At 49.4% G+C, this 252,317-nt stretch overlaps 1 protein-coding gene across 9 annotated transcripts; it reads left to right on the forward strand.

Moving 5' to 3' along the window:
• The first annotated feature begins 74,009 nt into the window (after positions 1 to 74,009).
• ELAVL3 (ELAV like RNA binding protein 3) lies at positions 74,010 to 243,143 on the forward strand. Of its 9 annotated transcripts, none has more exons than XM_069604218.1 (7): positions 74,010 to 74,732; positions 164,803 to 165,025; positions 167,851 to 167,954; positions 199,733 to 199,886; positions 207,015 to 207,240; positions 217,221 to 217,259; positions 234,148 to 243,143. In XM_069604218.1, exons 1-7 carry the CDS (start codon positions 74,724 to 74,726, stop codon positions 234,494 to 234,496), a joined length of 1,104 nt encoding a protein of 367 aa, XP_069460319.1. In that variant the 5' UTR covers positions 74,010 to 74,723; the 3' UTR covers positions 234,497 to 243,143. The 9 variants fall into 9 exon arrangements, with proteins under 9 accessions (XP_069460319.1, XP_069460322.1, XP_069460326.1 ...); XM_069604221.1 differs by having other exon boundaries at positions 74,011 to 74,732; positions 234,169 to 243,143; XM_069604216.1 differs by having other exon boundaries at positions 74,014 to 74,732; positions 164,803 to 165,037.
• Positions 243,144 to 252,317: the final 9,174 nt, after the last annotated feature.

Raw genomic sequence — 252,317 nt, forward strand, 5'->3', positions numbered from 1 at the left:
CGCTCCTCTACTTCTAACTCCCTCAGCGTCAGTCGTTTTTCAAAGAAACAAGCTGGGGGTAGATCTCTGTCTTCGGCTGGGACCTGCCTTTGGAACAGCATCCCTGCCTTTATCTTTCTACGTGTATGCAAGCTAATATGTATCGATTTTTAGACAAACAGATGCATCTTCGCTCCTCTACTTCTAAGTCCCTCAGGGTCAGTCGTTTTTCAAAGAAACGAGCTGGGGGTAGATCTCTGTCTTCGGCTGGAGCCTCCCTTTGGAACAGCCTCCCTGCCACCTTGAGACTTGAGGAGAACCATCTCCCATTCCGGAAGAACCTCAAGACCTTCCTCTTCGCTTCTGCCTTTGCCCCTCTTCTACCCTGCTGATCTGTTTCTCTCTAGGCATCGTGCACCTGGCCACCCTCTGTCCTTCGGGGCAAGGCACCCGTTCACCCTGCCACCCTCCTGCACTGCCTCCGGGCCACCCCTTGCACTAGGGTCTGTATCTGTACACATACAGTCCCCGACCCACTCTTCTTCTGCACTTATCAGATACACCCATCTGATTTACCTAGCACTTGCCACTTACTGGCTGCACTACCACTTTTTATCACCTTTATTTATTTATTTGTTTATTTTACATATTATTATTTATTCTGCTCCCTCCTCTGTTCCGCACTTTCCACTTCTCCCCCCTTCCATGCACTTTCCAGCTTTTCCCTTTCCCATTCACTTGTGCATTGATATGATACGATATGATCGTTTATTAATATAGCGCCTATACACAATGTGTTTCAAAGCGCTTCAAGGCAAGGGAGGGAACAAGGGAAAATACAGCGACATTCTTACAGGCCATGAAAGAGTAAGGATGTGAAATTAACTATAGAACTCGGCCTAACGACATTTCAGATAGTGCAAGAGCTAAGACATAGATAAGGAAGGGAGGGGGAGAGTTGGAAGGAAATGGAAACAGACAGGCGACTACCGTACTAGGCCTGACGACATTTCTGGTAGAGCCGGAAGAAAAACAACAGGTGAGGGAGAGGGGTGCAGAAAGGGAGGGGAGGAACAAAAGAAGCGACTATCGTACTAGGCCTACAACGTTTCAGATAGTGCTGGAGGGAGGGGGGGGAACAGTAAGGGGATGGTGGAGCGACAGACGAGTTTGCTATCATACTAGGTCCAGGGACAATTGTGATAGAGTAAGTGCATATAAGAAAGTAAGGGGAGGAGGGGAGGAGATAGGAAAAATGGAGAGGGGAGGGGAGGAGAGGACAGAGAGTAAGCAGTCAACAAGAGTGGAGAAGCAAGAGGGGAGAGCGAATACAATTGCAGAAGTCAGTAGGTACACATTCTCAATGTCACTGGGCCGAGTAAGATCGTCGTTTTGTTTCTCCCCTGTTCCCCTCCCTTCGCCTGGTTGCGCTCTGAAACACTTGTGTATTAGCGTGATATAAATAAAATATCAGTTAATTTGATTTTCATTTAATTTAATCTATAACTACCTACACTCGTATATAAAATTGCAACCTTGCGCCCAATTTGCAGCCGTCCTCCAGTCTTCATATGGTACGCGCGACATAAACCCTCATAATTATGGGGAGCCTTTCTGACCAGGCCAAACATTAGATATACATATATATGTAGACAGAGGCACTCGGGTGCACAGGGAGAGAAGAGGGCAAGGTTCTCATATGCATATACATGTGGGCAGAGGTTCTTAGGCACACATATACATGTAGACAGAGGCCCTCGGGTGCACAGGGGGAGAAGAGGGCAAGGTTCTAATGTGCGTATACATGTGGGCAGAGGTTCTTAGGCACACATACACATGTAGACAGATGCATTTGGGTGCACAGGGGGAGAAGAGGGCAAGGGTCTCGTGTGCATATACATGTGGACAGAGGTTCTTAGGCACACATATACATGTGGACAGAGGCACTCGGTGCACAGGAAGAGAAGATGGGGATTCTGGAATGGTGGCCAAGGTGAAAGCAGCTTGAGTCCTCTGCTCCTGGCCTCCTCCCTGAAGCTGCTTTATTGCTGATATGAATACCAAGAAAAAGATCTTGGAACCTGATAATCCTACTTCAAAGAAACAAAAACAAATTGCAGTGATGGATGAGGACAATCCCAGTGTTCAGGATTTATACAAGTTGATGCGCCAGGTGGCCATGGACATGGCTGAGGTTAAGACAACCATGGCAGAACTGAATGGAAAAGTTTCCCATTTGGATACAAGGGTGACTGATTTGGAAAAAAAGCCTCTGAAATGGGATCAGAAATTACTGGGAGCTATAGAGCTTACAAGAATTTGAAGGCTGATGTACAAGAGGGGAAAAATCACCGCCTGGAGATGGATTTAAGACTGCGTGAGAGGAATTTGCGGTTAGTTGGTGTAGCGGAGCACTCGGATCCTAAAGGTGAAAAGCTGTTGCCTTTGATTTTGCAGATATTTAAAGAGTGCTATGGTGTGGACACTTTGGAAAGTGAAATTGATCATGCCTATCGTATTTGGAAACTTCCTGGCCTGAAGCCTAGACACATCCTGGTGTCTTTTACTCTGGCAAGAATAAAGGAGTCCTTGTTGGAGGCATCAAGGGGTAAGGTGTCTGTCAATTTTAAAGGGAAACCTCTCTATTTGTTTCCTGATTATCCCAAGATGGTGATGGAGGCAAGGAAGCTGTTTAAGGGGGTGAAAGAGCGTGCAAAATCCCTACAAGTGAAGGCTTTTCTAAACAGATTCAACACTTTAACATTGATCTTGCCTGGAGGCAGCAAGACCACATCGCATCCCCAGGAAGCCTTTTTATGGCTGGACAAGCTTGGTGTTCCTGATAACAACATTGCTGAATGACACTAACGTAGATGGGGTGAGTTTGAAAAAGGACTTCTCCCCTTCTTTTTTTTTTTCAATTATATTCGACTTTATTTTTGGTTACTTGTTATGGGTTAAAATGGCGCCCATCTACCGCCACAGTTGTTCCTTTTTCGTTGGAATGGAACTTTCATAACTTTCATATCTTCGTATGCTGCGAATGCCGAAAACTTCATGACGAAGCGGACTCCCTGTGCTGTGGAGTAAAGCACCTTCCGAGGTTCCGGTCAGCTGACTTATCATAACGCCGTCTTTTTCCCGACGTCACATGGAGGTTGCTTCCTGGTTACGGGTACTGCCGTATTTCCCTCTCTCCAGCACTCGTCACGGCTGCAGGTTGCTAATGCTGCGAGATCGCGGTGAAGGCCTGATTCTCGGCGGATGATTGCACCGGCACGGGAAGATGTGCACTTCAGAACTCGGTGCTCAGCTGATTGGACATATTCTACTGAGACGGCGGTGAGCAAGGGTGTAAATGGAGCTGCATTTGGGCTTTTTCAACTACCCTTACAACGAGTGGATGTTATGGTGCTATTTGTGGCACACGTCACTCATTTGCGGGTCCTGAGGTGTTCCATTTTTATCCGCGTTCTAGCGGGATGTTTGTATATGCGAAATGTTAAGAAGAATTGCCACGTCTGGTGTTGTTGTTTTGGGGGGTCTGATGATGTGGCAAAGCTTGACTTTTTGGAAAGGGTTGCAGACATTATTACAGTCTCTGTTACTATGGGAGAGATGCCTACTGTCTATCATATGTACGCTCTGTCCATTGTTTGGTGCATGGGTTTTTATATAGGTCCCCCTTGTTGTCTGTTTTCTCTTTTCTTCTATTATCTGTGTTTGAAGCTGTTTGTAGGTTTTCCATGGTTGATGTCTATTCTTTGATGATCTGACGCTTGGGTATCTCACTGAATAGAATGCTACTTTTATTAGATTTTATGGGGTTGGATTGATTGATTTTTTTTTTTTTTTAACATTATATATTTATGACTTTGATTGTTATTGTTGGCGGATTTGATAGTTTGGAGGCTACCTTGGATTTGGGAGGGGTGCTGGGGTGCTGGTTTGGTCTCCTGTGCTTCTTCTGCATTGGCGTCCTTTTTCTGTTGCAGAGGGTTTGGGGTTGTTTTTTTTTTCTTGTTTTATTTTATTGTTTTCATTTTCCTTGGTTCTTCGACATCGTTTGAATCTTATGTCATGTCTACTGTTAGGGACTCTCAACTTAAGTTCTCCTCCTGGAATGTTAATGGATTGAATAATCCTCTCAAAAGGCAGAAAGTTATGAATAGTTTAAGAGATATGCAGTGTGATGTTTACTTTTTGCAAGAAACTCATCTTTTGCTGGAGGATGTTGGGGTTTTGCGTAAAGGCTGGTTGGGTGAGGTTGCTGTTTCGTGCTATTCCTCTAAGTCCAGGGGGGTTGCAATTCTTTTTCGGAAGGGTTCTCCTGTCAGGATTCTGAAGACCACTTGTGATCGGGAGGGGCGGGCGGTGGCTGTGTTGGTGGAAATACAGGGTGTCCTACATGTGTAATGTAATGTTTATGCTCCCTCGGTGGACTGTGGCACTTTCTTTGGGGAAGTGTCACAGATGATGCTTGGCTTGGGTTCAGCTAATATCATTTTGGGTGGGGATTTCAATTTAGTGATTGATTCATCCATGGATAGCACTGGACGCTCCGCTGTACAGAGGAAGGATGGGCATTTTGGTTCTTTTCGGACACTACTTGAGGATTTTGATCTAAAGGATTGCTGGAGGCTCCACCACCCAGACTCCAAAGAATATACATTCTATTCGGGTGCTCATGACACCTATTCGAGGATTGATATGTTTTTTACTGCTGGGGATGCGACTGCCAAACTTTTGGATAGCCGACTTGGCTGTATAGCTGTCACCGACCATGCGCCTATCTTTTTGGGCCTGTCTTTGAATTTTGTGCGAAGCAGGACTTTTCAATGGAAGATGAACACTTCTATATTGCATGATGAGTCTATTTTAGAGAAGATTAGAATGGAAGCTGAATGTTTTGTGACTGAGAATTCTTCTGATGTTATTAGTAAAAGAGTCATTTGGGAGGCATTTAAATGTACGATGAGGGGCATTGCTCTGGGTTTATCCTGTAGTAGGAAGAATAGAATGTCTAAGGTGCAGAGAGACACTGAAGCTCGTATTGCGGAGGTGATGGGTGAATTGATTCGTGATCCGAATGATATTGACAAACGAATGGAAGTGCGGCGGTTGAAGAGGGATCTGAATGACGCTTTGGGCGCAAGAGCTGAGAAGGATTTATATAGGATCAAGAGCGCTTACTTTGAGAAGGGAGAGAAATGTGACAGGTGGCTGGCCTATAGATTAAGGCAACAGATTTCGGAGGGTGCCATTAATTCTATAAAAGGGACAGATGGGGTGGTTACTTTTGATCCTTGCGAGATTAATGCGGTTTTTAAAGACTTCTACATGAAACTATATGAGAATGAGGCAGGTACTACTGGCAGCGATGCAGGCTTCTTGGACGGTTTGACTATTCCTAAAGTCTCGGATGATGACATGAATGGTTTGAGTCAGTCAGTTAGTGTTGATGAAATTAGGATTGCCATTGCGAGTTTGAATTCTGGGAAAACGCCTGGTCCTGATGGTCTGCCAGCTGAATTCTATAAGGTCCTTCCGGAGACGGTGTTGGGCCTTCTAAGGGACATGTATGTTGAATCTAGGGAGGCGGGGGTTCTTCCAGAATCTACTAACCATGCCACCATCTCTGTGTTCCTTAAGAAGGGTAAGGATTGTGCTCTGCCTTCAAGTTACAGGCCGATAAGCTTGATAAATACCGATAACAAAATCTTGGCCAAGGTTCTTGCGTTACGTATTGAGGACTTGATTCAGAAACTGGTTCACTCAGATCAGTCAGGTTTTATAAAAAATCGTAGAACCTCCAGTAACATTCGGAGTCTTTTGTTGACCATGTCTAAGGCCCGAGATCTGGACGAGGATGTGGCTGTGTTTTCCTTGGATGCCGAGAAGGCTTTTGATCGTGTTAACTGGCAGTATATGTTTGCTGTGATGAGGTTAATGAATTTGGGTGATGAGTTTATTTCTTGGGTCTCTCTCTTATATGCTCGCCCTACGGCTACCGTTAAGACGAACGGTTTGTTATCCGGAACCTTTACTCTAGGGCGTGGCACTAGACAGGGTTGTCCGTTTTCACCTCTATTGTTCGTGTTGGCTATTGAGCCACTTGCAATTGCTCTGCGGAATGATTTGACCTTGGAGGGTGTACCTTTTAATGGAGTTATGCAAAAAACTTGGTTTTACGCGGATGACCTTCTATTGGTTTTAAGAAATTTGGAAGTCTCTTTGCCTTCATTGATGGCGGTTTTGGATTGGTTCCATGCTGCGTCTGGCTATTTGATTAACTGGTCGAAATCGGAGGCTTTGCCTATTACAAGGAGTTGTATTAAATCCGTGGTGACAGGATTTGGTTTTCAATGGTGCGCTCACAAAATGAAATATTTGGGGCTTTGGTTAACTCCGATTGTGAATGATATGGTGGAGGCAAATTTGGGGGAGGCTTGTCGTGAACTAAAGTCATCCTTGCTACGATGGTCGGCTTTGCGTCTGTCATTATGGGGCAAGGTGAATGCCTTGAAGATGGTGGCGGCCCCCAAAATAAACTATATTCTGAGTATGCTTCCTATGAAGATTGGCGCGAGTTACTGGAAATCGATTGATGTTTCTATGCAAACCTTCCTTTGGGATGGGAAACCACCGATGCTTAAGTTGTGGAAGTTACAACTCCCTGCTGACAGAGGGGGTCTTGGGGTCCCCAATTTTAGGGCATATCATCTTGCCTTCTCTTGTCATTTTTTGATTCCTTTCCTAGATGTGTCTCCGGGTGCTTGGGCGGTGGCGGAGGCGAGTGCTTTGGGTCCTCTTGCACCAAGAGCGATGCTTACGTCAATTAGTAATAGGGGTAGGACGCTTCCCTTGACTGGATTTTTGCGAGATGTGTGGAGAGACGTTCATGAAATGTGTGGCTCATCTGCTCAGACATCTCCTTCAGCCTCGATTTGGTTTAATAAATCCATCACTGAGGCTGGTAGGCCTATCTTTTGGCCCGAGTGGTTTCTTGGTGGTGTTCAATGGATCAGAGACATTTACAGAGGCGAGAAATTCATTAATTTTGATCTGTTATGTGCTGATTTTGATATTGAGAATGTGTCCATTGCGGATTACAGGAAATTGAAAAGGTGTGTTGGTGAAATTGATGTGTGTGAGCTTGAAGTTTTAGAGAATTTGGCGATGGATTCTCGGTCGGTGGCGAGCAGATTATATCGCCGAATGGTTGCAAGCTATAAAGATAATACTGGATTGGTGGAGGAATGGAGTAGGCGTTTAGGTTGTGAGATTACCATTGATATGTGGAACGAAATGTGTGCAAATGTACAGCTTTGCTCGGTCAATCTGTGTGAACGTTCAAGGCAGATTAAAGTTCTCAACAGGGTGTTTTGGTGTCCGGAGAAGCTCAAGAAGAGGGGCATGACTGATTCTGACGCGTGCTGGGGACTTTTGAACATATGCTCTGGGATTGTGTCAGAGTACGGGGCTTCTGGCATGAGGTTTGCAGTATGTGCTTGCGAGTCCTGGATCGCACAATTGACCTGGACTTTAAGACGATGGTTTTGGGATGTGGTGAATTACTTGAAGATCTTTCGGTGTCAGAGAAGAAATTTTTATTTAGGGGAGCTTCAGTGTCTAAAAGACTGATTTTGAGAGGTTGGAAATCCCGGATTCCTCCGACTGCGGAAAGCTGGATTGATGAGATGATTTCATTGGCAAATATTGAGAGGGTAATATATAGGCGAATGAGGAAACTGCAGGTACATGCTAAGGTGTGGGATTCATTCTTAGATCTGTATTAGCAAGTAGACTATATGTTGACATACTTTGCCTTGAGGTTTACATATTTTGCGGGGTGTTGTTTTGGGTTTTTTTTTTTTTTTTTTTTCCCCCGTTATTCTCGTTCTTCCTTTGTTGTATTTACTGTATTTGCTATGTGATTGCTGTACTCTTGTTGTGGTTAAATTGTAAATAAATATTTAAAAAAAAAAAAAAGGAAGAGAAGATGGCATGGTTCTCATGTGCGTATACATGTGGAAAGAGGTTCTTAGGCACACATATCCATGTGGACAGAGGCACTCGGGTGCACAGGAAGAGAAGATGGCATGGTTCTCATGTGCGTATACATGAGGGCAGAGGTTCTTAGGCACTCATATACATGTAGATAGAGGCCCTTGGGTGCACAGGAAGAGAAGAGGGCAAGGTTCTCATGTGCGTATACATGTGGGCAGAGGTTCTTAGGCACACATATACATGTGGACAGAGGCACTCGGGTGCACAGGGAGAGAAGAGGGCAAGGTTCTCATACGCATATACATGTGGGCAGAGGTTCTTAGGCACACATATACATGTAGACAGAGGCCCTCGGGTGCACAGGGAGAGAAGAGGGCAAGGTTCTCATGTGCGTATACATGGGGGCAGAGGTTCTTAGGCACACATATACATGTGGACAGAGGCACTCGGGTGCACAGGAAGAGAAGATGGCAAGGTTCTCATGTCCATATACATGTGGACAGAGGTTCTTAGGCACACATATACATGTGGACAGAGGCCCTGGGGTGCACAGGAAGAGAAGATGGCAAGGTTCTCATGTGCATATACATGTGGACAGAGGTTCTTAGGCACACATATACATGTAGACAGAAGCACTCGGTGCACAGGAAGAGAAGATGACAAGGTTCTCATGCATATACATGTAGGCAGAGGTTCTTAGGCACACATATACATGTAGACAGAGGCATTCTGGCGCACAGGGAGAGAAGATGGCAAGGTTCTCATGTGCGTATACATGTGGGCAGAGGTTCTTAGGCACACATATACATGTAGACAGAGGCCCTCGGGTGCACAGGGAGAGAAGAGGGCAAGGTTCTCATGCATATACATGGGGGCAGAGGTTCTTAGGCACACATATACATGTGGACAGAGGCACTCAGGTGCACAGGAAGAGAAGATGGCAAGGTTCTCATGTGCGTATACATGGGGGCAGAGGTTCTTAGGCACACATATACATGTGGACAGAGGCACTCGGGTGCACAGGAAGAGAAGATGGCATGGTTCTCATGTGCGTATACATGTGGGCAGAGGTTCTTAGGCACTCATATACATGTAGATAGAGGCCCTTGGGTGCACAGGAAGAGAAGAGGGCAAGGTTCTCATGTGCGTATACATGTGGGCAGAGGTTCTTAGGCACACATATACATGTGGACAGATGCACTCGGGTGCACAGGGAGAGAAGAGGGCAAGGTTCTCATACGCATATACATGTGGGCAGAGGTTCTTAGGCACACATATACATGTAGACAGAGGCCCTCGGGTGCACAGGGAGAGAAGAGGGCAAGGTTCTCATGTGCGTATACATGGGGGCAGAGGTTCTTAGGCACACATATACATGTGGACAGAGGCACTCGGGTGCACAGGAAGAGAAGATGGCAAGGTTCTCATGTCCATATACATGTGGACAGAGGTTCTTAGGCACACATATACATGTGGACAGAGGCCCTGGGGTGCACAGGAAGAGAAGATGGCAAGGTTCTCATGTGCATATACATGTGGACAGAGGTTCTTAGGCACACATATACATGTAGACAGAAGCACTCTGTGCACAGGAAGAGAAGATGGCAAGGTTCTCATGCATATACATGTAGGCAGAGGTTCTTAGGCACACATATACATGTGGACAGAGGCACTCGGGTGCACAGGAAGAGAAGATGGCAAGGTTCTCATGCATATACATGGGGGCAGAGGTTCTTAGGCACACATATACATGTAGACAGAGGCATTCTGGCGCACAGGGAGAGAAGATGGCAAGGTTCTCATGTGCGTATACATGTGGGCAGAGGTTCTTAGGCACACATATACATGTAGACAGAGGCCCTCGGGTGCACAGGGAGAGAAGAGGGCAAGGTTCTCATGCATATACATGGGGGCAGAGGTTCTTAGGCACACATATACATGTAGACAGAGGCCCTCGGGTGCACAGGGAGAGAAGAGGGCAAGGTTCTCATGCATATACATGGGGGCAGAGGTTCTTAGGCACACATATACATGTGGACAGAGGCACTCAGGTGCACAGGAAGAGAAGATGGCAAGGTTCTCATGTGCGTATACATGGGGGCAGAGGTTCTTAGGCACACATATACATGTGGACAGAGGCCCTTGGGTGCACAGGAAGAGAAGATGTCAAGGTTCTCATGTGCGTATACATGGGGGCAGAGGTTCTTAGGCACACATATACATGTGGACAGAGGCCCTTGGGTGCACAGGAAGAGAAGAGGGCAAGGTTCTCATGTGCGTATACATGGGGGCAGAGGTTCTTAGGCACACATATACATGTGGTCAGAGGCACTCAGGTGCACAGGAAGAGAAGATGGCAAGGTTCTCATGTGTGTATACATGGGGGCAGAGGTTCTTAGGCACACACATACATGTGGACAGAGGCCCTTGGGTGCACAGGAAGAGAAGAGGGCAAGGTTCTCATGTGCGTATACATGTGGGCAGAGGTTCTTAGGCACTCATATACATGTAGATAGAGGCCCTTGGGTGCACAGGAAGAGAAGAGGGCAAGGTTCTCATGTGCGTATACATGTGGGCAGAGGTTCTTAGGCACACATATACATGTAGACAGAAGCACTCGGGTGCACAGGAAGAGAAGATGGCAAGGTTCTCATGTGCGTATACATGTGGGCAGAGGTTCTTAGGCACACATATACATGTGGACAGAGGCACTCGGGTGCACAGGAAGAGAAGATGGCAAGGTTCTCGTGTGCATATACATGTGGAAAGAGGTTCTTAGGCACACGTACATGTGGACAGAGGCACTCGGTGCACAGGAAGAGAAGAGGGCAAGGTTCTCATGTGCGTATACATGTGGGCAGAGGTTTTCAGACACACATTCATTTAAGCAGAGCTGTTCAGATTCAGTGGTAGGGAATAAGGCAAAAGGTGTTAGACACATAGGGCCTCATTACGAGGTGGGCACAAAGGGATACCGGGCACCGTTAAGGACATTGGTTCCGGTAACCCCTTTGTGCCCTATTCCGAGGTCCCTTAGCAGGTCCCTTCCTTAACGCCTGGTCTGATCAGGTGTTAAGGACGGGACCGTTAAGGGACTTCAGAGCTAATAACGTTACCGCAAATTGCAGTACCGTTATTAGCTACTTCCCCATTCCCATTGAGCTCTATGGGGGCTGAAATGATAATGGGGAATGGTTTTTTCAATGGGGACTTACCGTTGCCTCCAAGGTCGGAATGGACCGGTAAGTCCCCATTGAACCAGGGCGGACTCGGTACCGGAATGGGAGGTAGTCATGGCGCAAATAACGTCATGATTACCTCCATACTCTGAATGAGGCACATAGGCACGAAAAAGGGCGAAGGTTCTCAGAAGCATATATTAATGTTGGCAGAGGTTCCATAACACAAAAATATAGGGTTTAGGGGTCCAATCGCCTTAAACAAAAGACCAACGTTGCGGAAAGCAGCCTGTGAAGGCCACGCACAGCATGGTCGGTCTTATTCCTCCTGCCGCCTTCCCCTTCTCATTTAGGGGGGTCCCCTGCTGCGCTGTATGGCCTTGCCGCCACACTTGCTATACCCCCAACCCCCACACTGACCTCTACCAGTCATGGTGACTCTTCCGGCCGCTCTCCAGGCTGCTTCCCGGAAAACAGACTTATACCACACCGTGCAGCATGACATGTCCTTTTATACTTCTGGTTTTCGTGGAAGCGGCCTAGAAACTGCAGTCCAAATACAGAGCAGTGCAGAGTTTCTCGGACACACATGCATGCAATCAGAGTGTAAAGACTGGGTTCTTCAAGAAGGACACTAGTGCCAGAGGTGGGGAGAGTGACTTCTTTACTGGAAGTTAAGTTACAAGTCACCAAGAAACAAAACAAGGCGCAGGTAAGGACAATAGGTCAAGGTACACAAACATCCAAGGCATCCCTCTCACACAGCAGCTCACTCTCCAACTGACAAAGGTAGAACACTGACAGGGAAACACAGGCCAACACTCCACCACTCACATTCCACAGGCATTCAGGTAGCTCTATGGTCAGAGCAACAAAAGGGAAAGAAGCACCTCTCAAAGCAGAGGTTCCCCGAAGCTGAGGTTCAGGGGACAGGAGAGGTTTGTAGACACATATATCTGTGCAGAGGTTCTTAACAAGAGATGCAGAACAGGGCACAGAGGCATGTGTATATGTGGGCAGAGGTTCTCAGGCCTACAAGAAGTATAGAAAAGGGCACAGGTTCTCAGACACAAATATACATGCGGGTAGCTGTTTTCTGACCCAAAGGTATACAACACAGCAGAGGTTCCCAGACACATGTATACATGTCAGTAGAGGTTCACAAACACACAGCTATAGAACAGAGCAGAGGCTCTCAGACATGCATATATGCAAGTAGAGGTTCTCAAATGCACAGGTTTATAGCAGGGTATAGAGTTGTAGACATACATATATATGAGGGCAGATGTTCTAGACACACAGGTGCATAACTGGGCAAAGGTTCTCAGACACATGGGCATTTGGGCACAGGTTCTAGACGCACAGGTGTATAACTGGGCAAAGGTTTTCAGACAAACATAAACAGATGCGCATAGAGAACAGGGCATAGGTTCTAAGACACACACATGCATGTGGGTAGAGGTTCCCAGACCTATGGGTAGAGAACAGGGAAGAGGTTCTAAGACACACTTATACATGTGGACAGAGGCTCTCAGACCCATGGGTAGAGACCAGGGCAGAGGTTCTAAGACACACTTACGCTTGTAGGTAGAGGATCTCAGACCCATGGGTAGAGCACAGGGCAAAGGTTCTAAGACACACTTATGCATGTGGGTAGAGGTTCTCAGACACATGGGTAGAGTACAGGGCAAAGGGTCTAGGACACACTTATGCATGTGGGTAGAGGTTCTCAGACTCATGGGTAGAGAACAGGGCAGCGGTCCTTAGACACATTTATGCATGTGGGTAGAGGTTCCCAGACCCATGGGTAGAGAACAGGGCAGAGAGTCTAATACATACTTATGTATATTGGTCGAAAGAGGACCTCGGATGCGCATAGCATGTGGATACAGGTTCTCTGTCTCTTGGATAGAGAAAAGGGCAAAGGTTCTAAGACACACTTATGCATGTGGGTAGAGGTTCCCAGACCCATGGGTAGAGAACAGGGCAGAGAGTCTAATACATACTTATGTATATTGGTAGAGGTTCTCAGACCTGTGCTCTAGCACCTAGAAGCATCTCGTGTGCTAGATGGAATTACCAGTAATGATCTTGGACCCAAATAATGGTCGGACTAAAAGAATATGACAAAGTAATAATGTATTATCAGCATAAAAATAAAGTAGGGCAAACTGGCGAATGTGATTATACAAAGGTTTTATACCTCGATAGGCGTCATCTATGACATCATCCTACGGAGAAAACTGTAAAACCTATTGAAGGGACGATGTATACCTATAGTATGTATAAGTGTTAATGACTTCATTGGCTGCCCCTTATCTGGTGGGCACGCCTTGAGCAACCTCTAAATACATATAATACTGATTATGGCAGCGGGTTGGTCTTTGCAACATTGTATAGCATGTTCCTACATAGGCCCTCTGATTGGTTGGAAGGCTCTCCCAACCTTGGACTTTCGGCTCGTTAACAGCACATAAGCAAAGCGAAACTCAGGTGCCAAGAGTAACATCAGACGACTCTCCACTTTCCCAATGAATCCATCATCTCTCATCGGTCACGCCCCAATTCAAGGCTTCTCCTTTGCTGTTGCCCTTGAAGCCTGCTCTCCGCTTTAGGACATTCAAGGGAGTGTAAGCACACCATTATCTTTGTTTGGGCTTAATGAATAGCCCTTGTTCTTGAAGTTCTGAATCATGTGTGAGACCACAACACAAATGTGTCCATCTCGACCTTCTATCTACTGCTATTTGATTCAATTTGAGCTCAGTGTCATTACCCTTCTTGGTCTCTGGAGACTTGCTCACTCCATCTTGCGTAGTTTTTCTGCGATTTAATTGTCCAAACTTGGCTCTTGTAGAGGTTTTCTTCTTTGCGTCATCTAAGAGAATGATGTCTTATGTACATGGCTTATCCTTCTCACTCCCCTTGTGCCTTGCAATCATTCCTTGAAGTAGCATCCTTGATCCCAGGCCAATAGAATCCTCTTTATTCCTCACAGAAAGCTGTTTTCCCGGCATCACCTGACTCTGCAGCCCTGGTCTTTCTCTGAGGTAGCTTGATTGGTTTCAATGCGAGTCCAGCGTCCATCTTTCCATCATGAGCCCTCTAGCCATGTTTGGTTTTCCTCTGCAGGAAGCTTCTATATGTCTCATCTGCCTTGTGTTTCTGCATATGTACACTTATTAGTCAGCAGGTTACTTTATCTTCTTTGCATATATGAGTTCTTCATATTCGATTACATGTTTCTCTTATTACTTCAGTTACATCTTTATTCTTTGAGTATTTGCACAACGTTTCAGTGAGTCTCAGTATCTTTCCTCTAGGATGTCACTCTGCTCTTGTCAGATTTCACGTATACCTCTATGATGTCCAAGGGTGTGTGCAGACATCCTACCACCCTCTCAGTGCGAGTCTACATTTGTTATAGTTGTCTGAGTGCATATCGTCTCTCATACACTCGATGCGGTATTGCGATGATTCCTAGTGTCCCACATAGGGCTCTTCTCCTGATGTTCCAGTATGAATGAGTTGAGGGGACGGGAGCTAGGGATGACATTTCCACCTAATTCCCCCCTCTGGTCCAGTTCTCGACCACCTCCTCTTCTTCAATCGTCTTCACCCTCTCTTCACATCTGGGTTTCTTTGGGATACATATTTGTGTCACCTCCCCCCCCCCTCAGGTCACCTGCATTCTCTATATGCTCATCCACACTCCAGGTCATGTGACAGCATTCTTCAGTTTATTGACAAAGCATCCAACGTTCTACATAATTCTTGTGATCCTTAGGGTAGTAAAACTTTGTTCCTGGTGGTCCCAGGGGACTTTTATTTATGTGCTCATGGGTGGTGTCGTCAGTCTGTGGTGTATGGTCTCTATTCACATCGATCATTATATTCATCCGTACATCTTTTTTGGTGCTCGTTTGGCATTGTCCCAAAATGATCCTCATTAGGCAGAATCCTAGCAATACCAACACTAGTATTGCTCCAAGTAGTTTGAAGGCATTTGCCCTCCTGGTTGGAATCCAGGAAAACAGAGACGAAAACCATCTGCTGCTGTCTCATCAACTTCGTCCTCAATTTTCGTATGCAGGGTCGTCAGCATAGTTATTGTTTCTGTCAAGGTTCCATTTTCTCCATTATAGGAAGGTGTAAATGTGCAGCCAGCAAGAAGGCCCGACCTTGGCACACACGCCTCTTTCCATTGCTGTAATTACGTCCAGGACATACCTGTTCTCGAGGGCCATCAGCCTGATGGCTCTTAATTCTTCTCTGATTGCATTAAATCCTTTTATAGTTGCATTGATCATTTGCAGCAACTCCCATCTGGTAATCTGCAGCCATTTAGCATTCACTGCAGTCTGTAGTCCTGGCATAAATATAGATGTCATCATCATTGCCGTCTTGCTGAATAATAAATGCTCACCTGGTATGTCATTATAGGCTTCTATTGCCTTTGATAAGAAATAGTTTTCCCTCGTCATCCGGCAGAGGTCGAGCGACCTCTTCTTCCTCTGGTGTTCATCCATTTTTTGAAATTCATCAATATTGAGATCACTTTGAGGAATCACTAATGCAGGAACATGTATGACCACAAGGGAGCATACTCCCCCCCAATTTTTGGGCATCTGCGTGTAAGCTCTTTATCCACAGTCTCAATTTCGGTCCATCAACACAGCAGTTCCTCCATTAATTCCTGGTACTTCGAGCACCTGCTTACATCATTTATCTTCTCCAACCAGGACCACGGTTGCATTTGTTAAACATGTTGGTGCATTTTCTAGTGGTATTATAGATAGTGGTCCTGCTTCATTGTCAACCCATGTTAGTAGCTTAGAGCACTTGTCCCATGACCCTCAACACCTGTCATTCACTATTTGTGCTGATTCCTTCCTCAGTAAGTGGGCAGGGCAAGGGAACATTCCTTTTTCTCATCCTGTGCTAGTGGCAACCGGTCCATACACCAATAGCTGAGGTCTCTCCCAACACCCTGGTACTCCTGATCTTTCCACTATGTCTGAACATTCCATCCTCTTCATACCGACAACCTTTATTTGTTCTCCAATCTGTGATCGATACATACGTTTTTTGCTTGTCCCTTTCTCCATCCTTTCTGTTTTCACCTAAGTTTCTTCATGTGAAAATGTTCCCCTTGATCGCCATCGTAGGGTTGCCCATTTTCCTTCGAATTGTCCTCTGGTTGTGCACGCTGCCAGATGACTGAGGCACTTCACATCATGTGCAGACATTTCCTTCGCAATAAATGTTCTGGCTGCATTCATGGCATAGGGGATGAGAGAACACACATGGCAGCTTTCATCTGACGTTCTCTCTCCCACCTCCTTCATGTGCTGGTACTATAGGTTATTCTTTAAGTGAGCTGAATAATCAAGATATGTGTTTATGCCTTCATGATCTTCTATTATTATTTCATGAACTCTTTTTCTTTGCGCTTGGTTGCTGATCTTGTCTGCGTACGTGCAACTTCTTCTCTTGCTTCACTGCCAGTAGATGCAGAAGGGGTTGAGGTTTCTCCCTTGTACGGTTCGATGTTGTGTAGCTGCAGCCACACTCACCTTCCTTGTAGGTTAACATCTGTAGGAGTAACTGATTTCACCTCATGGGCTCCCTCAAAACAGGGTTTATACCAAGTGCGGACACATTTTCGTATCAGCACCTGGTCCCTTGGATATAAGTTGGGTTGTTTTAAAAAGCTGTCTGGATCAGTTGGCTGTCTTTCTTCTTCAATCCTCTTTGATCCCTTTCTCCAGTTCTTGATCTATTGAGGAATAAGAGACCCTAGCAGTCAGAGTTGGCAAATAATCATGCATCTCGTCACCTAATGTCTTCGCTACACTGTGGGCATCAGTTTCTACCCTAGTTAGAGGAGTAAGGTGTGTTCTCATTCAGCATCCAGTTACCAGCTCATGAGGAGTTATATGGGGATCTAAGCCAGGCTGATTTCGCAGTGCATATAGCACATGGGGTAAGCAGTGTAACTTTCCCTTGTTTAAAGTAATTTTAATCTTAACTATCCTCTCCTTAGGTAATCAGTTTAATCGTTCACAAATCCCATTCGCCTGTGAGTGATGGGCAGAAGAGAACTTGTGTTTCAGCCCTAATAAAAGAATGACCTGCTCGAATAGTTAATTTAGAAAATGCTGTTCATTGTCAGACGCCAGAACCTCGCACACACCCCATCTTGGGAACACCTCATGCACAAGGAACTTGGTGGCGCATGTGGCATCAGGGTGCATACATGGACCTCCCTCGATCCATCTAGAAAAGGGACATACCACTACCATCATGTACCTATAACCATTGCATGTCTGCATCATATATACATAATCAATATGTAGGTGCTGAAATGGGCCATTGGGTCTAGGGATTGCTCCTCTCACTGTTTGCAAAGTGGACCCTGCAGTACATTTCTGGCACACTATGCAATTCACATTAAACTGTGCAACATGTTCTAAAACATTTGGTGGAAACCAATCTTCTGCAATTGTAGTAGCAAGGCTCTCTTGAGTCGTATGCGTGGGGTATTGAAGCTGCTCCAACACTACCCTCAATAATGCTAGAGGCATAACTGGCTATTCTGCCTCCAGATCACCTCAGTGGGGGATAAAGATCACCCCCATTTTCTCCATAAATCTTGCTCCTCGTGTGAGGCTCGACCTTGTATTTCAATTATCTGAACAATAGACAGCATGTTAAAGCCCTTGCTTACCAACATGCATCGTCCTGTGATCTGCTTAACACTTCTTACTTCAAAATCATAAATATTTGGACCTTTTTGGCTTCCAAGTCAGCGGCTTAATTTCCGTGAGAAATGATGTCTGTTCTTTTAGTATGTGCTGTGCCTTTTACGACTGCAATAGTCAATTGGAGTATTAATGCCCCAATGAGCTTATCCAATAGGGCTGCATGTTGCACTGGAGTGCTGTCTATGTGGAGGATGCCTCCCCTTTTCCAGAGTGACAAACCTGCTTGTACAGTTAACAACACATAGGCTGAGTCACAGTACACCATCACTTCCTCATCCTCATATCTTTGGAATGCAGTGATAAGCGCCACTATTTCTGCAGCCTGTGCTGAGCAATGTGAAGGCAATCTTGCTCTTGTAACTACTTCAAATTTGCCGTCTCTGTTCAGCTATACTATTGCTGATCCAGTATCCTTTTCGCCAGTCGTCTGGTCAATATCTGAAAAACCATCAATAAAGAGAACCCTCTCCCTCCAAGAGCATTTTCTCTAACACAGGGAATGTCATTATAGCATTCAGTATATGTTGTGCAGTCATGTACATAATCAGTCCTCCCCTGCTGGTGCCACTATGAATGTTGCAGGATTCACTACTGTGCATCTAACAATTTTGATTGCAGGGTTTGAGATAATTATCTCGTACCCTGATGCTCTTTGTGTGGTTAATGTACTTTTTGGTTTCTCTAGAATGGCAAATAATGAGTGCTTAACAAATAAGGTTACTGAACATCCTATTGTAATACTTGAAGCCTTTTCGTTTTAAAATGCAGCAGAAGCAGCTAAAGCTTGCTCACAGGGGAAATGTCCCTTCATAACTGGATCTAAACTCCCACTGAAATAAGCCAATGGCTTATGTCCTAATGTTGTTTTCTGTGTGAGAACTGGTATCATAACTTCTCTTGTGTGTAGGCGTGTTATAAATGCCATATCATATCATATCATATCATTGAGAAAAGAATTAAAATTCTTCCTGATAATCTGGAATTTCTAGCACTGGGGCTGTACTGATTGCCCTTTTTAATTCCTCAAATCCTTCAGTCATTTCATGTTTCCATGTTATTTTACTTGTGTCTACCTGTGATTCGTTGAGTCTTTTTAAAAGTGATCGAATATATGTACTACAATAGTTACATAGACTTAATAACTGTTGGTTTTCCCTCATGGTTTTAGATCCTTAAATCTTCATAATTGCTTCTGCTCTTTCAGCTGTCATTTTGCTCCCTTCTTGTTAGATTAACTGTCCTATGTACAGGACCTCTTCCTGACAATATTGTAACTTTTCTTTGTTTACCTTGTATCCTTTCTCTACTAATATGGTCACGAGTCACACTGAGTCTTCCCTGCTCCTTTCCTCTGTCTCACTACACACAAATATGTCTTCTTCTTTTATTTTTATTAATTATTTATTGTGCACTAGCCAAAATAAAAATGACTTTTTACCCAGTATAAAAACAAATACATACATAAATCATCAAAAAATAAACAGAAGGGGGGCGCTGTTGAGCAGCCAAGCAAGATGGCCGCTTAGCGTCGGAGCTCCGTCATCGCACACCTAATCCTCGCCATATCAGCACGAATCCGGTCCGCCTGCTGCAGCCACGACAACGATACGTCTAGCGGCGTTGTCCGCTACATTCTCCCGCAATCTCGAGCCGAAACGGCGCCCGGGACCCGTACTTGCGCCGTCCGAGGCCTCCCGGATCCACTGCGACCCAGCCGCCGCCGGAGGGGACGGCGGCTCCGTGGGCCTCCCGCGCCGCTGACCGCGGATTCAGCACCCCAGGGGCTTCCATGCATCTACACTGTCGGGAGGAGCTGTGGTTCCCGCTCCTCCCGCGCTACAGCCCGCCACCGCCAGCGACGCTTCCTCGCGGGGGTGACTGGCCTTGCTACGACCTCGTGGGTTTCCCGACTGCCGCGGGCTTGTGCCGCCTGGTGGGCCCCCGCGCCGGACTGAACGGCGACCCGCTACCTCTGTGGGAGGAGGACGGACCGCTCGCCCGCTCTCGCTGGTTGGGGAGCCGGGTGCCGGCCCCCGTGAGGGCTCCACGACACAACCCGAGGACGCCGCTGCTGGGACCCCCCACCTCTCCAGCCTGCCACGAAGATCGCCCTGACGCGCTGCTACCGCTGTGGGCCTACGTCGAGCACAGCATTCCCGGAGGACTCAAGGTGGGTGCTTGGGCGCTGTGGCGCGTCCTCCTCGATGCCTGCCGGGGTGGGCCCCGGTCCCTTCTGGCCATAGCTAACCCCGCTTGGGGGTCTCCCTCGCCTGCTGCTGGGCTCGGCCCCCACCTACCTTCTCCACTTTGCGCTCTGGGTCCGGCCTGGCATGTGGCACCCGGTGCCCGCATAGGATACGCAGGGCCCTTGGGCTCCCTGGACGGTCGGGGCCTCTGCCCACCCCGTGAAAACCACACCGCCCGGGACCACGCATGCCCCCTGCCAATCTACACCACCTCGGGGGCCGCACTGTCGCCCGCCTCCCCATCCTACGGGCGCACGGTTGGCTCCCCTGTGCCTACAATACTAGGGATTAGCGGCTGCAGTCCTGCCTTCGCCTCATCCGCCGACTCCACGGCCGCTGCCCGTCTCTGACTCTGCCGGAGTCGCTGGGAACCCCCCACCACAACAATGTCCAACAGGGCGCGGGGCGCCAACAAAGCGGGCGCTATGGACAAATTTACCAAGCCAGCCCATCGGGCGGACACGGCGTCCTCCCCGGCGACACAGGAGGATGGCGGGACACTGCCGGACCCCCCGCAACCAGACCTCACTACCATGATGGAGTCCATGGCCAAAAACTTTGCATCCTTTCATGAAAAGCTGGATGATATCAATGCTAATGTCGCCTCTCTACGCGCCCAAATTGACCAGCATGGGTCCAGGCTCACGGAAACGGAGCAGCGGATAGGGACCAACGAAGATCACATTCACACCCTCCAGACCACGGTCTCAGAGCTCGTCCGCGACATGAAACAGGTCAAGGCCAAGAACGATGACCTTGAATCGAGATCACGGCGGAATAACATCTGAATAGTGGGGGTTCCCGAATCCGCACTCAAGGGCCGCATGGAGACCGCTGTTGAGCAGCTCATCAAGGACCTCCTGGGCAACCCTGAGCTCTCCCCGTTCTTCACTGTTGAAAGAGCGCACCGCTCCCTGGCACCCCGCCCGAAGCCTGGAGACTTCCCCAGGCCTATCATCGCAAAACTACTTAGCTACAAAGATAGGGATCACATTCTCCGCCTGGCCAGGGAGAGGGGTGAACTAAGGCTGGAATCCCAAGTCATCAGAATCTTCCCTGACTTTTCGGTGGGGGTCCAGAGGGAGCGACGCCGGTTTAGTGGGGTCAAGAAGATGCTGAGAGATAGGAAAATTGAGTACTCTATGCTCTTCCCTGCCCGCCTGAAATTTATCCACCGCAACAAAAGCTATTTCTTCACGGTCCCGGATGAGGCCGTCAAGTTCATCGAAGCACAGGTCCCCCTGGTGAATCTGCCTGAGGAACGGATGGACGACGACTGACGCCGTGACTTCTAGGCTCCTCCGCTGACCTTTGGTGGACGATGAAACCGTGTCGCTGCTCTCCTGGCGCAGGGCGGCCCCCCCCTGGTCATCCCACCAGCCGGCCGCTTAAGGCCCCTGTCAATTTTGCAAGTATTTCCCACCCTGGGGGGGCCACCTCCCTGGGCTTCACGATGCCATGGCCAAACCCAGGTCACTACCCCAGGGACAGGGCCGCACCGCTGTCCATGGATCTGCAGTAGACTCAACTTCGTCCTTGCTATATTGAAAACTGCGGTTATCCGTTACCTGTAACCTCCACTTAAATAGTCTAACAATGCTGGTAAAAATGTGTATGTTGACATTCACTCAAAGTTCTATTATTGGTGTGCTAGACGGCCCCCACTGCAGCTGCAAGGCCGTTGATCGCAGTAAAGTTGTGTTCGAGCCCCTGTTGGGCTGCATGCCAGGCGTTGCCGAGTTGGGGATGGCACGCAGTTTCGCTTCAGGGTGGTTGCCTATACACTGCTTGGTATCACTGGGCAGTGAGGGTGGGGGGTGGGAAAGTTGGGGTTTGTTGTTCGCAAAAATGCGGGTTGGTCGGGACCGGTGCGACAGGGCGGCAGGCCTGCTGCATCACAGTGCTCCATTTTAAGCTCAAAGTGAGAATCCACGCCTGGGATGTCCCTTAACTCATTATTATGGCTATTAGGATATTGACGTGGAATGTACGGGGCTGACCAACTTCACCAAATCTCGCAGAATTACGGCTTATGCACAAAGGCATGGGGTCAAGGTTCTCCTGCTGCAGGAGAATCATGCTAAGAAACTCCTGGCCTCAAACCTCGCACAGTCCTGGGGCCCCAACAGGTACTATACTCAGTACTCCACTCAGGCCAGGGGTGTCCTCTCTCTCATCCATAAGTCAATCAGATTCACACTTCACACATCCCACATTGATCCCGAGGGCAGATTTTTGATCCTACACTGCACATTAGCCGGCGAAGAATGCCTGCTTGTGAACTCGTACGCTCCCAACATTGATTCTCCCGACTTCATGGACATGGTGTACAGCATTCTCATGCAATATGTTGACGTCCCCATTGTGTGGGGGGGCGACATGAATCTCATTCTCGACACAGCCCTAGACAGGACAACTACGGCCAAGAGACCTGTAGCCCGAGCGGCCAAGCGGCTGCTAACCCACATGAGCTCCTTGAAACTACACGATGTTTGGAGAACACTCCACCCCCAGGAGAGGGACTACACCTTTTACTCCACAGTACATGACAGCTCCTCAAGAATAGACCTATTCCTCCTGTCGGGTAGTCGGATGGGCAGGGTGTCCGAAGTCAAGATTCTAGCGCGCACACTCTCCGATCACTCCCCCGTGCTACTCCAGATCCAGCTGGGTTTCATCGCAGGGACTCGCCCCGCTTGGCGTTTTAAATCCGACTCCCTATCAGACATCGTTTTTAGGGCAGAGATACTGGCTGACATAAACCTGTTCTTCGAAACCAACAAGGTCTCCGACACGTCCGTTGGGACCCGATGGGAGGCTTTTAAAGTCTACATCAGAGGAATGTGCATTGCCAGAGAAGCGGGGGTCCTCAAGTCCATAAGACAGGCCTTAAGCCGCTCCGAATCTAAACTCAAAACTTTGGAGCAGGAGTATGCCTCCAGGCCAGTACCTGCCACCCTAGCGAAAATTAGGACGGAACTGGAACTATTTGAGGAGCATGCCCTTAGCGAAGTGAGATACCATACCCGCCCTGCAGCCGCCCGTAGATATGGCGAGGGGGACAGGCCAGGCAGAACCCTGGCTAGGCTGGTCCGGGCCGAGGGAGGCGGGATTCGTATAGATAGCATTATCGATAATAATGGGTCCAGACAATGGGCGGACCATGCTATTCTTGACACTTTTGCCAACTTTTATGCCACCCTGTACGGCCCCCAGCCAGAGCACACGACCCGCGACCTTGACGACCTGTTGGAATCCATCCCTAGGACCCTGATCTCCCAGGACACCAGGGAACTTCTAGACGCCCCGTTCTCACTAGAAGAGATAGTCCGGGTGATCTCAGATCTCCCTAAAGGCAAAGCCCGTGGCCCCGACGGACTCACATCTGAGTTTTACCAGGAGCATGTGGCCATACTAGAGCCGTCACTACATGAGGTCTGGACCGAATCACTCCGCTCACACTCCCTCCCCCCCTCCCTAAGAGAAGCATTAATCACTGTCCTCCCCAAACCAGGGAAGCCTCCAGACGAATGCGGCTCCTACAGAGCCCTATCCCTCATCAACACTGATATGAAGATCTTTGCCAAAGTAATTGCCAACAGATTCCTCCCACTAATGCCCCACTTAGTCCACGCCGACCAGAGTGGATTTGTCCCTGGCCGCTCTACGGCACTTAACATCCGGCGCCTATTCAACGTACTGTCGAGAATTGACCCAAGCGCGGATGCAGTGGCAGTCACACTGGACGCCCAAAAGGCGTTCGACATGGTCTTGTGGCAATACTTATGGGCCGTCTTGGAGAAAATGGGAATCGGGCCGAACATGATCGCCTACATACAGCTGTTGTACACGGGACCGTCGGCAAGGGTGCTAGTTAACTCCGTCCCCTCTCCCCCCTTCGAGTTGCATAGGGGTACCCGACAAGGCTGCCCATTCTCCCCCATCCTCTTTGCACTTGCCATTGGACCCATGGCCGACCATGTCAGAAATCGTCATACTCATAAGGGCGTCCGCTTGCAGGGCACACCAGAAATCATCTCGCTGTACGCGGATGATGTCCTCCTCTACGTCAGACAACCCTCCACACACTTGGACCCTATCATTCGAGACATAACAAAAATAGGAACGTATTCGGGCTTCACTATAAACTACTCAAAATCCAAAATCTTCCCCCTTACTAAAACAACTCAGCAACCGTCCTGCGAGTTCCCCCTGCGCTGGTCCCCGTCTGGGATTAAGTATCTTGGGGTTCAGGTGTCAAGGGCTAGAGTCTCCCTGCTGGCAGATAATTACGAAGCAACGGTGCTGCTCATTGAAACCAAGATGCTCAGGTGGCGCATTCTCCCTCTATCCCTCGCTGGTAGACTCTCCCTAATAAAGATGATCTCGGTACCCAAGCTACTCTATATATTTGTAAATGTGCCAGTTTGGCCAGGCAAGCAGTATTTCAAGAGGCTCCATGCGTCGTTCGCCCAATTCCTCTGGCACTCGGGAGCGGTCCGTAAGAAGTGGCAACATATGACCCTCCCGTATGAGAAGGGAGGCTTTACTGCCCCCGATTTAACTCTCTACTGGAACGCTGCACAGGCCCAGCATGCTACCCATTGGTACACACACCCCGATCCGCCCCCACATGTTAAATTGGAAAAAATGGCGGGTGACGGTACCCACATCATGACCCTTCTATTACACCATGGTTACCACGCGGATGTCCCATGGGACCCGGTAGCATCCACGATCAGGACATGGAACAATATCCTCTCCCCCAGCCCAGCACAGCGCCCATACTATAAGTGGCTTCCCTTATGGCATTTTCCTGGCCTAACCCCCACACATGACCAACACCTCTCCCAGCGATGGGAGAGCCTGGGGTACCGAGCCCTGGCTGACCTGTACCCTGAAGGCTCATTCATTACCCCTCTAACACTACGCCCGGGCACTCCGGCTCCGTGCTCGACCTGTTACAGTACTACAGACTGAGAGCAGCGGTGCGGACAATGTGGCCCTCCTTCCCAGAGGAGCCTCCTGACTCACCTGAACTCCTGTACATAGCGAACTCCGCAGGCTGTAGGGGCATAATATCCTCCCTGTATAAAATGCAGATGGGAAAAATAGAGAATACCTCCCCGGCACCACGGGAGACATGGGCCAGAGAACTCGGAACGGAGATCACTAATGAAATGTGGAGTAAGATGTGTGCACACACGCGAAAGGTATCACTCAGTGCCAGGTTCCGCTGCATCCAATACAAGTTACTCAATAGACTCTACTACACTCCGTACAGAGTGGCAAAATTTACGCTTAGTTTGTCACATAAATGCCTGAAATGCGAATCAAACGAAGCAGACCATGCCCATATGTTTTGGTCCTGTGAGGCGCTGCGCAGGTTCTGGGGGGAGGTGACACAGGCGCTCACCGAGATAATAGACGCCCCGGTAGAGATGGACCCACTGGCCTTGCTATTTGGCATTTGGACGGGAGAAGATGTGAGGAAATTGTCTAGGTTCTTGAATGTCAGTGTTATGTTTGCCAAAAGATGCATATTACAATGCTGGAAGCGCCACACTCCCCCCACCCTCAACATGTGGCTGTAGGCCCTTACATGGGTACAAACATGCGAGGAGGAGTACATCGGCACCGTGCCCGCTCCATCCCGCCCTGCAAATGTATGGACTGAATTCCGTAGTTACCTAAACAGCAAGGATGGCGCCGAACGGACATCAGCCCCTTCCCCGGCATCACTAGACTCCTCCTGACACACGCCGCATGAGTACGAATCTGCTTTTCCACTATGTGTTTTCCCCTCTACAATGTGAATCTGACGTTATTGGTGAAGCAATGTATATCGATGCTGTAATAATGTTTTCCTTTTGTTCTCACTTACATGATAAATGTGCTGTACCTGTCTTGACCACCTGCCAATAAACAGAAGTTAAAAAAAAAATAAATAAACAGAAGAATAAAAAAGAGTAATAAGTTAATAAAAACTAGAACAAGAATCCTCAAGTTGTTGGCAAAGCTTTGGGGATTTCCCCATTACTTAACAAGTTAAGCTCTTTTAGAACTAAAACAACTTCAAACATAAGAAACACTTCATTACCAGATATTAATCTATCCCAGAACATGTCTGAAATAAGAGAGTTCGAGTCATGTACAAAACGTTTGAATCTTGATACTCTCATAAGCCAGGTCCCAGCACACTCAGTCAGAAGATGACGAATTCACTGGATTACATTAGCGCTGCACTTATCACATACATTAGTGGGATAGAGATCACCAAAACGGACATGGAGGATTTCCAGGGTTGACAGTAAATTAAGTCTAAGTCTTAGGAAATCCATCCGTGTTCTCGCATCAGAAGATGTCTTTAGATATTGCAGCAAGAATGACCTTGGTTTATCCATTAATGAGGGGGCTGAAGAGAGTTTAGCGCTCCTCATTTTATCCGTAGTTCTCATCCAATCCATCCGATGTTTTCGATGGATCTTGATTAAGAGTATCAGCATCTGAATCAGAAAGGGTAAGTAGTTCGACACATCTAGATCTCAGAGTATTTAATAAGAGATTCGAACATTTCATCATAGCGGCAGCTACTACCTCATAGAGTGATGATTTAGGAAGGGCTAAAATCAATCTGTAGCAAGAAATCCATTTCCACTGCAACCAATTTTTCAGGGAAGCTCAAATCATAGGCTGGAGATCGGGACACAATCTGGGAGACCCAGGGACTTCTTCCAAATGTTACTTTCAATCTTGTCCTAGCCAACATGGTAGGCCAACAGATTACATTCCATACCAAAAGTGACAACTGGAACCACCTTCCCAACATAACATTTTATAAGCGGCTACCTTTAGGTCTATTGCAGAGAGAAGATCACGCCTAGTATGAGAAGCAGGGATTTTAGAGCCCAAATAGATCACCTCCTTAGATAGGGGAATTATCGGGTTGTCTAACTGCCAAACAAAGGGTTTTATCTTCCTTAGTGGCTGTTTAAAGACAATAATCTTTGATTTTTCAGGATTGATTTTTAATTAATTGACTTTTGCATACTCCAACAGTGCAATGAGTAAGTGCTGCAGTCTGACTTGCATCTGGTTGAAGACGACAATATCGTCAGCATACGCTAACCAATTCATCTTAAAATTAGCAAATCTAGGAGTCGCCAATCCTGAATTCCCAAACCATTCCAATAGGTCCGATAAATAGAGAATAAAAAGGAGAGATGCTAACAGACAACCTTTGCACATCCCCTTTCTATCCGAATAGACTGAGACAAAAAAACCCCAGTTTGGACAACCGGACTCATGCAATTCCACTAAGATAGAAAGTAACGAGTCTGGGATGCCCCACAGCTTTAATTTTGTCCACAGTTTGTTTCTATTAATGGAATCAAAGGCCTGCGAGAGGTCAACACAGGCTCCAAACAAGGGAGAGACACCCCTTTGAAGGGAATCAGAGCACAAACAGCCCAGAATTAGTGTGTTCAAAGAGGTGGAGAGTCCCCTCCTAAAGCCAGTCTGCTGATTCGGGATGACACCTTCAACCTCTGCCCATTTCTCTAATTCCGACAGAATGAGACCACAGAAGATCTTCCCGTCGCCATCTAGAATGGAAATGGGCCGATAGTTTTAGGGAATTAATCTATCTACCTTTTTGTAAATGGGAATCACAATGGACCTTCTCCATGAGTCTGGGTTGAGTCTTGTGAGTATAACATTGTCAAACAAGATCTGTAAGACCTTTGACCAAAATACTGGATTCAACTTTAGAACAGCATTGCTCAAGACGTTAGGCCCGGCGGCCCTTGAAGAGGAAGATTTTTGTATCAAAATTTCAATGTCCTCACAGGTGTAATTAAGGGACCACTCCGTGGATCGTACTAACTTGGTAGCCTGGAGTCCAGGTGAACCATGAAGACCAGAGACATTTTTAATCCAAGTGGACTCCTGTATGATCGTTTCTTGCTGATCAAGTGTGGATCCCCTCAACAACCCAACAATCGACCAAAGGTTTCTGGAGTTTTTTGCACAGACAGCACTTAACATTTCCTCCCCTTTTCTTTGTTCTCCCATATATTTCCGGGATCGTGACCAGTTTCTTTGGGAGTTATTTAATGCTTTTAGTTCACACTCCAAAAGATATGGATCCCCTACATTTTTTTTTAAAAAACGTCTTTGCCACCTAAAGTTTTTTTTCCTTTGGTAGTTTTTAATATCAAAGGAATTTTTGTGGGTCCTCATACGACTGCTTTGTCCTGGCAAAGGGGGATTTAGATCCCAGAGGGAATCACAAAACCTTAATGGTTGACAATGCATTTCCAATTGTGTAAGAGAAAGGTCGGTAAAGGTTGTCTGTAGTTGGTCATCTACATACTGAATTATTGCACTCTCAAGCTGTACATTACCCCGGTCCATTTGAAGGACCCTGCTAAAAATTGAGGGGGGCTCTATACGAAAGGAAGTCAGATCTTGTGAGTCCTCATGAAGGGGAATTCAGAAGAACGTGTTTTTTCGATCTATAACTGTAAAATATTTATCCTTAGATGAGATATTACATAATATCATAGCGCAATTTAGAACTAAAGGAAACTCTGCTTCAACAATATTGTTTAGGGGGCGAAGATCCTGAATAAATCTCCATGACCCCCCAATTGATTTCTTCACTGGGTACATAGCCATGTTACATGGGGACTCAGATGGCACCGATATTACTTGCTTCATTAAAGCGGAAATGGTCTTGAATATGCCTTCATCTGCTTCTCGGGACATGGGATATTGTTTTGCTCATGGCACAATTGTTCCTGGTTTAAGCTTGATTTTAACTGTTCGTACTCCTATCAAAAGGCCCACGTCATATGGAGTGGTGCTCCATAAAATATTTGGCACATTCTGCAAATCTTACTGGAAATATTACAGTTTCTTTTTTACCATCACCTCTCTGCGGTATTTCTCTTCTCTCCACTTGAATCCAATAAGTGAGACGTATGAAAACTACAAATTCATCATCAGAGTAATCATACCTAAAAAGCTGTGTGTCCTTCAAGTCTGTGAATCCGTATCCTTCACCGAGGGCTAGCACTGCTCTCCATCTCTCCCCTCATCATCAGTTCTGTGGACAACCACATTTTCCTCTCTGACCACTGCTCCTTTCAGCTCTAAAGGGATAACCTGTCCTTCTTCATCATCCATAGGTATGTCTGGTCTAAACAAAAACTCTTCAGGTATTCCCAATATGTTACCTACCAACTTGGGTAACCTTGATAATAAAACAGTGACCCCATACAAAAATACTTCTGGATCTAAAGGGACTCCTCGTAATGCTTTCTGTTCTGTAAAGGCTAACATGAATTTGTCCACATTCATATAATGTATCCCTGGAGGGGAGCACACTATTTATTGTCATATTAAGTTTTGTCATCAAGTCACGTCCTAATATTTTAAATTGTGTTTGCTGAGAATATAACAATCGCATTGACATGTCGTGTTCTCCTATAGAGACTGGTTATTCGTCTGTAAAAGGAATTAAGCGCATTGCCCCGGAAAATCCCTGGGCATTTATGTCACTCCCTGACATTGAGTATTTCCCCTCCCAGACACAGGAACAGGTTGCTCCAGTGTCTACAAGGAATGTAAATGTCTTTTCTCCTATCGTTAACTGTACCTGTGGTTCCTCCTGGTGGTCCGGTGGCACTGATAGTACTGAACACATTAGATTGCTCTGTGGGCTGTCCTATTGTGGATATAATTTCATCCCTGTGAAAGTATTTCCTCCTACCACGGTCACACTCCCTAGTTTAGGTGCAGGTGTTTGCAGTATTCCTACATTTGTGTTCCATTTTGGTACCATGGCCTGTTGTGTCTGTGCTTGCTGGGTCTGTATCTGTTGTGCTTTCATTGGCCCTTGCTGTGGTTGGCCTTGTGGTGATTGCATGTGTAATGGAGCGTGCTGTGTTTGCTATGGTTGGGGCGCATGTGCCTGATTCTGCGGGTGATCTTGGGCATAATACGCCTGCAGGTCTGTATTATATTTTGGGACATAGCCCATCCTCCCTCCTGTAGCTTGCCAATTTTGCTGCATGCCCCCTCTACTTCTATAAGATAGGACATGTATGGGGTGGACAAATATACATGTTACTGGATGGTGGAGGCACGCAGTTATGACGCACCTGGCGGGTCTGACACAGACGGTTATTTTCCTCCGTTGTAATATTAGAGGTTTGGGCAATCCGGTTAGGGCCCAGAAAATTGCACCGTATGCTAATGGAAAAGGTGCTCAAATTCTATTCTTGCAGGAAACACATGCGCTTGACCATCAAGCTCTCAGTTTTGCATTCAGTTAGGGTATGCAGCAATATTGCACAGCATAATCCAAAAATGCGAGGGGGACCCTTATACTGGTGCACCGATCATTTCAGTTCATACATTTGGTTACCCGGGTGGATACTGGGGGAAGATATGTGATGGTACATGGGCTCCTGCATGTGTGGGAGCTCCTTCTTTTGAATATCTTTGGTCCCAATGTCGATGACCTAGAGTTATATGGTAAGGTATTTGACCAGAGCGCTCTGTACTCTTTGGCGGAGATTGTGCTCGGAGGCGACATGAATACAATATTAGACATAACGCTGGACTGCACTGGCTCCTCCATTCAATCGCTGACCAAGGCGGCTCAGGCAACATTAAAATGGCCACAGTCGTTGGACCTCCTGGACGCATGGAGAGATTAATAGCATATGCTCTGATTTTTATCTTGCCTTGTATCAACCAAAGGGAAGAGCTACTGTTAGTGAAACAGAGCAATATCTGAATGGAATACCGACCACTTTGCTCTCCATGGAGGCGAACAACACCCTCGAGATGCCCCTTATAACCGGGGAGATTAGCGCTGCCATATTTGACTGGCCTAGCGGTAAGGCACGTGGGTCGGACAGGTTGGGTGCTGGGTTTTACAAAGAATATTGTGCAGTCCTGCCCCTGTACCTGTTGCACCTCTGGGAGGAGGCATTGATGAGGTGGGATTTACCCAAAAACGGTACGGGAAGCTATCATTATCTTATTATTTAAATGGGATAAGGCAGCTGAGGACTGTGGATCCTACTTACCTCTGTGTCTGATAAATATGGACACTAAAATCTTTGCCAAAGTACTGGCATCCAGACTGTCCCCCCTTATGACGTACATGGTTCATCTGGATCAGTCAGGGTTTTCTCCTCGCCGCTCCACAGCATTATACATTAGGCAAATCTACATTATTATGGCACAGACCCCTCAGAACTGCCAGCCTGTGGCGGTATCTCTAGCTATGCAAAACGTATTCGATACTGTTTCGTGGGCATTCCTCTTTCAGGTTCTATCCAACTATGGGTTTAGGCCTAGATTTATTTCTTGGGTAAGGCTACTCTACAAACAACCCTTTGCCGGGTTTGTGCCTACTGCCGTGACTCCCTGGTGTTGCTCTTGGCTGGGGGTCCAGGTGGGCAGGGGGACCAGGCAGGGGGTGCCCTTTGTCCCCTTTTCACGTTATTGATCGAGCCACTTGCGGATCGGGTGAGGGCCAGGGAATAGGAGGGAAGACAGATGTCATATCGCTATAGGCGGATAACATTTTGCTATATATTAAAGATCCTGTACATAACTTGGCGAGTGTTATCGATACCGTGGTAGAATTTGGCAGCCACTCTGGTCTGCACCTCAATAATATCAAGTCTGAAGTATTCCCATTGTCCATGCGGGAACCAAATGATACGGTAGGGTTGAAATGGGCAAAGTAGTTAATGAGATATCTGGGAATTGTGATAACCCGTTCAACAGTACTTACTATGGAGCTGAACTATGGGATATATATGGCACACATGAAAGCTAAGTTACAGCGATGGGGCAATATACCAATGTCGCTGGCAGGGAGAATGTCCTTAATCAAGATGATAGTGTACCTGAAGTACTCTAAATGTTTCAGAAGTACTCTAAATGTTTCATAACATACCACTATTCCTATGGCTGGGCCGCAAGTTCTTTTGGGACTTTATAGCAATGGGCACCACTTACATTTGGGCTGACAAATCGGTCTGGCTGAAGTGGAGGCACCTACCTCGGCCGTACTAGGATGGAGGGTTTACTGCTCCTGACCCAGAATTATATTACCTGACTGTGGAAATATGCTATGCAACCTACTGGTCGATGGATGATTCTGCTTTACCCTATGTTTGTCTTGAGCGGGCATGGGTGGGCCCGACACCGTTGGTATTGCTGCTGGGGGGTGGTGGGTACCGGATAACACATCCATTAGACCCTGGGGGACAACCTGGGGGTGTGGAAGAAGCTCAATTAGAAACTCAAATTGTTGTTTGTGTATGATAGACAGCTCCCACTATGGGGGATGACAAAGCTATCTCCCACCACTGACAAAAGTATTGCAGGGAATTCGAGTGCGGCTGGTATCTTGACTGTTAGTGACTTATATGAGGGGCCCCTTTATACAGGGGGGGACTTGAAAACATTGATGTGAGATGGTCCACTACATGTGCTACATCATCTCTGTATGCAAGCGTTATATCAATCTCAGTGGCCAGTGTTCTCAGACGAGCCCGCAACACATGCATACCTGTCATATATACTGAATGCATTCCCAGGCAAAAATAGAATTTCCATGCTATATAAACTGCACAAACTATGGATTTGTGGTCGAGAAGCTACAAATGGTGCCACAATCTCCAAACGCAGTTCACGGACACGCAGTGGAAGGCTATATGTGCCTTATCAAAGGGAGCATCCTTGAACTCTAAATACAGGCTTATACATTTTAAGGTCCTGAATAGATTGTATATTTCCCCATCGAGACTGGCTTGGTTTCAGGCTGACAGACTGAGAGAATGCCCCAGGTGTAAAGATGAGAATGCAACCTTGTTAAAGATGATGTTGTCTTGTCCCAAGCTGTATGGGTATTTGTGTGCTGTTATAGACTCATTGACTGATATGTTGAGCCAGCAGCCGAATGTATCTGCGCTACAGTGTATATTAGACTATATGGGGAAAATGGAGGTCAGCAAGGGCAGATGACTGAATTCGGGCCTGCTTCTGGCTAAGAGAGTGATTTTGATGAGGTCAACACACAAAGCACCAGCCATGTATGAACAATGGCTGAAAAATGTCACGTGGGCAAATGACAAGGAAGAACTGTATATCACTCTACTGTCGAGTAGCAGCCACCCTAAAGACATTTGGACTCACTTCCGTGCATATCTCGCCAGCAGTAGCTCTTTGGCCTAGTATCGCATGTGCCCTTTTCCCGGCAGTTTGAGGGTTATGCTTGAATGTGAGTGGTATGTTGGTATGTCATGATGCATTCCTGTACCACTGACTTGTTTATTCTCCTATGCTATAGCCTATCTGTATCTGTTTGTGATACACCAAACGCTCTTAAACAAAGAGTTAAAAAATAAATTTAATAAATCCATTTTCCCACACCTGAAGTCAAACTAGGTCATTTACATTTCAAATTATACTTATCCATTTGTGACAACGTAATATATTGTGGTCGTACTTCCCCTTTCTCAAAATAATGGGAATTGTGAAAACACTGATCCATAATCATACCCACCTACGCTTTGCATCTACCAGGTGGGGCTAGTCTCGCCTATTTGACTCCGTTCTGGTAGTGACCTTAATCTGCTTACATAAGGCGGGATACATCCCATGCACTGTGCAACCATGCTTGTGGTTGCTCAGTTCATGGTGTTGGTTCTGGTGTTTTTCTTTAGGGTCCTCTAGTTCTGACCATTTTACCGCTTTCTCTACACTCAAATCTTTAGAAAAACCGCTGTGCCCTCTCTTCAGACTTTCTCATTTTCTTACCTTTCTTCATCTGACATCATTATGCCCCAGCTTGTATGATTTTCATCCCTTTCTGATTCATCAGGTTCTAGTCTACTTAAAGACAGCGCTCTATGCTCATCTGTTATGCTCCTTCAAGATTCTCCTGGGTTTTATTCCCATCTTTATCAGTTACATGTCTTTATATCGAAATATTTGCTATTGAATGCACATATCACAAATATTTTATATTGAAACCTTTTATAGTGAATGCACTTGATTTTTTTATTTTGGGGGGGCAAACCCCTGTTTCTAACACCTAGAAACTCACCGACCGATTCAATATAAATATAAATAATTCAATATAAACACTGTATGCCTCTTTATCTCTCATTTGCCTATATAAATCCCCAGTCCTCTTAACTATGTTTTCTGCTTCATGCTCATCATCCTATGTCTGTATTCTCGCTATCCCTTACAGCTCCCTGCGGGGCTATAGTGACCCTTTCTCTTCATCAAATAGTTCTCGTGCTTCGATTGGCACTATACTTCTATTAAATAGATGATATATCTCATCATCCTTTAGTCCCCTACTTCCTTTAGTCTCATCTCTCTTTTATCTTCTCCCTCTTACCTTCATTGCAAACTTCGTACTTGCATTCTCTGTACTTCTGTCTCCTCTTGCCTCTTCTCTTCTAGTCTCTCTATTTCTTTCCTTGCCTCGTACCTTCTTCGTTCTTCCTTTCGCTTCCTTTCTTTCCCTTCTCTTCTTTATATGCTATCTCGTGCTCTCTTCCCATTCTTCTCTTTCTCAAACCCCATCAAGGCCCTTATCATCTGATTTAAGTAATATCTTTCCTCCCTTCTGTTCATTCTGTACATCTATCTCCATCTGTCTGTCCTGTCTGTCCTTTCTCTCATCACGCTGTTTACTTTCCTCACGTGTTGGCATATATTTGCGTTCTCTGCTTTTCCTCTCTTCTATATTGTTCTCCCTGTTATAAGCGGGTGTCTCGTATGTTGGATTAACATACCCCGCTGCTGCTTTCAATTCTGTTAAAGGTTAAAATCCCTGTTCCTTGTGTCTACGCTCTTGTTTTCAGAATGGCAAAGAGGAGTTTTTCAGTAGTGGAAAGAGGAGCCGAAGGCGTTATATCATCCTCATGATGCTGATTAAGCATCCATTCCTTCTGAGACGGGTCTTCTTTCTCACTCTGATACATTTTCCAGAACTCTAAAACGGCCAACCTTTTCTGTAAATTCTTCCCCTTGTGTGTAACATGCAAATATGTTGTCATATGTCCCAATAGTGTTCTTGACAACAAACCCTCTTTGGGCCACGGCATTAGTGTTTTATTAGTCGTTCCTCTGACCCACTCCACGTGATACTGCCTTATCTTGGGTGTATATCTCGGCAGTGTCCTGCATAGGTGTAAAAGAGGAGTGTCCCCCATGATGAAAAGTCGATCTTAACTGTCAATACTTACCAGATCTTTTATTCTCTTATTCATTTTATCAAGTATGCCAAACTTATTAATTTGAGCAGGCACCATCAATCGCGGCTTATTAGCAAAAAAACTATTTTTTAACCACTTTAAAAATCTATGCAAAGATGCTCCTTTTGTTCTTTTGTTTACACTTTCTATCAATGTTTGCTATTTCGTTGTTTTATTATTGATTTTTTAAAGTCTCTTCTTTATTTAAATATTATTCTCCTTTGATTTTCTCCCTCCTGATTGATGTCAATCTCTTGATTTAAAAATCTGATGATCACCTTAATTTTTTACTATTGTTTCTATCTCCGAATCTTTTCTGCATACGCCTTCCTTTTCTTTAGTAAATATATTGCATCTCAATTTTTACTCCATTTTGGAGTTTGATACGCACTCTTCTTTTTGGCATTGCCTCATCAATCATTAACACCCCTACTTGGAGTCTTTTTTAGTGTGTACCCTGCCGCTGTTCTTGGAACCAGGAAAACAAGGCATCTATTTCTCTTCTTCCTAATCCCCCAAAATCCTGCTACTTCCAGGCATATATTTCAAATACAGTCTCTCCCCCTATTTTTGCCACTTTCGATGCTCTACTTACATCTGTTTCTCAGCTTGAGTCCCTCGGCATCGACTATTCCCCAATCAACCAGTTTGCCTTCAGTGTGCGGGGCACCGGCAGGTACCGGACATAAATTTCATCAAAGGGGCACCTGCCTACCGATTTATCTCACACACGTGTTTTTGCGTGCCGATCTGCACAGAAAGCTCCACGGTCTTCTTGCTAATGGCAGAAGTCATTGATCGTCCGAGAGTCTAGATCTGGACCTAGGTCGATTAGACCAGAACCATCCGCACAGCCACCAAAATGTGCTCTAGCACCTTGAAGCATCTCATGTGCTAAATGGAATTACCAGTAATGATATTGGACACAAATAACCGGACAGACTAAAAGACTAATGCAAAGTACTAGTTTATTATAAGCATATACGTCAGCTATGACATCATCCTACGAGGCAAACTGTAAAACCTATTGAAGGGAGAGATTGGTTAAGGGAACATGATATGATACTACTGGTTATTTATAACGTGCTTAATACCCAGAGGTTTCTAAGCACGGACACAGGGATCGAACTTGTGTTGCTCAGCGTCGTCTTGCTTGCAAGGTGCGCATATTGCCCGTGAGCTATCCCCCCAAGACTAATGTGTACCTATAGTATTAATAAGTATTCATAACTTCATTGGCTGCCCCTTATCTGGTGGGCACGCCTTGAATGACCTCTAAATGTGTATAATACTGATTATAGCAGAATAATGGCAGCCGGTCTGTCTTTGCAACATTGTATAGCATATTGCTACATAGACCCTCTGATTGGTTGGCATGCTTTCCCAGCCTTGAACTTCCGCTCGTTAGCTGCACGTAAGCAAAATGAAACATGGGTGCCGAGAGTAACGTCAGACTACTCCCCACTTTCCCAGTTAGTCTATCATCTCTCATCATTCAGGCCCCAAGCCAAGGCTTCTCCTTTATAGTTGACCTTGAATCCTGTTCCCTGAGCTGGGGCGTTCAAGGGAGTGTAGGCACACCATTACCTTTGTTTGGGCTTAATTAATAGCCCTTGTTCTCGACTTCTGAATCACGTGTGAGGAGACCACAAATGTGTCCACCTCGATCTTCTATTTACTGCTATTTGATTACATTTCAGCTGGGTGTCATTACCCTTCTTGGCCTCTGGATACTTGCTCACTCCATCTTGCATAGGTTTTCCACATCTTTAATTGTCTGATACTTGGCTCTTGCAGATGTTTTCTTTGCTTAATCTAAGAGAAATATGTATTCCATACATGGCTTATCCTTTTCACTGCCCTTGTCCTTTGCAATTATTCCTTAAAGTAGTGTAAGAAAGGGCGAATGACATGGGGAATGGTTTTCCATTTGTTTGTTCTTAGCAACATATTTACAGATCCCCAACACAGCCTCCATACTTCATTAGAAAGCAACGGCTGTCACTGGAATCATTTCAACCCATAACACTCCATTTGGATTACTAAATACCTCACACATCTATTACCTAATCACATTCTAATATATATACATAGATTATGACACATCTCCCCTCTTTATCCAACACAACCCCTCTTTACAATAGCAGTCCTGTTTTTATTCCAAACTTGACCGCCACTCACTCTCACTGCACCTTTCATAACTGCAATCACCCGCGCAGGGTCTGAATATAAGACATCTTCTTTCCTCTAAAACAAACCCTTCCTTATCCTCGCCCAATCACTATGTTCCACCCTGAGCTCCTTCTTACTTCTCCTCCTATTTTTTCTCATCACCCACTCCTCTTTCTTCTCTTTCAAACTCTTTCTCAACTCATCGACCAGACAGTCTGACTCTCTTTCTCTTCCCAACCAGGGCGAGCTCACCACAGAATTAGCCTTGTGCCACCTCCTGAGCTTGAATGGCGACACCTCTGTTATGTCATGTGGGGACATCCTTAAAGCGTACACTCGTTCCTGAATGGCAATCTTCCTGTCCACCCCATAAGCACCAGCCATTGGCTTCCATGATACACCTATTCATTCTAGGAAGGCAGGATGTGAGGGAGGGGTCTTCGGAACCCTGCCATGGGTTCCCTTGGTAACCCAAGTCGCACTCCTGTTTGATTGGCTGCGGGGACTGTCCTTGCCAGGACAGCCACCCTGCTGTGGAATTGACAGCCAGGCTGTATGAATGGGGGAAAACTTCATAATAAGCAGGTCTCTGGCACTGGAAAGACAGAGTCGCCACTGGAACGCAAGAACCAATGAGGAGCTTACAGAAGAGGACCCCTACAACGACTGAACCGCCCAGTGAAGCCCTGCTGCAGGTCCGAATCTTCAGAATCCGACGACAGAGAAGATCTTCCAGGAAACTTTTTCCCTTGAGCTGGTGGGACCAACCAGTTCGCCTAAACTTCAAGCCAGGACCTCTCCTCTGGTTGAATTCGCTGGTCAGAGCTACAGTGGGCCGGATAGCCAGGAAGGTTGGACCCTGCTTGGGTTTTAAGGAGCGCACCTTTTATTTGTTGTTTTGCTCTGCTGCTGGCTTCTCCCCTGGGTGGCGCAGGACTCTCCAGTCTTCCTACTTCGTATCAGTCCCACAGTCGCCTCAGAAACCGTGAACCTGCAGGAACCACTAGGAACGTCTGCCTCAGCTACAGCTCCCTCTCCGTTTTAAGGTACTGTGCAAATCCGGTTGTCTGTTTCGTTCAACCGTGGTGAAAGTGTTTGAAATCTTTCTCCAATCCGAGGGCTTGTCCTTCACTTCTCTTTGAACTAACTTTTATATCAACCAACCTCGTCCGGAATCTGTACCACAAAGTTTACCGCGAACTACCCTGAACTGTGTGCTCTTGAGCAAAAGACTTTTGACCCATTGACTTTGGCCTTAAGCCTTTTGTAGATGACCTCCTCACTGAAGTTCCTCTTGTTCAATTGCCCTGAGTACTTACCTGTTGGTTTGATTTAATTTCTAATAACTTTGGGCCTCATTACACAGTAGGCGGTGGACCAAGGTGCTAATAGCACCTTGGTCCATGCCGGTAAAATACTGGCACCGCCTTGGTGGAAAGGGGAATTACCGCCCTATTCCAAGGTTGGCGGGGCGGTAATTCCCCCTTCCACCATTGCCCTTTCCCATTCCCATTTTTGCCCCATAGGGCATAATGGGAATGGGGAAGGTGCTAATTACGGTACCGCAACTTTGCGGTGCCGTAATTAGCACCAAGGTCGCTTAGCGGGTTGGTTTTTAACGCCTGCTAAATGCAGGCGTTAAAGTACCAACCCGCTAAGGGACCTCGTAGTAAGGCGGTAAGGGTTAACGGTCACCGGTACCATTACCGGTGACCGTTAACCCTTACCGCCTTCCGTGTAATGAGGCCATTTGTCTTTTCCTCCCTTTTAAATTGCCGGAGTGCCATTTTGCTCCCACTTCATTTTGTGAGCTTAACGTGTCTGGAATTTAAAGGAAGTGGTGTGGTGTATTAAGAGAGTGATTTTTTAACTGCTTATAATAGTGTAATGTTATACAACTGAAGAGTGAAATAAATGTATATTCTTTTACTTGAAAACCTTGAGTCAGTGTTCGCCTGAATCATAGTAATTGCTGTCCTTTGTGTTACTATTTGATACTGCTCACTTACTCTTGCAATACGTCTGGCTGCTCTGCTACTGCTACCACTTTAACTGTGTAGTACAGGCTTGTACCAAAGGTGAAATTATACTGTCACTTGTAGTCTTAATTGTGTGTGGTGTTCCCAAAGGGTACTGCATATAATTCTGCCTAACACTGGTGGCAGCGGTGGGATAAAAGTATAGTAATTACACTCAGAGTGCTGCTATTACCTTGGATCAACTAACCACAAGGCTAACATCACTAAAAAGCAAAATTAATCATGTGTATATGGAAAGCCACAGTCAGGAGACCCTCCTGAGTTACACTGCTGATTATTTAAGAAACATGTGTAAAGAAAGGAAACTCTCTGCCAAAGGCAAAAAGATTGAATTAGTTGAAAAGTTGTTAAAGAACCAAAGTCTAGGGAGTGGGTCTGAAATACCTGACTCTCTAGCAAATGTGGAAAGTATTGAGGATGATACTATGTCTGTTAATGATGAGTTGGAAGAGGTAGATGTCTCTTAATATAGGCCTCTCTGCCCCCTTGCCTGCTCAGCAACCTCAACCCTTGTCCACTGCGACCCCACAGGTCCTACACTCAGTCCTGAATTCATTGCTCTAGAGAAAATGAGGCTTGAACTGGAATTCAAACGTTTAAATGCTCAAACTGAACAAAAACACGAAGAATTTACGCTCAGAGAAATGGAGTTGAATCATGAACTAGAAATGAAAAGGTTGTCTCTTGAAAATGCTTCTTTCCCAGAGTCTTCTAGGTCTTCCAGTCCTAAAAGACCCTTTATGCCTAAAGAGATTGTGGGTATGTATGAGGTTAAGCTTGATATTTTAGATTGGTTGGAAATGTTTGAATATAACCATGGTATTCGAGGTCATACAGTGAATCAATTGCTTCCCTGGCTCTTCTCTAGGATACCCACTGTTGCATCTGATGTTGTGATGGAGTTGGGGGAGGTGGATTGGATGGATTATGAGTGTGTGCAGCTAGCTTTAATTGCTATATTTGGGAGGACTCCTTCACAGTACCTTAAGAGGTCTAGGACCCTCGAAAAGCATGATGGTACCACTTGGGCTACATGGGTATGTGAGTGTTAGAAAAACTTAGATGGTTGGATTAAGGGTTACAGAGTAAACACTTATGAAGGAATGAGATATCTTGTTATGTTGGAGTTTATTTTTGATGTCTGCTCTCCTGAGTTCAGACAGCACTTGGCTGATTCTAAGGAGATAGATCCAAAGAAACTAGTTAAGGCTGCTGACTTGTGGGTTGCCAACAGGGCTACTCACCAGGATTCTGGGGCTACTCGGAAAAAGGATGCGGGGAAACAGACAAAGAGAGATAACAAAGATAATTCTAATACCTCCAATCCAAAATAGGGCCACAAACAACAACTTTGGGGTAAACCACAAGGGAAACCAAATCAGTCTAGTGCACCATCTGGACCCAAACCAGATGGAGGTCAGAACAAACCCCCATTCATCAAGACATTTGGGAAATGTTATGTTTGTGGGTCAACTGACCATGTGAAAGGGAATCCCAGATGTAAGGGTAAACCTTCAGGGGTCCACACTGTTTCCTTATCCTTCTCCCCAGAGGAAGGAGTACCTATGGCAAGTGGAAACTTTCACCTACTGGCTGATGAACCACGAGAGTCTCTGCCAGTGTTTCTTTAGTGTCCCTGGGCTTGAGGAAACAACAAAACTTAGATGTCTATAATTCCATCCCAGATAATACTAAAGAGTATTATAAGGATAGTATTCGTGTGAATGGTCAGGAAACCCTTGCCATCAGAGACACTGGAGCCAGCATAACTGTGGTGGATGAATCATTTTCAAGGTGGAGGATGTTGCTAAGGCACCCAAACGCCTCACCAAATTAGCTGGAGGCCCTGTGCAAATGCTTCCCCAGTTACCAGCTCTCATCCAGTGTAATGATAAACTGTCAAGATACCTGTTAGTGTGCAGAGTGAAGTGCCTGGGAGAGTCCTGTTGGGTAATGACCTAAAAGCTCTTGGAGTTGTGTCAAGCACTCCCAGGCCTCCCAGTAAAAGGAAACAGGAGCTCACTAGGTCTGCAAGGGAGAGAACCTTGAGATGCTCTCCAGAGGAGTTGATAGAGGAAACTATCACTCCCACTCCACAGGAGTTGCTCACTGCCATTTCTAAGAAAACAGAGGCAAAGGGGAAACCCAAGACCTCCAAGAAAAAGTCAGACAACACACTGTGCTACCAACAAGGACATCCCCAAGGACACACCTGTGACTACTCCACTTGCAGAGGCAGAGTGTGAGGTGCAACCTTGTGTGGTTGAGCCAGCATCTGAAGAGTCAGATCTGGAAGAAGACACTGGGCCTCATTCCGAGGTTGGTGCTAGTCATGGCGATATCAGCGCCATGACTAGCACCATTACCGGTACTGTGTCCGCCCTGGTTCAATGGGGACTTACCGGTCTAGTCCGACCTTTGCGGGACCGGTAAGTCCCCATTGAAAATGTCAATCCCCATTCCCATTTGAGCCCCCATAGGGCTCAATGGGAATGGGGAGGGTGCTAATAACGGTACCGTAAATTAAGGTACCGTTATTAGCTCTGGAGTCCCTTTGCTGGTCCCGTCCTTAACGCCTGCTAAAACCAGGCGTTAAGGAAGGAACTGCAAAGAGACCTCGGAATAGGGCGCAAAGGGATTACCGGCACCAGTGTCATTACCGGTGCCTGGTATCCCTTTGCGCCCGGGTCGTAATGAGGCCCACTGTCTTAGTTGGTGATCTTGACCCTGTTGATCATCCTGAGCTGCAGTCTTTACTGGCAGAAGGTGGACCCAACAGTGCAGACTTTAGCAAAGGACAGAGAGAGTGTCCTACTCTTGAAGGTCTTCGACAACAGGCTGCTAACCAACTTGATGGGCAAGAAGTTGGAAAGCACACGTTCAGCAGAGAAGATGGCCTCTTCTACAGTGAACCAACTGAGTCAATCCCTGGGGACTGCAAATGAATTGTAGTGCCCCTTGCTAACAGACTCCGGTTCCTACAGTTAGCCCATGAGATACCTTTGGCTGGTCACTTGAGTTTCAAGAAGACCAAGGAAAGGCTCTCTCTCTACTTCTACTGGCCTAAGATGGGTTCAGAAATTGATAAATTCTGTAGGAGCTGCCACACTTGCCAAACCTCTGGCAAGAGTAGAGCCAAGAATGTGGCACCCTCGGTGCCTCTCCCAGTGGTGGGAGTTCCTTTTGAGAGGGTGGGCATTGACATTGTAGGTCCGCTTGACCCTCCCACATTTCAGGGAACAGGTTTATCCTGGTTGTAGTAGACCATGCTACAAGATACCCAGAAGCCATACCTATGAGAACTGTTATGGTTCAGGCTGTGGCTAAGACTCTACTTGCTATTTATACCAGAGTAGGGTTTCCTAAGGAAGTGATATCCGACAGGGGATCCAACTTTATGTCCCACTACATGCAAGCCATGTGGAAAAACTGTGGTGTTACTTACACGTTCTCTACAGCCTACCATCCACAGACAAATGGACTGGTAGAGAGGTGTAATCATACTATGAAGAGCATGATAGGTGCTTTAGAGGAAACCCTTAAGAAAAAGTGGGACCTTCTACTGCCATGCATTCTCTTTGCATATAGAGAAGCCCCTCAGGATGGAGTTGGTTACAGTCCCTTTGAACTTCTCTGTGGACATCCAATCAGAGGTCCAATGGCCCTGATCAAGGAGGGGTTGGAGAGTGCTCCTTCCCCCAAGCCAGTCAGAGTGACTGACTAAGTGTTAGGTCTCCAAAGGAGAATGTCACACATGATGGCAGAAGCAAGTGATAACTTAAAAGCAGGTCAGGCTCTGGTCAAACATTGGCATGACCAGAAGGCCAACATGGTTGAGTTTACTCAAGACCAGCTGGTATTAGTTATGGTGGCAACAAGGCAGAGGGCCTTGCAGGACAAATGGATAGTACCCTTCAAGGTTGTGGGCAAACCTGAAGAGGTGAACTATTTGGTGGATTTAGGTGGACCTAAGGAGGCTCTCAGAGTCTTTCACACCAACCGTTTAAAGGTTTATGTATCGAGACCAGAAGTGGGAGCTTTGCTTCTAGCTTCAGCTCAAGAGGAAGAGGGGAGTGAACCTCTACCTGACTTCCACAGAGGCCAACCTTTAGAAGAACAGATAGAAGGAGTTAATCTCTCTTCTCAGCTGACTTCTGAACAACAGGAGGAGTGCAAAGTTCTGTTGAATCAATTTGCCTCCCTGTTTTCACTATCACCAGGCTTGACCCCTTGGGGTCAACATGATATTCTCACTGGTGACTGTTTACCTGTGAAAAGAAGAGGTTACAGAATGTCAGAACATGTGAGATCCCACATCAAAGGAGAGGTCAACAAGATGCTTGATCTCGGGGTTATAGAGCCATCTACAAGTCCATGGTCTAGTCCAGTTGTTCTAGTATCAAAGGCAGGATCCAAGGAGTTGGGATTCTGTCTGGACCATAGAGCTCTAAATGCAGTCACTAAGACTGATGCCCACCCGTTGCCAAGGACAGATGAACTGGTGGATAGACTTGGCTCAGCCAAGTACCTCAGTACATTTGACCTAACCTCAGGCTATGGGTAAATAGCACTAACAGACCATGCCAAGAGGAAAATTGCATTTTCTACCCCAGCCGGCCTCTACCAGTTTAAGGTGATGCCTTTTGGACTAAAGAATGCACCTGCTACATTTCAAAGGATGGTTAATCAAGTTCTAAATGGAATGGGGGACCTCTGCATGGCATACTTGGATGACATTGCAGTGTTCAACCCTGCATGGAAAGAACATATTGACCACCTGGGATATGTTTTGCAGGCTCTTGAGCAGGCCCATCTGACCATAAAGGCAAGCAAATGTCAAATTGGTCATAGTGAAGTGGTCTACCTTAGTCATGAGGTAGGAGGAGGTGAAATAAGGCCATTGCCCAGCAAAGTACGAGCTGTACAAAACTGGGCCACCCCTACTACTCAAACCCAAGTGAGAGCCTTCCTAGGTCTCACTGGGTACTAAAGGAATTTCATAGAGAACTATGGGACCATAGCTTCTGCCTTGAATGTGATCACCTCTCCGAAATTCCCTAAAAAGGTTAGGTGGAATGAGGAGTGCACCCAAGCCTTTGAACGCCTGAAGAAAGCCCTTTGTCAAGCTCCAGTCCTAAGAGCTCCTGATTATCACCAACCCTTCATTGTGCAGACAGATGCATCCAATACAGGTATAGGTTCAGTCCTCAGTCAACTTGATGAGAAAGGTAAGGAGCAACCCATTTGTTTCATCAGTAGGAAACTGAAGGAACTAGAAACAAGGTGGGCAACCATAGAGCGTGAATGTTTTGCCATTGTGTGGTCTTTGAAGAAGTTTAGACCATACTTGTATGGATCTACTTTTGTGATTCAAACTGACCACCAACCCTTGAGATGGTTAATGCAAATGAAAGGGGAGAAGCCAAAACCTCTAAGATGGTCAAGCTGCCTGCAAGGGTTTGATTTTACCATTGAGCACTGAGAAGGATGTCACCACCAAAATGCTGATGGTCTCTCTAGGATGTTTATAACCGACTAGATGTAGAGATTCATCCAGGAGTGGATTAAATCCTCCTGTCTCTTAGTCTGGGGGGGGGGGAGTGTTAGGGATAATTCTCATGTGGCGGATTTCCCCTACCTAATGAGTCTCTCAGCAGCTTTGCTGGATTTCTAGGATTTATTTTTTGACCTGGTAAGAGTGTGAGCCTTTTTCCCACTCTTACATATGTTTTGCTGTGAGTGTTTTCACTTTTTTGTGTGAAGCACTGGAGCCTCACCTACTCCATGGCCTCATATGTTTTCATGTGTGTTACACAGCACCTTCAGTGCAGTGACACATGGTTCTCTTTTAGACTTCCCACTGACTCCATTTTTCTGGGGCTGACTACTGTCCCACAGAAAAGGTAAAGTTGCCATTAACTTTGCTTTAGTCACTTTAAACCACATACCCAGTACACCCCATCTTACAAGGAGTACTGGAAAGGGTTAATTATTATCCCTTTTTGTCTGTGTCTCTTGGAGCCTTGTTCCGCTCCCTTTAAATCAAGACTTGGCTGGCGGCAGGGGTATCTACCCTAACTTTTCTACTGCGATTATCTTATATAAAAATGGTAGTGTTTTAGGCTATTATATTAGCCTGGAACATAAAGCCGCTTGACCAAATACATTTTATTTTGGCTCCGGCTGGGTTTATTCGCCATTTCTTTTTGTTAAAGTTTTTCTCGTGTTTTTTCTCTACGTGCCAAACCGGGGATGATTCCTTTGTTCGCTGTCTTTTCCCGGGCTTCTGCACAGAAGCCCTCCTTAAGGCACCTGAAAGTCTAGGTAGACAGGATGTGAGGGAGGGGTCTTCGGACCCCTGCCATGGGTTCCCTTGGTAACCCAAGTCACTCTCCTGTTTAATTGGCTGAAGGGACTGTCCTTGCCAGGACAGCCAGGCTGTATGAATGGTGGAAAACTGCATAAAAAGTAGGTCTCTGGGACTGGAAAGACAGAGTCACCACTGGAACGCAAGAACCAACATGGAGCTGACAGAAGAGGACCCCTACAACGACTGACCCGCCCTATCAATCCCTGCTGCAGGTCCGAATCTTCAGAACCCGACAACAGAGAAGGTCCTCCAGGAAACTTCTTCCCTTGAGCTGGTGGGACCAACCAGTTTACCCAAACTGCAAGCCAGGACCCCTCCTCTGGTTGAATTTGCTGTACAGAGCTACAGTGGGCCGGATAGCCAGGAAGGTCGGACCCTGCTTGGGTTTTAAGAAGCGCACCTTTTATTTGTTGTTTTGCTCTGCTGCTGGCTTCTCTCCTGGGTGGCGCAGGACCCTCCAGTCTTCCTACTTCGTGTCAGTCCGACAGTCGCTTCAGGGACTGTGAGCCTGCATAAACCACCAGGAACGTCCGCCTCAGCTACAGCTCCCTCTCCGTTTTAAGGTACTGCGCAAATCCGGTTGTCCGTTTCGTTCAACCGCTGTGAAAGTGTTTGAAATCTTTCTCCAATCCGAGGGCTTGTCCTTCACTTCTCTTTTAACTAACTTTTCTATCAACCAACCTCGTCCAGAATCTGTGCCACAAACTTTACCGCGAACTACCCTGAACTGTGTGATCTTGAGCAAAAGACTTTTGACCTATTGACTTTGGCCTTAAGCCTTTTGTAGCTGATCTCCTCACTGGCGTTCCTCTTGTTCAATTGCCCTGAGTACTTGCCTGTTGGTTTGATTTAATTTTTAATAAGTTTGTCTTTTCCTCCCTTTTAAATTGCTGGAGTGCCATTTTGCTCCCATTCATTTTGTGAGCTTAACTTGTCTCGAATTTAAAGGAAGTGATGTGGTGTATTAAGGGAGTGATTTTTGAACTGCTTATAATAGTGTAATGTTATACAACTGAAGAGTGAAATAAATATATATTCTTTTACTTAGAAACCTTGAGTCAGTGCCTGAATCATAGTAATTGCTGTCCTTTGTGTAACTATCTTGTACTGCTCACTTACTCTTGAGTCTGGCTGCTCCACTACTGCTAACACTATAACTGTGTAGTACAGGCTTGTACCAAAGGTGAAATTGTACTGTCACTTGTAGTCTTAATTGTGTGTGGTGTTCCCAAAGTGTACTGCATATAATTCTGCCTAACAGTATGGGTGCACAATTTGGAATGCCTCACCTCATGGTGTCGGGGGCTACATCAAGTATGCAGTTACAGGTAGGTAAAAAGTGACATATTTTAAAATGTGCAAGTGATGAACATGAAAAAGATAGGAGGATAGTGGGGAGGGAGGGCAGGGAGGAAGGGAGAGAGGAGCGTGGAGCAATAACAGGTACAGAAAGTGAAGGGACAAGTGTGCTCTAGCGCATTGAAGCATCTATTTTGCTATATGGGATTACAATAAAAGATCTCAGACCAAATAATCGTACGGACTCAAAGAATATGGCAAAGTACTACTTTATTCTCAGTTTAATAAAGCAGGTTCAACCGGCAGACATCGGTCTGATACTTAAACACTCACAACCAAGTTTTATTACATGGAGGTTTTAAACCTACATATTCGTCATCTATGTTGTCATTCTATGTGGCAAAAATACAAAACCTATTGAGGGAAGGGATTGGTGAAGGGAACATATCTAGTTATAGAACATATAAGGATCAGTGCTTCATTGGCTACCCCTTGCCTGTAGGGCACGCCTTGACCAACTCTAAACACCTAGTACTGATTATAGCGAACAACACATCAGTGTCTTTGCTCCTGCTTCTTTGTATGTTAGGTTGTCCCCCGACCCCACTGATTGGTTGGCACTCAATCCCAACCTTGGACTTCTAGCTCCTTAGCAGCATGTACGTGAAACAAAACCTAGGTGTTTGCAGATCGTGTCAGTGCGTCTCAGTATCTTTCCTCTATGACGTCACTCTGCTCTTGTCCGATTTCACTTATAGCTCTATGATGTCCAATGGTGTGTGCAGACATCCTACCACCCTCTCAGTGCAAGGGTACATTCGATACAGTTGTCCGAGTGCACATCGTCTTTCATACAATCGATGACACCTGGTATCCCATACTGGGCTCCTGCTGGTCCAATATGATGGAGGTGAGAGGGCGGGAGCTAGGGATGACGTGTCCACCTCCTCCTCTACAGACCCATGGATAGAGAACAGGGCAGAGGTTCTAAGACACATGTATGCATGTGGGTAGAGGTTCTCAGACCCATGGGTAGAGACCAGGGCAGAGGTTCTAATACACACTTGTGCATGTGGGTAGAGGTTCTCAGACCCATGGGTAGAGAACAGGGCAGAGGTTCTAAGACTCACTTGTGCATGTGGGTAGAGGTTCTCAGACCCATGGGTAGAGAACAGGACAGAGGTTCTAAGACTCACTTATGCATGTGGGTAGAGGTTCTCTGAGCCACAGATAGGGAACAGGGCAGAGGTTCTAAGACTCACTTATGCATGTGGGTAGAGATTCTCTGAGCCACAGATAGGGAACAGGGCACAGGTTCTAAGACTCACTTATGCATGTGGGTAGAGGTTCCCTGAGCCACGGATAGGGAACTGGGCAGAGGTTCTAGGACACACATACGCATGTGGGTAGAGGTTCTCACCCCCATGGGTAGAGAACAGGGCAAAGGTTCTAATACCCCTGGTTAGAGAATAGCGCAGAGGTTCACAGACACACTTATGCATGTGGTTACAGGACTCACAGCCATGGGTAGAGAACAGGGCACAGGTGTTCGGTTGACAGTAGTTGAGCAGAACCAGGGGCGCAATGAAATCTACATTTCACGGCGGGGCCAGCCCTTCAAATGTTAGGAGAGGCGCTGACTTCAGAGACAGTGGGGAGGGGCAAACTTATTTGTGTGGGGGCATCTAACTCCTTTACACTATCTAAGACTATTCTGGTGAAGCTTCAGTGTTACAAGCAGTTAACTCTCTTGTTTAAGTCTGAAAGCACCCACTTAAGGTTTGCTGTGAGAATGGGCGGTCTCCTGTCCCCCCTACCTTTCAGTCACTCCCCTGGCGTGCAAGTACTAACCCCACATCACGATTCCAGTTGCCTAAACATGCCTGCATGTGAAGGCAGGTTTTAGCCATGAGATGCTTTGTTAACAGTGAAGCGCGGGCACCCCTTAACATCTGTGCCCTGCTCTGTCTGGCCAGGCTCTGCAGATCAGCTAGGTCGAGTCAACATAGCCCAAAATGTCGGGGGAAGAGGGGCGGGAGCCCGTCAGCTGAAGGGGGTGCTGCGCCACTGAGCGGAGCCCACTTTAAGACTTCGCCAGAGCTCTTCTGCCAGCCAGCTCACTGCCAGGGGGCCGGCTAGTCTGCCAGCTCACTGCCAGGGGGGTGGCTAGTCTGCCGGCGCACTGCCAGGGGGGTCGGCTAGTCTTCCCGCTCACTGCCAGGGGGTCGGCTAGTCTGCCAGCGCACTGCCAGGGGGCGGCTAGTCTGCCAGCCCACTGCCAGGGGGTCAGCTAGTCTGCCAGCTCACTGCCAGTGGTCGGCTAGTCTGCCAGCTCACTGCCAGGGGGTCAGTAGTCTGCCAGCTCACTGCCAGGGGGCCGGCTAGTCTGCCAGCTCACTGCCAGGGGGCGGCTAGTCTGCCAGCGCACTGCCAGGGGGTCGGCTAGTCTACCCGCTCACTGCCAGGGGGGCGGCTAGTATGCCAGCTCACTGCCAGGGGTCGGCTAGTCTGCCAGCACACTGCCATGGGGTCGCCTAGTCTGCCAGCTCACTGCCAGGGGGGCGGCTAGTATGCCCGCTCACTGCCAGGAGGATGGCTAGTCTGCCCGCTCACTGCCAGGGAGGCGGCTAGTCTGCCCGCTCACTGCAAGGGGTCGGCTAGTCTGCCAGCGCACTGCCAGGGGGTCGGCTAGTTTGCCCATTCACTGCCAGGGGGGCGGCTAGTCTGCCCGCTCACTGCAAGGGGTCGGCTAGTCTGCCAGCGCACTGCCAGGGGGTCTGCTAGTCTGCCCACTCACTGCCAGGGGGGCGGCTAGTCTGCCAGAGCACTGCCAGGGGTCAGCTAGTATGCCCGCTCACTGCCAGGGGGATGGCTAGTCTGCCCGCTCACTGCCAGTGAGGCGGCTAGTCTGCCCGCTCACTGCCAGGGGTCAGCTAGTCTGCCAGCGCACTACCAGGGGGCGGCTAGTCTGCCCGCTCACTTCCAGGGGGTCGGCTAGTCTGCCAGCGCACTGCCAGGGGGTTGGCTAGTCTGCCAGCGCACTGCCAGGGGGTTGGCTAGTCTGCCAGCTCACTGCCAGGGGTCGGCTAGTCTGCCAGCTCACTGACAGGGGGGCGGCTAGTCTGCCAGCTCACTGCCAGTGGTCGGCTAGTCTGCCAGCTCACTGCCAGGGGGTCGGCTAGTCTGCCAGCTCACTGCTTCCAGGAGGTCGGCTAGTCTGCCAGTTCACTGCCAGGGGGGGCGGCTAGTCTGCCCGCTCACTGCCAGGGGGTCGGCTAGTCTGCCAGCTCACTGCCAGGGGGCGGCTAGTCTGCCAGCTCACTGCCAGTGGTCGGCTAGTCTGCCAGCTCACTGACAGGGGGGCAGCTAGTCTGCCAGCTCACTGCCAGTGGTCGGCTAGTCTGCCAGCTCACTGCCAGGGAGTCGGCTAGTCTGCCAGCTCACTGCTTCCAGAGGGTCGGCTAGTCTGCCAGTTCACTGCCAGGGGGGGTGGCTAGGCTGCCAGCTCACTGCCAGGGGGTCAGTAGTCTGCCAGCTCACTGCCAGGGGGGGGGCAGCTAGTCTGCCAGCTCACTGCCAGAGGGTCGGCTAGTCTGCCAGCTCACTGCCAGGGGAGTCGACTAGTCTGCCAGGGGGTCTGCTAGTCTGCCAGCTTACTGACAGGGGCTGGCTAGTCTGCCAGCTCACTGCCAGTGGTCGGCTAGTCTGCCAGCTCACTGCCAGGTGGAGGGGCTAGTCTGCCAGCTCACTGCCAGGGGGTCGGCTAGTCTGCCAGCTCACTGACAAGGGGCGGCTAGTCTGCCAGCTCACTGCCAGGGGGGGCGGCTAGTCTGCCAGCTCACTGCCAGGGGTCGGCTAGTCTGCCAGCTCACTGCCTCCAGGGGTCGGCTAGTCTGCCAGCTCACTGCCACGGAGGGCAGCTAGTCTGCCTGCTCACTGCCAGGGGGCCGGCTAGTCTGCCAGCTCACTGCCAGGGGGGCGGCTAGTCTGCCAGCTCACTGCCAGGGGTCGGCTAGTCTGCCAGCTCACTGCCAGGGGGTCAGCTAGTCTGCCAGCTCACTGCCAGGTCGGCTTGTCTGCCAGCTCACTGCCAGGGGGTCAGTAGTCTGCCAGCTCACTGCCAGGGGGGGCGGCTAGTCAGCCAGCTCACTGCCAGACGGTCGGCTAGTTTGCCAGCTCACTTCCAGGTGGGTCGACTAGTCTGCCAGGGGGTCGGCTAGTCTGCCAGCTCACTGCCAGGGTGTCAGCTAGTCTGTCAGCTCACTGCCAGGGGGGCGGCTAGTCTGCAAACTCACTGCCCGGGGTCGGCATACTTTGCCAGCTCACTGCCAGGGGGTCAGCTAGTCTGCCAGCTCACTGCCAGGGGTCGGCTTGTCTGCCAGCTCACTGCCAGGGGGTCAGTAGTCTGCCAGCTCACTGCCAGGGGGGGCGGCTAGTCAGCCAGCTCACTGCCAGACGGTCGGCTAGTTTGCCAGCTCACTTCCAGGTGGGTCGACTAGTCTGCCAGGGGGTCGGCTAGTCTGCCAGCTCACTGCCATGGGGTCAGCTAGTCTGTCAGCTCACTGCCAGGGGGTCAGCTAGTCTGTCAGCTCACTGCCAGAGGGTCGGCTAGTCTGCCAGCTCGCTGCCAGGGGGTCGGGTAACCCTCATGGCTGTGGAGGGGGACATACAGGAAATCACGAGGAGGCAGTTTGAGGACCACCCATCCTCCAACCGGGAAGGAGTGATGTCTGGAACCTTCACGTCGCTGAACGTAGCTCTGTGTGTTAAACTCCATATCTTACAGAATTGTAAAGTTTCATTTCCAGGGTCAAACAACGATCGCCGCGACACATCAATGCACCCACTGAGCTATCTCGCAAGGATTGGAGGCTATGCCGGCATACATCAGGGGCCGTCCGCGAATGCTGCTGAGGTAGCTCAGTGGGCTAACGGCCGTGCGTCAGAGGCCGCCTTGGGGTTTGGGTTACAGGTTGCGGGTGGAACAGGTACCCCTGAGTGTCCTGCACGTCACATGATTGATTCCTGACACAATGAAGGCCAATGGGGAGGCCCTGCGGGGTTAAGGGGGCCCACCTCTGTGACCTCTGAGGGGCAGCTGTGCGCGCCGGGGGCGGGGGCAACCTACATCTGCCTTCGCATCATCTTCGCTGTTTGGTCCCTGCCCTCCACCAGGCCTCATCTAGACAAGAGATGGGCGGGAAAAGGGGGGCGGAGAGGGACAAAGAGAGAGAAAGAAGGCGAACTAGAGGCGAGAGGGGGGGGGGGGGCGGGGGGAGACAGAAGGAGAGGGCGGCAGGGATTGTGCAGGGGGCACAGATTGGGGAATGAGGAGTGGGCCGGTGGGAGGAACCGTGGCCGGCGAAGGACAGATGTGGCGAGTGGAAGGAGGGCAGAAGGCTACCAAATGTTCTTTCTAATGCCTTCCATGGCCCGAGGCGCCTGGGAACCTTAAGTCGTGTTTCGCCTGCAATAATGGATGATTGCTTCACCTGGCTTTTATTCTAAAACGTGTTGGTGTCTTTCGCTCCGAGGCGGGTGGTCGGAGCTCAACACGCGATGTAAGCAGCGCTGAAAGAGGGGAGGGGTGTGCAGAGGGATGTAGAGGGTCTCCAGAAAAACGGAGGGAGCGAGGGCGCAGGCGTAGAGGAAAAAGCGTGAAGGAGGCGGCTAGAGGGGGAATGGGACAGAAAAGAAATAGAAAAAGGCGACGAGGGAGAAGAGAGAGTGTGTAGAGAAAGAAAGGAGTGCGAGAAAGGAGGGAAAGGAAGGGGTTGATGTAAAGGGAGGGGGGCTTTAAACAGGCAAGGGGTACAGAAATAGTCAGTGGGGCACTATGCCGATGGAGATGGAAAGAGCGAGGAGGTAAAGGTCAAAATGGTAGAAATGGAGACTGTAGAAGAGATGTGCACTGTGTTCCCTGATGAATGTAAACAATTAAATGGTGATAACAGAAACATGTTGGAGCGTTTTTATACATGTGAACTTTGCACAACTATGAACTGTGTGCAGTAGAACAGTTCCCGAGTGGTGTCTGTTTTGGACAGAATGTATTCATTCTACACGTGAGTTGTCCATAATGGCACAGTTGTTGTATTGTGTTATTCAGTGTGTCTTTCGCATATTAGATTTTCTTGATCCAGCATTGATTCTATGTGTCATTTTCTATCATTAAGCACAGACGTGTTTACTTTGGAATCATTTTGGTGTCTGTAGATATCAAATAATTTAGTTTCAATACATCATTGATTGGCCAAGTAGTAAATGAATTCCATATATATATATAGAGAGAGAGAGAGAGAGAGAGAGAGAGAGAGAGAGGGAGAGAGAGATGGAGAGAAGAGAGAGAGAGGGGGTGAGAGAGAGAGGGAGAGGGGAGAGAGAAAGAGAGAGAGAGAGAGAAAGGGAGAGAGAGAGGGAGAGAGAGAGTGAGAGAGGGGGGCGAAAGAGAGAGACAAAGAGGGGGATAGAGAGAAAAAGAGGGAGAGAGAGAGGGAGGGACAGAGAGTAAGGGGGAGAGAGAGAGGGAGAGCGAGAGTGAGAGAGAGGGGCGGGGCGAAAGAGAGAGAGAGAGGGGAGAGAGAGAGAAAGAGAGAGAGAGAGGGAGAGAGCGAGAGAGAGAGGGAGGGGGGGGAGGGAGAGAGGGGGTGAGAGAGAGAGGGAGAGGGGAGAGAGAAAGAGAGAGAGAGAGAGAAAGGGAGAGAGAGAGGGAGAGAGAGAGTGAGAGAGGGGGGCGAAAGAGAGAGACAAAGAGGGGGATAGAGAGAAAAAGAGGGAGAGAGAGAGGGAGGGACAGAGAGTAAGGGGGAGAGAGAGAGGGAGAGCGAGAGTGAGAGAGAGGGGCGGGGCGAAAGAGAGAGAGAGAGGGGAGAGAGAGAGAAAGAGAGAGAGAGAGGGAGAGAGCGAGAGAGAGAGGGAGGGGGGGGGAGGGAGAGAGGGGGTGAGAGAGAGAGGGAGAGGGGAGAGAGAAAGAGTGAGAGAGAGATAGTAAGGGAGAGAGAGAGGGAGAGTGAGAGAGGGGGGCGAAAGAGAGAGACATAGAGGGGGAGAGAGAGGGAGGGACAGAGAGTAAGGGGGAGAGAGAGGGAGAGCGAGAGTGAGAGAGAGGGGCAGGGCGAAAGAGAGAGAGAGAGAGAGAGGAGAGAGAAAGAGAGAGAGAGGGAGAGAGCGAGAGAGAAAGAGGGAGAGAGAGAGAGAGTAAGGGAGGGAGAGAGAGAGTGAGAGAGGGGGGGCGAAAGAGAGAGAGGGGGAGAGAGAGAAAAAGAGGGAGAGAGAGAGAGAGAGAGAGTAAGGGAGAGAGAGAGGGAGAGAGAGAGAGAGTGAGAGAGGGGGGCGAAAGAGAGAGACAGAGAGGGGGAGAGAGAGGGAGGGACAGAGAGTAAGGGGGAGAGAGAGAGGGAGAGCGAGAGTGAGAGAGAGGGGCGGGGCGAAAGAGAGAGAGAGAGAGAGAGGAGAGAGAAAGAGAGAGAGAGGGAGAGAGCGAGAGAGACGGGGTGAAGGAGAGCGGGAGAGGGAGAGGGGAGAGAGGGAGAGAGAGAGAGAGTAAGGGAGGGAGAGAGAGAGTGAGAGAGGGGGAGAGAGAGAGAAAAAGAGGGAGAGAGAGAGAGAGAGTAAGGGAGAGAGAGAGGGAGAGAGAGAGAGTGAGAGAGGGGGGCGAAAGAGAGAGACAGAGAGGGGGAGAGAGAGGGAGGGACAGAGAGTAAGGGGGAGAGAGAGAGGGAGAGCGAGAGTGAGAGAGAGGGGCGGGGCGAAAGAGAGAGAGAGAGAGAGAGGGGAGAGAGAGAGAGAGAGAGAGGGAGAGAGCGAGAGAGAGAGGGGGTGAGAGGGAGAGGGAGAGGGGGGAGAGAAAGAGGGAGAGAGAGAGAGAGTAAGGGAGAGAGAGAAGGAGATAGAGAGTGAGAGAGGGGGGGCGAAAGAGAGAGAGAGAGGGGGAGGGAGAGAAAAAGAGGGAGAGAGAGAGGGAGGGACAGAGAGTAAGGGGGAGAGAGAGAGGGAGAGCGAGAGTGAGAGAGAGGGGCGGGGCGAAAGAGAGAGAGAGAGAGGGGAGAGAGAGAGAAAGAGAGAGAGAGAGGGAGAGAGCGAGAGAGAGAGGGAGAGAGCTGCCTAGCTGAATGGATGGTGAGATAGAGAAAGGGATACACAGACATATAGATAGACGGATGGACAGATACAAAGATAGATGGATAGAGGGATAGAATAAGAGATGGACAGGCTGACAGAGACAGACGGGAAAACAATAAAAGGATGGAGGTATAAGGACATATAAATATAGGCCGTTGCTCAGGTAAATAGGGGCAGAGTGCAGGGGTATAAGATGCACCCAGAGTCAGGGGAGCTGGGTACATAGCCACACAGAGTGGGGGCGGGGGGTAGGGTATATGAACTTAGACAGAGCAAGGGGAGCTGGGTATATAAACCTGGAGAGAATCTGGGAGTAGGGTATATAAACTGAGAGTGAGCTTGGACAGATGGCCATATACACCTAGAGAGAGCCATAAGAGCTGGGTATATAAACCTGGAGAGAATCTGGGAGTAGGGTATATAAACTGAGAGTGAGCTTGGACAGAAGGCCATATAAACCTAGAGAGAGCCATAAGAGGTGGGTATATACACTTAGACAGGGAGAGCGAGGCGAGCAGGGTGTATTCACTTAGAGAGAGCAAGAGGCGCTGGGCATATACGATTGGGAATAGATTTGAGAGCTAGATATATAAACGCAGAGAGAGAGGATTGGGAGATGGGTATATACACTTAGAGCGAGCCTGGGAAGCTGGGTATATAAACTTAGAGAGAGGCAGAGGAGCTCAGTACATACACCTAAAGAGAGCCAGGAGAGCTGGGTATATAAACCTAGAGAGAACCGGGGCGTTGGGTATATAAACTGAGAGTGAGCATGGATAGCTGGGCATATAAACCTAGAGAGAGCCATAGGAGCTGGGTATATACACTTAGAGAGAGGCAGGGGAGCTGAGTAAATAAACTTAGAGAGAGCCAGAATGCTGGGTATATAAACCTAGAGAGAACTATAGGAGCTGGTCATATAAACGCAGAGGGAGGCAGTGGAGCTGAGTACATAAACGTAGAGAAATCCAGGGGAGTTGGGTATATATACTTAGAGAGAGCCAGGGGAGCTGGGTATATAAACCTAGAGGGAGGCAGTGGAGCTGAGTATATACACTTGTAGAGGCAGGGCCGCTTGATATATAAACTTAGAGAGAACTTGGGAGTTGGGTATACAAACAGAGAGTGAACATGGATAGCTGGGCATATAAACCTAGAGAAAGCCTGGGGAGCTGGGTATATAAACTTAGAGAGAGGCAGTGGAGCTGAGTACATAAAGTTAGAGACATCCTGGGGAGCTGGGTATTTAAACTTAGAGAGAACCTGGGAGTTGGGTATACAAACTGAGAGTGAGCATGGATAGCTGGGTATATTAACCTAGAGAGAGCCATAGGAGCTGGGTATATACACTTAGAGAGAGGCACGGGAGCTGGGTATATAAACTTAGAGACAGAGGAGCTCAGTACATAACCTCAGAGAGAGCCAGGAGAGCTGGGTATATAAACTTAGAGAGAACCAGGGAGTTGGGTATATAAACTTAGAGACAGGCACGGGAGCTGGGTATATAAATTTAGAGAGAACCAGGGAGTTGGGTATATAAACTGAGAGTGAGCATGGATAGCTGGGCATATAAACCTAGAGAGAGCCATAGGAGCTGGGTATATACACTTAGAGAGAGGCAGGGGAGCTGAGTAAATAAAGTTAGAGAGAGCCCGGGCAGCTGGGTACAAAAACGTAGAGAGAGCCAGAATGCTGGGTATATAAACCTAGAGAGAACTATAGGAGCTGGTTATATAAACGCAGAGGGAGGCAGTGGGGCTGAGTACATAAACGTAGAGAAATCCAGGGGAGTTGGGTATATATACTTAGAGAGAGCCAGGGGAGCTGGGTATATAAACGCAGAGGGAGGCAGTGGAGCTGAGTATATACACTTGTAGAGGCAGGGCCGCTTGATATATAAACTTAGAGAGAACCTGGGAGTTGGGTATACAAACTGAGAGTGAGCATGGATAGCTGGGCATATTAACCTAGAGAGAGCCATAGGAGCTGGGTATATATACTTAGAGAGAGGCACGGGAGCTGGGTATATAAACTTAGAGACAGAGGAGCTCAGTACGTAACCTCAGAGAGAGCCAGGAGAGCTGGTTATATAAACTTAGAGACAGAGGAGCTCAGTACATAACCTCAGAGAGAGCCAGGAGAGCTGGTTATATAAACTTAGAGAGAACCAGGGAGTTGGGTTTATAAACTTAGAGACAGGCACGGAGCTGGGTATATAAATTTAGAGAGAACCAGGGAGTTGGGTATATAAACTGAGAGTGAGCATGGATAGCTGGGCATATAAACCTAGAGAGAGCCAGAGGAGGTGGGTATATACACTTAGAGAGAGGCAGAGGAGTTGAGTACATAACCTCGGAGAGAGCCAGTAGAGCTGGGTATATAAACTTAGACAGAGCCATGAGAGCCGTGTATTTAAGCTTAGAGAGAGTAGGAGGAGCTGGGTGTATACATTTAGAGAGAGGCAGAGGAGCTGAATACATAAAGTTAGAGACATCTTGGGGAGCTGGGTATTTAAACGTAGACGGAGGCAGTGGTGCTGAGTGTATAAACTTAGAGAGAGCCAGGGCCACTGAGCTTATAAGCTTAGAGATAACCGGGGTGTTAGGTGTATAAACTGAGAGTGAGCATGGATAGCTGGGCATATAACCCTAGAGAGATCTATAAGAGCTGGGTATATCAATTTAGAGAGAGATAGGGGAGATGAGTATATCAAGATAGAGCCAGGGGAGCTGGGTACATAATCTCAGAGAGAGCCAGGAGAGCAGGGAATATATACACTTATAGAAAACCAGGGAGTTGGGTATATAAATCACGAGTCGACATGGATAGCTGGGCATATAAACCTAGAGAGAGCCATAGGAGCTGGGTATATACACTAAGAGAGAGGCAGGAGAGCTCAGTACACAAACTTAGAGAGAGCCAGGGGATCTGGGTATGTACACCTAGAGAGATCAAGAGGGGCTGGGCATATAGACTTAGGGATAGATTTGAGAGCTAGCTATATAAACGCAGAGAGAGGTTGGGGAGATGGGTATATAAACTTAGAGAGAACCGTGGACTTGGATATATAACCTGAGAGTGAGCATGGATAGCTGGGCATATAAACCTAGGCAGAGCCATAGGAGCTGGGTATATAAAGTTAGAGAGAGCCATAGGAGCTGGGTATGTAAACTTAGAGAGAGCCAAGGGAGCTGGGTATATAAACTTAGTGAGAGCCGGGGAACCTGGGTATATAAACTTAGAGAGAGGCACAGGAACTGAGTACATAAACTCTGAGAGAGCCAGAGGAACTGAGGAAATACACCTAAAGAGAGCCATAAGAGCTGGGTATATAAACTTAGAGAGAGCCAGGGGAGCTGGGTATATAAACTTAGAGAGAGCCAGGGCTGCTGGGTATATAAACTTAGAGAGAACCGGGGAGTTGGGTATATAACCTGAGAGTGAGCATGGATAGCTGGGCATATACACCTAGAGAGAGTCATAGGATCTGGGTATGTAAACTTAGAGAGAGGCAGCGGAGCTCAGTACAGAACCTCAGAGAGAGCCAGGAGAGCTGGGTATATAAACTCAGAGAGAGCCAGGGCTGATGGGTAAATGAACTTAGAGAGAGCCATAGGAGCTGGGAGTATAACCTTAGAAAGGGCCAGGGGAGCTGAGTATATAAACTTAGAGAGAGCCACAGGAGTTGAGTACATAAACTCAGAGAGAGCCAGGAGAGATGAGAACATACACCTAAAGAGAGCCATAGGAGCTGGGTATATAAACTTAGATGGAGGTAGTGGAGCTGAGTGTATAAACCTAGAGAGATCCAGGGCTGCTGAGTATATAAGCTTAGAGATAACCTGGGTATACAAACTGAGAGTGCGCATGGATAGCTGGGCATAAAAACTTAGAGAGAGCTATAAGAGCTGGGTATATACACTTAGAGGCAGAGGAGCTGAGTACATAACCTCAGATAGAGACAGGAGAGCTCAGTACATAAACTTAGAGAGAGCCAGCGGAGCTGGGTATATAAACTCAGACAGAGGCAGGGGAGCTCAGTACATTAACGTAGAGAGAGCAAGAGGAGCTGGGTGTATACACTTAGAGAGCAAGGGGAGTTCAGTATATAAACTTAAAGGGAGCTGCTTAAATAAACGTAGAGAGAAGGTGATGTGGGTATATAAACCTAGAGGGTATATAAACATAGAGTAAACAAGGGAAGCTGGGTATATAAACGTAAGGAGAGCAAGCAAAGTTGCGTGCATAATGGTAGAGTGGGCCATGGGAGCTGGCTATATAAACTTAGTGAGAGCCAGGGGAGATGGCTATATAAACTTAGTGAGAGCCAGGGGAGATGGCTATATAAACTTAGTGAGAGCCGGGGGAGATGGCTATATAAACTTAGTGAGAGCCAGGGGAGATGGCTATATAAGCTTAGTGAGAGCCGGGGGAGATGGCTATATAAACTTAGTGAGAGTTGGGGGAGCTGGCTATATGAACTTAGTGAGAGCCGGGGGAGATGGCAATATAAACTTATTGAGAGTCAGGGGAGCTGGCTATATGAACTTAAGGAGAGCCGGGGGAGCTGGCTATGTGAACTTAGTGAGAGCCGGGGGAGCTGGCTATATGAAATTAGTGAGAGCTGGGAGAGATGGCTATATGAAGTTACTGAGAGCCGGGGAAGATGGCTATATAAACTTAGTGAGAGCCAGGGGAGCTGGATATATAAACTTAGTGAGAGCCGGGGGAGCTGGCTATATGAACTTTGTGAGAGCCAGGGGAGCTGGCTATATAAACTTAGTGAGAGCCGGGGGAGCTGGCTATATGAACTTTGTGAGAGCCAGGGGAGCTGGCTATATAAACTTAGTGAGAGCCGGGGGAGCTGGCTATATGAACTTAAGGAGAGCCGGGGGAGCTGGCTATGTGAACTTAGTGAGAGCGGGGGGAGCTGGCTATATGAAATTAGTGAGAGCTGGGAGAGATGGCTATATAAACTTAGTGAGAGCCGGGGGAGCTGGCTGTTTACACTTTGTGAGAGCCGGGGGAGCTAGCTATATGAACTTAGGGAGAGCCGGGGGAGCTGGCTATATAAAATCAGTGAGAGCCGGGGGAGCTGGCTATGGGGTAGCTGGCAATATAAACTTTGTGAGAGCTGGGTCAGCTGGCTATATTAACTTAGGGAGAGCGGGGGGAGCTGGCTATATAAACATTGTGAGAGCCGGGGGAGCTGGTTATATAAACTTCGTGAGAAACGGGGGAGCTGGCTATATAAACTTTGTGAGAGCCGGAGGAGATAGCTATATAAACTTAGTGAGAGCCGGGGGAGCTGGCTATATGAACTTAAGGAGAGCCGGGGGAGCTGGCTATGTGAACTTAGTGAGAGCGGGGGGAGCTGGCTATATGAAATTAGTGAGAGCTGGGAGAGATGGCTATATAAACTTAGTGAGAGCCGGGGGAGCTGGCTGTTTACACTTTGTGAGAGCCGGGGGAGCTAGCTATATGAACTTAGGGAGAGCCGGGGGAGCTGGCTATATAAAATCAGTGAGAGCCGGGGGAGCTGGCTATGGGGTAGCTGGCAATATAAACTTTGTGAGAGCTGGGTCAGCTGGCTATATTAACTTAGGGAGAGCGGGGGGAGCTGGCTATATAAACATTGTGAGAGCCGGGGGAGCTGGTTATATAAACTTCGTGAGAAACGGGGGAGCTGGCTATATAAACTTAGTGAGAGCCAGGGGAGATGGCTATATAAACTTAGTGAGAGCCGGGGGAGATGGCTATATAAACTTAGTGAGAGTTGGGGGAGCTGGCTATATGAACTTAGTGAGAGCCGGGGGAGATGGCAATATAAACTTATTGAGAGTCAGGGGAGCTGGCTATATGAACTTAAGGAGAGCCGGGGGAGCTGGCTATGTGAACTTAGTGAGAGCCGGGGGAGCTGGCTATATGAAATTAGTGAGAGCTGGGAGAGATGGCTATATGAAGTTACTGAGAGCCGGGGAAGATGGCTATATAAACTTAGTGAGAGCCAGGGGAGCTGGATATATAAACTTAGTGAGAGCCGGGGGAGCTGGCTATATGAACTTTGTGAGAGCCAGGGGAGCTGGCTATATAAACTTAGTGAGAGCCGGGGGAGCTGGCTATATGAACTTTGTGAGAGCCAGGGGAGCTGGCTATATAAACTTAGTGAGAGCCGGGGGAGCTGGCTATATGAACTTAAGGAGAGCCGGGGGAGCTGGCTATGTGAACTTAGTGAGAGCGGGGGGAGCTGGCTATATGAAATTAGTGAGAGCTGGGAGAGATGGCTATATAAACTTAGTGAGAGCCGGGGGAGCTGGCTGTTTACACTTTGTGAGAGCCGGGGGAGCTAGCTATATGAACTTAGGGAGAGCCGGGGGAGCTGGCTATATAAAATCAGTGAGAGCCGGGGGAGCTGGCTATGGGGTAGCTGGCAATATAAACTTTGTGAGAGCTGGGTCAGCTGGCTATATTAACTTAGGGAGAGCGGGGGGAGCTGGCTATATAAACATTGTGAGAGCCGGGGGAGCTGGTTATATAAACTTCGTGAGAAACGGGGGAGCTGGCTATATAAACTTTGTGAGAGCCGGAGGAGATAGCTATATAAACTTAGTGAACCACCTTTTGCGCTGGGCATTTTATTGGGGATGAAAGATTTTTTGAATCTGTCATATATCTTATTGAGGAATGTATACTGGACCCCTGAGAATGATTTGCACACTCTTTTGGTAAAAATGCAATCAATTATGGAGAATTGTGTTTTACTCTCTCCCGGGGTGCAATTCATGGTGCTTGGTGATCTCAACACTAATATTAAATCCCTAATAGATGACACAGAAGAACCCCATGTAGTGCCTGCAAACATAATCCTGGATAGGCCCTGTAGAAATGAACTTTCCTTCCATTTACCCGACAAGAAATTTGATGCAAAATTGTGGAATTTATTCGTCAAATCTTGGGGTTTAAGATCTGTGCATCTGCAGTCAAGAGTCGAGTTGGACTATAGAACCTGGTATTCTGGGGATAGGGCATCTGCCATTGATTACATTTTTGTTTCTGAAGGGTTATTTCATCTAGTCAAAAAATTTGAGATTTTTAGAACTTGGATGAGTGATCATGGAATGTTGGAGCTTGAACTGCAGATAGTGAGAGATTTTAAGATTCCAGACTATCTGCCGACAGATCTGGCTATAAATCAGGGCAGGAACAGGGTCATTTGGCATGAGGACAATGTGGCTGCATGTAATTTACTTTTTCAAAATGATTATTTTTTAACGACACAGGAGGAAAAACGGGAGAGATTCTCCCAAGTGAACGTAGGTCGCTATTTTAAAAAACGTCTTGACAAATCTGTGATTATGCCTCGCAAGCCAAAAGTTCCTAAAGTACATATGCATAACTATGATTCCCTTGTGAGGCAAGTTAAGAACACTCTTAACAGACTATTAAGAGTTTTAAAAACGCTCCAAATTTCTGTGACAGCTAAGAGCGATGGGGCGAGACATCTGTAACAACTGTATAGAAACTGGTTGAGGGGCCATAGAGGTAGAGGTATCAGGCAGATAGTGAGGAAATGCTGCAATCACTGACTCACAATTCCGCACGCCAATGTTGGCGATTGGTCAATAGAACGCCTGCCGCTAACATCGATTTTGGTCTCAATCCAATTAGTGAACAGGTGTGGGCAGAACATATTTCTAATCTTTATTCTAAAAGTACATTAGGTCCATTCCCATCAAAATCTTTGGGCATCGTTAAATGGAATTGTGACTTTTCCTTTGCAGAAATAAGGGAGAGAATTGTTCTCGCTAGTTCTTCAAGGGCAGCGGATCCCAATGGCCTATCGAACATCTTAGTGAAAGGGGATCCGGATACTTGGGCCAAAGCGCTTGAATTCTTATTTAAAGATATCGATCGTACAAAATCGATTCCTCAGCCCTGGAATTTGTGCTTTATTGTACCCATATATAAGAAGGGCGATAGAACTCTTCCATCCAATTATAGGCTGATCGCACTTTTAGACTCTGATTCTAAAATGTTTGTGAGTCTTGTTCTCCTCCAAATTGAAAAATGGTCCTCTAAAAATTCCATCTTGTCTTCGGCACAGTTTGGTTTCAGGAAAAAGGTTGGCACAATGGCGGGTGGTCTGCGGATAACTCTTTTACCAGAGATCGGCTTGAAAAAGGGTGCGGTACCGGTTTACCTTGCAAGCATGGATCTCTCTCTGGTGTTCGATCTTGTTATTCGTGAGAATCTTTGGGCTAAATTGGCTAGATTGGGTATGCCATCAGAGTTGTTGGCGGTTCTTATACATCTCCATGAAGGTTCTAGTGTCCAGATTTGCCTAAATAAAGACGGTTTACTCTCTTCACCAATTAAAACCTACAATGGTCTAAGACAGGGTTGTATTTTTGCCCCAACCCTTTACAATCTGTATACGGCAGATATTGGTCCATGCTTGCAAAAAGCCGCTTTTGTTCAGCCCTCGTTAGAAGGAAAAGAAATGAGTTGGTGCTCGTGTGCCGACGATCATCTTCTTTTTGATGGGGCTAAATTGGGGCTACAACGCTTATTAAATGCTTTTCTTGAGTACATGACAGGAAATGGTCGAGCTGTCAATGCCCTTAAATCAAATGTTCTCTGCTTTACACAGAAGAAAAAGCATTGTAAGAAAAATGGGTTCATGGGTAAGTCAAAGCTGGACATAAGACATAGTATGATCTATCTTGGTTTGCTTGTTAGTACTACTCCAAACTGTAGCTTGACCATCAATCATTATAGGATGAAAATCAAAACTTGCATTACCCAAATGCGAATAGTGGATCGCAAGTTCAGGGCCTTCTCGTGTCTTCCGTTATTGAGATATTACAAGTCAAAAATGATTCCTAAAATCGCATATGGCATGGAATTTCCTTTTATTCATGGTAAAATTGATTTAACTAAATTGGAAGTGCAGATTCTGAGGAAAATGTTTTATTGTCTACCGAAATGTATTCCTTTAGTGGCCATTCGTTATGAATTAGGCTTGCAGTCACTAAATAGCATTATTGTATGGAAATGGCTGTTGCTTTTGCGGGATATTGTCAGAAATAATGGAAATACTTTGTACAATGATTTCTCTACTTTGCTTGCTCTAGGTACCTCTCAATCCGTATTTTTGAGAAAACTGTTGGATATATGTAAAAATGCACTGAACAGCGTAGGGGCACAAGTCAGTACTCTCATACTCTCATACTAAACCCCAAAAAAGTAAAATTATTGTTACAGAACTGGGATTGGGACAGGACAATGCAGAAACTCACACAATACATGTTGTACGGTCATATGGTTTCCTTTTATAAGTGTTTGGGTACTCCAGAACCAGACCTCAAAGGCTGGAGGAATTCATTTATGCGATTCCGCTTTAATGTACTTCTTACTGGAGAGATTGTGTCAGGTAGAGATATTTCGAACGAAGATACTGCAAGAGTAGTCAGACCATTGAGAACTTAAGACATGTATTAATTGATTGTCCTGCATTGGTCCAGGGGAGATACTGTAGTTTTAAACGTGTTGTGCCCGACCCTTCAAATGTAGACTTGGAACTACTATGGAAACGTATGCTTTTTGACAACAAAATTCCACTGCACTGGCGGTGATTCATTTCCTAAAATTCAATTGTATTGACTTGATGAATTGATGAATTGATGAATTGATAAAATATTTTGTTCTTAAAGTTTTTAAATCACACTTGTTCATGAACTTACGTAACATACAATTTTATGTGTGCTGTTATTGTTGTTTGTTTTTATCTGTGTAAAAATTCATGAATTGGAATGTTTTATGAAATATTTGGTGTCATTGTATGAATTTTGTAAAGATTTCTTTGAAACCATACACAAATAAATAAAATAAAAAATAAATAAATCTAAACTTAGTGAGAGCCGGGGGAGCCGGCTACATAAACTTAGTGAGAGCCAGGGGAGCTGGCTATATGAACTTATTGAGAGCCGGGGGAGCCGGCTACATAAACTTAGTGAGAGCCAGGGGAGCTGGCTATATGAACTTATTGAGAGCCGGGGGAGCCGGCTACATAAACTTAGTGAGAGCTGGGGGAGCTGGCTATATGAACTTAGTGAGAGCCGGGGGAGCCGGCTGCATAAAATTAGTGAGAGCCGGGGGAGCCGGCTACATAAACTTAGTGAGAGCCGGGGGAGTTGGCTATATAAAACTAGCGAGAGCCGGGGGAGATGGCTATATAAACTTAGTCGGAGCCGGGGAGATGGCTATATGAACTTAGTGAGAGCCGGGGGAGCTGGCTATATGAACTTATTGAGAGCCGGGGGAGCCGGCTACATAAACTTAGTGAGAGCCAGGGGAGCTGGCTATATGAACTTATTGAGAGCCGGGGGAGCCGGCTACATAAACTTAGTGAGAGCTGGGGGAGCTGGCTATATGAACTTAGTGAGAGCCGGGGGAGCCGGCTGCATAAAATTAGTGAGAGCCGGGGGAGCCGGCTACATAAACTTAGTGAGAGCCGGGGGAGTTGGCTATATAAAACTAGCGAGAGCCGGGGGAGATGGCTATATAAACTTAGTCGGAGCCGGGGAGATGGCTATATGAACTTAGTGAGAGCCGGGGGAGCCGGCTACATAAACTTAGTGAGAGCCGGGGGAGTTGGCTATATAAACTTAGCGAGAGCCGGGGGAGATGGCTATATAAACTTAGTCAGAGCCGGGGAGATGGCTATATGAACTCATTGAGAGCCGGGGGAGCCGGCTACATAAACTTAGTGAGAGCTGGGGGAGCTGGCTATATGAACTTAGTGAGAGCCGGGGGAGCCGGCTACATAAAATTAGTGAGAGCCGGGGGAGCCGGCTACATAAACTTAGTGAGAGCCGGGGGAGTTGGCTATATAAACTTAGCGAGAGCCGGGGGAGATGGCTATATAAACTTAGTCAGAGCCGGGGAGATGGCTATATGAACTTAGTGAGAGCCGGGGGAGATGGCAATATGAACTTAGGGAGAGCCGGGGGAGCTGGCGATATAAACTTAGTGAGAGCCGGGGGAGCTGGCTATATGAACTTAGTGAGAGCCGGGGGAGCTAGATATATAAACGCAGAGAGAGGGTGCGGAGATGGGTACAGATTTCCTGGCTCCCTCTAGATGGGAGCCAGGAAATCTGGATTTACAGACACATAAAAACGTAGAGGATCTGGGCATATAGATAAACAGAGGGCTATGGAGGCTGGGCAAAGACATACAGAGGGCCAGGAGGTGGGTACATAGGAATACCGAGGGTTAGGGGCTGGGTGTCTAGAGACAGACACAGAGCCAGGTGGTGGGTATATGGGCATGACACACCTAGAGGGAAATCAGGTATACTATAGGTATTCAGGGAGCAAACCTGACATATCTTATTAGAAAACAAAGAACAAAAAGGCTCCCGTACTTAATGAAGGTTTGGACACACAATTGTCTGGCTGATTAGGAATAGTCACACTAGAACACGATTCAGAACAGTAACAGTGGGTATATAGGCATGCCAGGACTAGGGGCTGGGTGTATCGAGACACACACTGAGCCAGGGGTGGGTATATAGGCATCCTGGGACTAGGGGTCGGGTGTATGGAGACACACACTGAGCTAGGGGGTGGGCATATAGTCATCCTGGGGGTAGGGACTAGGGGCTGGGTGTATGGAGAAACACTCTGAGCTAGGGGGTGTCTCTATAGGGATCCTGGGATTAGGGGCTGGGTGTATGGAGACACACACTGAGCCAGGGGTGAGTATATAGGCATCCTGGGACTAGGGGCTAGGGGCCGGGTGTATGGAGACACACACTGAGCTAGGGGGTGGGTATATAGGCATCCTGGGGCTAAGGGCTAGGGGCTGGGTGTATGGAGCACACTCTGAGCTAGGGGTGGTATATAGGCATCCTGTGGCTAGGGGCTGGGTGTATGGAGGCGCACACTGAGCCAGGGGTGGGTATATAGGCATCCTGGGACTAGGAGCGGGGTGTATGGAGACACACTCTGAGCTAGGGGCGAGTATATAGGCCTCCTGGGACTAGGGGCGGGGTGTATGGAGACACACTCTGAGCTAGGGGCGAGTATATAGGCCTCCTTGGGATAGGGACTATGGGCTGGGTGTATGGAGACACACTCTGAGCTAGGGGTGAGTATATAGGCCTCCTTGGGATAGGGGCTAGGGGCTGGGTGTATGGAGACACACTCTGAGCTAGGGGTGAGTATATAGGCCTCCTTGGGATAGGGGCTAGGGGCTGGGTGTATGGAGACACACTCTGAGCTAGGGGTGGTATATAGGCATTCTGGGGCTAGGACCTGGGTGTATGGAGGCACACACTGAGCTAGGGGTGAGTATATAGGCCTCCTTGGGGTAGGGACTAGGGGCTGGGTGTATGGAGACACACTCTGAGCTAGGGGTGGTATATAGGCATTCTGGGGCTAGGGGCTGGGTGTATGGAGACACACACTGAACTAGGGGTGAGTATATGGGCATGACACACCTAGAGGGAAATCAGGTATACTATAGGTATTCAGGGAGCAAACCTGACATATCTTATTAGAAAACAAAGAACAAAAAGGCTCCCGTACTTAATGAAGGTTTGGACACACAATTGTCTGGCTGATTAGGAATAGTCACACTAGAACACGATTCAGAACAGTAACAGTGGGTATATAGGCATGCCAGGACTAGGGGCTGGGTGTATCGAGACACACACTGAGCCAGGGGTGGGTATATAGGCATCCTGGGACTAGGGGTCGGGTGTATGGAGACACACACTGAGCTAGGGGGTGGGCATATAGTCATCCTGGGGGTAGGGACTAGGGGCTGGGTGTATGGAGAAACACTCTGAGCTAGGGGGTGTCTCTATAGGGATCCTGGGATTAGGGGCTGGGTGTATGGAGACACACACTGAGCCAGGGGTGAGTATATAGGCATCCTGGGACTAGGGGCTAGGGGCCGGGTGTATGGAGGCACACACTGAGCTAGGGGGTGGGTATATAGGCATCCTGGGGCTAGGGGCTAGGGGCTGGGTGTATGGAGCACACTCTGAGCTAGGGGTGGTATATAGGCATCCTGGGGCTAGGGGCTGGGTGTATGGAGGCGCACACTGAGCCAGGGGTGGGTATATAGGCATCCTGGGACTAGGAGCTAGGGACTAGGGGCTGGGTGTATGGAGACACACACTGAGCCAGGGGTGGGTATATAGGCATCCTGGGGCTAGGGGCTAGGGGCTGGGTGTATGGAGACACACACTGAGCTAGGGTGAGTATATAGGCCTCCTTGGGGTAGGGACTAGGGGCTGGGTGTATGGAGACACACTCTGAGCTAGGGGTGAGTATATAGGCCTCCTTGGGATAGGGACTATGGGCTGGGTGTATGGAGACACACTCTGAGCTAGGGGGGGTGTCTATAGGGATCCTGGGACTAGGGGCTGGGTGTATGGAGACACACTCTGAGCTAGGGGTGAGTATATAGGCCTCCTTGGGATAGGGACTATGGGCTGGGTGTATGGAGACACACTCTGAGCCAGGGGTGGGTATATAGGCATCCTGGGGCTAGGGGCTAGGGGCAGGGTGTATGGAGACACACACTGAGCCAGGGGTGGGTATATAGGCATCCTGGGGATAGGGCCTGGGTGTATGGAGACACACACTGAGCTAGGGTGGGTATATAGGCATCCTGGGACTAGGGGCTAGGGGCTGGGTGTATGGAGACACACTCTGAGCTAGGGGGTGGTATATAGGCATCCTGGGGCTAGGAGCTGGGTGTATGGAGACACACTCTGAGCTAGGGGGGGGTGGTATATAGGCATCCTGGGGCTAGAGGCTGGGTGTATGGAGACACACTCTGAGCTAGGGGCGAGTATATAGGCCTCCTTGGGATAGGGACTATGGGCTGGGTGTATGGAGACACACTCTGAGCTAGGGGTGAGTATATAGGCATCCTGGGACTAGGGGCGGGGTGTATGGAGACACACTCTGAGCTAGGGGCGAGTATATAGGCCTCCTTGGGATAGGGACTATGGGCTGGGTGTATGGAGACACACTCTGAGCTAGGGGTGAGTATATAGGCCTCCTTGGGATAGGGGCTAGGGGCTGGGTGTATGGAGACACACTCTGAGCTAGGGGTGAGTATATAGGCCTCCTTGGGATAGGGGCTAGGGGCTGGGTGTATGGAGACACACTCTGAGCTAGGGGTGGTATATAGGCATTCTGGGGCTAGGACCTGGGTGTATGGAGGCACACACTGAGCTAGGGGTGAGTATATAGGCCTCCTTGGGGTAGGGACTAGGGGCTGGGTGTATGGAGACACACTCTGAGCTAGGGGTGGTATATAGGCATTCTGGGGCTAGGGGCTGGGTGTATGGAGACACACACTGAACTAGGGGTGAGTATATGGGCATGACACACCTAGAGGGAAATCAGGTATACTATAGGTATTCAGGGAGCAAACCTGACATATCATATTAGAAAACAAAGAACAAAAAGGCTCCCGTACGTAATGAAGGTTTGGACACACAATTGTCTGGCTGATTAGGAATAGTCACACTAGAACACGATTCAGAACAGTAACAGTGGGTATATAGGCATGCCAGGGCTAGGGGCTGGGTGTATCGAGACACACACTGAGCCAGGGGTGGGTATATAGGCATCCTGGGACTAGGGGTCGGGTGTATGGAGACACACATTGAGCTAGGGGGTGGGCATATAGTCATCCTGGGGGTAGGGACTAGGGGCTGGGTGTATGGAGAAACACTCTGAGCTAGGGGGTGTCTCTATAGGGATCCTGGGATTAGGGGCTGGGTGTATGGAGACACACATTGAGCTAGGGGTGAGTATATAGGCATCCTTGGGGTAGGAACCAGGGACTGGTTGTATGGAAACACACACTGAGCTAGGGGTGATTATATAGGCATCCTTGGGGTAGGGACTAGGGGCTGGGTGTATGGAGACACACTCTGAGCTAGGGGTGAGTTTATAGGCCTCCTTGGGATAGGGACTATGGGCTGGGTGTATGGAGACACACTCTGAGCTAGGGGGTGTGTCTATAGGGATCCTGGGACTAGGGGCTGGGTGTATGGAGACACACTCTGAGCTAGGGGTGGTATATAGGCATCCTGTGGCTAGGGGCTGGGTGTATGGAGACACACACTGAGCTAGGGTGAGTATATAGGCCTCCTTGGGGTAGGGACTAGGGGCTGGGTGTATGGAGACACACTCTGAGCTAGGGGTGAGTATATAGGCCTCCTTGGGATAGGGACTATGGGCTGGGTGTATGGAGACACACTCTGAGCTAGGGGGGGGTGTCTATAGGGATCCTGGGACTAGGGGCTGGGTGTATGGAGACACACTCTGAGCTAGGGGTGAGTATATAGGCCTCCTTGGGATAGGGACTATGGGCTGGGTGTATGGAGACACACTCTGAGCTAGGGGGTGTGTCTATAGGGATCCTGGGACTAGGGGCTGGGTGTATGGAGACACACTCTGATCCAGGAGTGGGTATATAGGCCTCCTTGGGATAGGGACTATGGGCTGGGTGTATGGAGACACACTCTGAGCTAGGGGGTTTGTCTATAGGGATCCTGGGACTAGGGGCTGGGTGTATGGAGACACACTCTGATCCAGGAGTGGGTATATAGGCATCCTCGGGCTATGACCTGGGTGTATGGAGACACACACTGAGCTAGGGTGAGTATATAGGCCTCCTTGGGGTAGGGACTAGGGGCTGGGTGTATGGAGACACACTCTGAGCTAGGGGTGGTATATAGGCATCCTGGGACTAGGGGTGGGGTGTATGGAGACAGACTCTGAGCTAGGGGTGAGTATATAGGCCTCCTTGGGATAGGGACTATGGGCTGGGTGTATGGAGACACACTCTGAGCTGGGGGGGGTGTCTATAGGGATCCTGGGACTAGGGGCTGGGTGTATGGAGACACACTCTGAGCTAGGGGTGAGTATATAGGCCTCCTTGGGGTAGGGGCTAGGGGCTGGGTGTATGGAGACACACTCTGATCCAGGAGTGGGTATATAGGCCTCCTTGGGATAGGGACTAGGGGCTGGGTGTATGGAGACACTGCACCAGAGATGCCCTGGGTCAATGATAGACCTGTGCACACAGCCCACCCTTGACATCGTGGTGGTATGCAGGGCTGCACGTGTGTGGATTCTAGGTCTGGGATGCATGTAAAATCCCACATGTTACCAGACTCCATGCTTCAAGTGGCCGCGTGGGCCCACCTCAAGCCCACCACACAACCATTCACGCTTACAGGGCCCCTGAGTGCAGTAGGGGGCACCAGCCCAAAGCATAGCCCAATTACCGAGTCACCACTGGCACCCTATTTCCTCGCCAACACTTCTCGTGTGACCCAGCCCCCAGACACCCCCCCCCCCACACACACCCCTCCTGAGGGAGCTCCATGCAGAAGCAAGCATTTCCCCGTCTTCCTGATCTCCCTTAATTCCCCCCTGCCCCTCCCCCCTGCCCTCTCCTCTTCTGCTCGCCCTTCTTTTTTCTTTTCATCTCCACTGAACAAGGTCTGGTTACCCCAGGCTGGGGCACAACACATTTTCCTGGCAGGCCTTGGCACTGGGGAGGCCGCCAGAGTGTAGCTGGTACCAGGGTGAGACTGTGGCATAAAATTGTCCCGGGCACCGATGAAAAAGTGGCCCACAGTTGTTGCACATGGCAGTTAATTCCTTTTCTGACAGACTTTTTGAGTAGTACCCAAGGTGGGGCGGGGATGAGGTGAGGGGGGGGTGGACAAATGTGATGCAAATTGTGCAATTTAAAGAATATTTATTCAGCACCACTGGTCCAAACTACTAGCCGCATAGTGAATTAACTCATCAAACTGGCCCACATTGGCCAAAAAAGTGCCCCACGTTGCCCAAAAAACGGGCCCACACCAGCAGTCTGCATTTCCTGCTTCGGCCCTGGGCCTGTTGCCCTATAGGCCAGCCCGAGTCTGGCTGGCTCTGTATAGAGCGAGTGAGGGGAATGTCTGGCAGGTGTATCTTTGCGAGAAGGGGCGCACCTCGGAATGGAGGTGGAGCAGTGACAGAGAAGGGTTGTGGTGTGTGTGTGTGACAGGTGCTGGTGTGTGCAATTGCGCTGTATGCGTTTATGATTGAGAAGTCTCGATGCACACGTGGAGGAAGGCGAAGGCGGCGAGCCTATTTCTGAAATGTGTGCGGTCTGTGTGCGTGCATGCATCTGTGTGTGGGTTTCCACAGCGGTTGGTGGCTGTGCATTTTTGTGCAATGAAATGAGGTGCAATGCGTGTGTGTCGTGTGTTGGGTGGCATTTATATGTGGTGTGGCATAGGTTGTGTGTAAGTGGTGTATGCGTGTGTTCTATGGCTTGTGCGGCGGTGTGTGCACTGGGATCGTGTGCATTTCTCTGTGAAGAGGGTGTGTTTTTGTGGTTTGTGTGCAGCTTTGTGGTTAGGGTGGTTTATGTGTGTGCTTTGGTAGTGTGTGTATGTATTTGAGGGGGTTGCTTGCGCGCTGTGTGTACTTCTTGGAGTGGGTTTGTATTTTTTATTTCATTGCCAGTTTAGCTAGAGAGTGCGTGTGCGTCGGTGTGCGTCGGTGTGTGCGCGCGCACGTCTGTACATGCCTGTGGTTCAGGTGCTGCATGTGTGTGTGCATGTAGCGTGAAGGTATAGCTCAATGGGTATAGGCGCTTGTCTCCAGCACGGGGCCAGCCTTGCGTAGCAAATGGAATTCAGACAGAACTCACTCAGGACTCACTCAGCCCTTAGTCCTCCTCAGGTCAATAGAACAGGTACTGTTTAATTATTTAGTAACGAGAACTTCTATTATCACAGCGCGTAGAAGCTCAAGCAATCTGACACGAAGCACTATGTTAAAAAACGTATGCCTATGTTATGTATGTGGGTAGCTAATGGCTGCCTGTATTAGGAGTGTGGAGACGTTTGTGTTCATGTCTACGGCATGGTTGTGTCCAAATGTGGCGGAGTGTGCGTGGTGTGCTTACTGAGCTGTGTGTGTGTGTGTGTGAGTCTGCGTGCACAGTGTGGTTAGGTTGGAGTTGTGTTATTGGGATTGTGTGGACATGTGCTGTGGCAATGTTGTGTATGGCGTGCGTGTAGCTGCATGGTTAGGCTGGAGCTGAACGTGTATGTGTGGTTAAGCGGGTGTGTGTGTGTGTGTGTGTGTGTGTGTGTGTGTGTGTGTGTGTGTGTGTGTGTGTGTGTGTGTGTGTGTGTGTGTGTGTGTGTGTGTGTGTGTGTGTGTGTGTGTGTGTGTGTGTGTGTGTGTGTGTGTGTGTGTGTGTGCGCGCGCATTGGCATGGGCAGGGTGGGGTGCTCTGGAGGTGGCGGGCGTGTGCGTGTGGGTTTGTGGTGGGGTCGGGTGGTGGGCGGCGAAACGGCGTGTTTCTGTGCTTCTGGTGTGGTGTGTGGCCTGCGGAGGTGCGTGTGCGCAGGTGAAGCCGTGGGCGGGTGTGCGCGCGCCTGTGTGTGTGTGTGTGTGTGTGTGTGTGTGTGATGGGCGTAGTGTGCGCGGGCGCGGGGAGAGTGTATTGCTGTCAGGGGTGTGGTGTCTGCAAGGAGGCTAATTTCCATGGGCTGCTGTCGGAGCATCCTTGTCCGCGGCAGCCAATGGGCGTCCTCCTGGGTACCAGCTGGGGCCGAGGAGCTGCCTGGCCGCATCCCGGCTCCCTCACACTCACTCACACACACACTCACACACTCACAGCATCCTCCCAGGGAGCAGCAGCACGGGCTCGGAGCAGCACAGGGCTGGCACTGGAAGAGGGGCATTAAGAGGCCCGCAGAGGCGAACCTGGGCGCTGCCGGTGCCAGCAACCCCCCCACCCCACACACCAAAAAGGCCTCCCTTTGGCAGCCTCCCATTTTCTCCATTTTTATTGATTTTCTCAGAAGTTATTCACTATTTCCTTTGAATAGTTCTCTTGTTTTTTGATATTTTTGCAACGCCCGACGGTGATCAGCTGCTTCGTCTCCTCCGCCTCCCCCCACCAGAGGAAAGGGACCCCGCCCGCCAAGCCGCAGCGCGGCGGAGGCGCAAGAAACGCTCGACGAAAACTGATTTTTTGTAAAGAATTTTTGTACACACATCTATATATTTTTGTGATTTTTTGTGTGCGAGGACGAACGGACGCCAACCCCGGGAGGGCTCGGACTCCCCAGCATTGACAGCGCCTCCTTCCAGCAGCCGCAGTCTTCGCAGCGCTTCGAGAATGGTCACTGTAGGTATTTACTTACCATTTTCTTTGTTTTGAGGGGGTGGGGGGGCGGGTCGGTTTGTCCAGGGTTCAGGCGCTGTGATTTCACACACCCTCCCGATGCATGGCATTGTTCTGCAACCGCCCTATTCAGACCACCCCCCCATTTGCTATTCTTCTTCCCTCAAGGAGCCCCCATGATATCCTGGGCTTAGCCCACCGCCCCCCACCCCCAGATATTTCTGCCTCATCCACCTGCCCAGAGTTCTTTAGCAATTCCCCTCCCCACATGCCACCCTGTTATTCTAGGCCCAGGCCCTGACACCCCCATCACACCGCCCTCTCCACCCGCAGGCCCCCTCCCCGTTAACTCTGAATCCACACAGGAGACCCCCCCCTTTCCTGCACCCAGCTCCATCCTTTAGATATCTTACCGACCCCCACACACATTCATTGACTCTGCCCCCCCCCCCACTCCCCAGATCACACTGCACCCCAACAGACCTCTCTCTCCACCCCATATCTCCTTACCCCCCAATCCTCCCCTGCTCTTACTCGTAAATCTACAGCAGGCTCCGTCCAAGTGCTAATGCCCCCCCCCCCACAAGGTTATCTTGCACCCTTGGCCTTTCAGGCGTTACTCTGTACCCCACCCTCCACACACACACACACCAGTCTGCACCCCATTGCCCACTTCCCCAAACCCAGCTGTTGTAGTGTCCCTTTCTGTCCCCAGGACCTCCGGCCTCCACCCCCCCCCCCCCTGCAATGTATCTGCAATTCCTACCAATTCTTCTGCATTCTGCGACTGCCCATCACCCCCCCCCCCCTCAAGGTTATTAAGCCACCCCCCCTCCCCCATCTCCCACCCCAGCAACGTACAGTGCATTTCCATCATTAACACCATATAAAGTGCCTCAATACCTTTACATTCACGTTGGACTGTGCATGCAATGCTTTGGTGCGGAGGTGGGGTGAGGGGGGTGGCTGCGCACAAAGGAGGAGCTCAGCTGGGCGGTGCCCGCAGCTGCCATGTCTTCAGGAGGATGGTGGGAGGGGAGGGGCGGGTGGGGGCTTTTGTTCTTGATTCCCAGGCCTCCTCGCTCTGTCGCCTTGTGCACAAAGTGTTCTTTAAAAGGGTGGTGTCCGTGCTGACTGCCCTGTGGTGGGAGGGGGTGTGATGGCGTGAGGCCCCCTCCTCATTTTATTTCAGGAATGGTCAGAAATATCCCCTTCTCTGTTCCTTTCCCCATTTCTTTGAATCCAAGCATCTCACTGACTCTGCTGCCCCCCCCCCCCAATCCCCTTCTCCCTGGTAGATTCCTTTCCACACCTGACACATGGCACAGGGTGTGAACAGGAGGATGATGTTGGGTGGTGGGGCGGTTGGGGGGGCTCGTGCAGATGAGAGATTAAAGGAGAGAAAGGCACAGGGAGAGAAGGCAAAGGAGAGAAATAAGGATGAGGGGAGAGGGGAGGGAAACGGTGACAATGTGTGATTTACAAAAAGACGCTGTGGTAGAAAGAAAGGGAAAGGGGCGGGGCGGGGGGGTAAAGAAAGAAACATGCAAGATGGAGAACCATGAGAAAGCTAAAAGAACCGGTGAAAGGGGGACAAAGGGCCGGAGAGAGGTATGGGGAGAGAGAGAAGGTGCTAGAAAGGGGAGAGAAAGACAAAGGGCACTGAGAGGAGGGGGAAACAGAGAGACACCCAGGAGGCAGGAAGAGGGGATACAAAGAGACGGCGCTGGGGGAGAGGCAGCTGCTGACAGGTCGTAATAGTCATGTATGCGGAGAGACACACACTGCACACATCAGAAACGAACGGAAAGACGCGCGACACTAGACAAGCATGCAGACACTACGTGCCAACACACACACGCACACACACACACCTCTGCATGCAGTCCTTTCATAGATGCAAGGCAAACCTAGCACGCAGTGCATGCCAGCACATGTATGCACGCACACGAAGTGTCCCTGCGACCAGCAACATAACACAGGAGAACATACAGCAAAATGAAGACATGCCCAGGGACATGCAAGCAGGTCTACTGACACACATGTGTATGCATACAGGCACATTGACCCGTGCAGGTCTCCTCACATGGAAACAGACATGCGTGCACCCAGGCAGACACGTGGACACCAGGCATGCCTATGTGCCTATTCACATACATCAATGTACACACAGTGACGACATAGTATCACACATGTAAACACATAGGCAGCATGTGCGCTGCTGCTTGCCCTGGCATGCAAGTGCTGCATTCAAGGGGACTCCTGGGGACACCCAAGGACTCTAACAAGCGCCAGGCCTGTCCTGTGACCTGAAGCTGGACATGTGCAGGCCGGGCAGCAGGACATGTGTGTGGGCATCACAGAGTTGTGTGAGGGCCTTATCCTATATTATTACACATTAGGGTTCACATACATACGTGTTGGTGGCCATCGTCCGGTGTGATGTGTGAATATCCGCATTTGTGTACAAACGCATGTGTAGCCAGGACCCAGGAGGGGTGTCATCTGTGTTCTGCAACACTCAATGTCTGCTTCTGTAGACATGTGTTTACACACATAGTAAAGCTGTGCATGTGTGGCCCAGCACAATGCCAACACACACACTTCCACACACACGCGCATGTGTAGAGCACAGGCCGAGGCTGCGTGGGGCTTGTTTCCTGCTATGCGTGTGTCCGTCTGCAAACATGCACATACATGTGCGTCCCTGCTTCCCTCCCGTCTGCTTATCCCTCCCTGGCTCATGTTCTGTCCTCCCCCCCAGACTTAGGTCTGCATGCACGCCACGGACATGCCCAGGTGCTCTCATGCTACTACGGTGGTGATTTGGCAAAGTATAAACGCATTTGACCATAACATAGCAACTGTGTAGAACGCAGGCCGAGGCTGGCCGGGGGGCAGGGGGGGAAGGGGGGGAGAAGCTCTGTGACAGAATATGAGCACAGGCCTGTGCCTAAAATGCGGGCCTGGTCTGGGGAGCGTTGGTATCCGTTGATATGAACAGGCAAGACACATGTGTGTAATGCAGGCTGATGCCTGATCTCCTTGAAGAAGAGCCCACTCATCCACACACATGCACTGGCACGTGTGAGGAACACAGGCCGTAGCTAGCTGGGCAGTGTATCCTTCAACCTGTGTGTGTGTGTGTGTGCGCGCGCGCGCGCGCGCGCGCTTCCACAAACGTATGTCTGCAGACATGTGGAATTAAAGCCTGGCTTGGCTAGATAGGATCTGAGCCCAATGTTAAGGCCTGTGCCTTCACCTGTACGCATGTATGTGCGTGTGTCTTTATACATAGAAGTTCAGGCGGTAAATAGCTTCATGCATGTCTCTGCCTTTCCAGGCCTCGTTTGGACTCTAACGGGTAGAATGGGCTGACCCTGTATATTGTTTTTCTGTCTACTTTTCCTTTTGTTTTGCTGGTAAACCTACCCATCTGTGCAGTAGCAGGGTAGGGTGCGCAGGGGTCAATCCGGGGTCAACTGAAGGTGCCCAGTGATAGCGCCAGGTGTTAGAGGCTAGTTTAATGTCAAGGCCAGGAATGGGAGTCTGATCTAGAGGCAGGACAGAGCGGGTGGGGAGGGGGCTGGTGGTAGGGAAAGGTGTGTGTGTGTAAGATGCCGGCATGTTATATGGGGATGCTGGGTCAGGGCTGCTGCACAGAGGGCAAGAGCGGGGCAAATGTGGTTCAGTGCAAACAGAGGGTGCAGTGCCATGAAGTGTACCCATGTCTCGGGTATGGGAGCACAGTCTAATGCCAGCGCTAGGCATGAGGTGTCTCTGCTACCTGCCCTGGGTGCGTGGGTCTGTGTAGTGCCATCAGAGGGCATGGGCGCCCACCCCCAAATCCTTTTGTCTTATGGACGCTGAGTAATGTGGGTTTGACGCCATGGCATGCCCAGTCAAAGGTCAGAGCGGTGCCCAAGACCTCCTGCCTCCCCCGGCCTGTACCAGGAAATGTAGACTCGACCATGGGTGTGCGGAAGAAGCCGGGCTCTACCGTGGTGTTTAGGGTGGGAGGTTGGCCCCCTCCTTCAATATACCCAGGGGGGCTTCTAGTCCTTACCCTGGCTGGGGGCGGACAGCATGGCACCACGGTGAGATGCTCTCCACCCTGAAAGGCAAATCACGCCTGTGGCATGACTATATAGCAAACATGTACATGGCATTTCCACTTCAGGAAGCAAGGAAGGGTGGAAGTCGGGACCCGGGTGCCCTCATAGTGGAGGCCTTCTGTAGTATCTGCCCCCTGGGCAGCGATTTCAGGGGCCCCCTTCCCGGGACAGCGCATGGCGGCCGGCGTGGCTGGGTGACTGGGAGGCGGTGCTCAGAGGCACCGAGTCCTTGAAGACGGACCGCAAAGGCACGCGCCTGTCTGGCAAGGTTACTGGGGAGCCCAGTGCGGCTGCGCAGAACTGCCAGACAAAATGGCCGCCGCGGCGGAGCGACAGGAGCCCGGGCCTCGCGCCGGGGACAGGGGAGAGCGAGTGGTGGCCTCTGCCAGCTGCAGCCCCCCCTGCCCCCTCCTCTGCACCCACCGTGGGCCGGAGGAGCCCAGTGTTGGCGACCTGAGACGTGGAACTTACATGTAGGCCCTCAAAACGGTCATGTACGACTGGGAGGATAAACGCAGGCCCCTGGGTGCAGGATGCCAGGTCTGTGTCTCTAGCTAATGCTGACCCAGCAGAAATCAGCTAAAAAAGAGGGCACAGCTCTGCCCACGACCCTGTTTTGGCCAAAGTCACTCACGGCCTTAGGGCAGGGGCGCCGGGTACTCCGGGGCTCCGGCACCCCCCCCCCTCCCCCCCCGGGAAAGGCCATCTGCGTAAAAGTCCCTATCCTTTCAATGGGACTTTTTATTTTTAGGGGGCCCCTGCATTAGGGCGTCATTTTAGTTCTTCATACCGCGGGTTTGCGCAGCGTCAGTAAAACCGAGCACCAGGTTTTAAGGACATAGGGATCTAAAAAGTAGGAGACAGGCTTAGAAGGGTGGGGCTGGTGTTCGAACAGTGGTGTAACACGGTGTAAAGCAGTACCTGGCCGTGTCAAAGAGGGGCAGTGTCATCACTGCGATATCAGGCAGTTTCCCTCCCTGTAAAGCAGCGTCCAGCAATGCCACACAGTGTCAGACATGGGCAGTAATTATTAACTGGCGTCAAGATTGGCACTCACAGCCAAACAAGGTTAAGACATCAAACAGAAGCATCGGGTATCACGTGTGTCACCCAAAATCTGCAAGGTCATTCAGGGTCAGGAGGTTTCACACAGTATAGTGTCCGGCGATGCCAGAGAGAGCTGGACACTGCCATCAAGGTTTAGCCAGTATACAAGGATGCCATGCCAGTCAGTATCAGCCAACGCCAGGCAGTGTCACACAGAGTGCAAGGGTGCCAACTAATGACAGGCAGTGTAAACAAGCACTAGCTAGTATCAAAGGGATGTCAGCCTGCGTCACACATAGTGTAAGGCAGTGCCAACTAATGACAGTGTAAACAAGCACTAGCTAGTATCAAAGGGATGTCAGCCTGCGTCACACATAGTGTAAGGCAGTGTCAACTAATGACAGGCAGTGTAAACAAGCACTAGCTAGTATCAAAGGGATGTCAGCCTGCGTCACACATAGTGTAAGGCAGTGTCAACTAATGACAGGCAGTGTAAACAAGCATTAGCTAGTATAGAAGGGATGTCGGCTGGGGGCAGGCAGCGTCACACATAGTGTAAGGCAGTGTCAACTAATGACAGGCAGTGTAAACAAGCACTAGCTAGTATCAAAGGGATGTCAGCCTGCGTCACACATAGTGTAAGGCAGTGTCAACTAATGACAGTGTAAACAAGCACTAGCTAGTATCAAAGGGATGTCAGCCTGCGTCACACATAGTGTAAGGCAGTGTCAACTAATGCCAGGCAGTGTAAACAAGCACTAGCTAGTATCAAAGGGATGTCAGCAGGGTCAGGCAGTGTCACACAGAGTGCAAGGGTGCCAACTAATGACAGGCAGTGTAAACAAGCACTAGCTAGTATCAAAGGGATGTCAGCCTGCGTCACACATAGTGTAAGGCAGTGTCAACTAATGACAGTGTAAACAAGCACTAGCTAGTATCAAAGGGATGTCAGCCTGCGTCACACATAGTGTAAGGCAGTGTCAACTAATGCCAGGCAGTGTAAACAAGCACTAGCTAGTATCGAAGGGATGTCAGCCTGCGTCACACACAGTGTAAGGCAGTGTCAACTAATGACAGGCAGTGTAAACAAGCACTAGCTAGTATCGAAGGGATGTCAGCCTGCGTCACACATAGTGTAAGGCAGTGTCAACTAATGACAGTGTAAACAAGCACTAGCTAGTATCAAAGGGATGTCAGCCTGCGTCACACATAGTGTAAGGCAGTGTCAACTAATGCCAGGCAGTGTAAACAAGCACTAGCTAGTATAGAAGGGATGTCGGCTGGGGGCAGGCAGCGTCACACAGAGTATAAGGCAGTGTCAACTAATGACAGGCAGTGTAAACAAGCACTAGCTAGTATCAAAGGGATGTCAGCCTGCGTCACACATAGTGTAAGGCAGTGTCAACTAATGACAGTGTAAACAAGCACTAGCTAGTATCAAAGGGATGTCAGCCTGCGTCACACATAGTGTAAGGCAGTGTCAACTAATGCCAGGCAGTGTAAACAAGCATTAGCTAGTATCAAAGGGATGTCAGCGGGGTCAGGCAGTGTCACACAGAGTGCAAGGGTGCCAACTAATGACAGGCAGTGTAAACAAGCACTAGCTAGTATCAAAGGGATGTCAGCCTGCGTCACACATAGTGTAAGGCAGTGTCAACTAATGACAGGCAGTGTAAACAAGCACTAGCTAGTATCAAAGGGATGTCAGCCTGCGTCACACATAGTGTAAGGCAGTGCCAACTAATGACAGTGTAAACAAGCACTAGCTAGTATCAAAGGGATGTCAGCCTGCGTCACACATAGTGTAAGGCAGTGCCAACTAATGACAGTGTAAACAAGCACTAGCTAGTATCAAAGGGATGTCAGCCTGCGTCACACATAGTGTAAGGCAGTGTCAACTAATGACAGGCAGTGTAAACAAGCACTAGCTAGTATCAAAGGGATGTCAGCCTGCGTCACACATAGTGTAAGGCAGTGTCAACTAATGACAGTGTAAACAAGCACTAGCTAGTATCAAAGGGATGTCAGCCTGCGTCACACATAGTGTAAGGCAGTGTCAACTAATGACAGGCAGTGTAAACAAGCACTAGCTAGTATCAAAGGGATGTCAGCCTGCGTCACACATAGTGTAAGGCAGTGTCAACTAATGCCAGGCACTGTAAACAAGCACTAGCTAGTATCGAAGGGATGTCAGCGGGGTCAGGCAGTGTCACACGGTTTAAAACCATTAGCATGAGCATCATACAGTATCGTACTCTGCGCCATTTTCAGGAATTATTAGACAATGTCAAGCATTGCCAGCCATAATAAGAAAATGCCAGTCAGGGTCACAACATGTCACAGGATATTGGCTGCTGTTAGACTATGCCAGGTAGTGTTTATTAGCCAGTGCCAAGCAGTGCCAACCAGGGTCAGAGTGGCAACGTAAGCCAGTGTCAAGAAACTGTCTGTGAATGGACATAGCCAGTGTGAAGCCGTGCCAGCCAGTGCCAGCCAGAAGTACTCATTTTCAGACAGGCACTACTAGAGTAATGCAGTGCTTGGAAATGTCTGTTGCCGTTAACCCCAAGCAGTGTCAGAAGTAGCCACCAGCGCCATCCATTTTCCGAAAGTGTCAGGCAGTGTCAGAGTGTAAGGACGACCTACTGTTGCATGGTGTAGCATGGGGCTTGCATGGGTGCAGCTGGTTAGCCTGGCACCTTACGGTACCTGGAGGTTGCAGGATTGACGGTTGGACACACAGGATGGGAGATGTTAACTTGGAAGGATGTATTCACCTTAGCTCCTACCTCCCTTCTTATCGAGCCCCGTAACTTAATGAAGCCTCTTCCTATTTATATTTACCTGGCTTCCAGTGGTCTTCCTGCATACCCCTGATTACTGCTGAACCCAGATACTACCCATGGCCATTCATATGGGTCCAAGCCCATGGGAGGGACCTGGCCCTGACCTCCTTTTCACAAGAGAAAAGCTCCTCCTTGACCCATCCTCTGCTTTTCTCCTTGACTACCTGTAAAACTGCTTTGATTCCAAGGGCACTGCTTTTAATTGGCTGTCCCACTTCCTTTGTAACACATCTATGCAGATCCGGTCGGGCCCTTTTCTCTCTCATCCTACTACTTCCAACTGTGGGGTTCCCCAAGGCTCTACCCTGTCTCCATGGCTCTTTAACACGTACCTCTCTCCTCTCCTTTCTCCTGCTCTTTGCAAGCATATGTTGAAGACACAGAGATGGCCTCTGTGCTGGCAGACGATCACTCCTCAGCTCCTGGATGCATTGCGTCCTGTCTCACCCTCTCATCCAGGCTTCCTTCCTGACAACAACGTGTGTCCTAATGCCTGGAAGATCCGCGTCAATTTCCTGAGCTCTCCTGCTCCGCCTTCTCTACCTTTAGCCCGTCCTACTTCTCTGGGCCCTCTTTCTACCCCGCTTCCTTCCTTCTGCCGGGTGTTATCCTTGGCAAAGCTCTTTACTTTGCCCCCTGATTCTTTAGCTCGCCCAGAAGTCTCATTCCACGCTTCCCTTCCTCGGGTGTATTTTGCCATTTTCCGTCATAGGGTGAAGGCGACTGGGAGCTTACGCGTGTCGCGGCCTGCTTACGCCATTACTTCATATGCTTCCGTTCATACAGAACAAGGTGACTAGGCTCATCCTGGGCCTCAAACCCAACTACCACCTCGCCCCCGGGTAAATGTCTTGCCACTGGCTCCCTGTTCAAGCTAGAATCGCCTTCACGGCCCACCCTATAATGCCCCTGACTTACTGGGGTTTTGGGATCTGGCTACACCAAGAGTCAGGGCCCCAATAGTTCAACCTTCTCCAGCTCACTCATCGTCTACCACTGTAGGATGAAATCATACGGCTGCAGGACCCTTGCAGCGCGGGGGCTCTTCTCAGAGACTCCTTTGCTCTTGCTCTGAGGGTAGAAGACAACATTCATTGTTTTAGGAAAGGACTCAAGAAGTCCCTTTTGCATGACATCTTTTGACCCTTAGGTCTGCTCCTGTGGTTGGCACATCGCTCTCCCTTACACCGGTCTGCCTTTGCTTTGATCCGGTTTAGATCTCTGACCTCTTTAGGGCTTACCGCTTGCTTTCATTTTCCGGGGAGCACTTACCTCTCCTCTCTACTCTTCAGGCCCTCGGGACATTTCCTGTTCAGTTGGCTTCCCCCCTTGCCTTCTGCACTAACCTTCCCGGAGGCTTAGTTTGAACTTGTACTGTGTTCCTGGTACCTGCGGTTGTGAGTATTGCACCTGCTTCCTTGGTACTGGTACCTGTGTGTATCTGCACTTATACCTGTCTGTATTTCGGGTTCCTGTGTGTTCCCTGGCACTTATCCCTTCGCCCTGCTCCCTGGCACGTAACTGATCTGAATGTGACAAGGTTGTCAAATTCAGCTCCCACCAAACACCACTTTTGGTGCCATGAAGTGTTATCGTTTCATGTCCCCTTTGTCCCTTATGGCACAGTGAGCCTAGGTGGGCCCGCGCGCCGCTCCCATGCGCGTCACTCCCATGGTTGGAGGCAGGGGACCACGTTTCTGGGAGCTATTTATCTCCCGAGTGTAGCCTAGAAGAGCCTGGTTAGCTTGACACCAACGGATATCGGGAGCTACCCGGGACTCCCCTTTACCACATGAACTCTGCATGTTTTGATATGTGTATAAAGGAGCATTAGGAGACATTTCAAGCAGAGCGGGAGATCTACCCCTGGGATGGCTTCTGCTTCCTGTGTGATGCCCAATACCCCCACGTGTTGTTCTCAAGCCCAGGGTTTCGGCTCTACAAGGATGTTGAAGTTGGTGGGGCGGCGTGCTCAGTTATTCAATATGGCCCAATTTCAAGCATGGGGACAAGTCCGGCCTTGACTCAATTACAGAGCAGGTGCTCGCTAATGCTGAGAGGGGGCAATGGAGAAGGCAGAGGCCACAGCGGGCTCAAATGATCAAAGCAGGGTAAAAATAACCATGGCAATTGATGGAAATTCCTCTGAGTGGGCTGATGTCAGCATTTCAAGCATGAGCATCCTCTGCAGGAGGCCGGCATCCTTCTTGACCAATAGCAATGCAATACATGATCCAATGGATTAAAATGGTGGGAGCAGAAGTCTCTAGGGACTGGTCAACGGGTCCAAATCTAGAAGATGAGCAGAAATTAGGGCTGAACTGTGGACACGGGGGGTGTCACTGAGGTATGTCACTGGGGTAGGAGGGTGTCACTGCTCCTCTTGGTGCAGGCGGTGTCACTGAGGTAGGAGGGTGTCTCTGCCCCTCCTGGTGCAGGCGGTGTCACTGAGGTAGGAGGGTGTCTCTGCTCCTCCTGGTGCAGGCGGTGTCACTGAGGTAGGAGGGTGTCTCTGCTCCTCTTGGTGCAGGTGGTGTCACTGGGGTAGGAGGGTGTCTCTGCTCCTCCTGGTGCAGGCGTTGTCACTGGGGTAGGAGGGTGTCTCTGCTCCTCTTGGTGCAGGTGGTGTCACTGGGGTAGGAGGGTGTCTCTGCTCCTCCTGGAGCAGGCGGTGTCACTGGGGTAGGAGGGTGTCTCTGCTCCTCTTGGTGCAGGCGGTGTCACTGGGGTAGGAGGGTGTCTCTGCTCCTCCTGGTGCAGGCGGTGTCACTGGGGTAGGAGGGTGTCTCTGCTCCTCCTGGTGCAGGCGGTGTCACTGGAGTAGGAGGGTGTCTCTGCTCCTCCTGGATCAGGCGGTGTCACTGGGGTAGGAGGGTGTCTCTGCTCCTCCTGGTGCAGGCGGTGTCACTGGAGTAGGAGGGTGTCTCTGCTCCTCCTGGAGCAGGCGGTGTCACTGAGGTAGGAGGTTGTCTCTGCTCCTCCTGGTGCAGGCGGTGTCACTGGAGTAGGAGGGTGTCTCTGCTCCTCCTGGTGCAGGCGGTGTCACTGGGGTAGGAGGGTGTCTCTGCCCCTCCTGGTGCAGTCGGCGTCACTGGGGTAGGAGGGTGTCACTGCTCCTCCTGGTGCAGGCGGCGTCACTGGAGTAGGAGGGTGTCTCTGCTCCTCTTGGTGCAGGCGGCGTCACTGGGGTAGGAGGGTGTCTCTGCCCCTCCTGGTGCAGTCGGCGTCACTGGGTTAGGAGGGTGTCACTGCTCCTCTTGGTGCAGGCGGCGACACTGGGGTAGGAGGGTGTCTCTGCTCCTCCTGGTGCAGGCGGTGTCACTGGGGTAGGAGGGTGTCCCTGCTCCTCCTGGAGCAGGCGGTGTCACTGAGGTAGGAGGGTGTCTCTGCTCCTCCTGGTGCAGGCGGTGTCACTGGAGTAGGAGGGTGTCTCTGCCCCTCCTGGTGCAGTCGGCGTCACTGGGGTAGGAGGGTGTCTCTGCTCCTCCTGGTGCAGGCGGTGTCACTAGAGTAGGAGGGTGTCTCTGCTCCTCTTGGTGCAGGCGGTGTCACTGGGGTAGGAGGGTGTCTCTGCCCCTCCTGGTGCAGTCGGCGTCACTGGGGTAGGAGGGTGTCACTGCTCCTCTTGGTACAGGATGCGTTACTGCTCTTGGCACAGGGGTGATCTAGATAAAGGGGTTGTCACTGGGCATTAGAGAATCACACAGCATCCTCGTAGCACACGTGTAGTATTAGAGCATCACACAGCATCCCTGAAGCACATGTGTAGTATTATAGCATCACACTACACTCCCGTATCACGTTGAGTATTAGAGTAGCACACAGCATCCCCGTATCAGTCGTGGAGTTTCAGATCATCCCACAGCACCCCCGTGGCACACGGGGAGTATTAGAGCACAGCACTCCCGCGGCACACGGAGAGTATTAGAGCATCACACAGCACTCCCGTGGCACACGGGGAGTATTAGTGCACAGCACTCCCGTGGCACACGGGGAGTATTAGTGCACAGCACTTCCGTGGCACACGGAGAGTATTAGAGCATCACACAGCACTCCCGTGGCACACGGGGAGTATTAGAGCACAGCACTCCCGTGGCACACGGGGAGTATTAGAGCACAGCACCTCCGTGGCACACGGGGAGTATTAGAGCACAGCACTCCCGCGGCACACGGGGAGTATTAGAGCACAGCATGGCGTAGCATGGAGTGGGCAGTGCATTGCTCTCTGTTTCACATGCTGTTCTCTGGTGCTCGCGCACGCTGCCCTGCCACCCCTCAGATCCTGTCATCAGAGCATTTCATCAGCATCACCGTGCATCCTCGCGCCGTCCCCATGGCGACCTGCGTCGTGCAGCACGCGCCTCCCTCCACACAGCGCTCCATGCGGTGTAGAAGGTAACCTGGAGACGGGCTCCCGGGGGCCCTCGGCGCACCGCGGGGGCCTCCTGGCACGGCGGCCGGGGCTGGTGCTACACATCCTGGGCAGTGCCGCTTGTTCACCCGAAAATACCCACAAGTGGAATTCTGAATGCTTCTTGCCCCCCTCACGCCTGTCCCTGCCCCACCTTTTTTCATGAATCACTGGTTCCCCTCCCCCCGGCACAATCTCTTGCTCGCCTTCTTGCTGTCATTTTTGGTTCTCCCTCCTTTGACCTAATCACTCAGTCCACTAACGCATCTCTTACCCCATTCCCTGCCCTTATTCCTGATCTCCCTCCTGTTCCCTGATCTCTTACCCCATTCGCTGCTCTTATTCCTGATCTCCCTCCTGTTCCCTGATCTCTTACCCCATTCGCTGCTCTTATTCCTGATCTCCCTCCTGTTCCCTGATCTCTTACCCCATTCGCTGCTCTTATTCCTGATCTCCCTCCTGTTCCCTCATCTCTTACTCCTTCCACTGCTCTTATTCCTGATCTCCCTCCTGCTCCCCGATCTCTTACCCCATTTGCTGCTCTTATTCCTGATTTCCCTCCTGTTCCCTGATCTCTTACCCCATTCGCTGCTCTTATTCCTGATCTCCATCCTGTTCCCTGAACTCTTACTCCATTTGCTGATCTTATTCCTGATCTCCATCCCGTTCCCTGAACTCTTACTCCATTTGCTGCTCTTATTCCTGATCTCCATCCTTTTCCCCAATCTCTTACTCCATTCACTGCTCTTATTCCTGATCTCCCTCCTGTTCCCTGATCTCTTACTCCATTCTCTGCTCTTATTCCTGATCTCCCTCTTGTTCCCTGATCTCTTACACCATTCGCTGCTCTTATTCCTGATGTTCATCCTGTTCCCTGATCTCTTACCCTATTCGCTTCTATTATTCCTGATCTCCCTCCTGTTCCCTGATCTCTTACTCCATTCGCTGCTCTTATTCCTGATCTCCCTCCTGTTCCCTGATCTCTTACCCCATTCGCTGATTTTATTCCTGATCTCCATCCTGTTCCCTGATCTCTTACTCATTCGCTGCTCTTATTCCTGATCTCCATCCTGTTCCCTGATATCTTACTCCATTTGCTGCTCTTATTCCTGATCCCCATCCTGTTCCCTGATCTCTTACTCATTCGCTGCTCTTATTCCTGATTTCCATCCTGTTCCCTGATATCTTACTCCATTTGCTGCTCTTATTCCTGATCTCCCTCCTGTTCTCTGGTCTCTTACTCCATATGCTGCTCTTATTCCTGATCTCCCTCCGGTTTCCTGATCTCTTACTCCATTCACTGCTCTTATTCCTGATCTCCCTCCTGTTCCCTGATCTCTTACTCCACTTGCTGCTCTTATTCCTGATCTCCCTCCTGTTCCCTGATCTCTTACTCCATTCACTGCTTTTATTCCTGATCTCCATCCTGTTCCCTGTTCTCTTACCCCATTCACTGCTCTTATTCCTGATCTCCATCCTGTTCCCTGATCTCTTACTCCATTCACTGCGTTTATTCCTGATCTCCATCCTGTTCCCTGATCTCTTACTTCATTCACTGCTCTTATTCCTGATCTCCATCCTGTTCCCTGATCTCTTACTCCATTCACTGCTCTTATTCCTGAGCTCCATCCCGTTCCCTGATGCCTTACTCTATTCACTGCTCTTATTCCTAATCTCCATCTCGTTCCCTGCTCTCTTACTTCATTCACTGCTCTTATTCCGGATCTGCATCCCGTTCCCTGATCTCTGACTCCATTCACTGCTCTTATTCATGACCTTCCTCCCGTTCCCTGATCTCTTACTCCATTCACTGCTCTTATTCCTGATCTCCCTCCTGTTCCTTGATCTCTTACTCCATTTACAGCTCTTATTCCTGATCTCCCTCCTGTTCCTTGATCTCTTACTCCATTTACAGCTCTTATTCCTGATCTCCATCCTGTTCCCTGATCTCTTACCCCATTTGCTGCTCTTATTCCCGATCTCCCTCCTGTTCCCTGATCTCTTACTCCATTCACTGCTCTTATTCCTGATCTCCCTCCTGTTCCCTGATCTCTTACTGCATTCACTGCTCTTATTCCTGATTTCCATCCTGTTCCCTGATCTTACTCCATTCACTTCTCTTATTCCTGATCTACCTCCTGTTCCCTGATCTCTTCCCCATTCACTGCTTTTATTCCTGCCCCCCCCCCCCTGTTCCCTGATCTCTTACTCCATTCACTGCTGTTATTCGTGATCTCCCTCCTGTTCCCTGATCTCTTACTCCATTCACTGCTCTTATTCCTGATCTCCCCTGTTCCCTTATCTCTTACTCCATTCACTGCTCTTAATCCTGATCTCTTTTGTTCCCTTATCTCATACTGCATTCACTGCTCTTATTCCTGATTTCCCTCCTGTTCCCTGATCTCTTACTCCATTCACTGGTTTTATTCCTGATCTCCCTCCTGTTTCCTGATCTCTTACTCCATTCATTGCTCTTATTCCTGATCTCCCTCCTGTTCCCTGATCTCTTAGTCCATTCACTGCTCTTATTCCCGAACTCCCCCCTGTTCCCTGATCTCTTACTCCATTCACTGCTCTTATTCCTGATCTACCCTGTTCCCTTATCTCATACTCCATTCACTGCTCTTATTCCTGATCTACCTCCTGTTCCCTGATCTCTTACTCCATTCACTACTCTTATTCCTGATCTCCCTCCTGTTCCCTGATCTCTTCCTCCTTTGACTGCTAGTATTCCTGATCTCCATCCTGTTCCCTGATGTCTTACTCTATTCACTGCTCTTATTCCTGATCTCCATCATGTTCCCTGATCTCTTACTCCATTCACTGCTCTTATTCCTGATAGCCATCCTATTCCCTGATCTCTTACTCCTTTCACTTCTCTTATTCCTGGTCTCCCATCTGCTCTCAGATCTCTTGCTTCCTTTGTTGCTATTATTCCTGATCTCCATCATGTTCCCTGATCTCTTACTCCATTCACTGCTCTTATTCTTGATCTCCATCCCGTTCCCTGATCTCTTACTCCATTCACTGCTCTTATTCCCAATCTCCCTCCTGTTCCCTGCATCTCTTACTCCATTCACTGCTCTTATTCCTGATCTCCCTCCTGTTCCTTGATCTCTTACTCCATTTACAGCTCTTATTCCTGATCTCCCTCCTGTTCCTTGATCTCTTACTCAATTTACAGCTCTTATTCCTGATCTCCATCCTGTTCCCTGATCTCTTACCCCATTTGCTGCTCTTATTCCCGATCTCCCTCCTGTTCCCTGATCTCTTACTCCATTCACTGCTCTTATTCCTGATCTCCCTCCTGTTCCCTGATTTCTTACTCCATTCACTGCACTTATTCCTGATCTCCCCCTGTTCCCTGATCTCTTACCCCATTCCCTGCTCTTATTCCCGATCTCCCTCCTGTTCTCTGATCTCTTACCCCATTCGCTGCTCTTATTCCGGATCTCCCTCCTGTTCCCTGATCTCTTACTCCATTCACTGCTCTTATTCCTGATCTCCCCCTGTTCGCTGATCTTTTACTGCATTCACTGTTCTTATTCCTGATCACAATCCTGTTCACTTATCTCTTACTCCATTCACGCTCTTATTCCTGATCTCCATCCTTTTCCCTGATCTCTTATTCCATTCACTGCTCTTATTCCCGATCTCCCTCCTGTTATCTCTTACTCCATTCACTGCTCTTATTCCTGATCTCCCTCCTGTTCCCTGATTTCTTACTCCATTCACTGCACTTATTCCTGATCTCCCCCTGTTTCCAGATCTCTTACTCCATTCACTGCTCTTATTCCTGAGCTCCCCCTGCTCCCCGATCTCTTACTCCTTTCACTGTTCTTATTCCTGATCACAATCCTGTTCCCTTATCTCTTACTCCATTCACGCTCTTATTCCTGATCTCCATCCTTTTCCCTGATCTCTTATTCCATTCACTGCTCTTATTCCCGATCTCCCTCCTGTTATCTCTTACTCCATTCACTGCTCTTATTCCTGATCTCCCTCCTGTTCCCTGATTTCTTACTCCATTCACTGCACTTATTCCTGATCTCCCCCTGTTCCCTGATCTCTTACTCCATTCACTGCTCTTATTCCTGATCTCCCTCCTGTTCCCTGATCTCTTACTCCTTGATCTATTCCTTTCTCGTTCGTTCATCTTCATGACCCCCATTCCTGACTCTCTTGCTCCTATTACAGACTCTCACCCTGTGTTTTTGTCTCTAGTCCAATCTCGGCTGCTCTTCTTAATGATTCAGATTCCTGTTTCCTGAACCCTGGCCATTGCCAGTTTCTCCTTCCCCTTTCCTGGCCCCTGGTCTTTGTCATTTTCTCCTTCCCGTTTCCTGAACCCTGGCCTTTGCCAGTTTCTCCTTCCCCTTTCCTGGCCCCTGGTCTTTGTCATTTTCTCCTTCCTTTTTCCTGGCCCCTGGCCTTTGCCATTTTCTACTTCCTTTTTCCTGACCCCTGGCCTTTGCCATTTTCTCCTTCCCGTTTCCTGAACCCTGGCCTTTGCCATGTTCTCCTTTCCATTTCCTGACCCCTGGTCGTTGCCATTTTCTCCTTCCCGTTTCCTGACCCCTGGCCTTTGACAGTTGCTCCTGCCCATTTCCTGACCCCTGGCCTTTGCCATGTTCTCCTTCCCGTTTCCTGACCCCTGGTTGTTGCCAGTTTCTCCTTCTCGTTTCCTGACCCCCTGACCGTTGCCAGTTTCTCCTTCCCGTTTCCTGTCCCCTGGCCTTTGCCAGTTTCTCCTTCCCATTTCCTGACCCCTGGTCTTTGCCATTTTCTCCTTCCCGTTTCCTGACACCCTGGCCTTTGCCAGTTTCTCCTTCCCATTTCCCGACCCCTGGCCTTTGCCATGTTCTCCTTCCCGTGTCCTGACACCTGGTCGTTGCCAGTTTCTCCTTCTCGTTTCCTGACCCCTTGCCATTGCCAGTTTCTCCTTCCCGTTTCCTGTCCCCTGGCCTTTGACAGTTTCTCCTTCCCGTTTCCTGACCCCTGGTCTTTGCCATTTTCTCCTTCCCGTTTCCTGACACCCTGGCCTTTGCCAGTTTGTCCTTCCCATTTCCTGACCCCTGGCCTTTGCCAGTTTCTCCTGCCTGTATCCTGACCCCTGGCCTTTGTCATGTTCTCCTTCCCGTTTCCTGACCCCTGGTCATTGCCAGTTTCTCCTTCCCGTTTCCTGACCCCAGGTCGTTGCCAGTTTCTCCTTCCCGTTTCCTGGCCCCCTGGCCTTTGCCAGTTTCTCCTGCCTGTATCCTGACCCCTGGCCTTTGTCATGTTCTCCTTCCCGTTTCCTGACCCCTGGTCATTGCCAGTTTCTCCTTCCCGTTCATTGCCAGTTTCTCCTTCCCGTTTACTGACCCCAGGTCGTTGCCAGTTTCTCCTTCCCGTTTCCTGGCCCCCTGGCCTTTGCCAGTTTCTCCTTCCCATTTCCTGATATTCTGGCCTTTGCCAGTTTCTCCTTCCCGTTTCCTGATACCGTGGCCTTTGCCAGTTTCTCCTTCCCGTTTCCTGTCCCCTGGCCTTTGCCAGTTTCTCCTTCTCGTTTCCTGTCCCCTGGCCTTTGCCAGTTTCTCCTTCCCGTTTCCTGGCCCCCTGCCCTTTGCCACTTTCTCCTTCCCATTTCCTGACCCCTGACCTTTGCCAGTTTCTTTGTTCTGGTCCCAGCCCTTTCCTTCACTCAGCATTATTCCAGATGCTCCCCCTGTTCATCACTGCGTGGGGGCGGGGGGGGTGGGGGGGTTGTGGGGGCGGGGCGCCATCTCAGTTCATCTTATGACACCAGCTGGAAATCCGTGCCAGAGAAAAGGCTCATTTATTTTTCCAGCTACTGTAGAAATGTTTTGCTGTCAGACAGAATTAATTAACTGCAGAAAAGCCGTGCTTGGCAGGGAAAGAGACAGGCCTCCCCGGAAACATGGAGAATTAGGTGTGGGTCTGTTCCTGTGAAAGAACAGGGGCCGGAGGGTTGGGGGTGCACATTTAATTAGATTACAGGCTCAGCTCCCAAAGGCGAGTAGGCCTGGGCTGGGTCAGTGTCATGCACTTGACAGAATACCTGGACACAGATTACAGCGCCCAATAGTAAAATACATAAAGGGAGCACATACAGCGCTTTAGAAAACATCTCGAACAATTCAACATTTCCTCCCACCCGTTTGAAGGAAGCAGCTGCGAATACGCCGATCGCCAGAAGGCCGGTAATTACCCGGCGCAGTGCCCCCCTCCCTAGAGATATCAAAGAGGGGAGGGAGGGGGTGTAGAAACAGGCAGCAGGTTCCCTGCCCCCGGTTGGCCTTTGTGGAGCAGAAACAAAGCCACGCGGCCAAGAAACCATTGAATGCACTTTGCTAAAGCGGCCGCCATTGTCCCGGGCTCATCTGGCGAGCTGGCTAATCACCGCCTCGCGCTCGCGGGGCAATGGACTGCACCCACGTGCGGTCTGATGGGAGAAGGAGGCGCAGAGACGGGGGGCAGGGCCCCCACCCCTCCCACGCAGCCGGGTGCCATCCCCCTAGGCTGGATTGAAGAAAGGCCCTGACATCCTTCCAGCTCAGCGTGCATGCGTGGAATGAGGACGAGCCGAGAGGTGCCGACCCCCACCTCCCCGCGAGGTCACTGCAGGGAACAGACAGCACCCCAATAATTCCCAAGTGCTGTCTCACTGTACTCCTGTCCTGCAAAGAAGACCCAGTTCGTTCCTCTCCTTCTATCTCACTGTACCACTGGCCCAGCAGGAATAAAAGAGACCCAGGACATTCCTCTCCTTCTATCTCACTGTCAACCTGGAGGAATAAAGGGGAGCAGGGACATTCCTCTCCTTCTATCTCGCTGTCCACCCGGAGGAATAAAGGAGACCTGGGACATTCCTCTCCTTCTATCTCACTGTCAACCTGGAGGAATAAAGGGGAGCAGGGACATTCCTCTCCTTCTATCTCACTGTCAACCTGGAGGAATAAAGGGGAGCAGGGACATTCCTCTCCTTCTATCTCGCTGTACACCCTGAGGAATAAAGGAGACACAGGATATTCCTCTCCTTCTATCTCACTGTACCACTGGCCCAGCAGGAATAAAAGAGACCCAGGACATCCCTCTCCTTCTATCTCACTGTACACCCAGAGGAATAAAGGAGACCCGGGACATTCCTCTCCTTCTATCTCACTGTCCACCCGGAGGAATAAAGGAGACCTGGGACATTCCTCTCCTTCTATCTCACTGTCCACCCGGAGGAATAAAGGAGAGCAGGGACATCCCTCTCCTTCCATCTCTCTGTACCACTGGCCCAGCAGGAATAAAAGAGACCCAGGACATCCCTCTCCTTCTATCTCACTGTCCACCCGGAGGAATAAAGGAGACCTGGGACATTCCTCTCCTTCTATCTCACTGTACCACTGGCCCAGCAGGAATAAAAGAGACCCAGGACATCCCTCTCCTTCTATCTCACTGTCCACCCGGAGGAATAAAGGAGACCTGGGACATTCCTCTCCTTCTATCTCACTGTACACCCAGAGGAATAAAGGAGACCCGGGACATTCCTCTCCTACTATCTCACTGTCCACCTGGAGGAATAAAGGAGAGCAGGGACATTCCTCTCCTTCTATCTCACTGTCCACCCGGAGGAATAAAGGAGAGCAGGGACATCCCTCTCCTTCTATCTCACTGTACCACTGGCCCAGCAGGAATAAAAGAGACCCAGGACATCCCTCTCCTTTTATCTCACTGTACACCCAGAGGAATAAAGGAGACCCGGGACATTCCTCTCCTTCGATCTCGATGTATAGCTGGAGCAATTAAGGAGACCTGGGACATTCCTCTCCTTCCATCTCTCTGTGCACCCGGAGGAATAAAGGAGACCCGGGACATTCCTCTCCTTCTATCTCGCTGTGCACCCGGAGGAATAAAGGAGACCCGGGACATTCCTCTCCTTCGATCTCGATGTATAGCCGGAGGAATTAAGGAGATCTGGGACATTCCTCTCCTTTTATCTCGCTGTGCACCTGGAGGAATAAAGGAGTCCCGGGACATTCCTCTCCTTCGATCTCGCTGTACACCCGGAGGAATAGAAGGGACCTGTGACATTCCTCTCCTTCTACCTCGCTGTACACCTGGAGAAATAAAGGAGAACCGGGACATTCCTCTCCTATCTCACTGGACATATGGCGCAATAAAGGAGACCCTGGACATTCCTCTCCTTCTATCTCACTGTACACCCAGAGAAATAAAAGAAAGCTGGGACATTCCTCTCTTTCTATCTCACTGTACACCCGGAGAAATAAAGGAGACCCGGGACAGTCCTCTCCTTCCATCTCGCTGTACACCTGCAGGAATAAAGGAGACCCGGGACATTCCTCTCCTTCTATCTCACTGTACTCCCAGAGGATTAAAGGAGACCCGGGACATTCCTCTCTTTCTATCTCACTGTACACCCGGAGGAATAAAGGAGACACGGGACATTCCTCTCCTTCCAACTGTACACCCGGAGGAATAAAGGAGACCCGGGACACTTCTCTCTTTCGATCTCACTGTACACCCGGAGGAATAAAGGAGACCAGGGACATTCTTTTCCTTCTATCTCGCTGTACACCCAGAGGAATAAAGGAGTCCCGGGACATTCCTCCCCTTCTATCTCGCTGTACACCCGGAGGAATAAAGGAGAGCTGGGACACTCCTCTCCTTCTATCTCACTGTACACACCGGAGGACTAAAGGAGAGCCGGGATATTCCTCCGCTTCTATCTCACTGTAAACCGAGAGGAATAAAGGAGAGCTGGGATATTCCTCTCCTTCTATCTCGCTGTACACCCAGAGGAATGAAGGAGACCCGGGACATTCCTCGCCTTCTATCACACTGTACACCTGGAGGAATAAAGGAGACCCGGGACATTCCTCTCCTTCTATCTCACTGTCCACCCGGAGGAATAAAGGAGACCCGGGACATTCCTCTCCTTTTATCTCACTGTCCACCCTGTGGAATAAAGGAGACCCAGGACATTCTTCTCCTACTATCCCACTGTACACCTGGATGAATAAAGGAAACCCCGACATTCCTCTCCTTCTATCCCACTGTACACACGGAGGACTAAAGGACACCCGGGATATTCCTCTCCTTCTATCTCACTGTACACCCGGAGGAATAAAGGAGTCCCGGGACATTCCTCTCCTACTATCCCACTGTACACCCGGAGGAATAAAGGAGTCCCGGGACATTCCTCTCCTTCTATCTCACTGTACACCAGGTGGAATAAAGGACACCAGGGATATTCCTCTCCTTCTATCTCACTGTACACCCAGAGGAATAAAGGAGTCCTGGGACATTCTTTTCCTTCTATCTCGCTGTACACCCGGAGGAATAAAGGAGAGCCGGGATATTCCTCCCCTTGTATCTCACTACACCCAGAGGAATAAAGGAGAGCCGGGATATTCCTCCCCTTCTATCTCACTGTAAACCAAGAGGAATAAAGGAGACCCGGGACATTCCTCTCCTTCTATCTCGCTGTGCACCTGGAGGAATAAAGGAGAGCTGGGACATTCCTCTCCTTCTATCTCACTGTCCACCCTGTGGAATAAAGGAGAGCTGGGACATTCCTCTCCTTCTATCCCATCGTACACCCAGAGGAATAAAGGAGATCCGGGATATTCCTCCCCTTCTATCTCACTGCAAACCAAGAGGAATAAAGGAGAGCCGGGATATTCCTCTCCTTCTATCTCACTGTACACCTGGAGGAATAAAGGAGACCCGGGACATTCCTCTCCTTCTATCTCACTGTACACCTGGAGGAATAAAGTAGACCCGGGACATTCCTCTCCATCTATCTCACTGTACACCCAGAGGAATAAAGGAGAGCCGGGATATTCCTCTCCTTCTATCTCGCTGTACACCTGGAGGAATGAAGGAGACCCGGGACATTCCTCGCCTTCTATCACACTGTACACCTGGAGGAATAAAGGAGAGCCGGGACATTCCTCTCCTTCTATCTCACTGTCCACCCGGAGGAATAAAGGTGACCCGGGACATTCTTCTCCTTCTATCTCACTGTCCACCCTGTGGAATAAAGGAGACCCGGGACATTCCTCTCCTAATATCCCACTGTACACCCGGAGGAATGAAGGAGTCCCGGGACATTCCTCTCCTTCTATCCCACTGTACACCCATAGGAATAAAGGACAACCGGGATATTCCTCTCCTTCTATCCCGCTGTACACCCGGAGGAATAAAGAAGTCTCGGGACATTCCTCTCCTACTATCCCACTGTACACCCGGAGGAATAAAGGAGTCCCGGGACATTCCTCTCCTTCTATCTCACTGTACACCCTGAGGAATAAAGGACACCAGGGATATTCCTCTCCTTCTATCTCACTGTACACCCAGAGGAATAAAGGAGACCCGGGACATTCTTTTCCTTCTATCTCGCTGTACACCCGGAGGAATAAAGGAGAGCCGGGATATTCCTCGCCTTCTATCTCACTACACCAGGAGGAATAAAGGAGAGCCGGGATATTCCTCCCCTTCTATCTCGCTGTACACCCGGAGGAATAAAGGAGAGCCGGGACACTCCTCTCCTTCTATCTCAATGTACACCCAGAGGAATAAAGGAGAGCCGGGACATTCCTCTCCTTCTATCCCATCGTACACCCGGAGGAATAAAGGAGATCCGGGATATTCCTCCCCTTCTATCTCACTGTAAACCCAGAGGAATAAAGGACAACCGGGATATTCCTCTCCTTCTATCCCGCTGTACACCCGGAGGAATAAAGAAGTCTCGGGACATTCCTCTCCTACTATCCCACTGTACACCCGGAGGAATAAAGGAGTCCCGGGACATTCCTCTCCTTCTATCTCACTGTACACCCTGAGGAATAAAGGACACCAGGGATATTCCTCTCCTTCTATCTCACTGTACACCCAGAGGAATAAAGGAGACCCGGGACATTCTTTTCCTTCTATCTCGCTGTACACCCGGAGGAATAAAGGAGAGCCGGGATATTCCTCGCCTTCTATCTCACTACACCAGGAGGAATAAAGGAGAGCCGGGATATTCCTCCCCTTCTATCTCGCTGTACACCCGGAGGAATAAAGGAGAGCCGGGACACTCCTCTCCTTCTATCTCAATGTACACCCAGAGGAATAAAGGAGAGCCGGGACATTCCTCTCCTTCTATCCCATCGTACACCCGGAGGAATAAAGGAGATCCGGGATATTCCTCCCCTTCTATCTCACTGTAAACCCAGAGGAATAAAGGAGAGCCGGGATATTCCTCTCCTTCTATCTCGCTGTACACCCAGAGGAATGAAGGAGACCCGGGACATTCCTCGCCTTCTATCACACTGAACACCCGGAGGAATAAAGGAGACCCAGGACATCCCACTCCTTCTATCTCATTGTACACCTGGAGGAATAAAGGAGAGCAGGGACATCCCTCTCCTTCTATCTCACTGTACACCTGGAGGAATAAAGGAGACCCGGGACATTCCTCTCCTTCTATCTCGCTGTACACCCGGAGGAATGAAGGAGACCCGGGACATTCCTCTCCTATCTCACTGTACACCTGGAGGAATAAAGGAGACCCGGGACATTCCTCTCCTTCTATCTCACTGTACACCTGGAGGAATAAAGGAGACCCGGGACATTCCTCTCCTTCTATCTCACTGTACACCTGGAGGAATAAAGTAGACCCGGGACATTCCTCTCCATCTATCTCACTGTACACCCAGAGGAATAAAGGAGAGCCGGGATATTCCTCTCCTTCTATCTCGCTGTACACCTGGAGGAATGAAGGAGACCCGGGACATTCCTCGCCTTCTATCACACTGTACACCTGGAGGAATAAAGGAGAGCCGGGACATTCCTCTCCTTCTATCTCACTGTCCACCCGGAGGAATAAAGGTGACCCGGGACATTCTTCTCCTTCTATCTCACTGTCCACCCTGTGGAATAAAGGAGACCCGGGACATTCCTCTCCTAATATCCCACTGTACACCCGGAGGAATGAAGGAGTCCCGGGACATTCCTCTCCTTCTATCCCACTGTACACCCATAGGAATAAAGGACAACCGGGATATTCCTCTCCTTCTATCCCGCTGTACACCCGGAGGAATAAAGAAGTCTCGGGACATTCCTCTCCTACTATCCCACTGTACACCCGGAGGAATAAAGGAGTCCCGGGACATTCCTCTCCTTCTATCTCACTGTACACCCGGAGGAATAAAGGAGAGCCGGGACACTCCTCTCCTTCTATCTCAATGTACACCCAGAGGAATAAAGGAGAGCCGGGACATTCCTCTCCTTCTATCCCATCGTACACCCGGAGGAATAAAGGAGATCCGGGATATTCCTCCCCTTCTATCTCACTGTAAACCCAGAGGAATAAAGGAGAGCCGGGATATTCCTCTCCTTCTATCTCGCTGTACACCCGGAGGAATGAAGGAGACCCGGGACATTCCTCTCCTATCTCACTGTACACCTGGAGGAATAAAGGAGACCCGGGACATTCCTCTCCTTCTATCTCACTGTACACCTGGAGGAATAAAGGAGACCCGGGACATTCCTCTCCTTCTAACTGTACAACCGGAGGAATAAAGGAGACCCGGGATATTCCTCTCCTTCTATCTCACTGTACACCCGGAGAAATAAAGGACACCCGGGATATTCCTCTCCTTCTATCTCACTGTACACCCGGAGGAATAAAGGACATCCGGGATATTCCTCTCCTTCTATCTCACTGTCCACCCGGTGGAATAAAGGACACCCGGGATATTCCTCTCCTTCTATCCTGCTGTACACCCAGAGGAATGAAGGAGTCCCGGGCCATTCCTCTACTACTATCCCGCTGTACACCCGGAGGAATGAAGGAGTCCCGGGACATTCCTGTCCTTCTATCCCGCTGTACACCTGGAGGAATAAAGGCCACCCGGGATATTCCTCTCGTTCTATCCCGCTGTACACCTGGAGGAATAAAGGAGTCCCGGGACATTCCTCTCCTTCTATCTCACTGTACACCCGGAGGAATAATGGACACCCGGGATATTCCTCTCCTTCTATCTCACTGTACACCCGGTGGAATAAAGGAGACCTGGGACATTCCTCTCCTTCCATCTCGCTGTACACCCGGAGGAATAAAGGACACCCGGGATATTCCTTTCCTTCTATCCCGCTGTACACCCGGAGGAATAAAGGAGTCCCGGGACATTCCTCTCGTACTATCCCGCTGTCCACCCGGTGGAATAAGGAGAGCCGGGACATTCCTCTCCTTCTTCTATCCCATCGTACACCCGGAGGAATAAAGGAGAGCCGGGATATTCCTCCCCTTCTATCTCACTGTACACCAGGAGGAATAAAGGAGAGCCGGGATTTTCCTCTGCTTCTATCTCACTGCACACCCAGTGGAATAAAGGAGAGCCGGGACCCTCATCTCCTTCTATCTTACTGTACACCCGGAGGAATAAAGGAGACCCGGGACATTCCTCTCCTTCTATCTCACTGTACTCCCGGAGGAATAAAGGACACCCGGGACATTCCTCTCCTTCTATCTCACTATACACCCGGAGGAATAAAGGAGACCCGGGATATTCCTCTCCTTCTATCCCACTGTACACCCGGAGAAATAAAGGACACCCGGGATATTCCTCTCCTTCTATCTCACTGTACACCCGGAGGAATAAAGGACACCCGGGATATTCCTCTCCTTCTATCTCACTGTGCACCCGGAGGAATAAAGGAGACCTGGGACATTCCTCTCCTTCCATCTCGCTGTCCACCCGGAGGAATAAAGGACACCCTGGATATTCCTTTCCTTCTATCCCGCTGTACACCCGGAGGAATAAAGGAGTCCCGGGACATTCCTCTCGTACTATCCCGCTGTACACCCGGAGGAATAAAGGAGACCTGGGATATTCCTCTCCTTCTAGCTCACTGTCCACCCGGAGGAATAAAGGAGAGCCGGGACATTCCTCTCCTTCTTCTATTCCATCGTACACCCGGAGGAATAAAGGAGAGCCGGGATATTCCTCCCCTTCTATCTCACTGTACACCCGGAGGAATAAAGGACACCCGGGACATTCCTCTCCTTCTATCTCACTAGGCCTAGACTCAGAAAACCACGTGCTGGTGAAGATCGCGCGAGATTTGGTCTTTATAAGAATAAACTTCCGGTCACCAGTACAAAGGAATATCCCGATGGACAGTGGCTGGAAAAGACGCCATGGCTCTGAGCTTAACACTGGCTTTTGGGTAAAGCTGTCATAATCCTTATTTAATATTACAAGAGTGACACCGTTATTGGTTCACTTTATAAATGTAATGCTTTGCAAACTTCTATTTCTGACGCACTAACTGATGAGTTTAAAGCACGAGGCCACTGGAGGCTCTGGCTTTGTCTTCTGGGAGCAGAAACCCAAAGAGTGGAGAGACACACATTCCCGCACTGGGGTGACGTCATACTGTGGCGGCCCAACACGTCAGAGTCCCTTGAGGGCATGCTTTCATGTGTGTGGCACACACGTGAAAATACAGCTGTCAGTCAAGATGGACATATGAACACAAAGCCTCACTCGTGCAACTGCATTCAGAACACTGCATAGAAGCACAGGGGAGTGTTAGCAAAAGCACAGCACGGGCCTTCAGAGAGGATCGAAAGTAGGGCAGAGGAAAGATCCTCTCACCATCTAGACCATTGGGGCTCAATGCAGCCCACTAGGCCACAATCTAGCACATTGCGCACCATCTAGCCCGTTGGCCACTATCAAGCCCAACGGGCCACAATGTAGCCTATTGGTCACCATCAAGCCCACTGGGCCACAGTCTAGCACATTGCGCACCATCTAGCCCGTTGGCCACTATCAAGCCCAACGGGCCACAATGTAGCCTATTGGTCACCATCAAGCCCACTGGGCCACAGTCTAGCACATTGCGCACCATCTAGCCCGTTGGCCACTATCAAGCCCAACGGGCCACAATGTAGCCTATTGGTCACCATGGCCACAGTCTAGCACATTGTGCACCATCTATCCCGTTGGCCACTATCAAGCCCAACAGGCCACAATGTAGCCTAATGGTCACCATCAAGCCCACTGGGCCACAGTCTAGCACATTTCACCACCATCTAGTCCGTTGGCCACTATCAAGCCCAACGGGCCACAATTTGGCCTATTGGTCACCATCAAGCCCACTGGGCCACAGTCTAGCACATTGCACCACCATCTAGTCCGTTGGCCACTATCAAGCCCAACAGGCCAAAATGTAGCCTATTGGTCACCACCAAGCCCACTGGGCCACAGTCTAGCACATTGCGCACCATCTAGCCCGTTGGCCACTATCAAGCCCAACGGGCCACAATGTAGCCTATTGGTCACCATCAAGCCCACTGGGCCACAGTCTAGCACATTGCACCACCATCTAGTCCGTTGGCCACTATCAAGCCCAACAGGCCAAAATGGAGCCTATTGGTCACCATCAAGCCCACTGGGCCACAGCCTAGCACATTGCGCACCATCTAGCCCGTTGGCCACTATCAAGCCCAACGGGCCACAATGTAGCCTATTGGTCACCATCAAGCCCACTGGGCCACAGTCTAGCACATTTCACCACCATCTAGTCCGTTGGCCACTATCAAGCCCAACGGGCCACAATGTAGCCTATTGGTCACCACCAAGCCCACTGGGCCACAATATAGCACACTGCGCACCTTCTAGCTCGTTGGCCACCATCTATCCCGTTGGGCACCATCTACCCCATTGTGCCACCATCTATCCCATTGGGCACCATCTACCCCATTGGCCACCATCAAGCCCAAAGGGCCGCAATGTAGCCAATTGGCCACCATCAAGCCCACTGGGCTACAATCTAGCACATTGGGCCACTATTTGGCCCGTTGGGCCGCCATCTAGCCCACTGGGCCACCATTTAGGCCATTGGGCCACCATCTAGCGCTTTGGGCCATCTAGCCCATAAGCCACCATCTAGCCCATTGGCCACTATCTAGCCCATTCAGCCACAATGGTGCCCATTCGGCCACAATCTAGCCCGTTGGCCACCATCTAGCATTCTAGCCCATTGGGCCACAATGTAGCCCATTCGGCCACAATCTAGCCTTTTGGGCCGATCAGCAGAAAAGGGAAGGTTGTGTTACCGGTTTGCAGATTACTAGTAAGGCCTTGCCTGGAGCCGTGTGTCATATTCAGAGAGCCTCATATGGAGGCCACATCTGGGGGAGTGCATCTAATTCTGCAGGCCTCATCCAGGCCATTGTATTCTGGTTAGGAGACCACATCACCAGGTAAACCAAGCCAAGCAACCAAAGAGGTATAAGGCACAGAAAGAGTAGTCATGTTTAGGAGGCCTTCAACCAAGTGACAACCTCCAGACAAAAAGGCCCACAAGGTTGGGGGCTGCTTGAGATTAGACCCTACCATCGCGTGGTGAGGCTCGTCGTAAAGGAAGACCATCACCAAATCTCCCAGGGTGCACCAAATGGTGCTGACAACCAGCCTGAGCTATGAAGGTCGTAGGAGAAGGCAGGAGCAACGGGGTTCAACACCACCTCTGCTGGTAAAACTTGAATTGGTTGCAGGGAAGCAGGCAGAGAAGAAGCGCGCAGGGTCACAGTCGCGCCACTTGCACTCCAGGATGCCATCATGAGCCCATCCAGGAATGGAAGGTAGAACACTGCATGCAGATGTTCTCATTATGCTTTACAGCGGTTTTTAATGAATTTAACAGTAAACCAAAAATCACATAACTCCTTTTTTAAAATGGCTTCCAATCACCAATCCATCTCTTTGGTAGGAATTGCCTGCTCCATAACAAGCTCCATGGCAGCCATTCTGGTCCCTACCAAAGCGTCTATTGATAGGATCGGATTGGATGAGGTTTTAATAGAGCCTAGGGAAATTAAAACATTGGCTCTGTTTTTAAATGTTGAAATCAAAAGAAATAGTTGATATTTTTCACGTCTTTATTTTTGCAGTCTTCCTGTGAAGTCTATAAATTCGCATCGACCCATGTAACCGCCCTTCTATCTTCGTGCTGGAAGCCGATCAGGAGCACCAATTAGAAGATTTAATCTGGATCCAATTAGCTGGCTGAGACCTCATTCCACACCCACCTCTATATCTTTCCAGGCAGTGATTGTATGAAGCCGTAGTCCTTAGGGTCCTTCATATCTAACCGATGAGGTTGCACGCGCTCCTCGGCTGCACGCGACCGCCACGTGTACGTATGTTTTACTGGGGATTGCATCATTGCATGCAAAGCGGCTCACAGGCTCTGCTTCTCTGTTGCACCAGATTCCGCCATAAAGAACATCCCTACCACTTATAAACGTGGCTGTGTGGGTGTCAGATCCAGTCAAGACCGAAACCACAGGGGTTGCCGGCCCCACCGACTCCCCAGAATGTTAAGGTCACAACAACCTTTAACTTACTGTCATGCTTGCTTCAAAATAACAACCCGCAAGTCTTCTGAAATTTGCACAGGGGACACGACAAGAAAGATAGCAATCCAGGGGTTCCTTTTATCTTAAGTCTACGACTCTCTTAGTCTCGTACCCCCTGCCTACCCTTTGCTCTTTGCTTAGTTACCTGGCAACCTTCGCAGAAAAGCTCAAAGGCGAAATCCTTGGCAGGACAGTGGCTCCAGATCTGTAAATGTTGCAGCTGATAGTAGATTCCTAGGTTCCAACCTTGTCTCAAGTTAAGGCAGTCTTGATAAACTGATGGCCACTTGGCTTATCGCAGTCACTACATCATCTTCCTTTACTAGCAATTCAATTGTTTCTTCTCTTCTTTTAGATATTTCTTAAAACCCTCAAGATGCCCAGGTACACTAACTAGCTAGTTTAAAAACTATCCCTAACTTACCCTAGTAATAGTTAACTACACATAACAAATACAATTCCATATCTATTCAAATATGCAAGTCTCCTACTGGTTGGGCAATGAATTCTGTTTTAAGGTCTGAGGGCTCCTCTCTCGGAGACACTAATCTCGCATCACTGGTACAGGCAGTCTTTCAAAGAGGGTCAGGTTAATGAAGGTTCGCTGCAGCCAAGGATCTCCTCTGACCCCGAATAAAGGAGACAGCGGTTCTACGAAATGGGCCACAGAAGAGATTATGTCCAATGTAGGCAGGGTTCAGAAGAAGGAAGACCTATTAATCATCCTCAGTTTGAACCTAGTTACTGGAGCATCAATACTGGAGGGAAAATTAAAGGCGAGGCTCTTCAGAACGTTCTGTTCAGCGCAGAGAATCTAGACTGCACAAACCGGTATCCAGAACCTCAGTGCCGGGATTCTGCAGCACCATCTTGGAATGGTGTTCCTCCTGATTCCTCTAATCAATGTCAAGGAAGGATATTGAAATGACTCGCAGCTCATACACCCTCTACTCACATCCTACATTATAACCATTCACATTATCTTCTCAGCTCAACTGGTCCCCAAACCTAGCTTTAGTGGGTGAATAGGCCAGTGATCCGGGTTCCTGCTCCCCAACAGCATCTCTCCTGACTTCCTTTTTGGCTCCGGGACCTGAAAGCCGCAATTCTTAGTACTTGGTCCCAAGTTGAATAAGGCAAGAGGGGGGCGCATTTGTCAACACTTAAAATTGTCAAGAATGGGGTTCATCTTTCATGATCACATTTGAGCAAATTCTGAAGAGACCGGATAGCCATTGATTTGGGAGAGGGGTGCTGGTACGTTGTTTTGGACAGTAGCCATTTTAAAAAGGGAGAACATTATGAAGAGGTGAGACCTTACTAGTCACAGTAGAAAGTATGGGAAGTTATAAGTATCAGTCAAACGCTGGCACTTTGAGGAGGAAGGTTAAGACATGCCCTCATTACCAGCCCTCAAAAGAAACACAGGATGGTCCTTTAGATAAGAGGCATCCAGACCAATCCGGGATACGAAAAACGTGTCCTTATTTCCAGCGTGATACCCAGTCCATAATTGCTTGGGAACACCTTACTCCCACGCCTCTGTATCGGAGGCACAGAGCCGTCCTGACCATCTGCAAGACCTACAAGTTACAGAACCCCAAACAAACATGGGCTAACTAAATGCTGGCATAAATTTCACCTTCATTACAGGCCAGCTCGTTGGATGGCCATTTTTTCACCCATTCCTTGGAGGTCAAAACCTTCAAATTAAAGCACCAGGGAGACCTGTATCCAAAAGTAGGTACTCACCATATGAAAGTCATTGAGAGAAGCGGGTGGCTGGTGCTTGGGTGCAGGCAAGGAGGCCTGTCCATCTGTAGCTTCAGGCACCAAGGCTTTCACTCTGGGTTGCGGCGCATAGATTCCATCGCGCCGCAAGACTATTCCTGGAGCAAACTGTTCGGCCGTGGAGAAGTCATCATTTCAGCATCATTGCTTGAACAAATGGTGGGTTCTTAAAAAAATCGCTTCATCTCCCGGTGTCTATGTTGCTTTATCTTCCAAAATGTAGGAGTGCCTAAAATCAGGGCAGTGTCCAATGTTAAGTGCTACAGAAAAATCCCGAACATTTACTTTTGCACCTTACATCGATCACAAATATACCACGAGGAAATTGACAACTGTTGGGGTGTTGATCACTGGGGAAGAATGCGTTCTATCCTTACTGGGCTTATTTGAAGTCCATGAAGATCTTGGGAGAATATTCACCTGCAGCCTTTGCGTGTATCGACAGGCTGGACCAGCAGTCTTCAGTGTTGTGGTGGTCATGCCTAAATATTGAATTGTATTGTAATTGGTTTTTATAACACGCTTAATACCCAGAGGTTTCTAAGCGCGGACCCGGGGATCGAACCTGTGCTGCTCTGCGTTGTCTTGCTTCCAAGACAAGCGCGTTGCCCCTGAGATATCCTCCCGAGACCACACAGTGCGCTGGTGCAGCTCAGAGACAGGTATTTGCCTGCCACACTCTAACCCTCTTCACTAATACTTAGAGTAAAGAGGGAGATGGCCCCACGCAAGGGTTCTGTTGATCAAATTGGGAGTCACCGCAAGGATGTGCCACTCAGTTAATGCAAAGGAGAGGATTGCCTAAAAAAGATGTCTTTTTTTAGGACGTATCGTAGTAAATGATATGACACAAGACACACAAGATGATAAAAACACGTGGAAGCAAATGACATTCTTTTTGTAATTTTTTTTATTGGTTTATACAAACCTTTAAAATCATTTACAATCATACAAAACAACATACATCGGACAACGATAGTCCCCAATCCCATCCCCAGTCTCAAATCCCTAATCCCTAATCCCCAGGATTTTACCGCGTTAAGGTTCCCTAGTGCTCATTTAGTCACAATCCGCTGTCAGTCCACCACAATCCAAATTCAACCCAGTCTCTATTATGGCTAAGAAGTGCGTTGATGGGATTAGTAGTTTTAGGTCTATTCCGCTGAACATATGACCCCACCATTCATCCGCACGCAAGGACGGGTGGCATGTACTCCAAGGTCCCAAATGCACAGTTCTTTCATGTCGACAGTGGGGGCAAAATAACACTAGGTGTTTCAATGGTCCAGCTTCTTTTGTACAAAATCTGCACATTGGATTTAGATTCTTATTACATCTCCACGTTCGTAGACGTTCTTTGGTTCTAAACAAGTTCATTCGGAATAACATAAAACGTCTGCGTGCGTTAGGGTCTGGGAACAAAGAAATGTAACGTTGTACGTTATTGAAGGCACGAGCTTCAGCAGGCACGTCTATCATCAGGGTCACCATCGTTCTTTCTGTACAAGTTTGTTCCCAATCTAGGCGCCAGATTTTCAATTTTGCGGCGTTAGGGTTTTCATGGAGCATGGCTGTCATGATGTCAACAGACACTCAGATCTCTTCAACCACATTGACACCAGTTTCTGCTCAGATGCCGAATACTGTAAATAATTTCAAATTGCGGGATATTTCCTCGAGCACGAGTCTTACGAAACAAAGATAATAGGTTCCAACTGATCCTTGCCTGTATTGATATAATGACATTCACATTACCTATAAAATCCTAATACATTTGTTATTGGGGACAATAACAGTAAAAACTACTTGGGGTAATGCTTCGATAATGTTTACCAACAATTCAGCGGGCGCACACCCGTAGCCCATATGCCAACAAAGAAAAAGTTGTCCCCTTTCCCATTGTACAGATTATCAATTGCCCTCCTTACATTGGTGGGGGCATCAACTGGTTCCTACCTTGTCCCTGTCTGAATCTACACTAAGTCTTGGACAAGCGGAGTACTGAGAAACTTGCAACATTCCTCTGCGTTGGTCTCGGTCCATGTCTGTATCTGCAGTTAGTACTACGCCCCTATTGATTCAGGCCCTGTACGTACCAAACTAGAAGACAAATGACCATATATAACCAAGTGTATTGAAAAAATAATAATTTATATGGAACAAGTGTGTGGTAAAATACTGGCACATTCACAGTGATACATAAATACAGTGTTCTAAACAAAAATCAAATATAACCATGTTACACTTTACATATTCAATGACAAGGATTTGGTGTACAACATAGAGAGAAGCATACATTTAGCTTTCGTGAGTCTTAGAAAGACATATTCCTCGTGACATACAATTGCACTTAACAATTAAAGCATATCCGGGAAGTTGTAAGTGCTATGAGGAACAGTTTCCTTTACGATTAGTCATTTGAGAGGAATTTTATTGACAGGTCTCTCATTTCAAATGCTCAGAGTAATTATTTGCTGAAAAGAAGTATAAGTCTTTGGACTTAAAAGATATCTTAAATTTTAGCCAACGTGTTCACAAAACATTTGTTAGGCACACTAAGTGCGAGAAGAAAGGTGGTCTATTCTGTCCTGACTCTTCTTCATTATGCTGTTTAGTGTGTACACGTTTCGGTGCTTCTTGTATACTTCAAAAGTATATGGAACCTTCTTCAGGGCGTCCGGTGGGTAGACCCTGTGTAAAGACCAGATAGCAAAGAGAGATGTATGAAGTTCTCAGGTTTATGAAGCTGTAAGTGCAGCCTTATATTTAGTGATTTAACAGAGTAGCTCTGGTTACAAGCTGTCCTTGAAGCTGTGCCGGTAACAAAATCCCAAGTTTCTTGGAGGGTCCGGGTTGGAAGAGACACTCACAGAGGACCAAGAGACACTCACAGAGGACCGTGGACAGGCGGCTTCTGGTGCAGACAGTGGAGGGCTTCCGTTTGTTGTCGGAAGTACCTCTGTAGAGCGGGAAAGGGAAAGAAAAAAGGGGGGGAGGGTAGGGAATAGGAGGGGAGAAGAAGGGGCAAGTTAGTGGAACAGGAATTTGTTTTGTACTGAAAGTAGCCTGCTCTAGTGGCGTGGGACTGGCCCAGAGGGGGTCAGTAGGACGGGAGCAGTGCAGTGCCGTGAGGCATGCCTCCCTCCCTTAGTCCCGTGTCCGGGGGTGGAAGGGTACTTTGAATGCGAGAATTCTACTATATTAAAATAGGACTGTGCCACGAGGGCTGGATGTTGTCACAGCAACGAGCGATGCCTGGGCTACGGGGCTCGTTTTGTGTGGCGGTTCGAACAAAGCCGTAGGCTCTGGCACTGAGGCAGAAGCTGGAATACATGTAAGATAAGTGACATGCGAGGCCGTCATGGTCCTGTGGTGGGGGACATGAAATCTAAGGACAGGGGAATGGAGTGTGTAAAGCTGCATCATGTTGTGTGAGCCATTCCCTGCCTCAGTCTGGGAGGGTCGGCAACCGCCAGTATGTTTTTCACTCTGATCATGAGTAGGGTATGTGTGTCTATATACGCCAGGATCAAAAAAGGCTGGGTTGGAAGGACTCATTCAGGCCATGGTGGTATTTATCTAATCGGTGTATCCATCTTGATTCCCGATGTATAAGGCTTTTTAAGACGTCAGGCCTCCTTTGATCTTCTCCAGTACCCACCAGGTAAGGTCGTTCTGTGTGTGCCTGGCTGCAACGTAATGGGAGACCAGTAGGGCAGTTAAGTTCTTACACCTAATCCGTGAGCGGTGTTCCGATATTCGTAGGTTGACTGCCCTTGTTGTCTGGCCCACATACTTAATTCCACATGGGCATTGGATACAGTAGACCACACATTCAGTCTTGCAGTTAGTAAGGTCTCGGAGATGCCATTCGCGCTGACCTATTTGAAAGGATTTGAGTTTGTTCGTAAATTTGCATGCCGTACAATTACCACATGGGTGGTGTCCTTGTAGTGGTTGTAGAACTCTTTGTGATTGATGTCTTAAATCAGGCTGAAAAAGGGAGTGTACCAATGATTCCTTTAAATGTTTGCCTCGCTTGATGGCAAAGCGAGGAGGAGGATCGTCTGGTAAATTTAATTTGGCTATGTGCCAATGTTTGCGTATGTTTTTTTTCATTTGCGATGTATGAACCCCGTGTGTGATAACGCATGTCATATGGTCCTCATCCTCTCCATCTTGTCTCGTTTGATTGCCATGTGCGAGTAGTATTTCACGATTTGTGTTGAGGGCTCTTTTAGCTGCTTGTTTGAGGGCTGCTGCTGTGTACCCTCTGTGTCTGAGCCTGTTAGTAAGGTCTTTTGAATGTTTTTTGTAATCATCTTTGGACGTGCAGTTCCGCCTTACTCGTAGGTATTGTCTGTATGGTAGATTGGCTCTTGTATGGTCGGGATGATTACTGGTGTGGTGCAGAAGGGTGTTCCTATCCAATGGTTTCCGATATAGATCGCACTCCAGTTGTCCGTCCTTATGTCGGATGATCAGATCCAAGAAGGCAACTTGGTCGGTGCTATGTTCCATAGTGAATTGGATATCTTGGTTGCAGGTGTTTAACCATTGCCAGAATTGTACAAGGTTGGTCTGATCTCCCCGCCATATTAGGATGACGTCATCTATGTACCTAAACCAGGAGCTTACGTGTGGCCTCCACTGGTTCGCTTGTGAAAGTACATATTTTCCTTCAAATGTGGCCATATATAAGATGGCGGCCATGCTCGGGGCAAAAGCTGCCCCCACCCGTAGCCCAACAGATCTCTCACTTATCGGAGACGTAATTAGTGTGTCGCTCTAGAGAAAGTGGATTGATCCGATGAAGGGTTGGTCATCTCTAAAGCGATGAACAATTGTTTAAGCAAAAAGAGTTAAAGAAAATATATCAATATTTAGGGTCATTTGACTAAAAATCAACAAACACTCAAACGGTGGCGGCTATAAATAGGAACATGAAAAAACAAAGACAACATAAAGTGTGTAAAAGGATGGCATGTTTCAGCCAACAGACTTCAGCAGGGCTTTTCCAAAATGCATTTTCCTTTACCGTTTTCATGTGTTCATTTTCACAAAATATTGTAGAACATTTTTGTTTTCACTTCAAATTTTGCATTTCTTTTGGAGGACTTGAAGGGGGTATTGTTTCCACCTTTTTACGTCATCATTTGGATATGGAAGAGGCCCCCCTGCTCCCACCTCAGTTCTCTCGTGGCTTTCTTTGTATTCTTCTGCTGGCTACATCAATTTATTTATTATGTGCACTTCTGGCACAGTTTTATGGCCAAGCCCCATTCCTTCTTGTTTGCAGCTGAACTGTAATATTTTTAATAGCAAAACTAAATTGAGATACAAAAACATCATGAATGCCGGGAAGATAGCTCAGGGGCAACGCGTGGGTCTTGGAAGCAAGAATATGCAGAGCAATACAGGTTTGAATCCAGGTCCCTTGCTCAGAGAATGTTCTCTGATGTTAAGCGCGTAATAAAAGAGTAATGAACTAATGAATTAAATGTTAATGGTGGAATATTTCATATCAAAAAGATTTCTGACAAATAAAACCGTGGTTAACGTTTAATTGGTTCCTATAAAATATTTGAAACAAAAAGCATACACACTTCCTGTCTCTGCCAGTTTACCTCCCTGTTCCTCTCCTATTTCTGGCAATAGGATGTGATCCCTATTAAAATATGTAATTATAGGTCAAAGATCAAGTGTAGTTCACACAGTTAACCCCATGATTCTTCCACTATCTGACGTGTTGTTTACATTTGAGATTTCTTATTTGCTTCTGGTTCAATGAAGGAGTCCCTATTCCTGTAAGGTACAGAACTCATATTTAATCACTCATTCTTTCCCTGGCACGTGATGTCTGAGCGTGATGTCCTCCCCTGTGAGCAGGGGTGTTGCTAGGTCTGGAAAAGATCCGGGGATCAGCTAATGGTGGGACTGTCGGGAGTCGGGGCTAGCTCGCCTTTTGGTTGATATTGATATTTTATTTCTATCGCGCTCATACACAAGTGTTTCAGAGCGCGACAAGGCAAGGGAGGGGAACAGGGAAGAACAAAACAGCGATCCTACTAGGCCCAGTGACATTGAGAACGCGCAAGTGCATAGGAGAGGGGGAGGGGGAAAGTACATGGAAGGGTGGAGAAGTTCTAAGCTTCTATCCGGGGCTACAACCAAAAGACTCGGGGCTATAACCCCCCCTCCCACTAGTCTCCCCCTAGCGACGCCTCTGCCTGTGACTGAGAGATTGTTTGTGCTTTGGGACCGTTTTTTGAGCCACGATATTGGAAAGGTTTAATGAGCGATATAACCCTGAGCTCAGGGGTCTGCAGCCTTCAGCTCTCTTGATGTTTTGGACGATGAATCCCCCCACCCCCACAACACCATTGGCTGTATTGAGGCAGGCGGGCGGTCGCCCTGGGCGCCGATGGTTTGAGTTTTCATTGCTTAGACAGTAACTTCTCCTGTTTCTATTTTTTTTTAATTTTCCATTTCAAGCCCAAAGAATGACATAGGGTTGCAGAGGATATCATACAGGGTTCTGTCGAATGTCTTTTTAATACCTCTCTTTGTGTCGGAAAGCATTTAAAACAGGACGCTATTGGTGGTAGATGCTGAAAACCCAGCCTTGCGTGGGTAATGGGCGTGACTATTGTCTGTTGTATGTGTTTTAAGAAATGCAAATGCTGGGTGATTAGAAATGGGAGGCGTGCATAACTAGCTACATGTGGTGTGGAACAACGACTACAAGCAGGTGACCATTTCATGCGTTTTCTTTCAATGTGTGTGTCTTGATGGTACAGTTGTAAAAACCAGATGAGATTATATTAGCCTCACATTGCTGTGCAGATGGGCAAACTAAAGCTACCGCAATACTCTTTGTTCAAAAGATGACGATAACAAGTCATTTATTGTTTAGTTGCGTTATTATGTGATATTGGTACTTTTCAAGTCATTTCCATAAAACAGAATATTATATTGCACATGCATTTCAGACTTTTTGCAAGCATGTTACTTGCCTGCCATCACTCCACCTCCAGCCGCATCCCATCGCCCACCCCTACAGGAGGTGGTTTTCCAGAGGAAATGTCTTCCATTTACAGCACTGAGTAGTTTCTAAGCACGGACCGGGGGATCGATCCTGTGTTTCTCCGTATTGGCTTGCTTCCAAGACGAGCATGTTGCCCCTGAGCTATCTTCCCGAGTTAGCTAACATGAGGCAGCAATGATTCCCCCCAAAATGAGCTCCTCTAATCATTAGCACCCTGGGCAGGGACACGGGCCAATCAGGCTGCCCGGAACGTGGCCTGTAATCTATGGTACATGCCCGAGTATCCTGGGTGGACAGTGCCCCCTTCCTTTCCCTGCTCACCCTTCACAATTTACCACTTTTGAAAGTTTGTTACATGGGTGATAATGGTGTCTTTTTTTTTTGTTCAAAAGAAACTTTCCTTGGTTGTGTGGCCCGGCGCCGCGCAGTGCTGCTGTCAGCAAAGTCTTTTTTTTATGTTGATGGTTTCACAGTCATCAACATGGAAAACGGACTTCGGGGACAGCAGCACTGTGAGGTGCCAGGCCGATCCACAAAGGCACGTTTATTTAAAAAACAAAAAAAAAACACCATTAGTAGCTGTGTAGAAAACTACACGGGTGCTAATGGCAATATTTATCGAGTCAGCCGACCAACCCTGTCGGTGATGGCACCGCCGCCCTCGTTAAGCGACCCTCACTTTGCTCGATCCTGAACTTGATCGGCAGGCCGTTAGCGACAGTGTCGGTCCGCCGACTTGGTTACTATCACCTCAATATAAATGTGTGAATGAAAGGTTTGCCCGTAGAGATGAAAGCTGTTTTGTGGGCACGGCACCAGGATTTAACTGTATATATTATATTCCTGAAGCCGGAGCCCCATCTCAGCAGGATGGAGCGTTTTTGTTAATTGAAGAGTATTTCTTTGTGAATTAGATAATAACCACTCATTAGTTAGGAGGGAAGGGGGTGTGCATGATAACCCGGTGCGGCACCCACGAGGAGACACAGCAAACACACAATCAACACTCATATGATCTCCATATTTCTTGGGTGAGCGCCTGCTGCAGAGATCTGTGTTTAACTTGCTGCCCCTGGTTCGGATGCTGGGGAGATAGCCTCGGGGCTACATGATACGGCTGGGTGAAATACCAGCCGTGGAGAAGACTGCAGTGCGGAATGCGCAGGCTGTACGCCTCCCCGGCCGTTCCACTAGGCTGCATGGTATTCAGGTCAGCCCTGCCTGGGGGTCTGCCCTTATGTAATCTATTGCATCTTGTTCTATGTAAAGCGATTTGGCTAAAAGCGCTATATAAAATTCAATAAATACAAATACGGGGTTCCTAAGAATAAGTCTTGCTGCGGCACCTTCTTAATGCCCATCCCACTAGCCCACCAGGGATATCTTCATACAGATACCCACGCGCAACAAATAATATGAGACTCCCTCTATCAAGTCACCCTGGATTACCACAACATGTACAAACCTAGGCTTGCTGGGGGCAAGGCAACGTGCTTAAACTTCCTCAAAATATATCTTCAAATCCCGTTAGACTTGAGCTATGTCCGGGTTCTTTAGTTTCACCTGGAATTACATAAACCTTCCGAAACTGAATCTTGTAGCTCGCGGGCCACCGTCACAAAGTGGTTATCATTCTCTAGTTGAGAAAGTTCGGGCACAGGGGCTGTTGGGCCAGGGCAAACCAGGGAAAGGGACACTGCTACTGGCCTCGAGCGCCATATTGAACTCATTGCTCATCGCGGCGGCCATCTTGCCTCGCCCCTGGAGACGCTGCAAGAAGTGTAAAAGGAGCTGTGAATACTCAAAAACATCTGTGTTCAACCTCGAAGCGAAAGCGGTGATTGCAGCCGCGTCTCCCACCTGTGAAGGGCTGTCCTGGTGCAAAGGAGGGCTCTTCTTGGGAGCCACCAGAAGAGCAATGCTTAGGGCGGTTGCAAGCATAGTGTGCTAATCTTAGCACACAAGGAGCATCAAGGAGTTGTCAAAACAAAAGTGTCCCTTCATAAGGTATGGTTCTGTGAGAGAGGCAAAATGGGTGAAGACCTGGTCATGTGTATTATGTCAGACCTCTAAAGGTGTCCAATCCCCTGCTCCAGTTCAGTCAAAGAGGGCAGAGGGAAGGGGGCGTGTTCATTTCTGCCCAATCGCAGAAGGCTCCTACCTCCTCAGGCTGATACCTGGCCACTGCAAACAGACAGTCCAGGTATCAAGTGCTGGTCCAGCGGACCGTCAATCTGACGTGAAGTCCAGCAGGCCATCGCAAACTTTGCCAGCGACTATAGCCTGCCCAAATGCTATATGGCCACCAGTGCGCACTCCAGCCACTCAGTGACCTCAAAGTGGCGACCCCCCTGGTACCTCTCTATTCAACCAAGAAGGTGGGGACAACATGGCGTCTCCTTCAGATCCTGACCCAGAAACAGAGGCATGACTCAGTGCTGCCTCCAGGTCACCTGATCCGTACCTGCCAATAGGCACGGGCCCCAGATCCCGACACATCTCAGAAATGGTCTGGTGGCCCAAAACCTGTCCTCCACCAGAGCTTCTCCTCTGCTTCGATTTCTCCTCCACGCGGGAGCAATTCTGAGCATTACACACAATGCCCACATCTGATTACTCCTCCCCGGGTGAGCGTGTCTGGTTTCTCCACTTCCCTAGGTGAGCATGCTGGACCCCCTGCCAGCCCTAATTTACCCCTCCAGTTTCTGCTCCCCTGCGATGCATGCTCCGGAAAGTCACTTACCTTAGAGTGCGTACCAGATTCCACCTCGTGGAGAAAGGGGGGAACAGTGGCGCGCAGCTACCCAGAGTGAGGGCCATGCATGGCGGGACAGCAATAGGCCAACCCTCTGCCGCGGTAGATCATGCGGTGGAAACGGCGGTGCGCTGAGCTGCAGGCCACTTATCAAAAGCCCTCATTAAACATGAGCTATGAATGGCGAATATTCAAGTACCAATTACGGAGGACATTACAGGTGCTGTTGAGTACTTGACAAGAGCCTGGAGAGGGGAGTCTGCGGGTCTTGGGCAGGAGCCAGACCCCTTGAGCTTCGCTCTGCAACGCTGTGCTCACTGGGCACTCACAACGTGGGACGGGTGTTTGAGGTCACCCTACAGGAACTCGAGGACCCCCTCATCCAGCCCTCAGGAACCCAAAGTGCCGCAGGAAGGCATGCAGTCCATCCACCATTCTCTACTGTAGGCTCAATGGCGCGTAGATGTACCCCTTGTGGGTCAACAACACATACAACAGAGGCACCAGATGTCCTAGTCGGGCTCAAGAGGTCTGGCCATGAGGAGTTGAGGGGCAGTGAGGCAAGTGGCAGAAGGCTCGGTAAATGGAAAGTGCGAGGGCATGAGGAAGGGAGGACCACGGTTAAGAGGAAGGCCGGACACAATTGAAGGAGAAGATGGGAGGGTGGAGCGGGCCACAGCCGGATTGACGACAAATCACGTGTTGGAAGGCATAGATCGGAAGCAACTTGGTAGCACCAAGACGCGGAAGGAGAGACCAACTCAGGGTTAGTGTGCAACAGGTTAGGTACAAAAAGGCAGGAACCGGCATCAATTTGAGAAGACCGCTAGCGGGAGGTCAGACCAGGACAGTCGACCAAGAGAATGGCCAGTACTGTAGAAGGAAGGATCAGGAGTCAAGTTAAAGAGGTGCAGAGGGTCTATTGGGGCCTGAACCCGCATCTCACCCACGCCTGCTCCCCCTATCTATCCCAGCTTCCCTGTGCTCACCCCGTGGTGAATCCCCGGTGTGCAGTGCTCCGTCTCTGCCCAGCTATGTTCACGCTTTTAAATCCCATAATACATACATACTGGTCAGTCAAGAGACGGGTGTTCACCTGAGAGACACCACAGCAGCAGGAGAGAGTAGTCGGGTAGACAGATTGGCAAGGGTGTGATCCAATTCCATAGAACCACCATCTGGAGGAGACACTAGCCCGGAGGTTCAGAACACAAGCAGTTGGGTGGGAAAAGCAGAACTCTGGATAACCAGAGAGGGGGGAGGTATAAGAGCTTAGTGGACATAAGGTTTTGAACTATTACAGTAGAGTGAAGCCACAGGATTCTACTTGGGAGTCCCGCAGCTAGAGGGGCGAGGAGCTATGAAAGGTGGAAACAGGGAGAAGGCACAAACAGGGGTCCACTTGGGAGGACTAGCCCCTAGAGATAAGGGCCAGCCCAGTACGTATGGGACAGAATTTGGGTGATAGCAGGTCACATGTGAGCTGACAAGACCGAGTCAACAGACACAGTGAGATCAAAACAGGCGGACTTCAGTTTTGCGTCTCCAGCAGCACACAAGGCGAGAGTCCGGCTGGAAGAGCTCGGGAGGAGAGCTCAGGGGCAACGTGCTCGCCTTGGAAGCAAGTCGATGCGCAGCAACACAGGTTCGATCCCCAGGTCCGCGCTTAGAAACCTCTGGGTATTAAGCGTGTTATAAATGACAATTACAACAGCTGAAAGTCAGAGCGGTTTTGGGCGAGTTGAGCAAATCATTGCCGGGAACATGCAGACATGATCTTGACAGACATGATCTTGACTTGGAAGAACCAGCAGCAGGAGAGAGCAGCGCCAGGTGCACACGTGGCTGGGGGAAGCAGGCAGTGACTGGAGGCCACTCAGGATCACCAACGGCCGGAGACGCGGACGGACCTATGCCTATGACTTAAGAGCTTCGGTGGTAGAAATCAAGAATTAGAGCCACCTTGCTAGGCAAGTCTAGGGGAGAAGAGACCAAGCCAAGGCTGGCTAGTCAAGAGATGGGAGGCGCAGAAGGGGGTCAAGATGAGAAGAACCGTGGATTGTGGTGGGACCAGGCCAGCTAAGCGGGCAAGGCGTTGCTACTAGACGGTAGTTCTGGCCGTAACCAGCAGTTGGGTGTGAGACCAGGCTTAAAGGACAACAAGTTTAGTAATAAAAGGCAAGTATTGGGGCTCTACGGAAGCTTCAGCACCTGGAGCCGAGACCTGGTCAGGTGGATAAGAGCGAGAACACATCAGTGTACTGCAGGGGTGTTGCTAGGTCTGGAAAAGATCCGGGGCTACGCTAATGTCGGCACTGTCAGGACCCGGGGCGGTAGCCCCCTAAGCCCCGCCCCTAGCAACGCCTTCAGAGTACTGTAGGATCGGTACAGGGTTCAATGCTTCCTGTTCAAATGATGAGAGGCAGCGAGAGCTTTAAAAGAACAAAATGTACACGTACTTGTATTTCTGTTTTTAATATATTTATTGTTTTTCTGTCCAGTACATGCAAAACATATAATTAGTCATTTTCCAACATAGCATTGTTTAAAGTGAAGCAAAAGACAACTTATTTATTTTATTTATTTAAATGTATATAGCGCGCAAACAGCCCGTGGGCATGGAGGCGCTGTTACGTGTGATGAGCTTAGTTACATGAGACCTTTGAGTGGCCTTTGTATAACAATGGAAGACACTTAAAGAAGGAGCACTGTATGTATACCTCACAGCTCCCAAATATAATCGAATATAACATTCCTAATCCTCTCAATTATAGTTTGAATAATAATCTATTGCACAGATTAGGCAATCCACAGGGAGAACAGTATTTCTAGAATGAGAGACCGGCTTATCGAACCTTCAGTACCCAGAAACACTGGGTGACATAACTTTCTTTTGAGGAAACCAGTCTGCTCAAGTAATTGAATGTGAAACAACCTTTCTGTAATATTAGTGAACCGGAGTGGAGTCTGCATCCGACCTTTTTGAACGTGAACATTAAGCACAGTGGCTGGGCCAGGGGACACTAATGCGAAATCAGTCCGTTTCTGGCCCTTCAAGTACTGATATGCCAGCATTGCCATGGTGAGACTGACAAGTGGCCGTAGCACAGCATTCTGCGTGTGGAGGAGAGGCAGTGTGGTAAACAGCCTTCTTAGGAGCTGGAGGTGAGACAGGCCAGTTTCTGGCACTTCAAATACTGATATGCCAGCATTGCCACAGTGAGACTGACAAGTGGCCGTAGCACAGCATTCTGCGTGTGGAGGAGAGGCAGTGTGGTAAACAGCCTACTTAGGAGCTGGAGGTGAGACAGGCCAGTTTCTGGCACTTCAAATACTGATATGCCGGCATTGCCACAGTGTGACTGACAAGTGGCCGTAGCACAGCATTCTGCGTGTGGAGGAGAGGCAGTGGGTAAACAGCCTTCTTAGGAGCTGGAGGTGAGACAGGCCAGTTTCTGGCACTTCAAATACTGATATGCCAGCATTGCCACAGTGAGACTGACAAGTGGCCGTAGCACAGCATTCTGCGTGTGGAGGAGAGGCAGTGTGGTAAAACAGCCTTCTTAGGAGCTGGAGGTGAGACAGGCCAGTTTCTGGCACTTCAAATACTGATATGCCAGCATTGCCACAGTGAGACTGACAAGTGGCCGTAGCACAGCATTCTGCGTGTGGAGGAGAGGCAGTGTGGTAAAACAGCCTTCTTAGGAGCTGGAGGTGAGACAGGCCAGTTTCTGGCACTTCAAATACTGATATGCCAGCATTGCCACAGTGAGACTGACAAGTGGCCGTAGCACAGCATTCTGCGTGTGGAGGAGAGGCAGCATGGTAAACAGCCTTCTTAGGAGCTGGAGGTGAGACAGGCCAGTTTCTGGCACTTCAAATACTGATATGCCAGCATTGCCACAGTGAGACTGACAAGTGGCCGTAGCACAGCATTCTGCGTGTGGAGGAGAGGCAGTGTGGTAAACAGCCTACTTAGGAGCTGGAGGTGAGACAGGCCAGTTTCTGGCACTTCAAATACTGATATGCCAGCATTGCCACAGTGAGACTGACAAGTGGCCGTAGCACAGCATTCTGCGTGTGGAGGAGAGGCAGTGGGTAAACAGCCTTCTTAGGAGCTGGAGGTGAGACAGGCCAGTTTCTTGCACTTCAAATACTGATATGCCAGCATTGCCACAGTGAGACTGACAAGTGGCCGTAGCACAGCATTCTGCGTGTGGAGGAGAGGCAGTGTGGTAAACAGCCTTCTTAGGAGCTGGAGGTGAGACAGGTCAGTTTCTGGCACTTCAAATACTGATATGCCAGCATTGCCACAGTGAGACTGACAAGTGGCCGTAGCACAGCATTCTGCGTGTGGAGGAGAGGCAGTGTGGTAAAACAGCCTTCTTAGGAGCTGGAGGTGAGACAGGCCAGTTTCTGGCACTTCAAATACTGATATGCCAGCATTGCCACAGTGAGACTGACAAGTGGCCGTAGCACAGCATTCTGCGTGTGGAGGAGAGGCAGCGTGGTAAACAGCCTTCTTAGGAGCTGGAGGTGAGACAGGCCAGTTTCTGGCACTTCAAATACTGATATGCCAGCATTGCCACAGTGAGACTGACAAGTGGCCGTAGCACAGCATTCTGCGTGTGGAGGAGAGGCAGTGTGGTAAACAGCCTACTTAGGAGCTGGAGGTGAGACAGGCCAGTTTCTGGCACTTCAAATACTGATATGCCAGCATTGCCACAGTGAGACTGACAAGTGGCCGTAGCACAGCATTGTGTGTGTGGAAGAGAGGCAGTGTGGTAAACAGTCTACTTCAGCGACCAGCAGGTGGAGGCGAGACAGGCCTGCTGGAGATGAAATTGGGTGATACAAGACAAAGGAAGTCAACTTGAGATTGGGGGGAGGAAGCTTTAAAGTCAAAACCTATCAAAGCAAAGAATTGGGGGTGGGTAAGGATGGCGAAACAGGCCATGGTTAGGATGGGATGGCAATGAGGGAAAGCAGCCTATAGGATCCACTGAGGCCACCCAATGAGGGTCGTCCAGTTTGCGCATCAATGGCCGCCATTGACACCTCCCACCTGGACTTGGGATGCGAGTGTGTTATCTACGAGGCAATGCGTGGCATTGGCTGGAAGGCAGGTGGAGAAAGGAGGGGTGGGGTGGAGAGATGTAATAGAAAAGCATGAATAAGACCCCCACCCCTTCCTCTCCCCGCCATCACACACACATCTCCACGCCATTCATCGGCAGCAGGAGAACCCCCCCAAGGACAGCACTGAAGGGTGATTGAGCAGAGGGAGATGTCGGGAGACAAAGCCGAGGGGAGGGCGGTGGGGGATGGGCCTCAGCTGGAAGACGCTATTAATTGAAGCATTGCCCACCCCCAGCTGCCCTCCTCTCCCTCTCTCACACACGCTCTCCCTCTTCCTCCGCAGGCCTTGTCTGGATATCTCTTCCGGTTTCCTTTGCCCAGTGTCAGCATTTGACCGTTCCTTATTATTTCTTTTTTCCTTTAGCCGGTCCCCACCTGCCATCTCTCTATGTTCCCCCCACCCCCTTCGTTTCCCTGTGCACTTCTGGTGTGAACCCATCACTTCCCGTCACGTGTTCAGTCACATTCTTTCGGTTTACGCACTGTATCTGCAGGGTGGCCAGGTTTACCAAATAAGAAACCAGGCCAGGCCATCGACATAGAAGTAGGACCAACTTTTGACTATGGCTGCCAGGACTATACTTTAGCAGTGGGGGAAGAGGGAGGAGGATCCATGCATTCTCCTGGACAGATCTGCCTGTCACTCTAGGCATACTACATGCAAAGGAGCTTTTCCAGGCCTCTTTGAGGAGCAGGTTCCCAAGCAGTCTCTGCGGCCCAATCGCTTAGTGTTATGGCTGCTAACTGAAAGGTGGGTGAATGGAGCCCACGCAGGGACCCTGGCAACACAGCCACGGCATACATGGATCGCCTATCGGGAGAATGACATTTTCCCATTGAAATACATTGGGGTTAGTGATATTTTAGGCGGGAAACAGGCAAAAATAGTAAAAAATGTTACTATAAAATCTGGGTTCTCCCACCTAAATCGGGAGGATTGGCATGTATGCCGAGGGGGCGGACAGACCACCCAATTCTGGCATAGTCCTTCAAACTGGGGCATCTGGTCACCAGCTCTGCATGGACCTAGAAACCCTCCATATCAGGAGGCCAGCACAACATTGGAACCCACAACATCACTGGAGTGGGAACAAGGAACTGTAATCCTGCCACAAACAAGTTATCAATGCAGCTACGACTGTTCCCCTCCATCCTACATTTTAGGAAGTACCTAAAGACCCTACTTTTCAAAGAACATGTCGCCATTAGCTGATCGCCGCAATCAGCCCTATTCTCCCCCTCTGGCGTCCCCACTTCCCTTCCTTCCCTACCCGTCCCAGCTCCCGCTGGATTCCCCTTGTAATCCCTGAGTGCACCCCGTTTGTACAGTGCTCTGTTGCTTTCCAGCTTGGGCCGCACTTCATAAACCACATACATGCAAGCATGCCTCGCCTTCCTTCCTGTCCTCCTTCCACCGTCCTCCATGTCCCCTTTCCTTTCCCGTCTTTCATGCCCTCTTCGTCTCCGAGCGCCTGCGTCCATCCCGTGCCCCTGTTCCTCTCCCGTTCCTTGGGCCCCTGGCATGCCATGCCTAGGGCTGTCAGCTTGGCTTTTGGGAGCCATGTTGCCTCAGTAGAAGTCTGCTCTATTTCTGTCACTTCCTCCGCGTTTATTTATAGCCTGTATCCTCACATCGTTTGTGCCCAAACTCGAAAAGGCGGCACAACACGTGCCACGGCTCGCTCATCCAAACCACTGGCCAAAAAATGAGCGTCAGAGAGCAGACCCCCCCCCCCCCGCCCCCTCATACTCGCAATTACCGCGTGAACGAGCTTCTTGCTGGGTCGGATTGGCCTCTGGGCCTTTCAGCCCGTGGCCGGGTCGAAATCGTCCCTGGGGAGTGGGGGTCGGTTTCTGTCCATGCCTGGGCCGGTTTGGAAGGAAAAAATTAGAAAAAATATATATATATTTTCACTTTTTTTTTTCTTTTCACAAAACCTTTCATCCTTCTTAGGTCGATAAATGAGTACCAACACAGGTTGGGTGATATTGTATGTATATTTGTTCTATATGAAGCGCTTAAGCGTAAGAGCTATACAATAACATAATATCATTTGGCCTTGGACGTCTGCTTGCATTCACAGTAATTTGACAATATGGATCTGTACACACAGATATTAATAATACATATGGTGACCCATTCTTGTATGAAATGCATATCACATTAGTGAAATCATAACCATATTTTTCATAGTGTACTTGGGAACAATGCTATTTGATGCCACTTCCTGTTTTGTGAAGGGGTGAAAGGTCGTGTTTCATCGCTTCATGTCACTTTGGGGTGGGGTCAAATGACATCACTTCTGATGATGTCATCAGAGGTCAAGGGTCGTGAGGCGAGGGTTGGGCCACTTTTTTTGAGGCAAAGGCTGGTTCACTTTTTTTTGGGTGACCGGGCCTATTTCTTGTCCAAGCCCGACCCTGGCTTCTAGCAGTCTTGCGCACATTAACCATGTACACAGCACAGCCTTGATGCCAAAGTATCTAAAAGGTGTTCTTAACATTTTAACTCTTAAACGGATGTCTTTTTGTAATCCATACATCTTTGCAACTACTAACTCTTGCATTTTTAATTTTGGCTCTTAAGTGGGGCTCAAGGGCCACCTATGAGCCGAAATGATTGCATTGGAGTACAGCTAGGAGGGAGATGATATGTGAGAGATTGGTTATTTACCCACCCATTGACTGTCCATTGGCCATGCCATTCCCTATGGCCGTACCCATCTACTGCCTCCCCTCTGGTCAACGGTCGCAGATGGTGAACGGGAAAGGTGCTTAGGCTCTGCATGTTTCTCTGGGCCCAGCTTTACTTTAGTTTGCCCCACACAGGTCTTCCTGGGTTTCTTTGAGCTAGCGGTATCAAGCATTAACATCAAACTTTAGCTTGCCAGTGTTATTTATAAGCAGTCAGAGTTAATGGTTTAATTGAAGCTGTGACCGTTCTTTTGGTTTAACAAATATGTCTTTACCAGGTGTTCCTCCGGCCACTTGAATTATATCAGTTCCTTGCACTGAGGTCCTGTTAAAAACCAGCATTGATAAATCCAACAGATTCTGTATTAGTACTGCTGCTATCATAGGTCCAGGTAATCACCCCATTTGCCAGCTGTTACCATTTTATAGTCAAGTAGTACCAATATGGCTATGCCTGGCAAATGCATATCCCAGGCGTACACAAAAGCCCAAACTGTCGGCTTTACCAATGCTTGTTGAAGGCTCCTCTTCAGAACAGGCAATAATAATGTTAATGCCCCTTCCTTTGGCACTGCTCTGCTGGTACTACTAATTCAAACATATCCTTGGGAGCTGTATGGGTGGAAGCGCGGGGCGCGCTGCTGTGTGCGCACCGTTTCCTATTTTATGTTGGGAGAACTTGCCTGTCTTTAGAGAGTAAAGGGGTCAGGTATGGTGCATAGCTCTATGGGTGACTACAGCTGAAAGATGCACCAGCAGTGGGGGGTCCACAGACCCCTTCGGCTTGGTTCGCTGGTCAGGTGCATGAGTTGATCAGAGAGTATGGCCAAAGTAATTGTGAGGAGGGAATGGGTCCCTGCTGGTCACCAACGCTGTCCAGAAGACCACATCCTGACCATAAATGATGCAAAGGGGCCAACAGTAGGAACATTGCTGCATTACGCAATGCACAGCACCAGTGCCATATACCCCTCAGTTTAACACCGATACATTCCTAGAGCAAAGCCCCAAATCTCGTGAGAGTGAAGCCCCCTCACAGCAGCAGCAAAACAGCTTTCAAGATGGGCGCACAACTCCGGTGGCGGGGAACACTTAACTTAGGGTTGAGTATCAGGGATGCCCTTTTCTTCTTCAGGCTCCAAAATAACAAGGAGACTGCTTCACCTCTGCAGGGGCCAACCAACCAGGGAGCAGCCCTCCCACCCTCCTACTGGGCGCCTCCCCCAGGTGAAGCATCAGGCCATCCAGCAATGATGCCCTATATGAGCTCTGGGTGGAGGGCCTGATTAGAGGCGCTGGGCAGTCGCGTCGAGGCGTACTCAGCCGAGTTGAGGGTCGATCATTCCCCCACTACTGCCAAGACCAACCAGAGGACCACCTCGACCCATCGCTGACCTGAGGCATCCAACAGCCATGCAGTGTTCACCGGTTCCCCTAGAGGCAGCACAGAGTGAGAAGTGGCCATCCACAATTAGTAACACCCCTGAGGACGGGGGAGAGGGCGGAGCAGGAAGTGGCCACCCCCACTTTTAGAAGTGTCCTGTCTGGCCGACCAATCTTTAGACCTCTAGCTACATCCCCGCCACCAGTAGCGGTGGTCACTGAAGCACACTAGGCATGATTAGTCGGGGTAGCTAGCGCACGTGTAAGTACTGGTATCTGACCTACGGCCATCGTGCACTACGCAGGTTTGAAGCCTGGCAAGACAGCCTCAAATCAATAAACCGGGTACCATTAAAGCGGGCCATAATAACAGCTACTATTACAGTGTTTAGAAGTGGGGGGAATTCGACAGGAAACATACCTAAAATGGCCGCCAGGGAAATGGACAGCAGGGCTCCATGTGAAGCCCCCTCTTCCATTTCCAGGACGTCTCGGAAAGCGGAGCGGCAAGGGGGCGGCCGCCGCCCAAAGACTAAATTGAGATACATTGTGCGAGCTATGTGTGCAGGTGAGGTAAGGCAGTCATTTTGCGACCTCAGTGGGGGCCTCAGTACTCGCAGATGGTGCAGGCCAGAAGAGAGGGCCGCAGTGATGGCTGCCCACGATTTGCCACTATATTCATGACCTAAAATCTGTGATAATCTGATCATCTGGAAAGCAGCCCCCGAACTGCTGTGAATGGGCACCTTGGACCCTAATCCTTTGCTGAATCACCCATCCCCCACCCACCCACCCCTCTTGGCGCTTCAAAGTGAATTCATCTGAAGAAACAAACTAAACAAAATGGTTCTAACTTCAAAAAAATTCAACATAAAGTGTGCATCCACAGTTGGGTGACCAGATTTAAAAAATAAAAAAACCTGGACTGGGTAACTAACATAAAAGTGGGACTAACTCTTGAAAGTGGATCTCAAGGCACTACACTTCAGTAGCGTTTGGAGGAGAAGAGGGTTTAAGTGTTACTGTTCAAATGAACTCATATTATAATTAATTTATCACAAACTAACACTATCTTAAGTTGTAGAATGCAGAATTTCTTCTGTGCGAAATTGTGCATGCCTGCCTGCCAGCCATGCAGACCTACTACCAAAAACCGAGGCCACGCAGTTTCCAATGGGAACATAATCTTGAGAAAGGGGTACAGAGCACCAAAAACCGGGACAGTCCCAGCAAAACTCAGACGTCTGGTCACCCTAGTCCACAGGCATCCAAGCGACCACAAAACACACCATTGTTGACTCTTCTGTATCACCCACTCCCTACCTCTGTGATATCACACCGCCTTTCCCGGCCCCTAACCTTCACCCTGTTCCTATTTCTCCACTAAGGGCTGGACACACCGAGTGGGGGCTCAATACCCCAATTTCCAGACATGCCAGGAGTCTCTCTGAGACCACTACGGTGGTAATTTGGTGCAGTATAAACATTGCGTACCACAGCATAAGTGCCAATGTTTTATTTCTTACACCCGCGAGGCTAAGAACCTCAGAGTCATCTTTGACTCCACACTTTCCTTCTCTGCCCACATCTCCGAGGTCTCTAAAAAGTCAAACTTCCTACTGCACCTCCTCAGAGGTACTCTGCCTTTCCTCTCCTTCCCCCAGAAGCTCATGGTATCCCAAGCTCTGGTTCTCTCTAGCTTGGACTATTGTAACAGCCTCTTTCTAAAACTACCTGCCTCTACTCTCCGCCCTCTGCAACTAATCCAGAACAGGACTGCGAGACTTGTCCTTGGCCTCAAGCCCTGGGATCGCATCTCTCCAGCTCTGAAATCTCTCCATTGGCTCCCAGTGGATGCATGAATTACATTCAAAACCCTCTGCATTGTCCACAAGGCTTACTGGGGCCTGGGTCCAAAATATCTTCAGCTATCCCTCCACAAATACCTCCCCTCGCGAACTCTTCGCTCCTCTACCTCTACCTCTAAATCCCTCAGGGTCAGTCGTTTTTCAAAGAAACGAGCAGGGTGTTGATCTCTGTCCTCGGCTGGGGCCTTTCTCTGGAATAGCCTCCCAGCCACTCTAATATGTGAGGAGAACCATCTCTGGTTCCGGAAGCACCTCAAGACCTTCCTCTTTGCTTCTGCCTTCGCTCCCCTTCTCCCCTGCTGATCTGTTCTCTTGGCACTGTGCACCAGACCACCCTCTGTCCCCTGGGCCCAGGTACCTGCTCACCCTGCACCCTCCTGCACTGCCTCCTGGCCACCCCTCGCTCTGGGGTCTGTATCTGTACCCATACAGGCCCCCACCCCCCCCATTTCTTCTTTGACTGCACTTATCAGACTTACTCAGTCTGCTGCCTTAAACACAGCACTTGCCACTTGTCGGCTGCACTACCACCGTTTATTGCCTCAATTATCTATCTAGTTACTTTTATGTATTATTATTTATCTGTTTCTCCTCTGCCCGCACTCTCCACTCTCCCCCTTCCATGCACTTTTTCCCTTTCCCTTTCCCATGCACTTGCGCGTTCCCAATGTCACTGGGCCTAGTAAGATCGTTGTTGTGTTCTCCACTGTTCCCCTCCCTTGCCTTGTCGCGCTCTGAAACACATGTGTATGAGCGCGACACAAATACAATATCATGTCAAATCATTTCCACCTTGATGATTCAATGTGGCTTTTCTCCGCTGGCTCTTGAGCTATTAAACCCTATTATGCCGCATCTTCCTTCTTTTCGGACAAATCGTTTCCTTCATCCGCTTCTTGGGCTTGTACGGTTGTCACTTTTTTGTTGCACCACCTGCATGTGACTGCAAAGTGGCCGAACCTCTTTCAACACTCATTATCCCTCAACGGATATTCTCTGTTGTTGACCAAGTGCAGTATACTGGCACATCTATGACGTGTGTGGGGTTCCTTTCTACTCCATCTACCCTCTCCGAGTTCAGATGGTTGTTTCTCTTTCCTCCCACTAAAAACTACAGCCTGCACTTCCATGGCCACTGGGCTACCAGCAAACTCCTTGCGCCTGCCCATAGTCTCTTCTACTGCCCATGCAATTTCAACGCCTTTGTCCAATTGAAGTTCCTTCTCTAAGATGAACTTGTCCTGAACTTTCCTACTGTTCGTGTGTACTGTGAGCATGTCGCAAATCATATTTTCTGCATTATTTCCAAAATTGCAGTGGGCAGCCAACTCACGTAAGTGTGTGACATAACCATGCACGGGTTCTGTGTAGTACTGTGTTTTCTTTGCTGGAAAACCTCTTGACAGTTCGACTCACAGCTTCCATGTACACAATATCGTCATCATCCTCGTTCACCTCTGGCGTCAGGCTGGTGAACACTCTTTGTCCTTCCACACCCAATGCATTGAGGAGCATCGTCCTCTTCCTCAACCCTGTGAAGTCCACACCACCCAGCGCGTCCTCATATATTACAAACAGGGGCTACTACTGAGGCCACGGTATAGTGAGCCTACCTGGAGTTTGTAGAAATGGTGGGGGTGGTGTTGCGCCTTGCATCGTCTGTCGTGGGGAATCGGTTGATCCTCGTTGCCAATTATGTTGTATAATAATGAGTGCTTACGGAGAGTTTGTAACGTATTTTATTAGTTACATGGATATGGCATCATATATAAGTGTGACAGTTATTGTCACTGTCGACAGTACTGAAAAGTCACTGGTAATTCACTGTGTCCTTGTACGTTGGGAAGCTGCTATTCCCCCTTTTTAGGCGGAGCGCCAGGAGCTGCTTGCGCTCAGTTGCTCCGTCGCGCCTTCACTCTGTCCCCCGGGACGCGCACTGCACGTCAGACGTGTCTCGCGAGAACTCGGCCCTGCCGAGTCTCATGAGTGTGCACTGCAGGAACCTGAAACAAAGCCTTGCACGAAATGACTTTCTGATTGGGGGCTTGGTGCGCATGTCCAGGATTGGCACGAGGTGCTACCTACAAGTATGGGCTCCTTGTATAGTGGTAAGTGCTCGTCGCCACACCGAGATTTCCCCAACTCAAGATGGCGCGCCCTGGTGACGTTGCACATGCTGGGTCTCCCGCAAATAGCAAAAGGGTCGTGTAGCCATGTGTCTGTAGGTCATGCGCATTAATTACCTTGTTCGTCTTGGTGCTTTGTGGATTATATGTTTCTGGGTTTTGAATAAAACATGAGTAATGAATTGTTCAGTGTTGTATACTGATTGCCTTTGACAGACTTTGGTTGTATTTTTTGTCACATTTGTTTTGCGCAGTGCCGCTTGTGACGTGTCGGAATATTCCCATAGTACTGGTCCAACATCTCGCCACGGGTTGGTCACCTACATCCAGCCCTTGGAAGGGACCTGGTGGCAGAGAAATAAGACCCAGTGGCAGGGGTGTTGCTAGGTCTGGAATAGGTCCGGGGCAACGCTAATGTTGCAGACTCGAGGCTAGCTAGCCTTTTGGTTATAGCTTGTGGGCTTCTATCCGGGGCTACAACCAAAAGACCCAGGGCTATTGCCCCCTCAGCCCCCCCCCTAGCAACGCCACTGCCCGGCGGCCCCCATGCCAGGCCCATCATTGGGCAGCACGTGTGCCTAGACGCTTATATTGCGGTGGGAGTACTGCGCTGAGCTGGGACTCAGCGATGACAGGGATAGCGGTGCGTAAACAGCTCAGTGTTGTCAGTGTTCGAGATGAGTGTAGTATAACGCCCAGAACTGGCAGTTAGCAGTGTGTATACTGCACTGGGACACTCATCAGTGGGTCTACTGCACTGCATTGGGAATGCTAGCAATGGTTACACTGCTCAGAGATGACAGGGATAGCGATGTGCAAACAGCTCAGTGTTAGAGATGAGTGTAGTATAATGCTCAGAACTGGCGGAGTTAGCAGTGTGTATACTGCTCGTGACTGGCAGTGTTAGCAGTAGGTACACTGCTCAGGACTGGCAGTGTAAGCAGTGGTTGCACTGCTCAGGTATGGCAGTGTTAGCAGTGGTTGCACTGCTAAGGACTGGCAGTGTTAGCAGTGGTTGCACTGCTCAGAGCTTGCAGGATGCCCATTTGGTGTATTGGAGCTGAAGGGATTAGCAGGTAGCATACAGGCGAGGGTGTGGGGATAGTGTGGGCAGTGGGTATGCCCTATAAATCTGGCAGTGTCAGCAGTGGGTGTGCTGCTGGGTGCGGGCAATATTGGCAGTGTGTATACGGTATTGGCAGTGTGTATACGGCTGCGTTATGGCAGTGTTAGTGGTGGTGTGTATACTGCTCAGGACTGGCAGTGTTAGCAGTATACAACACTGCTCGGGGCTTGCACGGTTAACACTGGTTCTGTTAGCAGTGGGGATGGCAGCTACTCTGGACTCGAGGGGTTAGCAATGGCCAAACTGCTCAGGGCTGGTAGGGCAGTGGGCATATAGTCAGGGGATGGTAGCGTTTATTGCAGTATAGAGGCCAAGGCTGGCAGTGTTAGCAGTGGGTCCGATGCTCAAGATTGGCAGTGTCAGCAGTGGGTGTGCTGCTGAGTGCGGGCAATCTTAGCAGTGTGTATACGGCTCCGGACTGACAGTGTTAGCAGTGCGTGTACTGCTGAGGGTTGATAACTACTCAGGGATTGCAGTGTTACCTGTGGGTATTCTGGAGCTGGCAGTGCTAGTAGTGTACACACTGCTCAGGGACTGCACAATTACTATTGGGTATTCTGAAGCTGGCAGTATTAGCAGGGTGCACACTGCTCCGGACTGGCTGTGTCAGCAGTGGGTGTGCTGCTGAGTGCGGGCAATCTTGGCAGTGTTTATACGGCTGCGTTTTGGCAGTGTTAGTGGTGGTGTCTATACTGCTCAGGACAGGCAGTGTTAGCAGTGCGTATACTGCAGAGGGTTGATAACTAGCAGTGGGCACACTACTCAGGGATTGCAGTTACCTGTGGGTATTCTGGAGCTGGCAGTGTTAGCAGGGTGCACACTGCTCCGGGCTGGTAGTGTTAGCACTGGGTGTACTGCTCAGGCACTGCAGAATTACCACTGGGTATACTGGAGCTGGCAGTACTAGCAGAGTGCACACTGCTCAGGGCTGCTAGTGCCGCTCTGCACTGGCAGTGTTAACAGTGGTCTAGCTAGGCATGCTCTGTACTTTCCGCTCACTCCTATGGCATCAGTGACTTTGGCATGTGGCAGCAGGTAGGCTGGCATAGCAGCTGCCAGCAGTAGTAGAAATTCAGACATTGTTCGCTTTTGCCCAGGGGGTGGTGAGGAGTGCCGTATTTCTGCCTTTTCACTGGAGACAGCAACTCCTCTAGGGATCTGCAACCTCTGGCTTTCCAGAGGTTTTGGACTACATCTCCCATCACCCCTCCCCATCATACTGAACAGTGAGGGCTCTTGGAAGTCATAGTTCAAAACATCAGAGGAGACACAGACATGTGCGGTCTATGCAGGGCTTTAAGTGGGGTAAGAAATCGAGGGGGGGCCCTCATTTGGGGACGTGGCTTGTGGGAGGGGCGTGACCTAAAAAGTACGCAAATCGTAGGGTATACACACAAATATATATAAATGTTATATATCTGTGTGCGTACCTTACTATGGTTTGTGTACTATGCAAGCCATCTTTTCTAAACATAGAGATATGTAACATATTTCTACGTTTATAAAAGATGGCTTGCACAGTACACACGCCATAGGAAGGTACACACACAGATATATAACATGTATATATATTCGTGTGCATACCTTACGGTTTGCCTAGTTTTCAGGCCATCTTTTTTTTTTTAAAGATTTCGGGTTTATAAAAGATGGCTTTGAAAGTACACAATTCAAGCCATCTTTTATAAAGCTTTGACTACGGACAAAATTGTCCTTCGACAAAGCTTTATAAAAGATGGCTTGAAATGTGTACTTTCAAAGCCATCTTTTATAAACGTCGAGGAATCCCCAGGTTCGCCGAGGGTTAATGACACCTCAGCGACCTGGGGAAACAAAGGGACTGTAACTGTCACTGGAGACCTCTCGCGCGAGGGGTCACCAGAGGCAGTTACTATGACTGACAGAAGTGGCAGCCAGTCACAGCGTCGCTGTGGCTGGCTGCCACTTCTGTCGGCTCGCCTGACTTCATGGCAGGCGCCTCTCCCGTCCCGGCTGCGGCCGCGACGGGATAATGCATTCCGCCAATGTTGCGGTTGGACGGGGGCCCCGGCAGGGCCCCGGCTCAGTCCCACTTTTTGGAGATGCCGGGGCCCGGCCCCGGCAGGCCCCGGCCCACTTTAAGCACTGGGTCTATGCCATCCCTGGGCGTCTGCTGCCATGTTTGTGTGCCTTCCGGTTGTGTGCGCCTGGGCGGCCAGCTCCGGCCATCTTAAGTTGCCATCTATTCCTGACCTGTACTTCCTGTTACTACACTTGCACGATCAGAAAGGCCTAGTGGGGCCGTTTCTGTTCTTCAATGTCGCCCCCACCCCCTTTTGTCTTGCGCCTTGAAACACCATTTGCTGTATAGGTGCATTATAATACAGGTTGGGAGGGCACCGCCGCCACTATGCCCTACAGAGGCAACGCAGGCGAAGCTGGGGTCCTCCAGCCAGGGACGGCTAAAGACGTGTGGCAGGGATGGTGGGGGCACATTTCAACATGATGTTTGTGTCACCCCTCCCCCTGCCTGTTAGCTGGGAAAAACAGTCAGAGGCACCCATGGGGTGTTTCAATTATAAGAAAGTCAAAAGAATGCAGGGAGAGGGTGTGAATAAATGCCCTCTGTAAAGCTATTAAATCACTCGTTGGCAGCAGGGTGTATCTCAGTGCCAATCCCCAGAGACCAGTCCGAAAATAGAGATGCCAGGCTCTGTAGCCCGTGCCACTCCCCTGAGGCTATCCAGTGTTAGAGGTGACAGGCCCTGTATCCTCTTGCCAACGGATCGCAGAGGTGAACGGCCCTGTTTACCTGAGCCAGTCCCCAGAGCCCTCCAGCCCAGGGGTGAGAGGCCCTGCAGCATTGAGACCATGCAACCTCTTCTAACATCTGCAGCAGTGGCCAGGGTGGAGGGATGGGGTTAATGGCCCTGTGCATGCTGCAGCGCTGCCCCTCGCCCCCCCCCCCAGTGCCTCTCTCCGGGCCATTGTCTCCCCTCACACACAGCCTCCCATTGTGAGGGTCACAGTGTGTGAGCGCCTGGCCGTGCAGGCGGATGAGCAGAAAGAGCCGGCAGCTGTCTGAGAGAGCATTATTGGCTCTGCGCGTGCGCGTGTTTACGTGTGCGCGTGCGCGTGTTTACGTGTCTGCGTGCGCGTGTTTACATGGGCGCGTGCGCGCGTTTACGTGCGCGCTTCCTTGTTCGGCAATGGCTGACTGCGCGTGATTTTATAAAGCCAAACCACAGTCCCTCGCCCACAGTAGAAGATGTAGTGCGTTGCCCACCACACAGAACTGACAGTCGTGTACTTGCTTAATGTTGACACCCGCCTTTTGCTGCATACCATTTTCCTCACAAAGTTTGGAAAGTATTGCTCTGCTCTGGCCGAATGGCTTGAACTGACCCAGTGGCCTCTTCACTGTTTCCCACATTTGGAAATGCGGTTTGGGGCAAAATCAGCCTTCAACGACGCACATTGGAGTGGGAAATTGTATTGGTGTGCCCGAGAATGGGGTGAAGGCCACAAAAGCTCACAAATAAATGACTTTGTTAGCCTAGTTAAACTACAACTGACTAATGTAACACTAGGAGCACAGGGAGTTTGTACTTCTGCAGGAAGCTTGAATTAATTAAGCAACTTCCCATGACTGCCCGGAGGTGCACCGGGAGTTCATACGTCTGCAAGAAGTTTGAATTGGTCAAGAAACTCTCTGGAGGATAGCTCAGGGGCAACGTGCTCGCCTTGGAAGCAAGACAACATGGAGCACCACAGGTTCGATCTTCGGGTCTGCGCTTAGAAACTTCTAGGATTTAAGCGCATTATAAATAACCTATCAATCATTATCCCATGACTGCCCGCAGGGACACAGGGATTTCATGTTTCTGCAGGAAGCTTGAATTGTATCAAGAAACTTCCTATAACTGGACACAGGGAGTTCATAATTCTGCAGGAAGCTTGAATTGATCCAGAAACTTCCCATGACTGCCCGCAGGGACACATGGAGTTTATAGCATGGGGTATGAATACACATATCGCAAACGCTTAGTCCCAGGACCCACACCTTGCAAAGATAGCCCATTACCACACAGAGAAAGCCATGGCACTGCCACAAACTGAAACGCAAGAAGGTATTAATCAAGGGCGATAGCGTAGACCGGCAGTTCCCGAATGGGAGGCAAAAAGGTGACACTTGTGGACAATTCACTTTAAATGCAACTTATGCTATCACCATTGTTGCTCTCTCCAAAGTCAGTTGTTTCCTTGTGAAGGGGGTAATCCCCACTCCCAGATCATCCGCCTGAACAAACACATGAGCGCCACCCCCTCCAACGTAATTTTGCAATCCCCCTCCCACATCCCACTGGACAGAAGAGAGTAAAGTCAATCTAAGAAACGTGGCCGGCTCCTCCCCCAAGAACATCTACAAACCGACCCCCAGCCTGCATAAAACAAGCTATCGCAGATGTCAATCAAATACTCATCAAAGAACCAACAGACTCCCCAAACATTGGGATGCACTGTGAGCAACTGGATACATGGTCTGTATTTAGGACCTGTAGGGGTCAACCCGGGGTCATTTGGCTGTGCTGGCCCCTAAGAGCTGGAATGCGCCAATCTTTCTGTACTTTTAAGGAGGATCTGAAAGGCAGGCTGTTTGGATGAATTCTAGTCTAGCTACAGCGCCCCAGCCAGGCTGTCCGCCCTTTCCTAGGCATAGTCCCTGTTTTGATATGTTATTATTATATGTTGCAAGTCCTGCTAGCGCTATCATGCCTCCGGGCCAGTGACATGCGCTTTACAAACATACATAATGAATAGGTACTGCAAAAAACTGAAGGAAAACTTCAAACCCAGTCTAACGTAAAACACAAGGACTCAATGAACCCTGAGCTATGGTCAAAGCACCCCTGAACACTCAGGGAGTCAGAATAAAGAAACAAGAACATATTTTTTTATTTTGTTTAATTGTGTTTGGTTAAAAATCTTTACACAAATCACAAGCATAAAACGCACTACATTGTACAATATTCCAGTCGTACAAATGCATTCATGATGTAAGAAAGGAATGGGAGGCATGGCAAGGGAACTGGCACAGACAGATGCTGCAGTCAGAAAGGAAAGGGATGCATGGCAAGGAAACTGGCACAGACACATGCTGCCATCAGAAAGGAATGGGAGGCAAGGCAACTGGCACAGACAAATGCTGCCATAAGAAAGGAATGGGAGGCATGGCAAGGAAACTGGCACAGACAGATGCCGCCATCAGAAAGAAATGGGAGGCAAGGAAACTGGCACAGACCGATGCTGCCATCAGAAAGGAATGGGAGGAAAGGAAACTGGCACAGACAGATGCTGCAGTCAGAAAGGTATGGGAGGCATGGCAAGGAAACTGGCACGGACAGATGCTGCAATCAGAAAGGAATGGGAGGCATGGCAAGGAAACTGGCACAGACAGATGCTGCAGTCAGAAAGGTATGGTAGGCATGGCAAGGGAACTGGCACAGACAGATGCTGAAATCAGAAAGGAATGGGAGGCATGGCAAGGAAACTGGCACGGACAGATGTTGCAATCAGAAAGGAATGGGATGGCATGGCAAGGAAACTGGCACGGACAGATGCTGCCATCAGAAAGGAATGGGAGGCATGGAAAGGAAACTGGCACAGACAGATGCTGCAGTCAGAAAGGTATGGTAGGCATGGCAAGGGAACTGGCACAGACAGATGCTGAAATCAGAAAGGAATGGGAGGCATGGCAAGGAAACTGGCACGGACAGATGTTGCAATCAGAAAGGAATGGGATGGCATGGCAAGGAAACTGGCACGGACAGATGCTGCCATCAGAAAGGAATGGGAGGCATGGAAAGGAAACTGGCACAGACAGATGCTGCAGTCAGAAAGGTATGGGAGGCATGGCAAGGAAACCGGCACAGACAGATGTTGCAATCAGAAAGGAATAGGAGGCATTGCAAGGAAACTGGCACAGATAGATGCTGCAATCAGAAAGGTATGGGAGGCAAGGAAACTGGCACAGACAGATGCTGCAATCAGAAAGGAATGGGATGGCATGGCAAGGAAACTGGCACGGACAGATGCTGCAATCAGAAAGGAATGGGAGGCATGGCAAGGAAACCGGCACAGACAGATGCTGCAATCAGCTATTTTTGGGAGCAACTAAGAAAGCCGGTGTTGCTATTAACAATACTCGAGTATGGAGAGAGTACTTTAGACTAAGATATATCCATTTAAAAATCTAAAGACCATGAAAACTCCACAGACAAACCTATAGCAAATGCAAACTGAAACAAAGGCCTCATTCAAAGACTAAAAGCAAAGACATCCTGCGGCCCAGGTAAGTACTCAAGGAGATGCTCAGGTGGAGCCTGTCGCGCACCCAAGAAGACGTAGCACCATTCCACTGGCTGGGCACTTCCCAGGCACCATTATGTTATGTTATAGTGCATTTGTATAGTGCCTTATGCACCAGTGGCATGATCTCAAAGCGCTGTGGGTTGCACGCCCTCGGGGACCGTGATCCGTATCAGTTGAGAGAGAAGTGAAGCCTATAGTGCTTGGGTGCACTTGGTATGTGTGTGGGGTTCATCAATAAAGATGGCGGCACCCTGAACCCAGACTCTCCAGCTGGATCTGTGCAAACAGTAACTATGTTCAGGTCTTTTGCTACCTCATGAAGCAAGAAGTACTGATCGTCCTCATCAGCAGTAATATTTTACATCATAAGAGTCGGGTGGGGTCAGGGGGGTCCTACCTAGACAGTGACTCACAGACCAAAGCCCCACCTTCCAATCATCGATGTGCAAATGTGTAAATAACCAAAACAGCGGGGCAATCGTAGCTTGCCTTATAGATTTCCCTGTAACCAGAAAGCTTTACTGTAACCTTGTCAACCTACCCCGTGATACCCTCAGGTTTGGGCGTATAATCAAAGGCAATAAATAAATAAAATGCCCTCGCGTTATTACCCCACCTCAAACCCCTCCCCGCTTTTTAATCCCTTACCCCACCCCCCATATATAAGGTTACCCAAAAATTTGATATGTTTCGTTATTAAAAATTCATTATAAAAAGCGATTGGTTATTCTGAATTCGTTAACATCACTGTATATTACTGCAGGCTGGGAAGGGGGTTGAGGGATGTTAATGACATAATAAAATCCATGTCCGGCTCAATCAGCCGCCAGGTGCAGATTAACACTATGCAATCGGGGTCCTTAGAACAGGAACCGGGGATGAGGCAAGGGTGCAGCCCCGGCCCAACCCTGTATAATACCTGTATCAATGGCCTCCCTGTGACCAGAGGAATCCCAGAGCCCAGGTCTGAGGCTCAAGGACTCAGAAAAAAAACGCCTGCTGCATGCAGATGGACTGCTAGGGACCTGATACCATCTTAACCTCCTCAAATAATGCTGCCAGACCTGAGCCGTGCTGGTGAACCCCCAAAAAGACCCAAATCATGCTGTTCCAGAAAAGGCAAAGAGTATTCATGAGTGGCACAGATGTCACTGACTACACTTACTTAGATTCCATAAAAAGTGCAGCTGAAAGTGTTAAACTGTCAATGAAAACACTTCATAAAAGCCCTCATCCCTTACATGCCACCAAGAACCACCTATCAGACACTTCAGTCCACCAGTCAAATGAAGGGTAACGCTTTCTGGTAGCACCACCTCTGCTATCCTACTTTACAGGAGTGAGGCTTAAAAACCCCAAAAAGAAAACACAAAGAGGTCCCACAATGGGATAAGACACCCACAGACATCCCGTGCCTCCAGTCCTAGCAGACATGTCTTCCGTGCACATAGAAACTGCCCCAATCACGCGTGCAGAAAAAGGGAGATGGTCCCTGCTCCCCAACAGTCCACACCCCATATCTAACTTCTGGTGCCATACCAGGAAAATAGCTCAAACTCACCCCACTGCCAAGCGCTGCAAAAACCAACAGTAAAACCTTGAACCAGGCCCTTGAACAATATATGGTGGAAGGGTCGTTTTACGGCTGCAAACTGGCAGAAGAGACTGCCCGACAGAGCTCAGCCAGATGCCCAGGGGCAGGGAGGGCAGAATCTAGAGGCAGAGCCGGAGAGAGGCTGTCTCCTGCCCCGTCCTGCACCAGAAACACTTCTTTCCCTGTATTCTGCAAGAATGAGGAGGTCTTAGCAAGTGAAAGAGGACAAGAGCAGCCCTGCATCAACAGCTACTAGCAAGTGAAAGAGGACAAGAGCAGCTCTGCATCAACAGCTACTAGCAAGTGAAAGAGGACAAGAGCAGCTCTGCATCAACAGCTACTAGAAAGTGAAAGAGGCTGCATCAACAGGGACACGAACCGGAATTAGCAGCAAGAACAGCAAAGGATGTCCATGCAGGTCACAAAAGATGCCTATAAAAGAATGGGGACTTTTAGAAGAACAGCTGAAAACCAAAATGGTCGCTACTGGGGAGAATGTAACATTTTATGCATGCTGTGTTTACAATTGCTAGCCAGGAAAGGGCCTCCTCCGCCCCCACAGCCAGCTGCGCTCCACTCGCCACCCTAACTGCCTTGCCCCAAGGCTAAGCAATTGCATATATGTTAACCTTAATGTTACTGGGTCTTGTACTGTGCGCTGTTGCCACTTTCATGGTCTCTTGGCGCTCTGGCGAATCTGTAATGGGAGGGGGCTGGGAGATTGGTAGTGGGGTTCAGAATGAGAAGAGGAAGAGAGCTTTGATGTGCTGTTGGCAGCTTCCTTTCGGAAAAACCGGTCACTGAGCGTTGGTGCGTTTTCGGTTGGTAGCCGCCATGTGGTGTTGAGGTATGGTTGTGCATTGTTTGGTTTCATGTTGGGTGTTGTGAAGTGTTTGCGGTAGAGGTATGGTTGTGTTTAGTTCAGAGTTTGAGGGTGAGAATGCAGAATGGTGAGTTTATAGTAAGGTTGGTTAGGAGCCACACATTTCCCACTCCCAACAATCCACCCAAGTGCAATACATTTTCCACCATCAACAATCCACCTAAGTGCAATACATTTCTCACCATCAACAATCCACCTAAGTGCAATACATTTCCCACCCCCAACAATCCACCTAAGTGCAATACATTTCCCACCATCAACAATCCACCTAAGTGTGATACATTTCCCACCCCCAACAATCCACCTAAGTTTGATACATTTCCCAACCCCTACAATCCACCTAAGTATTATACGTTTCCTACCCCCAACAATGCACCTAAATCCAATACATTTCCTACCCCCAAAAATGCACCTAAGTGGGATACATTTCCTACCTCCAACAATCCAACTAAGTTTAATGTATTTCCCACCCCGACAATCCAACTAAGTGTGATACATTTCATATCCCCAAAAATCTACCTAAGAGCAATACATTTCCTACCCCAACAATCTGCCTAAGAGCAATACATTTCCTACCCCCAACAATGCACCTGAGTGCGATACATTTCCCACCCCTAGCACTTAAAGTAAGTGCAATACATTTCATACCCCCAACAATCCAAGTATTTCTGATACAATTCCTAGCCCCAGCAATGCACCTAAGTGCAATATATTTCCCGCTCCCAGCAATTCACCTAAGTGCGATCCATTTCCTACCCGAACAATCCACCTAAGTGCAATACTTTCCCTACCCCTAGTGATCCACCTAAGTGCGATACATTTCCTACCTGAACAATACAATAACTGCTATACTATTCCTACCCCCAGCAATCCACCTAAGTGCGATACATTTCCTACCTGAACAATCCACCTAAGTGCGATACATTTCCCACTCCCAGCAAGCCACCTAAGTGCGATACATTTCCTACCCCCAACAATCCAAGTAAGTGTGATAAAATTCGTAGCCCCAACAAATGCACCTAAGTGCAATACATTTCCCACTCCCAGCAAGCCATCTAAGTGCCATACATTTCCCACTCCCAGCAAGCCATCTAAGTGCGGTCCATTTCCCACTCTCAGCAAGCCATCTAAGTGCCATACATTTCCCACTCCCAGCAAGCCATCTAAGTGCCATACATTTCCCACTCCCAGCAAGCCATCTAAGTGCGATACATTTCCCACTCCCAGCAAGCCATCTAAGTGCCATACATTTCCCACTCCCAGCAAGCCATCTAAGTGCCATACATTTCCCACTCCCAGCAAGCCATCTAAGTGCGGTCCATTTCCCACTCTCAGCAAGCCATCTAAGTGCGATACATTTCCCACTCCCAGCAAGCCATCTAAGTGCCATACCTTTCCCACTCCCAGCAAGCCACCTAAGTGCGATACATTTCCCACCATTGGCGATCCGTCTGATTGACTTATATTGATGTAAATGCTGACCCTTGTCCTTTATGTACACCCTACTTGTGTAGGTTATACTGCCACCCATTGTCCTGTATTTACGTACCACCATATAACCCCTGGAGAACCTGGCTCTCCTCTGGCAGTGTAATCACTGAAACACTGTAAAGGCGGCCGCAAAGGGGATGCTTCCGCTGTCGGCCATCTTAAGCACAACACATCCAGCGGAAGTGCTTGCCAACCATCCAAATACATACAATAAAACACAGGAGAAAGGAGGTGCATGGATTTCTGACCGGGCCTAAACACTCATATGAACATGTCGGGAAGGCTCTTCAGACAGGTGTTTCATGTACATACGTGTTAGAGCCTGGCCTTTAACAGTGATCCCTATATTCTGGGCATATGCCGTTAAGGTAGAGAGAGGTATAGAAGTAGAGAGTGGGAGAGAGAGAGAGAGGTAGTGAGCGAGAGAGTGAGAGAGAGAGGTAGTGAGAGAGAGAGTGAGAGAGAGAGGTAGAGAGCGATAGAGAGAAAGGTAGAGAGTGGTAGAGAGACATAGAGGTAGAGAGAGAGCGAGAGAGAGAAAGGTAGAGGGATAGGTAGAAAAGGGGGAAGCGAGAGGGAGAGAGGTAAAGAAAGAGAGAGAAAGGCACAGAGAGAGGGGGGTAGCGAGAGAGCGAGAGAGAGCAAGGTAGAGAGAGCGAGATGGGTAGAGAGAGAGCGAGAGGTAGAGAGAAAGAGGGGTAGAGAGAGAAAGGGGGAGAGAGGGAGGGAGATCGGTAGAGAGAGAGAAAGGTAGGGAGAGAGGTAAAGAGAGCGAGACAGGTAGAATGATACGATTTGGAGAAGTGTGGGTCAATATGTACAACTGGCAAAGTTTAACTACAAGTACCAGAATCCAAAGTGTGTTTGGTATAAAGGCAGTACTGATAGTCCTATGGCAATGGCCACTTGGTAGGTTTGGTGATGCAGGTGAAGTTGTGAAGTACGGTACAGTCACTATAACATTTTTACAAGTGGTTCTCAATTTCTAGAAAAGGGAACTGAAACCTACATATAAAAGGAAAATTGTCCATGACCCCCTTCCCCGCCCCCTGCTCCACAGAGCTACGGATGGCTGATCATACCATCGCCCCAGCTGTCAGCTATGGGTATATACCAAGGCACAGATGCAGAAAAAAAACACAAAACGAGAAACAAACACCCAAACACAGCGAATGCCATGAAAGACCGTACTGCGCCTGCGCACTCGCTCCCACACAAAGGCAAAGGGATATCAGACACACAGACACACACATGCACGTGTGTATAGAGACACAAACAGAAGCAGTGCATATCTCGCTTGAGAGGTGCATAGTTTGAGCGACGATCGTGACACTGTGGTGATAGTTAAGTTCACGTTTCTGTAGGGCGAGAACTTAGATGCTGATAACTGTGGGGTCTGCAACTTTACAGGAAGTACGCAGGCCGCTCTGGATTCCTTGTGAACTCTGTGTGCCCATCCGTCCAGGAGGAATACAGAGGGGTGGAGGGCGCCAGAGGTTACAGTGTCCCTTTATAGGAAGGTGTGTTCACTGTTGCAGCAAAACACACTAGACAGATGTACAGCCAACATGGACTTGCCACACGCTGGTCCAACCTGGAATTCTATCTTGGTTTGGTGAACATCCAGCATGAAGTATTACATCTGACCACGACGCCCTGTTCAATGCGGGCGCTCGCAAGACTCTCTCACCACTTACCTCCTTTTGTTGAGCAGCATGAACCCACTCCCCCACAAAGTCTTCATACCTGGCTGGTCTGCGTTTCTCTAGGTGTGGGCGACCGTCATGATTCTCTCTGACAAGCGACCCCGAAGTTGAGGTCCTTCTGCTCGCTCTCTCCGACTCAACATTGCTCCATTCACCTTGACCCTCGCTCTCACCTTGCATGTTGACCCTGTGCTCTTTCGCCTCCTGGGTACATCCCCTCGCAAGTTCCTTGTCACTGGTACCTGAGGCAAAGGCATTGTTATTTCCTTGTATGTTGGGTTCTCTCAAGCTGGATTCTCTCAACCCCTCAGATATTGTTTTGTACATGGCAACCCATTCCAGGTTCCATCGTTTGCCGTCTTATTCGATCCTTTCTGCACCACTTAGATCGATCTGCTGAACCTTGACCCAGTGATTTGATCCTTGTGGGGCAGACAAATATTGACTACGAGTCCCACCTCTACTTACGTTTTCTGGACAGCTCTCCTCTCATCACTTCCGCTCTTCATGATTGCCTTACTCTTCTTAATTCTCCATATAGCCTCTTCCATGTCCACTATTTCATCTCCCCTGACTCTGTTTAGGCATGGAGGTACCAGTGTGGACGTTGCCCATCTACCCCATAACATGTGAAATGGTGACACATTTGTGGTCCTGTTGGGAGTGAGGCTATGGGCCGTAATAGCCTCATTGACTGGTTTCTACGGGTCCTTCCCCGATGCCCTGGCTAGTTGCAGCGCACCCTTGATAAATCTGTTGGTCCTCTCAGCCAGCCCATTGGCTTGGGGATGATATAGAAAAGTTTTGATCTGCTTGATGTTGTTGCCCATCAAGAATTTCTCCATTTCCCTGGATACGAACTGGGCATTATTGTTTGTGATGATCTATTTGGGCAATCATTCCCTTTGAAACACTGTGGTCAGTACCTCAAGGACTGTTGTAGTGGTAATGTCTGACACAAACTCATCTTCCATCCATTTGGACGAGTAATCGATCATCAATATCCTGTATCTGTGCTCTGGCCCCATGGCTTCTAATAGGCCTATAAAGACTAGTCCCAATTTGTGCCATACTCCCTCTGCTATCCCTGTCGGAATCGGTGGTGCCTGATGTACTTTCAGACGCGTGTCTCTATTCAAACAATCATGGCATCTCTCCATCATCATTCGGATGTCGTGATCCATGCATGACCACCAATATGCATCCCTGACACGGCGCTGTGTCATGCTGCTACCGAGGTGTCCCGAATGAGCTCTGCACAGGATTGTCCTCATGCCCGCTGGTGGTATGACTTGATCTCCTGTAACAGTAAGCCACCCGCTTCCTACATCTCATCTGCTACCTTCCAGACTGGTATTGACCCCTCCAGGACAGTTCTCTCATCGGGCCACCTTTTCCTGACCCAGTGTGTTACCTTTTGTTTTGCATATCTTTATCCGACTCACCTCTCCGGTGGCTCTCACCCATTTACATGCAAGCCCTGCTGCTCAGGTCTCCAATGGATGCCACCACACATTCATCTTTTAAGAACGCCGACCTTGATCCTTCTGACTCTGGCAGCCCCGACATGCAGTCGGCCTGTGCGTTTTTCCATCCTGCTATGTGTCCAATATCATATGTGTACTTTGCAGCTATGCGTGCTAATCTGGGAGTGGATGTTTTTGTATCACCTGGGCTCAGCATGTGTATAAGTGGCGTGTGATCGGTGAGGCGATTGAATCTGGTTCCCCACACATACGTTCGGAAGTATTCAATGGACCAGGCGCTCAACAACATTTCTTTTTCAATCATTGAATAATTCTTTTCAGTGTCAGACAAAGCTTTTGACACAAAAGCCACCACATGTTCAGTGTTGCCCTGCTTCTGGGTAAGCGTAGCACCCAACCCATAGGCACGGCATTCTTCATGATGAACGTAGTCCAATGGGGATTGAAGGGTCGTAGACACAGTGCACCCATTATGCTCTCTTTCACTTCCTTGAACGCCCGTTCGTGGGTCTGATTCCGCCCCTTTCTTCAACAGTTCTCTCATGGGTGCTGTCACTTCTGAAAACCTGGGTAGAAATTTGGCATAGTATTCTGCCAGGTATAGGAAGGATCTCAAGTCCTCCTTGTTGATAGGTGGCAGAGCTTTCGCTATGGCTTGCAATAAGTTTTTCTTGGAACTAATGTCCTCTCTGGATATGGTGTACCCTAAGTACTCCACCTCCTTCACCCTGATTACGGACTTCTCATACTGCAAACGTACCCCAGCATCTTGTAGTTTGTGGAGCACTTTCCTCAACACGCTGTCATGTGTCTTTATGTCTTCTGCTTATATCAGAATACCATCTTGGAAATACGCTACGTTGCCAATGTTCTTTAATAATGAGTGATCATTCGCTGGAAGGTTGACACAGCGGAGGACGACCCAAACAGCATTCTGGTGTACTGAAGTGTGCCAAATGGGGGCATAAACGCTGTCAACGGTCTTCACTCCTTATGTAACTCAATCTGATGGTATGCATCCCGCATGTCTAATTTAGAGAAAACCATTGCCTCTTTCATCATCAGGGTGAGCTCATTGATGCTGGGAAGCGGGTAACTGTCGCTGATTACCTCCAGGTTCAAGCTGCGTAAGTCTATACACACTCTGCAATCGTTCGAGCCTTGCTTCTTTATAAGTACCACCGGGCTCAGCAACTCCTATGACTCTGCGAGCTCTATGGTGCCTTCTTTGGCCATTGTCTCAAACTGCACCTGTAGTGCTTGCCTCACTGTGTCTGGCACTGGTCTCTACTCTTAACTGGGATTGCATTCGGAGGAAGCCTGATTTTGTGAACATCGTTTTTAATTTTGCCCAGGTAATTGGAGCACAACCCTGGGAACTTGTCTCTCAATACCAACGCTCCTCCGACTGTCACTGGGAGAACTTGATCTTCTGTGCTCGGGTCAAGTTTTATGTCCAATGTTGCCTGGTCATCGCCCCCTAGCACCGCTGGACTGTCTTCAGCAAAGTATATTTTCGACTAGGCCTTCCTCCATTTGAACTCTACTGTACAGTTGATGAATCCTAACAGAAGAACTGATGCGCCGCCAAACGCAGTGGGTCTGTGTTTCTTTTCCAAGACTTCAACATTACTTTGCCCAACATATCTTTGTATGTGCACATTGGTACAATGGTTAAATCCGACCCCAAGTCAACCATGACTCTGATCTCCTTTCCATCCACTCTGATCCCACAGTGCAGCTATTATCTCCTTGCGGTGGAACTGTTGACCATGACTATGGTCTCCTTTCCATCCACTCTGATCCCACAGTGCAGATTCTGTCTCCTTGCGGTGGAACTGTTGACCATGACTATGGTCTCCTTTCCATCCACTCTGATCCCACAGTGCAGCTTCTGTCTCCTTGCGGGGGAACTGTTGACCATGACTATGAACCTCCTTGGCTGACACTGGTCTAGTCTAGATCCACTCTGATCCCATAGTGCAGCTTCTGTCTCCTTGCGGGGGAACTGTTGACCGTGACTATGGTCTCCTTTCCATCCACTCTGATCCCACAGTGCAGCTATTGTCTCCTTGCGGGGGAACTGTTGGCCATGATGATGGTCTCCTTTCCATCCACTCTGATCCCACAGTGCAGCTTCTGTCTCCTTGCGGGGGAACTGTTGGCCATGACTCTGGTCTCCTTTCCATCCACTCTGATCCTACAGTGCAGCTTCTGTCTCCTTGCGGGGGAACTGTTGACCATGACTCTGGTCTCCTTTCCATCCACTCTGATCCCACAATGCAGCTTCTTCTCCTTGCGGGGGAACTGTTGACCGTGACTCTGGTCTCCTTTCCATCCACTCTGATCCCACAGTGCAGCTTCTGTCTCCTTGCGGGGGAACTGTTGACCGTGACTCTGGTCTCCTTTCCATCCACTCTGATCCCACAGTACAGCTTCTGTCTTCTTGCGGTGGAACTGTTTACCATGACTCTGGTCTCCTTTCCATCCACTCTGATCCCACAGTGCAGCTTCTGTCTCCTTGCGGGGGAACTGTTGACCATGACTCTGGTCTCCTTTCCATCCACTCTGATCCTACAGTGCAGCTTCTGTCTCCTTGCGGGGGAATTGTTGACCATGACTCTGGTCTCCTTTCCATCCACTCTGATCCCACAGTGCAGCTTCTGTCTCCTTGCGGGGGAACTGTTGACCATGACTCTGGTCTCCTTTCCATCCACTCTGATCCCACAGTGCAGCTTCTGTCTCCTTGCGCGGGAACTGTTGACAATGATGATGGTCTCCTTTCCATCCACTCTGATCCCACAGTGCAGCTTCTGTCTCCTTGCGGGGGAACTGTTGACCATGACTCTGGTCTCCTTTCCATCCACTCTGATCCTACAGTGCAGCTTCTGTCTCCTTGCGGGGGAATTGTTGACCATGACTCTGGTCTCCTTTCCATCCACTCTGAGTCCACAATGCAGCTTCTTCTCCTTGCGGGGGAACTGTTGACCATGACTATGGTCTCCTTTCCATCCACTCTGATCCCACAGTGCAGCTTCTGTCTCCTTGCGGGGGAACTGTTGACCGTGACTCTGGTCTCCTTTCCATCCACTCTGATCCCACAGTGCAGCTTCTGTCTTCTTGCGGTGGAACTGTTGACCATGACTCTGATCTCCTTTCCATCCACTCTGATCCCACAGTGCAGCTTCTGTCTTCTTGCGGTGGAACTGTTTACCATGACTCTGGTCTCCTTTCCATCCACTCTGATCCCACAGTGCAGCTTCTGTCTCCTTGCGGGGGAACTGTTGACCATGACTCTGGTCTCCTTTCCATCCACTCTGATCCTACAGTGCAGCTTCTGTCTCCTTGCGGGGGAATTGTTGACCATGACTCTGGTCTCCTTTCCATCCACTCTGATCCCACAGTGCAGCTTCTGTCTCCTTGCGGGGGAACTGTTGACCATGACTCTGGTCTCCTTTCCATCCACTCTGATCCTACAGTGCAGCTTCTGTCTCCTTGCGGGGGAACTGTTGACCATGACTCTGGTCTCCTTTCCATCCACTCTGATCCCACAGTGCAGCTTCTGTCTCCTTGCGCGGGAACTGTTGACCGTGACTCTGGTCTCCTTTCCATCCACTCTGATCCCACAGTGCAGCTTCTGTCTCCTTGCGGTGGAACTGTTTACCATGACTCTGGTCTCCTTTCCATCCACTCTGATCCCACAGTGCAGCTTCTGTCTCCTTGCGGGGGAACTGTTGACCGTGACTCTGGTCTCCTTTCCATCCACTCTGATCCCACAGTGCAGCTTCTGTCTCCTTGCGGGGGAACTGTTGACCATGACTCTGATCTCCTTTCCATCCACTCTGATCCCACAGTGCAGCTTCTGTCTCCTTGCGGTGGAACTGTTTACCATGACTCTGGTCTCCTTTCCATCCACTCTGATCCCACAGTGCAGCTTCTGTCTCCTTGCGGGGGAACTGTTGACCATGACTCTGGTCTCCTTTCCATCCACTCTGAGTCCACAATGCAGCTTCTTCTCCTTGCGGGGGAACTGTTGACCGTGACTCTGGTCTCCTTTCCATCCACTCTGATCCCACAGTGCAGCTTCTGTCTCCTTGCGGGGGAACTGTTGACCGTGACTCTGGTCTCCTTTCCATCCACTCTGATCCCACAGTGCAGCTTCTGTCTCCTTGCGGGGGAACTGTTGACCGTGACTCTGGTCTCCTTTCCATCCACTCTGATCCCACAGTGCAGCTTCTGTCTCCTTGCGGGGGAACTGTTGACCATGACTCTGGTCTCCTTTCCATCCACTCTGATCCCACAGTGCAGCTTCTGTCTCCTTGCGCGGGAACTGTTGACCGTGACTCTGGTCTCCTTTCCATCCACTCTGATCCCACAGTGCAGCTTCTGTCTCCTTGCGCTGGAACTGTTGGCCATGACTCTGGTCTCCTTTCCATCCACTCTGATCCCACAGTGCAGCTTCTGTCTCCTTGCGGGGGAATTGTTGACCATGACTCTGGTCTCCTTTCCATCCACTCTGATCCCACAGTGCAGCTTCTGTCTCCTTGCGGGGGAACTGTTGGCCATGATGATGGTCTCCTTTCCATCCACTCTGATCCCACAGTGCAGCTTCTTCTCCTTGCGGGGGAACTGTTTACCATGACTCTGGTCTCCTTTCCATCCACTCTGATCCCACAGTGCAGCTTCTGTCTCCTTGCGGGGGAATTGTTGACCATGACTCTGGTCTCCTTTCCATCCACTCTGAGTCCACAATGCAGCTTCTTCTCCTTGCGGGGGAACTGTTGACCGTGACTCTGGTCTCCTTTCCATCCACTCTGATCCCACAGTGCAGCTTCTGTCTCCTTGCGGGGAACTGTTGACCGTGACTCTGGTCTCCTTTCCATCCACTCTGATCCCACAGTGCAGCTTCTGTCTCCTTGCGCGGGAACTGTTTACCATGACTCTGGTCTCCTTTCCATCCACTCTGATCCCACAGTGCAGCTTCTGTCTCCTTGCGCGGGAACTGTTTACCATGACTCTGGTCTCCTTTCCATCCACTCTGATCCCACAGTGCAGCTTCTGTCTCCTTGCGCGGGAACTGTTGACCATGACTCTGGTCTCCTTTCCATCCACTCTGATCCAACAGTGCAGCTATTGTCTCCTTGCGGGGGAACTGTTGACCGTGACTCTGGTCTCCTTTCCATCCACTCTGATCCCACAGTGCAGCTTCTGTCTCCTTGCGGGGGAACTGTTGACCGTGACTCTGGTCTCCTTTCCATCCACTCTGATCCCACAGTGCAGCTTCTGTCTCCTTGCGGGGGAACTGTTGACCGTGACTCTGGTCTCCTTTCCATCCACTCTGATCCCACAGTGCAGCTTCTGTCTCCTTGCGGGGGAACTGTTGACCGTGACTCTGGTCTCCTTTCCATCCACTCTGATCCCACAGTGCAGCTTCTGTCTCCTTGCGGGGGAACTGTTGACCGTGACTCTGGTCTCCTTTCCATCCACTCTGATCCCACAGTGCAGCTTCTGTCTCCTTGCGGGGGAACTGTTGACCGTGACTCTGGTCTCCTTTCCATCCACTCTGCTCCCACAGTGCAGCTTCTGTCTCCTTGCGGGGGAACTGTTGACCGTGACTCTGGTCTCCTTTCCATCCACTCTGATCCCACAGTGCAGCTTCTGTCTCCTTGCGGGGGAACTGTTGACCGTGACTCTGGTCTCCTTTCCATCCACTCTGATCCCACAGTGCAGCTTCTGTCTCCTTGCGGGGGAACTGTTGACCATGACTCTGGTCTCCTTTCCATCCACTCTGATCCCACAGTGCAGCTTCTGTCTCCTTGCGGGGGAATTGTTGACCATGACTCTGGTCTCCTTTCCATCCACTCTGATCCCACAGTGCAGCTTCTGTCTCCTTGCGGGGGAACTGTTGACCATGACTCTGGTCTCCTTTCCATCCACTCTGATCCCACAGTGCAGCTTCTGTCTCCTTGCGGGGGAACTGTTGACCATGACTCTGGTCTCCTTTCCATCCACTCTGATCCCACAATGCAGCTTCTTCTCCTTGCGGGGGAACTGTTGACCGTGACTCTGGTCTCCTTTCCATCCACTCTGATCCCACAGTGCAGCTTCTGTCTCCTTGCGGGGGAACTGTTGACCGTGACTCTGGTCTCCTTTCCATCCACTCTGATCCCACAGTACAGCTTCTGTCTTCTTGCGGTGGAACTGTTTACCATGACTCTGGTCTCCTTTCCATCCACTCTGATCCCACAGTGCAGCTTCTGTCTCCTTGCGGGGGAACTGTTGACCATGACTCTGGTCTCCTTTCCATCCACTCTGATCCCACAGTGCAGCTTCTGTCTCCTTGCGGGGGAATTGTTGACCATGACTCTGGTCTCCTTTCCATCCACTCTGAGTCCACAATGCAGCTTCTTCTCCTTGCGGTGGAACTGTTGGCCATGACTCTGGTCTCCTTTCCATCCACTCTGATCCCACAGTGCAGCTTCTGTCTCCTTGCGGGGGAACTGTTGACCGTGACTCTGGTCTCCTTTCCATCCACTCTGATCCCACAGTGCAGCTTCTGTCTTCTTGCGGTGGAACTGTTTACCATGACTCTGGTCTCCTTTCCATCCACTCTGATCCCACAGTGCAGCTTCTGTCTCCTTGCGCGGGAACTGTTGACCATGACTCTGGTCTCCTTTCCATCCACTCTGATCCCACAGTGCAGCTTCTGTCTCCTTGCGGGGGAACTGTTGACCATGACTCTGGTCTCCTTTCCATCCACTCTGATCCCACAGTGCAGCTTCTGTCTCCTTGCGGGGGAACTGTTGACCATGACTCTGGTCTCCTTTCCATCCACTCTGATCCCACAGTGCAGCTTCTGTCTCCTTGCGGGGGAACTGTTGACCATGACTCTGGTCTCCTTTCCATCCACTCTGATCCCACAGTGCAGCTTCTGTCTCCTTGCGGGGGAACTGTTGACCATGACTCTGGTCTCCTTTCCATCCACTCTGAGCCCACAATGCAGCTTCTTCTCCTTGCGGGGGAACTGTTGACCATGACTCTGGTCTCCTTTCCATCCACTCTGAGCCCACAATGCAGCTTCTTCTCCTTGCGGGGGAACTGTTGACCATGACTCTGGTCTCCTTTCCATCCACTCTGATCCCACAGTGCAGCTTCTGTCTCCTTGCGGGGGAACTGTTGGCCATGACTCTGGTCTCCTTTCCATCCACTCTGATCCCACAGTGCAGCTTCTGTCTCCTTGCGGGGGAACTGTTGGCCATGACTCTGGTCTCCTTTCCATCCACTCTGATCCCACAGTGCAGCTTCTGTCTCCTTGCGCGGGAAATGTTGACCATGATGATGGTCGGCTTGTCCTCCTCTTGCATCGCCGCTCACTTCCACTGATGTTATTTTCTTGCCTCTCCACTTGCAGGCTACTGCTGTGTGTCCAAACCTCCTACAGTTCGAGCATTTCTTGCTTCTGGACGGACATACTCTATCGCTTGCTAGATGGCGAGTGCTGGCACACCTGTGACACTTTGATGGTTCCCTTCTACCAATCCTCTAATCCTTGCCATCCCACCTTCATCCCCAAAAATGTTGTAAAGGAAGACTGAATCACGGGGAGGGCTGAACTGCACTGAGGTTTATTGGCACAAGTGAACTATTTACAGGGAACAGTTAACTTCAGTGTTCCTGGGGTTAATTTCAGTCTCTCAATATGAGTCTCGGTGTGGACAGCGTAAGTCCCGTAATGTCCTCTCAGTGACGAGTGCCGGAAAGGCTCTGTCTGCGTGCACTTTCCGGGCTGCAAGCACTTCCTTCATTGAGTATTCCAGGGTGAGATGTGGACCATGTATTCTAGTGTGCAATGTAGTTCCTGGATTCCAGGGTGCGATGTAGACCCTGTATTCCAGTGTGAGATGTAGAACCTGTATTCCAGTGTGAGATGTAGACTCTGTATTCCAGTATGAGATGTAGAACCTGTATTCCAGGGTGAGATGTAGACCATGTGTTCCAGTTTGCGATGTAGACCCTGTATTCCAGTGTTCGATGTAGACCCTGTATTTCAGTGTGAGATGTAGACCCTGTATTCCAGTGTGAGATGTACACCTTGTATTCCAGTGTGCGATGTAGACCCTGTATTCCAGTGTGTGATGCACACCCTGTATTCCAGTGTGACATGTAAACCCTATATTCCAGGGTGAGATGTAGATGCTGTATTCCAAGGTGAAATGAAGACCCTGTATTCCAGTGTGCAATATAGACTCTGTATTCCAGGGTGAGATGTAGACCTTGTCTTCTACTGTGCGATGTAGACCCTGTATTCCAGTGTGAGATATAGACCCTGTATTCCAGTGTTCGATGTAGACCCTGTATTCCAGTGTGAGATATAGACCCTTTATTCCAGTATGAGATGTAGAACCTGTATTCCAGTGTGAGATATAGACCCTGTATTCCAGTATGAGATGTAGACCCTGTATTCCAGTGTTCGATGTAGACCCTGTATTCCAGTGTGAGATGTAGACCTTGTCTTCTACTGTGCGAAGTAGACCCTGTATTCCAGTGTGAGATATAGACCCTGTATTCCAGTGTTCGATGTAGACCCTGTATTCCAGTGTGAGATATAGACCCTGTATTCCAGTGTGAGATATAGACCCTGTATTCCAGTGTTCGATGTAGACCCTGTATTCCAGTGTGAGATATAGACCCTGTATTCCAGTATGAGATGTAGAACCTGTATTTCAGGGTGAGATGTAGACCATGTGTTCCAGTCTGAGATGTAGACCCTGTATTACAGTGTTCAATGTAGACCCTGTATTCCAGTGTGAGATGTAGACCTTGTCTTCTACTGTTCGATGTAGACCCTATATTCCAGTGTGAGATGTAGACCCTGTATTCCAGTGTTCGATGTAGACTCTGTATTCCAGTGTGAGATGTAGACCCTGTATTCCAGTGTGAGATATAGACCCTGTATTCCAGTGTTTGATGTAGACCATGTATTCCAGTGTGAGATATAGACCCTGTATTCCAGTGTGAGATATACACCCTGTATTCCAGTGTTCTATGTAGACCCTGTATTCGAGTGTAAGATATAGACCCTGTATTCCAGTATGAGATGTAGAACCTGTATTCCAGGGTGAGATGTAGACCATGTGTTCCAGTCTGAGATGTAGACCCTGTATTCCATTGTTCGATGTAGACCTTGTCTTCTACTGTGCGATGTATTCCCCGTATTCCAGTGTGAGATGTAGACCCTGTATTCCAGTGTGTGATGCACACCCTGTATTCCAGGGTAACATGTAAACCCTATATTCCAGGGTGAGATGTAGATGCTGTATTCCAGGGTGAAATGAAGACCCTGTATTCCAATCTGCAATATAGACCCTGTATTCCAGGGTGAGATGAAGACCTTGTCTTCTACTGTGCGATGTAGACTCTGTATTCCAGTGTGAGATATAGACCCTGTATTCCAGTGTTCGATGTAGACCCTGTATTCCAGTGTGAGATATAGACCCTGTATTACAGTATGATATGTAGAACCTGTATTCCGGGGTGAGATGTAGACCCTGTATTCCAGTGTTCGTTGTTGACCCTGTATTCCAGTGTGAGATGTAGACCTTGTCTTCTACTGTGCGATGTTGACACTGTATTCCAGTGTGAGATTTAGACCCTGTATTCCAGTGTGAGATGTACACCCTGCATTCCAGTGTGACATGTAAACGCTGCATTCCAGGGTGAGATGAAGACCCTGTATTACAGGGTGAGATGTAGACCCTGTATTCCAGTATTCTCATTAGGGTGGTCGCTTCTAGTAGAATATGTTAATGTCTGCAGGAGAGGAGCTCTTCTTGGTTTCATTTGTGCTCGATGCCTCCCACCTCATTAGGGTGGTCACTTCTAGTAGAATATGTTAATGCCTGCAGTAGAGGAGCTCTTGTTGCTTTCATTTGTGCTCTTTGCCTCCCGCCTCATTAGGGTGGTGGTTCTAGAAGAATATGGTCATGCCTGCAGGAGAGGAGCTCTTCTTGGTTTCATCTGTGCTCTATGTCTCCCGCCTCATATTCTACTAGAAGTGGTCAATTCTAGTAGAATATGTTAATGTCTGCAGTACAGTAGCTCTTCTTGGTTTCATTTGTGTTCTATGCCTCCCGTCTCCTGAGGGTAGTTGCTTCTAATAGAATATGATAGTGTCTGTAGTAGAGTAGTTCTTCTTGCTTTCAATTATGCTCTATGACTCCTGCCTCATTAGGGTGGTGGCTTCTAGTAGAATATGTTCATGCCTGCAGGAGAGGAGCTCTTCTTGGTTTCATCTATGTTCTATGCCTCCCGCCTCATTAGGGTGGTCACTTCTAGTAGAATATGTTCATGTCTGCAGGAGAGGAGCTCGTGTTGCTTTCCTTTGTGCTCTATGCCTCCCACCTCATTAGGGTGGTTGCTTCTAGTAGAATATGTTCATGTCTGCAGGAGAGGAGCTCTTCTTGCTTTCATTTGAGGCTTCTGACTCCCACCACCAGTTGGTCCGTCCCAATGGAACATGTCAATGTATGTGGGAGATCACCTCTTCTTCGTTTAATTTGGAGTCCATGCGTCTCACCTCATTTGTGGGGGGTTATGCCTCCCGCCTCTTTAGGGTGGTGGGTGCCAGTGAAGCATGCCAGTGTCTGCAGGAGAGTAGCTCTTCTTGGCTTCATTTAGGGTCTATGCCTCCTGCCTCTTTAGTATGGTCGGTGCCAGTGAAGCATGCCAGTGTCTGCAGGAGAGTAGCTCTTCTTGGCTTCATTTGGGGTCTAGGCCTCCTGCCTCTTTAGGTTGGTCGGTGCCAGTGAAGCATGCCAGTGTGTTGGAGAGTAGCACTCCTTGGCTTCATTTGGGGTCTATGCCTCCTGCCTCTTTAGGTTGGTCGGTGCCAGTGAAGCATGCCAGTGTCTGCAGGAGAGTAGCTATTCTTGGCTTCATTTGGGGTCTATGCCTCCTGCCTCTTTAGGGTGGTCGGTGCCAGTGAAGCATGCCAGTGTGTTGGAGAGTAGCTCTTCTTGGCTTCATTTGGGGTCTATGCATCCTGCCTCTTTAGGGTGGTCGTGCCAGTGAAGCATGCCAGTGTGTTGCAGAGTAGCTCTTCTTGACTTCATTTGGGGTCTGTGCCCCCTGACTCATTAGGGTGGTCTGTGCCAGTGAAGCATCCAGTGTCTACGGGAGAGTGGCTCTTCTTGGCTTCATTTGGGGTCTAGGCCTCCTGCCTCTTTAGGTTGGTCGGTGCCAGTGAAACATGCCAGTGTGTTGGAGAGTAGCTCTACTTGACTTCATTTGGGGTCTAGGCCTCCTGCCTCTTTAGGTTGGTCGGTGCCAGTGAAACATGCCAGTGTGTTGGAGAGTAGCTCTACTTGACTTCATGTGGGGTCTATGCCTCCTGCCTCTTTAGGGTGGTCGGTGCCAGTGAAGCATGCCAGTGTCTGCAGGAGAGTAGCTCTTCTTGGCTTCATTTGGGGTCTATGCCTCCTGCCTCTTTAGGGTGGTGAGTGCCAGTGAAGCATGCCTGTGTGTTGGAGAGTAGCTCTACTTGACTTCATTTGGGGTCTATGTGTCCTGCCTCTTTAGGGTGGTGGTTGCCAGTGAAGCATGCCAGTGTGTTGGAGAGTAGCTCTTCGTGGCTTGATTTGGGGTATATGCCTCCTGCCTCTTTAGGGTGGTGAGTGCCAGTGAAGCATGCAGTGTGTTGGAGAGTATCTCTTCTTGACTTCATTTGGGGTCTGTGCCCCCTGAATCATTAGGGTGGTTGGTGCCAGTGAAGCATGCCAGTGTCTACAGGAGAGTAGCTCTTCTTGACTTCATTTGGGGTCTATGCCTCCTGCCTCTTTAGGGTGGTCGGTGCCAGTGAAGCGTGCCAGTGTGTTGGAGAGTAGCTCTTCTTGACTTCATTTGGGTCTATGCCTCCTGCCTCTTTAGGGTGGTCGGTGCCAGTGAAGCATGCTAGTGTGTTGGAGAGTAGCTCTTCTTGACTTCATTTGGGGTCCGGGCCCCCCACACTCCTTTTTATGGTGGCTGCTTCCAGTGGGGGTCCGGGCCCCCCACACTCCTTTTTAGGGTGGCTGCTTCCAGTTCAGGGGACCAGTGTGCGGGAGAGTAGCTCTTCTTGGCTTCATTTGGGGTCCGGGCCCCCCACACTCCTTTTTAGGATGGCCGCTTCCAGTTCAGGGGGGCAGTGTGCGGGAGAGAGGCTCTTCTTGGCTTCATTTGGGGTCCGGGCCCCCCACCCTCCTTTTTCAGATAGCCGCTTCCAGTTCAGGGGGGCAGTGTGCGGGAGAGTGGCTCTTCTTGGCTTCATTTGGGGTCCGGGCCCCCCACACTCCTTTTTCAGATAGCCGCTTCTAGTTCAGGGGGGCAGTGTGCGGGAGAGTGGCTCTTCTTGGCTTCATTTGGGGTCCGGGCCTGCCACACTCCTTTTTAGGGTGGCCGCTTCCAGTTCAGGGGACCAGTGTGCGGGAAAGAGGCTCTTCTTGTATTCATTTAGGGCCCGGGCCCCCCACACTACGTTTTAGGATGGCCGCTTCCAGTTCAGGGGACCAGTGTGCGGGAGAGTGGCTCTTCTTGGCTTCATTTTGGGCCCGGGCCCCCCACACTCCGTTTTAGGATGGCCGCTTCCAGTTCAGGGGGGCAGTGTGCGGGAGAGTGGCTCTTCTTGGCTTCATTTGGTGTCGGTGCCTGCCACCACTTTGGAGGTGGGAGGGGGCAGGTTCGAGCACAGCATGTCTATGTCTCCTCGGGGGCGGACAGTGGGGGGTGTTGGGGGTTCGCCTTTGAATACTCCGTGGCAGGTGCAAGCCACGCTCCCGTGACTCCGTCCCTCGCTGGCTGCTGGGTCATTTTCGCGGCTGATCCGGCGCTTAGAAGCTCTTCGCTGGAGCTAGAGGACTTTCGCTCTTTCAGCCGGACTAATTAAACGAGGGGGGGCGAGGGAGCACGTATATATTATTTTCCGATGGCTACTTAAAGGGCTCACGAAGACTTAATCGGCGAAGTTTCCCTGTCCAAGGGGGAGGGAGAGCCGCCTCCAGGCAGATGGGGGGGCCGATCCCCGCATCCCTGGGAGCGATTGGTTGCCGCGGTAACAGGGGCATCCCCGGCTCGGGCTGGATTTGGGGGGCTGGCGCGGGACAGATGGCAGTCCTGTGGGAACACCCTGAGGTGGAGAGATACAGAGGGGCAGGTCTCCCCCCCCCAGCCCCCTCCTCCTCACCAGCTGGGTCTTGTGTCCTGGCTCCCAGAGCCTGGGCTGGAAGCTTTTGTGAGGGGGCAAATCCCCGTAACGTATGCTAATCCCCGGGGATCCGCCGCCGCAGTGCTCATGGCAGATAAAAGGAAACCCAGCCAGATTAGGGTGTCGCAAATTACCCAGTTTAGTGGCTCTGAGCCAGGCACTGGGGGAGAAGGGGCGATGGGCACTGGGGCACGCCGGACGAGGAACTCTGCCCAGCTCAGCTCCGGGTGGGAGGCTCCTGGCAGGGCAGGGTGGTGGTTCAGCCCATTCAATTCCTGGCCCCTCGCTTTAGGGAAGGCGCCAGTCTCCCGAACACCTGTGCCAAGACCCTAACCTCGCCCACTTCCACAGGTGACTGGCTCGGTATCCCTGCGTCCAAACCCTCACCACATCTAGTCCTTTAGTACACTATGCAGTCCTAGAGGTGACAGACTCTGTATACCTCCGTTTTCTCCTTTACCAGATCTCATCCTCGAGGTGACAGGCTTTATACAATGGACTACAGTCCTAGAGGTGACCGACTCCCTACGAAGAACTATGCAGTCCTAGAGGTGGCAGACTCTGTATACCTTCGTTTTCTCCTTTACCAGATCTCATCCTCGAGGTGACAGGCTTTATACAATGGACTACAGTCCTAGAGGTGACCAATTCCCTACGAAGAACTATGCAGTCCTAGAGGTGACAGACTCTGTGTACCGTCGTATTCTCTTTTCCCACATCTCGTTCTCGAGGTGACAGGCTTTATACCCTGAACCATACAGTCCTAGAGGTGACAGACTCCGCATACCTTCGTCTACACCTTTACCACATCTCGTCCTAGAGGTGACAGGCTCTATACCCTGAACTATGCAGTCCTAAAGGTGACAGACTCTGTATACATTCGTTTTCTCCTTTACCAGATCTCATCCTCGAGGTGACAGGCTTTATACAATGGACTACAGTCCTAGAGGTGACCGACTCCCTACGAAGAACTATGCAGTCCTAGAGGTGACAGACTCGGTGTACCGTCGTATTCTCTTTTCCCACATCTCGTCCTAGAGGTGACAGGCTCTCTACCCTGAACTATGCAGTCCTAGAGGTGACAGACTCTGCATACCTTCGTCTACACCATTACCACATCTCGTCCTGGAGGTGACAGGCTTTCTACCTTGAACCATACAGTCCTAGAAGTGACAGACTCTAAAACAAATGTATTGCATGTATTATTTATATACAGGGAAGATTCTGCGGGTCACTCTTTATCTAGTCATTTACTAGTGATTTGTGCAAGCGCCACCTGCAGACCAAGTCACTTCGTTGCACCTCAAGTGAGGATTGGGGGATAGGAGGTGAAGCTCAAGGAGGCGGGCTCTGATCATGCACAGTCATGGAACATCCCAGGTCAGTTAAGTGCCGGGAAGTGCTGGGAAGTGCATAGGAGAAGTGCAAGCGCAGAGACAGTGCACTACAAGAGCATTAGCAGGGACACCAGGGGGAAGGGGGACCAAGCCCGAGTCTGTCTTCTTCTTGCTGACAGATTGGATCCATCAGCGGTGATGACTGGATACCCAAGCTTCAGCCTCACTACTCCAAGGCTTCAGCCTCACTACTCCAAGGCTTCAGCCTCACTACTCCATCCTCTCGGGTCGTGATTATTGGATACCGCTGCTTCAGCCTCACTACTCCATCCTCTCGAGTTGTGATTTTTGGATACAGAGGGTTGAGCCTCACTACTCCATCCTCTCGACTTGTGATTTTTGGATACCGAGGGTTGAGCCTCACTACTCCATCCTCTCGACTTGTGATTTTTGGATACCGAGGGTTGAGCCTCACTACTCCATCCTCTTGGGTCGTGATTTTTGGATGCAGAGGCTTGAGCCTCACTACTCCATCCTCTCGGGTTGTGATTATTGGATACCGAGGCTTGAGCCTCACTACTCCATCCTCTCGTGTCATGATTTTTGGATACCGAGGGTTGAGCCTCACTACTCCATCCTCTCGTGTCGTGATTTTTGGATACCGAGGGTTGAGCCTCACTTCTCCATCCTCTCGGGTTGTGATTTTTGGATGCAGAGGCTTGAGCCTCACTACTCCATCCTCTCGGGTTGTGATTATTGGATACCGAGGCTTGAGCCTCACTACTCCATCCTCTCGGGTTGTGATTATTGGATACCGAGGGTTGAGCTTCACTACTCCATCCTCTCGAGTTGTGATTATTAGATACCGAGGCTTGAGCCTCATTACTCCATCCTCTCGTGTTGTGATTTTTGGATACATAGGCTTGAGCCTCACTACTCCATCCTCCCGGATCGTGATTATTGGATACCGCTGCTTCAGCCTCACTACTCCATCCTCTCGAGTTGTTATTTTTGGATACCGAGGCTTGAGCCTCACTACTCCATCCTCTCGGGTTGTGATTATTGGATACTGAGGCTTGAGCCTCACTACTCCATCCTCTCGGGTTGTGATTTTTTGATACTGTGGCTTGAGCCTCACTACTCCATCCTCTCGCGTTGTGATTATTGGATACCGAGGGTTGAGCTTCACTACTCCATCCTCTCGGGTTGTGATTATTCGATACCGAGGCTTGAGCCTCACTACTCCATCCTCTCGGGTTGTGATTTTTTGATACTGTGGCTTGAGCCTCACTACTCCATCCTCTCGAGTTGTGATTATTGTATACTGTGGCTTGAGCCTCACTACTCCATCCTCGCGGGTCGTGATTATTGGATACCGCGGCTTGAGCCTCACTACTTCATCCTCTCGGGTCGTGGGTTGGATTTCTTCCCCCTGATGGGGGACCAATCCTGAACGGTTACTATAGGAGCCGAGCATGAGAACATCCCTGTGAGTGCAAAGGTTAAGGACGGGGTAGCAACACCCTCAGATGCCATGACTAAATGCAAGGCTCGGTCACCTATCAAGATTAAGAAGGCGCAAAGAGTTAGGGATTAAGGAATCATTTGAACATGCAGGTATCAGGGTTCTCCCCAAAAGTTTGTTTTGTTCCTCATTTGTGGGGGATTCAGGGAGATTGTTCCGAAGTTCTACGCCACCAGTGTTCCGCGCCACCACATTTCTTCCTTTTCAAAGGGTTCATGATAACACTCTTGAAGTTGGCAGATCTTAGAGGTCTACTTGGTTGGTACTTCCTGAATTTCTTCCTCAGATATGCCGGGCAAGAGTTGCGGTGGGCATGGCGGGTGAAGCATGGGGACTGAAGATGACACCGTCTTGAGCGGGCAACCAGTGAAAGGATTTGCTGGAAAGGTTGATGTGAAAAGAAGTTTTAAATAAGGACAGTTCAGGACATTTAGTTTGACATAGAGATCTCAGTTTTCGTTTGGGCGTTACGCGCCGCCTGTAAACTGAAACAAATGCATGAGTGTACAAGCAGGAGGGAGATGTCATGCGAGGATGGACACAGAGCTTGTGGATGGTGTTTGGCTATTTACCCACCCATTGATTGCCCGCTGCCGTGCTAATCCCCATGCCCATTCCCACCCACTATCTGCCCCTCCCCTCCCAAAACACGCCCTCCTGAGATCTCTTTGAGCTTGTTCTATCAAACAGTAGCATCAAATGTTAGTCTGCCAGGGTTCTAAGTGGTCTGCTGAGAGTTAATGGCTTGATAGCAGCTGTCTATGGCTACTAATGTTTTGCAGAATGTCTTAACCAGAGTGCCCTCAGCCAAGTGTTAGCTTGAGATATTAGATAGGCATTTGCCAGGTCCTGCCATCATACAGTCAGATGAAGTGAGGGTGGCACGTTCTTCTGCGTGACTTCCATGCTCAGGCTCTCACACTTAAGAGTTGGCGACTACAGGGCTGAGTAGTGAAGAAACTCAGCCCCACACTACTACTACTTCATCAGTGGTCACATTAGGCAAGGTGCAACAGCTGCAGACCCACCGGCTCACCACCGCAATACTCTTCAGGGTGGGTGTAAGCTGCAAAAGGAGGCCAAGCAACAACAGTCCTCTGGTACCAAAATAAAACAATGCCCAACCAAGGCTCTGCAAAAATAGGATACTTTAATAATACTAACAGTGCAAACTCAGTAATCAAAAACAGTCTAGCCTGCCCGAATAAAGGAAGAGCCAGAATATGCAGACTTGTGATAAAAGGGTTGCTCTGGGCCTGAAGACTGGGGTGCACAGGCAATCATTTCAGCGGCAATGTCAGTTTACTCAAGATGTCTTTGAAAGAGGTAGCGAGTGGGGTCTCACTAATCAACTAGAGTTTTTGAAGGTGGGCCAGGGGGCAGAATGACTTCAAATACCTTTAAATGATTGGGGATCAACAGCTTCAAACAAGGCGGCTTGCAGATGCCTTTAAAGGTTTGGGTTGGTTTCAAGATGATACAAGTCAGTTGTTCCAAATGGATTGCGGGTATCAGGACAGTCGACTCACCTTGAGAAAGTCTAGCAATGGGATATGGTCCTGCAGCAGTCATCAGTTCCATTCAGCTGAAGAAACTAGGTATGTGGCCAGTTGAATCGGCATTTCAGTTTGGTCAAGTTGGATTGAAGTGGTCCAACGGTACAGTGTGGTTGTGCAGCAAATCCCTCTAGATATCTCTCCATGGTTGGTAAATGTGTTTGATATTTTCCACATTGCAGCCTCTTCAGATGATAAATTACCGACACACCATGATGCATTATTATTTCTTATAATGATACATTCTTCTATATCTCTCATCTCTGTAGAGATATTTTACATTCATACATGCCTCTAAGCCCGGGGTCTGCAACATTTGACTCTCAAGATGTTTTGGCCTACAACTCCCATGATCCCTCACCATTGCCTATACTGGATAGGATCAATACAACTTGCAGTCCTATCTTCTATACGCAGATGATCTGGTATTATTATCCTGCACACCTATAGGCCTACAAAACATGTTAAATCAACTAGGTACATATGCAACATCAAACAACCTGGTGATTAACACAGCTAAATCCCAAATATTAGTATGCAAGAACAACTTCACAAAAAAACATCACCTTGAGTGGTCTCTTCAAAACTGTGTATTAACCAAAGTCGTCAAATATAAATATCTTGGAGTTTATATTGAACATAAAAAAACCCTAAGTACTACGACAACTGAAACTAGGGTGAAGTTAAACTCCTTGATCTCACAATCGAAAATCATTCTCAGAAGATATGGGAAATTCACAGTGAAGCACATTGTGCAATTTTATAAGGCCAAAGCAATTCCAATTCTGCTATATGGTGTTGAGGCCCTGGTCCCACAAAATCGCAAATTTTGGGATAGCATAGAAGCTAGATATTGGAAAAAAGTTTTAACACTTTCGCCAGGAACACCTTTGGCCATATTGCGACATGAATTGGGTCTGATCTCCCCATATACCCATGTAATATGGAAACAATGCGCTCTTCTCCGAAAAATGTTGGATGGTATGGGGAAACGCAGCCTTCTACATGTATTGGCCCAAAATTTATTAACCTCCAAAACTGGTATGTCGGTGAAGTGGAGAAATCATACGCTAAACGCGATTTCTGATGCCTCAGTAACGATCGAGCTTCTATTGACAAACCCTGATTGCGCCAAAAATAAAATTCATCAAGCAGACTGGATATTCAATATGACAATCTGCTCAAAACTTAAGGATTTTAACCCCGAAGCATTTGGTGTCAAAAGGTATGGGGTAATATCAGAGTACCTACTAAAATATCCATCACCTACATGCCGTCAGAAATATCTAAGATTCAGACTAAATCAGTATGAAACTAACGAGATTCTATATAGAAGGAGAGTAATATCAAAAGATCAAAATTTCTGTCGGCATTGTAATGACAAAGGACAATGTGAAACTTTGCAACATCTTATAACTGAATGCCCCGCCCTATATAACATAAGAGCAAAATGCTTTGGAAACAAAGTGTCGGTCCAGAGTGGTACTAGTCACAGACAGTTATGGAATCTTTTATTTTCTAATCCAAGATTAACAATACAGCTTGCAATTGTGCAATTTCTTAATCAAATATTCCCTGATACGAAGATTGCTTGCACCCATGTGAAGTAAAAGGCTATTTGGTAGTCATAATATCACATATTTTACTGTTTTATGCTGCCCTGTAATGATATGTAATGAGGTACAAAGAATGATTGACTTTCTTTTAATGTTGTAAGTATGGAAATGTAACTACAAAAATGATAATGAGTGTAAATATTTGAAAAGTTGGTTTACCAGCTAAAACAAATAATAATAAAAAAAAAAAAAAAATACAACTTGCAGTCCAAAAATCTGGAGAGCCAAAGGTTGCAGACGCCTGCTCTCGATCAGGAGCATGCAACCTGCGGCTCTCCAGATGTTTTGTACTGTGACTCCTATGATCCCTTACCATTAGCCATGCTGGCTGGAGCTGATGGTAGTTGTAGTCCAAAACATCTGGAGAGCAAAAGGTTGAATACCCCTGCTGTAGATAGCTCAACATGTCCTATTCTATGCAGATATTTCTTCCTTGATAAACCCCAATATATATCTCAAAGGTTACTCTTCACACATTACACTGGATAGCTCCAATGCTGTTAAACTCTTTAGATCTTCCATATGTTGATATATTTCTATAGGGGATTCAAGGGGTGGCTAGTAGGAATGCTAAGAGCAGCAAATCTTGCTCGATATCGGAACGGTTGGCAATCTCTGTAGACGTCTCATACGCGGCTAAATCGTGCTGATTCTCGACAATGATATAATATGTACTTTTGTCTGTAACATAACACTTTTTTTAGGCATACCTCAGTTCTATGTCAGTTGCATCTTCCAATGGACTGCCCAATGTATCGGATCTCATAACAGCAGCGCTCCGCATGGCTAGTCTAGGAAAAACGTTATTGGAAATGCTCTTACAGACAGACACTCAAAATTGTTAAATGGACAGGGTTTGAACTAAACAAGATATATTTCTCAGAACATACGGATCGCACACACTAAAATATCCAATAACTAATGTTTATGGACGAAAGCTAACAAAATGGAAAACCTTTTTCTCTGATTATCTGTGACAAATTGTAATTGGTTATTTATAACGCGCCTAATACCCAGAGGTTTCTAAGCGCGGACCCGGGGTTCGAACCGGTGTTGCTTTGTGTCGTCTCGAGTGCCTCGCCACTGAGCTATCCTCCCGAAACCACTGATTCGGGGTGTGAATTAGCCTAGACAACACCTGTATAGGTGAAACATTTGCACGTGCACCAGTGGGTTAATGGTGGCTGTTGTTATTTTGGTTGAACCAATATAGCAATGAAGTAAAATTATTTTGGGTCTATATGGGTGTCTATTAAATTCATGCAAGTTAATATGTTTGATTGAATTTTGTATAGTTCACAGGGCACCAGTACTAGATAACAGTTGCAGTATTTCCCTATGGGATTTGAGCTGTCTGGTGTTCTAGTCAGTGGCAGCATGACTGAATTGAACTGATTTCTTGTCCCGTTTGAGGATTGAGGCTGGCGCCTCAATCTTCTATAAGACAAGCATGACTCACCTGATTGACTGACCTTGGAGAGTTACAGCCACCCTGCTTCCCTTCTTCTCTCAGCAGATAATTAGCACAATGGAAACCCAAGTGTCCAACGGCGGCCCTGCCAACACTGTCATCCCAAATGGCCCCACCATGAGCAACAACTGCCCCACCGACGACAGCAAGACCAACCTCATCGTCAACTACCTGCCACAGAACATGACCCAGGAGGAGTTCAAGAGCCTCTTCGGCAGCATTGGTGAGATTGAGTCCTGCAAACTGGTGCGGGATAAAATCACAGGTACGGAAAAAGGTACTTGAAACTCACATTATCTCTTTTTTTTATTATCGGTGGTGGTGGGTGATGGGTGGTGCATTGGGGAGGGCTTTATATTTGTGTGCGAGTGGGTGGGGGTCAGAGTGAGGATGGAGAGAGAAAGAGAGGGAGAGAGACAAAGATTGTGTGTTTACGTGTGTGTGTTTGTGTGTGTGTATGTATGCAGTGTGTTCATATGGGAAAGAAGACATGCTCGAAGCAATGGTTAGGGTGGGGCCAGACAAGGTGGGAGATGATTTCCGCAAGCAATACCACAGGTTAAGATTCATTCTAAACCTTCCAGCCATCACCTCATTTGTTTTGCTGTAGTCTCCCCGAGTCAAACACGCATACCCAGACATGGGCCCTGTGCCTGCCGGGCCTAGAGACCTAAGCTACTCCTCACTGATGAGGCCCAACAAGGCCGAAACATGTCTGGGGATGCTTGTGGTCTCGTGCAGAAGGGATGTGACCAAGCAGTTTGGGCTGGACTGCCCCTTTTGGGGTGGGACCAAGCCTGATTTGCATATGGTCTTTCCCCTTTTGTAATAGCTTGTCAGGCAGAGAACGATGGTCTGGACGGTTGCCCAGAGCAATGCCCGTGGTTATGATTAATTCTAAGCCTTCCAGCCATAACCTCATTTGTTTTTACAGAGATGGTAACACGCATCTTGTATTAATCGCAATACAAAGGCTACCTCTCTGCTTCTCTGCTCATTCCTACAGCTCATATTTTGGGTTGGGTAAAAGCACTCTCAACGTCATTGCCCCTGGGCGATAATTACTGCAGGAATCAGGTTGTTGAAGAACAAGCAGCCTTTTGGACTGGTCATCATTGCCTAGCAACTCGGTGTGCCCTTTTCACAGCCTAGTTTGAAATGACTGCTTCCAGCCCTGGCCTGTAGTTAAAGGTTAAAATAAATACACTAAAATAGGGCCAGGGCTAAAAATGTAAAGTTGCAAGCTACTGGCCAGGAATGCAAATTCACTGGTAACTTCAATTCTCCACACGCACACAATTTTCCACTCCTATCAGTCGCCATTGGCTCGCAACAAGTTCACAATTTAAGCCCTGATAGGCTCCAAGCGTGCCATTCTCTGGCTGCCTGCAGGGTGGCACAGCTGCGCCCGCATCTGCTTCTTCCAGCGCCTGAGAATGTTTACCCCATCACTGGGTGTCACTGTTGCACCGGTGTCTATCGGCGACCTCCTGGGCATTGAACACGTGCAGCCCTGGATGGCCACAGAGCATCCATGATGCGCTTGTGTTTTGCTGATGCCTCCATTACCCCAAGGAATGCCACACTGTGCCTGTCCACCATGGATTGCTGCCACACCAGTGTGCCTGACCCTTCTACCCAACTGAGGTCTGCCGCGGTCCCGCGCCCCACCCACACCTCGATGCACCTTACTGGGGGGGAAAGGGAGAACGATGGCAGGGGGCTGTGTGAGGTGTGTTATGCAGGAGTCAAAGGACCTCCCAACACTGTGTTGGATTTGGAGCTGGACAGTACCTTTTGCTGCCACTGGGCTCCTGGATAAAATTGTAGCTTCCCTCCCCCCCTCACGGTCTCTTTCTGGGGGATTGCCACTTTACCCAGAAGTTAGAAGTCATCCAGATGCCTTCAGCCAATACACTTATCAATTGCAAATATGTGCACATAAAGTGGAGTGCTTTCTTGCAAACAAAACCCGTATGGCAGGTGCACGGGTGGCAATTGAAACTGGAACTATTTTGGTTCATAATCTGATTGCTTGGCAGTAACCTTTTACCTGAATCCACTGCATTATTGACCTTTTGTCAACTGAGAGTGCTGCAAAGTGCCTACTTCCCCTGGACTCAGCTTTTCCAAGCAACCTCGCTATTGCTGTTCTCCATCTTCTGCAGCCCGAAAACAAAATGGCCGCCTGATGTGACAAGACCTCGGGCGGCTTGCGAATCTGTTGATTGCAGCAGGCTCTGAGACACCCATCACGGCAACAGGAGAGTTGCCTTGCTGTTGATCACATGCTCAAAATAGACCCCGTTATTAAACTCACAAAGAGCTGGCAGTGACCGCAAGCCTGCAACCGGTTCTCCCGCTACTAAGATTTCACCCTTGCCAGTCAGTCCTGTGTTTGTGTTGCCACCCGTGTGAGATTCGGTGCGGGTGGGCAACATTCACCACAGAACAATTTGTGCTTGGTGCAGCTTCAGGCCTAGGTCCCCCGCAGTTTTAACCTAAAACGACAAAAGCCAATCACGACCAATTCATTTATACGGTAACAATTTGGCTCCAAATGTCGCATGAAGTGATCTACATTTTTATCCAGAAAAAGCAAACTGGGTCACATACATATATCCTACAACATATCTACCACATTAAAATAGACTCTACTCTATGCAAATGGGACGAGCATACTCCTCCTTAGCACTTAGTTAAAGAGCAGTGGTTGGCTACCACCTGCTAGGAACCAGACTCACCAATGCTGAAAGATCCTGGAATGTGGCAAGCAGAGGGGGCACTGTGGGGTACACCATACACTCCTGCTGATGGGAACAGCAGACCTAATGTTGCTTGGATGGAAACCTGGGGTAGTTCTGATGTGCCAATGGGAGACTGTTCCGTGATGTTTGAGATCTGGGGTAAGGAAGGGAGGAGGGTGTGGGGATTGGGGGTGAGGGGTTGTGTTCTCACATAAGGGCTGATCTACGGGCTTGCGCCCTCTCTCACACCCTCCCATTCTGGTTCTAGGGGGGCAGAGATTGAGGGCTTTTCATTTGGGCATTTCTTTTACTAGGTCTTTTTTTCCCTCCTTTCTCCCGCCAGGCCAGAGCTTAGGGTATGGATTCGTCAACTACGTGGACCCAAATGACGCGGACAAAGCGATCAACACGCTGAACGGACTGAAGCTGCAGACAAAGACGATCAAGGTAAGCGGGGTCCTTACCTCACCTGCTCGTAAAAGCCCCCACTTCCTGTTACTTGAATACTCTGGCTCTCTTCTCTGGATCGATCCGGACTCTGTTATTTCCCATTCCTTCAGCACCTGGAACACTCACCTCCTCACCACCTCTCCCACTACGAAAAGCTCTCGCTCACCCCGCTTTCTTCACTACCCTCACCCTTTCCCCCATCTCTTCCCTCACCTCAGCAGGCCTTGTCTTTCTTCTCTGTCAGGAGAGGCAGAATGTTTGACGGTCTCTGACTCCCAAAGAGCAGTGGGGGCTCATCCAGGATAGAGCAAAAGACTAAGTGGTCTTCTTCTACCCTCTACCCTTACCGGTAATCCCCCCTATGCCCAGGTAGGTTCACAGTTTATAAACCCCGTACATTCTATGTTCAATGTGTTGGAGAACTGGCAGACTACATTGGCCTAGAGGTTCTTTCAGTCCCAACTCTTCCGTGAATGTATGTATTTGCCTTTAGTATGTATGGGAGAACTGCTTTGTACATCGGCACGTATGGCTGACTCAGACACTCGGAATATGGGTTTCTTTACATCAAAAAACGAGATGCAATGACAGATGCATGGGGGGCACGGCATGTGAGGAGACACGGAAAATGCAAGCTAGCCTTGCTGCAGTGTTTATGAGTGACGCATGGCAGTTTATTACCAGGGTCTGCTTCTGGGTGGTGTGTGTCGAGGGCATAGGGGCAGTAGAGTGCCGGTGGAGGCCCTGTGTGTCCACGTGCATTGGATGGTGTGGGGATATTTTTGTAGGTTGTGCTGCAGAGTTTTTGGTGCTTGGCGTACATAGGGAGGGATTTTAGAATGTTGTGTGCAAGGGGCGCAGTTGATCTGCAGACAATGTTGTTATGCGTGAAGAAGAGAGCATTTGTTTTAGGTGAAATAATTCATCCCATGGCAAAGATTCTAGGCAGCTACGGAGCAAAATAAACCGGGACAATAATTGAACGAGGCGCTTTGAAACACTTGCTTGTGTATAGACGCTTTACAAATAAACAATACCATAAAAAATTAAATAAGAGAAGCATTTCAAGTATTGTTGAGCAGCAAAGCACAGCGGGTAACAGTTGAAGTAGGGCAAACAATTCCTTTAGTGGGGGCAAAGATTAACCTACATATGTAGGAAAATAGAATAATCCAAAAAACACAATATATTAACGTTATACGACATTGGCTAATCTGGACCTCCAGGTGCCGTAAACGGCGATTGAAACCCGTGCGCCGGTTCCGTTTACCACCAGAAGAGCGGCGCTCTTGCCGGAATGAGCCAGCAGTATCCCTCTTTAAGGTTCTGCCCAATACATTCTACTTCCCAAGCTGGGTCATTTAGCTCCCCCGCCCCCAGTAGAACCTTTCATGCAGAATGATCAGGAGCCTGTGCCCCCCGCCAATAGTCTCTGCTATTTCTCAGACATATATACCATACAACATTCTTAGCAACATGCCATGCACGCCTGGATGGATTTGAGTTTTGACACTGCACCTGGTCTTCAGATGTTATGTTGTGTTGATTTATACCGCGCACCGCTACCGCCCACAGGCAGTCGTCAGGCGCTAAGAGCTGCTCCCTTCGCGGTCAAGGTATTTCAGATCATCGACAAGGGTATTTCATGTATTGAAAAATGGCCCATAGGACCAAGCACCGTTCACATTCCAAACATCACAATCAAAGCCTTTAGTGGAAAGATAGCAAGTGAGTAGAGCGCTTGCTTTGACATCTGTGCAGATCCTACCGACACAGGTGTGAATCCCGGCAGGGCCAAACTCAGCCTTTCCTCCTTCTGAGGTTGATAAATTAGCACCACCCACCGTGGGTAATTATTAGCAGATGCCTGAGGGTTCATAGTGCTATATAAATGCTAATTTGTATTATTATTATTACCTGTCAATACAGAAATGATAGATTACCGCCTTATTTCTCTATAGATGTAAAATGAAAAAGCCTCGACGTATTCTTGCGTGGTTCCATAAGCCGGCAACTGTTGTTGTCTGCAGTGGATTGCAAGTATAATTAAGGCAGATGATATGATATGGGATGACATTTATAATGCGTCTATACACACGTGTTTCAAGGCGCGACGAGGCAAGGGAGGGGGAACAGAGGGAGGACAGAGATACCAATCTTACTAGGCCAAGTGACATTGTGATTGTGCAAGTGCAGGGGATAGGGGAGGGGAAAAGTGCCAGGGGAAAGGGGAGAGGGCAGTGCTGTACATGGGATCAAAACAATAACAAGAAGTGTGGCCAGAAGGCAGGTGGCAGGTGCAAGAGGAAGTGCAGACAGCAGGTGTCCAAAAGTGCAGGTAGGGGGACAATAGGGTTGCAGATACAGACCCAAGTGCAAGGGTTGCCGGGAGGCAGTGCGGGTGTGCACCTGGGCGGGCAGGTACCTGGGCCTGAAATCAGAGTGTAGACAGGTGACCAGTGCAGTATCAGGCAGGAAATCAGCAAGGAAGAGGAAGAGAGAGGGCAGAAGCAAAGAGGAAGGTCTAGGGGTGCTTCAGGAACCAGAGATGGTACTCCTCAAGTTTTAGAGAGGCAGGGAGGCTGTTCCAGAGGGAGTCCCCAGCCGAAGAAAGAGATCTACCACCAACTCGTTGCTTGGAGAAGCGACTGACCCTGAGGAAGTTGGAGGTGGATGAGCGAAGAGCTCGAGAAGGAAGATATTTAAGAAGAGAGAGTTGAAGGTATTAAGGCTCCAAGCCCCGGAAAGCCTTGTGGACAATGCAAAGGGTCTTGAACTTAATCCTTGCAGCCACTGGGAGCCAATGAAGAGATTTCAGGGCTGGAGAGATACGATCCCTGGGCTTGAGGCCAAGGACAAGTCTCGCAGTCCTGTTCAGGATGAGTTGCAGAGGTCCGAGAGTAGAAGCAGGCAGATTTAGAAAGAGGCTGTTGCAGTAGTCCAGCCCAGAGAGAACCAAAGCTCTAGAGATAGTGAGCTTCTTGGGGAAGGTGAAAAAACGAAGAATACCTCTGAGGCGGAAGAGCTGGTAGTTTGACTTCTTAGAGACGTCAGAGATGTGAGGAGAAAAGGAGTGTGTGGAGTCGGAGACAGGAATAGATTCAAATAAATCCAGAATCCACCAACACGTAAACAGCCCAATCATTCAGGATGCACTCACGACCCAAGGCTGAGGTTCATGCCAGGTGCTCGCCAAGAGAAAACTCGCCAGACACTCAAGAACTTGCCACCAGGCCTCCAAGCGGAAGCCCCCAAACTGTAACTCACTGCCAAGTTCAGGCTTCCCAATGAAGACAATCAAACACAAAAAAGTTGCTTAAAGGGTCTGCATGACATTGTTTAGCCCCAAGTATTCCACAGATTTCTCCTAGAAGAAGCTTCTAGACTCAAGTCGAGGGACTGCGCGAGTGGACGTTATCCGCCTCACTTTTCATGAGAGGGAGGACGTCGTCCCCCTGTGTGTCTAAGAAATGAAACATTATATCAATATTATCAACAGGCTTAGTGGCTGCGGCCAAGACTCGAACCCTGGCCTGGCACTTCTGAAACGAGACACTAAACCACTAGACCACAGCCATCGTTGGTATAGGCGCTACATAAGGTCTCCTGTTGGCATCTTACTGCTCAGGATATGTTTTGGGACAGGGTCTCACTCAGATTTAAACGGTGCGTGCATTTTCTGCTTAAAGAGCAAGGTAATATGAAAACCTGTTCTATGGCAAATGCTTTTTTGTCATGTGTGTGTTTTTTAGATCATGTTTGAATGAAATGTGCATATTTCACTTTGACATCCCATGACGTCACTTCCCAATGCCCGTCAGAGTCCCCTCACTTTTTTTATAGACTCGAGCCCTGGACTGATCTCAAACAAAATGTCAGAAATTATGGATGAAAACACCAAGGGCTTAGTACCCACAATGCAATGCTCATGCAAATAACAGGGAAAGTGTAACTAATTAAGGCCTAGACATACAATATGACAGAGGCCAGGCAACAGTCCAGCGAGGCCATGAGCTGCAGTCAGTGCAACAACCCAGCGAGGCCACGAGCTGCAGTCAATGCAACAGTTGAGCGAGGCCACAAGCTGCAGTCAGTGCAAGATAGAAGCAGTCCAGAGAAGCTAGACGCTGCAAACAGCGCCTCAGGAAAGAAGCCCAGAGAGGACGGGCACTGCAGTCAGTGCAACAGCTCAGCGAGGCAACGAGCAGCAGTCAGTGCAACAGCCGAGCGAGGCCACAAGCTGCAGTCAGTGCAAGATAGAAGCAGTCCAGAGATGCTAGACACTGCAAACAGCGCCTCAGGAAAGAAGCCCAGAGAGGACGGGCGCTGCAGTCAGTGCAACAGCTCAGCAAGGCCACGAGCAGCAGTCAGTGCAACAGCCGAGCGAGGCCACAAGCTGCAGTCAGTGCAAGATAGAAGCAGTCCAGAGAAGCTAGACGCTGCAAACAGTGCCTCAGGAAAGAAGCCCAGAGAGGACGGGCACTGCAGTCAGTGCAACAGCTCAGCGAGGCCACGAGCAGCAGTTAGTGCAACAGCCGAGCGAGGCCACAAGCTGCAGTCAGTGCAAGATAGAAGCAGTCCAGAGAAGCTAGACGCTGCCAACAGCGCCTCAGGAAAGAAGCCCAGAGAGGACGGGTGCTGTAGTCAGTGCAACAGCTCAGCAAGGCCCCGAGCTGCAGTCAGTGCAAGATAGAAGCAGTCCAGAGAAGCTAGACGCTGCCAACAGCGTCTCAGGAAAGAAGCCCAGAGAGGACGGGCGCTGCAGTCAGTGCAACAGCTCAGCGAGGCCACGAGCAGCAGTCAGTGCAAGGCAGAAGGGCGCTCTCCAGTGCTGGATCAGATTGTTACTTTTTGTACTCAACTTCAGTCCTGGACAGCTCCCTGTAACGTTATAACGTTATGCACGTTTCAGCTACTTTCCATTCAAATGAAAAGTGTTTGTATAACGAAACTCTATTCAATGAAAGGGTTTTCGATGTATAAACACTTTCCACTTTATGTATGGAAATTCGTTGAAACATCTTTCACTAAAAAAGATTTGATGTAACATCACCTCGATGTAAATCTTTCGATGAAAACACATGTAACCGCCAGGGGCTGAGTCAGTGCAACATAGAAGCAGCCCAAAGAGGCTAGACGCTGCAAAGAGCGCATCGGGGAAGAGGCCCAGAGAGGCCAGGCGCTGCAGCCAGTGCAACAGCCCAGCGAGGCCACAAACTGCAGTCAGTGCAATATAGAAGCAGTCGAGAGAGGCTAGACACTGCAAACAGCACCTCAGGGAAGAAGCCCAGAAAGGCATGGGGGGAACATAGTCTTTTCATTGCAAAAAGATTCATAGACTCTTTTTCCATCAACATGTGTTTATTTAAATGTTTTTCCATTGAAAAGATCTTTCAAAGAACATTTTTTTTCTCGAAAATAGTTGTATGGATATTTGGGTGGGGGAAGGGTTCAATTTTGAAAATGGGGGCCTAATAAAAAAACTACACAAGTTAGAGGGGGCTGTCCAGTGCTGCAATACATTGTAACTGTATTGAATCGATTTCAGCACTGGACAGCTTCCTCTGACTTCTGTAGTATTATCGAGTAATTTCAGGACTGGGGACTTTTATTGGGGGGTTAGGGGGAACACCACATTAAAAAATAAAAGTCTCAAGTGCACTCGCTGCACTACACGAGTTAGAGGGAGCTGTCCAAGGATGGATTAGATTGTTACTTTTTGTACTTGACTTCAGTGCTGGACAGCTCCCTGTAACGTTATAACGTTATGCATGTTTCAGCTACTTTCTATTCTAAAAATGAAAAGTGTTTATATAACGAAACTCTATTTAATGAAAGGGTTTCAATGTATAAACACTTTCCACTTTATGTATGGAAATGAGGTGAAACATCTTTCATTAAAAAAGATTTTATGTAACATCATCTCGATGTACATCTTTCGATGAAAAGACATGTAACCGCCAGGGGCTGCAGTCAGTGCAACATAGAAGCAGCCCAAAGAGGCTAGACGCTGCAAAGAGCGCATCGGGGAAGAAGCACAGAGAGGCCAGGCGCTGCAGCCAGTGCAACAGCTCAGTGAGGACACGAGCTGCAGTCAATGCAAGGTAGAAGCAGTCCAGAGAGGCTAGATGCTGCAAAGAGCGCATCGGGGAAGAAGCACAGAGAGGCCAGGCGCTACAGCCAGTGCAACAGCTCAGTGAGGACACGAGCTGCAGTCAATGCAAGCTAGAAGCAGTCCAGAGAGGCTAGACGCTGCAAAGAGCGCATCGGGGAAGAAGCACAGAGAGGCCAGGCGCTGCAGCCAGTGCAACAGCTCAGCGAGGACACAAGCTGCAGTCAGTGCAACAGCTCAGAGAGGACACAAGCTGCAGTCAGTGCAACAGCTCAGCGAGGACACAAGCTGCAGTCAGTGCAAGGTAGAAGCAGTCCAGAGAGGCTAGACGCTGCAAACAGCGCCTCAGGAAAGAAGCCCAGAGAGGACGGGCGCTGCAGTCAGTGCAACAGCTCAGTGAGGACACGAGCTGCAGTCAGTGCAAGCTAGAAGCAGTCCAGGGAGGCTAGATGCTGCAAACAAAAAAACAAAATCTTACTAGACTGGCAGAGCGAGTTCATTAGTTTACATACTCGGGCCAGAGAAGTGCACTTGCCCTATGGTGATGATTGACAAAATATTGACCAGTGCTTTCTGTAAAATGCTGCATGTCACCATGAGCAGACTTCATATTTGGTGCAGTGCTGCCACCCAGAGGCCAGCCATGCACAGTGAAACTTGACTTTGCCGTTTACTCTAAAGTTTTCAACATCCCCATACTCGCCAGCAGGGATGAGTGCCCTCCATACAATCTCCTCGCCAATGCCAGTGGGCTAGTAGATTCTGCGGGTCCGGAACATGCTTTGTGTATCCCGCCCCACATCCTGTCTCTCTCCGAGCTTTGCTTGGGTTTAAACTGCAGCACTTACAGCGCCACCTAAAGGCCAAAACTGCGAACTCGCAGTGAGTATAATAAGAGTGACAGAGGGGCGGAGGGATGAGGGGTGGAGAGAAAGCGAATGACAGAGGAGAAACAAGATAAGGAGAGAGATGGAGTTAGAATGAGAAGAGAAACAGAAACCAGCAAGCAATGAAGCGGGAAGGATCGATAGAGAAAGAGGACAGGTGTGTAACGGCTGCAGGGAGAAGAGGATAGAGACAGAAAAAGAGGGAAAGGGAGCATGAGACAAAGAGAAAGAGGGGGAGTGGAACAGAGAAATGGGCAGGGACAGGCGACGAACAAAAAGGGGAGTGGGGGAAACTGGGAAGGGCACCTGGGCAAGGCTGCGAGAGATAAGGAGTGACAGTGCTGAAGAGGAAGGGAGGTGAAAAGCAAAAGACTGAAAGGGGAAGGTTGGGTGGTGTGAAGTGGGGGGGGGTGCGCTTAGCTTTCTCCTTTGTGATGATAATGGCTCGAGGAAACCGCAGGTGGGGCACTGATCGGAGGGGGGGCAGCGATCCGAGGAGGCGGGTCGCTTGGTGCCTGCCATCTGCTCTGAGCGGCAGCTAATTACAGGGCCCCCGCCCCTGGGGTTCAGGGACACTCACTGCTGGTGGGGACAGGGCCCCAAGCACACACGGGACGTGTATACAGAGCTGGGGCCCTTACCAGAAGAGGCTCTAGCCGGGGGCTCGATTGCCTGCCCCCCCCCTCCCCGTGCACCTGAGACAGGCACTTAGAGCGGCGCCCTCCATTAAAGACCGCGTGCACAGATGAGGCCCGGCCCCGAGGGATGGGTAAACGGGGGCGGCCAGCCTTCCTCCTGCATGAGCCCAAGAGCCGAGGGACTGGAGGGGGGTCTGGGTGGCTCCATCATTTCACTTCTGATGAAGACCCCCCTGAGAAGGCGCCGGTGCTGCGCCAGACAGGTCCCCGCCCTTCCTCCCACAGCACGGGCTTGCTGGGGAATCGCATCCGTTCATTCTCACCGGGAGGGGCGAGGGAGGGTCAGGGGGCTGATGCCCTAGTCCGCTTGTGTGCCAGCCTCAGCGGAGAGCACAGCTTCCCGGCGTTTAAAGTGTGTCCTCAATGTCCTGGCTGGGCTTGCTGGCACTTTCCGCCAGAGCCGAGTCCTCTTTCTGGAGGCTTCATCTGGGGCGGGGGGGCCGCTCTGAAGGCCCCATCGGTAGCCACGTGCCCAGTTCTGTGCGTCTTATCGGAAAGTGGAGGGTTGTTGTGCGCATTTCTGAAGGCTAGGGGACTGTGTACAGTTACTGGGGGCCCTGGGCCTCAGCACAGTTATGCTCTCCAGTACTGTTCGTCAGGTCCAGAGTTTTGCACCCAGTCCAGGGTGTATTACCCAGATCAACGTGTCCAGTTCTCGAGGCCCCATCTGGAGACTTGGGCCCAGAGCTGGGACCAGGGGTGGACCGGCCTACAAGAACCTGCGGAGATTTCCCACTAGGCCTCTGCACCCTGGGCAGGGGTGGACTGGCCTGTAGGGAATACTGGAGATATCCCACCAGGCCTCTGCACCCTGGCCAGGGAAGGACTGGCCTACAGGGCCCTCTGGAGATTTCCCAATAGGGTCTCTTTTGTGTGGTTAGCTATTTAATGTTCACATTTCCTCATGGAAAAGCGGTTGTGCTTGCTCCAAATGTGCAAAATGGGGCCACTATATAAAACCTTTCCAGGCCCTCTTTTGGTTCCCAGTCCACCCCTGGCTGGGGCCCGCAGCTGCAGTATTGTCCACGCATGCGTCTGCAGGCACCAGGCGGCTGAAAGCGTCCAGATCCGAGGACATTTCCGGGAAACTATAAGGAAGAACAGACCTGGTATAGAGGCGTGTTTCCAAAATGGCAGATTTGCTAAACCACCAATCCTGTACACAGAGACTTAATAATGTATGAGCCTATGAGAGAGCGGGGATATAGGCCCAATCATAGGCATACAGGCTCCCAGGACTAGAGCGGGGAAGATGGGGATTGGGAGTACTAATAGAAGGTGCTTATGAATAAACAAAATAAACTAAACAACTTTTACTAATCATTCAACATTGATGGTAACAATATCCCAGTTTCCAAGGTGTTAAAAACCCTCAGCTTTTATCTCGACTCAGCCTTAAACTTGAAAAGACAAGTTAACGCCACAGCATCCGCCACGGCATACACTTGCAAGTTAATTAACGCGTGTAAACCCTTCCTCTCTACTTCCAGTTGCACCGCCCTGGCCGGGGCATTCATCTTGTCCAAAATAGACTACTGTAACGTCTTATATCTAAGGTCAAGTAAACGCAATGTCCACAAACTGCAAATCCTGCAAAACAGCGCACCGAGATCTGCGTTAAACATGCAGAAAATGCAACACATCTCCGATCTTAGACGTAGTACCAAATGGCTTGTGGTAAAGGATAGTATTAATTTCAAATCATTAACTCCCACCCACAAATCCCTCGCTAACTTGGCCCCGAAATGCCTAGCAGACAAATTTGCCAAAATCACACCCGAACGACCAATCAGAACCCTACACTCCCACTGCCTCAGGGTTCCCAGATACAGACTTTAGAAAGTAGTGGGAAGCAGCTTCCCAGTATTGGCCTCCACATTGTGGAACTCCTTGCCTGTAGCATTAAGATCTGAAAAAATGTAAAAAAATGGGCTTGTCTCTCTCGACGTTTAACTCTGTAGTCTCAGACCTTCATTATTTGTACTTCTAAAGTATTTTTGTAATATATAGTGTTTGCTGCAGGATATAATAACGTAATGTAATGTTATTATTTGACTCTATGGCTATTTTACAATGTAAGTACTGTAAATATTTGCCCGTATCATTGCTTTGTATGTAACCTTGTAAACACGACCAGATACCCCAGGGTTAGGTGCGCTATATAAATAAATAAACAAACAAACAGGAAGGGTAATTAATGCATAGAAGCCCCCCAGACTAAAACTGAGAAAGGGGAGCAGTAGCGTATCGAGCTGCGGCCTGCACGCGGGTGCCGGATCAGGGAGAAAATGTGCAGCCTCGTACCATAGCATAAGTAAACGCGATCACTAGGATTTTTCTTACATAAGAAGAGACGCTAGTATGCAGTAGAGAGCCCCACTTGCTCCAGCTCGTACCGCCCTGCCAAGTGTCACACATCTAGAGTGACGCACACTCACACATTCCAGCAAGCTAGAGAAAATGCCACACTTAGGAGAGGTTCCAGAGCAGAGGTGACAGCATACCTTGATGTGCAGCTAACGCTCACGCTATCTGCTGTTAACCCGCCATCTTTCTTTTGGCACAATGTCCTCCATGGCCCTTATCTTCAATCGCCTGCCTCCCGGCTCTTTTCTGCGGTCCTTGCGCCCAGAAAACCAGCTGCTGTCTGCTTTCCACCACATTAGGTTCAGCTTTTGGCATCAGGCTTCTTCAGCTCAAGCCCCCACATGTGTCACTCAAAATCTCATATGAAAAACACAAAGATGCCACTACCCTAGGCATGTAATTGTCAAGCATACACAAGCTGAGAGCCTGGCAGTTCTACCACACCTTCACTTTCTTGCCAATGACTGCCCAGTGCTCAGCCTTCATAGTTCTGACAATTACCAGCGTGGGAGCATGGCCAAGGGAGGGATGCATTGTTTAACGAGGTGCCAGTGTTCTCCCAGGATGCAGTTCCTGCATGCCCAATGCCCAGTGATTGGTCACCGGATGATTCATCAGAGTCAGGCTGTGTCACCTGACATGAGATTGGTTCCTTATTGGGTGGTTCTTCTCAGCATTTGGCTGTCCTTTGATGAGGTCCAGGGAATGGTATCTTTCTGCCACTACAGAGCGGACTCGGCTGATTGTGAGCCAATCGAGGGGCGGGGTGTGCTCATCACCCTAGCCCAGAGCTGCCATCTAGTGCGACACTCAAGCATTTGGGTGGATGAGGCGCCAGAGCGAGGGTGCAATTGGTTGATGTGATATTCATGCTCAAGACACCTGCTGTTCCTCAGTAACTTTCCCTTCTCCAAGATGTCCTTTCACAGGCCTCACCTGCGCCCCAGGGGTCCCACTTCTCGCACCTGCTGCCCCAAATCCAGCAAACCAGCCGCTCTCTGACAAATTCTGTGCAGGCTGCTGGCATCAGGGTGCTACTGTCCAAGCCCCTCTAAGTGTCACTCAAAATGGGACACAAAAAAAGATTGAAATGTCACTCATAAGTATATTCAAAACATGTAAATGTCACACATACGCAAACGGAACCCTTGGCAGCTCTGCTCATAAGTAACCCATCCAGTCTTCTGGACTTGCTTACTGAGCACTGCTCGTAAGTAGCTCATCCAGTCCTCTGGACTTGCTTACTGAGCACTGCTCGTAAGTAGCTCATCCAGTCCTCTGGACTTGGTTACTGAGCGTTGCTCGTAAGTAGCTCATCCAGTCCTCTGGACTTGGTTACTGAGCGTTGCTCGTAAGTAGCTCATTAAGTAGCTCATCCAGTCCACTGGATTTGCTTACTGAGCGTTGCTCGCAAGTAGCCCATCCAGTCCTCTGTACTTGCTTACTGAGTGTTGCTCGTAAGTAGCTCATCCAGTCCGCTGGACTTGGTTACTGAGCACTGCTCGTAAGTAGCTCATCCAATCCGCTGTACTTGTCTACTGAGCGCTGCTTGTAAGTAGCTCATCCAGTCCGCTGGACTTGCTTACTGAGCTCTGCTCGTAAGTAGCTCATCCAATCCGCTGTACTTGTCTACTGAGCGCTGCTTGTAAGTAGCTCATCCATTCCGCTGGACTTGCTTACTGAGCACTGCTCGTAAGTAGCTCATCCAATCCGCTGGACTTGCTTACTGAGCACTGCTCGTAAGTAGCTCATCCAATCCGCATTAATTGTCTACTGAGCGCTGCTTGTAAGTAGCTCATCCAGTCCGCTGGACTTGCTTACTGAGCACTGCTCGTAAGTAGCACATCCAATCCGCTGTACTTGCCTACTGAGCGCTGCTTGTAAGTAGCTCATCCAGTCTGCTGGACTTGGTTACTGAGAGTTGCTCGTAAGTAGCTCATTAAGTAGCTCATCCAGTCCACTGGACTTGGTTACTGAGCATTTCTTGCAAGTAACCCATCCAGTCCTCTGTACTTGCTTACTGAGTGTGGCTCGTAAGTAGCTCATCCAGTCCGCTGAACTTGCTTACTGAGCGTTGCTCGTAAGTAGCTCATTAAGTAGCTCATCCAGTCTGCTGGACTTGCTTACTGAGCACTGCTCATAAGTAGCTCATCCAGTCCTCTGGACTTGGTTACTGAGCACTGCTCGTAAGTAGCTCATCCAGTCCTCTGGACTTGCTTACTGAGCGTTGCTCGTAAGTAGCTCATTAAGTAGCTCATCCAGTCTGCTGGACTTGCTTACTGAGCGTTGCTAGCAAGTAGCCCATCCAGTCCTCTGTACTTGCTTACTGAGAGTTGCTGTAAGTAGTTCATTAAGTAGCTCATCCAGTCTGCTACAGTCCTCTGTACTTGCTTACTGAGCGTTGCTGTAAGTAGCTCATTAAGTAGCTCATCCAGCCCGCTGGACTTGCTTACTGAGCGTTGCTCGTAAGTAGCTCATTAAGTAGCTCATCCAGTCCTCTGGACTTGCTTACTGAGCACTGCTCATAAGTAGCTCATCCAGTCCTCTGGACTTGGTTACTGAGCACTGCTCGTAAGTAGCTCATCCAGTCCTCTGGACTTGGTTACTGAGCGTTGCTCGTAAGTAGCTCATCCAGTCCTCTGGACTTGGTTACTGAGCGTTGCTCGTAGGTAGCTCATTAAGTAGCTCATCCAGTCCACTGGATTTGCTTACTGAGCGTTGCTCGCAAGTAGCCCATCCAGTCCTCTGTACTTGCTTACTGAGCGTTGCTGTAAGTAGCTCATTAAGTAGCTCATCCAGCCCGCTGGACTTGCTTACTGAGCGTTGCTCGTAAGTAGGTCATTAAGTAGCTCATCCAGTCCTCTGGACTTGCTTACTGAGCACTGCTCGTAAGTAGCTCATCCAGTCCTCTGGACTTGGTTACTGAGCACTGCTCGTAAGTAGCTCATCCAGTCCTCTGGACTTGGTTACTGAGCGTTGCTCGTAAGTAGCTCATCCAGTCCTCTGGACTTGGTTACTGAGCGTTGCTCGTAAGTAGCTCATTAAGTAGCTCATCCAGTCCACTGGATTTGCTTACTGAGCGTTGCTCGCAAGTAGCCCATCCAGTCCTCTGTACTTGCTTACTGAGCGTTGCTGCAAGTAGCTCATTAAGTAGCTCATCCAGCCCGCTGGACTTGCTTACTGAGCGTTGCTCGTAAGTAGCTCATTAAGTAGCTCATCCAGTCCGCTGGACTTGCTTACTGAGCTCTGCTCGTAAGTAGCTCATCCAATCCGCTGTACTTGTCTACTGAGCGCTGCTTGTAAATAGCTCATCCAGTCCGCTGGACTTGCTTACTGAGCACTGCTCTTAAGTAGCTCATCCAATCCGCTGTACTTGTCTACTGAGCGCTGCTTGTAAGTAGCTCATCCAGTCTGCTGGACTTGGTTACTGAGCGTTGCTCGTAATTAGCTCATTAAGTAGCTCATCCAGTCCACTGGACTTGGTTACTGAGCGTTGCTCGCAAGTAGCCCATCCAGTCCTCTGTACTTGCTTACTGAGTGTGGCTCGTAAGTAGCTCATCCAGTCCGCTGGACTTGCTTACTGAGCGTTGCTCGTAAGTAGCTCATTAAGTAGCTCATCCAGACCGCTGGACTTGCTTACTGAGCGTTGCTAGCAAGTAGCCCATCCAGTCCTCTGTACTTGCTTACTGAGCGTTGCTGTAAGTAGCTCATTAAGTAGCTCATCCAGTCCGCTGAACTTGCTTACTGAGCGTTGCTCGTAAGTAGCTCATTAAGTAGCTCATCCAGTCCGCTAGACTTGCTTACTGAGCGTTGCTCGTAAATAGCTCATTAAGCAGCTCATCCAGTTCGCTGGACTTGCTTACTGAGCGTTGCTCATAAGTACCTCATTATGTAGCTCATCTAGTCTGCTGGACTTGCTTACTGAGCGTTGCTCGTAAGTAGCTCATTAAGTTGCTCATCCAGTCCGCTGGACTTGCTTACTGAGCGTTGCTCATAACTAGCACATTAAGTAGCTCATCCAGTCTGCTGGACTTGCTTACTGAGCATTGCAGTTCTTTATTTACTATAACGGGGCAAAGCAAAGTTAAAAGTACGGATGTCAGAGATCAATGGCAACCCTATCCGTGGGGTATGTTTATATTGCCGAATGGTTGAGTCAGTCCCGTCCCCCTGGACCAAGGGCTCCCAAAGAAAACCATACTGTCCGATACTTGAGTTAGCACTTCCTCCACCTCCCCACTGTCCAGATATTTTCCTTCTGCTTCAGCTGATGAGGAATGGGAACTGGCAGAGGAGACCTTCGCTACTGAAGAGGACGATGAAGACGATGAACGCTGACTCTTATGCCCATGACCAGCTTGAAGGAGTAACCTTTTAATGGATTTCCTGTTCAAGGAAAACGCCTTGACTTCTTCCTCTTCTTAGAATGACAAGGCTCAGAGGAAGTGGAAGATGAGGAAGAGGAGAGCTCAAGGTGCTTCAGCTTAGGGGTGGGTTTCCCCATAGTGCAGCCAGGAACCGTACCTCAGCACCGGACTTGGGACTAGGAACACTCTGTGAGCCAGTCATCTGAAATACCTGGCCCAGGAGATCTACCACCATTAGGGCTGAAAGGCCATTGTATCCCTTTGGCAACCAGCAGCCACAGCTGTTTAGTTTAGTTTAGTTTGTATATTTGCATTGCGCGGCCGAACCCTCGGGTAAGCGCGCGCATTGTCTTAGGATCAGCAAGCAGTGTTACATACAGTTGCACATACAAGATATAACATAGGAAGGTACAGAACCATAGTTAGTGTAAGGGACCAGGCTACACTGTGGTCCGTGAGAAAGCATATATTAGCTACAAAAGGTGCCTGTAACCAGACTGGTGCTACATCATAAATTATGGAAGCTTTAAATATGGAAAGCACAGGGCGCAAGATTTGACTAAGTACAATAACCGTCTATTGCTGAGTTATGAGTAGATCCTTTACCTTAGCTCGGAATGACCAAAAACATGTGTCAGCTCTAATTGTCATAGGTAGGGCATTCCAGGATTTGGCTGCTAGCACGGGAAAGCTGGCTCCCCCGACTGTTTTCAGGTTGAACCTTGGGACGCTGAGTTGGTGTAGGTATGGGGATCTGGTTGGTCTGGGGCAGCGCTGTCTCATACATTTTTCAGATAAGTAGAGAGGGGCTGTCAGGTAGAGGCATTTGTGCGTAATAACAAGCGCTCGAAGTTTAATTCTCTCACGGATAGGGAGCCAATGGAATTCCTTCCTGGCAGAGGAAATGTGGGCCTTGCGTGGGAGATTAGGGGCGCCTCTCAGTGCGTTATTTTGGAGTATCTGGAGTCTGTTCAGGTTACGGTTTGTGGAGCCTAGGAAGAGTGTATTAGAGTAGTCCAGTTTAGATAAAATGAGGGCGCGGGCCAGTGTTAGGCGGCTGTTGGTGGATAAGAAAGGTCTGCACGCAGTGATGAGTTTATTGGTGTAGGCTGCGGATGAGAGGGTGGCATTGATTTGTTTTTTGAGGGGGAGAGTTGAGTCAAGATACACACCCAGTGTTTTGACTTCTTTAGATACTTTTATGATGTTGCCAAAGGATTGGTATCTGGGGTCAAGTTTATTGAGACGGGCCTGTGACCCAACTATCAGCAGTTCCGTCTTATCGTCATTTAAGCCGAGGCTATGAGTGCCCATCCATGCTTGGATTTCAAGGTAGAGCTCATTTAGTTTAGCAACATCCTCCTCATAGCTCCCCGTGAGCACAATGAGAACCTGGGTGTCGTCAGCATAGTTAGTATATGTGACTCCCAAGTCACCAAGGCGGTCGAAGAGGAACTTGGTGAAGATATTGTAAAGCGTGGGAGAGACGCACGAACCTTGAGGCACTGAACTGTGCCTGCCCCAAGCACCTGATGCCCCTGAAGGTGGTTCTGCCCCTCCTCCGGAAAGGCTCATCTATCCACCAAAGACGCCCTCAGGCGCCCGACCATAAAGTCGACGCATTTCCAAACCAGATCGGCATGGCCGTCCTGATGTCGAATTCGTAGGGGGGTTATGGGGCCCGTACCCCAAACTACACACAGGGTGCAGCCCCTTACCTCAATGCCCCATCGATACGGAGAAGTGATGCCTTCCACGCTGGGCCTCGATGCCCCTTATACAACCCAGGGGGAGCCTCCTATCTCAATCGGTTCTGGTGAAACTGGAGCACACCACACCTTTAGGGAAACCGACGGCCTGCCTGTCGGCCCTGTTAGGGGGCCAGCAAACGGTGCTCCCCGGTGCCCCGCACCCAGAACACAATCCCCTGCCTGAGGCAGGAGGTTGTGGGTAAAGGGGAAGAGTTATGCAGAAAAGAAGAAATCGAAGAAAGTCCTGTGTCGGAGGCGGGGGCCTCAAGAGGTAAGTACTGGGAAGAGGAAGAGCGGATGTGGAGGTAATAGGAAACATGCAATAATAAACCAAAATGCATATTAGACTGATTCCACTGAACCATAAACATTGTAAAGACACAACAACCCAAATGGAAAATGTGTGGGGATTGTTACACATAATACACTGCCTTAAAGAAAAACTTCAGCTAAGCCGAGGCAAACCTACAGAAAGACTATCCCTGTACATGTTCATTCTTATACAGAATTCACTGCAAAGGCCAGAAAAAGGCATTCTGCCTGTCTCGCCTCCTGTAGAAACCCACCAAAAGAGTTAAAATAAATCAAATCAATGGGCAACATTGCCCGACGTACCCAAATACCATGCGACAAGCTTGGCATGCAAAAAAAGTAGTTCTGATTCAAGCAGAGGGGCAGGAGAAATACCCAGGAGTGGATCAGAGGGACCCTCTTACCGAACTGGAGAGTAAGAGGGGCTCCTTGAGGTCAACCAGTTGTCCATATAGAAGGGCACTAATGGGTGTACAGATTGTGCCGACGGCTCGTGGCCTGGTAAGAGTGTCAAGGGAAGGGGGCGCCAAGCAGGTAAGCATGCACCCTTGACCCGGTATAAGGCCACTACTCGGCTCCTCATTAGTTGAGGGGCAGAGGCCTAGACAGCCTAGGGACATCGGCCAGGGGGCTGTGGGGAGAGATTTTACTTAAACAATCATCCTTGAATGCTGGACCTGTAAAGCCAATGGAAAGGGTTGCCACTTAGCATCTGCACAGGGATGGCCAGAAGATTCTCAAGGCGAGGTACAGAGCAGCCCACAGCACGGGGACAGGGAGGGTGGGGGGGTGGGGGGAGGTATCTATCCATGCCTCCGTTCTCCCGCCTTTTCAGCACATTCAGACCACATGCGCCCAGAATCCAGGGGGCCACACGTGGGGTCACGGCGCCAGCCGCAGGGACAGAGCTGCACAGCCAGGCCCGGCGGCGTGGCGCCAGGGGCAGGGCGCTCAGTGGCTGATCGCCCCTCGCCGGTCGATGCTATGGATTGCGGTTTAAGCGCCAGGCGCTCGCGCTGCTGCGTTTATAACATGGCCGGGGAGGTGGAGGAGAGCTTAGGGCGGCAAGCGCCATTTTAGACAGGGCTGGCAATGGGCGCCACGTGCCACTGCCAGCCATGGAATGCAAGGCTGCACCGCCGGCCACCATTAACCCTTGGCCCCACCGCAGAAGGCTGCTGCCACCCCCATGCACGTGACACGATGTCCGCGGTGCCACGTGAGCGATCTTTGGGTTACACCCATTGCAGGGATCAGCGTATAACCCGTATGTCACAGGCTCGAGAAGGCAGCTCAGTGGGTTAAGTTTCTGCTGCAGAGAGAAATGCGTGCAGTCTGCGGGAGCGCGCGTGCGGGTTCTTTGCGCGCCGTCGTGCTGCTGGAGGATAGCACGGCGGTGCCCTCCCTGCTGTTTTTTGGGCTGAACCCGTATCTCTTATTCTTGCAATGCGTAGTCAAGGCAAAGCCAGCGTTCTCAGGAAAGGAAGCTCGGGTGGTAGCCAAATGACGCCCAGAATCGATTAGACACGCACCAGGTTTGGGTAGAATATTAGGGGGCGGGGAGGGGGGGCATGTTTCTGCTGGAAAGCCTCCCGGCTGGGCAAGGGTCGATGCTTTATGAGAAATAGGCCAAAAATGAGCCACAGCCGCAGCAACAAAAAAAAACACAGCTTCGAAACACGGTCCAGGGATGATGGATGATGCTCGAGTTGCCATGGCGACGCAGAGGACCAAGTGGGAGGGGGGTGGATGGACTCTTGGGACCCCGGGGGGGGGGCAGAAAAATAAATATAGAGCGCGGATGTATTCCGGGAACGGCGAAGCCGTGCAGACGAGAGGAAAGTATGAGAAAAATAGGGCACACGCATGCAAGGAGTTAGTGTGTGTGTATATATGTATGTATCTAAGTACAAGACACGCATGGCTGTTCTAGGTCAGGCTGAGGAGCATTGGCAGAGATGTGCATTGGGCTACATCCCGTACTGTAATAACAAAGGAGGCACAGGGCAGGAAACTGGCACACCAGGGAAGCTCTTAAAGGTCCCAGTACTGGAACATCCGGGGCACTGCAGATCAAGCCTAGGGTGCACTGGCAGAGCTGTGACAGGGCCCCAGTACTGGTACGGCAGGGGTGCGGCAGGTCAGGGCTGAGGTGCACTGGCAGAGCTGTGACAGGGCCCCAGTACTGGTACGGCAGGGTTGCGGCAGGTCAGGACTGAGGTGCACTGGCAGAGCTGTGACAGGGCCCCAGTACTGGTACGGCAGGGGTGCGGCAGGTCAAGCCTAAGGTGCACTGGCAGAGCTGTGACAGGGCCCCAGTACTGGTACGGCAGGGGTGCGGCAGGTCAGGGCTGAGGTGCACTGGCAGAGCTGTGACAGGGCCCCAGTACTGGTACGGCAGGGTTGCGGCAGGTCAGGACTGAGGTGCACTGGCAGAGCTGTGACAGGGCCCCAGTACTGGTACGGCAGGGGTGCGGCAGGTCAGGACTGAGGTGCACTGACAGAGCTTTGACAAGGCCCTAGTACTGGTACAGTAGGGGTGCGGCAGGTCAGGACTGAGGTGCACTGGCAGAGCTGTGACAGTTCCCCCGTACTGGTACGGAAGGGATGCGGCAGGTCAGGACTGAGGTGCACTGGCGGAGCTGTAACAGGGCCCCAGTACTGGTACGGCAGGGGTGCGGCAGGTCAGGACTGAGGTGCACTGGCAAAGCTGTGACAGTTCCCCCGTACTGGTACGGCAGGGGTGCGGCAGGTCAGGACTGAGGTGCACTGGCAGAGCTGTGACAGTTCCCCCGTACTGGTACGGCCGGGGTGCGGCAGGTCAGGACTGAGGTGCACTCGCAGAGCTGTAACAGGGCCCCAGTACTGATGCGGAAGGGATGCGGCAGGTCAGGACTGAGGTGCACTGGCAGAGCTTTGACAAGGCCCCAGTACTGGTACAGTAGGGGTGCGGCAGGTAAGGACTGAGGTGCACTGGCAGAGCTGTGACAGTTCCCCCGTACTGGTACGGCAGGGGTGCGGCAGGTCAGGACTGAGGTGCACTGGCGGAGCTGTAACAGGGCCCCAGTACTGGTACGGCAGGGGTGTGGCAGGTCAGGAATGAGGTGCACTGGCGGAGCTGTGACAGGGCCCCAGTACTGGTACAGCAGGGGCGCGGCAGGTCAGGACTGAGGTGCAATGGAGGAGCGCTGACAGGACCCCAGTACTGGTACAGCAGGGGTGCGGCAGGTCAAGACTGAGGTGCACCGGCAGAGCTGTGACAGGGCCCCAGTACTGGTACAGCAGGGGCCCGGCTGGTCAAGCCTAAGGTGCACTGGCGGAGCTGTGACAGGGCCCCAGCACTGGTACAGCAGGGGCGCTGCAGGTCAGGACTGAGGTGCACTGGTGGAGTTGTAACAGGGCCCCAATACTGGTACAGTAAGGGTGCGGCAGGTCAGGACTGAGGTACACTGGCAGAGCTGTGACTGTTCCCCAGTACTGGTACGGCAGGAGTGCGGCAGGTCAGGTCTAAGGCGCACTGGCAGAGCTGTGACAGGGGCCCAGTACTGGTACAGCAGGGATGCGGCAGGTTAGGACTGAGGTGCACTGGCAGAGCTGTAACAGGGCCCCAGTACTGGTACGGCAGGGGTGCGGCAGGTCAGGACTGAGGCACTCTGGCAGAGCTGTGACAGGTCCCCAGTACTGGTATGGCAAGGGTGTGGCAGGTCAGGACTGATGCGCACTGGCAGAGCTGTAACAGGGCCCCAGTACTGATGCGGAAGTGATGCGGCAGGTCAGGACTGAGGTGCACTGGCAGAGCTTTGACAAGGCCCTAGTACTGGTACAGTAGGGGTGCGGCAGGTCAGGACTGAGGTGCACTGGCAGAGCTGTGACAGTTCCCCCGTACTGGTACGGCAGGGGTGCTGCAGGTCAGGACTGAGGTGCACTGGCGGAGCTGTAACAGGGCCCCAGTACTGGTACAGCAGGGGTGTGGCAGGTCAGGACTGAGGCGTACTGGCAGAGCTGTGACAGGGCCCCAGTACTGGTACAGCAGGGATGCAGCAGGTCAGGACTGAGGCGCACTGGCAGAGCTGTGACAGTTCCCCAGTACTGGTACGGCAGGGATGCAGCAGGTCAGGACTGAGGTGCACTGGCGGAGCTGTAAACAGGGCCCCAGTATTGGTACAGCATGGATGTGGCAGGTCAGGACTAAGACACACAGGCAGAGCTGTGACAGGGCCCCAGTACTGGTACAGCAGGGTCGCGGCAGGTCAGGACTGAGGTGCGCTGGCGGAGCTGTGACAGGGCCCCAGTACTGGTACAGCAGGGGCGCGGCAGGTCAGGACAGAGGTGCGCTGGCGGAGCTGTGACAGGGCCCCAGTACTGGTACAGCAGGGGCACGGCAGGTCAGGACAGAGGTGCACTGGAGGAGCTGTGACAGGGCCCCAGTACTGGTACAGCAGGGGCGCTGCAGGTCAAGCCTAAGGTGCACTGGCAGAGCTGTGGCAGGGCCCCAGTACTGGTACAGCATGGGGTGTGGCAGGTCAGGACTGAGGTGCGCTGGCGGAGCTGTGACAGGGCCCCAGTACTGGTACAGCAGGGGTGCGGCAGGTCAGGACTGAGGTGCACTTGCAGAGTTGTGTCAGGGCCCCAGTACTGGTACAGCAGGGGTGCGGCAGGTCAGGACTGAGGTGCACTGGCGGAGCTGTGGCAGGGCCCCAGTACTGGTACAGCAGGGGTGCGGCAGTTCAGGACTGAGGTGCACTGGCGGAGCTGTGACAGTTCCCCAGTACTGGTACAGCAGGGGTGCGGCAGGTCAGGACTGAGGTGCACTGGCGGAGCTGTGACAGGGCCCCAGCACTGGTACAGCAGGGGCGCGGCAGGTCAGGACTGAGGTGCACTGGCGGAGCTGTGACAGGGCCCCAGTACTGCTACAGCAGGGGCGCGGCAGGTCAGGACTGAGGTGCACTGGCGGAGCTGTGACAGGGCCCCAGTACTGCTACAGCAGGGGCGCGGCAGGTCAGGACTGAGGTGCACTGGCGGAGCTGTGACTGGGCCCCAGTACTGCTACAGCAGGGGCGTGGCGGGTCAGGACTGAGGTGCACTGGCGGAGCTGTGACAATGCCCCAGTACTGCTACAGCAGGGGCGTGGCAGGTCAGGACTTAGGTGCACTGGCAGAGCTGTGACAGGGCCCCAGTACGGGTACAGTAGGGGCACGGCGGGTCAGGACTGAGGTCCACTGGCGGAGCTGTGACAGGGCCCCAGTACTGGTACAGCAGAGGCGCAGCAGGTCAGGACTGAGGTGCACTGTTGGAGCTGTGACAGGGCCCCAGTACTGGTACAGCAGGGGTGCTGCAGGTCAAGCCTAAGGTGCACTGGCAGAGCTGTGACAGTTCCCCAGTACTGGTGCAGCAGGGGTGCGGCAGGTCAGGACTGAGGTGCGCTGGCAGAGCTGTGACAGGGCCCCAGTACTGGTACAGCAGGGGTGCGGCAGGTCAGGACTGAGGTGCATTGGCAGAGCTGTGACAGGGCCCCAGTATTGGTACGGCAGGGGTGCGGCAGGTCAGGACTGAGGTGCGCTGGCAGAGCTGTGACAGTTCCGCAGTACTGGTACGGCAGGGGTGCGGCAGGTCAGGACTGAGGTGCGCTGGTAGAGCTCTGACAGGGCCACAGTACTGGTACAGCAGGGATGCAACAGGTCAGGACTGAGGCGCACTGGCAGAGCTCTGACAGTTCCCCAGTACTGGTACGGCAGGGATGCAGCAGGTCAGGACTGAGGTGCACTGGCGGAGCTGTAAACAGGGCCCCAGTACTGGTACAGCAGGGATGTGGCAGGTCAGGATTGAGGCACACAGACAGAGCTCTGACAGGGCTCCAGTACTGGTACAGCAGGGTCGCGGCAGGTCAGGACTGAGGTGCGCTGGCGGAGCTGTGGCAGGGCTCCAGTACTGGTACAGCAGGGGCGTGGCAGGTCAGGACAGAGGTGCGCTGGCGGAGCTGTGACAGGGCCCCAGTACTGGTACAGCAGAGGCGCAGCAGGTCAGGACTGAGGTGCACTGTTGGAGCTGTGACAGGGCCCCAGTACTGGTACAGCAGGAGTGCTGCAGGTCAAGCCTAAGGTGCACTGGCAGAGCTGTGACAGTTCCCCAGTACTGGTGCAGCAGGGGTGCGGCAGGTCAGGACTGAGGTGCGCTGGCAGAGCTGTGACAGGGCCCCAGTACTGGTACAGCAGGGGTGCGGCAGGTCAGGACTGAGGTGCATTGGCAGAGCTGTGACAGGGCCCCAGTATTGGTACGGCAGGGGTGCGGCAGGTCAGGACTGAGGTGCGCTGGGAGAGCTGTGACAGTTCCGCAGTACTGGTACGGCAGGGGTGCGGCAGGTCAGGACTGAGGTGCGCTGGTAGAGCTCTGACAGGGCCACAGTACTGGTACAGCAGGGATGCAACAGGTCAGGACTGAGGTGCACTGGCAGAGCTCTGACAGTTCCCCAGTACTGGTACGGCAGGGATGCAGCAGGTCAGGACTGAGGTGCACTGGCGGAGCTGTAAACAGGGCCCCAGTACTGGTACAGCAGGGATGTGGCAGGTCAGGATTGAGGCACACAGACAGAGCTCTGACAGGGCTCCAGTACTGGTACAGCAGGGTCGCGGCAGGTCAGGACTGAGGTGCGCTGGCGGAGCTGTGGCAGGGCCCCAGTACTGGTACAGCAGGGGCGTGGCAGGTCAGGACAGAGGTGCGCTGGCGGAGCTGTGACAGGGCCCCAGTACTGGTACAGCAGGGGCACGGCAGGTCAGGACAGAGGTGCACTGGAGGAGCTGTGACAGGGCCCCAGTACTGGTACAGCAGGGGCGCTGCAGGTCAAGCCTAAGGTGCACTGGCAGAGCTGTGGCAGGGCCCCAGTACTGGTACAGCATGGGGTGTGGCAGGTCAGGACTGAGGTGCGCTGGCAGAGCTGTGACAGGGCCCCAGTACTGGTACAGCAGGGGTGCGGTAGGTCAGGACTGAGGTGCACTTGCAGAGTTGTGTCAGGGCCCCAGTACTGGTACAGCAGGGGTGCGGCAGGTCAGGACTGAGGTGCACTGGCGGAGCTGTGGCAGGGCCCCAGTACTGGTACAGCAGGGGTGCGGCAGGTCAGGACTGAGGTGCACTGGCAGAACTGTGACAGTTCCCCAGTACTGGTACAGCATGGGCGCGGCAGGTCAGGACTGAGGTGCACTGGCGGAGCTGTGACAGGGCCCCAGTACTGCTACAGCAGGGGCGCGGCAGGTCAGGACTGAGGTGCACTGGCGGAGCTGTGACAGGGCCCCAGTACTGCTACAGCAGGGGCGCGGCAGGTCAGGACTGAGGTGCACTGGCGGAGCCGTGACAGGGCCCCAGTACTGCTACAGCAGGGGCGTGGCAGGTCAGGACTGAGATGCACTGGCGGAGCTGTGACAATGCCCCAGTACTGCTACAGCAGGGGCGTGGCAGGTCAGGACTTAGGTGCACTCGCGGAGCTGTGACAGGGCCCCAGTACTGGTACAGTAGGGGCACGGCGGGTCAGGACTGAGGTCCACTGGCGGAGCTGTGACAGGGCCCCAGTACTGGTACAGCAGAGGCGCAGCAGGTCAGCACTGAGGTGCACTGTTGGAGCTGTGACAGGGCCCCAGTACTGGTACAGCAGGGGTGCTGCAGGTCAAGCCTAAGGTGCACTGGCAGAGCTGTGACAGTTCCCCAGTACTGGTACAGCAGGGGTGCGGCAGGTCAGGACTGAGGTGCGCTGGCAGAGCTGTGACAGGGCCCCAGTACTGGTACAGCAGGGGTGCGGCAGGTCAGGACTGAGGTACACTGGCAGAGCTGTGACAGGGCCCCAGTATTGGTACGGCAGGGATGCAGCAGAGCGAGCCTAAGGTGCACTGGCGGAGCTGTGACATGTCTCCAGTATTGGTACAGCCGGGTGTGGCAGGTCAGGAATGAGGTGCACTGGCGGAGCTGTGACAGGGCCCCGGTACTGGTACAGCAAGGGTGCGGCAGGTCAAGCCTAAGGTGCACTGGCGGAGCTGTGGCAAGGCCCCAGTACTGGTACAGCAGGGGTGCTGCAGGTCAGGACTGAGGTGCACTGGCGAAGCTGTGACAGGGCCCCAGTACTGGTACAGCAGGGGCGCTGCAGTTCAGGACTGAGGTGCACTGGCAGAGCTGTGACAGGACCCCAGTACTGGTACAGTAGGGGTGCAGCAGGTCAGGACTGAGGTACACTGGCAGTGCTGTGACTGTTCCCCAGTACTGGTAAGGCAGGGGTGTCGCAGGTCAGGTGTAAGACACACTGGCAGAGCTGTGACAGGGCCCCAGTACTGGTACAGCAGGGATGCGGCAGGTTAGGACTGAGGTGCACTGCAGAGCTGTAACAGGGCCCCAGTACTGGTACGGCAGGGGGGTGGCAGGTCAGGACTGAGTCGCACTGGCAGAGCTGTGACAGGGCCCCAGTACTGGTATGGCAAGGGTGCGGCAGGTCAGGACTGAGGCGCACTGACAGAGCTGTAACAGGGCCCCAGTGCTGGTACGGCAGGGATGCGGCAGGTCAGGACTGAGGTACACTGGCAGAGCTGTGACAAGGCCCTAGTACTGTTACAGTAGGGGTGTGGCAGGTCAGGACTGAGGTGTACTGGCAGAGCTGTGACAGTTCCCCCATACTGGTACGGCAGGGGTGCGGCAGGTCAGGACTAAGACGCACTGGCAGAGCTGTAACAGGGCCCCAGTACTGGTACGGCAGGGGTGCGGCAGGTCAGGACAGAGGCGCACTGGCAGAGCTGTGACAGGGCCCCAGTACTGGTACAGCAGGCATGCGGCAGGTCAGGACTGAGGCGCACTGGCAGAGCTGTGACAGTTCCCCAGTACTGGTACGGCAGGGATGCAGCAGGTCAGGACTGAGGTGCACAGGCGGAGCATTAACAGGGCCCCAGTACTGGTACAGCAGGGATGCGGCAGGTCAGGACTGATGTGCACTGGAGGAGCTGTAACAGGGCCCCAGTACTGGTACAGCAGGGATGCGGCAGGCCACGAGAGGTGCACTGGCAGAGCTGCTCCTGGTTGCAATAACGGAGCTGAAGCGGTGCTGCAGGGGTGTCTGGGTCTCGGTACTGGAACAGCAGAGGGTGCTCTAGGTCAAATGGGTCAAAGCACAGGGCTTCTTAATCTACAGTAACATCACAGATTGGGTAGGAATCCTAACACTGAACCGCAGCCCATACCTTCACCTGATATGAAATGATATATGATATTGCATTTATATCGCGCCTGTACACAAGTGTTTCTAGGCGTCACAAGAGCAAGGGAGGGAAGACAGAGGGAAGACAAGACAAACGATCCTACTAGGCCTTGTGTCATTCGGGTCGTGTAAGTGCGGCAGCGAGAAGGGGGAGGTGGAGGGGGTAGTGCACGGGAGAAGGGGAAGAGCGAACAGGGCAACTGGCTCTGAGTAAGTGCAGCCAGCGCATTGCAGCTCTAGGTAAGTGCTAGGCGGCAGATGAATGTAGGAGTTACAGCTTACAGCCCCTAAGTGTGCGGTAGGCCAGGAGGCAGTGCAAAGGACGACTGGTCAAGGAGGAGTCTGGCACCCAGTGAGGCACTGAGGGTACCAGGCAACCAGTTGGCGCAGCAGACAGAAACGTTAGCAAGGAAGCAAGAGACCTGCAGTTCCTGATTGTGCAAGGGGGCCCCTTAGTAGGAACCTCCCTGTGCACCGTGAGCCTCCCAGGCAAACAGAAGACTCATGAGGCTCTGCATCTCGTCTGGGCTCCACCCATGCTCTGTCCAGCGCACGTGACCTGCCCCTTTTATTTGCATGCACACGCGACAGAGTTACGTCACTCCGCCATGAGTGCTAGTTTAAAGGGACACCACAATGATCAGTAAACACACACAAAACGGAAACGGGAGGTCGGGGGGAATATTTGCTTTTTTTATAGATTTCCTAAAAGCTATTGATTTGATTTGGCACCTGGCACGACACCTTTAATTACTTTCGTCCATGTCCGGCTCAATCAGTCGCCAGGGTGCAGATTAACACTATGCAATCTGAGTCCTTTAAACAGGAGCCAAGGATGAGGCAAGGGTGCAGCCCCGGCCCAACCGTGTATAATCTCTGTATCAATGGCCTCCCTGTGACCAGAGGAATCCCAGATCCCAGGTCTGAGGCACAAGGGCTCAGAAATAAAATGCCAACTGCATTCCAGATGGCCTGGTCATACTAGCACCCCACAAGGAAGGGCTCCAATACAGTCTTGACCTCGCCAAAAAAACAGCATAAGACCTGGGCCATGCAGGTGAACATAAAAAAGGCCCACATCACGCGACTCTACAATGAACAGCAACAGTAGCACATTAAAAAAGTCCTTAATTGGGCATTAAACACCTGTTCCAAGGGCTGGAATGGGTGGTAACAGCCCGGCAGCCCGATAATGAGGGCACCGGGATGTAACCAACCGTTCCAGCCCTTGAAACGGGTGCTTAACGCCATTAGCCCCCGTCCCGGGGGCTGGGACAGGCTATTTGAAAATATTTTCAGAACGAAAAGACTGTCCAAAGATGGCCCACCATGTAAAGGCGTAGCGCCGTACAGAGCCCCACTCCCCTTTCCACAGCGGCTGTGGGACGCAGTGAGGAAGGAGCTGCTGCGGCGAATAGGAGCATCTGGGAGTTATAAACAGGAAATAACAACAAGCTCAGCATGCAGTCTACAACATCAAAAAACAACTATTATACCTTAAGCCACCCGCAAAAAATAATTTGAAAGCTTTGTTACAGCACCATTAACCCTATCCTTTTCCACTGGTGTAAGGTGTGGGGTCCAACTCAAGGACAGCGATGGGATGCATCCCTCCCAGAGATTCTGTGACTCTGGCGCTGCAAACAGGTACTTAACGTGCGCATCAAAGGTGCCCAAATCATGGGTGCAGAGCAGAATTATGACGTCTCCTCTTGGTTCTCAATATCCACAAATACATATTTAAATTATGGTGCCCCATCAAGAACTTCCTGCCCGCACGACCCAAACAGCAAACCCCCTGGAAGGATCCCTTGATCAATAGATTACAGAATTGTACCCATTGAGCAGCAGTGCACCACAGTTTGGCGTCAAAGGACACCAGATGCAGGAGGAGAAGCTGGCCAGGGACTCAGAGCAAGCCATACAGAAAACCATCCTAAGCACCGCCTACCCAGGGCACTCTGTCAGTTTTGCCGACGGGATCTTTGCCTTAAATCTGCCACGGTGGGCGCAAGGCAGCAAGATCCAACCACATCGGTGCAATACATGCCCCACCCCCTGTGACGATATATTAGGTGGCCACTCTCAACTCAGGGAGTCCCCCCCAAGCAAGTTGGCACACACCCAAAGCGATTACACAGATTCAACTTTAGTGAGGCCTCCAACCCGTCTCACACCACCCCAACAAATACCCTCTGTACCACCAATGAGCTAAGAACCAGGTCAGTGTATAGTAAGAATATATATTTATTTAAGGTTTGACAAAGAAGACTAGTAACCAAAATATAAACCACCAATGCTGTGGCACTACACAATATCACAAACTCAAATTACTTGCATCATTTGACTAACTTATTTTTCTAATGAACTTACAGATACTACAACACACAGGTAAAATCACTTTACATCAGATTTCTTGCAAATTAACCAATAGGAAACATACAAAACATACAGTGATTGCTTACTCCTTTCTCCCAGCAACCACCACCCTCCGGGCATCAATTAGATATGACTCCTCTGATCTCGAGGCAAGGTACAGGGAGTGGGAATACAGTAGAAAAATCATTTGGGTTTTTTATTTGAAAGGCAAAGTCAAGAAAGGAACTCAATGGGAAAATCGTGTTAGGCTTTTTATTTGCATGAAAGGCAAAGTCGGGAAAGGAACTAAATGTGAAAATCGTTTTGGGCTTTTTATTTGCATGAAATGCAGGGCATTGGGAAAATCGTTTTGGGATGCAATTAAATAAATGGGAAATTTTGTTTTGCATTCCCTACATTCACTTGAATAGCAGCGTTTTAGGATGACTTGTTTTGGGATTAGGGACACCCCCCTTCGGTACAGAAGACAGGGGTTTCAGAAAGGTAGAGTCACCCAAGCACTTTATTGTCTATACCGGCTCTAGCACACTGTTCATGAACTTTGTTAGTTTCGAACTCTAACAACACTCATCCCATGATTTTCTATATGGGAATTAATTGATTTAACTTCAATATTCAATGCACTAAGGATCTACACAGCTGCCCCCACCCCCACAATTTAATGGAAAGGATTAAGGCAGGCAGTTCCCAACACAATTCTATTTAAATGGATAGGGTGATTTTCTATAGTGGAATTAATTTGAATTGGATCTAATAAAATATGCCAAGGGTCTCCCCTGTACCACCCCCCCTACCTGTTATGCAAGATGGAGATTAAGACTGGCAGATTCCCTCTTCCCCAACACAATTTTGATAGCGTTGGGATATATCTACTTACATGGGAGGCCTTAGTTATGGGGCATCCAGGGAAACAGCAGGGCTCCTCTGAGGACAGCACAGATCTGGTCAAAGGCTTTGTTAATGGGTAGTCCCCAGCACCCAGACTTCTTCTGGCTCCTCAAATGGCAGGCCCAGCAATAGAGTGGGAAAGTCAAGGGAAAAATCAAAAGTCCAACGAAAGGTCCCTAGAGTCAAAAAGTCAGAGAAAGATCAACAAGTCAGTGCCTCTCAGATAGAAAACGGAACTCTTATTGGGCTGGTGACACTACATTATTATCAAAATTCCTCCGTCTCCCTCCTCCCAATACGCCCACTGCCTGCTAATAGGACAAGGAGTTAGGGGGCTGAGGGAGGAGAACAATTCATCATCTGAAAATGACAAGTGGGTTTAACTTCTTCAGCGTCCTTAAAATCTAACAACATGACAGCTACCCCAATTTTTCAGATAATTGCCGGCACATATATATTTTTGAATTCTATATTTTATGGTGAGTCAGAAAATACAAATTTTATTTTGGCATGCCCTTCCTGGGCGGAGCTACCATTTTTAAGAATTTGCTCCTGTGCCGAAATAGTCAAAAAGCTGCCCCTTCCTGATTCACACCTTACTTCCATAACCTATAATCACAACAACCTTCTATTCCCTCGGAATTACGAGAAGGCCGGAATCATCATTTATTTCATAACTCTTATCCCCTTTAATATGAGTCCGGGATGAGTTCACTGTGACATACAATGCACTTTTTATCAAGAAAATGTATTCAGTGTTAGTCAATGGCAATGCACCACAAGTCCCTCAGTTTCACATAGCCCCCACCAATTCTTAGGTTGCATTTCTCTTCTATGACCTGATCAGGACATCTGGCTGGCCCATGTGATCAACTTAAAAAAATCTTTTTATTGTTTTAGAATATTAAAGTTGAATGGTATGTATGGAATATGAATGAATTAATGAGAAATAATGTTTTACTGAATTAGAATTGTACTTTTACATGTTATCATATTAAACAAGAATGAAAATAAAATAATGTTTAACTAGACGTAGCTCCAGTCTCTATCTTCCTGTTCTTTCCCCAGTTCCATCTGGCACAATTACTGTTCCATGTATACATGCCCTCCCCTCCTGGGCGCACAGTTAATGGGGAGACCTGACCTTAAAGGCCATTTCTGCTGGCTGTGTTATCTGCAAATCCCATCATTTTGATCTACTTCTCTGTAAATCTTAGCATTTAAACTGAAAACCAGACCTCTTCTCCTAGAGGTCTTCAGCCAAAGGTCTTGAGGTCACATTTTCAAATGCACAGACCTTTCAGTTTAGTGGGGAAAACACCAGCTGCATCCATACTTCAGAAAATACTGCTTTAAATCGACAAGATGTGTTTACATGTAACATTTTAACATTATATCTGGGCCTGCTGTTCATAAATACAATCTTTCTTTTCTACTATATTAGAACATAGCTAAATACATTATTATAAATACAATCTTTCTTTTCTACCATATTAGAACAGAGGTAAATACACTATTAATCTTATGCACACATATAGGCCACAGTTAGCATAGGAAACCAGTGTTCACTTTTACAAAATGAAATAGGCCTTTCTCTTTACAGGCTGTCAATTTATATGATGAAAATGTACTCTCTTTATTCCTGATGAACGCAATCTGTCACTTGACTTTATTTCTTACATGTCAGGCATCATTCCCCCCTTCTATCTTCCAAATGTACAGTGTTTTAAAGGTGTCTTATTTTTCCGACCTACACTGCTGCAGTTTTACATAATTTCTTTTCATTTCACTAGGCCTTATGTCAAAATCACTGTTTTGTACTGGCTTTTATATTTCAATGGAACTCCACATTAGCCAGCTTCACTCTCATAAAATAACTTCGGTGGACCCAACTACATTAGCTTCAGGCCCTACTTGTTAGACAATCATGGCTACACCTGGCTACACCTCTGCCAAAGCAAAAAACACTTGCTCCGCTTTTGCAATGCTGCGCAGCCTCAGCTACAGCGCAGCAACCTACAGGGCACTGCAGCGGTCATGAATCGCTCTGGTCATTACTGTTCAAAAACGAATGTCCATGGGCGATGGAGTCTGTATGGGTTTGTATGCATTCTGATCGGTCTCACTTTGTTATATGTATGCCACCTTTCCCCACCTTTGACAAAGTCTTACTATTAGCACTTGGGTCTGAGTACCCGTATAAAGCCAACATATGTGATATCAAGAGTTGCCCTCTGCCAGAGTTCATTGTAGTGAGAGAATGCACACAGCAACAGTAATCCATGAACACTGAGTAGCTCTTCTATGGACATCTTCATTTAGCCACTCAATGTCAGAGAGAGAGAGGGGAATCTGCTTTCCTGTGTTGCAGCTTCAGATAGTGGGTGGTGAGGGGGCACAGGAAGGGAAATGAGGTGAAGCACTAGTTTTGCACATAAGTGGTTTGCAAGCACTAGTGCTGTGGTGTACAAGTCTGGCCCTCAAGATTGCAAACATATTAGGGGATCAGGTTTCCCAGTGAATATATAAATGAGTTCCCATTTGCATCTATTAGGTGTACATTTCTATCATGAATATATATGATAGATAACCTAAAAACCTGACCTTTTTGCAGTCCCCGAAGACTGGACTTGTGCACCTTTGAAGTGGAGCCTCCTGCACAGTCATGGATGGGTTTAAACAGCCTATATTTAGTTAAATATCATCATTGTACCTGTATAAAGTGACATTGGTTGACAGTGACATGGTAGGCCTCGTCTAAGCCTCCCAATTGTTTTTTTGTCCTCTATAGGTGTCCTACGCTCGGCCAAGTTCCGCCTCCATCCGAGACGCCAACCTATATGTAAGTGGCCTCCCAAAGCCTATGAGCCAGAAAGACATGGAGCAGCTGTTCTCCCAGTATGGCAGAATTATCACCTCTCGCATCCTGGTGGACCAAGTGACAGGTGAGAAGCCAAGCCAACAGCAGGGGATCACTGCTACCGAAACCGATGCTACAGTAGAGCTCACATCCTATTGTGTACACAAACACTGCTGCTCAGTTAGTGCACCACAGTCCTGACCTACTGAATCCCTTGTTCACCCTAAGCCTACTGCTTCTCTGGTTGCTTGTAAAGATTGGTCTACATGCTTAAGACACAACACAAGCTAATATTTAAGTATACTACATAAAAAGCTCCTCAACAGATGAGAATCCTTACCCTAACACCTTAACGGTCACCTCTCTTTCTTACTTCTGCATTTCAAATGGCTACACTCAAACCTCATCACTTTCCAACCATAGAAGTTCCCACACTCATGTCGGTGCATTGCCAAGCTCAGTTGACACATATCGTATTTTCCTCATTACCAGATACAAACCTAATGCTAAAGAGAGAAATAAAATACATAAACAATGTAAATATCCAAATTTAAAAAACTATAAATGATGATGTAGTCTTTACGTGTCCATCTAAAATCTTTATCTTAGAAAACACTATTTGAAATGTGATTTACTACTCATCTAATCTTGAATCCTTCCCTGCTCAGATTGACTCTTTCAACCATCCTCTTTTGTCCCACCTGCTCAAAGTTAGAATGCTCTTACTGTTCCATCCTCTGGCTCTACACTGACCATCTGCGTTCAGTACTTTCAGGCTAACCAACACCCCTATCAAATGCCACACTTTACCATCCAATGTGGTAATAGAATTTCTCATGCATTAAATAAATGTCATTGGTTCATCACCTTTTGCAGCCCCTTTTCATCATAATTCTGTTTTTTAATCTTTTTACTTTATTTTCCAAAGCTTCTTCATCCACATGTAAAAAGTCTCTCACTCTCAACAAGGCTCCTTAAAACATCCAAAGAGATGAAACCTATGAATGATTGCCTGCACTCTGAACTTGGCCTTTTACAGTCAATATCCCCCAGACATCAAGACAATGTTAATACTGTCTTGCATTGTCCCATTAAACCTATCAATCAGGCCACTGATTTTAGGATAATAAAAGTAACGTCTTCTGTTTCCTATTCCAAAACACTCTGAAAATCTGTCATCTCTTTAGCTGTTCATTTCCAACATACATTTTGTTTTTAACTGGAATATCCCTCCTTCTGCAACATGCAAGAACTCAATAACCTCCCTTGTATTAATTTCTGTGATAAAATCAACTGTGCGCCACTTTGAGTGATATTCTGCTAAAACTAAGAGAAGAACAAATCACTTAGCTTCTGGTAATGTTCTTCTGATAGATACACACATTCCTCCCACAGATTCCTCATCTTTGACATTTAATCCTGATGCAGTCAGCTCTTTTTTCAGTGTACAGGGTAGTGACCCCACACTCCAGCTCTTGTTGAGGTAGTGCCTGACTGCTGTGCTTGGTTCGACATTTTTTTAACAGTCTTACCATGTGGCAATAGCAAGAACACTTTCAGTGCCTGTCTGACAGCCCTCTGCTCCAAAAGGTTTATGTGCAGTTTTCTCACTGTGAGGGGACCACAATCTGCTCACCGACAAATCTTTCATGTGTGTGCCGCTGCCTTACAGAGAGGCATCGGTAACCACAGTCGCCTCTGTCCAGGTTTGCTAGAAAGGTTCTAGCCATCAAGTTATCTGTGCGATCGGTCCTGTGAACCCTGTTCGGGTCTGTCATGCTGCCTGAGAACTGTGGCTACTGAGATGTAAGGGCCAACTTAAGTGAGCTCATTCTCAGTCGACCCTCTGGCACTAGAAATATGCAGGATGCCATGAGCAACCGTAGAGCGTCTAGGACCAGCAGAGTAAGTATGACCTGACATTTTATGACTACCTGACAAGTGTGCAGATCCCTGTCTTTGGGAGGAAATCCCTTTCCCAAGGAGGAATCCAGGACCGCTCTGATCAACTGCATCGTTTGCAAAAGTTTCATGTGGGACTTCTTTAAGTTTAGGGAAAAGCCAAGTTGGTGTAAGAGGTGGCAGGTCTGGTTGAGGTGCTCCCAAGCCTGGTCTGGAAAACATGTCTGTATCAGCTAATGGGCCATGTAGGGGAAGATATGAATCCCTCTCACGCTGCCACCACTTACACTAACTTGGTGAAGACTCTGGGCAGAGGTTAAGTCGAAAGGCAGGTCCCAAAACTGGTCATGGGAACTGGCAATCACAAACGTCAGGTACTTCTTGTGGTTCGGATGAATAGTCACATGGAAATAAGGGTCTTGGAGGTTCAGCGTCACCAAGCCATTCTGAAATGCCAGAGCCTGAAGGATCTGCGTCAGGGTTACCATCATGAATTTGTACTTCGTGGGTAGTTGATCAAGACCTCAGGTCCAAGATGGAAAGCAGTCCTCCATCTATTTTTGGCACCAGGAAATAGTGTGAGTACTACCCCTGGCCTAGTTCCGCAATAGGCACCGGCTCCATGGCCACCTTTTCCAGGAGGATGCCAGTCTCCTGCAGCAGCAGCGGATCCATTGGCAGAAAACAATGAGGAGATGGAGTACAATTCGGGTGGCATCCCGGGAAGGGATGGCAGGAGCCCCGGGTCACCACGTGGTGCACCCACACATCCAGGGCCATGGGCAATCCTTCTTCGGAATGTTGGGATAGCCTCTTTCCCACTGCTGGGGTGTGGGAGAACACCTGAAATAGATTTTGCTGTGGCTGTCTGAGATCCTTTGCCACCTCTACCACTACCTACTCTTGAGAACCTTCGTTACCGTTGTCTAAGGTCTGACTGACTCTTTCCTCTTTGGGAGAAAGAGCTGAAGTACTGAAAGAAAGGGCCCATCCAGGTTGGCTCTGCTGAATGAACAGGTTACTGCCACACTCCTGCCACCAAGGACTTATCAGCTGCTTTGGAAGCGTGAAACTTCTCCAAATTCTCACCTGCCTTAGATCCAAAGAAAATGTCTCCATCTAATGGCATCCGTCCAATAGCTTTGCCTGAACATCTGAGGTGAACCCTGACATTCTAAGCCAAGAGAATCTTCTGGTAACATCTAGGGCACATGGATCAGCCAACGCAGTTCACAGCATCGAGCCACATACAAAGAGCATGACACGCTGCATCCTTTCCGTCGGACAGAAGGCCATTGAATCCATCTCTGATCTCACCTTGCGGCATGTGGGCCGCAGCCTCAGAAATGATTGCACACACAATAAGCAAGTATAGGGCGAATTGATGGCTGTAAGGCCCGTACTGCCAGATGCAAAGACTTCTTTAGCCAAGTAATCCACCTCTTTTTAATCCCGGTCACAGAAGGTTTGGTAATGTGGCTGACTTTGCCACTGATGTGTCTGCCTGCTAAGATTCTGGGTCAGCAAAAGTCGGTCAGTCTTTGTTCTCAGCAAGTGCTGAACACGGCGTCTGCTATATTTTCAATATAGGATCCCTTATAGCTGCATGGAATGGGAACCCCAGCCCCTTCAGTGGACCTTTGACTAGTGTCTCCATTAAGTTGTACTCTGTGACACATCTCATGTGTGGACCGCATGCTATTGCTTCAGAGACGTTATCATTGTCGGCCTATACACCGCATTTGGATGGGCGTACACACACACTCTCCTGCGTGAGGTTGAGTTCAGGCCGCTTGCGTCCCTCAACTCACTAGCCAAATCAGCCAACCTTGATTCCTCCAAAATACATTTTCGGGGAAGCCTGTGTGAACACCAAGAATTCTAGACCAACAGAAATCGGATCCTTTTCTTCATCAAATATTGATTGGAAGGACTTTATCAATTCCGCTCTAGTTTCCAGGGCGTATCTTGACGCTGAAGTTGAGCTCAACGCCACCTTCTACATTCACTGATCTTTCGAAAAACATGTTAAGTCAGTGCCGAGTGTTGAGGAGAACCTGACGTTGATTAACAGTGTTGACCCTACTCAAGTAGCCTTGGCACTGGGCATCGTACCAGTCATTTCTTTTGACCTCCCTGCCAGCTTTAGAAGGCCTACTGGCATCCGATTGGAAGCCGCCAGTGCATCTTACTGAATACCTCTAACACCTTTAGTCTGAATTCCTCCCATGGTTTTTCCGAGGCGGATTTAGAGGCGAAATATAGCTTTTCTCTCAAAGGAGAAGACTCCGTTGAAGAGTCTCCGTGAAATCTTATATTTATCGGACGAGGAAGATGAGGATGAGTGACAACACTCGCTACTCGAGTGGGAGCGTTGTGTTTCTTTCTTGCTCCACTTACAGGCATCTCTGGGGGTTCTCAACAGCCAATGAACTCCCGCCCCCTGAGGATGGTCACTGTGCGGAGGTGGAGCTTGGTGACCTAGACGTCAAGAGCCCCACTGTTAACTTTGAGGATCTCTCTTTAAAGACCTTGGGGGGGTCACACACTGGAATGACCCGCATTCTGCAAAGACACGCACAATGCCAAAAAACACAATGCAGTGCAGTTGGGTTAATGACATTTTCGAGTCAAAGTCTACACACTTTTTAAACCCTGATGGCTTGGGTGTAGACATTTTGTTAAAAGAATTATAAATCCTTTCACTGAGGAAACCAGTGAAGCGTGCTCAGTGTGCTTAAAAAAGTATCCGAGGTCACGGGATGTGTTGCAAGCTATATTTTTGGACAACACGTCACATCCGGCATCGAGGAGTAGACACTTCGAGGGATCCTGATGCTGTAGTGGCACGCGCCACCCTACTGGAGAAAGGTTTTCTGTGATCAGCTGAAGATGCAGGGATATATCGAAGATATGGAAGGAAGGACACTATCCATTAAAAAGTGCCTTTTTATATCTTTTCTCATGGGGATAAGCAGGGGCAGGAGCCTTTAGAGACTCCAGGGCCTGTTGGAAGACCTTTGCCACAGCTGGTCAAAAAGTCTTCCATTCCTCCAGTGTGGAGGCCAATGCGGGGATGCCGGAGGGTGGAGGGGCACCACCTTCACAAGTTGTCCTGCCGATGCCGCTTTTGAGGGCGTACAAGATGAAGACTCACTTCTGGAATGGCGGTGAAGCTTTCCTTTCTATTTCTTTTATTCTTCATCAACCACAAGCAAGATAGAACCAACTCGGGTTTCACAGGGGAAGTATTCAAAGCAGCGACATTGGACATTTCAGGTTCAAAATGAGCCCGCCCACCTGTTCCCTCATGGAATTTTGTCATCTTCGTTTGGCTGGATGTGCACCCCTGGATCATGCCCTTTGCCAAGGCAAAAACGAGAAGAAGAGTGTGGCAAACCTGGAGTGGTGGCAATCTTTACAAGTCTTGAATCTTGATTTAGGTGGAAGCATATCTCAAAATAGAAAGTACAAAACGTAGAGTGAAGGTCTGAATCAAACGTTCTGGGCACGCTACACGGAAACAAGAAGCAGAGGAAAGTGTAGCGACTGCTCTGAGTGCATATGGTGCTGACCTGAAGTTGCTTCACTAGGGCCTGGCTGAGTGAATAAAGTGTACAGGAGCTGTCGGCACCAGGATGTGCTTTCAAAGATGAGGGCTCTGTGTGAGGAGTTTATCCGTCATAAAAAGTGGTACTGACTCAAAGTAATAAAAAGCATTAAGGTGCAAACTATATGTAGATAATAATTTCACTCCTTTATACTCTTCTCTGCAGGTCTCTTAATACATCTCAAGCAACAATTACGTCAAATAATTTGTTCGGTCTTGGTAATATGATAGTGGAATTCATGATCCAGCTCTACAATGTGAATTCCTAACCCCAGGAGTAATGATGTGATCTCCCAAACACCAAAATCTAACATTCATCCTTATTCCATCCTTCACCAACGAAAATTATTTTCATTGATCGTTAATCTGCCAGTTCCCGAGCCTACATTTTAGAACACGTTCTTTGCATTCGTTGTCAAACACGCAATCACAATCATCAACCTTTATCATTGTCACTCTAGATATCTGAACTGCCCAAAACACTATAAGTGCTTTCTTTGATGAAATACTTGGGTTCAGACTCTCTTACATTCCTTAGAAAATAGGCTATCACAAACCCAACCCTTCATTGTGATAGCACAGCCTCAAGGTCAACCGAAATAGTGGTAAGTGCACTTGTCTCTCTACAAAACATGTAATGGTTGTTCTCCGCACGTCTCTTTTCAAAAACCTTAAAATCATTCTCGCATTCAAATGTCTACCCAATGATAGTGCTTTTTTCAACAATTTCCTGATATTTATTAATCTAGCAGAAAAGTCTCAGAAATGTAGCATCCAAATCGGACATTGCTAGGAATGCCACTCCTTGTTCTTCATTTGTAGGACTTGGAGCCTCCTTGAAGGCTTTAACAAGTTCCTCTTTTGAAAGCATTTTGTGTGCAGATGTCATATCGTAAATACTCAATTGCATTGTTTTGCTCTCCAAGATCAACACACAATCTTAAATCAACATGTGTTTTTTCGGCTACCACAGTTGACAATATCCATTAGGTGACACCTACAGCTCCCAAATAACTACTGCCTTTAAACACAGCGTGCATTAAGTTGACAGAGATAGTACTTAAATCACAGGCTATCAGCTTCACTCCTTAATAAAACCTTGATTATGTGAGCAAACCTTTTAAAGCACCCTAATTTGTTATGAAGTGCCAAAAGAATAACCTAATTCTGGAAATCTCAACCATGGAACCTCTGTCTTCAATTAGAAATACAGCATTCAATTCACTAGGAAAGCAAAACCCTGATTGCATAGCTGTGAGGCACATTGTTGACAATGCAAAGATGATTGTACGAGTAAGGCACACATTGTGAGGCACATTGTTGCCAATGCAAAGATGATTGTACACGTAAGGCACACATACCAAGCTAAGATTTAGTCATAAAAACACACAATAAAAGCCCCACAACAGAATGTGATTTTTACTCTTTCAATTTTACTTTCAACGCTATCAGCAACCTTTCCCTCTCCTGCATTTCAGGTGACTTCACACTTCATCACATCCCAGATCTAGAAACATTACAAAAACACACACAATAACTCATGTGCATGCTCTTTGTTCATGCACCTTAATCCCATATTCTTGCTGTCACTTCAATCCTTTCCCTAAAATTGGGTCAGATGCTTGCAAGAGACACACTTACACAGCTCCCAATACATACTGTGCTGCTTGTTAAAGTCTGTCTCTGTCCTTTCCCTTGTAGGCGTCTCTAGAGGTGTTGGCTTCATCCGATTTGACAAGCGCATAGAAGCAGAAGAGGCCATCAAAGGCCTGAATGGTCAGAAGCCACTAGGTGCCACCGAACCCATCACTGTCAAGTTTGCCAACAACCCAAGTCAGAAGACGGGACAGGCGCTGCTCACCCACCTGTACCAGACCACGGCGAGACGCTACACTGGACCACTCCACCACCAGACACAGAGGTTTAGGTGAGTATCAGGAGCGGAGCGTGCCCCGGGGTAACTGTAGGGACAACCAAACCTAGACCACTAACCAAAGGGACATTTCTGGGAAAACAAAGACAAAGGTATCAGAAGAAGAACAATGTCAGGTACACCAAAGGTTGGCCAATCCAAGAGGGCACTGGTGTTCGAGCCAATCCAAGGGCAATGGATAGAGACGATGCAAGGCTCCAGAAGGCTAGAGCAAAGGGTACCATCAGGACAACCAACTATAAGATAGCAAAGTGACAACAAATCCAGGGGCACGGGAGGGACAGCCCTCTCACAGGGACATGAGGGAAGCGGCAAGCTAATGGCACTGGTGGGAGAGCCAAACCAGAGAACACAGGAGAGAACACCAATCCGAGGGCCCCACAGTGAATATCAATGCAAGGTGAGAGCCAACCTTGGGGTTACAGGGAAAGGCATGTAAAGCCAAGTGGCACTGGAGCAAGGGTCAATCCAAGAGTGCACTGGATAGAGGGCCAAACCAAAGCGAGGGTCTAAGGAGGGCAGGAAGGATAGCTCAGAGGCAACGCGCTTGTCTCAAAAACATTATAACGCTGAGAAAAACAGGTTTGAATCCCGATCCCGTGCTTAGAGACTGATCCCCAGTATTAAGCGAGCTATAAAAGATTAATTAAATAATTAATTAAGGAGAACATGTTAATGGCAGCAAAGGGAGAACAACCCAGGGGCATTGGAAGGGGATTACATCAAGGAGCAATAGAGGGAAGACTAGAGGGAGAGCAGCAAGAGCCCAACCAAGAGCACCAGAGGGAAAGCCAAGCAATGGAGACTGGAGAAAATGGCAACCCAAGGGTGAACTGGAGGGGAAGACGTCCCACTGGTAGTGGAGGGAGAGCCCACCGAAGGGTGATGGGAAGAGAAACAAGCAAGGGAGTAAACTGAGAACCAAATACATGGTATCAGAAGTATAGCCAACTCAAGATGTCACCCGTGACAGCCAGCACAGTGGGAGGTAATGCAAGGGGCAGAACAACTGCATTAGACAGAGTGCCAACCACCCGGATGGTAGAGACAACTGAAGTGGCAGCAGAAAAAAGCAAACAGGTGGCACTGGAGGTACAGGCATTCCCAGGGTGGCAAAAGAAGTCCTATGTTAAGTGGCACAGCTGGGAATGCCAACCCAGGAGGAGAATGAGGGAGGGCAAGCGAGAACCATTTAAAGGGACACCAAGGTGAGAGCAAAGGGGATGCCACAAGGAGAGTAACAGAAGGGGGCATAAGAATAAGAGACACCAAGTATGGGGGTATACCAAGAAGAGCCACACCACGATGCCACTGGAATGTGAGTAAACCCAGAAGGGGCCCAAAGGCAAAGCCATGTGAATAGAACACACAAGGGCGAGCCACCGAAAAGGGGCACATGGGCAATCTGGAGTGACCAAAGGGGGAACCAGAGGGAATTCCAACACAAATGTGGGGGGTGCCAAGTCAACAAGGCATGAGAGGTAGAGTTGTCCCCTGTGGATACTTGAGGTACATTGATGTACTACCCAGACTAAACCGAGGACAGCCATGGACTGGAGACCCATCCATAGGAGACACATGAGGCGTAGGCGGTCCAAGTAGGTATCAATATCTGAGCTTCAACTGGTGGAACGCCAGCCAAAGGTGGCATTAAAGGGAGGCAGCCTATGGGGCACAACAGAGAGAGCTAACTCAGAGGGGCACTGCAGGGAGAGCTAAACCAAAGGACACCTAGGAGGGGGGAGGGTAAGCCAATCCAAGAAGCAACCAGAAGGGGGACCTGGAAGGATAGCCAACTCATGGGGCAAAGGAGTTACAACTAACCCAAGTGGGAAACTGGAAGGGAGCCAACTGAGGGGGCGCAATATACAGGGGAGCAGGGGTAGGTCCCTTCTGGAATGAGCAACATGGAGAAAACAGGGCGTTCATATCTATTCAGTGCTAGATCTCAGGTAGCACAGGGAATATGTTCAGTAGTGATTACCCCTCTCCCGAACCCTAACTCATCTACCAAAATACTGTCCAACATTTTTTGTGCTGTGTATGGTTGTGTCTATTCTTTTGCTTTTTGTTCTGTTTTCCTATCCCAAAAGAACCTCATTTACTATATGTGATTTTGAGGCAAGAAGGAATGGGGGCTTAGAAGGCGAAGGGCAGAGTTTCTATGGGTTGGAGCTGGATGTGTTTAAATGGGTGTTAGACTGTGTCACCTTGTACCCCAGTAGAATGTGAGTGAAGCACACCTAACCTGTCACTGGTGAGTGATTCCCTATCCATAGCTGAATCCTGCACAGACTGCAAGTCCCAACACTCATACCAGATAATAGTACTGACAGACGGACTCAACATGACACCTGCACAGACTGCAAGCCCCAACACCCATACCAGGCACCAGTACTGACAGATGGACTCAACTTGACACCAGCACAGACTGCAAGCCCCAACACCCATACCAGGCACCAGTACTGACAGATGGACTCAACTTGACACCAGCACAGACTGCAAGACCCAAAACCCATACCAGAGACCAGTACTGACAGATGGACTCAACATGACACCAACACAGACTGCAAGCCCCAACACTCATATCAGGCACCAGTACTGACAGATGGACTCAACTTGACACCAGCACAGACTGCAAGACCCAACCATACCAGAGACCAGTACTGACAGATGGACTCAACATGACACCAACACAGACTGCAAGGCCCAACACTCATACCAGGCACCACTACTGTCAACTTGACACCAGCACAGACTGCAAGACCCAACACCCATACCAGAGACCAGTACTGACAGATGGACTCAACATGACACCAACACAGACTGCAAGGCCCAACACTCATACCAGGCACCAGTACTGACAGATGGACTCAACTTGACACCAGCACAGACTGCAAGACCCAACACCCATACCAGGCACCAGTACTGACAGACGGACTCAACATGACACCTGCACAGACTGCAAGCCCCAACACTCATATCAGGCACCAGTACTGACAGATGGACTCAACTTGACACCAGCACATACTGCAAGACCCAATACCCATACCAGAGACCAGTACTGACCGATGGACTCAACATGACACCAACACAGACTGCAAGGCCCAACACTCATACCAGAGACCAGTACTGACAGATGGACTCAACATGACACCAACACAGACTGCAAGGCCCAACACTCATACCAGAGACCAGTACTGACAGATGGACTCAACATGACACCAGCACAGACTGCAAGTCCCAAAACTCATACCAGATACCAGTACTAAGAGATGGACTCAACATGACACCAGCACAGACTGCAAGACCCAACACCCATAAAACCAGACACCAGTACTGACAGATGAGCACAACCTGACACCACCATTGACTGCAAAACCCAACACGCATACTAGGCACCACTACTGATAGATGAATTCAACCTGACACCAAGACAGACTGCACGACACAACACCCATACCAAACCCCAGTACTGACAGATGGACATACCATGACAGCAGCACAGACCACAAGACCCAACACCCATACCCTACACCATTACTGCTAGGTGGACGCAACCTGACACCAGCACAGACTGCAAGAAACAACACCCATACCAGGCACCAGCGCTGGCACATTGACTTCTACCTGACATCAGCAGAGACTGGACTGCAAGACCCAACATCCATACCAGGCACCAGTAGTGTACCAGGCATCAGTACTGACACATGGACTCAACCTGACACCAGCACTGACTGCAGGACCCAACACTCTTACCAGACACCAGACTTACCAGACACCTGTACTGACAGATGCACGTAACATTAAACCAGCACAAACTGCAAGACCCAACACCCATACCAGAAACCAACACTGACAGATGCACTCTGTGTGACATATATTTGTCACAGTGGTGCGTGGCTTACATTTGCGTCTGTGGCATGGAAATTACTGGATGGTTGCACGTGTGCATGTAGATTGACTGTTTGCACTTGTGGGACAAAGTGCATTTTTGTCTGTGGTACACATGTGGTTTGAATTGAAGTCTGCGGCGTGCATGTGGCTTGTTGCGGATGGCCTTGATTTCAGTCTGTGTTACATACAGGCTTCTATTTGAGTCTCAGGGCATGCACTAGGCTTGATTGCATCCGGCTTGGATTTGTGTTTGGGTTACACACATGGTTTGTATTTGCGCCAGTGGTATGCACATGGCTCGAAGGCATGTGTCTAGTTTCAAGTCTGTGTCGGCTTGGGTGCACATTCTACAATTCATGGCTGTGAGGAACACATTACTTACCTCTCAGTAATGTTCTTTCTGATGGATTTTCCTCCCACGAGTTCCTCATGTATGATATCTATATATCAGCGCAGCTGTTCTCCAGAAATGTTTCCGCCATCCGGGGGGCACAGTGTGGCTACGCGTTGTCTCCGCCCAATGCCTCTAGGTGTTGTCTCCGCCCAATGCCTCTAGGTGTCCCTCACCGGACATGACGTCTGGGTCAGTACATATAGCAGCACAGAGCCTCCTGACCTCAGCTCCACCCTTTGACCCTAGCACCCTGAAGCTGAGGGACCGTAGAACTGATGGTGTACTAACTTCCTGCAAAGAGAGGCAAGTAGGGAGGGTGATGAGGAGTCCGCGGGAGGATCATCCATCAGAAAGAACTTTAAAGAGAGGTAACTCATGTGTTCTTCTAATGGATTGTTTATTCCCATGGATTCCTCCTCCTATATAATAGACTCCCGAAGCAGTACGTAAACCTGGCGGAGGGAGGACGCAAGGAGAGCACCTAAACAAGAAAACTCTGGAGCACGGCATTACCAAAACGGGCATCCTAGCCTGCAAGTGAATCCAAGCAGAAATGCTTAGCAAACATGTGCAAGGACCACCACTTTGCCTCCTGGCAAATATCCAGGCCTCAGACTGCCCTCTGCAGTGCATAGGTGGCAGCCACTCCCCTGGTAGAACGAGCTCTGGGGCACTCAGTCGAACCCTTACCAGCCAGATGGTAGCATTCCGAGATGCAGAGAATGATCCATCTGGATGTGGTTTGTTTGGTCACAGCCCTACAAGCACAAGCTCCAGCATCATTTTCTAGCCTGTCTATTATGAGAGGCATAGAACTTAAGAGGCGCATAGCGGGTCCAGTCCATTAAATAGTTCCTCTGCCTTGGAAAGGTGAGGCGGAGGGAAGAGCACAGGAAGATGGATCTTATGAGAAAGATGAATATCCAAGACCAACGTCAGCAGAAAGGAGGGTCTCACTCTCAAAGCCACCTTCTCTTTGGAAAAAAAACAAATAGGAAGGTAAAACAGGCAACGCCTGGAGCTCACTCACCCGCCTCATGGAAGTGATGGCAACCAGGAAAATCACCATAAGGGTGAGCGATCTAATAGAACATGAACAAAGGGACTCAAGCGGAGCTCCATCAGAAACGTTAAAACTAAATACAAATCCCACGCTGGAACCACACACTGCCAAGGAGGAAACTGGTTACACAACTGCATAACAGTGGGGACTGTGAAAAACAGTTCCTGTTCCTGGGACCCCTCGAGTACCGAAAAAGCAGCAAGGTAACCCTTTAAAGGGCCAATCTGCAGACCCACTTGGGCCAAACATAGCAGAAAATCCAACACAGGGCATAGGGGAGTAGAATAAAGGAGCCAGGTCCCTCTTCCAGCACCAAATCAGACGTTTCTGCCGCCTGCAGGCACAAATGGATTTCGTAGCGGGCATCCGAGCTGAAAGACGAACATGGAGCATGTTGTCCAACAAGTCCCACTCCTTGTATCTCAGCCTCTCAGTAGCGAATCATGTAGGTTCAGGCTGCTGAGGTTTGGGTGGAGGTCCCGCCCGTCTGACTGAACCGCAAGGGCATCAAGTCAACTCTCTGCAGAAGGTGCCAGGGAGGGCAGATGAACATGTCCAACAATTCCAGATACCACATTCTCAGGCCCAGTCTGGGGAAATCAGGGTCATTGTAGTTCCGAACAAGCCCAATCTCCTGAGAACCAGTGGAATGAAATGAGGTCAAACGTCCACTCGCTCCTGCCAGCACCTCCTCCAGAGCTCCCTGATGAGGAAAGTCCATGGAGCAGAACAACTCACACTTCCTGTTGACACTGGAAGCAAAGAGAGCCACATGAGTTCCCCAAGAGTTGAAGATCTCCTCCAGAACCTCCTACGAGAGCTCCCACTCGTGCTCACGGCATCCGCAGTGAAATTCTCTCTTATGGCCAGATGAGCCGCCGTCAGAGATACACCTTTCTCCAGAGCCCAGCACCACAGCAGCATCGCGTCTCTGCACAGAGGCAAGGGCCCCACACCACCTCCCTTGTTGAGGTTGTGCATGGCCACTGTGTTGTCCGTCCACATCAGCACAGCCATGCGTTTCACAGAGGGGAGGGAAGCAACCAGTGCCAGCCTGATCGCTGTCAGCTCCAGAAAGTAGCTGTGTTCCCGAGACTCTGCACTAGCCCACAGCCCGCTCACAGTAAGGTCTCACTGGTGAGCGCCCTAACCAGTCAGAGATGCGTCTGTGACCACCGTCTCCTGGGGCCAAGGTTGGCAAACAACACCCCTTTTTGACAATCATCCCACACGGTGCACTACGCATGATCCTCATCCACCTGGACCGAGACCTGCAAGGGGTCGCACATGTGGCCATGAAACTGCGAACGTTAGCCATGGAAAAGCCCCAGAGGCGATATCATGCGTAGCCTCACCTCACACCACTAGGAAGCAGGAGACCATGAGGCCGAGCAGGCGCAGGTAGACCGAGGCAGGGACCTGTCTCTTGGATTGGCCATCTGAAAGATGCTCGCACTCGATCCTCAGGCCGGATGATCCTGCTCCACAAGTGTCCAAGACCGCACCGATAGATCAGAGGGATGGGGATGGCAAAACCTGAGACGTTTGGAAGTTCCGGGAAAAGCCCAGGCTGTGCAATAGAGTGTGCATATGCGGCGCAGGTGCTATGCCACCAGATCTGGGCAGTGAGCTCAGACGAGCCAGTCGTCCAGGTACCCTCCTGAGGTCAGCCGCCACCACTGCTAGCAGCTTGGTGAAAAACCTGGGAGCTGAAGAAAGCCCGAACGGCAGGACTTTTAAATGGTAATGGAGTTGACCCACCACAAACCTAAGGTACTTCCTGTGCTTTCGATGAATGGGCACATGGATGTAGGCATCCTGAAAGTCCAGGGAAACCAACTGCAGATAGAGGGGTTTGTAGAATCTGGGGCACAAACCCTGTCCTGCTTCAGCACCAGAAAATAGGTGGAGTACCACCCCATCCCTCATTGTGAGTGTAGAACCAACTCAATCAAGCTTTTCGACAGAACCTGATGAGCTCCTGTAGTAGAATGGGGTCCGGAGACAAAGGGGTGGCCAGAGGGCTGTGGTCCAGAGGGCACTGAAGGAATGGAAGGCAATATCACTGCCGGATGACCTGTAAGGCCAAGCATCGGACGTGGTCTTCAACCATTCTGGGCTGAACAAGGACAGCATCTCCTCCACCAGTGACTAATGGCAGAGCCCGTCACTGAGGTTTGGCACTCAGGGGTACATTGGAGACAGCGGCCACTGCAACAATGCCTCGCTTGGCACCCCTTCCTCTGCCTCATGGGAAGCACCTGCCTAGTGTGGGGGCAGACTGACCACAGCCCCGTGAGGCAAAGGGAGGAAAGCGAAGAAAAACCCTACCCCAAAGAATTTGATAACTGGACCTTCTGGAGGGCTTTGTCTGCCCTAGCTCCAAAAAGGTTACAGCCATCGTATCACATATCCAATAGCCTGACCCGGTCGTTGGCCGCAAACCCTGACGTCCTCAGCCATGAGTGGTGCCTGACCACAGTGCTAGTGGCCACACAGTCCGCTGTGTGCCGTCCCGACTGCAGCCTCTGACGTGCTTGCCGTCAAAGACCAAGGACAGGTAGAAGTCCCTCATCTCTCCTTCCGGGATGTACTCAGCCGCAATGGCCACCGCTGTCCGAAGGCCGAAGTAGAACCTGGCAATGGTGCAGGAGGCATTCATGGATCGCAGTGCAAGACTGCTTGACGCAAACACCTTCTTGCCCGATGCATCAAACCTCTTACTTTCCCTGTCCGTAGGAAGGGACAGGAAGGTAAAAGTCTTCAGGCTAACCGTCATGGCTTGAACCGCCAATCTCTCAGGAAAAGCATCAGGGGAAGAAAGGCCAGGTCCGGTAGAGCCAACTGTCCACTGCCGGAACAGAGGCAGGCTTCTCCATTACAGGGGCCTCCACTGTCACAGTCAGTGGCAGGGCTTCTCTTTTTTTATGGCAGCATCGTCTAGTATATCGCAAAGTTTGTACTGAACCTTTGATGTAGATGGAGCAGATAGCCCCGAGTATAGGCCACCATAGCCATCAAGTGCTAGCAGGCGGCATGGGGCTTTCCTGGGGTGGGAGATTGCTAAAAGTCTATCTCAGGTGAGGTGTCGAGGCCACTGGCCCCTTGCAGGTCCTCTGCCAGGCCCAGCACGTCCTCACCCCCATATCATTCTTCCTGGAAATCCCTCACCTCCCTAGAACCCATAGGTTCAAGCCCAAAAGGGACCTGGTCACCCTCCTCATTATAGATGGCATGCATCCTTGGCAGGAAGGCATCCTTAGTGAGTGGGATGTATTCCCATGATGCAACGGTGTTCACGACACCTGACGGTGCAGATGAAATGCTGGTGTCGGCGCAGATAAAAGGAGCTTAGGTCACAGGGCGTGGCGCCGCTATATGTACTGACCCCGACGTCATGCCCGTAGAGGCATTGAGCAGAGCCGCTGGGCCCCCCCCCCCCTGCAGAAAAGGTTCCAGAGAACAGCTGCGCTGGGATAGGGATATCATGGATGAGGAATCGTTAGAAGCGGGGGGGGGGGGGGGTGTCTTAGATGTGCATGGGCTCATGTGCTAATAGCTGGCACGCGGTGTGGACTTGAGTCTGACATGAAGTAGGCCTGACTGCACATGGCTTGATTAGTGTCCTAGTTACAGGCATTGCTTGCCCATGGCTGGACTCATTTCCATGGTTTACACTTGTATGTTGTTACCCCGCCCTCGATTCATGCCTCTGGCATGCTTGTGCTTTGCGTGCCCATGGTCTTGGGTGTATGCTATAGCGTGCATAGACTGGGGTTCACTGATATGAAATCCATAGGGCTTGGAGATAGGCCTGGGTTGCACTGGGGCTTGAACAGGAGTCTATGCCATGCACTATGCCCATGGCTCTCATCTGTCATTGCTTTGCACACGTGGTGGGTCAATGGCATGTGCATGCCTTGCATGTGTGTGGATGGCTAGGATGAATGCGGCCATAACATACATGGCAGAGGTTGCTGCCTGTGGCTTGTATTTTATAGTAGCTGCCCATTGACGTTGAATGTTCCAGAGTCCGCCGCCTGCCTGTTTTACATGTGTGGCAAGCATCTAGACTCGTGTGTGAGACACACACGGGGATGCACGCCCATGGCATGCACTTGGGTTTGTGTTTTAGGCATGCCCACCCACCTAGGTTCACGCTCCCTGGCATGCACGTGTATATTCATCGCTCTGGCAAAGCATGTGAATTCACACTGTGGTCTACACGTGGCCCTGGTTCACATCCATTGCACATATCTGTGGCATGCATATGGAGTCCGTCTGTGGCATAAACGTGGTTCCATGTCCACGGCATGCACGTGCACTTCTGTCCATGCCATGGACATTAATTCACAGCTTTGCGATGCAGGTGGATTCATGGCCTTGGCATAGAGTCGTGTCAGTAGCATGCACATGGGGTTATGCAAGGGGACTGCAACGAGCGTCTGCCAGACAGAGAGGCTGGGCGCCGGCAGCTGCCACGCCATGTTCTCTTGGTGCCCAGGCATGGCCTCTGGGCCACCCACCCCCAAGCAGAAGCGTAGGCGGCTGCATAGCACCCTTTCCTGCAAGCTCGTGTACTAACACTGGGTTCCTCTCATCTCCCTTTTCCTTCTGCAGGCTCGACAATTTGTTAAACGTGGCTTACGGCGTCAAGAGGTAAATACTAACCCCCTGAGCCCATGTAGAAGCTTTCAATGGACTAGAATATACCAGTCTGGCTAACCAGTAATCCCAGCAGCCACCACGCCCTCTCAGCCTCGAGCCACCCCGCTCAGAGACACACATCAGTAATCCCAGCAGCCACCGCGCCCCTCAGACTCGAGCCACCCCGCTCAGAGACACACATCAGTAATCCCAGCAGCCACCGCGCACCTCAGCCTCGAGCCACCCCGCTCAGAGACACACATCAGTAATCCCAGCAGCCACCGCGCCCCTCAGACTCGAGCCACCCCGCTCAGAGACACACATCAGTAATCCCAGCAGCCACCGCGCCCCTCAGACTCGAGCCACCCCGCTCAGAGACATACATCAGTAATCCCAGCAGCCAGCGCGCACCTCAGCCTCGAGCCACCCCGCTCAGAGACACACATCAGTAATCCCAGCAGCCACCGCGCCCCTCAGACTCGAGCCACCCCGCTCAGAGACACACATCAGTAATCCCAGCACCCACCGCGCACCTCAGCCTCGAGCCACCCCGCTCAGAGACACACATCAGTAATCCCAGCAGCCACTGCGCCCCATCAGCCTCGAGCCATCCAGCTCAAGCACCCATCAGTAATCCCAGCAGCCACCGCGCCCCCAGCCTCAAGCCACCCCGCTCAGACACACATCAGTAATCCCAGCAGCCACCGCGCCCCTCAGACTCGAGCCACCCCGCTCAGAGACAAACATCAGTAATCCCAGCAGCCACCGCGCCCCCTCAGCCTCGAGCCATCCCGCTCAAGCACCCATCAGTAATCCCAGCAGCCACCGCGCCCCCCAGCCTCGAGCCACCCCGCTCAGACACACATCAGTAATCCCAGCAGCCACCGCGCCCCTCAGACTCGAGCCACCCCGCTCAGAGACAAACATCAGTAATCCCAGCAGCCACCGCGCACCTCAGCCTCGAGCCACCCCACTCAGAGACACACATCAGTAATCCCAGCAGCCACCGCGCCCCTCAGACTTGAGCCACCATGCTCAGAGACACACATCAGTAATCCCAGCAGCCAACGCGCACCTCAGCCTCGAGCCACCCCGCTCAGAGACACACATCAGAAATCCCAGCAGCCACTGCGCCCCCTCAGCCTCGAGCCATCCCGCTCAAGCACCCATCAGTAATACCAGCAGCCACCGCGCCCTCTCAGTCTCGAGCCACCCCGCTCAGACACACATCAGTAATCCCAGCAGCCACAGCGCCCCCCAGCCTCGAGCCACCAAGTTCAGACACACATCGGTAATCCCAGCAGCCAGCGCTCAAACACACAACAGTAATCCCAGCAGCCATCGCGCCCCATCAGCCTCGAGCCATCCCGCTCATACACACATCAGTAATCCCAGCAGCCGCCGCGCCCCCTCAGCCTCAAACCATCCCGCTCATACATACATCAGTAATCCCAGCAGCCACCGCGCCCCCTCAGCCTCGAGCCATCCCGCTCATACACACATCAGTAATCCCAGCAGCCGCCGCGCCCCCTCAGCCTCAAACCATCCCGCTCAGACATACATCAGTAATCCCAGCAAACACCGCACCCCTCAGCCTCGAGCCACCCCACTCAGACACACATCAGTAATCCCAGTAGCCACCCCCTCAGACATACATCAGTAATCCCAGCAACCACCGCGCCCCTCAGCCTCGAGCCACCCCACTCAGACACACATCAGTAATCCCAGCAGCCACCCCGCTCAGTCACACATCAGTAATCCCAGAAGCCACCGCGCCCCTCAGCCTCGATCACCCCGCTCAGTCACACACACACATCAGTAATCCCAGCAGCCAACGCGCCCCCTCATCCTCGAGCCACCCCACTCACACACATCAGCAATCCCAGCAGCCACCGCGCACCTCAGCCTCGAGCCACCCCGCTCAGAGACACACATCAGTAATCCCAGCAGCCACCGCGCCCCCTCAGCCTCGAGCCATCCCACTCAAGCACCCATCAGTAATCCCAGCAGCCACCGCGCCCTCTCAGTCTCGAGCCACCCCGCTCAGACACACATCAGTAATCCCAGCAGCCACCGTGCCCCCCAGCCTCGAGCCACCAAGGTCAGACACACATTGGTAATCCCAGCAGCCAGCGCTCAAACACACAACAGTAATCCCAGCAGCCACCGCGCCCCCTCAGCCTCGAGCCATCCCGCTCATACACACATCAGTAATCCCAGCAGCCGCCGCGCCCCCTCAGCCTCAAACCATCCCGCTCATACACACATCAGTAATCCCAGCAGCCACCGCGCCCCCTCAGCCTCGAGCCATCCCACTCATACATACATCAGTAATCCCAGCAGCCGCCGCGCCCCCTCAGCCTCAAACCATCCCGCTCATACACACATCAGTAATCCCAGCAGCCACCGCGCCCTCAGCCTTGAGCCACCCCCCTCAGACATACATCAGTAATCCCAGCAACCACCGCGCCCCTCAGCCTCGAGCCACCCACTCAGACACACATCAGTAATCCCAGCAGCCACCCCCCTCAGACATACATCAGTAATCCCAGCAACCATCGCGCCCCTCAGCCTCGAGCCACCCCACTCAGACACACATCAGTAATCCCAGCAGCCATCCCGCTCATACACACATCAGTAATCCCAGCAGCCGCCGCGCCCCCTCAGCCTCAAACCATCCCGCTCATACACACATCAGTAATCCCAGCAGCCACCGCGCCCTCAGCCTTGAGCCACCCCCCTCAGACATACATCAGTAATCCCAGCAACCACCGCGCCCCTCAGCCTCGAGCCACCCACTCAGACACACATCAGTAATCCCAGCAGCCACCCCCCCTCAGACATACATCAGTAATCCCAGCAACCACCGCGCCCCTCAGCCTCGAGCACCCCGCTCAGTCACACACACATCAGTAATCCCAGCAGCCAACGTGCCCCCTCATCCTCGAGCCACCCCACTCACACACATCAGCAATCCCAGCAGCCACCGCGCACCTCAGCCTCGAGCCACCCCGCTCAGAGACACACATCAGTAATCCCAGCAGCCACCGCGCCCCCTCAGCCTCGAGCCACCCCGCTCAGACACACAACAGTAATCCCAGAAGCCACCGCGCCCCATCAGCCTCGAGCCATCCCGCTCATACACACATCAGTAATCCCAGCAGCAGCCGCGCCCCCTCAGCCTCAAACCATCCCGCTCATACAGACATCAGTAATCCCAGCAGCCACCGCGCCCCCTCAGCCTCGACCCATCCCGCTCATACACACATCAGTAATCCCAGCAGCCGCCGCGCCCCCTCAGCCTCAAACCATCCCGCTCATACATACATCAGTAATCCCAGTAGCCACCGCGCCCCCTCAGCCTCGAGCCATCCCGCTCATACACACATCAGTAATCCGAGCAGCCGCCGCGCCCCCTCAGCCTCAAACCATCCCGCTCATACACACATCAGTAATCCCAGCAGCCACCGCGCCCTCAGCCTTGAGCCACCCCCCTCAGACATACATCAGTAATCCCAGCAAACACCGCACCCCTCAGCCTCGAGCCACCCCACTCAGACACACATCAGTAATCCCAGTAGCCACCCCCCTCAGACATACATCAGTAATCCCAGCAACCACCGCGCCCCTCAGCCTCGAGCCACCCCACTCAGACACACATCAGTAATCCCAGCAGCCACCCCGCTCAGTCACACATCAGTAATCCCAGAAGCCACCGCGCCCCTCAGCCTCGAGCACCCCGCTCAGTCACACACACACATCAGTAATCCCAGCAGCCAAGGCGCCCCCTCATCCTCGAGCCACCCCACTCACACACATCAGCAATCCCAGCAGCCACCGCGCACCTCAGCCTCGAGCCACCCCGCTCAGAGACACACATCAGTAATCCCAGCAGCCACCGCGCCCCCTCAGCCTCGAGCCATCCCGCTCAAGCACCCATCAGTAATCCCAGCAGCCACCGCACCCTCTCAGTCTCGAGCCACCCCGCTCAGACACACATCAGTAATCCCAGCAGCCACCGCGCCCCCCAGCCTCGAGCCACCAAGGTCAGACACACATCGGTAATCCCAGCAGCCAGCGCTCAAACACACAACAGTAATCCCAGCAGCCACCGCGCCCCCTCAGCCTCGAGCCATCCCGCTCATACACACATCAGTAATCCCAGCAGCCGCCGCGCCCCCTCAGCCTCAAACCATCCCGCTCATACACACATCAGTAATCCCAGCAGCCACCGCGCCCCCTCAGCCTCGAGCCATCCCGCTCATACACACATCAGTAATCCCAGCAGCCGCCGCGCCCCCTCAGCCTCAAACCATCCCGCTCATACACACATCAGTAATCCCAGCAGCCACCGCGCCCTCAGCCTTGAGCCACCCCCCTCAGACATACATCAGTAATCCCAGCAACCACCGCGCCCCTCAGCCTCGAGCCACCCACTCAGACACACATCAGTAATCCCAGCAGCCACCCCCCTCAGACATACATCAGTAATCCCAGCAACCACCGCGCCCCTCAGCCTCGAGCCACCCCACTCAGACACACATCAGTAATCCCAGCAGCCACCCCGCTCAGTCACACATCAGTAATCCCAGAAGCCACCGCTCCCCTCAGCCTCGAGCACCCCGCTCAGTCACACACACATCAGTAATCCCAGCAGCCAACGTGCCCCCTCATCCTCGAGCCACCCCACTCACACACATCAGCAATCCCAGCAGCCACCGCGCACCTCAGCCTCGAGCCACCCCGCTCAGAGACACACATCAGTAATCCCAGCAGCCACCGCACCCCCTCAGCCTCGAGCCACCCCGCTCAGACACACGTCAGTAATCCCAGCAGCCACCGCGCCCCCTCAGCCTCGAGCAACCCCGCTGACACTCACACATCATTAATCCCAGCAGCCACTGCGCCCCTCAGCCTCGAGCCACCCCGCTCAGACACACGTCAGTAATCCCAGCAGCCTCTGCACCCCCTCAGCCTCGAGCCAGCCTGCACAAACTCACACATCAGTAATTCCAGCAGCCACTGCGCCCCCTCAGCCTCGAGCCACCCCGCTGACACTCACACATCAGTAATCCCAGCAGCCACCGCGCCCCTCAGCCTCGAGCCACCCCGACACCTCAGTAATCCCAGCAGCCACTGCACCCCCTCAGCCTCGAGCCACCCCACTCAAACTCAAACATCAGTAATCCCAGCAGCCACCGCACCCTCTCAGCCTCGAGCCACCCTGCTCAGACAAACATCAGTAATCCCAGCAGCCACCGCGCCCCTCAGCCTCGAGCCACCCCGCTCGGACAAACATCAGTAATCCCAGCAGCCTCCTCGCCCCCTCAGCTACCCCCTCAGACATACATCAGTAATCCCAGCAGCCACTTCGCCCCCTAAACCTTGAGCCACTCTGCTCAGACACACATCAGTAATCCCAGCAGTCACCTCGCCCCCTCAGCCACCCCGCTCAGACACACATCAGTAATCCCAGCAGCCACAGCGCCCCCTCAACCTCGAGCCACCCCGCCCAGACAAACATCAGTAATCCCAGCAGCCACCTCGCCCCCTCAGCCACCCCGCTCAGACACACATCAGTAATCCCAGCAGCCACCTCGCCCCCTCAGCCACCCCGCTCAGACACACATCAGTAATCCCAGCAGCCACAGCGCCCCCTCAACCTCGAGCCACCCCGCTCAGACAAACATCAGTAATCGCAGCACCCACTTCGCCCCCTCAGCTACCCCGCTTAGACACACATCAGTAATCCAGCAGCCACCGCGCCCCTCAGCCTCGAACCACTCTGCTCAGGCACACATCAGTAATCCCAGCAGCCACAGCGCCCCCTCAGCCTCGAGCCACCCCGCTCAGACACACATCAGTAATCCCAGCAGCCACTGCGCCCCTCAGTATCGAGCAACCCCGCTCATACACAAATCAGTAATCCCAGCAGCCACCGCGCTCCTCAGCCTTGAGCCACCCCGCTCATACAAACATCAGTAATCGCAGCAGCCACCTCGCCCCCTCAGCCACCCTGCTCATACACACAACAGTAATCCCAGCAGCCACCGAGCCCCCTCAGCCTCAAGACACCCTGCTCAGAGACACACATCAGTAATCTGAGGAACAGCCACAGCGCCCCTCAGCCTCGAGCCACCCCGCTCAGAGACACACATCAGTAATCCCAGCAGCCACCGCGCCCCCTCAGCCTCGAGCCACCCCGCTCAAGCACACATCAGTAATCCCAGCAGCCACCGCGCCCTCAGTTTCGAGCCACCCCGCTCAGACACACATCAGTAATCCCAGCAGCCACCGCGCCCCCCAGCCTCGAGCCACCAAGGTCAGACACACATCAGTAATCCCAGCAGCCAGCGCTCATACACACATCAGTAATCCCAGCAGCCACCGCGCCCCCTCAGCCTCGAGCCATCCCGCTCATACACACATCAGTAATCCCAGCAGCCACTGTGCCCCTCAGCCTTGAGCCACCCCGCTCAGACACACATCAGTAATCCCAGCAACCATCGCGCCCCTCAGCCTCGAGCCACCCCGCTCAGAGACACACATCAGTAATCCCAGCAGCCACCGCGCCCCCTCAGCCTCGAGCCATCCCGCTCATACACACATCAGTAATCCCAGCAGCCACTGTGCCCCTCAGCCTTGAGCCACCCCGCTCAGACACACATCAGTAATCCCAGCAGCCACCGCGCCCCTCATCCTCGAGTCACCCTACTCAGACACACATCAGTAATCCCAGCAGCCACCGCGCCCCTTAACCTTGAGCCACCCCGCTCATACACACATCAGCAATCCCAGCAGCCACCACGCCCCTCAGCCTCGAGCCACCCCGCTCAGACACACACATCAGTAATCCCAGCAGCCACCACGCCCCTCAGCCTCGAGACACCCCACTCAGACACACATCAATAATCACAGCTGCCACTGCGCCCCCTCAGCCTCGAGTCACCCCGCTGACACTCGCACATCAGTAATCCCAGCAGCCACTGCGCCCCTCAGCCTCGGGTCACCCCGCTGACACTCGCACATCAGTAATCCCAGAGCCACTGCAACCCCTCAGCCTCGAGTCACCCCGCTCAAACTCACACATCATTAATCCCACCTGCCACCGCGCCCCTCAGCCTCGAACAACCCCGCTCATACACACATCAGTAATCCCAGCAGCCACTGAGCCCCTCAGCCTCGAGCCACCCCGCTCAGACACACATCAGTAATCCCAGCAGCCACCGCGCCCCTCAGCCTCGAGCCACGTCACTCAGATACACATCAGTAATCCCAGCAGCCACCGCGCCCCTCAGCCTCGAGCCACCCCGCTCAGACACACGTCAGTAATCCCAGCAGCCACCCGCCGCCTGTAGCCACCCCGCTCAGATACACATAAGTAATCCCAGCAGCCACCGCGCCCCTCAGCCTCGAGCCACGTCACTCAGATACACATCAGTAATCCCAGCAGCCACCACGCACCTCAGCCTCGAGCCACCCAGCTCAGACACACATCAGTAATCCCAGCAGCCACCGCGCCCCTCAGCCTCGGGCCACCCCGCTCAGACACACATCAGTAATCCCAGCAGCCACCGCGCACCTCAGCCTCGAGCCACCCCGCTCAGACACACATCAGTAATCCCAGCAGCCACCGCGCCCCCTCAGCCTCGAGCCACGTCAGTCAGATACACATCAGTAATCCCAGCAGCCACCGCGCCCCTCAGCCTCGAGCCACGTCAGTCAGATACACATCAGTAATCCCAGCAGCCACCGCGCCCCTCAGCCTCGAGCCACCCCGCTCAGACACACGTCAGTAATCCCAGCAGCCACCCGCCGCCTGTAGCCACCCCGCTCAGATACACATAAGTAATCCCAGCAGCCACCGCGCCCCTCAGCCTCGAGCCACGTCACTCAGATACACATCAGTAATCCCAGCAGCCACCACGCACCTCAGCCTCGAGCCACCCAGCTCAGACACACATCAGTAATCCCAGCAGCCACCGCGCCCCTCAGCCTCGGGCCACCCCGCTCAGACACACATCAGTAATCCCAGCAGCCACCGCGCACCTCAGCCTCGGGCCACCCCGCTCAGAGACACACATCAGTAATCCCAGCAGCCACCGCGCCCCTCAGACTCGAGCCACCCCGCTCAGACACACACATCAGTAATCCCAGCATCCACCCGCCGCCTGTAGCCACCCCGCTCAGACACACATCAGTAATCCCAGCAGCCACCGCACCCCCTCATTTTTGAGCCACCCCGCTCAGACACACATCAGTAATCCCAGCAGCCACCGCACCCCCTCATTTTTGAGCCACCCCGCTCAGACACACAACAGTAATCCCAGCAGCCACCGCAGCCCCTCATTTTTGAGCCACCCCGCTCAGACACACATCAGTAATCCCAGCAGCCACCGCACCCCCTCATCTTTGAGCCACCCCGCTCAGACACACATCAGTAATCCCAGCAGCCACTGCGCCCCCTGAGCCACTCAGACACACATGTCCCAGCCCCAGACACTGCAAAGGGGAGCTGGCTAAACTGGGCCAATGTTTTCCCTGCTTAGAGGGTTGTCAAGTTTACAGGGGGCCCAGGTAGTTTAAGGCACAAACACAAGGGAGATGGGCGGCTGCCTTGTCCCAAGGGACATTATGCAGACTTTTGGTGTGTTGGGTGATGTTTGCTAAAGACACAGTACTGGGGAACAGGCTCACACTCCCAATGGGCACCAGGCATATCGCTGTGGCGCAACCTCAAAGTTAAACTTTACACACTTGCCCTCACTGCCTAGTAGGATAACTGGTTCATACACCGCATGCCCACTTTCCTTACACCAAGATTGCCCTCAATGCCTGCTAGGATTGCTGGTTCATACGCCCCATGCCCACTTTCCTTACACCAAGATTGCCCTCAGTGCCTGCTAGGATTGCTGGTTCATACGCCCCCTGCCCACTTTCCTTACACCAAGATTGCCCTCAGTGCCTGCTAGGATTGCTGGTTCATACACCCCCTGCCCACTTTCCTTACACCAAGATTGCCCTCAGTGCCTGCTAGGATTGCTGGTTCATACGCCCCATGCCCACCTTCCCCACTCCAAGATTGCCCTCAGTGCCTGCTAGGACTATTGGTTCATACACCACGTGCCCACCTTCCCCACTCCAAGATTGCCCTCAGTGCCTGGCAGGATTACTGGTTCATACACCCCGTGCCCACCTTCCCCACCCCAAGATTGCCCTCAGTGCCTGCTAGGACTATTGGTTCATACACCCCGTGCCCACCTTCACTATATCAAGAATGCCCTCAGTGCCTGCTAGGATTACTGGTTCATACACCCCGTGCCCACCTTCCCCACTCCAAGATTGCCCTCAGTGCCTGCTAGGACTATTGGTTCATACACCCCGTGCCCACCTTCCCCACTCCAAGATTGCCCTCAGTGCCTGCTAGGACTATTGGTTCATACACCCCGTGCCCACCTTCACTATATCAAGAATGCCCACAATGCCTGCTAGGATTACTGGTTCGAGTTGTTACATTTTAGTCCTTAGTTACTTCCCCACCTTTTTTCTCCATTTCCCACTGACTATCTTTCATTTGCTTTTCCTTTGGGCAGCCTGGACTGCCCTGTGAAGGAGCACTGGCTTTGAGGGAGGTCTTTTATCCCTTTCGGGGGGCCCCCAAGGCAGTTCTCCTTTGCCGCTCTTCTCTCTGCAGCTCTCTTTGTACTTTTGAAGTGGTGTTTCTTTTTTGGGTTGGTTTTGTCTCGTTTTGGTGTAGCTCATGATATGTGTTTGTTTTTCTGTGCCTCTCCACGTGTGTCTGGTGGAGGGGGGTATCAACCATCAATTCCCCCCTGACTTGTCTGTGGCAATGATAAAGTCTCCCCAATGCGTGGCCTTACAGTCTTCTGCGGCACCCACCCACTGAGGCTTCGCGGGCACCACAGCCATCCTCCTAAATGAGTGATGGCAAATGCAGATTTAGGGGTGCAGGATCCAGTGCAAGTTACTCACCATAGGGACCCTTGCACGCCTAGGGCACAGTCCCATGTCCTCCATACGCTGCAGTTACCCATCCCCTGGGCATGGGACCAGAGGGTGTCCAGTCATTTCGAATAAAAATCAACAAAAAAAACAAATTCGACATTTTTGTTTTCGACTTTATTTTTTCGACATTATGACTTTCGACATATTTGTATTCGAGATTATGACCATAAACCGACCAGAGCATTGCACAGCAATTATTTTCAAAAAAGCACACAATGGCGGACGTCTCCCGCTCCATGTCATACCCTTTAGCGTGCTGCTGGCTTCACCCGCCTGCCCGTTCTACCCATCTCGGTAGTTAACTGACCTTACCTAACACTTATTAGAGTGAAGGCGGGTGGGCCGTATGGGGAAAAGGGGACCAGTGAATAGGAGTACCGGAGTCGCAACACTGGGAAACTTGTAGCTACGCCTATGCCCCGTCACGTTCTGGTCCTATGTGTAGGAGACCACCCATGCATTGCCTGACACAGGAAGGAGGACACTTGAGGAGGTGAACAAAACAGGTTCCTTGGGATAGCTTGCCTGAATTGTGCATCTGCTTTAAAACTTGAACGAAGGAATGGAGCCTACGAAAAGCGTGTGAGGAAGACCACACTTCTTTTTTGCGGATTGCATCAAATGGCTTCCATGGGAGTAGCTACAAAATAGGAGTAACTACAAAGGCAATCAAAGTAGCTGTGGACCAAACAACTACGCATGGAAGGTGACTCGAGGCTTAGCTTAGGAGGGATCTGGTAAGATGTCCAACTCAGGGGAAGTGTCTAAGCAGATGGCTCCTTGCAGGTCCTCTGCCAGGCCAAGCACCCCTCTCACCTCCCCCATAAAATTCTTCTGGGAAGTCTCTCGCCGCCCTAGAACCATGGCTTCAAGCCCAATTGGTACTTGGTTGCCCTCTTCTTCGTAGATGTCATTCATCTTAGACATATAGGCGTCCATGGGCAGTGGGTCGTATATCTACAGAGCCGCGGAATCCACAACGTCGATCGGCACCATCAACATCAAAGACGATGTCACTGCCGGTGCTGTGGCCGCATCGCCCAAGGGCAGGGCCTGGCAGTGCCAAGAGACCTCACTCTCCTTGTGGACCAGGCCCAAGCACATAGGCACGCAAGAGTGGTCTTCTAAGGGCGCCCTGCCAGTCACGGAAGGCGTGGTGGGAGCTACAGGCGCCTTGGCAAAGATGTCAAGCACCTTCAGGTGGAAGCTCTCCCATTCCTCCAGCGTGGAGGACTGGGTTAGAGAGGACACCCTGTCCGGCCACTCAGGGGAACCCTTAGAGCGGTGGCTCTTTTTCTTTGAGGAGGAAGCAGAGTGGCGATGCAAGGACTCACTCGGTTAGCATGACCTCTTCCGATGCTTCTTTTTCATCTACTCCTTTTCCTTCTCCATGCCTGGAGCCGCCCGATGCTCGGAGCATTGAACCGCGTGTACTACTTCGACTGAGACCGCAGAACATCTCCCTTCTCCTTAAGGATGAACGTAAAGATCTTCGCCACCCATTCCCAGCAGGCTTTTGGGTGCATGGACTGACAAGACCCGCAATCTTGGGTGTCATGGTCCTCGACCTAGCAGTATCCTCATATCCAGTAAGGACCCGAGACCGACATCTGCCAGCCGCAATCTGCACATAGCTTGTACCCAGAGGCCTTCGAGGGAGGCAGCATGGTGTTTTCAAAAATAAGTTCAACAAGCATGTTCCCGTTTAGCAAACAGAGAGGCTGGAAAAAAGGAGCAGAGGTTATGGGGCACTACGTCGCTATATATGCTGGCCCCAACGTCATACCTGGCACGGGTGCATCGAGGCATCTGAGGGAACCGACGTGGAGGCGCCCTGTACTCCCTGGTGGTGGAAAAGGTTCAGAAGAACAGCTGCGGTGGGATAATGATATCATAGATTAGGAATCCGTGGCTGGAAAGAATCCATTAGAATCTCCCTTATCGTAAAATTCCACCCCTGTTGGTGTAGGCCCCATTCACTGTAAGCTGACTTTGGAAATCACACTTTGTCACAGCCTCAGTGACTGTCTACGGAACCTGGTAATGACAGGGGCGGAGTACGATGTGTCAGCCTAAGGTCAGGGAAGAGGTATCTGTCATATTCAGGAGGAATGGCAGTGGGGCACTTAAACTCCGTCTGACGTTCAAATGAGGCATTCAACGTCCAGCGTCAATGGGGGATTCCATTCCGGTTGGACCCACTTTGCACACATGACTTCCTCATTTTCAAACTAAAACGCCAGGTCTGACCTTTCGTCTAGGAACCCTGTTTGTGTTTTTCCTTGTTATCCCCGTTCTCTGGCACAATTACTCGGTGCAGACCTATTGGCCATCTCCCCATAGAGCACCCAATGAGGCAGCACCAGCAATTGCCACTCTACTTAATATTGACAGTCACAGAGCACTGCAGCAGTTTGCCACCCCCTTACTGTAATGCATCTTGGGTATATAAACCGAGTTCCCAGACTCCATATGATCAGGAAACCTTCTCTGAACTTGTCAATCTTGACCTTGCCTCACTTTGAACACATTTCATGCCTCCTTCCTGCTCAGCCATGTGCTTCCTGCTTTAGTGCCCTGCCTGCTGGGGTACAGTGAAAGCATTCCCCCGTAGCCCACTTGCCGCACGTTGTGGTTCCGTACGTAATGCTACAACCTTTAGTTTTTTGGGATATTTATTGTAGACACACTGTTCTGCTGGCCGGTCAATCACAGGACCAGAGGTTGTTAATCAACACTCAGTGACCTAAAGTTCTTGCCCGCCCTGCTTATGCACTTTTCCACTGAAATTCCCGTCAGGACTGTTGCGTACAGAGATTCGGACTTCCACGCCTTCTTTCATAACGTCGATGCAGGATGCTCCTGATATATGGGTGAAATCTTTTACTCCTTCGACCCATCAATCTTGCAGCAGGGAATCCCACCAGCCTGCATTGGAATATTAGAGCGGCCCCTCGATGGAGGAACCTGCCTTTTGCTTTAGTCCCTTTTCTCTTTTTATTGCCAACTCCACTTTCCCATTACTTTGTGGTTACCCTGGTGATAAAGCAACAACTATGAGCATCTGTTATTCGAGCACAAAATATCTTGCAAGTCCACATCCAGCAAAGTGGGCGGTCCACCCTTACCTCTTCACCTGATTTCTAAGGTCAGCTCTAACCCCACCCCGCGGTTTCATAAAATCTCCTAAAATTCTGGAGAGAGGTAAACCGCACCTGTTCACTGCTCCCTATCGGCCGGTGACGTACATGGTCCACACCCAGCCTCAGTGACTAATTTCCAGCCAATTAATCTGACATCTTCCGAGACTTTCCTGAACCCTATCAACCCTCACTGGGGCCTAAGCATCATTCCCCAAAGAGACCTGGGTCTTTAAACCTTTAGCTCCCCAACCATCAGGGGGCACAGTGCCAGTTCTTTAGTTCTTCCTATCCTCAATTAGGACACATTTGTGGACTTCCTCAGGGCAAAACAAGACAGTTTTTAGGACTTTTATTTTTGTTACAAGGGCGCGGAAGTGTTTTAGTAAAGCGCGTTGATGATGCGTTAGCAGGATTCAGGATCCACGTTCATCACTCCTGACCTCAAAAAGTCAATCGTTCGAAACTCTTTCATTTCGTAAAGGACCGAAGCAGGTCCTTCAATATCTGATCACATTCTTGCTCATTCTGACATCACATTGATTGCAAAGACTAGTTCCTACCTTTCTCATACGAGGGCTGGTGTTTGCTCTTCCCTTGACATCTCACATTATAGCTCCTACGACGATTCTACTGACTTGTAATATTTCAATATAGATATACCACTTCTACGGACGGTAATCTGCTGTAATGTCTTTTCATGTGAGCCAATCTCATCCTATATACAATTTTCCCAAATGAATATTTCAAAGCATGGGACAGGCATTTACCTATGGCTACAAACCACAGGGAAAAAGGTATATGGGGCACGGGGGTCTGGTTAGTTCGGGAAAGGAGTCTCAAGGAGACAGCCTTTCATTTTCTGACACTGTTGTGCCCCCTCGGATGTAAATAAGATGGATTTGTTTTTAGTACTTTTAAAACCCATTTAGGCCTATGTTTACTTCCAATCATTCGATAAAATCATCACCCAGCAATTTTATAAAAAGCTCTCATAAAAGCATAACACGACCGCCGGTCCATAAATTATCAAGCCATTTAAATCAATAAACCACATAAATAGTAAGCGCTGGCCTCACAAAACATGAAATAATTAGATTAGGACTCAACTCACCATATGCAATTAGTGATGATTTGAATCCATGCGCTCATCCTTTGTCGAGAGTCTTTGCTCATATAATTGCTTTTGTTTGTGATTCCTTATTCCCCAACATGTTTCAGTTCCTTGTTAATGCAGACCTTCGTCAGGCTGATTCAAAGCTGCCTGACTTTATTACTGGGACATAGTTCTTGGCATGTCTGGTTCCTTTCCACCTAGGGTGGCTGATGTCTATCCGGAATGCATTCCCAAAGTGCTTCCTTGGTAAGTGGAGACCTTAATTCCGAAGATTCTCCCTGTTTCTTAAAACAGTACATAGATGTTGTTCTTGTGGGTTTTTGTACTGTATTGAGTACGAATCAAGCCTATCTCATTCACAAGTGTCTCCACGTCACATCCCGCAGCTTCTGTACAGTCATCACAATCATGTGTTGCCAATGTTTAGCCCAACTGCTTTTGGATCTTCTGTGCCATCCCCTTAGAAGAACTCTAAGACGTGTCCCTGTCCTCACTCACAGAAGTTTCTCACCCGCCACTGTTCTGCTTTGTTGTGGGCCAGCCTCAGCATCTCATTAATAGCCTTCACTCTGCTTGGGCTTGCATAGCCCCACAGTCTGACAATAAGTGAGTGATCAATTCCAGACCTGGAATGCAGCAGGCCTCTACTCACCACATCTCTCTCCCTGAATCAGCCTATCAGCTATGGCTTGAGTCCTTTTTCAGTGTTTAGCTCCCTCACAATTGGTATTTACAACACAGCAATATAATCTCCAGGTTTCCTTTTTCAAATTGAGTTGGCGCTGGGACTCTTTTGAAGGCTCTTACATTGGGATTTTGAGGACAACAAAGCACCAAATGTGGAGAAACGGCAGGATTCCTTCTCTAGCTCAGCATGCAAAAGCCATTCACTTCATCGCAGGCCGTATATGTGCCCCGGCTGCTTGTTGCAAGACATCATTAGCCTTAGGCAGTGGATAATGACTATTTCAGTGTCAGTTGTTTCACCCTTCAGATATTCTGACGTCGCACCACATTGACATCCTCAGACTGCGTTGTCGGAATCTCCAGGGTACAAGCTTTGCCTGATAAGACATTTGATTATGTGTCTAGTCGGGTTACATTGCACCATAGACATATTGGCGCTCTTGTCACGTAGCATCACTACTATCGTGTCCTTCGTTGACACCAGTGGTAAGGATATTTGCAGCTCAGTCCATAATCCAGCTACAGTTTGATTGCTCTTGGGTCAAGTACCATAGTTGCAAGCAGTGCAGCTGGGACCTGAACAGCCAAGCTTGCATTGGTGCTTTTTCATTTTATTAATTATTTTCTATTTTTCAAAGACCTTTTTCCAATTTTCAAATCCTCCTGCCTCGCCACTAAACATTTCCTCCACATTTCTGTGTCCAGAAAACCCTGGTGCCATTAGTTAAAGGGAAACGCCTCCCTCTCAGCCATCTTCCTTCAGGCTCAAGTGTTACAACGACCAAGGCATTCGCTGTGACCGCTGGCTCTGCGATTGCTTGTATATTACTGTTCCCATTTCCAGTGACCATTGGCTGTCTCTGAGATACCATATTGCCTTATGACAGTCTCATCCAGTTCTATTTTCTCCTTATTCTTTGCAATCTAGTGCTTTCGGTTCTGAATTAAAGACAGTAAAGGCAAACCTACAAGCACCACAATGCAAAGCGAAATTGAGCGCTGCATGGAATCGATACACTCACATGGAGCGATTTGAGCTCTGAGTTTTCCTGCAGCAGTAACACAACAGTTCCACGGCCCTCTCTCCGATTTGAGTTACTCACAGCCGTGGACACATGCCATGTGTGTCATGTCTGGCTAGTTCTGTCATTGAAAGCTACACCACTTTGTACGCCATGTTATCGATGCCCGTACCTATCACGGGGGAAGTAAACCCATGAGCGGGAGGAGTCACCTCTGTTTCCATTGAGTCTGCCACAGAGAGGCTGGCCCTTTGATATTAAGCATCACTGGTGTCCATTCAGCATCACAGTCATCGAGTTCTACCATTTTGTATTTGCCTTAAGGTTGGGCATAGGATGCGTGGCCATTTCCTATTAACATCTCAAAGGCACATGAGTTGCAGGAAATAATACAAATCTGAATTGCTTATTGAAAGGCAGCCTGCATGCCCAGGAAATCAGAAACACAGGTCAACAGATCACGGGAGCATTCATTAGAAATTCAACATGCACCTAACCAGCCCTGCTCGACACAGGGTTCAAGAAGCAAAGCAGTGTGCAGTTCTCTTTTTCTGTACTGAAAAAAGAAAATCTCAAAGCTTTTGTGTTGATGCAAACTTCAGTCCAGAGAGTCATTTTCAAGGCTGGTTGAGGGGTGGGTGGCAAGAACAGAAATGTGCGCCCCTAAATTGAGACCGTTCCCTTTCACTTCATATCTGAGATCAAATAAGACTGCAATGCTCACTTATAACCAAGTCATTTAATTGGGTATTGGTGGCTTTGTTTAGGAAAAAGGTTTGGCATCATGAGGGACAGGGATCTCGTACAGGAGGGGGGTGGGTGTAGACCCCCAGGGGTGGTGGGCCCTAGTGTCTGTTTTACTTTTCAAGTTTCATGGTTGTTGAATTTCAGCATCACATCCAAAGTAGCCCTCTCTCCTTAATCACCAGGTTCTCACCCATCGCCATCGACAGCATGACCAGCCTGGCCGGTGTCAACCTGACGGGGGCGTCCACAGCTGGCTGGTGCATCTTTGTCTACAACCTGTCCCCCGAAGCGGACGAGAGTGTCCTGTGGCAGCTCTTCGGGCCCTTTGGCGCGGTCACGAATGTCAAGGTCATCCGCGACTTCGCCACCAACAAGTGCAAAGGCTTCGGGTTCGTGACCATGACCAACTACGACGAGGCTGCCATGGCCATTGCCAGCCTGAACGGTTACCGCCTGGGCGACCGGGTGCTGCAGGTGTCCTTCAAGACCAGCAAGCAGCACAAGGCATGAGGGCTGCTCACAACAGGCGGGGGGAGGGGCGTAGGGTCAAGCAGGAAAGCATGGAGGGGGAGGGCTTTGACATGAAGGAAATACACACAGGCTGTCCCTCTATATTGTTTTCTATTGCATAACTCATGGTGAAAGGAAATATATGCATACTGTCAGGCCCTAGATGAGCGAAACGAGCAATTAACATTGAACCGCTTCTTTTTTTACTCAACGCCAGTGTTAACCTACCACACACAAACACACAAGACGCCTATCTGTATGTATGTGTGTCTATACTTACAATCCAGGCCAAACCTTTTGTCATATGGAGCAGAGAGAAACTATAATGTTTGATGGTACACAAACATATTGCAATATGAAATCAGCCGGCGCAGCATCACTGGGTGGTGAGAGTGGGACCCCGCATCTGCGCAGTGGCGCTTCTTCCCTTTGAACAAAGACCTTCTTCCTTCTCTCTGCTGCCGTTTGCGGCCTGAATTATAAGTAGTGCAGGGTGGCGCTCAGAGAGGGGTCGTGGTGGTGCCCGGGGAACAGCTCCACACACCATTGCACGGCTCAGAGAGCCTCTCCTGCAGCATCCTGCTCACATATAAGTAGGACTACAGATTTGGACACCCCCCTGGCGCACAATGTATACATTTTGTACAATACAACATGGGTTATGCATTTTGAGATCGAGGGAGCAAAAAACAGACATGGCTCCCTCTCCAACTGTCTTTCTGGAAGGTTCTTCTGCAGGCAGTTTGGTCAAAACAGGCAATCCTGCGAGGAATGCATAGATTTACTTACAAAATATTGGACTTTGAATTTTTTTTTCTTCCTGAAGGCGACTTGTTGGGTATAATGAAAAATAGAAGGAACAGAGGAGAGAAGCGGAGGGTCTGCCTTAAAAGTGGTCCCTGTGTAGGGCCATGAAGCGTACCCCAACAAGAGCAAACTACGCGACTGTGGGCCAGTCGCCCACAGTAAATGGTTTCTCGAAAGGATGAGAAGGTTATTCGCATTTTTTAAAGAATTAATATGTGGAGGAACGAGTGTGGGCATCTTTCGCGCCCCCCTGTCCCCAAAAGGCGCGAGTACGAGCATAAATGGTCCTCGTCTTTATCTTCTGACTTTTTATATATACATATATATATATATATCTAGAACTATATATACACTCTTGAGAAAATAATAACTTTTTGGGACTGTCGTCTTGAAAAGTGATTAAAAAATGTGCAATCCCAAAATCCAAATTTAAAGAAAAACTGCAAAAGGAGCACTTTGAGTGGGGCCACCATGGGCTGAAAAGGGGGTGCCTGATCCCAAATGGGCCGCACCTTCGGAGCTGGAGGGTTTGCATTTCTACCCTCTTGCCCCTGTTGGCCGGCCCACAGGCAATGTTCTGGTGGCCCTGCAATCTTGTTGCGATGAGTGGTGGACCCCCACGCTTCCAAACCCAGCGGGCAAGGAGGGCGTCTAGAATAAATCACCGAAAGCGGTCACGTGTGAGGACACACCCACAATGAACAATGCCCACAACCTTCATGTCATCCGTGCTGTGTGGGAAGTACACCATGAATGCCGGCATACTTGCCAACGATCAATGTGCTCACCAGATGGGCCTACCTGATCCTTTCCTGCATGGCATAACGAATGGATTAATAAGGAGTGGTGGAGCGTGGCGAATCCCCAGAGTCAGGTTTATCTTTTATAATGTACATATTGGGGTGAACTCCCTTTGCTCCATTCCCTATTCCTTACACTATGATACGGTGCAGAAGAGAAAGCGCTGATCACAAGAGTATGTTATGCAGATGATATGTTGACCCGGAGCAATCCTTCCGCAAAGTTCCAGAAATCCTATATGTGCAGCGGGCTTGTGGCATGGGAGCTTGGGCCCAGAATGGATCTAGGAATGTGCTCATGAAGCCCGCTGTCATTGCCATGGGACCACAAGAGCATGGCAGCAGTACTGGCACAATTTGCCAGTTTGGGCATTTCTCAAAACCTTTGTAGCCAAAAAGTGATTTGAAGATGGGTTTCAGCTTCTGAACTCCTACCCAACTCTTCTCTCCAATGCATTGGTTAGTGAACCCTAGAACCATCGCAAAAAGAACCTTGGCTGTAGGAATATGGAGTACGTGTTCAGCCGTTGTCTGTCCCAATTCACACCAACGGGCCAGGGGCATACAAATAGTCCTGCTCGTGTTCTGCAGTGGGAAGGGTCACACAGGCAGCATGTGCCTGTATCAAACTTGCACACCATGCAGATGTGGAGATAAGACTCACATGCTTGAGAGCCGGCAGTTCTTAAAATCAGAGGTCAATCAAACGGCTCCTTTGTGACACTGGTTGAAACATCAAATGCCAATAAAACCCCAGCAGCTAGGACAGGAGTAGGCTTGCCCATGGGTATGCCAGTTCACCCTTCATCGCCCGTGCCCCCACCAAAACCTGCCACGTCAGCTCTGGCATTTCAACCAAAATCACCTAAGTGGATCTTGGTTGGAGCGCCCGAGTCGACTCAGGCACCAGAATCGATGGCCTATGAAGATACCCTGGTGGGCACATCACCAATGGCACTCCACATAGGCATCTTGGTTGGGGAATCATGATAGCCAGGCTAATATAGATTGACTGTCAACAAGGCCACATCGTGGGCCAGTGAAGTGTGCACCTTGACCTGGAAACCTGCCCATTGTAGCGCGACAACTTACATGGGTGTTTTTTTGAGGCCACTTTGTTGAAGATTGGTCATTTCACCTTTAGCTCGCCAGACAAGATGGCTGCCTCTGAAACAGTGTGTGCAGGAATCAATCAACCATTAGTTACATTTAGGATGCCACCATTGGAAGGAGCAAACCAGTTGTTTTTTAACTTAATAATGGGATTCCCACAGTAATGGTGGCCCCCGACATAAACTGCATCAAGCAGTATTAGTGAACGCCATTTAGGTATATATGACACCATTCTACCCACTTGCATGGGGCAGCCACGCAAACAGTGCTAGGAGCTGACTTTACCATCCGCCCCTGAAGGTTTCATATCATAAGGTTAAAAAAAGGGGTCTGCTCTGAAAGGTTTTTACAAGAAAATAAATGAGGCGGCAGGCAGCATTCTATGGAGATCAGCAATTCTTACTTTCGTATGACATATAACTTTGCCAAAGAGGGTCTTCTCTTTGATGTGAAATCAAAAAATAAAAAAAAGAGCCTGAACAAAAAAATTCTATTTTTATAAAAAAGGAAAATTACCATGTTGAGAATTTTTACTCAATTCTTGAACTTGACAAAAAAAAAGAGAAGAAAATATTGTGGCCGGATGAGTCACTTTGCGGGTGAAAAGGTCAGAGGATGTATTTCCCCCCCGTCGTGTTCACATATTTTGAATTTGTCACACTTTTTTTAATACTTTCACAATAAAAATGAACATTTCCCGGATCTTTTGTTCCACCTGCTCTGCTTCTATTAAACAGGAAGTGTTTTTTCTTCTGAATTCATTTTTGCCCTAACATATCAAAAATACTTTAAAATTAATTGTATTTTCTTTTGGAGAGCAAAAAGATTTTAAAAAAATCAAAGTGGGTAAGGACTGCTAAAAAAAACCGATGGGAATTTGGGGATTGTCGTCCCTTACTCCACAAAGGTTTCACAACAGCACATTTAAAAGTTACATGGGCAAAATAATTGTTATCACACTGCAGTCTTATTTTGAAAACTCAATTGTACTTGCCGGCTAAAGCGGATCAGTTCTAAGGAGATATGGATGGATGAAAAAAAGAAAGGTGCGCTTGCTGTGACTCAAAGATGTAACTCACCCCATAGAAAAATGAAATATGAATTTGTTTCAATATTGAAAAAAGCATAGTTTTGAACATTTTCACTTTGCCCCATTTCGTAATAGAGCAATAGTGTTAGGATCACTCAAAAGAGCCAAATGTGTAGAAGAAAACATAGGCAAAGACACAAAGGGATTTTATTTTTCATGATGGAAATAGGTAAAATAAATGTACCCAAGTCCAAATCACAAGTCCACTGTGCTGAACACATTTTCAATACACCCAAAGAAGTATGAACCCCAAAAGATAGAAAACCATAAAGTTCCTTTTAAAGGCAATTATAGCATTGTAATGTCATTTCTTTTTATAAAACTCTGCTTGGAAAAACTTGACAACCAGTATTATGCAAATCCCCTGTTGCTAAAAAAAAAAAAAGAATATATAAAATAAATGCAAACAACATTTCAAGTAAACAATTGAAATATTAAATAATTGTTTGCAGTAGTCAGACCTTGCACATCCACGATTCAGAGAAATTAAAAAACATGTGTTATTTTTTAGGGTGAACACATCCGTTTTTTTTAACTTTCTGATCTGCTGTACTGAGAATGGGGAAATGGCAGAACTTCACCTAGTGACTAAGATAGAAATGTGATTTTTGGATCTGAGGAGTTGAGTCTTTTCAGCATTGAAAAAGATGTCTCATTCCTACAAGGTTTACTTTGACCGAGTACAGTACATCTGGGTATTGTATCTTGTGGAGTCCCACCTTATATTGCAGATTCAAACCATAAAATATGCTTCGAAATGCCTGTTAAGGGAGAAAAATTGCTCCCTAAAAACGACAGCAGCAACAATAGCCTCTCACTGACAACATACCCGAAGAATTTGAGCTTGGTTAGGCCTTGCCTATCTGACACCAAAACCCAACCCCATTGCTGGAGCACTTTTTTTAAAGATGTAGTTTTATATGAGCTATTTTTATAAACTTTAAACCATAATATTGACATATGGGACATACCTGGCAGGGATTCTTAAAGGGAGTTTTAAAGGCACACTTTCACCCTTGTGCCCTCCTTTAAATGGTGGTATATTTGTCTGTGGGCAGGGATTCTTAAAGGGTTTAAAGGCACACTTTCACCCTTGTGCCCTCCCTTAAATGGTGGTATATTTGTCTGTGGGCGGGGATTCTTAAAGGGAGGTTTAAAGGCACACTTTCACCCTTGTGCCCTCCCTTAAATGACAGAATATTTGTCTGTGTACGAATTTGGCTGGGAAACAAACAGCATTTTATTTTGTTCCTGACTCTCCATGCTACAGACGTTTTCTGACCCAGAGTCTCCCAATTTAAAGATTTAAATAGAATCAGAAACTTGCATACTGAAGGTGAGTTTTGAGGCTTAAGTGACTAAGACTAAGGCAGGTCTTCCAGGCACTGGATGAAGTCAAGTGGAATCATTTAGATGGGACATTCAATGACAACATCCAGTGTCCTTCCATGACAGCGCGGTAGAGCACATGTGCAAGATTCCATGGAACTGATCCCACCCATTTAACTATGGGGGGCGACAATGCTGCTGCAACTAGACCTAAGTGCAGAGATGTTTAAGTGTCAGTAACTCGGAAACTGTGTATCTTTAAAAAGAATAGAGGCCACCAGTCCCCACTTCCAAAGCTTTCCAGTTGAACAGAGATCCTATTCCAAGGATGGATTTAGACACTGGATTCACAAATAATCCCAGCTCAAAATCCTGTTTCAACAAAAATTATATATGTAGAACACCAGGTGGGCTGTCAGGTTACGCATTTCGTCTGTGGTTCTGCAGCCAAAAGGATGACCTTAATCGAGAGTTCACAGAACCCAAGGAGAGCACAGCTTGTTGTTTATACTCTGAGAACATGACTATTTTCTTTTCCAATGATTAAACTGCAAAGCTATTAGAAACGTTTTTGGAGCAGACTGCTAGGAAATACATTTGGTACACACTCTGAACTTATCTGTATCATTGCTCTTGGCAAAAATGTGAAATTCCGAGAGCACATTAAGGAAGCTGAACAGAGTTCTACACATGGTCCATATTTTTATACCAAGGAGAAAAAGTATTGGGAAGAACAGCGAAGTTAATATCTGTTACACTTTCTGGAGAAAAAAATAACTGAAAAAGCCAATAAAAATAGAATATACAGTATTCGAGATCCCTGAAAATGATACCTAATCTGACAGCGTGGCGACGATAGAGTGAGTGTACATTGTCACCATAAATACAGGATGCTTAAAATTGATTGTAGGTGACTGGGCTGACAGATGTGCCTTGATACACTTCAATTATAATCAGATTATATTAATTTAAAACTTTGAGAAACTTAATTTAGATCATATTGTAGTCAAAACCTCATTGATTCAAAAACATTCAAATTCTGTTTATTCAAAGAGTTTGGGGAAATTGTTTTCAATCAAGACCTCAACACGTGTTTCACCACTTTCTTGTGTCTCGTCAGGAAGATTTCTTAAAAGTATCTGTTCAGCAAAACTATTCTGTTATTTTATCAGTTAACTCCAATTGATAACAAATCTAATTTATTTAGTTAATATCAGACTGGATCCGATAATCCAGACTCCTGGGGAGACTAAAGGCCGCTGCATGCAGAGTGCAAATGTTTCTCGAAACGGTGGTTGTCTGAACATACAGTTAAATGTGTGTTCCAGTTTTTCTCAAACATCTAGCAAATCAATAACATTGTTGGGTTAAGCACTTTAACGCACAAGCTTTCCAATAGGTATTGAATCCCTTAGAAGTCCAAGTGCATGAGGGATAGTGGGATTCCATACGATTCCATACGATTCCAGACACAGTTTATTCAAAACCTGCTGCAAGTGTGCCTACCATTTTGGAATGGGGTTGCCTGTGATCACCACATATTCCTACACCCACTGAAACGTTTAGATGAGGGCTAGAGACTAGAAAATTAAAACAGCATGCATTTCACTGCCACCTATTATGACTGCTGTATACCCCCGTTGTTATTACAACCAACATGTGACACTTTTTTTCACAGCAAGCAAGTTATGCGAACATTGAGAGGGCCATGTTTTCTTATCTTGACAAAAAAGCAAACAAAAGGTTTTCCTTTCCTTTAACTCCAACATATTTCCTTAAAACCGAGCCACTGTAAAAGAGTTACGTCGACGTAGCATATTGCTGCTCTAGTCCATTGCGAACGCTGTGCACTTAATTATGCATCATGATTAATAATGGTGAATAAAAAGCTTTTTACAGAGATCGAGAAAAGAAACTGCAGCCAGTGAGTGAACACAAAGTCTCCCATTGGTCGTTCAGCATCTACAATGGAAAACAGACCTATGAGAATTTCAAAAGTGCAGAATCCACTTTTCTTTGCATTTATTAATTTTCTTTAACTTTCTTGTTAATGTTTCTCCCTTTTCCCAGCCCATAAGGGCCTTGTTCAGTGCTTATATTTATTAGCGTTGGGTGCCACACCTTTGGTGGCCCCAGTAGCCACGTCGTGGCAGTGCGACCGGGCGTCTTGGGTTATGTTTAGCAGTGAAAAGCCCGGTGCAGCCGCCCTGAAGTCTAATGGCGTTAAGGTGACGCTAGCATTGGCGGCTGATCAGTGGGGGACCCCCCTCCATCTGTGGAACTGCTTGTGAGGAATCCCCTGTCTGCAGGGTGCTCTAATCTAAAAAATATATACTTCACACAGAAACACACATATTCCATCCCAAAAGACTTTCTTGAACAGAAACACTAGCTGAAAGGTCAGTTCATGGATATTGCAACATGATCTTGTCTTAGTGATCTACGAATCACAGCTGGGCAGCAAGCTGTGAAATTTCAGGATTTAATTAGATACAGTGGGCAATACTATTGATAGTCATCTAATAGAAGAGATCATGAAGTGATCAACTTGCCAGAATTATCACCAGGCATGTGATCGCAACTTCTGGTTCTGCAAGCTCCATAACTTTTCCAAGTTATGTTGTTGGTTAAAGTAACCAATTACTAACAAAAGGTTGGACCGAAACCCAACATTGAAATCTAATACAGATACTGGACAATAGTCATCCATGTTCAGGGGGATTCCATTGACTCACTGGGGAGAAAAAAGGCCTAATTTATTTCAGATGATCACCAATTTCTGGGATATCCCATTGAGTCTATTGGGAGATGAACCTTATCCTATTGTGACAGCGAATCTGAGCTCTAAATGCTAAGAAGTTGGGTCCAATAAGCTTGTGAGCTTTACATCTCAAATGAGGAAAACAATTGTTCACAAACCACCCAATGCATATTAATACAGATACACAACAGCATCTACGCAGAGAGGGTGTGGGGGGGTCTGAATATTTTGCTGTTTTTATTTAAGACAAAAATGTTTTAAATGTCTTAGAAATTTGTTCCAGTTTTACTTGTTTATAATGATTTTAGAAGATTAGTTAGACTTACTTGAGTTGCAATGAATGTGTTCAAAATTGTGTCTTGTGGGAAAACTGTAGGCGCTTCTGTGGCAAAAGACAAAAAAACCTGCCGCCATCAATGCGTGTATATCTTTTTGCAAATTTTAGCTTCTTGTAGTTTTTTAACTTATTGTTAACTTAAATATTTATTACTGCCTTGTATGAGTACATATTTGTGTATATTTATGTTACCTCATCCTATCTGCAAGTTAAAAAAAGAACAAACTATTTTTTAATTTGCCGGGAAAGTGGTTATGACTAATTTATTGAAGAAAAACAATGATAAAAATGAACAAAATGATTTAAAAAATGATAATGAAATAAAAACAAAGAAAAAGCTTGATGCTCTCCCAAAAAGGGCAAAGTGCACTGATTAGACCTATGTAATAAAATGGTGTAGTTAAAACCTATATAGGATGTTCCTTTTGTGTCTTAGAAAGTCAATCTTAATTTGTCCTGTTGTTGCTTTATTTCCATCCTCCCAGCTGGTATGGGTTTACCCTATTTGTGGAAAGGTTCTGCATGGAGCAATGACCTGCCCCACTCCACCCTGTCGAGGGATTTTGATTTACGTGTGTGTGGATTTCGGTTTCCAAAGTTTGGGCAATAAGCCGGACCAGTTATTGGGTGGAAACGGCAGTGTATCACACAATAATTTTCTGTGATTTTCCATTTTAGTTTAAAGAACTATTCACAGGCTTTTCTTATCTTACTTCACAAACCCAGAGCTGCAAAACCAATTTTCCTGAATGGAACAGCAGTCTATCTTGTAGGCACATCCCATATCCCTGACAAACTGTTGTCATCTGTGCATGATGAAGCGCGGAAGGTGCAGGAGCATAGATTTCTTTTGGTCTGAGGTACGCAGCCATTGGAATTAGTTCTGTCCTCTACACTACACAAGGAAAGTCAACATACTGTTGAGAACAAAATATGCAACAATAGTCCTGGCAGTGTTGAGTGGATGCCAAGGTTATATAATCCGACAAGAACTACTTTGGGTCAAAAAGGTGCCTGTGATTTGCCACTAATACGGAAAACGACATTATTGTATTAGGTAAAAAGCATTTCTTAGGATAATCAATCTCCTACTTAAAGGGTACTCTGGGCGATATACTTAGGATATAAATGTTACATTTGGTTACGGGAGTGGGCTGGCTTTTGCACAAGTTTGGAAATGTACACTTGTGTTATAGGGATGGAATATAGGTCTTTGGAAGCCCTCTGAACACACTGAAAACAGATGATGATAGGACATGATAGGTTATTTATAACGCACTTAATACCCAGAGTTTTCTAAGTGCGGACCCGGAGATCGAAGCCGTGCTGCTCCGTGTCGTCTTGTTTCCAAGGCAAGCATGTTGCCCCTGAGCTATCCTCCCGAGACATGTTTCCTAGGTGTTTGTTGCATCCAAAAGAACCAATCTTTCCCAGCATGACTATGTGCCCATATTTAACCCCAACCCATGCTGTGGCATTAATGTCTCACAAGGGTTACAAAATGGACCACTCCAGAGTTAGGGATGTATTACCTTGTGTGCCCCCTCTGCCCCCACCGCCAGCCTCAGAGTGGAAATTGACTCAAAAATGATAAAAATATGGATTGAACAGGATAATTTCAAAGCAAACTCCACTGTCTCACCTGGATCATGCTCTGAGGCTTGGCGAAGCAGAATGCATTAATGTCGCAACTTATTCTGTGGTTTCAAGAGGTTTGGAGGGTTTTCTAAGATTTGTAGTTGTCGAAAACTGTTGGTGTGATCTTCATGATGAAATGTAAGTAAATAGCTACTAAAACATTTTACTTCAGAGTCTTTATAAAAAGGAGAAGACGTGGATTAAAAAAAGATACAAGACACTCACATGTATGGGGAAAGTATCACCATTCATTGAGACAAGAGGGCGGGGAACGAGAATGATTGAGTATGTGTGCGTGTGTGTGTGTGTGTTGGCATGTCTATACTTGCGAGGGCCTAGGCTTCAACACTACGAGCAAAGATGTTTCCCCTATATTTTAGGTTTATGTCTAAAGGCAAAATACAAGTTAACGTACATTCCAAAGAGTAATAAATAGTGAATAGGAATGCAACACTGTCACATACACACACTACGTTTTCTTATCTCAATAAGGACCTACTTTTGTCCTCACTGGTAGGCTGCTCATCAACTAGGTCTTCATTTTTTCTATTTCTTTATTGTGTCATTAGTTTAAAAACACATTTTAAACAAAACAATCTCTTCGTAAAGGTACTAAAAAGTCCAACGGATCATAAACGTAAAATACACATTCATCACTTTATTGCCTGGTATACACCAGAGTAAAAGTATTCCCTAAAGAGCTTCTGCTCTAAATAAAATACAACCATACAATTACATATATGCAGTTTCATCCAACATAGAGTGAATATGAGTTAACAAAACGTAATGGAGCAAGTATCCGCGAGGTATCCCGCCCTCCCATCAACCTGCTTCAAAACCAATTACAATCCAAAACTTAATTCACCTTACCTACATCATCTCAAGTACACCTCCCTCTCAGAGCTCATGCCAGGACAGCACAATATCCAATACTTAAGTGTCTCAACCGCCTCCATCCCCATCCCGTATCTGTTAGACCTCTAATTCAGCCCTATCTATCCAAAGTTCCTACTAAAATGCACATAGATTGCTCAATGTTTATAGCCAGAAATGTAACAATATATACTCCAGCAGGTGTAGTCTGTATTGGTTTGCCAGCTCCCTGTGTAGCTTACAACGACAAAGAAGATGTTCGTCACTACTCCATGAATCTAACTTCACCTTCTGGAATTCTTTCCCTGGATTAGTAATGAAGCATTCTGTGTTCAAACCAACTACCTCCAAAATGGACTCACAAGTCACATAAGGGGGCACAAGACTCTGAATCCAGTAGTTCCCTAAGATCTACAAATAGGGATCTTTTTGGCGGAGCAAGAATTTGACCATAGATCCTCAGCTTTACAATTGCCATGGAGCGGCTCCATGAAACCAGATCCAGCTCATGCCAAATCAGAACATATGGTGTTGCCATTGGTAACCGTAACCGCTTTTTCCAAAAAGTACTCTCCATCCGATCCAGATGTTTTCGATCTAAATGACTTAATTCAAGTCCATACAATAACAATGGTAGCACCTTGCCCTTATAGTAAGCAATCAGTGACATCACTGTGTACCTGCAATATTTCAGTGCAATGTTTCTACACTGTGCCAACAGCTGGACCAACAGCTGCACCAACTTTTGCATTAACATTGCAATCAGCAATTTGTTACTAGACCTATCAGAAATTCTGAAACCCAAATATTTTAGAACTTTTGTGGTTTCAATTTTGTGGTTAGCCAAAAACCAGGCACCACCATGCCTTAATTTCCTTGCTGAAACTGTCATAAAAGCCGTTCTCCAAATTTTAATAAACTGGTGATTTTCTTTCAAATAACGGTCTAAAGCATTTATGGTATGCTATAATCCTACCACCGTATTGTCAAATAGAATGATACTGTATGGGAAAAGGAGGGTGGGAATCCTAAGCTTCCCCAATCATGATGGAAGACTACAGCAACCTTTCTAACATTCCTCTATAGCTGCAAGATATAGGTTAAACAGACAAGGTGCAGGTACGCAACCTTGTCTAAGACCCATATTCGTCGGAACTGGGAAACCCACTTTACTGCGGTTATCCTGCACACTTGTACACATATGCAGTACCACCAACAGGCATAAGAGACCACCCGGAATGCCACGCCCATGAAGCTTATTCCAAAGTCTAACCCAATCCACAGTATCGAACGAGCTACCAGGATCGATGCTCAAAATATGCAGTGGTGGAGAGCCCGCAGAAAATTGTAGAATCATCCCATTCAATGAGGTCTGAAACCTGTTTGCTAATTAATTAGCCGGTCTATACTATTTGCCCACATTGGGAGATCTTCGGACTACAGGCCAACACATCATTTAGAAGAGGAAACCAAGAGGGCCACAGATCTATAGTTTTCCAGATTTCTAATATCCCCTTTTTAAATAAAGGCACCACGTATGCTCTCCGTCACATATCTGGAATAATGTCACTACGAATTACAGACAAAAACTCCCGGTGGAGGATCGCAGCCCATAATTTGCACTCACATTTCAATATTAATAAATGTAGTGAAGTAACAAACCAGTCCTTGCATTTCACTTTTTCCAGTTTGGATCCTCACTTCATCTGTGAAAATCCTTGTGAGCTCATAGTGTAGATATGCCCTAGAAATAGAGGGTGCGTGTGTGCATGCGTATATGTGTGTGTGTGTGTACGTGTGTGCGTCCCTCCATTCCACCTTAAACTCCCGCTAACGTTGCCATCTAATACCCCGTCATGATAAATAAATGCACTCTAAATTCATAGACGCGCTGAGAGGTTGCCCAGTGTGCGGTGTCGCTACATAAATCAAAAGGAATACATTACCACGTGCAAATGATTTACCACCCATCGATTTGGTTAAAGGTGAAGTTGGCCCTGGAAGTCATACGCTTATTGTTAGTGTAACGCTCTTAGCATTGCACCAAAAAAAGGGACAAGTGAGTAACTTACAATGACCCACTCAACTAAAGTGTACTGCTCACACTCTGAAAGCAGGCCAAAAGCACATTTTATTCATATTGATGCCTTACCAAGTGTCCCCAGTTCAAGTTAAAAACAGAGTGGCGTGGAGTATGCATCTGGGGTTCCTAAAGGGTCCTGGGGTCCAACACACATTGGGTTAGGTACACACAGTCTAGTATGCACAGCTTGGGGTGCAGTAGATATCATGCAATTTCCTAGTATCATGAGTATGGAACAATAACATGAATTGATTTAGTACCCTATTTTGTTAGACAAATGCTTTTAGTGGATTTCAGTTTCTGCCCAAAAAGCACTGTTCCTACAAACATTAAGGGGGTTGGTGTGTTTCTGGGCTTACGGGTTTCTGGTTTTATTTGTTTGGCAAGCAACATACCATATCAGTTCAGAAACTAGAGGCGCTAATTCAAAAACCAAAATGGCATCAAAATTACAGATTCCTCCGATCATTGTTCTCCATTTTATTTCACTTTTCCAGAAGAGCAACCAAAGCAGTAGGGGGAGAAGTTGCCATGTAGGCTAATACTATCACCCAGCAATGAATTTAAATGTGGAGTGGGGCAGGGCTTTGGGGTCGTGTATTTATACACCATGACTTAAATGTTTCCTTCGGGCAGTTAAACCATGGCTGAGTCTGTGTTGAAGATTCGGACAAAAACAAAAACACAAAAAAATGAAAAATAAATAAAAGAATGGAAAAAAATACCAAAAACAAAAAAAATACAAGAAACCACTTCGCGTTTTAGTTTTAGATTATTTATTACTGGGGTTACGAGCGTGGCAATTGTAAGACACTTTTTCATGGACTGTTTAATTTATTTGTACTTATCATGCCAGAAAATAAAGTTCAGAATTTTATAGCGTGGCAGTTCTGTGTTTTTTCTTTATTTAGCTATTTGTACAGCTCTACACACCCATGCTCCAAGAATGCCTGCCGTGTGATCATGAAACTAACCTAAAACTTAGAGGAGGCCAACATCATTCGGAAACTCCTCTGATCTCTCTATCAACATTTTCAACAGTCACTCTGCCATTAAAATATTTGGATGGCTTCACACTCTCCGATGTTAAACTTGACCAAAATAGAGGTGCTCTTCTTTCCTGCCAATTACTCTCATCTCTTCCTCAGCCTATCCAGTTCCCTCCTGACACACTCCCATACTCTTCTTCAGCTACAAACCTCAGCGTCATCTATGATCCTTCTCCCACCTGCTCTACTTTCCTCTTCAAAACTGCTACAGCGGCTCGCCTCAACCATCTAAATATTAGGAAACCAGGCACTTCCTTCCTTTCAACATCACCAAGCATCTCTTACCCACTCTTGTCTTTTCTAAACTGGCCTACTGTGCCAGCATTATCTATGGTATTCCCAACTATGCTTTCTCTACTCTCGAGAAGATCATTCACTTGCACTTCACACCTACTTCCTCTTACCATCACCAGGCCAGATGGCTGACGATGCAAAACAGGGCCAGATTTAAATGTCTTCCCCTGGTAAGGCACCACCGTATCTATCCACCTCTATCCAACTCTACACGCCTCTGTGCAGGGAAGCAATTCCTCCTCACTTCTCTGCCACCTCTACTACCCTTGTGGCATCTCACCCTCCCTGTGCCTCCTCTCGTGTCCGTTCTTCCTCCCTTCTAGCTCCACTTCATTTTTCCCTGATGCAACTGTTGATATCCCTTCCTTTTCAGGGGGAAAGGCTTAGCTGGTCTACATTACCCGCTCCCCCCCCCCTTTACCCAGAGCTAGCTAAACCACAAGATTATTCCAGGCAATGATAACCATCTACATTTTGTCTTATCAGATTGTAATGTAAAAGGATTGTACATGATTTGTAGGGACGGTGTGGGAATGGCCTAACTCCGTGTTTATGTGACCAGAAATAAAACAATGTCTTCTGGGGGAACAGGCGTAAATACATACATTTTAGCAAAATGAAAGTTGAATCTTTAGTCCCAAGTATTCAAGGAAGTTTGGTACCACAGAGTGAAAGTCTTGTGTTACCAACAAGACTACCTCAGAGGTCCCCAATCTGTGTCTATGTTCTGGGGATTGGCATCTGGAGCAGCTGGAGAAGGAAGAAGAAATAATCACCAACCCCCAGGTAATGTCCTTTCTGAAGGGCATTCCTCATCCATGTTGTCTATCTCCCAGTGCATCTGCTCTTTTGAGAGTTTTTTTCTCACCAGATGATGCCTCCACGGTCATGCACATGATGTTGGGGCACATGTATATCGAGGCACTATTCCCCATGACCTTAGTTCACCCCTTTTTTACTAGCGCTCTGATGCTGAGGGACCGTGGAACTGAAAGGTGTACTAGGTATCCGTACTAGGTATCCACCATCAGGGGCAAAAAGGGAGGGTGATGAGGAATCCATGGGAGGAACGCCAATCAGAAAGAACGTACATCAGAGATGTACGTAATGTGCTCTTCTAATGGATTCCTTACTCCCATGGATTCCTCTTTTATGATAGACTCCAATAGCAGTACGTAGATCTCAAGGACGGAGGAGAGCAAGGATACCACCTTTTACAAAGAAACTCTGGATGACTGCTCTACCAAAGCAAGCTTCCTGCCCCGATAGGGAATCTAAGCAGTCATGTTTGGCAAACTTGTGCGGAGACGTCCATGTAGCCACCTGGCAAACATCCAGAAAAGGGACTCCTCTTTGCAGGGCAGAGGTTGCAGCCAATCCGCTTGTAGACTGTGCCCTGAAACATTTAGGCACCTCCTTACCAGCCAGGTTGTAACATTCCAAGATGCAAAGGATAATCCACCTTAACAAAGTCTGTTTGGTTACAGCCTTACCAGAACAGGCATCAGCATAACCCACAAAAGCTTGCCATCTTTCCTGCCATCCTTCATTCGAAGGACGTAGTACCTTGATGCATGCACCGCGTCCAGTCGATAGAATCATTCTGCTTCCTCAGAAGGGTTGGGCCGAGGAAAAAACACAGGAAGATGGATCCTTTGAAAGGGATGAAAATCTGAGACTTCCTTTGGGAAAAAGGATGGCCTCACTTTCAACATCACCTTCTGTGAGGGGCCAGCAATGGGAAGCAGACACAAAGAGATACTTTTCTCAACATTAGTTAATTTATTTCTGGAAAAAGGGGTAAGGATGAAGGTCTAACTTTCCCTATACTAACATAAATGTCCCTTCATATGAAATAAAAACTAAATCAGAATGACCTTGTGCCCAAGCTCAATCTGACCCTCACACTAACAGATACAAGCAAATAGTACAAGGTAAATGTTTCAAAGTTCAACTCAATAGAAAAGTATAACAGCTCAAACATATAACTCCAAAGAAACCACTTCTTGTATATAGGGTTAGCCCCATTCCCCTGGATTACTTCAGGTAAGTTATTCACAATTGCCTTGTATCAAGACCAGTCTCTTAAAGGCACTACAAATGTCTCTTTCACCTAATACTTTCCTCGGGATGACGAAACAAATGTTCTTTTCAAAAACGCTGGTTAAGCTTAAGCAAGGAAAAGTCTTTATGACTTTTCAAAATGGCAAAGCAAATGTCTTTTTCAGCATAGTGATTCAAATATGGCAAAAGGTGTCTCTTTTCAAAGCTTCTGGTTGACAAAATGTTCAAATGAAACAAGAACTTAATATGACCAAGTCTCTTGTTAAAACACCAACTCAAAATACATTTCCCGGCACACTCTCCTGCCAAGAAACTTCTCAACCTCAACAGCAATAAACTCCTGATATCCTGGTTTACTCTCCTGCCAAGAATATCCCCCCTTTATCACCCGGGGAATCAGTTATGACTGAGATCACTTAGATCCCTTGGTTTACTCTTCTGCCAGGTATCTCCTTCCAAAAAGGGTTCTCCATGTGAACTCCTTATCAGGCGTCTCTGCAACATTCACTCTCCTCTTAAATATTCTTACAGTTGCACCTCTCCAGTGGCCTAGCCTTCTTTGACTTCATTTAGTACTTGCACCAATCTCCCATACACTGGCATCCCTTATATGAGGGTGTGTTCATGCTCCTTCTTTCAACCTCTCATATACAGCCACTGTGCTCTTGTGCCAGGTTTCCCCCAACTGACATCTCATGTCAGGAGAATTGCACACATTTTGCCTCTTTATTTCTCTTAGATTCTCTTTTGGCTCTTGGCAATGTTGGTTCCAGGTTTCTCTCAACTGACATCTCATGTCAGGAGAATTGCACCATATTTGCCCCCGTTGTTCTTTAGGCAATGTCTTTTGACTAAGACAATGCTGGTCACAGGATTCCCCAACTCAAATTTGATGTCAGGAGAATTGCACAATTTTTGCCTTTTTCGTTCAATTACATTTGGTCGATATTCAAAAGTGCTTTCACAATGCTGATTAGAATGTGCGTGCACCCCAGAGCCTCCTTCAGTACCAGGCTGACTCGCTGTGCACTGACTGAGATGTGCTCGCGAGGCGCCAGCTTCCCCTTATGGTCCGACTCTCTCAGTCTCCACATTGGCTCCCTATGCCAAGACCCCACAGGACCGCATTTCTTTCTTTTTTTTTTTTTTTTTTTCTCTCTCTCTCTCTCTCTCTCTCTCTCTCTCTCTCTCTCTCTCTCTCTCTCTCTCTCTCTCTCTCTCTCTCCTCCTCCTCCTCCTCCTCCTCCTCCTCCTCCCCCCCCCCCTAGATGATACTTAGGGTAAGTCACTGCCCATTTCATGGCCAAAGGGCCAAGCTCAAGTGTGGCAGAATTCTTATCTCGAGGGAACAACGTTTGACTTATATGAAGGATAGGATGTTCTATTCTATCATGACTTTGTGAAAGAACTACACCTAACCCAACATGTGAGGCATCTGTTTGTAAACTACATTCCTTATTGAAATCACCTACCTTCAACACAGGCTAACTACATAGAATGTGCTGAAGCTTATCAAAGCTCCATTGATCTTCTTGCCATTTGATTTTCTGTGGTTCAGCATTTTTGAGTTTATCAGTAAAACA

Source organism: Ambystoma mexicanum, chromosome 3q (assembly GCF_040938575.1).
Source record: "Ambystoma mexicanum isolate Mex_15411 chromosome 3q, UKY_AmexF1_1, whole genome shotgun sequence".
NCBI classification, from domain to species: domain Eukaryota; kingdom Metazoa; phylum Chordata; class Amphibia; order Caudata; family Ambystomatidae; genus Ambystoma; species Ambystoma mexicanum.

Bases quoted from the DNA above. Each gene is read 5' to 3' on its own strand.
- ELAVL3 (XM_069604216.1), top strand. The intron at 167,955-199,732 runs GTAAGCGGGGTC...TGTCCTCTATAG, and splicing joins TGCAGACAAAGACGATCAAG to GTGTCCTACGCTCGGCCAAG. The intron at 199,887-207,014 runs GTGAGAAGCCAA...TTTCCCTTGTAG, and splicing joins CCTGGTGGACCAAGTGACAG to GCGTCTCTAGAGGTGTTGGC.